General features: G+C 51.6%; 4 protein-coding genes across 4 annotated transcripts; 2 read left to right on the top strand and 2 right to left on the bottom strand.

Annotated features, from left to right (window-relative positions):
* Window positions 1-657: 657 nt before the first annotated feature.
* Window positions 658-6,199, top strand: GLOD5 (glyoxalase domain containing 5). Its single transcript, XM_069745077.1, has 4 exons — window positions 658-749; window positions 834-983; window positions 2,711-2,866; window positions 5,803-6,199. The coding sequence occupies exons 1-4, from the start codon at window positions 711-713 to the stop codon at window positions 5,938-5,940; spliced, it is 483 nt and encodes a 160-aa protein (XP_069601178.1). The 5' UTR covers window positions 658-710; the 3' UTR covers window positions 5,941-6,199.
* A 1,105-nt stretch (window positions 6,200-7,304) lies between these two features.
* PRADC1 (protease associated domain containing 1) lies at window positions 7,305-44,319 on the bottom strand. The gene is made up of 5 exons (XM_069745078.1): window positions 44,163-44,319; window positions 34,810-34,910; window positions 14,288-14,397; window positions 8,810-8,977; window positions 7,305-8,210 (listed from the first exon to the last, which is right to left on the bottom strand). The coding sequence occupies exons 1-5, from the start codon at window positions 44,218-44,220 to the stop codon at window positions 8,090-8,092; spliced, it is 558 nt and encodes a 185-aa protein (XP_069601179.1). The 5' UTR covers window positions 44,221-44,319; the 3' UTR covers window positions 7,305-8,089.
* Window positions 44,320-44,722: 403 nt separating this feature from the next.
* CCT7 (chaperonin containing TCP1 subunit 7) lies at window positions 44,723-57,617 on the top strand. Its single transcript, XM_069745080.1, has 12 exons — window positions 44,723-44,795; window positions 52,888-53,041; window positions 53,196-53,302; window positions 53,379-53,504; window positions 54,694-54,746; window positions 54,820-54,991; window positions 55,316-55,480; window positions 55,554-55,742; window positions 55,833-55,930; window positions 56,479-56,611; window positions 56,692-56,898; window positions 57,065-57,617. Exons 1-12 carry the CDS (start codon window positions 44,790-44,792, stop codon window positions 57,281-57,283), a joined length of 1,629 nt encoding a protein of 542 aa, XP_069601181.1. The 5' UTR covers window positions 44,723-44,789; the 3' UTR covers window positions 57,284-57,617.
* A 31,095-nt stretch (window positions 57,618-88,712) lies between these two features.
* FBXO41 (F-box protein 41) lies at window positions 88,713-207,680 on the bottom strand. The gene is made up of 13 exons (XM_069745081.1): window positions 207,625-207,680; window positions 138,669-139,632; window positions 126,454-126,662; window positions 126,272-126,344; window positions 111,839-112,185; window positions 111,514-111,746; window positions 94,767-94,882; window positions 91,580-91,732; window positions 91,403-91,498; window positions 90,921-91,039; window positions 90,652-90,810; window positions 90,466-90,581; window positions 88,713-90,180 (listed from the first exon to the last, which is right to left on the bottom strand). The coding sequence occupies exons 2-13, from the start codon at window positions 139,397-139,399 to the stop codon at window positions 90,118-90,120; spliced, it is 2,415 nt and encodes an 804-aa protein (XP_069601182.1). The 5' UTR covers window positions 139,400-139,632; window positions 207,625-207,680; the 3' UTR covers window positions 88,713-90,117.
* Window positions 207,681-288,358: the final 80,678 nt, after the last annotated feature.

Genomic DNA, 288,358 nt, shown 5'->3' on the forward strand with positions numbered 1-288,358 from the left:
GGACGGGCTCTTTATAGTGGGGGGCCTCCTGTCTGGACGGGATCTTTATAGTGGGGGGCCCCCTGTCTGGACGGGGATCTTTATAGTGGGGGGGCCTCCTGTCTGGACGGGGCTCTTTATAGTGTGGGGGCCTCCTGTCTGGACGGACTCTTTATATTGGGGGGGGCTCCCTGTCTGGACGGGCTCTTTATAGTGTGGGGGCCTCCTGTCTGGACGGGCTCTTTATAGTGTGGGGGCCTCCTGTCTGGACGGACTCTTTATATTGGGGGGGGCTCCCTGTCTGGACGGGCTCTTTATAGTGTGGGGGCCCCCTGTCTGGACGGGCTCTTTATAGTGTGGGGGCCCCCTGTCTGGACGGACTCTTTATATTGGGGGGGGCTCCCTGTCTGGACGGGCTCTTTATAGTGTGGGGGCCTCCTGTCTGGACGGGCTCTTTATAGTGTGGGGGCCCCCTGTCTGGACGGACTCTTTATAGTGGGGGGGCCTCCTGTCGGGACGGGGATCTTTAGTGTTGGGCCCCCTGTATAGAGACAGTAGCTGTTCCTTGCTCCTCAGCCGGCTGCTCCTGTCAGGAGGAGATGATGATGATGATGATGATGATGATGATGATGATGATGATGATGATGATGACTCCTCTTCCTCCTCCTCCTCCATCAGGAAGTAAAAACTCTACAAGGAAGAACAGCAGTGTGAGCCGCAGACCCCGGACCATGCTCCCCCGGTGCCGCCTGCTCTTACCGAGAGCCCAGGTAATAAGCCCCCCATAGACAGCTCAGCACGGCCCCCCAGCCGCAGCACAGAGGATTTCAGCAGCGCCCGCTCTTGTGTTCCAGCTCTGCCCGCGGCTCCTCCGTTTTCTCTCGGACTCTCCGGTTCCGTTCCGTATCAAACACCTGGATCACCTGGTGCTGACGGTGCGGAGCCTGGAGGAGACGGTGGGCTTCTACACCCGGGTGCTGGGGATGGACGTCGTCACCTTCAAGGTACGGACCCCAAACTCATCCTGGTGCCTTCACCCCTGCGACCCCGGGGCCGAACCCTCCCCCCCAGTCCTCCGGGACCGCCAGTGTCAGATCGGTATGGGGGCTGGAAACGTTTACTGACAGAAAAATCTACTGACGGGTACGGGGTGTTACTGACGGGTATGGGTTTTTACTGACATGTGGAGGGTTTTTACTGACGGTATGAGGGTGTTACTGGTGGGTGCGAGGCGTGACTGACATGTGGAGGGTGTTACTGACGGTTATGGGGTGTTACTGACGGTTATGGGGCGTTACTGACAGGTATGGGTTTTTACTGACGGTATGAGGGTGTTACTGGTGGGTGCGAGGCGTGACTGACATGTGGAGGGTGTTACTGACAGTTATGGGGTGTTACTGACGGTTATGGGGCGTTACTGACGGGTTTGGGTTTTTACTGACGGTATGAGGGTGTTACTGGTGGGTGCGAGGCGTGACTGACATGTGGAGGGTGTTACTGACAGTTATGGGGTGTTACTGACGGTTATGGGACGTTACTGACGGGTTTGGGTTTTTACTGACGGTATGAGGGTGTTACTGGTGGGTGCGAGGCGTGACTGACATGTAGAGGGTGTTACTGACAGTTATGGGGTGTTAATGACGGTTATGGGGCGTTACTGACAGGTATGGGTCTTTACTGACGGTATGAGTGTGTTACTGGTGGGTGCGAGGCGTGACTGACGGGTGCTGGGCTTACTGACGAGTACAAGGTGTTACGGTTATAGGGCATTACAGATGGGTACGGGGTGTTACTGACGGGTATGGATCTTTACTGACTGTATGAGGGTGTTACTGACAGGATACGGGACGTTACTGACAGGTATGGGGTGTTACTGCCGGATACGAGGTGTTACTGACAGGTACGGGGTGTTACCGACGGTATGAAGGTGTTACTGATGTGTCCTGGGCTTTACTGACGGGTGCAGGGTGTTACTGACGGGTGCAGGGTGTTACTGACGGGTACGGGTTGCTACTGATGCACCCGGGGTGTTACTGATGTGTACTGAGCGTTACTGACGTACGAGGTGTTACTGACGGGTGCGGGGTGTTACTGACGGGTACGGGTTGCTACTGATGCACCCGGGGTGTTACTGACGGGTACTGGGCGTTATTGACAGTACGGGTTGCTACTGACGGGTACGGGTTGCTACTGACGGGTACGGGTTGCTACTGATGCACCCGGGGTGTTACTGATGTGTGCTGAGCGTTACTTAAGGTACGGGGCGTTACTGACGTGTACTGGGCGTTACTGACAGGTACGGGTTGCTACTGATGCACCCGGGGTGTTACTGACGGGTACTGGGCGTTACTGACAGTACGAGGTGTTACTGACGGGTACGGGTTGCTACTGATGCACCCGGGGTGTTACTGATGTGTGCTGAGCGTTACTTAAGGTACGGGGCGTTACTGACGTGTACTGGGCGTTACTGACAGGTACGGGTTGCTACTGATGCACCCGGGGTGTTACTGACGGGTACTGGGCGTTACTGACAGTACGAGGTGTTACTGACGGGTACGGGTTGCTACTGATGCACCCGGGGTGTTACTGATGTGTACTGAGCGTTACTTAAGGTACGGGGCGTTACTGACGTGTACTGGGCGTTACTGACGGGTACGGGTTGCTACTGATGCACCCGGGGTGTTACTGACGCCCGTCCTGTACCTCGGCTGACGCCGTGTCTTTCTCGCAGGGGGACAGGAAGGCGCTGACGTTCGGGATACAGAAGATTAATCTCCATGAGGCCGGGAAGGAGTTTGAGCCTAAAGCAAAACACCCGAAGCCGGGCTCCGCGGACCTGTGCCTGATCACCGACACCCCGCTCACCGCCGTCCTCCGACATCTGCAGGTCCGTCACAGTGTCTCCTCATCTGAGCACAGCTGCAATTGTACATGACACTCGCTGTTATCAGCCAGTGAGGGGACTCGTCCCTCATCCGCTCTTGTAGAGGCCTGTTTGTTACAGTGTGCCAGTCCCGGTGACGCCCCTGGTGGTCCAGATTCATGGAGAGCAGCCCTGGAGGGTTAGGCCGGCCTCACACTCAGCGTATAAAAATACGGTCCGTAAATTACGGCCGTAATACGCAGAAAAGTCCCCAAAATAGTGGTCCGTAGCTCCTCCGTAGGCAGGGTGTGTCAGCGTATTCTGCGCATGGCATCCTCCGTATGTAATCCGTATGGCAGCCGTACTGCGAGATTCTCTCCCCAGCTTGCAAAACCGACATACGGACATACAAGGGATCCATGTGTCAAAAAAAATTATATATATATATATATATCAGTAGACACATATATGTATATATATTAATATTTAATACAGCGTTAGATAGCAAAAGCCGGCAATTGAATTACTGACTTTAAAGCTATCTCCTTCCTAAACCCGACATGATTACATACAGTAAACCATCTCATATCACCATTTTTTTTGCATATTCCACACTACTAATGTCAGTAGTGTGTATATGCAAAATTTGGCCGTTCTAGCTATTAAATTAAAGGGTTAAATGGCGGAAACAATTGACGTGGGCTCCCGCCCGATTTTCTCCGCCATAGTAGTAAAGCCAGTGACTGAGGGCAGATATTAATAGCCTGGAGAGGGTCCATGGTTATTGCCCCCCTCCCCCCCTGGCTAATAACACCTGCCCCCAGCCACCCCAGAAAAGGCGCATCTGGAAGATGCGCCTATTCTGGCACTTGGCCACTCTCTTCCCATTCCCGTGTAGCGGTGGGATATGGGGTAATGAAGGGTTAATGCCACCTTGCTATTGTAAGGTGACATTAAGCCAGATTAATAATGGAGAGGCGTCAATTATGACACCTATCCATTATTAATCCAATAGTACGAAATGGTTAATAAAACACACACAATATTGAAAAGTATTTTAATGAAATAAACACAGTTTGTTTTAATATTTTATTGTTCTCTCAATCCATCTGAAGACCCTCGTTCTGTAACAAATTAAAAATAATAAACCAACAATATCCATACCTTCCGATGATCTGTAACATCCCACGATGTAAATCCATCTGAAGGGGTTAAAATATTTTACAGGCAGAAGCTCTGCTATAATGCAGCTGTGCTCATGGCTGTAAAACCCTGGGGAATGAAGGTAATGTAGGTCAATGACCTGTAGTTGCCTTCAGTCACGGTGAGGCGCCCTCTGCTGGTTGTCCCTCGAGCGTGGGAACTTTCCTGGAAAGTGCCCAGGCTCGAGGTCATATGAGGACGTCCAGCAGGGGGCGCATCACCGCGAATGAAGGTAACTACAGGTCATTGACCTACATTACCTTCATTCCCCAGGGTTTTACATGCAGGAGCACAGCTGCATTATAGCAGAGCTTTTGCCTGTAAAATATTTTAACCCCTTCAGATGGATTTACATCGTGGGATGTTACAGATCATCGGAAGGTATGGATATTGTTGGTTTATTATTTTTAATTTGTTACAGAACGAGGGTCTTCAGATGGATTGAGAGAACAATAAAATATTAAAACAACCTGTGTTTTTATTTCGTTAAAATACTTTTCAATAATGTGTTTGTGTTTTATTTAACCCTTTACTAGTATTGGATTAATAATGGATAGGTGTCATAATTGACGCCTCTCCATTATTAATCTGGCTTAATGTCACCTTACAATAGCAAGGTGGCATTAACCCTTCATTACCCCATATCCCACCGCTACACGGGAATGGGAAGAGAGTGGCCAAGTGCCAGAGTAGGCGCATCTTCCAGATGTGCCTTTTCTGGGGTGGCTGGGGGCAGATGTTTTTAGCCAGGGGGGGCCAATAACCATGGACCATCTCCAGGCTATTAATATCTGCCCTCAGTCACTGGCTTTACTACTCTGGTGGAGAAAATCGGGCGGGAGCCCACGCCAATTTTTTCCTCCATTTAACCCTTTAATTTAGTAGATAGAACGGCCAAATTTTGCAGATACACACTACTGACATTAGTAGTGTGGAATCTGCAAAAAAAATGGTGATATGAGATGGTTTACTGTATGTAATCATGTCTCAAATCATGTCGGGTTTAGGAAGGAGAAAGCAAAAGCCGGTAATTGAATTACCGGCTTTAAAGCTATCTCGTGCAGGATGCTATATATTTATATATATATATACCTATTCTATGTGTACACATTTATTCTACCTACTCTACTGTAAGCTGTCAGTGTGATTTTACTGTACACCGCACTGAATTACCGGCTTTTCTAGAGAACAGCGCTGCGTATTTCTCGCAAGTCACACTGCTTGTCCGTGTGTAATCCGTATTTTTGGGGCTTCCATAGACTTTCATTGGCGTATTTTTTGCGCAATATGGTGACAAACGCAGCATGCTGCTATTTTCTACGGCCGTAGAAAGCCGTATAATACTGATCAGTTTAATACGGCAGATAGGAGCAGGGGCATAGAGAATAATTGTACCGTGTGCAATCCGTAGTGTGAGGCCGGCCGGCCTTAGTGTAATGGTCCCTGGTGGTCCGGGGCAGGAATCTACATGCTGCTGTGATTCTCCAGATGTCTCGGGACCCCCAGGGCTGTGACCATGCTGAGCATTACACCCACCTCTGTCGGGGGTCGCCGTATTCAGGACTTGTTGCACCAGTTTTGCCGGAATGTTTCCATGAGAATTCGATAGATCCCGGTTGCCGTGGTTTCCATTGTTAAACCTCGGGCAGAGTTTCCATCAGTTTAACCCCCTCTGGGCTGTTACACGTCATGTGACCGGCCTCTGTGTGATTGGCTGCAGCGCCTGTGATCTCACATTTCCTTCCTGTCGTCTGCAGATCTGCGGGGTCCCGCTAGAGGAGGGTCCAGTGTCTCGGACCGGTGCGGTGGGGGAGATCCACTCTGTGTATTTCCGGGATCCTGATCACAATCTGATAGAAGTGTCCAACTATGCGGCCGACGTCAAGAAACCCTGACACCTGCCAGGTCTTATGGGGTCCCTGCCCCCAGCCAGGGACGCGGTCATACTTCACAGCTGAGGGTTTGTTACAGTTGTATCCAGTCCAGACAATCCTGTGTGAGCTGAAGCCACCAGCGCGTTACAATGTATCGGATACGACTGTCTCTCAGACGTCACCAGGACAAGATGTCAGCAGCGGCCGGAGAGGGACGGTCCCAGTCACTGACAGCAAGCAGAGACTCACTGGGGGGCAGCACCTCGCTCGTTCACTGGGGGGGGGGGGGGGGGAGGGCAGCACCTCACTCACTCTGGGGGGGGGGGGCAGCACCTCGCTCACTCTGGGGGGGCAGCACATCGCACTCTCACTCTGGGGGGGGGGCAGCACCTCGCTCACTCTGGGGGGGGGGCAGCACCTCGCTCACTCTGGGGGGGGGGCAGCACCTCACTCACTCTGGGGGGGGGGCAGCACCTCGCTCACTCTGGGAGGGCAGCACATCGCACTCTCACTCTGGGGGGGCAGCACCTCGCTCACTCTGGGGGGGCAGCACATCGCACTCTCACTCTGGGGGGGCAGCACCTCGCTCACTCTGGGGGGGCAGCACATCGCACTCTCACTCTGGGGGGGCAGCACCTCGCACTCTCACTCTGGGGGGGGCAGCACCTCGCTCACTCTGGGGGGGCAGCACCTCGCTCACTCTGGGGGGGCAGCACATCGCACTCTCACTCTGGGGGGGCAGCACCTCGCTCACTCTGGGGGGGGCAGCACATCGCTCGCTCGCTCACTCTGGGGGGGGGGGGCAGCACCTCGCTCGTTCACTGGGGGGGGGGGAGGGCAGCACCTCGCTCACTCTGGGGGGGCAGCACATCGCTCGCTCGCTCACTCTGGGGGGGGGGCAGCACCTCGCTCGTTCACTGGGGGGGGGGGAGGGCAGCACCTCACTCACTCTGGGGGGGCAGCACCTCGCTCACTCTGGGGGGGCAGCACATCGCTCGCTCGCTCACTCTGGGGGGGGGGGCAGCACCTCGCTCGTTCACTGGGGGGGGGGGGAGGGCAGCACCTCGCTCACTCTGGGGGGGGGGGCAGCACCTCGCCCACTCTGGGGAGGGCAGCACATCGCTCGCTCGCTCACTCTGGGTGGGTGGGTGGGGGGGGGGGGGGGGCGGGGGGCAGCACCTCCCTTGCTCGGTATTGTGCTTGCTCTGGCCTGAATTAAATATTGCTGTCGTCTGAGTGCTGCGTCCCCGGAGCGGCCCTGCGGACATTATAACCTGTCGTCTCTCCGTTATATATCGACCTTATCACTTCAGAGCTGCACTTATAATTCTGGAACTTCTTACTGGAAACAGTTTGCAATCTTGTGAATAAACGACCCTGTGACGTCTCAGCGGTGCTCATTTTATTATAAATTAGGAGGTCATTTTATCATACAACAAATCGGTCCTGGGAGGAAGATGAGAAATCAGGAAATACAAAAATCTGCTTCACAAAAGCGAAAAACCTTCATGTATAGAAATACACTAATCAGCGCCCTCTGCTGGCGAGCAGGTAGTACAGTAATTGGCGCCCTCTGCTGGCGAGCAGGTAGGACAGTAATCGGCGCCCTCTGCTGGCGAGCAGGTAGTACAGTAATTGGCGCCCTCTGCTGGCGAGCAGGTAGGATACAGTAATCAGCGCCCTCTGCTGGCGAGCAGGTAGTACAGTAATTGGCGCCCTCTGCTGGCGAGCAGGTAGGACAGTAATCGGCGCCCTCTGCTGGCGAGCAGGTAGTACAGTAATCGGCGCCCTCTGCTGGCGAGCAGGTAGGACACAGTAATCAGCGCCCTCTGCTGGCGAGCAGGTAGTACAGTAATTGGCGCCCTCTGCTGGCGAGCAGGTAGGACAGTAATCGGCGCCCTCTGCTGGCGAGCAGGTAGTACAGTAATCGGCGCCCTCTGCTGGCGAGCAGGTAGGATACAGTAATCGGCGCCCTCTGCTGGCGAGCAGGTAGGACACAGTAATCGGCGCCCTCTGCTGCCGAGCAGGTAGTACAGTAATCGGCGCCCTCTGCTGGCGAGCAGGTAGGACACAGTAATCGGCGCCCTCTGCTGGCGAGCAGGTAGTACAGTAATCGGCACCCTCTTCTGGCGAGCAGGTAGGACACCAACAGGTGGCGCTGCATCTGAGGCTACCAGAATGTCCAGGGCGGCTGCCTGAGCTCAAAGGTGGAGATGCTGCTGACGTTCACCGGGATGGAGATGATCGCCCAGGGAAGGCCGTGCTGCTCCAGGGAGCGCTGGATCATGTACCTGCAGGACAGACACAGGCATGAGACCCCAACAGTGACCGCGGCAGGAGACCCTGCACTGCCCTCATCTGGGATAGTCCAGGGCTTATACTCCACTCACAACCAAAGCAGCTTTACAAATCCTGCAGTCCCAACACTAAACCAGCAGGGGGCAATGGTGAAAGGTGACGAGATGCAGACTGTTTCCTAAACATCCCAGGTCCACGCTTACTCCACCCTAGGGTCCAAGACTGACCTCCACCTGCATAATCCCACCACAGTCCAGACTCGCTCATAGATCCACCCATCCCAGAGCTAGACTGCTGCCCTCCATATCCTGACCCCCCAGATCCAGACTCGCTCCACATCATCACCCACCCCAGGTCCAACTTCCCTCTACCATCCCTTCCAGGTTCAAAGTCCCATATTCCACCTGAAGAATGCAGCCGAAGGCGAAACCCCGTTACCCCGCTGGAACGTTGCCGCCAGGCGGAGCCGTCTATTACCGCCAGTGGCTTCCTATACATGACTACTTGGAGATGCTGTCCGGGTGAGAAATGAGGTTTATTAATCCGCCGCCTATTGAGGTCGGCCCTGCGGTGTAATGGTCACGATACGCACCCGTCTCTCCCCAGCAGGAAGAGCGCAGGGATCTCCGCCGTCCGTCCACTGTTGTCTTGGATCATTTCCACGTAAACGCTGTCGTTGTCGGATGCGTTGTCGGCGATGATGATCGCTCGTCCACCATGTTCCTGAATCACCCGCGTCTTGGATAAGAAAGAGCAGCCACTGTATACAGAAGAAGAGGAGACGGTGACCGCGGGAACATCAGCTGTGTGAGCAGGACTGGCAAGGTTCTGTCACCGGCTCTGCGCCACACACCCTCCGACACCAGCTCCGCACCACCCACCCTACAGCTCCACCCACTCTCCCTCCGGAACCAGCTCCGCACCACCCACCCTTCCTCCGGCACCACGCTCCCTCCAGCTCCGCGCCACCCACCCTTCCTCCCTCAGGCACCAGCTCTGCACCACACACCCTCTGGAATCAGCTCCGTGACACCCACCCGCCCTCCGGCACCATACCAGACACACCACCCTCCCTCCAGCTCTGTGCTATACATCCAACCTCCGGCACCAATTCCACACCACACACCCTCCCAGGGCCGGCTCCAGGTTTTTGAGGGCCCCGGGCGAAAGAGTCTCAGTGGGCCCCCACTTTAACATATACTACGATTCATGATCGCATATAACACAGCCATGTAGTATATAACACAGCCCACGTAGTATATAACAGCGACGTAGTATATAGCACAGCCCATGTAGCATATAACAGCCCATATAGTATATAGCACAGCCACATATTATATAACTCAGCCCACGTAGTATATAACACAGCCCATAGTATATAGCACAGCCATGTAGTATACAGCACAGCCCACGTAACATATAACAGCCCACGTAATATAACAGCCCACGTAACATATAACAGCCCACGTAACATATAACAGCCCACGTAACATATAACAGCCCACGTAGCATATAGAACAGCCCACGTAGCATATAACAGCCCATATAGTATATAGCACAGCCACATATTATATAACTCCACCCACGTAGTATATAACACGGCCAATGTAGTATATAACAACCCACGTAGTATATAGCACAGCCATGTAGTATATAGCACAGCCCACGTAACATAACAGCCCACGTAGTATATAGAACAGCCATGTAGTATATAGAACAGCCCACGCAGCATATAACAGCTCATACTGTATAGTATATAGCCCAGCCACATAGTATATAACATGGCCCATGTAGTATATAGAACAGCCATGTAGTATATAGCAAAGCCCACGTAGTATAGAACACAGCCATGTAGTATATAGCACAGCCTACGTAGCATTTAACAGCCCATATAGTATATAGAACAGCCTTGTAGTATATAGCAAAGCCCACGTAGTATAGAACACAGCCATGTAGTATACAGCACAGCCTACGTAGCATTTAACAGCCCATATAGTATATAGCAAAGCCCACGTAGTATATAACACAGCCATGTAGTATATACAGTAGCACAGCCATGTAGTATATAGCACAGCCCACGTAGTATATAACAGCCCATATAGTATATAGCACAGCCTACGTAGTATATAACACCCATGTAGTATATAGCTCAGACATGTAGTATACAGCACAGCCCCCCCCTTCCCCCAAAAATCGCCCCATAGTCCAATACTCACTGTTAGGGCCCCTTTCCACTTGTGTGAGAAAAAAACGGTCAGATTTACGGACCGAAAAAACTGATGTAACGTCTGCGAGTGCCATGCGATTTTTTTATCGCAACATCCGTATGACATCCGTATTGCTATCCGATTTTTACGCACGGGTCTCCTTTGAAAAGCCGGTAATTCAGCGCAGAGTACAGTAAAATCACACTAACAGGTTAGATTAGAGTAGATATATACACATAGAATAGGTATATATATATATATATATATATATATATATATATATATATATATATATATATATATATATATATATATATATATATATATATATATATTGCAGCGTGAGAGAGCTTTAAAGCTGGTAATTCAATTGCAATTGCCGGCTTTTGCTTTCTCCTTCCTAAACCCGACATGATATGAGACACGGTTACATACAGTAAACCATCTCATATCACCATTTTTTTTGCATATTCCACACTACTAATGTCAGTAGTGTGTATATGCAAAATTTGGCCGTTCTAGCTATTATATTTAAGGGTTAAATGGCGGAAAAAATTGGCGTGGGCTCCCGCACAATTTTCTCCGCCAGAGTAGTAAAGCCAGTGACTGAGGGCAGATATTAATAGCCTGGAGAGGGTCCATGGTTATTGGCCCCCCCTGGCTAAAAACATCTGCCCCCAGCCACCCCAGAAAAGGCACATCTGGAAGATGCGCCTATTCTGGCCACTCTCTTCCCATTCCCGTGTAGCGGTGGGATATGGGGTAATGAAGGGTTAATGCCACCTTGCTATTGTAAGGTGACATTAAGCCTAATTAATAATGGAGAGGCGTCAATTATGACACCTATCCATTATTAATCCAATTGAATGAAAGGGTTAAAAAAAACACATTATTAAAAATTATTTTAATGAAAAAAAAACAAAGGTAGTTGTAATATTTTATTTAACGCCCAATCCAATCACTGAAGACCCTCGATCTGTAAATAAAAAAACATAATAAACCAACAATATACATACCTTCCGAGGATCTGTAAAGTCCAACGATGTAAATCCTTCTGAAGGGGTTAAAACATTTTGCAGCCAGGAGTTCTGCTAATGCAACGCTACTCCTCGCTGCAAAACCCCAGGGAATGAAGGTAAAGTAGGTCAATGACCTATATTTACCTGCATTTGCGGTGAGGCGCCCTCTGCTGGCTGTTCATAGATCGTGGGAACTTTCCTAGAAAGCCTGGGAGCTATGAACAGCCAGCAAAGGGCGCCTCACCGCAAATGCAGGTAAATATAGATCATTGACCTATATTTAGCTTCATTCCCCGGGGTTTTGCAGCGAGGAGTAGTGTTGCATTAGCAGAACTCCTGGCTGCAAAATGTTTTAACCCCTTCAGAAGGATTTACATCGTTGGACTTTACAGATCTGCGGAAGGTAAGTATATTGTTGGTTTATTATGTTTTTTATTTACAGATCGAGGGTCTTCAGTGATTGGATTGGGCGTTAAATAAAATATTACAACAACCTTTGTTTTTATTTCATTAAAATAATTTTTAATAATGTGTTTTTTTTTAACCCTTTCATTCAATTGGATTAATAATGGATAGGTGTCATAATTGACGCCTCTCCATTATTAATCTGGCTTAATGTCACCTTACAATAGCAAGGTGGCATTAACCCTTCATTACCCCATATCCCACCGCTACACGGGAATGGGAAGAGAGTGGCCAAGTGCCAGAGTAGGCGCATCTTCCAGAGGTGCCTTTTCTGGGGTGGCTGGGGGCAGATGTTTTTAGCCAGGGGGGGGGCAATAACCGTGGACCCTCTCCAGGCTATTAATATCTGCCCTCAGTCACTGGCTTTACCACTCTGGCGGAGAAAATTGTGCGGGAGCCCACGCCAATTTTTTCCGCCATTTAACCCTTAAATATAATAGCTAGAACGGCCAAATTTTGCATATACACACTACTGACATTAGTAGTGTGGAATATGCAAAAAAAATGGTGATATGAGATGGTTTACTGTATGTAAACCAGGTCTCATATCATGTCGGGTTTAGGAAGGAGAAAGCAAAAGCCGGTAATTGAATTACCAGCTTTAAAGCTCTCTCACGCTGATAGATAGATATATATATATATATATATATATGTGTCTCCCTGACATATATATATGTATATATACCTATTCTATGTGTATATATCTACTCTCATCTAACCTGTCAGTGTGATTTTACTGTACTCTGCGCTGAATTGCCGGCTTTTCTAAGGACACGGGTGCGTAAAAATCGGACAGCACTCGCATGGTGCGAGTGCTGTGCGTTTTTTTTCTCGCACCCATTGACTTGCATTGGCGAGTCTCGTCCGAGAATCTCAGCAATACGCAGCATGCTGCGATTTTTTTCTCAGCCGACACAGATTTTTCTCAGTCCGATTTCGGCTGGGAAAAAAAAAATCGCTAATGGAATGTCACCTATTGATTAACATTGGTCCGAGTGCAATCCGATTTTTTATCGGATTGCACTCGTCCGTTTTTCTCACAAGTGGAAAGGGCCCTTATAGTTAAAAAAAAAAAAAAAAAAAAAAAACACTCCTCACCTATCAACGTGCCCGCGCTGCTCCCTGCTCCGGTCTCAGCGGCTGCTTCTGCACTGCCTGACACAGCGAGTGCGCGATGACGTCATCGCGCACACGCAGTGTCAGAGACAGAGTGGGAAATGATGGGAGAGGGAGCATCAGGTGACGCTCTCTCCTCCATCATTTGCTTTGAACTTTGCTGGCAGACACCGCCGGTATAGTTCAATGCGGCGGCGGGGGAGTATGCGCTGGTGACAGGCGGGCCCTCCTGCCGCACAGAAGCCCCCTAGCTGCTGCTGATGTGCTGCTAGCTGAGGGCCCCTGGGGGAGCGGGGGCCCTAAGCAGCTGCCTGCCCCTAACACCGGCCTTGAATGGGCCCTCCTGTATCGCCAGGGCCCTGGCACTTGCCTGGGTACGCCGGGTGCTGACGCCGGCCCTGCGTGACCCTCCGGCACCAGCTCGGCGCCACACACCCACCCTCCCTCCAACACCAGCTCTGCACCACCCACCCTACAGCACCAGCTCCACGCCACCCACCCTTCCCTCCGGCACCACACTCCCTCCAGCTCTGCGCCACATACCCTCCCTCAGGCATTAGCTCCGCACCACACACCCTCCGGAATCAGCTCCGTGCCTCCCTCTCTCCAGCACTGACTCCATGACAGCCACCTGCCCTCCGGCACCATGCCAGACACACCACCCTCCCTCCAGCTCTGTGCCATACACCCTTCCTCCGGCACCAGCTCGGCGCCACACACCCTTCCTCTGGCACCACGCCACCCACTCTCCCTCCCTGAGGCACTGGCTCCACACCGCCCCCTCCGGCTCCTCGCCACAAACCCTCCCACCGGCACCATTCCATGCCACCCTCCCTCTTTCCCTGAGGCACTGGCTCTATGCCACCTTTTCATCCGGCACTGGCTCCGCGCCACACACCCACTATCCCTTTCTCAGGTAGCGGCTTCGTGCCACACAATCACCCTCCCTTCCTCAGTCACCGGCTCACACACATTCACCCTCCCCCAGGCACCAGCTCCATGCCACCCTCCCTCAGGCACTACATCTGCACCACACACCCTCCCTCTGGCACCGATTCCACGCCTCCTTCCCTCCCTCCGGCACATGCCACCCACCCTCCATCCCTCCCTGAGGCACCGGCTCCACGAAACCCACCCTCCCTCTGACACTGGCTCCACACCACCCTCCCTCACTCCGGCACCAGCTCCACACCACCCTCCGACACTGGCTCCACACCACCCACCCTCCAACCCTCTGGCCCCTCCTATACACGGCCCACTTACCCGCGTTCTACCAGCGCAATCTGCCCCTGGACGAAGACGCCATTGTGGAGTTCTCCGCAGGCCTCAGGTGGATCGGCAGGAACCAAGTGGATCTGGTCGTATCGCTGGCTCTAGCAGAACAGAGGATCCAATCAGATGAGACAAGAGGCGCAGCTGGGGGCATTCACAAGGACATGACTGGCGTAAGGCCGCCTTACTATTAGTACACTGGCCCTTTAAGGCAGATCTGGGATTAATAATATACAAGTTAGCGGGGGCCACATAGGGCCCAAAGATCGTAACAAGAGAGCGACCCGATTTCAGAACAATTGGAGCAGCAAGACAGGGACGACATCAGCACTCGAGCAACTGCCGGGGCCCAGAGCAGTCGAGGGGCCACTCGCCATCAGGGAGCCGGAGCCTGTGCCCGCAAGTGGGCCTCCACACCCGCTCTGGGCCCGGCACATGCGATACCTCTCCCTGCTCCACCACTGAGGCATCTTCTGACTGTAACGTTCAGGTCAGAGGGCGCGATGATGTCACCAGTGCGTGCCCCCTGCCTGAGCAGTCGCAGAGCCGGAAGACTGACACTGAAAAGACCGGAGCAGAGCAGCGGCCAGAGAGGGAAGGAGTTTCTTTTTTTTAAATGTTTGGAGCGATTTATGGGACTCATTCTGTATAGAGCAATATATGGGGCTCATTATTCTGTATGGAGCAATATATGGGGCTCATTATGCTGTATGGAGCAATATATGGGGCTCATTATTCTGTATGGAGCAATATATGGGGCTCATTATGCTGTATGGAGCAATATATGGGGCTCATTATTCTGTATGGAGCGATTTATGGGACTCATTCTGTATAGAGCAATATATGGGGCTCATTATTCTGTATGGAGCAATATATGGGGCTCATTATGCTGTATGGAGCAATATATGGGGCTCATTATTCTGTATGGAGCAATATATGGGGCTCATTCTGTATGGAGCAATATATGGGGCTCATCATACTGTATGGAGCAATATATGAGGCTCATTATTCTGTATGGAGCAATATATGGCGCTCATTATTCTGTATGGAGCAATATATGGCACTCATTCTGTATAGAGCAATATATGGGGCTCATTATTCTGTATGGAGCAATATATGGCGCTCATTATTCTGTATGGAGCAATATATGGGGCTCATTCTGTATGGAGCAATATATGGGGCTCATTATTCTGTATGGAGCAATATATGGGGCTCATTATTCTGTATGGAACAATATATGGGGCTCATTATTCTGTATGGAACAATATATGGGGCTCATTATTCTATATGGAGCAATATATGGGGCTCATCATACTGTATGGAGCAATATATGGGGCTCATTATTCTGTATGGAGCAATATATGGGGCTTATTATTCTGTATGGAACAATATATGGGGCTCATTATTCTATATGGAGCAATATATGGGGCTCATCATACTGTATGGAGCAATATATGGGGCTCATTATTCTGTATGGAGCAATATATGGGGCTCATTATTCTATATGGAGCAATATCTGGGGCTCATTATTCTGTATGGAACAATATATGGGGCTCATTATTCTGTATGGAACAATATATGGGGCTCATTATTCTGTATGGAGCAATATATGGGGCTCATTCTGTATGGAGCAATATATGGGGCTCATCATACTGTATGGAGCAATATATGAGGCTCATTCTGTATGGAGCAATATATGGGGCTCATCATACTGTATGGAGCAATATATGGGGCTCATTATTCTGTATGGAGCAATATATGGCGCTCATTATTCTGTATGGAGCAATATATGGCGCTCATTATTCTGTATGGAGCAATATATGGGGCTCATTATTCTATATGGAGCAATATATGGGGCTCATCATACTGTATGGAGCAATATATGGGGCTCATTATTCTGTATGGAGCAATATATGGGGCTCATTCTGTATGGAGCAATATATGGGGCTCATCATACTGTATGGAGCAATATATGAGGCTCATTATTCTGTATGGAGCAATATATGGCGCTCATTATTCTGTATGGAGCAATATATGGGGCTCATTCTGTATGGAGCAATATATGGGGCTCATCATACTGTATGGAGCAATATATGAGGCTCATTATTCTGTATGGAGCAATATATGGGGCTCATCATACTGTATGGAGCAATATATGGGGCTCATTATTCTGTATGGAGCAATATATGGCGCTCATTATTCTGTATGGAGCAATATATGGCGCTCATTATTCTGTATGGAGCAATATATGGGGCTCATTATTCTATATGGAGCAATATATGGGGCTCATCATACTGTATGGAGCAATATATGGGGCTCATTATTCTGTATGGAGCAATATATGGGGCTCATTCTGTATGGAGCAATATATGGGGCTCATCATACTGTATGGAGCAATATATGAGGCTCATTATTCTGTATGGAGCAATATATGGCGCTCATTATTCTGTATGGAGCAATATATGGGGCTCATTCTGTATGGAGCAATATATGAGGCTTATTATTCTGTATGGAGCAATATATGGGGCTCATTATTCTGTATGGAGCAATATATGGGGCTCATTCTGTATGGAGCAATATATGGGGCTCATTATTCTGTATGGAGCAATATATGGAGCTTATTATTCTGTATGGAGCAATATATGGGGCTTATTATTCTGTATGGAACAATATATGGGGCTCATTCTATATGGAGCAATATATGGGGCTCATCATACTGTATGGAGCAATATATGGGGCTCATTATTCTGTATGGAGCAATATATGGGGCTCATTATTCTATATGGAGCAATATATGGGGCTTATTATTCTGTATGGAGCAATATATGGGGCTCATTATTCTGTATGGAGCAATATATGGGGCTCATTATTCTGTATGGAGCAATATATGGGGCTCATTATTCTGTATGGAACAATATATGGGGCTCATTATTCTATATGGAGCAATATATGGGGCTCATCATACTGTATGGAGCAATATATGGGGCTCATTATTCTGTATGGAGCAATATATGGGGCTCATTATTCTATATAGAGCAATATATGGGGCTCATTATTCTGTATGGAGCAATATTTGGCGCTCATTCTGTATGGAGCAATATATGGGGCTCATTATTCTGTATGGAACAATATATGGGGCTCATTATTCTATATGGAGCAATATATGGGGCTCATTATTCTGTATGGAGCAATATATGGGGCTCATTATTCTATATGGAGCAATATATGGGGCTTATTATTCTGTATGGAGCAATATATGGGGCTCATTATTCTGTATGGAGCAATATATGGGGCTTATTATTCTGTATGGAACAATATATGGGGCTCATTCTATATGGAGCAATATATGGGGCTCATCATACTGTATGGAGCAATATATGGGGCTCATTATTCTATATAGAGCAATATATGGGGCTTATTATTCTGTATGGAGCAATATATGGCGCTCATTATTCTGTATGGAGCAATATATGAGGCTCATTATTCTGTATGGAGCAATATATGGGGCTTATTATTCTGTATAGAGAAATATATGGGGCTCATTATTCTGTATGGAGCAATATATGGGGCTTATTATTCTGTATGGAACAATATATGGGGCTCATTCTATATGGAGCAATATATGGGGCTCATCATACTGTATGGAGCAATATATGAGGCTCATTATTCTGTATGGAGCAATATATGGGGCTTATTATTCTGTATGGAACAATATATGGGGCTCATTCTATATGGAGCAATATATGGGGCTCATCATACTGTATGGAGCAATATATGGGGCTTATTATTCTGTATGGAACAATATATGGGGCTCATTCTATATGGAGCAATATATGGGGCTCATCATACTGTATGGAGCAATATATGGGGCTTATTATTCTGTATGGAGCAATATATGGGGCTTATTATTCTGTATGGAACAATATATGGGGCTCATTATTCTATATGGAGCAATATATGGGGCTCATCATACTGTATGGAGCAATATATGGGGCTCATTATTCTGTATGGAGCAATATATGGGGCTCATTATTCTATATGGAGCAATATATGGGGCTTATTATTCTGTATGGAGCAATATATGGGGCTCATTATTCTGTATGGAGCAATATATGGGGCTCATTATTCTATATGGAGCAATATATGGGGCTCATCATACTGTATGGAGCAATATATGGGGCTCATTATTCTGTATGGAGCAATATATGGGGCTCATTATTCTATATAGAGCAATATATGGGGCTCATTATTCTGTATGGAGCAATATATGGCGCTCATTATTCTGTATGGAGCAATATATGGGGCTCATTATTCTGTATGGAGCAATATATGGGGCTTATTATTCTGTATGGAACAATATATGGGGCTCATTATTCTATATGGAGCAATATATGGGGCTCATCATACTGTATGGAGCAATATATGGGGCTCATTATTCTGTATGGAGCAATATATGGGGCTCATTATTCTATATGGAGCAATATATGGGGCTTATTATTCTGTATGGAGCAATATATGGGGCTCATTATTCTGTATGGAGCAATATATGGGGCTTATTATTCTGTATGGAACAATATATGGGGCTCATTCTATATGGAGCAATATATGGGGCTCATCATACTGTATGGAGCAATATATGAGGCTCATTATTCTGTATGGAGCAATATATGGGGCTCATTATTCTATATGGAGCAATATATGGGGCTTATTATTCTGCATGGAGCAATATATGGGGCTCATTATTCTGTATGGAGCAATATATGGGGCTCATTATTCAGTATGGAGCAATATATGGGGCTCATTATTCTGTATGGAGCAATATATGGGGCTCATTCAGTATGGAACAATATATGGCGCTCATTATTCTGTATGGAGCAATATATGGTGCTCATTATTCTGTGTGGAGCAATATATGGGGCTTATTATTCTGTATGGAGCAATATATGGGGCTCATTATTCAGTATGGAGCAATATATGGCGCTCATTATTCTGTATGGAGCAATATATGGGGCTTATTATTCTGTATGGAACAATATATGGGGATCAACATACTGTATGGAGCAATATATGGGGCTCATCATACTGTATGGAGCAATATATGGGGCTCATTCTGTATGGAGCAATATATGGGGCTCATTATTCTATATGGAGCAATATATGGGGCTCATCACACTGTATGGAGCAATATATGAGGCTCATTATTCTGTATGGAGCAATATATGGGGCTCATTCTGTATGGAGCAATATATGGGGCTCATTCTATATGGAGCAATATATGGGGCTCATTATACTGTATAGAGTAATATATGGGGCTCATCATTCTGTATGGAGCAATATATGGGGCTCATTATTCTGTATGGAGCAATATATGGGGCTCATTATTCTGTATGGAGCAATATATGGGGCCCATGATACTGTATGGAGCAATATATGGGGCTCACTTTGTATGGCAGAAAAAATGGGGCTCATTCTGTATAGAGCATTATATGGGGCTCATTCTGTATGAATAATAATAATTTGTATTTATATAGCGCCAACATATTCAGCAGCAATTTACAATTGAAGCAATATATGGGGCCCATTATTCTGTATGGAGCAATGTATGGGGCTCATTATTCTGTATGGAGCAATATATGGGGCTCATTATTCTGTATGGAGCAATATATGGGGCTCATTATTCTGTATAGAGCAATATATGGGGCTCATTATTCTGTATGGAGCAATATATGGGGCTCATTATTCTGTATGGAGCAATATATGGGGCTCATTATACTGTATGGAGCAATATATGGGGCTCATTATTCTGTATAGAGCAATATATGGGGCTCGTTCTGTATGTAGCATTATATGGGGTCCATTTTTCAGCATGGGGCACTATATGGGGCTCTTTGTGTATGGAGGATTATATGGGGCTCATTATTCCGTATAGATCAATATATGCGGCTCATTATTCTGTATGGAGCAATATATGCGGCTCATTATTCTGTATGGAGCAATATATGCGGCTCATTATTCTGTATGGAGCAATGTATGGAGCAATATATGGGGCTCATTATTCTGTATGAAGCAATATATGGGGCTCATTATTCTGTATGGAGCAATATATGGGGCTCATTATACTGTATGGAGCAATATATGGGGCTCATTATTCTGTATAGAGCAATATATGGGGCTCATTCTGTATGTAGCATTATATGGGGCTCATTATACTGTATGGAGCAATATATGGAGCTCATTATTCTGTATGAAGCAATATATGGGGCTCATTATTCTGTATGGAGCAATATATGGGGCTCATTATTCTGTATGAAGCAATATATGGGGCTCATTATTCTGTATGAACATAGTAACATAGTTAGTAAGGCCGAAAAAAGACATTTGTCCATCCAGTTCAGCCTATATTCCATTATAATAAATACCCAGATCTACGTCCTTCTACAGAACCTAATAATTGTATGATACAATATTGTTCTGCTCCAGGAAGACATCCAGGCCTCTCTTGAACCCCTCGACTGAGTTCGCCATCACCACCTCCTCAGGCAAGCAATTCCAGATTCTCACTGCCCTAACAGTAAAGAATCCTCTTCTATGTTGGTGGAAAAACCTTCTCTCCTCCAGACGCAAAGAATGCCCCCTTGTGCCCGTCACCTTCCTTGGTATAAACAGATCCTCAGCGAGATATTTGTATTGTCCCCTTATATACTTATACATGGTTATTAGATCGCCCCTCAGTCGTCTTTTTTCTAGACTAAATAATCCTAATTTCGCTAATCTATCTGGGTATTGTAGTTCTCCCATCCCCTTTATTAATTTTGTTGCCCTCCTTTGTACTCTCTCTAGTTCCATTATATCCTTCCTGAGCACCGGTGCCCAATATGAAGCAATATATGGGGCTCATTATTCTGTATGGAGCAATATATGGAGCTCATTATTCTGTATGGAGCAATATATGAGGCTTATTATTCTGTATGAAGCAATATATGGGGCTCATTATTCTGTATGGAGCAATATATGGGGCTCATTATTCTGTATGGAGCATTATATGAGGCTTATTATTCTGTATGGAGCAATATATGGGGCTCATTATTCTGTATGGAGCAATATATGGGGCTTATTATTCTGTATGGAGCAATATATGGGGCTCATTATACTGTATGGAGCAATATATGGGGTTCATTATACTGTATGGAGCAATATATGGGGCTCATTATTCTGTATGGAGCAATATATGGGGCTCATTCTGTATGGAGCAATATATGGGTCTCATACTGTATAGAGCAATATATTGGGCCCATTCTGTATGGAGCAATATATGGGGCTCATTATTCTGTATAGAGCAATATATGGGGCTCATTCTATATAGAGCAATATATGGGACCCATTATTCTGTATGGAGCAATATATGGGGCTCATTATTCTGTATAGAGCAATATATGGGGCTCATTATACTGTATGGAGCAATATATGGGGCTCATTCTGTATGGAGCAATATATGGGGCTCATTATACTGTATGGAGCAATATATGGGGCTCATTATTCTGTATGGAGCAATATATGGGTCTCATACTGTATGAAGTAATATATGGGGCCCATTATTCTGTATGGAGCAATATATGGGGCTCATTCTGTATGGAGCAATATATGGGGCTCATTCTGTATGGAGCAATATATGGGGCTTATTATTCTGTATGGAGCAATATATGGGGCTCATTATTCTGTATGGAGCAATATATGGGGCTCATTATTCTGTATGGAGCAATATATGGGGCTCATTATTCTGTATGGAGCAATATATGGGGCTCATTATTCTGTATGGAGCAATATATGGGGCTCATTATTCTGTATGGAGCAATATATGGGGCTCATTATACTGTATAGAGCAATATATGGGGCTTATTATTCTGTATGGAGCAATATATGGGGCTCATTATACTGTATGGAGAAATATATGGGGTGCATTATACTGTATGGAGCAATATAGGGGGGCTCATTATTCTGTATGGAACAATATATGGGGCTCATTCTGTATGGAGCAATAGCAATATATGGGGCTCATTCTGTATGGAGCAATATATGGGGCGCATTATTCTGTATGGAACAATATATGGGGCTCATTATTCTGTATGGAGCAATATATGGGGTGCATTATACTGTATGGAGCAATATAGGGGGGCTCATTATTCTGTATGGAACAATATGTGGGGCTCATTCTGTATGGAGCAATATATGGGGCTCATTCTGTATGGAGCAATAGCAATATATGGGGCTCATTCTGTATGGAGCAATATATGGGGCGCATTATACTGTATGGAGCAATATAGGGGGGCTCATTATACTGTATGGAGCAATATGTGGGGCTCATTCTGTATGGAGCAATATATGGGGCTCATTCTGTATGGAGCAATATATGGGGCTCATTATATACGGAGCAATATATGGGGCTCATTATATACGGAGCAATATATGGGGCTCATTATTCCTTATGTAGCAATATATAGGGCACATTCTGTATGGAACAATATATGGGGCTTATTATTCTGTATGGAACAATATATGAGCTCATTATACTATATGGAGCAACGTATAGGCTCATTATACTGTATGGAGCAATATATGGGGCTCATTCGGTATGGAGCAATATATGGGGTCATTATACTGTATGGAGCAATATATGGGGCTCATTCGGTATGGAGCAATATATGGGGCTCATTATACTGTATGGAGCAATATATGGGGCTCATTCTGTATAGAGCAATATATGGGGCTCATTCTGTATGGTACAATATATGGGCTCATACTGTATGGAGAAATATATGGGGCTCATTCTGTATGGAGCAATATATGGGGCTCATTCTGTATGGAGCAATATATGGGGCTCATTCTGTATGGAGCAATATATGGGGCTCATTCTGTATGGAGCAACATATGGGGCTCATTCTGTATGGATCAATATATGGGTCTCATTCTGTATGGAGCAATATATGGGGCTCATTATACTGTATGGAGCAATATATGGGGCTCATTATTCTGTATGGAGCAATATATGGGGCTCATCATACTGTATGGAGCAATATATGGGTCTCATTCTGTATGGAGCAATATATGGGGCTCATTATACTGTATGGAGCAATATATGGGGCTCATTCTGTATGGAGCAATATATGGGGCTCATAATACTGTATGGAGGACTATGTGGTGTCCATAATGATGTATTGAGCAATATATGGGGCTTGTTCTGTATTGAGCAATATGTAGGGCTCATTATTCTGTGTGGAGCCCATAATACTGTATGGAGGACTATACTGTGCGGTTTCTGAGCTATAGATATCACTCATGTAACGTACTATCCCTATGTTTCTCTGCTGTATCGGTGCATCCTGCATCGTGGTATGGGGCCCATGAAAACCTGGAGCCGGCCCGCAGTAAGAGAAGGATAACATGGACGGGGAGTGTGTCCCTTTAACCCCTTAAGCCCCGAGGGTGGTTTGCACGTTAATGACCGGGCCAATTTTTACAATTCTGACCACTGTCCCTTTATGAGGTTATAACTCTGGAACGCTTCAACGGATCTTGGCGATTCTGACATTGTTTTCTCGGGACATATTGTACTTCATGTTAGTGGTAAAATTTATTCGATATAACTTGCGTTTATTTGTGAAAAAAACGGAAATTTGGCAAAAATTTTGAAAATTTTGCAATTTTCCAACTTTGAATTTTTATACCCTTAAATCACAGAGATATGTCACAAAAAAATAGTTAATAAGTAACATTTCCCACATGTCTACTTTACATCAGCACAATTTTGGAACCAAAATTTTTTTTTGTTAGGGAGTTATAAGGGTTAAAAGTTGACCAGCAATTTCTCATTTTTGCAACACCATTTTTTTTTTAGGGACCACATCTCATTTGAAGTTATTTTGAGGGGTCTATATGATAGAAAATGCCCAAGTGTGACACCATTCTAAAAACTACACCCCTCAAGGTGCTCAAAACCACATTCAAGAAGTTTATTAACCCTTCAGGTGTTTTACAGGAATTTTTGGAATGTTTAAATAAAAATGAACATTTAACTTTTTTTCACACAAAATTTATTTCATCTCCAATTTGTTTTATTTTACCAAGGGTAACAGGAGAAAATGGATCCTAAAAGTTGTTGTACAATTTGTCCTGAGTACGTTGATACCCCATATGTTGGGGTAAACCACTGTTTGGGCGCATGGCAGAGCTCGGAAGGAAAGGAGCGCCATTTGACTTTTCAATGCAAAATTGACTGGAATTGAGATGGGACGCCATGTTGCGTTTGGAGAGCCCCTGATGTGCCTAAACATTGAAACCCCCCACAAGTGACACCATTTTGGAAAGTAGACCCCTTAAGGAACTTATCTAGATGTGTGGTGAGCACTTTGACCCACCAAGTGCTTCACAGAAGTTTATAATGTAGAACCGTAAAAATAAAGCATTAAGCTACTTACTGGTAGCGGCGTTTCTCGGAGGCCCATGACAGCACGACAGAGAGAGGGGATCCGCCCATTAGGAACAGGAAACCTACAGATACAAAAGGGCGGTACCTCTCCCTTGCCTCAGTTGTATTTCAGAGTCTTGAGAGGACTACCGCGGTTAGTGGCACAAAAAATATACACTACATACAATTATATACAGATTATATACAAATTTCCAGCTATATATTTGGAACTGGTATCCTGAGTGAGATATATACATCTATAGGAAGTGCAACCCCCAGTGAATAGGGAGGGAACTAAGGGTGCTGTCATGGGCCTCCGAGAAACGCCGCTACCAGTAAGTAGCTTAATGCTTTACTCGGACTCCCATGACAGCACGACAGAGAGAATTACAGAGATGTAAGCTTCCTTAGGGAGGGACTATGGCCTGTAGCACCCTTAACCCGAAAGTGAGATCAGAGGAAGCCCCCAAATCCAACCTATAGTGCTTAAATAAGGTGGACGGGGATGACCATGTGGCCGCCTTACATATCTGGTCTATTGATACTCCAGACTTTTCCGCCCAGGATGTAGCCATGGCCCTGGTGGAATGCGCCCTCAGATTCTGCGGAGCCGGACCCCCACCTGCAGTATAAGCCAAAGAGATAGCCTCCCTAATCCACTTTGCTAGTGTGTACTTTGATACCCTAAGTCCCTTTCTAGGGTTTTGGAAAGATAAAAATAATGCATCATCTTTCTTCCATGTGTCGGTAACAGAGATGTATTCTAGCAGGCATCTCCTAACGTCTAATGTATGGAGTAGTTCTTCCTTAGGGTTAGCAGGATTAGGGAGGAAGGATGGTAAGATTATCTCTTGTGACCTGTGAAACCGTGATGATACTTTTGGTAAATAGGCCGGGTCCGGTCTGAGGATTACTCTGTCTGGTAGAAACTCTGTATAAGGGGATACCCTGGAGTGAGCTTGTATATCTCCTACTCTACGGGCAGATATAATTGCTACCAGAAAAGCTGTCTTAAGGGATAGGGCCTTAATTGAAGCTGTTTGCAAAGGTTCAAATGGCTCTTTAGTCAATGCTGATAGGACTAAGTTGAGATCCCAAGGCATAGATCTATCTTTCTGAATGGGTCTAGATCTACTGGATGCCTTAATGAACCTTGAGATCCAGTAATTATTGGCAATGTTACAGGAGAATAGAGCCCCTAGGGCCGAGACCTGTACCTTTAGAGTACTAGTGGATAGACCTAGTTCTAAGCCTTTTTGCAGGAATTCTAAAATTTGTTTTACAGGTATTCCTTCTTCTAAATTGAAATCAGAAGAGGCCAGAAACTTTCGCCAGGTTCTAGCGTAGATTGTTGTGGTTATCTGCTTCCTACTTTTCATAAGGGTTTCAATCAAACTCGGGGAGAACCCTTTGCTTTTTAGTAACGCCCTTTCAAAGTCCATGCCGTTAAATGAAGGTTCTTTACTTGCGGATGACTGATCGGCCCCTGGTAGAGCAAATCCGGAATCTCCGGAAGTACCCAGGGATCCTCCACTGACATGATCCTGAGCCAAGTGAACCAGGCCCTTCTGGCCCAGAATGGGGCAATCAATATAACCCTGGCTCGATCTTCCCTTATCTTCCTGACTACCAAGGGTAATAGGCCTAGTGGAGGAAATGCGTATGCCAGCTGAAAATCCCAATTGATCAGGAAAGCGTCTACGGCTAGAGGATTTTCCCTGGGATTTAGGGAACAGAATTTTGTTGTCTTCCGGTTGTCCCTGGTAGCAAATAGATCTACATCTGGATGTCCCCATTTGTGGACAATCTGATCGAACACGCGATTGTTTAGGGACCACTCCCCTTGCCTCAAGGTGTCGCGGCTTAGAAAGTCCGCTTTGACATTTTCTTTTCCTCTTATGTGTAGAGCGGTTAAGGATAAGAAATGATTTTCCGCTGTCTGGAACAGACGATCCGCCACTCTCATCAGTGACTCGGAATGAGTTCCACCCTGATGATTTATGTACGCGACCGTCACCCGGTTGTCCGATAGGATCTTGACATGATGACCCTGCAGATATGAGAGGAATTTTTTCACTGAAAGCTCTACTGCCATTAATTCTTTCTGGTTGGAGGAGGCTGATATTAGGGAAGGGGGCCATAGACCCTGAACCATCATGTCATCCATGTGTGCTCCCCAACCCGCAGGGCTAGCATCAGTAGTTACCACACGTGTTACCTGAGACATCCAGGGAACCCCCGCCGATAAGTTTTCACTGACTAGCCACCACTTAAGAGATGTGAGTGCTTTTGGACCTAAAGTAACCTGACTCTGCAGGGACCCCTGTAAGATTTTGTCATTAACCAGCACCTCAGCTTGTAATGGTCTGGTGTGGAATTGGGCCCAACGGACAGCGGGAATGCAGGAAGTTAAGGAACCCAATAGTGACATAGCCTGTCTAAGGGTCATGGATGGTTTGTCAATTGCCTTAGACACCTGTTGCTGAATATGTAAAGATTTGTCGAGTGGAAGACAACATTGTTGTGTTTCTGAGTTTAATGATAGTCCTAAGAATCTTTGTATTTTTGGAGGCTGTAAACGGGATTTCTCATAATTTATGATCCACCCCAGACGCTCCAGTCTGGATGTGGCTGTTTCTAGCTGAGAACGGCAATGGTCTGCTGAGCTCCCTACTATAAAGAAATCATCCAAGTAGAGAATGATCAGGATGTTGGACTCTCGCAAGTGCGCCATAACCTCAGCCACTAGCTTTGTGAATACTCTAGGAGCTGCTGATAAGCCAAAGGGGAGCGCTCTGAACTGGAAATGGTGAATGCTACCCTCCATTGACACCGCTACTCTCAGGAATTTTTGGAAATCTTCATGTATTGGAACATGATAGTATGCGTCTTTAAGATCTACAACTACCATGAAACAGTGATTAAACAACATTTTTATTGCTGAATTAACCGTTTCCATTTTGAAGGATTCATTAACCAGGAATTCATTAAGACGCTTTAGATTAATGATCGTTCTAAACGATCCATCTGGCTTTTTGATCAGAAAAAGCGGAGAATAAAATCCCCTTCCTTTTTCTGAATCTGGAATTTCCACCAATATATTCTTGGCGCATAAGTTCATGACTTCAGCCTCTAGGGCTGCTTGCTCCAGGGGGGAGGAACGATAAGGGGTTAATTTGAATTTATCCCGAGGCCAATGATTGAAGTCCAGCTTAAGACCTTCAGTAACAATGCCTCTGACCCATCTACTGTTCGTTATGTCAAGCCACGCTGAGGAGAAGGCTGACAGTCTGCCCCCCACAGGGATTGCTAGTCATTGGTCTGGTTTTTTCTGATCCTTTGAGGAACGGCGAAACATATATCCCGTACCTCTACCGCGTCTGTCTTCCCATCTGAAACTCTCTCTAGTGGGAGAGGACCCGCGTTTCTTCCCACGACCAAATCTTCTTCGACTGAAGGGTCGGCGGTAGGATGCCGAGTACAGACTTGGGAACTTCTTTTTATCATCGCTTGCCTTTTCCAGTAACTCGTCCAGCATTGGACCGAAGAGATACTGTCCCTCGCACGGAATGGCGCAGAGCTTAGTTCTGGACTGGATGTCCCCTGACCAGCACTTTAACCATAGGGCCCTGCGAGCCGCGTTAGATAGACCTTCCGCTCTGGCCGCCATTCTGACAGAGTCCACAGATGCGTCCGATAGGAAGGCTGCAGCATTCTGAATTGTCGGAAGCGCTTTCAAAATAGAATCTCTGGATGCGCCATCCTTCAGCTGAGACTCTAATTGATCTAGCCAGACCATTAATGATCTGGCTGTGCATGTTATGGCCACTGCTGGTCTGAGGGATCCAGCCGCCATCTCCCAGGTACCTTTAAGAAAGATATCCGCCTTTCTGTCTAGGGGATCTTTGAGGGACCCCATATCCTCAAAGGGTAATGAGGCTTTCTTTGACGCCTTTGCTACGGCCGCGTCCAACCTCGGAGCTTTATCCCATGTCTCCACCACCGGATCATCAAAGGGATACCTTTGTTTTAAAGCTGGCGGTAAGGCCCCCTTTTTTTCAGGTTTTTTCCATTCACGGAGTATCAATTCTTTGATCTTCTCATTTACCGGAAAAGACCTAGATCTTACGATCTAACCCACTAAACATTAACTCTTGTTTGGAGGGCTGTGATTTGGGTTCCTCTATACCCATCGTGCCCCTAACTGATTTGACTACCTTGTCAATCTTATCTAAGGGTAGACAAAATCATCCAGACTCTTCATCTGATGAAGAGGAGAAAGGACTAGAGAGATAAATATTTTCTTCTCTTTCCTCTTCTGATGAATTAGAGTCCACAGGGGTCCTATGCTTCGGGCCTTCCACTTGGGATAGGGATCGTAATGACTCCCTTACTTCCAGCCGGATCATTTCTTTTAAATTTGCCGTACTCACGGACTCTTCTGCTACCTGGGGGAGGACAATATACAGGTCCTTCTCAAAAAATTAGCATATAGTGTTACATTTCATTATTTACCATAATGTAATGATTACAATTAAACTTTCATATATTATAGATTCATTATCCACCAACTTAAATTTGTCAGGTCTTTTATTGTTTTAATACTGATGATTTTGGCATACAACTCCTGATAACCCAAAAAACCTGTCTCAATAAATTAGCATATCAAGAAAAGGTTCTCTAAACGACCTATTACCCTAATCTTCTGAATCAACTAATTAACTCTAAACACATGCAAAAGATACCTGAGGCTTTTATAAACTCCCTGCCGGGTTCATTACTCAAAACCCCCATCATGGGTAAGACTAGCGACCTGACAGATGTCAAGAAGGCCATCATTGACACCCTCAAGCAAGAGGGTAAGACCCAGAAAGAAATTTCTCAACAAATAGGCTGTTCCCAGAGTGCTGTATCAAGGCACCTCAATGGTAAGTCTGTTGGAAGGAAACAATGTGGCAGAAAACGCTGTACAACGAGAAGAGGAGACCGGACCCTGAGGAAGATTGTGGAGAAGGACCGATTCCAGACCTTGGGGAACCTGAGGAAGCAGTGGACTGAGTCTGGTGTGGAAACATCCAGAGCCACCGTGCACAGGCGTGTGCAGGAAATGGGCTACAGGTGCCGCATTCCCCAGGTAAAGCCACTTTTGAGCTACAGAGAAGCAGCACTGGACTGTTGCTAAGTGGTCCCAAGTAATTTTTTCTGATGAAAGCAAATTTTGCATGTCATTCGGAAATCAAGGTGCCAGAGTCTGGAGGAAGACTGGGGAGAAGGAAATGCCAAAATGCCTGAAGTCCAGTGTCAAGTACCCACAGTCAGTGATGGTGTGGGGTGCCATGTCAGCTGCTGGTGTTGGTCCACTGTGTTTCATCAAGGGCAGGGTCAATGCAGCTAGCTATCAGGAGATTTTGGAGCACTTCATGCTTCCATCGGCTGAAATGCTTTATGGAGATGAAGATTTCATTTTTCAGCACGACCTGGCACCTGCTCACAGTGCCAAAACCACTGGTAAATGGTTTACTGACCATGGTATTACTGTGCTCGATTGGCCTGCCAACTCTCCTGACCTGAACCCCATAGAGAATCTGTGGGATATTGTGAAGAGAAAGTTGAGAGACGCAAGACCCAACACTCTGGATGAGCTTAAGGCCGCTATTGAAGCATCCTGGGCCTCCATAACATCTCAGCAGTGTCACAGGCTGATTGCCTCCATGCCACGCCGCATTGAAGCAGTCATTTCTGCCAAAGGATTCCCGAATAAAGTATTGAGTGCATAACTGAACATTATTATTTGATGGTTTTTTTGTTTGTTATTAAAAAAACACTTTTATTTGATTGGATGGGTGAAATATGCTAATTTATTGAGACAGGTTTTTTGGGTTATCAGGAGTTGTATGCCAAAATCATCAGTATTAAAACAATAAAAGACCTGACAAATTTCAGTTGGTGGATAATGAATCTATAATATATGAAAGTTTAATTGTAATCATTACATTATGGTAAATAATGAAATTTAACACTATATGCTAATTTTTTGAGAAGGACCTGTAGGTGATAACTACTATCTGACCTAAGGTCACTTCCACCCAACCACTCCTGTAGACCTCACCGTCTGTTGTATACAGGGGGCACATAACTTTTTAGTACAGGAGTCGGGTAAGGGGACTCCACAGAGGGCACACTCCTTATGCTTGGATTTTTCCGTACTTTTCTTCCCCTGGAAAGATAAAGTATAAGGGCCCCGCGTCACAGAGTGAACTTTCACGTAGATCACTTACCCGTGCGCCCAAGTCAAATACCGGAATCCGAGGGGGTTCTTTCCTAGACGAAGCTCTGGATCCCTGTTCGGATGAGCTTTTCCGACTAGGTTGGTCGCCTCTATCCTTTTTGGGCTTCTGACGCATCTCGTCTGACAGCTGCTGCTGCTCACCACCACTCTCCATGACGGATTACGACCAAAAGCATGGTTCTGAAATTGTGACCTGCTTATATCCCCCTTGGATCCGGTCAGCAGATAGGCCAGCGCTATCCCTATTGGTTCCTGGACACAGCCAGGAGGGCAGAGGGCTGAATGATGAACCGGCGCTCAGATGCGATGGGCGCCGCCATCTTGGAACCCCGCGCATGCACAGACGCCCGGCGACCCGGAAGCGGCTACCAGACTCCGCCCCCCCACGTCACCGCACCCGGAAACGCTCCAGCACACGCTGAGAGCGGTGCAGGACGCCGGGGATGGATCGGCAGCGCTCCGGAGCTCGCCCACACATCGGAGCCCGGCACCCGCAGCCATGCCGCACCGCTGCACCACCAATGGGAATACTTACCTGCGCCGACACTGATGGATGCAGGAAATCCTCCGGACTCCGCTCCCTGCTGCGAACACCACTGACGTGTAATCCAGCAAGGACCACCGTGGTGTCTCCAGGGATCTCCGCACCGGCCGAGGTAGGAGACCCCCCCGCTACCGTAATCGGCCGGCCGGCCTGGGCTCCTTCGTCTGTAGGCACCCGTCCCCTCAGGAACAGGAAACCAACTGAGGCAAGGGAGAGGTACCGCCCTTTTGTATCTGTAGGTTTCCTGTTCCTAATGGGCGGATCCCCTCTCTCTGTCGTGCTGTCATGGGAGTCCGAGTAAAAAATCATATTTTTTCACAAAAATTACCTTTCCGCCCCCAATTTTTTATTTTCCCAAGGGTAAGAGAAGAAATTGGACCCCAAAAGTTGTTATACAATTTGTCCTGAGTACGCTGATACTCCATTTGTGGGGGTAAACCACTGTTTGGGCGCATGGCAGAGCTCGGAAGGGAAGGAGTGCCATTTGACTTTTCAATGCAAAATTGACTGGAATTGAGATTGGACACCATGTTGCGTTTGGAGAGCCCTTAATGTGCCTAAACATTGAAACCACCCAAAAGTGACACCATTTTGGAAAGTAGACCCCATAAGGAACTTATCTAGATGTGTTTTGAGAGCTTTGAGCCCCCAAGTGTTTCACTACAGTTTATAACGCAGAGCCGTGAAAATAAAAATTCTTTTTTTTTTTTTCACAAAAATGATTTTTTAGTCCCCAGTTTTGTATTTTCACAAGGGTAACAGGATAAATTGGACCGCAAAAGTTGTTGTCCAATTTGTCCTGAGTACGCTGATACCCCATATGTGGGGGGGAAGCACTGTTTGGGCGCATGGGAGAGCTCGGAAGGGAAGGAGTGCCATTTGGAATACAGACTTAGATGGATTGGTCTGCAGGCGTCACGTTGCATTTGCAGAGCCCCTAATATACCCAAACAGTAGAAACCCCCCACAAGTGACCCCATATTGGAAACTAGACCCCCCAAGGAACTTATCTAGATGTGTTGTGAGAACTTTGAACCCCCAAGTTTTTCACTACAGTTTATAACGCAGAGCCGTGAAAATAAAAAAAAAAATCTTATTTTTCCCACAAAAATGATTTTTAGCCCCCCACATTTTTATTTTCCCAAGGATAACAAGAGAACTTGGACCCCAAAAGTTGTTGTCCTATTTGTCCTGAGTACGCTGATACCCCATATATTGGGGTAAACTCCTGTTTGGGCACACGGGAGAGCTCGGAAGGGAAGGAGCACTGTTTTACTTTTTCAACTCAGAATTGGCTGGAATTGAGATCGGACACCATGTCGCGTTTGGAGAGCCCCTGATGTGCCTAAACAGTGGAAACCCCCAATTATAACTGAAACCCTAATCTAAACACACTCCTAACCCTAATCCCAACAGTAACCCTAACCACACCTCTAACCCTGACACACCCCTAACCCTAATCCCAACCCTATTCCCAACCGTAAATGTAATCCAAACCCTAACTTTAGTCCCAACCCTAACTGTAGCCCCAACCCTAACCCTAGCCCCAACCCTAGCCCCAACCCTAGCCCCAACCCTAGCCCCAACCCTAGCCCCAACCCTAGCCCCAACCCTAACCCTAGCCCCAACCCTAGCCCCAACCCCAACCCTAGCCCCAACCCCAACCCTAGCCAACCCCAACCCCAACCCCAACCCTAGCCCTGATAGGAAAATGGAAATAAATACATTTTTAATTTTATTATTTTTCCCTAACTAAGGGGGTGATGAAGGGGGGTTTGATTTACTTTTATAGCGGGTTTTTTATATCGGATTTTTACGATTGGCAGCCGTCACACACTAAAATACGCTTTTTTTATAGCAAAAAAGTTTTTGCGTCTCCACATTTTGAGAGCTATAATTTTTCCATATTTGAGTCCACAGAGTCATGTGAGGTCTTGTTTTTTGCGGGACGAGTTGACGTTTTTATTGGTAACATTTTCGGACACGTGACATTTTTTGATCACTTTTTATTCCGATTTTTGTGAGGCAGAATTAGCAAAAACCAGCTATTCATGAATTTCTTTTGGAGGAGGCGTTTATACCGTTCCGCGTTTGGTAAAATTGATAAAGCAGTTTTATTCTTCGGGTTAGTACGATTACAGCGATACCTCATTTATATCATTTTTTATGTTTTGGCGCTTTTATACGATAAAAGCTATTTTATAGAAAAAATAATTATTTTGGCATCGCTTTATTCTCAGGACTATAACTTTTATTTTTTTGCTTATTATGCTTTGTGGTGGCTCGTTTTTTGCGGGACAAGATGACGCTTTCAGCGGTACCATGGTTATTTATATTTTGATCGCGTGTTATTCCACTTTTTGTTCGGCGGTATGATAATAAAGCGTTGTTTTTTGGCTCTTTTTTTTTTCTTTTCTTACGGTGTTCACTGAAGGGGTTAACTAGTGGGCCAGTTTTATAGGTCGGGTCGTTACGGACGCGGCGATACTAAATATGTGTACATTTATTGTTTGTTTGTTTTTTTTAGATAAAGAAATGTATTTATGGGAATAATATTTTTTTTATTTATTTATTTAGTAATTTTTTTTTTTTTTTTTTTTTTTTTTTTTTTACACATGTGGAAATTTTTTTTTTTACTTTTTTACTTTGTCCCAGGGGGGGACATTACAGATCGCCGATCTTACAGTTTGCACAGCACTCTGTAAGATCGGCGATCTCATTCATCGCTGCAGCGTTACCAAGTGCCTGCAGGCGACCCGGAAGTGCTCCCTGCAGGACCCGGATGCAGCCCCGCGGCCATTTTGGATCCGGGGACTGCAGGGAGAAGACGCTTGGTACACGGTGAGTACATCACCATGTACCGATCGTCTCAGGGAAGCACGCAGGGAGCCCCCTCCCTGCGCGATGCTTCCCTGTACCGCCGTCACATCGCGATCATGTTTGATCGCGGTGTGCCGGGGGTTAATGTGCCGGGAGCGATCCGTGACCGCTCCTGTCACATAGGTCAGCTGCGATAGTCTGCTGACACCCGACCGCGATCGGCCGCGCTCCCCCCGTGAGCGCGGCCGATCGCATATGACGTACTATCCCGTCACTGGGAATTAAGTCCCAGGGCACCTCGACGGGATAGTACGTCATATGGGATTAAGGGGTTAAAAACCTGCGCCTTCTCTCATGCCGTGTATAGTGGTTACATGTGTCCGCACATCAATACTCACAAACGCTGCACCAAAATCCTTGGCCGGGGTGGCAGTGAAGATGTAGCGGATGTCGCCCGGGCTCAGCACCTGGAAATACAAGTAATCCTGGATCCGGAGGCCTGAGGGAGAGGAAGGCGAATATTAACCGAGACCTCATCAACACCCCCAAAGATTTACCCCTGTAATACCTACTCCAGACCAGCAGAGGGGGCACCAGCTCCTCCACACTGTACCCCTGTAATACCTACTCCAGACCAGCAGAGGGGGCACCAGCTCCTCCACACTGTACCCCTGTAATACCTACTCCAGACCAGCAGAGGGGGCACCAGCTCCTCCACACTGTACCCCTGTAATACCTACTCCAGACCAGCAGAGGGGGCACCAGCTCCTCCACACTACACCCCTGTAATACCTACTCCAGACCAGCAGAGGGGGCACCAGCTCCTCCACACTGCACCCCTGTAATACCTACTCCAGACCAGCAGAGGGGGCACCAGCACCTCCACACTGCACCCCTGTAATACCTACTCCAGACCAGCAGAGGGGGCACCGGCATCTCCACACTACACCCCTGTAATACCTACTCCAGACCAGCAGAGGGGGCACCACCTCCTCCACACTGCACCCCTGTAATACCTACTCCAGACCAGCAGAGGGGGCACCAGCTCCTCCACACTGCACCCCTGTAATACCTACTCCAGACCAGCAGAGGGGGCACCGGCACCTCCACCCCTGTAATACCTACTCCAGACCAGCAGAGGGGGCACCAGCTCCTCCACACTGCACCCCTGTAATACCTACTCCAGACCAGCAGAGGAGGCACCAGCACCTCCACACTGCACCCCTGTAATACCTACTCCAGACCAGCAGAGGGGGCACCAGCTCCTCCACACTGTACCCCTGTAATACCTACTCCAGACCAGCAGAGGGGGCACCGGCACCTCCACACTGCACCCCTGTAATACCTACTCCGGACCAGCAGAGGGGGCACCAGCACCTCCACACTGCACCCCTGTAATACCTACTCCAGACCAGCAGAGGGGGCACCAGCACCTCCACACTGCACCCCTGTAATACCTACTCCAGACCAGCAGAGGGGGCACCGGCACCTCCACACTGCACCCCTGTAATACCTACTCCAGACCAGCAGAGGGGGCACCAGCTCCTCCACACTGCACCCCTGTAATACCTACTCCAGACCAGCAGAGGGGGCACCGGCACCTCCACACTGCACCCCTGTAATACCTACTCCAGACCAGCAGAGGGGGCACCGGCACCTCCACACTGCACCCCTGTAATACCTACTCCAGACCAGCAGAGGGGGCACCAGCTCCTCCACACTGTACCCCTGTAATACCTACTCCAGACCAGCAGAGGGGGCACCAGCACCTCCACACTGTACCCCTGTAATACCTACTCCAGACCAGCAGAGGGGGCACCACCTCCTCCACACTGTACCCCTGTAATACCTACTCCAGACCAGCAGAGGGGGCACCAGCACCTCCACACTGTACCCCTGTAATACCTACTCCAGACCAGCAGAGGGGGCACCAGCACCTCCACACTGCACCCCTGTAATACCTACTCCAGACCAGCAGAGGGGGCACCAGCACCTCCACACTGTACCCCTGTAATACCTACTCCAGACCAGCAGAGGGGGCACCAGCTCCTCCACACTGTACCCCTGTAATACCTACTCCAGACCAGCAGAGGGGGCACCAGCACCTCCACACTGTACCCCTGTAATACCTACTCCAGACCAGCAGAGGGGGCACCACCTCCTCCACACTGTACCCCTGTAATACCTACTCCAGACCAGCAGAGGGGGCACCAGCACCTCCACACTGTACCCCTGTAATACCTACTCCAGACCAGCAGAGGGGGCACCAGCACCTCCACACTGCACCCCTGTAATACCTACTCCAGACCAGCAGAGGGGGCACCAGCACCTCCACACTGTACCCCTGTAATACCTACTCCAGACCAGCAGAGGGGGCACCACCTCCTCCACACTGTACCCCTGTAATACCTACTCCAGACCAGCAGAGGGGGCACCAGCTCCTCCACACTGCACCCCTGTAATACCTACTCCAGACCAGCAGAGGGGGCACCAGCACCTCCACACTGTACCCCTGTAATACCTACTCCAGACCAGCAGAGGGGGCACCAGCACCTCCACACTGCACCCCTGTAATACCTACTCCAGATCAGCAGAGGGGGCACCAGCACCTCCACACTGCACCCCTGTAATACCTACTCCAGACCAGCAGAGGGGGCACCAGCACCTCCACACTGTACCCCTGTAATACCTACTCCAGACCAGCAGAGGGGGCACCAGCACCTCCACACTGCACCCCTGTAATACCTACTCCAGACCAGCAGAGGGGGCACCAGCACCTCCACACTGTACCCCTGTAATACCTACTCCAGACCAGCAGAGGGGGCACCAGCACCTCCACACTGTACCCCTGTAATACCTACTCCAGACCAGCAGAGGGGGCACCAGCACCTCCACACTGCACCCCTGTAATACCTACTCCAGACCAGCAGAGGGGGCACCAGCACCTCCACACTGCACCCCTGTAATACCTACTCCAGACCAGCAGAGGGGGCACCAGCACCTCCACACTGTACCCCTGTAATACCTACTCCAGACCAGCAGAGGGGGCACCAGCTCCTCCACACTGTACCCCTGTAATACCTACTCCAGACCAGCAGAGGGGGCACCAGCTCCTCCACACTGCACCCCTGTAATACCTACTCCAGACCAGCAGAGGGGGCACCACCTCCTCCACACTGCACCCCTGTAATACCTACTCCAGACCAGCAGAGGAGGCACCGGCACCTCCACACTGCACCCCTGTAATACCTACTCCAGACCAGCAGAGGGGGCACCAGCACCTCCACACTGCACCCCTGTAATACCTACTCCAGACCAGCAGAGGGGGCACCAGCTCCTCCACACTGCACCCCTGTAATACCTACTCCAGACCAGCAGAGGGGGCACCGGCACCTCCACACTGTACGCCTGTAATACCTACTCCAGACCAGCAGATGGGGCACCAGCACCTCCACACTGCACCCCTGTAATACCTACTCCAGACCAGCAGAGGGGGCACCAGCTCCTCCACACTGTACCCCTGTAATACCTACTCCAGACCAGCAGAGGGGGCACCGGCACCTCCACACTGCACCCCTGTAATACCTACTCCAGACCAGCAGAGGGGGCACCACCTCCTCCACACTGCACCCCTGTAATACCTACTCCAGACCAGCAGAGGGGGCACCAGCACCTCCACACTGCACCCCTGTAATACCTACTCCAGACCAGCAGAGGGGGCACCAGCTCCTCCACACTGTACCCCTGTAATACCTACTCCAGACCAGCAGAGGGGGCACCAGCTCCTCCACACTGCACCCCTGTAATACCTACTCCAGACCAGCAGAGGGGGCACCAGCTCCTCCACACTGTACCCCTGTAATACCTACTCCAGACCAGCAGAGGGGGCACCAGCTCCTCCACACTGTACCCCTGTAATACCTACTCCAGACCAGCAGAGGGGGCACCAGCACCTCCACACTGTACCCCTGTAATACCTACTCCAGACCAGCAGAGGGGGCACCGGCACCTCCACACTGCACCCCTGTAATACCTACTCCAGACCAGCAGAGGGGGCACCAGCACCTCCACACTGCACCCCTGTAATACCTACTCCAGACCAGCAGAGGGGGCACCAGCACCTCCACACTGTACCCCTGTAATACCTACTCCAGACCAGCAGAGGGGGCACCAGCACCTCCACACTGCACCCCTGTAATACCTACTCCAGACCAGCAGAGGGGGCACCAGCTCCTCCACACTGCACCCCTGTAATACCTACTCCAGACCAGCAGAGGGGGCACCACCTCCTCCACACTGTACCCCTGTAATACCTACTCCAGACCAGCAGAGGGGGCACCAGCTCCTCCACACTGTACCCCTGTAATACCTACTCCAGACCAGCAGAGGGGGCACCAGCTCCTCCACACTGTACCTCTGTAATACCTACTCCAGACCAGCAGAGGGGGCACCAGCTCCTCCACACTACACCCCTGTAATACCTACTCCAGACCAGCAGAGGGGGCACCAGCTCCTCCACACTGCACCCCTGTAATACCTACTCCAGACCAGCAGAGGGGGCACCAGCTCCTCCACACTACACCCCTGTAATACCTACTCCAGACCAGCAGAGGGGGCACCAGCTCCTCCACACTACACCCCTGTAATACCTACTCCAGACCAGCAGAGGGGGCACCAGCTCCTCCACAATGTACCCCTGTAATACCTACTCCAGACCAGCAGAGGGGGCACCAGCTCCTCCACAATGTACCCCTGTAATACCTACTCCAGACCAGCAGAGGGGGCACCGGCACCTCCACACTGCACCCCTGTAATACCTACTCCAGACCAGCAGAGGGGGCACCACCTCCTCCACACTGTACCCCTGTAATACCTACTCCAGACCAGCAGAGGGGGCACCAGCACCTCCACACTGTACCCCTGTAATACCTACTCCAGACCAGCAGAGGGGGCACCAGCTCCTCCACACTGTACCCCTGTAATACCTACTCCAGACCAGCAGAGGGGGCACCAGCTCCTCCACACTGCACCCCTGTAATACCTACTCCAGACCAGCAGAGGGGGCACCAGCTCCTCCACACTGCACCCCTGTAATACCTACTCCAGACCAGCAGAGGGGGCACCAGCACCTCCACACTGCACCCCTGTAATACCTACTCCAGACCAGCAGAGGGGGCACCACCTCCTCCACACTGCACCCCTGTAATACCTACTCCAGACCAGCAGAGGGGGCACCGGCACCTCCACACTGCACCCCTGTAATACCTACTCCAGACCAGCAGAGGGGGCACCGGCACCTCCACACTGCACCCCTGTAATACCTACTCCAGACCAGCAGAGGGGGCACCACCTCCTCCACACTGTACCCCTGTAATACCTACTCCAGACCAGCAGAGGGGGCACCAGCTCCTCCACACTGTACCCCTGTAATACCTACTCCAGACCAGCAGAGGGGGCACCAGCTCCTCCACACTGTACCCCTGTAATACCTACTCCAGACCAGCAGAGGGGGCACCAGCTCCTCCACACTGCACCCCTGTAATACCTACTCCAGACCAGCAGAGGGGGCACCACCTCCTCCACACTGCACCCCTGTAATACCTACTCCGGACCAGCAGAGGGGGCACCAGCTCCTCCACACTGCACCCCTGTAATACCTACTCCAGACCAGCAGAGGGGGCACCAGCACCTCCACACTGCACCCCTGTAATACCTACTCCAGACCAGCAGAGGGGGCACCACCTCCTCCACACTGTACCCCTGTAATACCTACTCCAGACCAGCAGAGGGGGCACCGGCACCTCCACACTGCACCCCTGTAATACCTACTCGGGACCAGCAGAGGGGGCACCAGCACCTCCACACTGCACCCCTGTAATACCTACTCCAGACCAGCAGAGGGGGCACCAGCACCTCCACACTGCACCCCTGTAATACCTACTCCAGACCAGCAGAGGGGGCACCACCTCCTCCACACTGTACCCCTGTAATACCTACTCCAGACCAGCAGAGGGGGCACCGGCACCTCCACACTGCACCCCTGTAATACCTACTCGGGACCAGCAGAGGGGGCACCAGCACCTCCACACTGCACCCCTGTAATACCTACTCCAGACCAGCAGAGGGGGCACCAGCACCTCCACACTGCACCCCTGTAATACCTACTCCAGACCAGCAGAGGAGGCACCAGCACCTCCACACTGCACCCCTGTAATACCTACTCCAGACCAGCAGAAGGGGCACCAGCACCTCCACACTACACCCCTGTAATACCTACTCCAGACCAGCAGAGGGGGCACCACCTCCTCCACACTGCACCCCTGTAATACCTACTCCAGACCAGCAGAGGGGGCACCAGCTCCTCCACACTGCACCCCTGTAATACCTACTCCAGACCAGCAGAGGGGGCACCAGCTCCTCCACACTGTACCCCTGTAATACCTACTCCAGACCAGCAGAGGGGGCACCACCTCCTCCACACTACACCCCTGTAATACCTACTCCAGACCAGCAGAGGGGGCACCAGCTCCTCCACACTGTACCCCTGTAATACCTACTCCAGACCAGCAGAGGGGGCACCACCTCCTCCACACTGCACCCCTGTAATACCTACTCCAGACCAGCAGAGGGGGCACCAGCACCTCCACACTGCACCCCTGTAATACCTACTCCAGACCAGCAGAGGGGGCACCAGCACCTCCACACTACACCCCTGTAATACCTACTCCAGACCAGCAGAGGGGGCACCACCTCCTCCACACTGCACCCCTGTAATACCTACTCCAGACCAGCAGAGGGGGCACCAGCACCTCCACACTGTACCCCTGTAATACCTACTCCAGACCAGCAGAGGGGGCACCAGCACCTCCACACTGTACCCCTGTAATACCTACTCCAGACCAGCAGAGGAGGCACCAGCACCTCCACACTGCACCCCTGTAATACCTACTCCAGACCAGCAGAGGGGGCACCAGCACCTCCACACTGCACCCCTGTAATACCTACTCCAGACCAGCAGAGGGGGCACCACCTCCTCCACACTGCACCCCTGTAATACCTACTCCAGACCAGCAGAGGGGGCACCAGTACCTCCACACTGTACCCCTGTAATACCTACTCCAGACCAGCAGAGGGGGCACCACCTCCTCCACACTGCACCCCTGTAATACCTACTCCAGACCAGCAGAGGGGGCACCAGTACCTCCACACTGTACCCCTGTAATACCTACTCCAGACCAGCAGAGGGGGCACCAGTACCTCCACACTGTACCCCTGTAATACCTACTCCAGACCAGCAGAGGGGGCACCAGCTCCTCCACACTGTACCCCTGTAATACCTACTCCAGACCAGCAGAGGGGGCACCGGCACCTCCACACTGCACCCCTGTAATACCTACTCCAGACCAGCAGAGGGGGCACCAGCTCCTCCACACTGCACCCCTGTAATACCTACTCCAGACCAGCAGAGGGGGCACCAGCTCCTCCACACTGCACCCCTGTAATACCTACTCCAGACCAGCAGAGGGGGCACCAGCTCCTCCACACTGTACCCCTGTAATACCTACTCCAGACCAGCAGAGGGGGCACCACCTCCTCCACACTGCACCCCTGTAATACCTACTCCAGACCAGCAGAGGGGGCACCAGCACCTCCACACTGCACCCCTGTAATACCTACTCCAGACCAGCAGAGGAGGCACCAGCACCTCCACACTGCACCCCTGTAATACCTACTCCAGACCAGCAGAAGGGGCACCAGCACCTCCACACTACACCCCTGTAATACCTACTCCAGACCAGCAGAGGGGGCACCACCTCCTCCACACTGCACCCCTGTAATACCTACTCCAGACCAGCAGAGGGGGCACCAGCTCCTCCACACTGTACCCCTGTAATACCTACTCCAGACCAGCAGAGGGGGCACCACCTCCTCCACACTACACCCCTGTAATACCTACTCCAGACCAGCAGAGGGGGCACCACCTCCTCCACACTGTACCCCTGTAATACCTACTCCAGACCAGCAGAGGGGGCACCACCTCCTCCACACTGCACCCCTGTAATACCTACTCCAGACCAGCAGAGGGGGCACCAGCACCTCCACACTGCACCCCTGTAATACCTACTCCAGACCAGCAGAGGGGGCACCAGCTCCTCCACACTGCACCCCTGTAATACCTACTCCAGACCAGCAGAAGGGGCACCAGCACCTCCACACTGCACCCCTGTAATACCTACTCCAGACCAGCAGAGGGGGCACCACCTCCTCCACACTGCACCCCTGTAATACCTACTCCAGACCAGCAGAAGGGGCACCAGCACCTCCACACTACACCCCTGTAATACCTACTCCAGACCAGCAGAGGGGGCACCAGCTCCTCCACACTGCACCCCTGTAATACCTACTCCAGACCAGCAGAGGGGGCACCAGCTCCTCCACACTGTACCCCTGTAATACCTACTCCAGACCAGCAGAGGGGGCACCACCTCCTCCACACTACACCCCTGTAATACCTACTCCAGACCAGCAGAGGGGGCACCAGCTCCTCCACACTGTACCCCTGTAATACCTACTCCAGACCAGCAGAGGGGGCACCACCTCCTCCACACTGCACCCCTGTAATACCTACTCCAGACCAGCAGAGGGGGCACCAGCACCTCCACACTGCACCCCTGTAATACCTACTCCAGACCAGCAGAGGGGGCACCAGCACCTCCACACTACACCCCTGTAATACCTACTCCAGACCAGCAGAGGGGGCACCACCTCCTCCACACTGCACCCCTGTAATACCTACTCCAGACCAGCAGAGGGGGCACCAGCACCTCCACACTACACCCCTGTAATACCTACTCCAGACCAGCAGAGGGGGCACCGGCACCTCCACACTGCACCCCTGTAATACCTACTCCAGACCAGCAGAGGGGGCACCACCTCCTCCACACTGCACCCCTGTAATACCTACTCCAGACCAGCAGAGGGGGCACCAGCTCCTCCACACTGTACCCCTGTAATACCTACTCCAGACCAGCAGAGGGGGCACCAGCTCCTCCACACTGCACCCCTGTAATACCTACTCCAGACCAGCAGAGGGGGCACCGGCACCTCCACACTGTACCCCTGTAATACCTACTCCAGACCAGCAGAGGAGGCACCAGCACCTCCACACTGCACCCCTGTAATACCTACTCCAGACCAGCAGAGGGGGCACCAGCACCTCCACACTGTACCCCTGTAATACCTACTCCAGACCAGCAGAGGGGGCACCAGCTCCTCCACACTGCACCCCTGTAATACCTACTCCAGACCAGCAGAGGGGGCACCGGCACCTCCACACTGTACCCCTGTAATACCTACTCCAGACCAGCAGAGGAGGCACCAGCACCTCCACACTGCACCCCTGTAATACCTACTCCAGACCAGCAGAGGGGGCACCAGCACCTCCACACTGTACCCCTGTAATACCTACTCCAGACCAGCAGAGGAGGCACCAGCACCTCCACACTGCACCCCTGTAATACCTACTCCAGACCAGCAGAGGGGGCACCAGCACCTCCACACTGTACCCCTGTAATACCTACTCCAGACCAGCAGAGGGGGCACCACCTCCTCCACACTGCACCCCTGTAATACCTACTCCAGACCAGCAGAGGGGGCACCAGCTCCTCCACACTGCACCCCCGGCGCTGTACCTTAATCCTGAGCCTCCCCCCTGCCCCGTACAGCTCCTCCGCCATCCTGTAATACGCACCCCAGGCCAGCAGGGGGTGTGAGAGCAGCAGCAGGGTCAGCAGGCAGCTCCTCCTCATGACGCCGGGCACTCAGTGACCATCAGGAGCCTCCTCGCCGCCGCCGGACTCCAGCACAGACCGAGCTCCGCCTTCACTGATTTTTACTGGTGTTGGCTTGTGGGGCTCTAATTGGTCGGCTGGAATGTCAATCAATGTAGCTGACCGTACTGCACCTAATACAGACGCACATTCCTACTGCGTGTTGCTTTGAATGGGGCGCACGCTTCGCGATTAGTGATTTCAGTCCCGCCCCTGTGTAGTACTGACCAATGGACAGCCAGGTTAAGAAATTGACGAACCAATTAAAAATTGATATTCGGTGAACTCGAGGCTTGAGCCGCAGGCTTTCGATATCCATGGCAACGGATATATCCGGCATGTCCCTGACAGTGGACCAATAGGAACTTTCTGATAAAGTCATTGCCCAATCAGCTGTCCCCTTAGCCTCGTGTAAGGCGTGGCTTCCGCTGTCACTCCCCTATGGTATTAGCTCGGCCACGCCCCAAGGTGGTTGGAAGGTTCCGGAAGGTTTCCCGGTGCATTGTGGGAGTGGTGGTGCCGGCTCGCGTCCTGACACAGCTGACAAGATGATGGTGAGTGACGGAGAATCCGCCGCCATCCGGAGCGGGGACCGGACCGGGGAGAGCGGGGACGGGACCGGGGAGAGCGGGGATGTGAGAGGCCTCAGTGTCCGGGGAGGAGACATCTCCACACATGTCAGGCCGAGGAGCGGGAAACATGTCCTCTGCTTATAGGGGCTCTCCACCCCTGGACCCTCCCCCGCTGCTAATAGGGGCTCCCCACCCCTGGACCCTCCCCCGCTGCCTATAGGGGCTCTCCACCCCTGGACCCTCCCCCGCTGCTTATAGGGGCTCTCCACCCCTGGACCCTCCCCCGCTACTTATAGGGGCTCCCCACCCCTGGACCCTCCCCCGCTGCCTATAGGGGCTCCCCACCCCTGGACCCTCCCCCGCTGCTTATAGGGGCTCCCCACCCCTGGACCCTCCCCCGCTGCTTATAGGGGCTCCCCACCCCTGGACCCTCCCCCGCTGCTTATAGGGGCTCTCCACCCCTGGACCCTCCCCCGCTGCTTATAGGGGCTCTCCACCCCTGGACCCTCCCCCGCTGCTTATAGGGGCTCCCCACCCCTGGACCCTCCCCCGCTGCTTATAGGGGCTCCCCACCCCTGGACCCTCCCCCGCTGCCTATAGGGGCTCTCCACCCCTGGACCCTCCCCCGCTGCCTATAGGGGCTCTCCACCCCTGGACCCTCCCCCGCTGCTTATAGGGGCTCCCCACCCCTGGACCCTCCCCCGCTGCTTATAGGGGCTCCCCACCCCTGGACCCTCCCCCGCTGCCTATAGGGGCTCTCCACCCCTGGACCCTCCCCCGCTGCTTATAGGGGCTCCCCACCCCTGGACCCTCCCCCGCTGCCTATAGGGGCTCTCCACCCCTGGACCCTCCCCCGCTGCTTATAGGGGCTCCCCACCCCTGGACCCTCCCCCGCTGCCTATAGGGGCTCTCCACCCCTGGACCCTCCCCCGCTGCCTATAGGGGCTCTCCACCCCTGGACCCTCCCCCGCTGCCTATAGGGGCTCTCCACCCCTGGACCCTCCCCCGCTGCTTATAGGGGCTCCCCACCCCTGGACCCTCCCCCGCTGCCTATAGGGGCTCTCCACCCCTGGACCCTCCCCCGCTGCTTATAGGGGCTCCCCACCCCTGGACCCTCCCCCGCTGCCTATAGGGGCTCTCCACCCCTGGACCCTCCCCCGCTGCCTATAGGGGCTCTCCACCCCTGGACCCTCCCCCGCTGCTTATAGGGGCTCCCCACCCCTGGACCCTCCCCCGCTGCCTATAGGGGCTCTCCACCCCTGGACCCTCCCCCGCTGCTTATAGGGGCTCCCCACCCCTGGACCCTCCCCCGCTGCCTATAGGGGCTCCCCACCCCTGGACCCTCCCCCGCTGCTTATAGGGGCTCTCCACCCCTGGACCCTCCCCCGCTGCCTATAGGGGCTCTCCACCCCTGGACCCTCCCCCGCTGCCTATAGGGGCTCTCCACCCCTGGGCCCTCCCCCGCTGCTTATAGGGGCTCTCCACCCCTGGGCCCTCCCCCGCTGCTTATAGGGGCTCTCCACCCCTGGACCCTCCCCCGCTGCTTATAGGGGCTCTCCACCCCTGGGCCCTCCCCCGCTGCTTATAGGGGCTCTCCACCCCTGGACCCTCCCCCGCTACCTATAGGGGCTCTCCACCCCTGGGCCCTCCCCCGCTGCTTATAGGGGCTCCCCACCCCTGGACCCTCCCCCGCTGCTTATAGGGGCTCCCCACCCCTGGACCCTCCCCCGCCGCTTATAGGGGCTCTCCACCCCTGGACCCTCCCCCGCCGCTTATAGGTGCTCTCCACCCCTGGACCCTCCCCCGCCGCTTATAGGGGCTCTCCACCCCTGGACCCTCCCCCGCCGCTTATAGGGGCTCTCCACCCCTGGACCCTCCCCCGCCGCTTATAGGGGCTCCCCACCCCTGGACCCTCCCCCGCTGCTTATAGGGGCTCTCCACCCCTGGACCCTCCCCCGCTGCCTATAGGGGCTCCCCACCCCTGGACCCTCCCCCGCTGCCTATAGGGGCTAACCACTCCTGGACCCTCCCCCGCTGCCTATAGGGGCTCCCCACCCCTGGACCCTCCCCCGCCGCTTATAGGGGCTCCCCACCCCTGGACCGTCCCCCGCCGCTTATAGGGGCTCTCCACCCCTGGACCCTCCCCCGCCGCTTATAGGTGCTCTCCACCCCTGGACCCTCCCCCGCCGCTTATAGGGGCTCTCCACCCCTGGACCCTCCCCCGCCGCTTATAGGGGCTCTCCACCCCTGGACCCTCCCCCGCCGCTTATAGGGGCTCCCCACCCCTGGACCCTCCCCCGCTGCTTATAGGGGCTCTCCACCCCTGGACCCTCCCCCGCTGCTTATAGGGGCTCCCCACCCCTGGACCCTCCCCCGCTACCTATAGGGGCTCTCCACCCCTGGATCCTCCCCCGCTGCTTATAGGGGTTCTCCACCCCTGGACCCTCCCCCGCTGCTTATAGGGGCTCCCCACCCCTGGACCCTCCCCCGCTGCTTATAGGGGCTCCCCACCCCTGGACCCTCCCCCGCTGCTTATAGGGGCTCTCCACTCCTGGACCCTCCCCCGCTGCTTATAGGTGCTTCCCACCCCTGGACCCTCCCCCGCTGCCTATAGGGGCTCTCCACCCTTGGACCCTCCCCCGCTTATAGGGGCTCTCCACCCCTGGACCCTCCCCCGCTGCTTATAGGGGCTCTCCACTCCTGGACCCTCCCCCGCTGCTTATAGGGGCTCCCCACCCCTGGACCCTCCCCCGCTACCTATAGGGGCTCCCCACCCTTGGACCCTCCCCCGCTTATAGGGGCTCTCCACCCCTGGACCCTCCCCCGCCGCCTATAGGGGCTCTCCACCTCTGGACCCTCCCCCGCTGCCTATAGGGGCTCTCCACCCCTTGACCGTCCCCCGCTGCTTATAGGGGCTCTCCACCCCTGGACCCTCCCCCGCTGCTTATAGGGGCTCTCCGCCCCTGGACCCTCCCCCGCTGCCTATAGGGGCTCTCCACCCCTGGACCCTCCCCCGCTGCTTATAGGGGCTCTCCACCCCTGGACCCTCCCCCGCCGCTTATAGGGGCTCCCCACTCCTGGACCCTCCCCCGCCGCTTATAGGGGCTCCCCACCCCTGGACCCTCCCCCGCCGCTTATAGGGGCTCTCCACCCCTGGACCCTCCCCCGCCGCTTATAGGGGCTCTCCACCCCTGGACCCTGTGGGGGGGGCGGTCTAGTGGATCGGCAGTTTGTTGCCGTGGTGATCGCACTGACATGATTTACCGCACAGTGAACGCTATAGAACACAAATAATAATGGAGGATTCTGTTTTTTTTTCCTTTTAACTTTGAGCAATTCTTGTATAATTCTCCTTTGTTGTCACTTGTCCGTCTCTGTCCGTCTGCGCGGGGGCGGCTGTTTTTTTGCCCCATCACTTTCTCTTGCAGTCTTGTCGGTGCGGCTGTGACCGGTGATTTTGGCGTTTTCTTATTTTTTGCAATGACCCCCGACAGGGGCGCGAGGCTGCCAGTGACTGCGGTGTGTATGAGGTCACCAGGCAGCATTTCTTCAGCTCATTGAAACCTGTGATGGCCGCTGCTGTTTGCTGGCAGCGGTCACGAGAGAGACTGACTGTGCACAGAGAGCGGACGAAGAGCGGCAGCGGTCACGAGAGAGACTGACTGGGCACAGAGAGCGGAGGAGGAGCCGCAGCGGTCACGAGAGAGACTGATAGGGCACAGAGAGCGGAGGAGGAGCCGCAGCGGTCACGAGAGAGACTGACTGGGCACAGAGAGCGGAGGAGGAGCCGCAGCGGTCACGAGAGAGACTGACAGGTCACAGAGAGCGGAGGAGGAGTGGCAGCGGTCACGAGAGAGACTGATAGGGCACAGAGAGCGGAGGAGGAGTGGCAGCGGTCACGAGAGAGACTGATAGGGCACAGAGAGCGGAGGAGGAGTGGCAGCGGTCACGAGAGACTGACGGGGCATAGAGAGCGGAGGAGGAGCCGCAGCGGTCACGAGAGAGACTGACAGGGCACAGAGAAGGGAGGAGGAGCGGCAGCAGTCACGAGAGACTGACAGGGCACAGAGCGGAGGAGGAGCGGCAGCGGTTATGAGAGACTGACAGGGCACAGAGCGGAGGAGGAGCGGCAGCGGTCACGAGAGACTGACAGCACAGAGCGGAGGAGGAGCGGCAGCGGTTATGAGAGACTGGCAGGGCACAGAGAAGGGAGGAGGAGCGGCAGCGGTTATGAGAGACTGGCAGGGCACAGAGAAGGGAGGAGGAGCGGCAGCGGTCACGAGAGACTGGGCACAGAGAGCGGAGGAGGAGCCGCAGTGGTCACGACAGAGACTGACAGGGCACAGAGCGGAGGAGGAGCGGCAGCGGTTATGAGAGACTGACGGGGCACAGAGCGGAGGAGGAGCGGCAGCGGTCCTGTAGGGGAGCTCGGATCTCTTACATTACAGGGTTGTCCACTACTTTATCATTGATGTATCCAGGATAGGTCATCAATGTCTGATCGGTCAGGGTCCGGCACCTCAGCCAATCAGCTGGTAACAGTGGCCATGGCCGGGTACTGTACGTCCGCCTGTTATTCCAACCAGTAGGAGGCGGATGTGCAGTACCAGTTCTGGCCACTATGAGAAGGCGGCCAGTGACCGCCGCCATCATTAACAGCTGATCGGCGGTAGTGCCAGGTGTCGAACGCTGACCAGTCGTACATTGACCTATCCCAAGGATAGGTCATCAATGATACAGTAGTGGACACCCGTTAAGGGTCAGTCGGTGACCCCCGCACATGTCTCCTTACGTCTGGAGGTTTTATGAGTGAATATTTCTGGGTCACCGTATTGTAGAATGTATAGAGCTCTGTACGGGGAGCAGCGTCATACACGGGACAGTGGACCCCCGGGAAGTGGTGAGTTGCGGGCAGGGGCAGGCACAATGAGGAGACGAGCGGCTCTACAAGTGCCTGGGTGACCAAGACCATGTTGCTTCCGGCAGTTGTGGATCCTGAGCCCTGGACGTGTCGACATTACTGCACAGGAAAGTGGTCAATGGAGTCCTGCAGGGGCCCCGCAGTATTCATAGACACGGCCCGGGGTCAGCTGCACTCCTGTACAGCACAATGACACCTACTACTATTACAGTACCGCCACTCACACTACTAATACCGCTGCTACAGCAAGTACTATACACTGCATAAATAATACTGCCACTATGACGCTACTGTTATATACCGGACACAGAATGCTGATACTACTTCTATACACTGCATAAATAATACCGCCACTGACGCTACTGTTATATAATGGACACAGAATGCTGACACTACTTCTATACACTGCACAAATACTGGCACTGTGACTGTACTTCTATATACCTGACACAGAATGCTGACAATACTGTTATAGACTGTGCAAATGCAAATAATACCACCACTGTGACGCTACTGGTATAGACCGGACACAGAATGCTGATACTACTGCTATACAATGTGCAAATAATACTGCCACTGTGACGCTACTGGTATAGACCGGACACAGAATGCTGATACTACTGCTATACAATGTGCAAATAATACCACCACTGTGATGCTACTGGTATAGACCGGACACAGAATGCTGATACTACTGCTATACAATGTGCAAATAATACTGCCACTGTGACGCTACTGGTATAGACCGGACACAGAATGCTGATACTACTGCTATACAATGTGTAAATTATACCACCACTGTGACGCTACTGGTATAGACAGGACACAGAATGCTGATACTACTGCTATACAATGTGTAAATTATACCACCACTGTGACGCTACTGGTATAGACCGGACACAGAATGCTGATACTACTGCTATACACTGTGCAAATAATACCACCACTGTGATGCTACTGGTATAGACAGGACACAGAATGCTGATACTACTGCTATACAATGTGCAAATAATACCACCACTGTGATGCTACTGGTATAGACCGGACACAGAATGCTGATACTACTGCTATACAATGTGCAAATAATACCACCACTGTGATGCTACTGGTATAGACCGGACACAGAATGCTGATACTACTGCTATACAATGTGTAAATTATACCACCACTGTGACGCTACTGGTATAGACAGGACACAGAATGCTGATACTACTGCTATACACTGTGCAAATAATCCTACCACTGTGATGGTATAGACCGGACACAGAATGCTGACACTACTGCTATATAGTGATGAGCGAATATACTCGTTGGTTGGGTTTTCCAGAGCTCCGGTGGTCTCCCGAGGATTTTTTAGTGTTCGGAGATTGTTTTCATCGCCTCATTAATGATTTACAGCTTTTAGCCAGGCTGAGTACATGTGGGGGTTGCCTGGTTGCTAGGGACTCCCCACGCGGCCTGCTTCTTAGCCCGGTCCTGCTCACTGTCCCCGCTCGCCCTGCTTCTTAGCCCGCTCCTCCTGACTGTCCCTGCGCCGCCTGCTTCTTAGCCCAGTCCTGCTGACTGTTCCCGCGCCGCCTGCTTCTTAGCCCGGTCCTGCTCACTGTCCCCGCTCGCCCTGCTTCTTAGCCCGCTCCTCCTGACTGTCCCTGCGCCGCCTGCTTTTTAGCCCGGTCCTGCTGACTGTTCCCGCGCCGCCTGCTTCTTAGCCCCGTCCTGCTGACTGTTCCCGCGCCGTCTGCTTCTTAGCCCCGTCCTGCTGACTGTTCCCGCGCCGCCTGTTTCTTAGCCCCGTCCTGCTGACTGTTCCCGCGCCACCTGCTTCTTAGCCCCGTCCTGCTGACTGTTCCCGCGCCGCCTGTTTCTTAGCCCCGTCCTGCTGACTTCCCGCGCCACCTGCTTCTTAGCCCGGTCCTGCTGACTGTTCCCGCGTGGCCTGCTTCTTAGCCCACTCCTCCTGACTGTCCCCGCGCGGCCTGCTTCTTAGCCCGGTCCTCCTGACTGTCCCCTCACCGCCTGATTCTTAGCTTGGTCCTGCTGACTGTCCCCTCACCGCCTGCTTCTTAGCCCGGTCCTCATGACTGTCCCCGCGCGGCCTGCTTCTTAGCCCGGTCCTCCTGACTGTCCCCGTGCGGCCTGCTTCTTAGCCCGCTCCTCCTGACTGTCCCCGTGCGGCCTGCTTTTTAGCTCGGTCCTCCTGACTGTCCCCTCTCCGCCTTCTTCTTAGCCTGCTCCTCCTGACTTTCTCCGCCCGGCCAGCTTCTTAGCCCGGTCCTTCTGACTGTCTTCGTGCGGCCTGCTTCTTAGCCCGGTCCTCCTGACTGTCCTCGCGCAGCCTGCTTCTTAGCCCGGTCTTGCGGACTGTCCCCTCTCCGCCTTCTTCTTAGCCTGCTCCTCCTGACTTTCTCCGCCCGGCCAGCTTCTTAGCCCGGTCCTGCTGACTGTCCCCGCATGGCCAGCTTCTTAGCCCGGTCCTGCTGACTGTGCCCGCGTGGCCGGCTTCTTAGCCCGGTCCTTCTGACTGTCCCCGCACAGCCTGCTTCTTAGCCCGGTCCTCCTGACTGTCCTCGCGCAGCCTGCTTCTTAGCCCGGTCTTGCGGACTGTCCCCTCTCCGCCTTCTTCTTAGCCTGCTCCTCCTGACTTTCTCCGCCCGGCCAGCTTCTTAGCCCGGTCCTGCTGACTGTCCCCGCATGGCCAGCTTCTTAGCCCGGTCCTGCTGACTGTGCCCGCGTGGCCGGCTTCTTAGCCCGGTCCTTCTGACTGTCCCCGCACAGCCTGCTTCTTAGCCCGGTCCTGCTGACTGTCCTCGCGCTGCCTGCTTCTTAGCCCGCTCCTCCTGACTGTCCCCGCGCGGCCTGCTTCTTAGCCCGGTCCTTCTGACTGTCCCCGCGTGGCCAGCTTCTTAGCCCGGTCCTGCTGACTGTCCCCGCGTGGCCGGCTTCTTAGCCCGGTCCTTCTGACTGTCCCCGCACAGCCTGCTTCTTAGCGCGGTCCTGCTGACTGTCCTCGCGCGGCCTGCTTCTTAGCCCGCTCCTCCTGACTGTCCCCGCGCGGCCTGCTTCTTAGCCCGGTCCTTCTGACTGTCCCCGCGCGGCCTGCTTCCTACCATGTGAGCGGGCAGTAACCCCTCGTGTCTTGTCTTCCCCCTGTAGCCCACTCCAGTCATCCTCCTGAAAGAAGGCACAGACACGTCTCAGGGCGTCCCGCAGCTCGTCAGCAACATCAATGCCTGCCAGGTGATCGCTGAGGCCGTGCGCACCACCCTGGGCCCACGGGGCATGGATAAGCTCATCGTAGATGACAGAGGTGAGTGCGTCCTCCCAGTGCCCACCTGCCCTTAGTAATCAACCACCAGATGTAGAAGACCCTGACATTGTGCCACAAGGGTGTGAGAGGGCAGCCGCTCGTCTCTGCGCACACGGATAGCCCTCCCCTCCCCTCACCTCATTGTTTATCGCAGGTAAAGCCACGATCTCCAATGATGGAGCCACAATCCTGAAGCTCCTGGATGTCGTCCACCCTGCAGCCAAGACCCTGGTGGACATCGCCAAGTCCCAGGATGCCGAGGTAACGCAGATCAGCGCCGGGGGGTCTGGCACTTCTGTGGACAAGGCTTCTAATGAGACTCTTCTACACATAACAGGTGGGTGACGGCACCACGTCCGTGACGCTGCTGGCAGCCGAGTTCATGAAGCAGGTGAAGCCCTACGTGGAGGAGGGTCTGCACCCCCAGGTCATCATCCGAGCGTACCGCACCGCCACCCAGCTGGTGAGTAGCCGATTATCCCCGGTATCAGGGCCGTGTGCTCGGGATTATATACAGCATTCCCCCAGTATCAGGGCCGTGTGCTCGGGATTATATACAGCATACCCCCCGGTATCAGTACCATGTACTCTGGATTATATACAGCATACCCCCAGTATCAGGGCTGTGTGCTCGGGATTATATACAGCATACCCCCAGTATCAGGGCCGTGTGCTCGGGATTATATACAGCATCCCCCCGGTATCAGGGCCGTGTGCTCGGGATTATATACAGCATACCCCCGGTATGAGGGCTGTGTTCTCTTGATTATATACAGCATACCCCCAGTATCAGGGCCATGTACTCTGGATTATATACAGCATACCCCCGGTATGAGGGCTGTGTTCTCTGGATTATATACAGCATACCCCCGGTATGAGGGCTGTGTTCTCTGGATTATATACAGCATACCCCCAGTATGAGGGCCGTGTGCTCGGGATTATATACAGCATACCCCCGGTATCAGGGCCATGTACTCGGGATTATATACAGCATACCCCCGGTATCAGGGCCATGTACTCGGGATTATATACAGCATACCCCCAGTATGAGGGCCGTGTGCTCGGGATTATATACAGCATACCCCCAGTATCAGGGCCATGTACTCGGGATTATATACAGCATACCCCCAGTATGAGGGCCATGTACTCTGGATTATATACAGCATACCCCCAGTATCAGGGCCGTGTGCTCGGGATTATATACAGCATACCCCCAGTATCAGGGCCGTGTGCTCGGGATTATATACAGCATACCCCCAGTATGAGGGCTGTGTTCTCTGGATTATATACAGCATACCCCCAGTATGAGGGCCGTGTGCTCGGGATTATATACAGCATACCCCCGGTATGAGGGCTGTGTTCTCTGGATTATATACAGCATACCCCCGGTATGAGGGCTGTGTTCTCTGGATTATATACAGCATACCCCCAGTATGAGGGCCGTGTGCTCGGGATTATATACAGCATCCCTCCCGGTATGAGGGCCGTGTGCTCGGGATTATATGCAGCATACCCCCCACCCCAGTATGAGGGCTGTATTCTCTGGATTATGTACAGCATTCCCCCAGTATGAGGACCGGCCTCTGCGCTCCGTCTCTTCTGTTGTCCTGCAGACTTCGGAGCTCTGTAATTTTCATGTTTTTTTTTTTCAGGCTGTCAATAAAATTAAGGAACTTTCTGTAACCGTAAAGAAGGAGGACAAAGAGTAAGTGTCCGTCATACTCTACGATCCGGAATCTGATGCCTGTCCTGTTCTAAATTCACCATATTCTCTGCAGAGAGCAGCGGCGCCTGCTGGAGAAGTGCGCGGCCACTGCCCTGAGCTCCAAGCTCATTGCTCTGCACAAGGACTTCTTCTCTAAGATGGTGGTGGACGCAGTGACCTTGTTAGATGATCTGCTGCAGCTGAAGATGATTGGCATTAAGAAGGTCCAGGGAGGAGCTCTGGAGGTGGGTGCCGCTGTACCTTATTCCCCGTAGGGCGGATGCTCCTCTCTATCCCCTCTCCTCGGGGTGGGGGGGTGGATGCTCCTTTCTATCCCCGGGGTGGATGGGCCTCTCTATCCCCTCTCCCCAGGGGGTGGTGAATGCTATCGCCTCTCCCCGGGGTTGTGGATGCTCCTCTCTATCCCCGGGGTGGTAGATGGGCCTCTATCCCCTCTCCCCGGGTTGGTGGATGCTCTCCCCGACGTGGTGGATGGGCCTCTCTATCCCCTCTCCCCCGGGGTGATGAATGGGGCCGGGACTGCAGACACTAACACTCTGTATCCTCAGGATTCTCGGCTGGTGGCCGGAGTCGCGTTCAAGAAGACCTTCTCCTATGCAGGATTTGAGATGCAGCCCAAGAAGTACACGTCCCCACGGATCGCTCTGCTGAACGTGGAGCTTGAGTTGAAAGCCGAGAAGGACAATGCTGAAGTCCGGGTCAGCAATGTGGAGGTAAGGGGTCCGATCAGAGTGGGGGCAGCGGGCTGTGCGGGTACACAATGCCAATGTCTGTCCTCTATCACAGGAGTACCAGGCCATTGTGGACGCAGAGTGGAATATCCTCTATGACAAGCTGGATAAGATTTACAAGTCCGGAGCCAAAGTCGTCCTCTCCAAGCTTCCCATCGGGGACGTGGCCACGCAGTACTTCGCTGACCGGGATCTCTTCTGTGCTGGCAGAGTCCCGGAGGAGGACCTCAGGAGAACCATGATGGTAGGAGGCTACCACTGTGGTCATGTGGTGCTGTACTAGTGGGGGCTTTCCTCTCTGCCCAGTATAACGCCGCCGGTGCTTTTCTCCCAGGCCTGCGGCGGCTCCATCCAGACCAGTGTGAACGCTATGGCGGACGACGTGCTGGGCCAGTGTGCTCTGTTCGAGGAGGCCCAGGTGGGCGGAGAAAGGTGAACGCTACCATAAAATGTGTAAAGATGATACTTCCCAGAATGCAAATCACCAGCGCAGATACCGAACAATCAGGCGGAGGCGTAGGAGGAGACTGCTGTATTTGTTGTCCACCCCGGAGAACCGCACCTTAATCAATTCAGGACACAACGTCCAATAAAGCAGTGTCTGCCCCGTCCTGAGCAGCGTTGGTGCTTCCAGCAGTCACATAGTTACACGTCGGCTGCCGCTCATCACACTCCCATCAGGGCAGACGTTAGCTCTGATGACATGAAGGCTGCAGTCGATATTTGACACGGCCGGGATCAGCGGCGCCGCTTGGGATGGGGCAGACACGGCTTTGGATTTGGGTCCTGCATGGAGTGAGCTGGGCTTTTCTGGTAGAAGACAACCTAAAGGTGTAATAGGACATAGTCATGAAGTCTATGTAAGCCGCCATGTTTGTTGCCATCCTCACCCGTCCTGCATCGGTTTGTTGCCACCATGTAGTGACTCTACCGTCCTACACATCCCTTCCTTTTTGTCTTCATTTATTATTTTCTTGCAGATACAACTTCTTCTCCGGCTGCGTAAAAGCTAAAACCTGCACCATCATCCTGCGAGGAGGAGCCGAGCAATTCATGGAGGAGACTGAGCGATCTCTGCACGACGCCATCATGATTGTGCGCAGGGCCATCAAGGTGAGTCTCCGCGCTCGTCTCCGCGCTCGTGTCCGCAGCCTGCTCTTCCCGTCTCTGTAACCCTTCTCTTCTGCCTCTAGAACGACTCTGTGGTCGCTGGTGGAGGCGCCATTGAGATGGAGCTGTCTAAGTACCTGCGGGATTACTCCAGGACCATTCCTGGCAAGCAGCAGCTCCTCATCGGCTCCTACGCCAAGGCGCTGGAGATCATTCCCCGGCAGCTCTGCGATAACGCCGGATTCGATGCCACCAACATCCTGAACAAGCTGAGAGCAAAGCATGCCCAGGTGAGCGGCCGCGCACGGCACCCCTCTAGAGCGGTCTGGCCGCCATGCAGTGCCTGTGAGTCCCCGGCTCCAGTCCTACATGCCACCATTGTTTGGCATCCGTGGCCTCTGTAGGGCGTCTGATCCCGTGATTACGGTTAACCCTGCATCTGCTGGCTGTTCACAGGGTGGCACGTGGTACGGAGTGGACGTGAACAATGAAGACATTGCCGATAACTTTGACGCCTGTGTCTGGGAGCCGGCCATCGTGAGGATCAATGCCCTGACCGCAGCTTCCGAAGCCGCCTGCCTCATTCTGTCCGTAGACGAGACCATCAAGAACCCACGCTCCTCAGCAGACGGGGCCCCAGGAGGCCGTGGACGGGGCCGACCGCACCAACATTAACCTCCACTCAAAGGGTGTGTGAGCGGCAGAGGAGGAAGGGGGGATTGCTCCAGGACACTGACCACCAGCTGTTGTGGAACTAAAACTCTCAGCCCCGCCTGCAAGAGGTATGCTGGGAGTTGTAGTCCCCCTGCAGCTCGGTGGTTGATCCATGGTCTAGAATCTCCGCTCGTCACTTCATTATGAGGCGGTATGTTTCCTGTGCACTCCCCCAGCAGGACGGGACCCTCACTCCCATCATCCACTAGTTTTGCGCTGAGGTTCTTTTTGTTACTGTATTTATTTTCTCTGATCTGAAGATTCTCGATAATAAACGCACTTCGCTGAGGAACGAGCTCCGAGCCTGTGTCTGGTCTGCGAGAAGTCAGCTCCCCTCCCCCGCTGCACCAGTATTATCACAGCATATCTCATGGGACCCCCTAACCATTACAAGAGCAGGGGTCCCGAAATCATCTGAGGTGTCACCACAGTGGACAAGCATGTGCACCTCGTTCACAAAGGACCCCCGTACTCACAAACAGCAGGGGGCCCTGCAGGTGGACACCCCCCTCTTGGGAATCAACATTTTGTAAAAAATAAAAAAAATCGGTTTCTAGCAGAATAAATTGATAAATGTTTTTGGTATACTAATTCTTCATGTAGTCAGAACCCCCCTTCCAACTACAATGGTCTGTTCTAGTGTCAGGGATAATCGGGCAGATCACACCGCTGCCACCAATTTATCAAGGAGAAGCAACACCGCTGCCTCCAGTCGTCCATCACTGGCTCCACTAAGTCTGGGATGAGTCCTTCGATCAGAGGAAGCTCTTCCCCGGAAAGTAAACTTCTCTGCCTCTCAGTACAATAATCCTAGGCTTAAGGTACCGTCACACATAACGATATCATTGACGATATCGTTGCTTTTTGTGACGTAGCAACGATATCGTTAAGGAAATCGTTATGTGTGACAGCGACCAACGATCAGGCCCCTGCTGGGAGATCGTTGGTCGCTGGGGAAAGTCCAGAACTTTATTTTGTCGCTGGATCTCCCGGTGACATCGCTGGATCGGCGTGTGCGACGCCGATCCAGCGATGTCTTCACTGGTAACCAGGGTAAACATCGGGTTACTAAGCGCAGGGCCGCGCTTAGTAACCCGATGTTTACCCTGGTTACCAGCGTAAACATAAAAAAACCAAACACTACATACTTACCTTCCGCTGTCTGTCCCCGGCGCTCTGCTTCCCTGCACTGGCTGTGAGCGCCGGCCAGCCAGAAAGCACAGCGGTGACGTCACCGCTCTGCTTTCCGGCTGGCCGGCGCTGACAGTGCAGAGGAAAGCAGAGCGCCGGGGACAGACACGGAAGGTAAGTATGTAGTGTTTGGTTTTTTTACGTTTACGCTGGTAACCAGGGTAAACATCGGGTTACTAAGCGCGGCCCTGCGCTTAGTAACCCGATGTTTACCCGGGGAATTCGGGATCGTTGGTCGAAGGAGAGCTGTCTGTGTGACAGCTCTCCAGCGACCAAACAGCGACGCTGCAGCGATCCGGATCGTTGTCGGTATCGCTGCAGCGTCGCTTAGTGTGACGGTACCTTAAGTGTATGCTCCTCCATACAATATAATGCACCTCCCATGGTTCTCCATACAATATAATGCACCTCCATGGTCCTCCATACAATATAATGCACCTCCATGGTCCTCCATACAATATAATGCACCTCCATACAATATAATGCACCCCCATGGTCCTCCATACAATATAATGCACCTCCATGGTCCTCCATACAATATAATGCACCTCCATACAATATAATGCACCCCCATAGTCCTCCATACAATATAATGCACCTCCATGGTCCTCCATACAATATAATGCACCTCCATACAATGTAATGCACCCCCATAGTCCTCCATACAATATAATGCACCTCCATGGTCCTCCATACAATATAATGCACCTCCATACAATGTAATGCACCCCCATAGTCCTCCATACAATATAATGCACCTCCATGGTCCTCCATACAATATAATGCACCCCCATGGTCCTCCATACAATATAATGCACCTCCATGGTCCTCCATACAATATAATGCAACTCCATGGTCCTCCATACAATATAATGCACCTCCATGGTCCTCCATACAATATAATGCACCTCCATGGCCCTCCATACAATGTAATGCACCCCCATAGTCCTCCATACAATATAATGCACCCCCATGGTCCTCCATACAATATAATGCACCTCCATGGTCCTCCATACAATATAATGCACCTCAATGGTCCTCCATACAATATAATGCACCTCCATGGTCCTCCATACAATATAATGCACCTCCATACAATATAATGTACCCCCATACAATATAATGCACCTCCATGGTCCTCCATACAATATAATGCACCTCCATGGTCCTCCATACAATATAATGCACCCCCATGGTCCTCCATACAATATAATGCACCTCCATGGTCCTCCATACAATATAATGCACCTCCATGGTCCTCCATACAATATAATGCACCCCCATGGTCCTCCATACAATATAATGCACCTCCATGGTCCTCCATACAATATAATGCACCTCCATGGTCCTCCATACAATATAATGCACCTCCATGGTCCTCCATACAATATAATGCACCTCCATACAATATAATGTACCCCCATACAATATAATGCACCTCCATGGTCCTCCATACAATATAATGCACCTCCATGGTCCTCCATACAATATAATGCACCTCCATGGTCCTCCATACAATATAATGCACCTCCATGGTCCTCCATACAATATAATGTACCTCCATACAATATAATGTACCCCCATACAATATAATGCACCTCCATGGTCCTCCATACAATATAATGCACCCCCATGGTCCTCCATACAATATAATGCACCTCCATGGTCCTCCATACAATATAATGCACCTCCATGGTCCTCCATACAATATAATGCACCTCCATACAATATAATGTACCCCCATACAATATAATGCACCTCCATGGTCCTCCATACAATATAATGCACCTCCATGGTCCTCCATACAATATAATGCACCCCCATGGTCCTCCATACAATATAATGCACCTCCATGGTCCTCCATACAATATAATGCACCTCCATGGTCCTCCATACAATATAATGCATCTCCATGGTCCTCCATACAATATAATGCATCTCCATGGTCCTCCATACAATATAATGCATCTCCATGGTCCTCCATACAATATAATGCACCCCCATGGTCCTCCATACAATATAATGCACCCCCATGGTCCTCCATACAATATAATGCACCTCCATGGTCCTCCATACAATATAATGCACCTCCATGGTCCTCCATACAATATAATGCACCTCCATACAATATAATGCATCTCCATGGTCTTCCATACAATATAATGCACCTCCATGGTCCTCCATACAATATAATGCACCTCCATGGTCCTCCATACAATATAATGCACCTCCATGGTGCTCCATACAATATAATGCACCTCCCATGGTTCTCCATACAATATAATGCACCTCCATGGTCCTCCATACAATATAATGCACCTCCATACAATATAATGCACCCCCATGGTCCTCCATACAATATAATGCACCCCCATGGTCCTCCATACAATATAATGCACCTCCATGGTCCTCCATACAATATAATGCACCTCCATGGTCTTCCATACAACATAATGCACCTCCATGGTCCTCCATACAATATAATGCACCTCCATGGTCCTCCATACAATATAATGCACCTCCATGGTCCTCCATACAATATAATGCACCTCCCATGGTTCTCCATACAATATAATGCACCTCCATGGTCCTCCATACAATATAATGCACCTCCATGGTCCTCCATACAATATAATGCACCCCCATGGTCCTCCATACAATATAATGCACCCCCATGGTCCTCCATACAATATAATGCACCCCCATGGTCCTCCATACAATATAATGCACCCCCATGCTCCTCCATACAATATAATGTACCACCATGGTCCTCTATATAGTATAATGCGCTCCCATGGTCCTCCATTTAGTATAATGCACCTCTACCCATGGTCCTCCATATAATATATAATGCACTCCCCTAGGTCCTCTATACAGTATAATGCACCCCTCATGGTCCTCCATACAATATACTGCGCCCCCCACGGTCTTCCATACAGTATAATGTCCAGCCCATGGTCCTCTATACAGTATAATGCACCCCTCATGGTCCTCCATACGCTATTATTGCCACAAGTCACTTGATTTAAAAAAATAAATTCAATGCCTCTCCTCTTTCCACCAGATGCTCCTGTCTCCTGAGCCTGTTGTGTAAAGCGCCGGACAAATCAGAACAGCGGGCGAGATGTATTGATGTCATCACACCCGCTGCCGAAGAATGATGGGGCCAGAGCCCTCCTGGCCATCAGCGCAAGCAATGATGACAGAGGAGGGAGCATGCTTCCACCCCCATCATTCTGTACGGGCAGGCAGTGCAAACACTGACGGGCAGAGAGGTTGCGGGCACTGACACTGGGTCCTCCCTGGCTCATGGACCCCATAGCAGTGGCGTGACGCCAGAGGTGTTACAGTAATCGGTTCCATGTTATTTCAGGCCTTCCCAACCACCGCACCTACAAAAAGAACAGCTCCATTAGGCCCGTAGACCTCAGATATGGGGTTCCTCCTCTGCCTCTCCAGGCAGATGGGGCTGATGTGGCCAGTCTGTTTGCAGGAAAAAACGCCGTAGGGAGTCAGATGCAGGCCAGGTGATGGAAGAGGGGCGAGATCCCCGAGGGGCGAGATCCCCGAGGGCCGACTGGCAGAGGCATTGACGTCAGCTTACCCTTTCCAGCTGGCGACCGCTGACTTCCACGTCTCAGGTGTATGGTTGGCCTCATACGTATCGGCAATCTGTGCAGCTTTGGGGGCATCCTCTGGCTCCTGGTCCATCACGAATTGTCACACCTCCACAGGGCAAAGATGAAGAAGTTGTTGGTCCTTCACTATCACCATCAGGTCCTTTATCTCCTTGAAGGTGGTAATCAATAGTTCTGAGCCTGTTCTCATCATTGTAGCTCTTGTGAGGTTCACGTTGGAGGGTCCAAAACCTTTTTCGGTACACCTTTGGAGTCAGCTGATATTTCCTTATCAGGGCCTGCTTGATGGTCCCAAAGTTTCCACCTTGTTCTTGAGGGAGAGCAGCGAACACCTCCAGAGCTGTGACTCGTAGCCCTGGGATTAAGTATCGAACCCACTGGTCATCCAGACAGGCAGCTGGTAATGTCTGCAGGCTTCTTCAACCCCCTTCAAAAATATGTCCAGATCAGCGTCCTTGTCTATGACCGGAAAATGCTTAGAACAGGGTTTAAAGGTGGAGACATGACTGGACTCAGTGTTCAGCGGGATGGAAGCCAACTTCTGGAGTCGCATTAACTCCAGCTGGAGATCTCTGTGAGCCTATCACTCGCGGGTCTCTCACTCGGCCTGGGCCTGTCACTTGTCACTCGCGCGTCTCTCACTCGGCCTGGGCCTGTCACTTGCGCGTCTCTCACTCGGCCTGGGCCTGTCACTCGCACGTCTCTCGCTCGGCTTGGGCCTGTCACTTGTCACTCGCACGTCTCTCGCTCAGCCTGGGCCTGTCACTTGTCACTCACACGTCTCTCACTCGGCCTGGGCCTGTCACTTGTCACTCGCACGTCTCTCGCTCGGACTGGGCCCGTCACTTGTCACTCGCACGTCTCTCGCTCAGCCTGGGCCTGTCACTTGTCACTCGCACGTCTCTCACTCGGCCTGGGCCTGTCACTTGTCACTCGCACGTCTCTCGCTCGGACTGGGCCCGTCACTTGTCACTCGCACGTCTCTCGCTCAGCCTGGGCCTGTCACTTGTCACTCACGCGTCTCTCGCTCGGCCTGGGCTTGTCACTCACGCGTCTCTCGCTCGGCCTGGGCCTGTCACTTTTCACTCACGTGTCTCTCGCTCGGCCTGGGCCTGTCACTTGTCACTCGCACGTCTCTCGCTCGGCTTGGGCCTGTCACTTGCACGTCTCTCGCTCAGCCTGGGCCTGTCACTTGTCACTCACACGTCTCTCACTCGGCCTGGGCCTGTCACTTGTCACTCGCGGGTCTCTCACTCGGCCTGGGCCTGTCACTTGTCACTCGCGCGTCTCTCGCTCAGCCTGGGCCTGTCACTTGTCACTCACGCGTCTCTCGTTCGGCCTGGGCCTGTCACTTTTCACTCACGTGTCTCTCGCTCGGCCTGGGCCTGTCACTTTTCACTCACGCGTCTCTCGTTCGGCCTGGGCCTGTCACTCTTCACTCGCGCGTCTCTCGCTCAGCCTGGGCCTGTCACTCTTCACTCGTGCGTCTCTCGCTCAGCCTGGGCCTGTCACTCTTCACTCGTGCGTCTCTCGCTCAGCCTGGGCCTGTCACTCTTCACTCGCGCGTCTCTCGCTCAGCCTGGGCCTGTCACTCTTCACTCGCGCGTCTCTCGCTCAGCCTGGGCCTGTCACTCTTCACTCGCGCGTCTCTCGCTCAGCCTGGGCCTGTCACTTTTCACTCGCGCGTCTCTCGGTCGGCCTGGGCCTGTCACTTTTCACTCACGCGTCTCTCGCTCGGCCGTCTCTCGCTCGGCCTGGGCCTGTCACTTGTCACTCGCGCGTCTCTCGCTCGGCCTGGGCCTGTCACTCACGCGTCTCTCGCTCGGACTGGGCCCGACACTTGTCACTCGCACGTCTCTCGCTCAGCCTGGGCCTGTCACTTGTCACTCACACGTCTCTCGCTCGGCCTGGGCCTGTCACTTTTCACTCACGTGTCTCTCGCTCGGCCTGGGCCTGTCACTTTTCACTCACGCGTCTCTCGCTCGGCCTGGGCCTGTCACTCTTCACTCGCGCGTCTCTCGCTCAGCCTGGGCCTGTCACTCTTCACTCGCGCGTCTCTCGCTCAGCCCGATGTTTACCCTGGTTACCAGCGTAAACGTAAAAAAACCAAACACTACATACTTACCTTCCGTGTCTGTCCCCGGCGCTCTGCTTCCCTGCACTGGCTGTGAGCGCCGGCCAGCCAGAAAGCACAGTGGTGACGTCACCGCTCTGCTTTCCGGCTGGCCAGCGCTGACAGTGCAGAGGAAAGCAGAGCGCCGGGGACAGACATGGAAGGTAAGTATGTAGTGTTTGGTTTTTTTACGTTTACGCTGGTAACCAGGGTAAACATCGGGTTACTAAGCGCGGCCCTGCGCTTAGTAACCCGATTTTTACCCGGGGACTTCGGGATCGTTGGTCGCTGGAGAGCTGTCTGTGTGACAGCTCTCCAGCGACCAAACAGCGACGCTGCAGCGATCCGGATTGTTGTCGGTATCACTGCAGCGTCGCTTAGTGTGACGGTACCTTAAGTGTATGCTCCTCCATACAATATAATGCACCTCCCATGGTTCTCCATACAATATAATGCACCTCCATGGTCCTCCATACAATATAATGCACCTCCATACAATATAATGCACCCCCATGGTCCTCCATACAATGTAATGCACCCCCATAGTCCTCCATACAATATAATGCAACTCCATGGTCCTCCATACAATATAATGCACCTCCATGGTCCTCCATACAATATAATGCACCTCCATGGTCCTCCATACAATGTAATGCACCCCCATGGTCCTCCATACAATATAATGCACCTCCATGGTCCTCCATACAATATAATGCACCTCCATGGTCCTCCATACAATATAATGCACCTCCATGGTCCTCCATACAATATAATGCACCTCCATGGTCCTCCATACAATATAATGCACCTCCATACAATATAATGTACCCCCATACAATATAATGCACCTCCATGGTCCTCCATACAATATAATGCACCTCCATGGTCCTCCATACAATATAATGCACCTCAATGGTCCTCCATACAATATAATGCACCTCCATGGTCCTCCATACAATATAATGCACCTCCATACAATATAATGTACCCCCATACAATATAATGCACCTCCATGGTCCTCCATACAATATAATGCACCTCCATGGTCCTCCATACAATATAATGCACCCCCATGGTCCTCCATACAATATAATGCACCTCCATGGTCCTCCATACAATATAATGCACCCCCATGGTCCTCCATACAATATAATGCACCTCCCATGGTCCTCCATACAATATAATGCACCTCCATGGTCCTCCATACAATATAATGCACCTCCATGGTCCTCCATACAATATAATGCACCTCCATGGTCTTCCATACAACATAATGCACCTCCATGGTCCTCCATACAATATAATGCACCTCCATGGTCCTCCATACAATATAATGCACCTCCATGGTCCTCCATACAATATAATGCACCTCCCATGGTTCTCCATACAATATAATGCACCTCCATGGTCCTCCATACAATATAATGCACCTCCATGGTCCTCCATACAATATAATGCACCCCCATGGTCCTCCATACAATATAATGCACCCCCATGGTCCTCCATACAATATAATGCACCCCCATGGTCCTCCATACAATATAATGCACCCCCATGCTCCTCCATACAATATAATGTACCACCATGGTCCTCTATATAGTATAATGCGCTCCCATGGTCCTCCATTTAGTATAATGCACCTCTACCCATGGTCCTCCATATAATATATAATGCACTCCCCTAGGTCCTCTATACAGTATAATGCACCCCTCATGGTCCTCCATACAATATACTGCGCCCCCCACGGTCTTCCATACAGTATAATGTCCAGCCCATGGTCCTCTATACAGTATAATGCACCCCTCATGGTCCTCCATACGCTATTATTGCCACAAGTCACTTGATTTAAAAAAATAAATTCAATGCCTCTCCTCTTTCCACCAGATGCTCCTGTCTCCTGAGCCTGTTGTGTAAAGCGCCGGACAAATCAGAACAGCGGGCGAGATGTATTGATGTCATCACACCCGCTGCCGAAGAATGATGGGGCCAGAGCCCTCCTGGCCATCAGCGCAAGCAATGATGACAGAGGAGGGAGCATGCTTCCACCCCCATCATTCTGTACGGGCAGGCAGTGCAAACACTGACGGGCAGAGAGGTTGCGGGCACTGACACTGGGTCCTCCCTGGCTCATGGACCCCATAGCAGTGGCGTGACGCCAGAGGTGTTACAGTAATCGGTTCCATGTTATTTCAGGCCTTCCCAACCACCGCACCTACAAAAAGAACAGCTCCATTAGGCCCGTAGACCTCAGATATGGGGTTCCTCCTCTGCCTCTCCAGGCAGATGGGGCTGATGTGGCCAGTCTGTTTGCAGGAAAAACGCCGTAGGGAGTCAGATGCAGGCCAGGTGATGGAAGAGGGGCGAGATCCCCGAGGGGCGAGATCCCCGAGGGCCGACTGGCAGAGGCATTGACGTCAGCTTACCCTTTCCAGCTGGCGACCGCTGACTTCCACGTCTCAGGTGTATGGTTGGCCTCATACGTATCGGCAATCTGTGCAGCTTTGGGGGCATCCTCTGGCTCCTGGTCCATCACGAATTGTCACACCTCCACAGGGCAAAGATGAAGAAGTTGTTGGTCCTTCACTATCACCATCAGGTCCTTTATCTCCTTGAAGGTGGTAATCAATAGTTCTGAGCCTGTTCTCATCATTGTAGCTCTTGTGAGGTTCACGTTGGAGGGTCCAAAACCTTTTTCGGTACACCTTTGGAGTCAGCTGATATTTCCTTATCAGGGCCTGCTTGATGGTCCCAAAGTTTCCACCTTGTTCTTGAGGGAGAGCAGCGAACACCTCCAGAGCTGTGACTCGTAGCCCTGGGATTAAGTATCGAACCCACTGGTCATCCAGACAGGCAGCTGGTAATGTCTGCAGGCTTCTTCAACCCCCTTCAAAAATATGTCCAGATCAGCGTCCTTGTCTATGACCGGAAAATGCTTAGAACAGGGTTTAAAGGTGGAGACATGACTGGACTCAGTGTTCAGCGGGATGGAAGCCAACTTCTGGAGTCGCATTAACTCCAGCTGGAGATCTCTGTGAGCCTATCACTCGCAGGTCTCTCACTCGGCCTGGGCCTGTCACTTGTCACTCGCGCGTCTCTCACTCGGCCTGGGCCTGTCACTTGCGCGTCTCTCACTCGGCCTGGGCCTGTCACTCGCACGTCTCTCGCTCGGCTTGGGCCTGTCACTTGTCACTCGCACGTCTCTCGCTCAGCCTGGGCCTGTCACTTGTCACTCACACGTCTCTCACTCGGCCTGGGCCTGTCACTTGTCACTCACACGTCTCTCACTCGGCCTGGGCCTGTCACTTGTCACTCGCACGTCTCTCGCTCGGACTGGGCCCGTCACTTGTCACTCGCACGTCTCTCGCTCAGCCTGGGCCTGTCACTTGTCACTCACACGTCTCTCACTCGGCCTGGGCCTGTCACTTGTCACTCGCACGTCTCTCGCTCGGACTGGGCCCGTCACTTGTCACTCGCACGTCTCTCGCTCAGCCTGGGCCTCTCACTTGTCACTCACGCGTCTCTCGCTCGGCCTGGGCTTGTCACTCACGCGTCTCTCGCTCGGCCTGGGCCTGTCACTTTTCACTCACGTGTCTCTCGCTCGGCCTGGGCCTGTCACTTGTCACTCGCACGTCTCTCGCTCGGCTTGGGCCTGTCACTTGTCACTCGCACGTCTCTCGCTCAGCCTGGGCCTGTCACTTGTCACTCACACGTCTCTCACTCGGCCTGGGCCTGTCACTTGTCACTCACGCGTCTCTCGCTCGGACTGGGCCTGTCACTTGTCACTCGCGGGTCTCTCACTCGGCCTGGGCCTGTCACTTGTCACTCGCGCGTCTCTCGCTCGGCCTGGGCCTGTCACTTTTCACTCACGCGTCTCTCGTTCGGCCTGGGCCTGTCACTCTTCACTCGCGCGTCTCTCGCTCAGCCTGGGCCTGTCACTCTTCACTCGTGCGTCTCTCGCTCAGCCTGGGCCTGTCACTCTTCACTCGCGCGTCTCTCGCTCAGCCTGGGCCTGTCACTCTTCACTCGCGCGTCTCGCTCAGCCTGGGCCTGTCACTCTTCACTCGCGCGTCTCGCTCAGCCTGGGCCTGTCACTCTTCACTCGCGCGTCTCTCGCTCAGCCTGGGCCTGTCACTTTTCACTCGCGCGTCTCTCGGTCGGCCTGGGCCTGTCACTTTTCACTCACGCGTCTCTCGCTCGGCCGTCTCTCGCTCGGCCTGGGCCTGTCACTTGTCACTCGCGCGTCTCTCGCTCGGCCTGGGCCTGTCACTTGTCACTCGCGCGTCTCTCGCTCGGCCTGGGCCTGTCACTCACGCGTCTCTCGCTCGGACTGGGCCTGTCACTTGTCACTCGCACGTCTCTCGCTCAGCCTGGGCCTGTCACTTGTCACTCACACGTCTCTCGCTCAGCCTGGGCCTGTCACTCTTGCGTCTCTCGCTCAGCCTGGGCCTGTCACTTTTCACTCGCGCGTCTCTCGGTCGGCCTGGGCCTGTCACTTTTCACTCACGCGTCTCTCGCTCGGCCTGGGCCGGTCACTTGTCACTCGCGCGTCTCTCGCTCGGCCGTCTCTCGCTCGGCCTGGGCCTGTCACTTGTCACTCGCGCGTCTCTCGCTCGGCCGTCTCTCGCTCGGCCGTCTCTCGCTCGGCCTGGGCCTGTCACTTGTCACTCGCGCGTCTCTCGCTCGGCCTGGGCCTGTCACTCACGCGTCTCTTGCTCGGACTGGGCATGTCACTTTTCACTCACGCGTCTCTCGCTCGGACTGGGCCTGTCACTCACGCGTCTCTTGCTCGGACTGGGCATGTCACTTTTCACTCACGCGTCTCTCGCTCGGACTGGGCCTGTCACGTTTCACTCACACGTCTCTTGCTCAGACTGGGCCTGTTACTTTTCACTCACGCGTCTCTCGCTCGGACTGGGCCTGTCACTCTTCACTCACGCGTCTCTCGCTCGGACTGGGCCTGTCACTTTTCACTCGCGCGTCTCTCGCTCGGCCTGGGCCTGTCACTTTTCACTCACGCGTCTCTCGCTCGGCCTGGGCCTGTCACTTGTCACTCGCGCGTCTCTCGCTCGGCCTGGGCCTGTCACTTGTCACTCGCGCGTCTCTCGCTCGGACTGGGCTTGTCACTCGCGCGTCTCTCGCTCGGCCTGGGCCTGTCACTCACGCGTCTCTCGCTCGGACTGGGCCTGTCACTTGTCACTCGCGCATCTCTCGCTCGGACTGGGCCTGTCACTTGTCACTCGCGCGTCTCTCGCTCAGCCCGATGTTTACCCTGGTTACCAGCGTAAACGTAAAAAAACCAAACACTACATACTTACCTTCCGTGTCTGTCCCCGGCGCTCTGCTTCCCTGCACTGGCTGTGAGCGCCGGCCAGCCAGAAAGCACAGCGGTGACGTCACCGCTCTGCTTTCCGGCTGGCCGGCGCTGACAGTGCAGAGGAAAGCAGAGCGCCGGGGACAGACACGGAAGGTAAGTATGTAGTGTTTGGTTTTTTTACGTTTACGCTGGTAACCAGGGTAAACATCGGGTTACTAAGCGCGGCCCTGCGCTTAGTAACCCGATTTTTACCCGGGGACTTCGGGATCGTTGGTCGCTGGAGAGCTGTCTGTGTGACAGCTCTCCAGCGACCAAACAGCGACGCTGCAGCGATCCGGATCGTTGTCGGTATCACTGCAGCGTCGCTTAGTGTGACGGTACCTTAAGTGTATGCTCCTCCATACAATATAATGCACCTCCCATGGTTCTCCATACAATATAATGCACCTCCATGGTCCTCCATACAATATAATGCACCTCCATACAATATAATGCACCCCCATGGTCCTCCATACAATGTAATGCACCCCCATAGTCCTCCATACAATATAATGCAACTCCATGGTCCTCCATACAATATAATGCACCTCCATGGTCCTCCATACAATATAATGCACCTCCATGGTCCTCCATACAATGTAATGCACCCCCATGGTCCTCCATACAATATAATGCACCTCCATGGTCCTCCATACAATATAATGCACCTCCATGGTCCTCCATACAATATAATGCACCTCAATGGTCCTCCATACAATATAATGCACCTCCATGGTCCTCCATACAATATAATGCACCTCCATACAATATAATGTACCCCCATACAATATAATGCACCTCCATGGTCCTCCATACAATATAATGCACCTCCATGGTCCTCCATACAATATAATGCACCTCAATGGTCCTTCATACAATATAATGCACCTCCATGGTCCTCCATACAATATAATGCACCTCCATACAATATAATGTACCCCCATACAATATAATGCACCTCCATGGTCCTCCATACAATATAATGCACCTCCATGGTCCTCCATACAATATAATGCACCCCCATGGTCCTCCATACAATATAATGCACCTCCATGGTCCTCCATACAATATAATGCACCCCCATGGTCCTCCATACAATATAATGCACCTCCCATGGTCCTCCATACAATATAATGCACCTCCATGGTCCTCCATACAATATAATGCACCTCCATGGTCCTCCATACAATATAATGCACCTCCATGGTCTTCCATACAACATAATGCACCTCCATGGTCCTCCATACAATATAATGCACCTCCATGGTCCTCCATACAATATAATGCACCTCCATGGTCCTCCATACAATATAATGCACCTCCCATGGTTCTCCATACAATATAATGCACCTCCATGGTCCTCCATACAATATAATGCACCTCCATGGTCCTCCATACAATATAATGCACCCCCATGGTCCTCCATACAATATAATGCACCCCCATGGTCCTCCATACAATATAATGCACCCCCATGGTCCTCCATACAATATAATGCACCCCCATGCTCCTCCATACAATATAATGTACCACCATGGTCCTCTATATAGTATAATGCGCTCCCATGGTCCTCCATTTAGTATAATGCACCTCTACCCATGGTCCTCCATATAATATATAATGCACTCCCCTAGGTCCTCTATACAGTATAATGCACCCCTCATGGTCCTCCATACAATATACTGCGCCCCGCACGGTCTTCCATACAGTATAATGTCCAGCCCATGGTCCTCTATACAGTATAATGCACCCCTCATGGTCCTCCATACGCTATTATTGCCACAAGTCACTTGATTTAAAAAAATAAATTCAATGCCTCTCCTCTTTCCACCAGATGCTCCTGTCTCCTGAGCCTGTTGTGTAAAGCGCCGGACAAATCAGAACAGCGGGCGAGATGTATTGATGTCATCACACCCGCTGCCGAAGAATGATGGGGCCAGAGCCCTCCTGGCCATCAGCGCAAGCAATGATGACAGAGGAGGGAGCATGCTTCCACCCCCATCATTCTGTACGGGCAGGCAGTGCAAACACTGACGGGCAGAGAGGTTGCGGGCACTGACACTGGGTCCTCCCTGGCTCATGGACCCCATAGCAGTGGCGTGACGCCAGAGGTGTTACAGTAATCGGTTCCATGTTATTTCAGGCCTTCCCAACCACCGCACCTACAAAAAGAACAGCTCCATTAGGCCCGTAGACCTCAGATATGGGGTTCCTCCTCTGCCTCTCCAGGCAGATGGGGCTGATGTGGCCAGTCTGTTTGCAGGAAAAACGCCGTAGGGAGTCAGATGCAGGCCAGGTGATGGAAGAGGGGCGAGATCCCCGAGGGGCGAGATCCCCGAGGGCCGACTGGCAGAGGCATTGACGTCAGCTTACCCTTTCCAGCTGGCGACCGCTGACTTCCACGTCTCAGGTGTATGGTTGGCCTCATACGTATCGGCAATCTGTGCAGCTTTGGGGGCATCCTCTGGCTCCTGGTCCATCACGAATTGTCACACCTCCACAGGGCAAAGATGAAGAAGTTGTTGGTCCTTCACTATCACCATCAGGTCCTTTATCTCCTTGAAGGTGGTAATCAATAGTTCTGAGCCTGTTCTCATCATTGTAGCTCTTGTGAGGTTCACGTTGGAGGGTCCAAAACCTTTTTCGAGACACCTTTGGAGTCAGCTGATATTTCCTTATCAGGGCCTGCTTGATGGTCCCAAAGTTTCCACCTTGTTCTTGAGGGAGAGCAGCGAACACCTCCAGAGCTGTGACTCGTAGCCCTGGGATTAAGTATCGAACCCACTGGTCATCCAGACAGGCAGCTGGTAATGTCTGCAGGCTTCTTCAACCCCCTTCAAAAATATGTCCAGATCAGCGTCCTTGTCTATGACCGGAAAATGCTTAGAACAGGGTTTAAAGGTGGAGACATGACTGGACTCAGTGTTCAGCGGGATGGAAGCCAACTTCTGGAGTCGCATTAATTCCAGCTGGAGATCTCTGTGAGCCTATCACTCGCAGGTCTCTCACTCGGCCTGGGCCTGTCACTTGTCACTCGCGCGTCTCTCACTCGGCCTGGGCCTGTCACTTGCGCGTCTCTCACTCGGCCTGGGCCTGTCACTCGCACGTCTCTCGCTCGGCTTGGGCCTGTCACTTGTCACTCGCACGTCTCGCGCTCAGCCTGGGCCTGTCACTTGTCACTCACACGTCTCTCACTCGGCCTGGGCCTGTCACTTGTCACTCACACGTCTCTCACTCGGCCTGGGCCTGTCACTTGTCACTCGCACGTCTCTCGCTCGGACTGGGCCCGTCACTTGTCACTCGCACGTCTCTCGCTCAGCCTGGGCCTGTCACTTGTCACTCACACGTCTCTCACTCGGCCTGGGCCTGTCACTTGTCACTCGCACGTCTCTCGCTCGGACTGGGCCCGTCACTTGTCACTCGCACGTCTCTCGCTCAGCCTGGGCCTGTCACTTGTCACTCACGCGTCTCTCGCTCGGCCTGGGCTTGTCACTCACGCGTCTCTCGCTCGGCCTGGGCCTGTCACTTTTCACTCACGTGTCTCTCGCTCGGCCTGGGCCTGTCACTTGTCACTCGCACGTCTCTCGCTCGGCTTGGGCCTGTCACTTGTCACTCGCACGTCTCTCGCTCAGCCTGGGCCTGTCACTTGTCACTCACACGTCTCTCACTCGGCCTGGGCCTGTCACTTGTCACTCGCGGGTCTCTCACTCGGCCTGGGCCTGTCACTTGTCACTCGCGGGTCTCTCACTCGGCCTGGGCCTGTCACTTGTCACTCGCGCGTCTCTCACTCGGCCTGGGCCTGTCACTTGTCACTCGCGGGTCTCTCACTCGGCCTGGGCCTGTCACTTGTCACTCGCGCGTCTCTCACTCGGCCTGGGCCTGTCACTTTTCACTCACGTGTCTCTCGCTCGGCCTGGGCCTGTCACTTTTCACTCACGCGTCTCTCGTTCGGCCTGGGCCTGTCACTCTTCACTCGCGCGTCTCTCGCTCAGCCTGGGCCTGTCACTCTTCACTCGTGCGTCTCTCGCTCAGCCTGGGCCTGTCACTCTTCACTCGCGCGTCTCTCGCTCAGCCTGGGCCTGTCACTCTTCACTCGCGCGTCTCGCTCAGCCTGGGCCTGTCACTCTTCACTCGCGCGTCTCTCGCTCAGCCTGGGCCTGTCACTTTTCACTCGCGCGTCTCTCGGTCGGCCTGGGCCTGTCACTTTTCACTCACGCGTCTCTCGCTCGGCCGTCTCTCGCTCGGCCTGGGCCTGTCACTTGTCACTCGCGCGTCTCTCGCTCGGCCTGGGCCTGTCACTTGTCACTCGCGCGTCTCTCGCTCGGCCTGGGCCTGTCACTTGTCACTCGCGCGTCTCTCGCTCGGCCGTCTCTCGCTCGGCCTGGGCCTGTCACTTGTCACTCGCGCGTCTCTCGCTCGGCCTGGGCCCGTCACTTGTCACTCGCACGTCTCTCGCTCAGCCTGGGCCTGTCACTTGTCACTCACACGTCTCTCGCTCGGCCTGGGCTTGTCACTTTTCACTCACGCGTCTCTCGCTCGGCCTGGGCCTGTCACTTTTCACGCACGCGTCTCTCGCTCGGCCTGGGCCTGTCACTCTTCAGTCACTCTTCACTCGCGCGTCTCTCGCTCAGCCTGGGCCTGTCACTCTTCACTCGCGCGTCTCTCGCTCAGCCTGGGCCTGTCACTCTTCACTCGCGCGTCTCTCGCTCAGCCTGGGCCTGTCACTCTTGCGTCTCTCGCTCAGCCTGGGCCTGTCACTTTTCACTCGCGCGTCTCTCGGTCGGCCTGGGCCTGTCACTTTTCACTCACGCGTCTCTCGCTCGGCCTGGGCCGGTCACTTGTCACTCGCGCGTCTCTCGCTCGGCCGTCTCTCGCTCGGCCTGGGCCTGTCACTTGTCACTCGCGCGTCTCTCGCTCGGCCTGGGCCTGTCACTCACGCGTCTCTTGCTCGGACTTGGCATGTCACTTTTCACTCACGCGTCTCTCGCGCGGACTGGGCCTGTCACTCACGCGTCTCTTGCTCGGACTGGGCATGTCACTTTTCACTCACGCGTCTCTCGCTCGGACTGGGCCTGTCACGTTTCACTCACACGTCTCTTGCTCAGACTGGGCCTGTTACTTTTCACTCACGCGTCTCTCGCTCGGACTGGGCCTGTCACTTTTCACTCGCGCGTCTCTCGCTCGGCCTGGGCCTGTCACTTTTCACTCACGCGTCTCTCGCTCGGCCTGGGCCTGTCACTTGTCACTCGCGCGTCTCTCGCTCGGCCTGGGCCTGTCACTTGTCACTCGCGCGTCTCTCGCTCGGACTGGGCCTGTCACTTGTCACTCGCGCGTCTCTCGCTCGGCCTGGGCCTGTCACTCACGCGTCTCTCGCTCGGACTGGGCCTGTCACTTGTCACTCGCGCATCTCTCGCTCGGACTGGGCCTGTCACTTGTCACTCGCGCGTCTCTCGCTCGGACTGGGCCTGTCACTTGTCACTCGCGCATCTCTCGCTCGGACTGGGCCTGTCACTTGTCACTCGCGCGTCTCTCGCTCGGACTGGGCCTGTCACTTTTCACTCACGCGTCTCTCGCTCGGACTGGGCCTGTCACGTTTCACTCACACGTCTCTTGCTCAGACTGGGCCTGTTACTTTTCACTCACGCGTCTCTCGCTCGGACTGGGTCTGTCACTTTTCACTCACGCGTCTCTCGCTCGGACTGGGCCTGTCACTTTTCACTCACGCGTCTCTCGCTCGGACTGGGCCTGTCACTTGTCACTCGCGCATCTCTCGCTCGGACTGGGCCTGTCACTTGTCACTCGCGCGTCTCTCGCTCGGACTGGGCCTGTCACTCACGCATCTCTCGCTCGGACTGGGCCTGTCACTCACGCGTCTCTCGCTCGGACTGGGCCTGTCACTTGTCACTCGCGCATCTCTCGCTCGGACTGGGCCTGTCACTTGTCACTCGCGCATCTCTCGCTCGGACTGGGCCTGTCACTTGTCACTCGCGCATCTCTCGCTCGGACTGGGCCTGTCACTTGTCACTCGCGCATCTCTCGCTCGGCCTGGGCCTGTCACTCGCGCGTCTCTCGCTCGGACTGGGCCTGTCACTTGTCACTCGCGCGTCTCTCGCTCGGACTGGGCCTGTCACTTGTCACTCGCGCGTCTCTCGCTCGGACTGGGCCTGTCACTTGTCACTCGCGCGTCTCTCGCTCGGACTGGGCCTGTCACTTGTCACTCGCGCATCTCTCGCTCGGACTGGGCCTGTCACTTGTCACTCGCGCATCTCTCGCTCGGACTGGGCCTGTCACTCACGCGTCTCTCGCTCGAACTGGGCCTGTCACTTTTCACTCACGCGTCTCTCGCTCGGCCTGGGCCTGTCACTTGTCACTCGCGCGTCTCTCGCTCGGCCTGGGCCTGTCACTTGTCACTCGCGCGTCTCTCGCTCGGACTGGGCCTGTCACTTGTCACTCGCGCGTCTCTCGCTCGGCCTGGGCCTGTCACTCACGCGTCTCTCGCTCGGACTGGGCCTGTCACTTGTCACTCGCGCATCTCTCGCTCGGACTGGGCCTGTCACTTGTCACTCGCGCGTCTCTCGCTCGGACTGGGCCTGTCACTTGTCACTCGCGCATCTCTCGCTCGGACTGGGCCTGTCACTTGTCACTCGCGCGTCTCTCGCTCGGACTGGGCCTGTCACTTTTCACTCACGCGTCTCTCGCTCGGACTGGGCCTGTCACGTTTCACTCACACGTCTCTTGCTCAGACTGGGCCTGTTACTTTTCACTCACGCGTCTCTCGCTCGGACTGGGTCTGTCACTTTTCACTCACGCGTCTCTCGCTCGGACTGGGCCTGTCACTTTTCACTCACGCGTCTCTCGCTCGGACTGGGCCTGTCACTTGTCACTCGCGCATCTCTCGCTCGGACTGGGCCTGTCACTTGTCACTCGCGCGTCTCTCGCTCGGACTGGGCCTGTCACTCACGCATCTCTCGCTCGGACTGGGCCTGTCACTCACGCGTCTCTCGCTCGGACTGGGCCTGTCACTTGTCACTCGCGCATCTCTCGCTCGGACTGGGCCTGTCACTTGTCACTCGCGCATCTCTCGCTCGGACTGGGCCTGTCACTTGTCACTCGCGCATCTCTCGCTCGGACTGGGCCTGTCACTTGTCACTCGCGCATCTCTCGCTCGGCCTGGGCCTGTCACTCGCGCGTCTCTCGCTCGGACTGGGCCTGTCACTTGTCACTCGCGCGTCTCTCGCTCGGACTGGGCCTGTCACTTGTCACTCGCGCGTCTCTCGCTCGGACTGGGCCTGTCACTTGTCACTCGCGCGTCTCTCGCTCGGACTGGGCCTGTCACTTGTCACTCGCGCATCTCTCGCTCGGACTGGGCCTGTCACTTGTCACTCGCGCATCTCTCGCTCGGACTGGGCCTGTCACTCACGCGTCTCTCGCTCGAACTGGGCCTGTCACTTTTCACTCACGCGTCTCTCGCTCGGACTGGGCCTGTCACTTTTCACTCACGCGTCTCTCGCTCGGACTGGGCCTGTCACTCACGCGTCTCTCGCTCGGACTGGGCCTGTCACTCACGCGTCTCTCGCTCGGACTGGGCCTGTCACTTTTCACTCACTCGTCTCTCGCTTGGACTGGGCCTGTCACTTTTCACTCACGCGTCTCTCGCTCGGACTGGGCATGTCACTCACGCGTCTCTCGCTCGGACTGGGCCTGTCACGTTTCACTCACACGTCTCTTGCTCAGACTGGGCCTGTTACTTTTCACTCACGCGTCTCTCGCTCGGACTGGGTCTGTCACTTTTCACTCACGCGTCTCTCGCTCGGACTGGGCCTGTCACTTGTCACTCGCGCATCTCTCGTTCGGACTGGGCCTGTCACTTGTCACTCGCGCGTCTCTCGCTCGGACTGGGCCTGTCACTTGTCACTCGCGCATCTCTCGCTCGGACTGGGCCTGTCACTTGTCACTCACGCGTCTCTCGCTCGGACTGGGCCTGTCACTTGTCACTCGCGCATCTCTTGCTCGGACTGGGCCTGTCACTTGTCACTCGCGCATCTCTCGCTCGGACTGGGCCTGTCACTTGTCACTCGCGCATCTCTCGCTCGGACTGGGCCTGTCACTCACGCGTCTCTCGCTCGAACTGGGCCTGTCACTTTTCACTCACGCGTCTCTCGCTCGGACTGGGCCTGTCACTTTTCACTCACGCGTCTCTCGCTCGGACTGGGCCTGTCACTTTTCACTCACGCGTCTCTCGCTCGGACTGGGCATGTCACTCACGCGTCTCTCGCTCGGACTGGGCCTGTCACGTTTCACTCACACGTCTCTTGCTCAGACTGGGCCTGTTACTTTTCACTCACGCGTCTCTCACTCGGACTGGGTCTGTCACTTTTCACTCACGCGTCTCTCGCTCGGACTGGGCCTGTCACTTGTCACTCGCGCATCTCTCGCTCGGACTGGGCCTGTCACTTGTCACTCGCGCGTCTCTCGCTCGGACTGGGCCTGTCACTTTTCACTCACGTGTCTCTCGCTCGGACTGGGCCTGTCACTTTTCACTCACGCGTCTCTCGCTCGGCACTGGGCCTGTCACTCACGCGTCTCTTGCTCGGACTGGGCCTGTCACTTTTCACTCACGCGTCTCTCGCTCGGACTGGGCCTGTCAGTTGTCACTCACGCGTCTCTCGCTCGGACTGGGCCTGTCAGTTGTCACTCACGCGTCTCTCGCTCGGACTGGGCCTGTCACTTGTCACTCGCGCATCTCTCGCTCGGACTGGGCCTGTCACTTGTCACTCGCGCGTCTCTCGCTCGGACTGGGCCTGTCACTTTTCACTCACGTGTCTCTCGCTCGGACTGGGCCTGTCACTTTTCACTCACGCGTCTCTCGCTCGGACTGGGCCTGTCACTCACGCGTCTCTTGCTCGGACTGGGCATGTCACTTTTCACTCACGCGTCTCTCGCTCGGACTGGGCCTGTCAGTTGTCACTCACGCGTCTCTCGCTCGGACTGGGCCTGTCAGTTGTCACTCACGCGTCTCTCGCTCGGACTGGGCCTGTCACTTGTCACTCGCGCATCTTTCGCTCGGACTGGGCCTGTCACTTTTCACTTGCGCGTCTCTCGCTCGGACTGGGCCTGTCACTTGTCACTCGCGCATCTCTCGCTCGGACTGGGCCTGTCACTTTTCACTCACGCGTCTCTCGCTCGGACTGGGCCTGTCAGTTGTCACTCACGCGTCTCTCGCTCGGACTGGGTCTGTCACTTTTCACTCACGCGTCTCTCGCTCGGACTGGGCCTGTCACTTTTCACTCACGTGTCTCTCGCTCGGACTGGGTCTGTCACTTTTCACTCACGCGTCTCTCGCTCGGACTGGGCCTGTCACTTGTCACTCACGCGTCTCTCGCTCGGACTGGGCCTGTCACTTTTCACTTGCGCGTCTCTCGCTCGGACTGGGCCTGTCAGTTGTCACTCGCGCATCTCTCGCTCGGACTGGGCCTGTCAGTTGTCACTCGCGCATCTCTCGCTCGGACTGGGCCTGTCACTTTTCACTTGCGCGTCTCTCGCTCGGACTGGGCCTGTCACTTGTCACTCGCGCATCTCTCGCTCGGACTGGGCCTGTCACTCACGCGTCTCTCGCTCGGACTGGGCCTGTCAGTTGTCACTCACGCGTCTCTCGCTCGGACTGGGCCTGTCAGTTGTCACTCACGCGTCTCTCGCTCGGACTGGGCCTGTCACTTGTCACTCGCGCATCTCTCGCTCGGACTGGGCCTGTCACTTGTCACTCGCGCGTCTCTCGCTCGGACTGGGCCTGTCACTTTTCACTCACGTGTCTCTCGTTCGGACTGGGCCTGTCACTTGTCACTTGCGCGTCTCTCGCTCGGACTGGGCCTGTCAGTTGTCACTCGCGCATCTCTCGCTCGGACTGGGCCCGTCACTTGTCACTCGCGCATCTCTCGCTCGGACTGGGCCTGTCACTTTTCACTTGCGCGTCTCTCGCTCGGACTGGGCCTGTCAGTTGTCACTCGCGCATCTCTCGCTCGGACTGGGCCTGTCAGTTGTCACTCGCGCATCTCTCGCTCGGACTGGGCCTGTCAGTTGTCACTCGCGCATCTCTCGCTCGGACTGGGCCTGTCAGTTGTCACTCGCGCATCTCTCGCTCGGACTGGGCCTGTCAGTTGTCACTCGCGCATCTCTCGCTCGGACTGGGCCTGTCAGTTGTCACTCACGCGTCTCTCGCTCGGACTGGGCCTGTCACTTTTCACTTGCGCGTCTCTCGCTCGGACTGGGCCTGTCACTCACGCGTCTCTCGCTCGGACTGGGCCTGTCACTTTTCACTTGCGCGTCTCTCGCTCGGACTGGGCCTGTCACTTGTCACTCGCGCATCTCTCGCTCGGACTGGGCCTGTCACTCTGCTGTTTCAACCTGTCACTCACCAAACTCACTTCTGCTTTGCGTTCTGTAGCACAAGCTGCATCCAGATTATTGGATCACATCCACTCTGGGAGGTATGGCTGCTGCTGGCCCCTTCTGAATCAGACACTTGTAGAAACGGATCGACAACAGGACATCTTGGTGCTCCACTGGTCCCGGGCTCTGCAGCCACATTGTGTTGCCTGGCATCGTCCTCCACCAAGACACAGATCAACATCTCTTTTGGTCTTGTCTGACACATCAAGACCTTGCTCCTCACACAAACGGATCAGCACCACTTTCTTGTGCTTCTTATAAGCAGCTTGCATCTTAGCAGTCACTCGCCAAATAAAAGACAGAACACAAAAACAAGAGAGGGCGATGGGTGTAACTGCAACATGACCAGTATTGTCCACTGTATAAATAAACACGCAGTCTGATCCTCAAAACACTGCACAGAATCCGTGCAGGGACCATGCAAGTTTTTAGTGACAGGAATGATTGCTCACCCCAGATCACTAATGCTCTGTAATACCACCGCTGCAGCAGGGGAAATCGCGCAGATCCCACCGCTGCCACCAATTTGTCTAGGTGACGCAGTTGTCTGACAAGTGATGGATTAGGCCACGGCGGCTTACATTACTAGGCTGGTTATTGAGGAACTCACAGTGAGCGTTTAGTATATACACATCCAATTCCAATGCATGAAATATATCTATATACCCTGGTCACTGCCAACTCCACATAACAAAAAGAACAATTAGCTGCCACCATCAATGGTTTATACAGGCCGAATAGACATCCGATATAGGTAGCATATGGCTTCAGGGGTGCGGTTTACAGAGCAAGAGGAACAGAGCTGTTACATTTTATACTTTTAATCTGGAAAGGAAGGCAGTGTCAATAAAAATGATACAAAACAATATGGTATATACAATCACATAAAATAAAATGGGTAACAAAAGAAAATGACTACACCTGATGTCACAGAAATGGCTCACAGCTTAGCGAGGGGTACTCCTTAGGACAGTGGACAGAACCACAGCGAGCTGTATCTTCCAGGACTGACAAATGACCAAACCCAAACTCTGCTTTTTATTAGTTTCAGGTTACTCCCACATACCTCCCCTTGGTGAGGTAATATGGGGGATAGTTGTGGGAAATGCTGGGACTTTTAGAAGTTTATGAGAGCCCCATCTTTCAGGATATCGTTGCTCCAAGAGGTCCCAGATGGAAGATATTGTCATCATGTTTCCTGTCACGATTTTACCTTTCTATAAAGATGAAACATGGTATGGATAGCATCATCCATCTGACCGATATTAGGTATTGAAGGTATTCGGTTAACCTTGTGGTGATGTTAGTGAATGCGTTATGTTAGTCCTTTAGCTACGAAGCCAAAAAATGTATCTCCCCTAAATATCAGATCGATGCAAACCCCAATATTCACGACTGACCACCGGCTCCAGAAAGTCTGAAACCAGTCAGAGACCGATGTATCTCATTCATTCATGACCAGCAGCCACTGAGATGAACAGAAATTATCAACTTTTATTAAATTCAAGAAATTTTTTTTTTCTTTGTACTCATTTATATCAGCGGGACGATCGGAGGTCGCAGATACAACAACTTGGCAATAATCTCACATTTACTCATTGATTCTTCAGCTGGAATCACAGGGGTCACTTCATAGTCAATGTGAAGACGATAGAGGAAAGCAAATAATAGTGCAAATGCATGAAATGGCACCTGGCCCTTTATTACCATCCCTTTAATACTGATGGATCTGCGGTCACTTCTCATTACTATACAGTGGACTGCCTCTTCACACTGCACAGACCTGTGTGGATCTCCCGCTCAGTCCACAGACAGAAGGAGCATTGTGCAGGAGGCCATGCAGGTGCAGGATGTAGGCGCCATCTGTGGGCTGAGCGGGAGGCTTGCAGTCAGGAGGCTGGCAGGACTGCTGGTCACCAGGCACTGCCACACATTTAGGGTGGGAGCTGGGGACACTGATTAGGCTTGGGCAGGTAAGAAGCACGGACCCCCTATTGGCACTGCTATAAATATCTGATTCCAACATAGAAACCTCTATAGAAAAATAAAGAATCTCCACGATCTGCTCTCTATATAATGTCTATTCTAGAAAGTATGGCTACACGATGGGCAGTGCGGGGGAATGGAACTGCCATAACTGGGCACATGGCCAGAAGTGGACCACCATCATTTATACGAAATGCATCTGTGACGGGGACATGGGGCAGCTGCAGCCACATCCAGCACCTGTCAGATAACGCTGATACCCCTCTTACTGCTGACTGGAGATGAGCGAACTCGAACAGTAAAGTTCAGGGTCCGTACTGAAGACCTACTGTTCAAACACGGACTTCACCAGGAAGCCCGTGTTACTGTTCAGGTTTGGTCCCCCGAACACCATGTGCATAACAGCGCGGCAAACACTGCCTCTGATCGGTGGTAAAAGAATTATCGCCGGTAAATGACAACGTGAGCCCGCAGCTGTGATCACAGGTATACAGTGTACCTCCGATCACTGGCGTCGGCTGATGGGACTACTGCTCCCATTAGCCTACACCTGCTGCCGCTAATAACAGCAAGAGCAGGAGCAGCTGATGGGAGTATTCATTAGCCGGCCTCTGAGCTTTAAATAATATTTAAAAAATGGCGTGGGTTCCTCCCCCCATGTAACGGATGGGTGTCTTATAGACACGTCTCAATTACTAAGCTATTTTTGATAACCAGCCAGGTAAAACTGACAGCGACGGCCCGTGACCCTCAGCTGTCAGCTTCAGCAAGGCTGGTTATCAAGAATAGAGGGGTCCCCATATTGTTTATTTATTTAAATAATTTAAAAAAATGACGTGGGTTCCTCCCCACATGTAACGGATGGGTGTCTTATAGACGCCTCTCAATTACTAAGCTTTGGGCATGATGTCATTTGACAGTAAAAAAGGTGACATCAACTTCACAAATTTGAGCCCCACTTGCCACCACTATAGAGAAAGTGGGAAGAGCCGGGTAAAGCAACAGAATTTTCGCATCTAATAGATGCACCTTTTCTGGGTAGCTGTGGGCTGCTATTTTTAGGCTCAATATCCATGGCCCCTTACCAGCCTGAGAATACCAGCTGTCTGCTTTAGCAAGACTGGTCGTCATAAAATGGGGGGACCCCACGCCATTTTTTAAAATTATTTAAATAACTTAAACAGCGTTGGGACCCCTTATTCCTGATAACCAGCCTTATTAAAGTTGACAGCTGAGGGTTACAGTCCGCAGCTGTTAGTTTTGCCTGGCTGGTAATCAAAAATACAGGACAAACCCATGTTATTTAAAAAAAAAAAAATATAGCGCAGGCGCCAAGTGATGAATACTCCCATCAGCAGCTCCTGCTCTCACTGTTATTAGTGGAAGTAGGCATAGGCTGACGGGAGTAGTAGTCCCATAAACCGATGCCAGGGAGCAGACGTAAACTTTTCCAATTACAGATGCGGGCCACCTCCATGGGCTTCTCTGTCCTCATCTACATCCATAGACATTACTATGGAGAAAAATATGTGACCCCCCACATCCATAGACATTATTATGGAGAAAAGTATGCGCCCCCCACATTCTCCTCTGGGGGCTTCTCTGTCCTCATCTACATCCATGGACATAATATCCTCCTCTGCAGATATAACAGTTAAGCTCTTCTAGGAAGGATTTCTACAAGATTTTTGGAGGCGTCTTTGGGGAATTTTGCCTTTTCATCCAGAAGAGTATTTCCCTTCAGTGGAGCTGAGGGTCCAAGGCCGCCCCCTGATAACAGATCACCAAACTACTGACAACTCTCTACTCCTGTGGGCTGCAGACAACTCTCTCTACTCCTGTGGGTTGCTGACAACTCTCTCTACTCCAGAGGGTTGTTGACACCTCTCTCTACACCTGTGGGCTGCAGACAACTCTCTACTCCTGTGGGTTGCAGACAACTCTCTCTACTCCTGTGGGCTGCAGACAGGTCTCTCTACTCCTGTGGGTTCCAGACACCTCTCTCTACCCCTGTGGGCTGCTGACAACTCTCTCTACTCCAGTAGGTTGCTGACAACTCTCTCTACTCCAGGGTTGCTGACAACTCTCTCTACTCCCGTGGGCAGCAGACAACTCTCTCTACTCCCGTAGGCTGCAGACAACTCTCTCTACTCCTGTGGGCTGCAGACAACTCTCTCTACTCCAGTGGGTTGCTGACAACTCTCTCTACTCCTGTGGGCTGCAGACAGGTCTCTCTACTCCTGTGGGTTCCAGACACCTCTCTCTACCCCTGTGGGCTGCTGACAACTCTCTCTACTCCTGTGGGCTGCAGACAGGTCTCTCTACTCCTGTGGGCTGCAGACAACTCTCTCTACTCCTGTAGGCTGCAGACAACTCTCTCTACTCCTGTGGGCTGCAGACAACTCTCTCTACTCCTGTGGGTTGCTGACAACTCTCTCTACTCCTGTGGGCTGCAGACAGGTCTCTCTACTCCTGTGGGTTCCAGACACCTCTCTCTACCCCTGTGGGCTGCTGACAACTCTCTCTACTCCTGTGGGCTGCAGACAGGTCTCTCTACTCCTGTGGGCTGCAGACAACTCTCTCTACTCCTGTAGGCTGCAGACAACTCTCTCTACTCCTGTGGGCTGCAGACAACTCTCTCTACTCCTGTGGGTTGCTGACAACTCTCTCTACTCCTGTGGGCTGCAGACAGGTCTCTCTACTCCTGTGGGTTCCAGACACCTCTCTCTACCCCTGTGGGCTGCTGACAACTCTCTCTACTCCTGTGGGCTGCAGACAGGTCTCTCTACTCCTGTGGGCTGCAGACAACTCTCTCTACTCCTGTGGGTTGCAGACAACTCTCTCTACTCCTGTGGGCAGCAGACAACTCTCTCTACTCCTGTGGGCTGCAGACAACTCTCTCTACTCCAGTGGGTTGCTGACAACTCTCTCTACTCCTGTGGGCTGCAGACAACTCTCTCTACTCCTGTGGGCTGCAGACAACTCTCTCTACTCCTGTGGGTTGCTGACAACTCTCTCTACTCCAGAGGGTTGTTGACACCTCTCTCTACACGTGTGGGCTGCAGATAACTATCTACTCCTGTGGGTTGCTGACAACTCTCTACTCCTGTGGGTTGCAGACAAGTCTCTCTGCTCCTGTGGGTTCCAGACACCTCTCTCTACCCCTGTGGGCTGCTGACAACTCTCTCTACTCCAGTGGGTTGCTGACAACTCTCTCTACTCCAGTGGGTTGCTGACACCTCTCTGTACTCCTGTGGGTTGCAGACAACTCTCTCTACTCCTGTGGGTTGCAGACAACTCTCTCTACTCCTGTGGGCTGCAGACAACTCTCTCTACTCCTGTGGGCTGCAGACAACTCTCTCTACTCCAGTGGGTTGCTGACAACTCTCTCTACTCCAGTGGGTTGCTGACAACTCTCTCTACTCCAGTGGGCTGCTGACAACTCTCTCTACTCCAGTGGGTTGCTGACACCTCTCTCTACTCCAGTGGGTTGCTGACAAGTCTCTCTACTCCAGTGGGTTCCAGACACCTCTCTCTAACCCTGTGGGCTGCTGCCAACACTCTCTACTCCAGTGGGTTGCTGACAACTCTCTCTACTCCAGGGTTGCTGACACCTCTTTCTACTCCTGTGGGTTGCTGACAACTCTCTCTACTCCTGTGGGTTACAGACAACTCTCTACTCCTGTGGGCAGCAGACAAGTCTCTCTACTCCTGTGGGCTGCAGACAACTCTCTCTACTCCAGTGGGTTGCTGACAACTCTCTCTACTCCAGTGGGTTGCTGACAACTCTCTCTACTCCAGTGGGTTGCTGACAACTCTCTCTACTCCAGTGGGCTGCTGACAACTCTCTCTACTCCAGTGGGTTGCTGACACCTCTCTCTACTCCAGTGGGTTGCTGATAACTCTCTCTACTCCTGTGGGTTCCAGACACCTCTCTCTACCCCTGTGGGCTGCTGACAACTCTCTCTACTCCAGTGGGTTGCTGACAACTCTCTCTACTCCAGGGTTGCAGACACCTCTCTCTACTCCTGTGGGCTGCAGACAACTCTCTCTACTCCTGTGGGCTGCAGACAACACTCTCTACTTCAGTGGGTTGCTGACAACTCTCTCTACTCCAGTGGGTTGCTGACAACTCTCTCTACTCCAGTGGGCTGCTGACAACTCTCTCTACTCCAGTGGGTTGCTGACAACTCTCTCTACTCCAGTGGGCTGCTGACAACTCTCTCTACTCCAGTGGGTTGCTGACACCTCCCTCTACTCCAGTGGGTTGCTGATAACTCTCTCTACTCCTGTGGGTTCCAGACACCTCTCTCTACCCCTGTGGGCTGCTGACAACTCTCTCTACTCCAGTGGGTTGCTGACAACTCTCTCTACTCCAGGGTTGCAGACACCTCTCTCTACTCCTGTGGGCTGCAGACAACTCTCTCTACTCCTGTGGGCTGCAGACAACTCTCTCTACTCCAGTGGATTGCTGACAACTCTCTCTACTCCAGTGGGTTGCTGACAACTCTCTCTACTCCAGTGGGCTGCTGACAACTCTCTCTACTCCAGTGGGTTGCTGACACCTCTCTCTACTCCAATGGGTTGCTGACACCTCTCTCTACTCCAGTGGGTTGCTGACAACTCTCTCTACTTCAGTGCGCTGCTGACAACTCTCTCTACTCCAGTGGGTTGCTGACACCTCTCTCTACTCCAGTGGGATGCTGACACCTCTCTCTACTCCACTGGGTTGCTGACAAATCTCTCTACTTGAGTGGGTTGCTGGCAACTCTCTCTACTCCAGTGGGCTTCAGACACCTCTCTCTACTCCAGTGGGCTGCACACACCTCTCTCTACTCCAGTGGGCTGCAGACAACTCTCTCTACTCCTGTGGGCTGCAGACAACTCTCTTCACTCCTGTGGGCTGCAGACAACTCTCTCTACTCATGTGGGCTGCAGACAACTCTCTGCACCTGTGGGCTGCAGACAACTCTCTCTACTCCAGTGGGTTGCTGACACCTCTCTCTACTCCTGTGGGTTGCTGACAACTCTCTCTACTCCAGTGGATTGCAGACAACTCTCTCTACTCCTGTGGACTGCAGACAACTCTCTCTGCACCTGTGGGCTGCAGACAACTCTCTCTACTCCTGTGGGTTGCTGACAACTCTCTACTCCAGTGAGCTGCTGACAACTCTCTCTACTCCAGTGAGCTGCTGACTCCTCTCTCTACTCCTGTGGGTTGCAGACAACTCTCGACTCCTGTGGGCAGCAGACAACTCTCTCTACTCCAGTGGGTTGCTGACAACTCTCTACTCCAGTGGGTTGCTGACAACTCTCTCTACTCCAGTGTGCTGCTGACAACTCTCTCTACTCCAGTGGGCTGCTGACAACTCTCTCTACTCCAGTGGGCTGCTGACAACTCTCTCTACTCCAGTGGGTTGCTGACAACTCTCTCTACTCCAGTGAGCTGCTGACAACTCTCTCTACTCCAGTGGGTTGCTGACAACTCTCTCTACTCCTGTGGGCTGCAGACAACTCTCTCTACTCCTGTGGGCTGCAGACAACTCTCTCTACTCCTGTGGGCTGCAGACAACTCTCTCTACTCCAGTGGGCTGCTGACAACTCTCTCTACTCCAGTGGGCTGCTGACAACTCTCTCTACTCCTGTGGGCTGCTGACAACTCTCTCTACTCCAGTGGGCTGCTGACAACTCTCTCTACTCCTGTGGGCTGCAGACAACTCTCTCTACTCCAGTGGGCTGCAGACAACTCTCTCTACTCCAGTGGGTTGCTGACACCTCTCTCTACTCCTGTGGGTTGCTGACAACTCTCTACTCCTGTGGGTTGCTGACAACTCTCTCTACTCCAGTGGGTTGCTGACACCTCTCTCTACTCCAGTGGGCTGCAGACAACTCTCTCTACTCCAGTGGGTTGCTGACAACTCTCTCTACTCCAGTGGGCTGCAGTCAACTCTCTCTACTCCAGTGGGTTGCTGACAACTATCTCTACTCCTGTGGGCTGCAGACAACTCTCTCTACTCCAGTGGGTTGCTGACACCTCTCTCTACTCCAGTGGGCTGCAGACAACTCTCTCTACTCCAGTGGGTTGCTGACAACTCTCTCTACTCCAGTGGGCTGCAGACAACTCTCTCTACTCCAGTGGGTTGCTGACAACTATCTCTACTCCTGTGGGTTGCTGACAACTCTCTCTACTCCAGTGGGCTGCAGACAACTCCCTCTACTCCAGTGGGCTGCAGACAACTCTCTCTACTCCAGTGGGTTGCTGACAACTCTCTCTACTCCAGTGGGCTGCTGACAACTCTATACTCCTGTGGGTTGCAGACAACTCTCTACTCCTGTGGGTTGCAGACAACTCTCTCTACTCCTGTGGGTTGCAGACAACTCTCTCTACTCCAGTGGATTGCAGACAACTCTCTCTACTCCAGTGGGTTGCTGACAACTCTCTCTACTCCAGTGGGCTGCAGACAACTCTCTACTCCTGTGGGTTGCAGACAACTCTCTACTCCTGTGGGTTGCAGACAACTCTCTACTTCTGTGGGTTGCAGACAACTCTCTCTACTCCAGTGGATTGCAGACAACTCTCTCTACTCCAGTGGGCTGCTGACAACTCTCTCTACTCCAGTGGGTTGCTGACAACTCTCTCTACTCCAGTGGATTGCAGACAACTCTCTCTACTCCAGTGGGCTGCTGACAACTCTCTCTACTCCAGTGGGTTGCTGACAACTCTCTCTACTCCAGTGGGCTGCAGACAACTCTCTACTCCTGTGGGTTGCAGACAACTCTCTACTCCTGTGGGTTGCAGACAACTCTCTACTCCTGTAGGTTGCAGACAACTCTTTCTACTCCAGTGGATTGCAGACAACTCTCTCTACTCCAGTGGGCTGCTGACAACTCTCTCTACTCCAGTGGGTTGCTGACAACTCTCTCTACTCCAGTGGGTTGCTGACAACTCTCTCTACTCCAGTGGGTTGCTGACAACTCTCTACTCCTGTGGGCTGCAGCTGGAGCTACATGTAGCCGGTGTCTATAACTCTGAAAACTGTCAGTAAATTGAAACATTTTTCTTCACACTTTGTGCCTACACATTCTCTTTGCCCGAGTTCTGCCCTCACATCGGATTGTTTGTCACCATGTATCTGGGTAGATAGTATAAATCCTGATCAGAAAGGGGTGCTCACTTCATTTACTGGCAGCAAGCAGAGATATAGATGAGGAGCGGATACTCCTACTTTATTACAGAAGTGGCCAGATTAATCTTTCTAGGAAGGAAAGGCCTGGAGCTGGCCCTGTGGTCTCATGATCAGCACTGGCAGATATTGGGGGCCCCTTGTGGCCCCTCTGACACCTCCCTGGTCCTGAACCCCCACCTGTATAACCCGCACCCCAGCAATCTTCTATGGAGCGAACGTCACATATGATATAAAGATGTCAGAGGCGCTGGAGCTTCTTATAGCACCTGGAACAGATGAGTACATGATAGTTCATGGAGCAGAGGATAAAGACTCCATCATGGTTTAGTGAATGAAATAGTGGCCCCCAACTTCAGCTGGTGGTGGCTCTTGTGGAGGTCGGTGGCTCTTCATGGCGGCCTCTTCATAAATGTGCATTATTGCCTTCCTCACGACTAATCCCGGGAAGGAGGACGGGAAGGTCCGGTCTTGTAGCTCCTGGCGGGGCGTCCTCAGCAGTCTCATAAATAACAGTATAGATATATTTCTGAATAAAATATGGATATATATAATATACAGATCTATATGTATATCTCACTGGACTCGAAACACAAAGAAGAAGATCAACACAGACATCAGAGCTGGGGGCCCCGTCCTCTGGGGCTGCTTGGCAGACCCCCGGGAGGTTACTTGGCTGTCGCAATGAACTCACATGGAACGAGGAGGAGGAACACGAGGAGGAGTCCTGGTAAACGGACCTGGTCCTGGCGGCTTCCCTGCTCTGTGCTTCCATCTTAAGGCCTTCCAGAAACTCTCGGATACGGATATTTGGCAATAGGCGGCCCTTCCCATGGCGAGACGGCGCCCTTACATCTGATCGCAACCAGTCTGTTCGGCAGGGGTTAGCAGCCTTCCTCCACCTTAATGTGCAAGATCTTGGAAAATCCCGGCCTCTTCTTAAGAGCCTGCAGCGCAAGAAAGATCAGGTGGTCAACGTGCCATGTTACTGGCCATAAATATGGCCATAGGGGGCCGACAGAGATGGACCTTGCTTAGAGAGGGTAACCAGATCATGGGACATCTCCAGTTCACGAGCTCCCCAGGACGGCAATGTGGGGAGCAGCCAGACAGCATGAAGGCCAGACAGTATGGAGGCTATACAGTATAAACGCCGCACAATACGGAGGCCTCACGGTACGGTACGGAGGCTGGACTGCATGAAGGCCGGACAGTATGGAGGCCAAAGTTACCTGCAACTTGTTCACCATCTCCTCAAACAGTTTCTGGGCTTCGGGGCTACTCGGGTCCTTAAAGTAATCAGCAATCCCAACCTGCACCACGATGGACTTCAGATTTCGACACACACCTAGAGAGAAAGACAGCAGTGATGGACGCCATCGCTCCTGGTGGTCTGCCCGCATGGGAGTCAAACTCACTATTGAAGTGCAGCAGAGCCTTGGGGGTGACCGGGGTGGAGGTGAGGACCAGCATCTCCAGGCCCTTCAGACCCTCCCTGCAGACCTCTGCTGCCACCTCCTGGTTGATCTCTGTGACGTGATCCAGCTCCAGCACCTGTAGACGCATGCAGTTCCGAGCTGCGGGGAAGAAGACGAGGTGAACGGAGGACGCAAAGGCGCAGGACATAAAAAGCGCCTCTACTGCGTGACTGCACCTGCAGTACATGCGGATACACCAGGGTACTTACCTAGTGAGGAGAGCCCCTGCACCCCACAGCCAGCGCCCCCCACACCGAGCGCCCGGAGGTGGGGCCAGCATCGTCCAATCATCTGCAGGCAGCGGTTACTGAAGCGCGTGGGCTGCTGACTGCGGAGAGAAGGAGGTGAGAGGACACAGAGGCTGCAGAACTGACGCTTCTCACAGCTGGGGGGCTGCTACAATGTATCCAGTGCAGGACTCTTCACACATCACAGCACTCAGCCTCTGCCTGACACTTTGTTACAATGTATCAGTCTGCAGTGAGAACTGTCCACTCTGGATACAACTGTAACGGACCCTCAGCTGTGAAGGCAGTATGTCAGGCCAGGTTCACAGTGCAGGGATGGGTTCAGACGGGAAGATGTCATCCCCGGACTGACTGCGGGTCTCCACAAGGGGCTGTGCGGATCCGTCATTGGGGGGCGCCGTCTGCTGCAGGGCTATAGATGACAGCCGCGATGGCCGACTCACCATGGATGCAACGGTGCCACCTGGAGGGAGATGATGTCTCTGCACCCAGCGCCCAAGGCCCAAATCACTTCATGTCCTACAGGATCCGTGGCACTTCTGCAATGGACCAAAAGGTACAAGTCAGAGACGTGCACGGTATATACCTGCCCACGACACCGGTGTACACCACGCCAGCACCTGTACGTCACCGCCTGCAGCGCCCGACAGTAGCAGCTCGCCAGCCACAGGGAGCGGTCCGTCAGGATGTTCGGACAGTGAGAAATCCGCAAGATCAACAAGTTCCCGCCTGTGGCTTTCAGAAGAGATTCCAGGCCGGACTCGAGACAGCCCCTGATAACAGCGAGAGAATGTAATACAGCGAGACAGACGATCAGCAGCGACACGGGGGCACGATGATAGCAGTCACCGCGAAAAACTCTTCATACCCCGTGAACTTTTCCACATTGTTTCACATTATTCCCACAAACGTTATAGTAGTTATATTCTTGTACATAGGAGCAGTATTATAGTAGTTATATTCCTGTACATAGGGGCAGTATTATAGTAGTTATATTCTTGTACATAGTGGGCAGTATTATAGTAGTTATATTCTTGTACATAGGGAGCAGTATTATAGTAGTTATATTCTTGTACATAGGGGGCAGTATTATAGTAGTTATATTCTTGTACATAGGGGGCAGTATTATAGTAGTTATATTCTTGTACATAGGAGCAGTATTATAGTAGTTATATTCTTGTACATAGGAGCAGTATTATAGTAGTTATATTCTTGTACATAGGGGGCAGTATTATAGTAGTTATTTTCTTGTACATAGGAGCAGTATTATAGTAGTTATATTCTTGTACATAGGAGCAGTATTATAGTAGTTATATTCTTGTACATAGGGGGCAGTATTATAGTAGTTATATTCTTGTACATAGGGGCAGTATTATAGTAGTTATATTCTTGTACATAGGGGCAGTATTATAGTAGTCATATTCTTGTACATAGGAGCAGTATTATAGTAGTTATATTCTTGTACATAGGGGCAGTATTATAGTAGTTATATTCTTGTACATAGGGGCAGTATTATAGTAGTTATATTCTTGTACATAGGAGCAGTATTATAGTAGTTATATTCTTGTACATAGGGGGCAGTATTATAGTAGTTATATTCTTGTACATAGGAGCAGTATTATAGTAGTTATATTCTTGTACATAGGGGCAGTATTATAGTAGTTATATTCCTGTACATAGGGGCAGTATTATAGTAGTTATATTCTTGTACATAGTGGGCAGTATTATAGTAGTTATATTCTTGTACATAGGGAGCAGTATTATAGTAGTTATATTCTTGTACATAGGGGGCAGTATTATAGTAGTTATATTCTTGTACATAGTGGGCAGTATTATAGTAGTTATATTCTTGTACATAGGGAGCAGTATTATAGTAGTTATATTCTTGTACATAGGGGGCAGTATTATAGTAGTTATATTCTTGTACATAGGGGGCAGTATTATAGTAGTTATATTCCTGTACATAGGGGCAGTATTATAGTAGTTATATTCTTGTACATAGTGGGCAGTATTATAGTAGTTATATTCTTGTACATAGGGAGCAGTATTATAGTAGTTATATTCTTGTACATAGGGGGCAGTATTATAGTAGTTATATTCTTGTACATAGGGGGCAGTATTATAGTAGTTATATTCTTGTACATAGGAGCAGTATTATAGTAGTTATATTCTTGTACATAGGAGCAGTATTATAGTAGTTATATTCTTGTACATAGGGGGCAGTATTATAGTAGTTATTTTCTTGTACATAGGAGCAGTATTATAGTAGTTATATTCTTGTACATAGGAGCAGTATTATAGTAGTTATATTCTTGTACATAGGGGGCAGTATTATAGTAGTTATATTCTTGTACATAGGGGCAGTATTATAGTAGTTATATTCTTGTACATAGGGGCAGTATTATAGTAGTCATATTCTTGTACATAGGAGCAGTATTATAGTAGTTATATTCTTGTACATAGGGGCAGTATTATAGTAGTTATATTCTTGTACATAGGGGCAGTATTATAGTAGTTATATTCTTGTACATAGGAGCAGTATTATAGTAGTTATATTCTTGTACATAGGGGGCAGTATTATAGTAGTTATATTCTTGTACATAGGAGCAGTATTATAGTAGTTATATTCTTGTACATAGGGGCAGTATTATAGTAGTTATATTCTTGTACATAGGAGCAGTATTATAGTAGTTATATTCTTGTACATAGGGGCAGTATTCTAGTAGTCATATTCTTGTACATAGGAGCAGTATTATAGTAGTTATATTCTTGTACATAGGGGCAGTATTATAGTAGTTATATTCTTGTACATAGGGGCAGTATTATAGTAGTTATATTCTTGTACATAGGGGGCAGTATTATAGTAGTTATATTCTTGTATATAGGGGCAGTATTATAGTAGTTATATTCTGGTACATAGGAGCAGTATTATAGTAGTTATATTCTTGTACATAGGAGGCAGCATTATAGTAGTTATATTCTTGTATATAGGGGCAGCATTATAGTAGTTATATTCTGGTACATAGGAGCAGTATTATAGTAGTTATATTCTTGTACATAGGAGGCAGTATTATAGTAGTTATATTCTTGTACATAGGGAGCAGTATTATAGCAGTTATATTCTTGTACATAGGAGCAGTATTATAGTAGTTATATTCTCGTACATAGGGGCAGTATTATAGTAGTTATATTCTTGTACATAGGGGACAGTATTATAGTAGTTATATTCTTGTATATACGAGCAGTATTATAGTAGTTATATTCTTATACATAGGGGCAGTATTATTGTAGTTATATTCTTGTACATGGGAGCAGTATTGTAGTAGTTATATTCTTGTACATAGGAGCAGTATTATAGTAGTTATATTCTTGTACATAGGGGCAGTATTATAGTAGTTATATTCTTGTACATAGGAGCAGTATTATAGTAGTTATATTCTTGTACATAGGAGCAGTATTATAGTAGTTATATTCATATAGATAGGGGCAGTATTATAGTAGTTATATTCTTGTACATAGGAGCAGTATTATAGTAGTTATATTCTTGTACATAGGGACAGTATTATAGTAGTTATATTCTTGTACATAGGGGCAGTATTATAGTAGTTATATTCTTGTACATAGGGGCAGTATTATAGTAGTTATATTCTTGTACATAGGGGCAGTATTATAGTAGTTATATTATTGTACATAGAGGCAGTATTATAGTAGTTATATTCTTGTACATGTGGGGCAGTATTATATTTTTGTGTAAAGGGCCTGGCATTGTGATTTCCCCATAGCCGTGTGTATGGATAGGTGTCTCACCTTGTGCTTTTCATGTACTCTTCCTTGGTCTCCTTCTTTCCTCTCTGCCGAGGCTTGAGGTTCTGCAGGGTCAGGGAGTGGGTCTGTGTGCACCACTGGGAGAGGGTGAGCAAAAACTGCAGGAGAATCAGATAACATTAGTGAACATGTAATACACGTGGACGGTTATAGCAGTGATGGTATTGCGGATTGCTTCCCATTCTTTCAATTGTGGCACTGTCATGAATCATAGGGGGGATATTTCTATCTTCCCCACTACTCACACCAATTTGTCATGGACCGGGGTTTTTTGGTTGCCCCTGGTTCTTTTCTGAAGGGGATTTATCTATATTCCACTTCCCAGTTCCGGTTTGGAACTTGCAGCTCTCTGGCGCCCCTTTACCCTCAGGTCAGATTAGGTACTGCACCTGGGATAATTAGTCGCCAGAAAGGCTGCCTGCTATGTACTGGCTATTGGGCATACTGCAGCGAGGGCGATATAACTACTCCCACTCAGGCGGGAACAATAATTATCAACGCCGTCCGTCGCTGCCAGCATTACCCACCAGCCCAGGACACTTCCGCTGCCACCAGCTCCAATTTCTTAACCCCTTTCTGACATATGACGTACTATCCCGTCGAGGTGGTATGGGCCCGTATGACCGACGGGATAGTACGTAATCACCGATCAGCCACACTCACGAGGAGAGCGCGGCCGATCGGGGCCGGGTGTGAGCTGCCTATCACAGCTGACATCCAGCACTATGTGTCTGGAGTGATTACGAACCGCTCCTGGCACATTAACCCCTGGAACACCGCGATCAAACATGATTGCAGTGTTCCGACGGCATAGGGAAGCATCGCGCAGGGAGGGGCCTCCCTGCGTGCTTCCCTGAGACCCTCGGAGCAACGCGATGTGATCGCGTTTCTCGGAGGGTCTCCTCCGTCCTCCTCCCTGCAGGCCCCGGATCCAAAATGGCCGCGGGGGGCCTTCCGGGACCTGCAGGGAGGTGGCTTGCAAGCCTCCTGCAGTGCCTGTGTGATCGCTGATCAGACACTATATAGTCATGTCCCCCCTGGGACAAAGTAAACAAGTAAAAAAAAATATTTACATGTGTTAAAAAAAATAAAAAAATAATCCTAAATAAAGAAAAAAATAAAATATATACGATATATAAAATATATTGTTCCAATAAATACATTTCTTTATCTAAATAAAAAAAAAAGAAAACAATAAAAGTACACATATTTAGTATCGCCATGTTAGTAACGACCCGACCTATAAAACTGTCCCACTAGTTAACCCCTTCAGTAAACACTGTAAAAAAAAAGAGGCAAAAAACAACGCTTTATTATCATACCGCCAAACAAAAAGTGCAATAACACGCGATCAAAAATACGGATATAAATAACCATGGTACCGCTGAAAACGTCAAATTGTCCCGCAAAAAATGACCCACTACACAGCATCAACAGTGAAAAAATAAAAAAATTATAGTCCTCAAAATAAAGCAATGCAACAATAATTATTTTTTCTATGAAATAGTTTTTATCGTATAAAAGCGCTAAAACATAAAAAAATAATATAAATGAGGTATCGCTGTAATCGTACTGACCCGAAGAATAAAACTGCTTTATCCATTTTACCAAACGCGGAACGGTATAAACGCCTCCCCCAAAAGAAATTCATGAATAGCTGGTTTTTGGTCATTCTGCCTCACAAAAATCGGAATAAAAAGCGATCAAAAAATGTCACATGCACGAAAATGTTACCAATAAAAAACGTCAACTTGTCCGCAAAAAACAAGACCTCACATGACTCTGTGGACCAAAATATGGAAAAATTATAGCTCTCAAAATGTGGAGATGCAAAAACTATTTTTTGCAATAAAAAGCGTCTTTCAGTGTGTGACGGCTGCCAATCATAAAAATCCGCTAAAAAACCCGCTATAAAAGTAAATCAAACCTCCCTTCATCACCCCCTTAGTTAGGGAAAAATTAAAAAATGTATTTATTTCCATTTTCCCATTAGGGTTAGGGCTACAGTTAGGGTTGGGGCTAATATTAGGGTTAGGGTTTGGATTACATTTATGGTTGGGATTAGGGTTAGGGGTGTGTCAGGGTTAGAGGTGTGGTTAGGGTTACTGTTGGAATTAGGGTTAGGGGTGTGTTTGGATTAGGGTTTCAGTTATAATTGGGGGGTTTCCACTGTTTAGGCACATCAGGGGCTCTCCAAACGTGACATGGCGTCCGATCTCAATTCCAGCCAATTTTGCATTGAAAAGTCAAACGGCGCTCCTTCACTTCCGAGCTCTGCCATGCACCCAAACAGTGGTTTACCCCCACATATGGGGTATCAGCGTACTCAGGACAAATTGTACAACAACTTTTGGGGTCCATTTTCTCCTGTTACCATTGGTAAAATAAAACAAATTGGAGCTCAATTAAATTTTTTGTGAAAAAAAGTTAAATGTTCATTCTTTGTTAAACATTCCAAAAATTCCTGTGAAGCACCAGAAGGGTTAATAAACTTCTTGAATGTGGTTTTGAGCACCTTGAGGGGTGCAGTTTTTAGAATGGTGTCACACTTGGGTATTTTCTATCATATAGACCCCTCAATGTGACTTCAAATGAGATGTGGTCCCTAAAAAAAAAATGGTGTTGTAAAAATGAGAAATTGCTGGTCAACTTTTAACCCTTATAACTCCATAACGAAAAAAAATTTTGGTTCCAAAATTGTGCTGATGTAAAGTAGACATGTGGGAAATGTTACTTATTAAGTATTTTGTGTGACATATCTCTGTGATTTAATTGCATAAAAATTCAAAGTTGGAAAATTGCAAAATTTTCTAAATTTTTGCCAAATTTCCTTTTTTTTCACAAATAAACGCAGGTAATAGCAAAGAATTTTTACCACTATCATGAAGTACAATATGTCCCGAGAAAACAATGTCAGAATCATCAGGATCTGTTGAAGCGTTCCAGAGGGGAACAGTGGTCAGAATTGTAAAAATTGGCCCTGTCATTAACGTGCAAACCACCCTTGGGGTTAAAGGGGTTAATTAACCCCTTTCTGACCTCGGACAGGATAGTACGTCCTAGGTCGGATCCCCTGCTTTGATGTGGGCTCCGGCGGTGAGTTTAGTCTTTAACAAGTGAATTGCTGCTCACTTGGGTTGAGATCAGGTGACTGACTTGGCCATTCCAGAATATTCCACTTCTTTGCTTTAACCCCTTCCCGACCTTTGACGCATACGCTGCGTCATGAAAGTCGGTGCCATTCCGACCCATGACGCAGCGTATGCGTCATGGCGGAATCGCGTTCCTGCAGGCCGGGTGAAAGGGTTAACTGCAATTTCACCCGGCCTGCAGGGACAGGAGGAGTGGTACTTTAGCCCAGGGGGGGGTGGCTTCATCCCCCCCCCCCCCCCCCCGTGGCTACGATCGCTCTGATTGGCTGTTGAAAGTGAAACTGCCAATCAGAGCGATTTGTAATATTTCACCTAAAAAACTGGTGAAATATTACAATCCAGCCATGGCCGATGCTGCAATATCATCGACCATGGCTGGAAACACTAATGTGCCCCCACCCCACCGATCGCCCCCCCAGCCCTCCGATCTGTGGTCCGCTCCCCTCCGTCCTGTGCTCCGCTCCCCCGTCCTCCTGTCCGCTCCCCCCATGCTCCAATCCCACCCCCCGTGCTCCAATCCCACCCCCCCGCACTGCGATCCACCCCGCACTGCGATCCACCCCCCGCACACCGATCCACCCGCCCGCAGTGCGATCCAACCCCCCGCACTGCGATCCACCCCCCCCCGCACTGCGATCCACCCCCCCGCACACAGATCCACCCCCCCGCACACCGATCCACCCCCCCGCACTGCGATCCACACCCCCCACACTGCGATCCACCCGCCCGCACACCGATCCACCCGCCCGCACACCGATCCACCCCCCCATGCTCCGATCCCTCCCCTTTCCCCCCCCGTGCTCCGACGCCCCCCCGTGCCCTGATCTCCCCACATTATACTTACCTAACCTCCCGGGGTCCGTTCGTCTTCTTTCCTGGGCGCCACCATCTTCCAAAATGGCGGGCGCATGCACAGTGCGCCCGCCGAATCTGCCGGCCGGCAGATTCGTTCCAGAGTGAATTTTGATCACTGTGATAAAACCTCACAGTGATCAAAATAAAAAAACAGTAAATGACCCCCCCCCCCCCCCCCCTTTGTCACCCCCATAGGTAGGGACAATAATAAAATAAAGAATTTTTTTTTTTCCCCCACTAAGGTTGGAGTTAGAGCTAGGGTTAGGGTTAGGGGTAGGGTTAGGGGTAGGGTTAGGGGTAGGGTTAGGAATGTTAACACGTATTCTGGTCCTCTGCGGATTTTTCCGTAGCGGATTTCATAAATCCGCAGTGCTAAACCGCTGTGGATTTATCGCGGATTTACCGCGGTTTTTCTGCGCATTTCACTGCGGTTTTACAACTGCGATTTTCTATTGGAGCAGTTGTAAAACCGCTGCGGAATCCGCAGAAAGTGACATGCTGCGGAATGTAAACCCCTGCGTTTCCGTGCAGTTTTTCTGCAGCATGTGTACAGCGATTTTTGTTTCCCATAGGTTTACATTGAACTGTAAACTCATGGGAAACTGCTGCGGATCCGCAGCGTTTTCTGCAGCGTGTGCACATACCTTTAGAATTAGGCTATGTGCACACGGTGCGGATTTTGCTGCGGATCTGCAGCGGATTGGCCGCTGCGGATTCGCAGCAGTGTTCCATCAGGTTTGCAGTTCCATGTAAACATATGGAAAACCAAATCCGCTGTGCCCATGGTGCGGAAAATACCACGCGGAAACGCTGCGTTGTATTTTCCGCAGCATGTCAATTCTTTGTGCGGATTCCGCAGCGTTTTACACCTGTTCCTCAATAGGAATCCGCAGGTGAAATCCGCACAAAAAACACTGGAAATCCGCAGTGCCTTTTACCCGCGGATTTTTCAAAAATGATGCTTAAAAATCTCACACGAATCCGCAACGTGGGCACATAGCCTTAGAGTTAGGGTTGGAATTAGGGTTGTGGTTAGGGTTAGGGGTGTGTTGGGGTTAGGGTTGTGATTAGGGTTATGGCTACAGTTTGGATTAGGGTTAGGGGTGTGTTGGGGTTAGGGTTGTGATAAGGGTTATGGCTACAGTTTGGATTAGGGTTAGGGGGGTGTTAAGGTTAGTGTTGGAGGTAGAATTGAGGGGTTACCACTGTTTAGGCACATCAGGGGTCTCCAAACACAACATGGCGCCACCATTGATTCCAGCCAATCTTGTATTCAAAAAGTCAAATGGTGCTCCCTCACTTCCGAGCCCCGACTTGTGCCCAAACAGTAGTTTACCCCCACATATGGGGTACCAGCATAATCAGGACAAACTGCGCAACAATTACTGGGGTCCAATTTCTCCTGTTACCCTTGAGAAAATAAAAAATTGCTTGCTAAAACATCATTTTTGAGGAAAGACAAATTATTTTTTATTTTCATGGCTCTGCGTTGTAAACGTCTGTGAAGCACTTGGGGGTTCAAAGTGCTCACCACATATCTAGATAAGTTCCTTGGGGGGTCTAGTTTACAAAATGGGGTCACTTGTGGGGGGTTTCTACTGTTTAGGCACATCAGGGGCTCTGCAAACGCAACGTGATGTCTGCAGACCATTCCATCAAAGTCTGCATTTCAAAAGTCACTACTTCCCTTCTGAGCCCCGACGTGTGCCCAAACAGTAGTTTACCCCCACACATGGGGTATCAGCGTACTCAGGAGAAACTGGACAACAACTTTTGCAGTCCAATTTCTCCTGTAACCCTTGGGAAAATAAAAAATTCTGGGCTAAGAAATTATTTTTGAGGAAAGAAAACGTATTTATTATTTTCACGGCTCTGCGTTATAAACTTCTGTGAAGCACTTGGGGGTTGAAAGTGCTCACCACATATCTAGATAAGTTCCTTTCGGGGTCTAGTTTCCAAAATAGGGTCACTTGTGGGGGGTTTCTACAGTTTAGCCACATCAGGGGCTCTGCAAACACAATGTGACGCCCATAGAGCATTCCATCAAAGTCTGCATTTCAAAACGTCACTACTTCTCTTCCGAGCCCCGGCATGTGCCCAAACAGTAGTTTACCCCCACATATGGGGTATCACCGTACTCAGGAGAAACTGGACAACAACTTTTGGGGTCAAATTTTTCCTGTTACCCTTGGGAAAATAAAAAACTGCGGGCTAAAAAATCATTTTTGAGAAAAGAAATTTTTATTTTTATTTTCATGGCTCTGCGTTATAAACCTCTGTGAAGCACTTGAGGGTTCAAAGTGCTCACCACACGTCTAGATTAGTTCCTTTGGGGGTCTAGTTTCCAAAATGGGGTCATTTGTGGGGGATCTCCAATGTTTAGGCACACAGGGGCTCTCCAAACGCGACATGGTGTCCGCTAATGATTGGAACTAATTTTCCATTTAAAAAGCCAAATGGCGTGCCTTCCCTTCTGAGCCCTGCCGTGCGCCCAAACAGTGGTTTACCCCCACATATGGGGTATCAGCGTACTCAGAACAAACTGGACAACAAAATTTGTGGTCCAATTTCTCCTATTACCATTGGAAAAATAGGAAATTCCAGGCTAAAAAATCATTTTTGAGGAAAGAAAAATTATTTTTTATTTTCATGGCTCTGCGTTATAAACTTCTGTGAAGCACCTGGGGGTTTAAAGTGCTCAGTATGTATCTAGATAAGTTCCTTGGGGGGCCTAGTTTCCAAAATGGGGTCACTTGTGGGGGAGCTCCAATGTTTAGGCACACAGGGGCTCTCCAAACGCGACATGGTGTCCGCTAACAATTGGAGCTAATTTTCCATTCAAAAAGTCAAAAGGCGCGCCTTCCCTTCCGAGCCCTGCCGTGTGTCCAAACAGTGGTTTACCCCCACATATGAGGTATCGGCGTACTCGGGAGAAATTGCCCAACAAATTTTAGGATCTATTTAATCCTATTGCCCATGTGAAAATGAAAAAATTGAGGCGAAAAGCAATTTTTTGTGAAAAAAAAAGTACTTTTTCATTTTTATGGATCAATTTGTGAAGCACCTGAGGGTTTAAAGTGCTCACTAGGCATCTAGATAAGTTCCTTGGGGCGTCTAGTTTCCAAAATGGGGTCACTTGTGGGGGAGCTCCAATTTTTAGGCACACGGGGGCTCTCCAAATGTGACATGGTGTCCGCTAAAGAGTGCAGCCAATTTTTCATTCAAAAAGTCAAATGGCGCTCCTTCCCTTCCAAGCCCTGCCGTGCGCCCAAACAGTGGTTTACCCCCACATATGAGGTATCAGCGTACTCAGGACAAATTGGACAACAACTTTCGTGGTTCAGTTTCTCCTTTTACCATTGGGAAAATAAAAAAATTGTTGCTGAAAGATAATTTTTGTGACTAAAAAGTTAAATGTTCATTTTTTCCTTCCATGTTGCTTCTGCTGCTGTGAAGCACCTGAAGGGTTAATAAACTTCTGGAATGTGGTTTTGTGCACCTTGAGGGGTGCAGTTTTTAGAATGGTGTTACTTTTGGGTATTTTCAGCCATATAGACCCCTCAAACTGACTTCAAATGTGAGGTGGTCCCTAAAAAAAATGGTTTTGTAAATTTCGTTGTAAAAATGAGAAATCGCTGGTCAAATTTTAACCCTTATAACTTCCTAGCAAAAAAAAATTTTGTTTCCAAAATTGTGCTGATGTAAATTAGACGTGTGGGAAATGTTATTTATTAACTATTTTGTGTCACATAACTCTCTGGTTTAACAGAATAAAAATTCAAAATGTGAAAATTGCAAAATTTTCAAAATTTTCGCCAAATTTCCGTTTTTATCACAAGTAAACACAGAATTTATTGACCTAAATTTACCACTAACATGAAGCCCAATATGTCACGAGAAAACAATCTCAGAATCGCTAGGATCCGTTGAAGCGTTCCCGAGTTATTACCTCATAAAGGGACACTGGTCAGAATTGCAAAAAATGGCCAGGTCATTAAGGTCAAAATAGGCTGGGTCATGAAGGGGTTAATAATCTCCTGGGTTGCTTTGGCTTTATGTTTTGTGTCATTGTCCATCTGTAGTATGTAGTTTTGCTGCATTTGGCTGGATCTGAGCACACAGTATGGCGGCTCTGAAGACCTCAGAATTCATTCTTCTGTCCTGTGTCACATCATCAATAAACACTAGTGACCTAGTGCCACTGGCCGCCATGCATGCCCGCGCCATCACACGTCCTCCGCCAGGTTTATGCATGCCCGCGCCATCACACGTCCTCCGCCAGGTTTATGCATGCCCGCGCCATCGCACTGCCTCCGCCGGGTTTATGCATGCCCGCGCCATCACACTGCCTCCGTCGGGTTTATGCATGCCCGCGCCATCACACTGCCTCCGCCGGGTTTATGCATGCCCGCGCCATCACACGTCCTCCGCCAGGTTTATGCATGCCCGCGCCATCGCACTGCCTCCGCCAGGTTTATGCATGCCCGCGCCATCACACTGCCTCCGTCGGGTTTATGCATGCCCGCGCCATCACACTGCCTCCGCCGGGTTTATGCATGCCCGCGCCATCACACGTCCTCCGCCAGGTTTATGCATGCCCGCGCCATCACACTGCCTCCGCCGGGTCTTACAGATGGTGGTATGCTTTGGATCATGAGCTGTACCACGCCTTCGCCATACTTTTCTCTTTCCATCATTCTGGTACAGGTTGATCTTGGTTTCATCTGTCCACAGAATGTTCTTCCAGAACTGTGCGGCTTTTTTAGATGTTTTTTAGCCTTTTTATTCTTGATGCTTATGAGTGGCTGCACCGTGCAGTGAACCCTCTGTATTTACTTTCATGCAGTCTTCTCTTTATGGTAGATTTGGATATTGATTCGCCGACCTCCTGGAGAGTGTTGGTCACTTGGTTGGTTGTTGTGAAGGGGTTTCTCTTCACCATGGAGATTATTCTGCGATCATCCACCACTGTTGTCTTCCGTGGGCGCCCAGGTCTTTCTGCATTGATGAGTTCACCAGTGCTTTCTTTCTTTCTCAGGATGAACCAAACTGTAGATTTTGCCACTCCTAATATTGTAGCAATTTCTCGGATGCTTAACCCCTTTCTGACATGGGACGTACTATCCCGTCGAGGTGGGGTGGGCCCCCATGACCACGGACGGGATAGTACGTCCAGCGCGATCGGCGGCGCTCACGGGGGGAGCGCCGCCGATCGCGGCCGGGTGTCAGCTGTTTATCGCAGCTGATATCCGGCACTATGTGCCAGGAGCAGTCACGGACCGCCCCCGGCACATTAACCCCTGGCACACCGCGATCAAAGATGATCGTGATGTGCCGGCGGTATAGGGAAGCTTCCCGCAGGGAGGGGGCTCCCTGCGGGCTTCCCTGAGCCCCCCGCAGCAACGCAATGTGATCGCGTTGCTGCGAGGGTCTCACCTCCCTCCCTGCTTCCTCCAGCCCCGGATCCAAGATGGCCGCGGATCCGGGTCCTGCAGGGAGGGAGGTGGCTTCACAGAGCCTGCTCAGAGCAGGCACTGTGAAGGCTGCAGCGCTGCATGTCAGATCAGTGATCTGTCAGAGTGCTGTGCAAACTGTCAGATCACTGATCTGTGATGTCCCCCCCTGGGACAACGTAAAAAAAGTAAAAAAAATTTTTTCAAAATGTGTAAAAAAAAATAAAAAAAAATATTCCTAAATAATGAAAAAAAATATATATATATTATTCCCCTAAATACATTTCTTTATCTAAATAAAAAAAAAAAACAATAAAAGTACACATATTTAGTATCGCCGCGTCCGTAACGGCCCGACCTATAAAACTGGCCCACTAGTTAACCCCTTCAGTAAACACCGTAAGAAAAAAAAAAAAAAACGAAGCAAAACACAACGCTTTATTATCATACCGCCGAACAAAAAGTGGAATAACACGCGATCAAAAAGACAGATATAAATAACCATGATACCGCTGAAAGCGTCATCTTGTCCCGCAAAAAACGAGCCGCCATATAGCATCATCAGCAAAAAAAAAAAAAGTTATAGTCCTGAGAATAAAGCGATGCAAAAATAATTATTTTTTCTATAAAATAGTTTTTATCGTATAAAAGCGCCAAAACATAAAAAATGATATAAATGAGGTGTCGCTGTAATCGTACTGACCCGAAGAATAAAACTGCTTTATCAATTTTACCAAACGCGGAACGGTATAAACGCCTCCCCCAAAAGAAATTCATGAATAGCTGGTTTTTGGTAATTCTGCCTCGCAAAAATCGGAATAAAAAGCGATCAAAAAATGTAACGTGCCCGAAAATGTTACCAATAAAAACGTCAACTCGTCCCGCAAAAAACAAGACCTCACATGACTCTGTGAACCAAAATATGGAAAAATTATAGCTCTCAAAATGTGGTAACGCAAAAAATATTTTTTGCAATAAAAAGCGTCTTTCAGTGTGTGACGGCTGCCAATCATAAAAATCCGCTAAAAAACCCGCTATAAAAGTAAATCAAACCCCCCTTCATCACCCCCTTAGTTAGGGAAAAATTAAAAAAATGTATTTATTTCCATTTTTCCATTAGGGCTAGGGTTAGGGCTAGGGCTAGGGCTAGGGTTAGGGTTTGGGCTAGGGTTAGGGCTAGGGTTAGGGCTAGGGTTAGGGCTAGGGTTAGGGCTATGGTTAGGGCTATGGTTAGGGCTAGGGTTAGGGCTACAGTTAGGGTTGGGGCTAAAGTTAGGGTTAGGGCTAGGGTTAGGGCTACAGTTAGGGTTGGGGCTAAAGTTACGGTTAGGGTTTAGATTACATTTACAGTTGGGAATAGGGTTGGCATTAGGGTTAGGTGTGTGTCAGGGTTAGAGGTGTGGTTAGGGTTACTGTTGGGATTAGGGTTAGGGGTGTGTTTGGATTAGGGTTTCAGTTATAATTGGGGGGTTTCCACTGTTTAGGCACATCAGGGGCTCTCCAAACGCGACATGGCGTCCGATCTCAATTCCAGCCAATTCTGCGTTGAAAAAGTAAAACAATGCTCCTTCCCTTCCGAGCTCTCCCGTGTGCCCAAACAGGGGTTCACCCCCACATATGGGGTATCAGCGTACTCAGGACAAATAGGACAACAACTTTTGGGGTCCAATTTCTCCTCTTACCCTTGGGAAAATACAAAACTGGGGGCTAAAAAATAATTTTTGTGGGAAAAAAAAAGATTTTTTATTTTCACGGCTCTGCGTTATAAACTGTAGTGAAACACTTGGGGGTTCAAAGCTCTCACAACACATCTAGATGAGTTCCTTAGGGGGTCTAGTTTCCAAAATGGTGTCACTTGTGGGGGGTTTCTACTGTTTAGGTACATTAGGGGCTCTGCAAACGCAATGTGACACCTGCAGACCATTCCATCTAAGTCTGCATTCAAATGGCACTCCTTCCCTTCCGAACCCTCCCATGCGCCCAAACAGTGGTTCCCCCCACATATGGTGTATCATCGCACTCAGGACAAATTGGGCAACAAATTTTGGGGTCCACTTTCTCCTGTTACCCTCGGGAAAATACAAAACTGGGGGCTAAAAAAATAATTTTTGTGGGAAAAATTTTTTGTTTTATTTTTACGGCTCTGCATTATAAACTTCTGTGAAGCACTTGGTGGGTCAAAGTGCTCACCACAAATCTAGATAAGTTCCTTAGGGGGTCTACTTTCCAAAATGGTGTCACTTGTGGGGGGTTTCAATGTTTAGACACATCAGTGGCTCTCCAAACGCAACATGGCGTCCCATCTCAATTCCTGTCAATTTTGCATTGAAAAGTTAAACGGCGCTCCTTCCCTTCCGAGCTCTCCCATCCGCCCAAACAGTGGTTTACCCCCACATATGGGGTATCAGCGTACTCAGGACAAATTGTACAACAACTTTTAGGGTCCAATTTCTTCTCTTACCCTTGGGAAAATAAAAAATTGGGGGCGGAAAGTTAATTTTTGTGAAAAAATATGATTTTTTATTTTTACGGTTCTACATTATAAACTGCTGTGAAGCACTTGGTGGGTCAAAGTGCTCACCACACATCTAGATAAGTTCCTTAAGGGGTCTACTTTCCAAAATGGTGTCACTTGTGGGGGGTTTCAATGTTTAGGCACATCAGGGGCTCTCCAAACGCAACATGGCGTCCCATCTCAATTCCTGTCAATTTTGCATTGAAAAGTCAAACGGCGCTCCTTCCCTTCCGAGCTCTCCCATCCGCCCAAACAGTGGTTTACCCCCCACATATGGGGTATCAGCGTACTCAGGACAAATTGTATAACAACTTTTGGGGTCCAATTTCTTCTCTTACCCTTGGGAAAATAAAAAATTGGGGGCGGAAAGTTAATTTTTGTGAAAAAATATGATTTTTTATTTTTACGGTTCTACATTATAAACTTCTGTGAAGCACTTGGTGGGTCAAAGTGCTCACCACACATCTAGATAAGTTCCTTAAGGGGTCTACTTTCCAAAATGGTGTCACTTGTGGGGGGTTTCAATGTTTAGGCACATCAGGGGCTCTCCAAACGAAACATGGCGTCCCATCTCAATTCCAGTCAATTTTGCATTGAAAAGTCAAATGGCGCTCCTTCGCTTCCGAGCTCTGCCATGCGCCCAAACAGTGGTTTACCCCCACATGTGGGGTATTGTCGTGCTCAGGACAAATTGTACAACAATGTTTGGGGTCTATTTTCTCCTGTTACCCTTGGTAAAATTAAACAAATTGGAGCTGAATTAAATTTTTTGTGAAAAAAAGTTAAATGTTCATTTTTATTTAAACATTCAAAAAATTCCTGTGAAGCACCAGAAGGGTTAATAAACTTCTTGAATATGGTTTTGAGCACCTTGAGGGGTGTAGTTTTTAGAATGGCGTCACACTTGGGTATTTTCTATCATACAGACCCCTCAAAATTACTTCAAATGAGATGTGGTCCCTAAAAAAAAATGGTGTTGTAGAAATGAGAAATTGCTGGTCAACTTTTAACCCTTATAACTCCCTAACAAAAAAAAATTTTGGTTCCAAAATTGTGCTGATGTAAAGTAGACATGTGGGAAATGTTACTTATTAAGTATTTTGTGTGAAATATCTCTGTGATTTAATTGCATAAAAATTCAAAGTTGGAAAATTGCGAAATTTTCAAAATTTTCGCCATATTTCCGTTTTTTTCACAAATAAACGCAGGTAATATCAAAGAAATTTTACCATTGTCATGAAGTACGAAATGTCACGAGAAAACAATGTCAGAATCACTGGGATCCGTTGAAGCGTTCCAGAGTTATAACCTCACAAAGGGACAGTGGTCAGAATTGTAAAAATTGGCCCGGTCATTAACGTGCAAACCACCCTTGGGGGTAAAGGGGTTAAGGATGGCTTGTTTCACCTGCATGGAGAGCTCCTTTACCGCATGTTTACTTCACAGCAAAACCTTCCAAATGCAGCACCACACCTCAAATCAACTCCAGGCCTTTTATCTGCTTAATTGAGAATGACATAACGAAGGGATTGCCCACAACTGTCCATGAAATAGCCTTGGAGTCAATTGTCCAATTACTTTTGGTCCCTTTAAAAACAGGGTGGCACATGTTAAGGAGCTGAAACTCCTAAACCCTTCATCCAATTTTAATGTGGATACCCTCAAATGAAAGCTGAAAGTCTGAACTTCAACTGAATCTGAATTGTTTTGTTTAAAATTCATTGTGGTAATGTCTATAACCAAAATTAGAAAAATGTTGTCTCTGTCCAAATATATAAGGACCTAACTGTATAATTTACTAGCTTGTCTCTGCCTGCTCTATAAACGAACTGTCGCTTTCTCTGAAGTGAATTTGGGTTGGCTCCAGACACGTTAATCCTTAGGTAATCGGAGCTGGTGGCAGCATACTTTGTTCTGTGCGTTTGGGAATCTTTGTAGCGACGGCGGCTTTGATAATTATTGTTCCCGCCTGAGTGTGAGTAGTTATATCGCCTCGCTGCAGTGTGCCCATTAGCCAGTACATAGCAGGCAGCCTTTCTGGTGACTAATCACCCTAGGTGCAGTACCAAGTCTGACCTGAGGGTAAGAGGGGTGCCAGAGAGCTGCAAGTTCCAAACCGGAACTGGGAAGTGGGATATAGATTGTCACGGATCCCTTCTCCGTGGCGTCACTAATTCGTCATGTGCCAGCTCTCAGAACGTGACTTGGGGTTGTGCCTGCAAGGGTTAATCTATCCCCCCACTCTCAGTCCAGCATTCAACCTCTGTCCTATGCTGTAATGGGAGTATAAATCACACCCCGACCCAGGCCACACACCCGCTCATACACGCTGCCACCACTCACCGAATACACGGGCGATGAGTCCTGGAAATACTAATACTAATGATGTCTACCAATCATAAGGCTCACACACCTTAGGCTATGGAATCTTTTAGAACATTCAAGGTTCAACTTGTTAAAGTTTTATACTTTAATACAAAAAGGTTCAGTGCTTACAGTAAGAAAAGTTATAAAAATATGATAATAAAAAGACATACAACTTATGCAAAACAGTACAAAACAACAGGAGAAAACTTACAGAAATCATCTAACTGGTAGTTTGCTTTCTGCTCCCTGACAGGGGGTGAATGGAGTTGGTGGAACACATCAGTGTCTCAGGCTGCCCTCACATGTGAACACGATTCTCTGAATACAGATCTAATTTATAGCTTTGGTCTGGAGGTTAGGTTTCTAGACCAGCCCCTCAGGTTAATATCATAACTGCTTGTTTTTTGATTGGACCACGGCCGCGCCCCCCAATGAATATATTATTTTCCTCTTGAGATCCTTTGTGTAAACGTTCTTAGAGATACTATCAGGCCGTAATTAACATCTCTCTTCCAAGAGCTAGGAGGTGTCAAATGTTACCTTTCTTCTTGGTTTCCCACAGGACCCCCTGGTGAGATTGGGGACAGAAGTCTACTTGTCCCAGGAAAATACTTATTAACACCTGGATGCGACATGAAGCTTTCAAGACAGATTATTGCCAGTGACACAATAAATCTATACATAGTCCACTGCACACACACACATATATATATATATATATATATATATATATATATACACACACACACACATTTCACCACATAGATAAATCCCCATCAGAAGGAACCAGGGGCAACCAAACAACCCTGGTACGTGACAAATTGGTGCTAGTGGGGACGATAAAGGCATCCTCCCCTGGATCCCTGACATATAGGTGGGATCTGTGACAAATTGTTGTCAGCAGGGTGTGAACCGTGACAAAAAACAAGTGTGGGATTGCACTTTTTTTTGCAATTTCATCGCACTTGGAATTTTTTTCCAGTTTTCCAGTTTTCTGCTACACGACATTGTAAAACCGATGGTGTCGTTCAAAAGTACAAATCGCCCCGCAAAAAACAAGCCCTTACATGGCCATATTGACGGAAAAATAAAAAAAGTTATGGCTCTGGGAAGGAGGGGAGCGAAAAACGAAAACGCAAAACCGAAAAAAGTTGGGGTCAATTAGGCGTTAATAACGGGTCAGGAGCCAACCCAATTAGTAGCGCAATTTTCTTCAGAGGACGTAAAAGTACGTTATAGAGCAAGGAGAAACAAAGCTAGTAATTTTATATATTTTAATCCAAAAAGGTAGACAAGTGTATACAAAGTATAAAAAGATATTATAAAATTAGACAATTATGTATGTACAGACAATTACAAAATAAAAAGGGATTAAAGGAAGAAAATAAACTTACAGTTCTCTCATATCATGGCTGACCATGCGGCTGGGGGGAGTGGAGCAAATGTCCCAATGCATCACAGAGAGTTCCTCAGCTAGTTCCCTGGACAAAGACTAGTGCCAAATGACCTCCCACTATCTTATGCCTGTGCCCAAAACCAAAGAACCTCCCCAGTGCTGACGTCACTGGGTGGGCTGAATACTCCCCTTGTTGACAGTTATAAAATGCTGCTATTACCCATATCTCTTGGGGAGAAGCTCGTGGAAGGATGACGAATGTATTATATGACTTCTCACAAAATTCGCTTACATATAAGTCTAAACATGGCTTGGCTATGTGACCTGGGTAAGCAGTAATGCGTTTCTCAAATTCTGCCAGGTGCTGAGCTTAGACAACGCACTGTGTGATTGCCCGGCCGATGCAGAGGCCAGAAATGTATTTGTCCTGCTTCCAGACCTGATTTGCAGAATTATATTCCAGTTTAAGAGGACAAAGGGAATGCCCCCCCCCCTGACCATGCACCTTGCACAAAGCTAAGTAGGCCTGCTCACAGCACACTGGTTTCACATTACAGCTGCATGCAGGGTGTAGGGAGGAGGGAGCAGTGAAAAGAAGAGCTTTCCAGTAGGTCTGAAGAGGGGGGGGGTAAGAAAGTTCCCAGCGTGAGTCTGAAAAGCCATGTAACCTTCTAGGTTTATACTCAAAATATGGCACATTTATATTATCGTGACAGGCACCATGGTGGGGACTTCTTTGAGTAAGGCCCCCACCCACTTCCATCTCATGGTGCTGCGGTTGATTGGAGGAGTAAATTGCTGATTTCGGCCGTATTCTACGGTAGTGTGACGCCGGCCTCTGTAGTTACAGAGATGGAGACACAATCAATACCGCTGTGTGTAATGAGAGGGAAGCCATGTTGGATTTGGAGACCCAGTTCCTTCTGATCAGCGGCTTCGTATCCCAGACCCGAATAAGAGGTACCTAATGAATCCCTCCGCCATCACTCACCTTGGGGGTCACCCTGGCGTTCTCGAGAAATACCCGAGTCCACACTGCCGGATGGCGAGCCACAAACTTCCAGTCCCTGCTGACCTCAGCCACCCGCAGCAGAGTCTTGGTATCGAGGTAGGTGAATATACAGAATAACGCGGCCCGCATCTTCAGGATCTCGGGGCTGATAACTTCATTGGTCCGGGATGGGCTGCCCTTCTCCGGCCTGAGCATCCTCCTATCACAGCGGCCTGGAGGGAGAAGAAAGACCATTAACGAAGGTGATGAGTGTACGCTGCTGGCTGCTGCCACACTGCGCTGTGGTCTGACAGGCAGGACCCACCCTTCGGCTGGTAAGCCCCCGATGAGCGGTTGGTGTTGAGATCCGCAGAGCCGATGCTGTCCTGCTCCCAGCCTTCCGCCTCTGACTCGGTGGTCCTAGATCCCACATCTGAAATGTCCCCCTCGTCCCCCTCGCTGTTCCTGTACGGCCGGCGGTGCCAGTTATGGATGGCCTGCCTGCGGAGGCCGGAGCTGCGGTGGTTGTTCCTCTCGAAACTGCTGTCAGCCACATTACTGTTTCCGGAGTAGTGGTGACCCTCCAAACCGTCGTCCACCGGGATCTGCTCAGCACCATCACTGTCGTAACAGCCCGAGCTCTGAGAGACGGTCTTCACCCGGCCCGAGACCCTGAGAGCAGAAGAGGATGAAAGCCAGGACATCACCTGTGCAGTGACTGCACCAGCAGAATAGTGAGCGCAGCTCTGGGGTATAATACAGGATGTAACTCAGGATCAGTAATGTAATGTACGTACACAGTGATTGCACCAGCAGAATAGTGAGTGCAGCTCTGGGGTATAATACAGGATGTAACTCAGGATCAGTAATGTAATGTACGTACACAGTGACTGCACCAGCAGAATAGTGAGCGCAGCTCTGGGGTATAATACAGGATGTAACTCAGGATCAGTAATGTAATGTATGTACACAGTGACTGCACCAGCAGAATAGTGAGTGCAGCTCTGGAGTATAATACAGGATGTAACTCAGGATCAGTAATGTAATGTACGTACACAGTGACTGCACCAGCAGAATAGTGAGTGCAGCTCTGGAGTATAATACAGGATATAACTCAGGATCAGTAATGTAATGTATGTACACAGTGAGTGCACCAGCAGAATAGTGAGTGCAGCTCTGGAGTATAATACAGGATGTAACTCAGGATCAGTAATGTAATGTATGTACACAGTGACTGCACCAGCAGAATTGTGAGTGCAGCTCTGGAGTGTCATACAGGAAGAGGCGGAGCCTGTTTGCCGTGTGCTCTGTGTGCTGCCTAGAGAGAGCTCCTGGGAAGGGAGGTAAAGTTTTCCATCCAGGACTTTTTGTCTGCCCCCTTCCCAGGAAAGAAGGCTCATTTTGGGACTGGCCTCCGGGGCTGGGCCCCCGGCTCCCACCTCCCGGTCCAAGTCGGCGGGGGGTGGGAGGACTCCAACTCCGGCTAGGGCCACAAGATCTGGCCAAGGATCCAACATGAAGACCCGTAGGACCCCTGAGGCCGCGGCGGCTCCTTCCCCCGGAGGTAGGCCGAGTACGAGCAGGGGTGCTGCAGCGGTGCTTCTTGGTTGGGGCACCAAGGCGGCTAGAGAATCCGCCCTGGTCTATGGTTCCCGCGTCCATGCGCACCTCTGCGAGTATGAGGACGCCTCAAGGAAACTAAAATCCCTCTGGGGGGAGTTGAGGGTAGCTAAGGAGAGGTCTGACAGGGCCTCCGGCAATAAGAAGGCCGAGCTATCCGCCGCGGTCAAGAAGATCAAGAAATCCATACAAGACCTGGAAAGCCGGAGATGTGAGATCCTGGATGGTAGCGGGCCCTTCTGTGAAAAGCTGGAGAACGATGACCGGTTCAGAGCCATGGCCGGTGGGGCTCTGGAGGGGTCACGGAGCTCCGGCCAGGTGGTGGAGGAGGTGGTGGAGGAGGATGATGAGGAAGAGGAATGCGAGGAGGAGGTCGTGCCCTACCCACCGCCTGGTGGCCTGGTAAGAGATCTCCAGGCGTCTCATAGCGGGATAGCCCCCGAGCAGGTGGCTCTCCCGTCAGATTCTGGCCCTTCAGGGGACAGCGGGAGCGAAGGGGAGGATGAGGATGGTGGGAGTAGTAGCAGTGAGGGGGGCTGCCTCGTCATGCAGCAGATCCGGCAGATCGAGTCCCCGGTCCGTTTTAACCAGCTGAGGTTCGGTGATGAGATCTGCGAGGATGAGGCAACCAGGAGGGGGATGAAGAGAAAGGCTAAGAAGAGGAATAAGCAGAAAACATCAACTGTGCAGAAATTTGTGTATGTCCCCCTCTCTGGGGCCCCCCGGTCCCGCTGTGCGGCACCCGCTACCCACCCCGGCTCGGCCTCTGTTGTGGGTCCGCAGCGAGGGAGCGGGGAGATTACAGGCCATGACACGCAGGGCGCTGCCTCTGTTTGTGGTAACGGAGGGGGTAGTGATGTGTCTGATATGGAGCATGATGTGGAGGGCGGCCCAGTGGTGGGCAGGAGAGTGACAGCCGGGACCGCATCTCCGGCGGTGAGCGCTGGGGTGTCCGGGTCCCCCACTTACGGATCCGTTAAAGCTGGATCGCTTCTGGGGACCCAGGCACCTAGTAAAGTAAAGGGTGAGGGGCCTGCGGCTCCAGCGGAGCAGGCTCATAAAAAGAAAATGGTGGAAGCTCCCCTGGCGGGGTCTGCGGTGAAGTCGGGGTCTCCTGCATTGGGGGCACCGCCGCTGGTGGATGCTGAGGGGGAGTGGCCTAGCCTGGGGCCATCCGCTGGAGTTGCTGTGGCCAGGCTGTTTGTGGCCCAGGGTGTGGTGGTGGGGGGTGCTGTCGCTGGGGGGATTCCTGGGGGTGGATCCAGCTCTGGGTCGGCTCTGGGGGTCCCGCTGCGGCCGGTCTCAGGGGGCGTGGCCTCCTCGGCACCCGCTGCCCATGTAGGAGCAGCTTTGGATAGCTGTGCTGTGCAGCTGAAGGCTGGGGGCGTGGCTTCCAAAGCAAAAGAAAAAAAAATGGTCTTGGCTGCAGTCAGCAATGGTGCAGCAGCTGCAGCAGATAGCAGCAAGGGCGCCTGCCTGGCGGGGTCCCCTGTGTCGGGGGGCTTACCTGCGGTGGGGGCTCTGGCCACAAGGCAGGATGGAGCTGGAGGCGGGTCTGCTCCTGACTTCCTACCTGCCAGTGAGGGAGGAAGCTCTGTGCCTGCGGTGGTGGAAGGTCAGACAGTGCTGCTTAAAACCAATGGCAGCAAGACTCTTAAAGGGACAGCAGCGCTGTGTGTTCCAAACCCCCCAGCAGGGAAGATGCCACCAGTAGGTGGCGGTAGCAGTGGGAAAACAAAACCTGGAAATACCCAAAAGGTGAGGCAAAATATTACTGACCCCAGTGTGCAGGTGAGTGAGAGTGGGGTGACTGATGGAGTGGGAGTGGATGAGGAGGGTGCCGGTATGGAAGTGTCTGTGGTTGAGGATGCGAGTGGTAGTGCGTCTGAGGTGGCAAGTGTGAATATCGTGGCAAGTGTGAGTACGGTGTCTGATGGTAGTGGGAGAAGGGGGGAGGGGGTCGGTCCATCTGCCCCCCCGGCCACAGGTCCTCTGAGTTATTCGGGGGTGGTGGCTGGAGCCTCGGGGCCTAATCAAGGGGTTTCCTCGCCTCTGGACCTCAGGGATAGCGTCTTGCGGCGCCGTTTCCTGGAGGCCCTCAAAAAGGGAGAACGGACGATCGAAGTAGAGGGAAGAGTGGTGGACTTGGCCTTTTGGCTGGATAGACACGGCCTGGCTGCCTTCCAAGATAAAAGGGAAGGGGAAACGGTTTGGTCCCTCCAGACAGCCGGGCAGGGGGTGGCCAGGCGGAATGTGGTCCGTCTTCGGTGGAGGGGCAGTGAAGCGTGCCCGCCAAGGGCGAGGGTTGTGGAGCTCCTTCTGAAGATGGACTTCAGGGCAACGGACATCTTTGCCCTGATTCATCTGTTTGGCACCTCCTTCTTCGATGTCAGTTTTGTTCGGCCGGAGGGCTTGGAGCTTTTCTGGTCGAATTTTGAACTGGCAAAGGGGGAGCCCGGCTGGCGAGACTTTGCCGTGCAGGCGGTGTCTCGTCAAAATAGTGTAAAGAGGGTGACCGTTCTGACAGGTAACGAGTCACTCTCTGGGGTCGATATAATGACGTGGCTTTCCCGTTATGGGGAAGTCACCGAGGTCCCTAAGAAAAATAGGGACGAGTTTGGCATTTGGTCAGGGGGCTGGACCTTCATGGTAAAGTTGAAGGTTTCAGGAGGTACGGTCACCCACATCCCCTCCTCAGCATTTCTGGGGAGGGACAGAATCCAGATCTTCTACCAGGGGCAACCGAAGGTCTGCCACAGGTGCGGTGATCCCCGCCACTTCAGCGCAGGCTGCAAGGTGCAGAAATGTGCCTTGTGTGGCGGGGTAGGCTATCTTGCCGCAGCCTGTGGTGACATTAGGTGTCACCTGTGTGGTGACCTAGGTCACCCGTATAGCCGCTGCCCCCGTTCCTTTTCCAGCACCATCTCTGGCCCGGCAAGGGGGAGCACCGGGGGGGTCCCTGGTGGTGCAGCTTCTGCTGGGGCTGAGGGTGGAGGCTTGAGGGGAGCTGAGGGGTCAGTGAGGAAAGGCGAGGCTGGTACATCTGCCCACCAGTGGCAACAGGTGAGGCGCCGTAAGGGCAGGGGGCAGGATAAGCCTCAGGCAACTGGGGTGATGACTGCCCCCAGCCTGGACGCGGCAGCCGAAGCCTCTGAGGCCCTGGGGGAGAAGGCGGTGAGCGAGGAGATCCGGAGGATGGAGAGGGAGGAGTTGGCTGCTTCTGATAACTCTTCCCAGTATGAAAGTCTGGATGAAGAGGTGGTGGAGCAGCCTAAAAAGACGGGTGACAATCGTACCGGTAAGAGTCGGAAGAAGAAGAAGAACAAGGCTAAAAAATCTAAGCCCCCCCCCCCCTGGCCACTGGGGTGCCTACGGAAGGGCTCACCGACTCCCCTCTGATCCCCCTCTCCAATCGGTTCCAAGCCCTCGATGACTCTGCTGTGTCGGAGGTCGGGGGTGAGGGGCCGGACGCAACATCTGGGGTGCCTTCGGGGAATGGTGAGGTCTGTCCTCCGGGGGATTCACACTCCTCTGGGGGGGGGACTACCTCGGGGTCCAGGGGCGAGGAATCTATTTCTGGGAAGTCCTGTACTGTAAAGGAGGATATGGACACCTCGGTGTCTTTAAAGAGGAGGGGAGAATCGGGCTCCTCCTCAGAGGGGAAGAGGAGGCAGCAGCAGCTGCCAAGGCAAACAGGATCATGGGGTGCATTAAAAGAGGTCTGGATACACATGATGAGAGCATTATACTGCCTCTGTACAAATCCCTAGTTAGACCGCACATGGAGTACTGTGTCCAGTTTTGGGCACCGGTGCTCAGGAAGGATATAATGGAACTAGAGAGAGTACAAAGGAGGGCAACAAAATTAATAAAGGGGATGGGAGAACTACAATACCCAGATAGATTAGCGAAATTAGGATTATTTAGTCTAGAAAAAAGACGACTGAGGGGCGATCTAATAACCATGTATAAGTATATAAGGGGACAATACAAATATCTCGCTGAGAATCTGTTTATACCAAGGAAGGTGACGGGCACAAGGGGGCATTCTTTGCGTCTGGAGGAGAGAAGGTTTTTCCACCAACATAGAAGAGGATTCTTTACTGTTAGGGCAGTGAGAATCTGGAATTGCTTGCCTGAGGAGGTGGTGATGGCGAACTCAGTCGAGGGGTTCAAGAGAGGCCTGGATGTCTTCCTGGAGCAGAACAATATTGTATCATACAATTATTAGGTTCTGTAGAAGGACGTAGATCTGGGTATTTATTATGATGGAATATAGGCTGAACTGGATGGACAAATGTCTTTTTTCGGCCTTACTAACTATGTTACTATGTTACTATGAAATCAGGGGGTACGGTTAAAAAACAGGCCATCTAACTCAATCACCCATGATGGCGGAACCTACCCCGTTGACTCTGGCGTCAATTAATGTCGCCAGCATAAAGTCAGATACGGCTAGATTTACGGCCTTTGATTTTTTCACCCGGGTTGAGGCTGATATTTTATTTTTGCAGGAGACCAGATTAACGGACCTGGGGTCCATCTACAAAGCAAAGAGGGAATGGAGGAGTGGGCCCTCATACTGGTCTCTTGCGGCCGAGCCGTATAGCGGGGTAGCGGTCCTTTTTAAGACCGCGGAGGTGGAATGCAGACGGGTGATTGAGGTAGAAATGGGGAGATGTTTGGTCCTTGACGTCTTCATGAGGGGACAGGAGCTTCGGCTCATCAATATCTATGGCCCGCAATCTAAGTGGGACCGTAAATGTCTCTTCCTGAGGATCAAGCCCTATCTTTTTACAAGCCGGCAGGTGGTCTTCGGTGGGGATTTTAATACTGTAACCAGACTCCGTGATAGGGGAGGCCCCGGAGACCGGCTGGCTTATGATAGCGTAGCCTTGAATAGCATAGTAAGCGAAGCTCGCCTGATGGATGTCCACATCCGGCACACCCCAGGTCACGGGGGTTTCACCTTTTTTAGGGGAAGCAGTAGGTCTAGGATAGATAGGTTTTTTTTAAAGGAGGAAGCCGTCTCTTCTGCAGTGTCCGCTGTTGAGGTGGAGTTCTCCGATCACTGTTTCATTTTCTTTACTTTGAATGTTACAGAGACCCCCCGCATGGGGAGAGGCCTATGGAAGCTGAATTCGTCCCTTCTGGAAGAGGCGGAAGTAAGACAGTCCTTTGAGGAATTTCTTCAGAGCCAGGTACCTCTCTTGGGTCTGTGTAGCAGTAAGTCTGAGTGGTGGGAGATCTTCAAAAGAAGGGTCGCAGGGTTCTTCCGTCAGCTCTCGAGCCTCAGGGGCCTGAACAGGTACCGCCTGTATCGGGAGCTGGGGAGGAAACTCGAGCAGCTCGTCTCGACTGGAGGGGACCGAGAGGAAATCTCCAGGGTGAAGACCTTGCTCAAGGGGTGCCAGTATGATAGGCACACATCCTTGGTTTTTGAGAGGGATTTCGGGAGGTACCGCTCACCCGACCCTTACAGAAACTGCAGGTTGTCAGTGAATTGTAAGATGGTGAGAGGACTGATTGACAGTACGGGGTCCCTGAACAGATCCAAATCGGGGATTCTGGAGGTGGTCAGATCCTTCTACTTGCACCTCTTGGGGAGGAGGGATCCTGATCGAGATGAGATGTCGGCTTTCCTGACTGAAACCATCCCTGAGCCAGGGGATGACCCCTCTCTTCATGTTTTGACAGAAGCAATCAGGGAAGAGGAAGTGAGACGGGCGATTGATGGGCTCCGGCCCAAAAAGTCGCCCGGTCCGGATGGCTTAACATCCGAGTTCTACAAGACTTTTAGGGACTCTTTGGTCCCCCTCTTGACTGAGATGTTTAATGAGTGTCTCTCCTCGGACATTCTGCCCAGTTCAATGAGGAAGTCAGCCCTGATTATCATGTCAAAGGGTAAAGACTCGTCCCGTATTGAGAATTGGCGTCCCATAGCGCTTCTCAATACGGACCGAAAGGTTCTGGCAAAGGTGCTTTTTAATCGGTTGGTGCAGTTTGCGCCCCGGCTCCTTTCGGAGGCCCAGCACTGCTCTGTTCCAGGCCGCAGTACATTTAGTGCTGTGCTCGGTGTCCGGGAGGCAGTGGAGCAGGGCAGGGCGGGTCACTGGAAGGGGTACTTGCTGTCCTTAGATCAGGCGAAGGCCTTTGACCGGGTTAACCATGAGTACCTCTGGTCCGTCCTTCTGAGATATGGTCTGCCTGGGAGGTTTGTTGATTGGTTGAGAGTTTTATACAATGGGGCAGAGACTTTTCCGCTCGTGAACGGTTGGGTCGGACACCCTTTTGAGGTGAGGTCTGGTGTCCGCCAGGGCTGTCCTCTGAGCCCACTGTTATACGTGTTTGCGATCGACCCCCTTTTAAGGAGGGTGGAGCGTGGACCGTTGGTGGGAGTCAGGATGGACCAGGCGGATCCTGAGGTCGCCTTGAGGGTAGTGGCGTACGCTGACGATGTTTCCCTTTTTGTATCCTCGAGAGAGGAGGCAGATTGGGTGATGTCTGAGGTTGAACGCTACTCGGTGGCATCCGGATCCATGATCAACCGGGACAAGTGTGAGAATCTCTGGCTGGGAGGGGGAGATCCAAGTTTTGATCTCCCGGACACCCTTCCAGGGCCTCAGGCCACAGCAAAAATATTAGGCATCAGTTTCGGCCCGGGGGACTATCCCCAGCAAAACTGGGAGGGCAGACTTAAGATTGCCGCTCAGAAGGTGAATCAGTGGAAGGGTTGGTCTTTGACCCTAAGGGAAAGGGTTAGTCTTGCCAAGGGCTATTTGCTTCCTTTGCTAATATATCTGGGCAGCGTCTGCATCTTGCCAGAGCCTCTTTGGACACGGGTTTACAGCCTGTTTTTCCAATTATTATGGGGAAATAGGCTGAACCTAATCAAGAGGGAGGTCACGTACCGCACGAGGAGACTAGGAGGGTTGGGTATGGTCAACCCAGTGGTGTTTCTAGTAAACACCTTTCTTAAGGCAAACATCGCCAACCTCTGGTTAGAGAGGGCTCCTCTGTGGGTATTCTCCTGTAGGGGGTGGTTTCGGCCTTTCTTCCAGGAATGGGAGACAGGAGGGCAGGTGAAGGACCTTCGTACACCTCATGGGCATCTTCCGGCTTATGCTACCCCAGTTCTGAAGGTGATCCGTCGGTGGGGTCTGGGAGTGTGGGAGATCAGGACCATGTTGAGAAGGTTTCTTGACAATAGGGTCCTGTTGACCCACTTTCAGAAGCCCCTGGCGCTCAGGGATTGCCCAAGCTGGCATCTGGAGGTGGGGCTCGGGTTATTGAACTCTAAGCGGATCCCCTTGAAGTTTTGGGACTTGGCTTGGCGCTGCTTCCATGGGAAGCTGTATGTGAGGGACAACCTGAAGTGCAGACGCTCTGATGACCGGGATTGTCCCCGCGAGGAGTGTGGCGGCATGCTTGAAAGCATGGAGCATTTCCTGCTTCGGTGTCCCTTTAATACAGAGGTCTATAGCAGGGTGGGTGCTTCCATTGGCTGGCCCAGGCTGGCAGGCCTTTCCTATGCGGAGTGGGCCTATGGGGCATTCAGGTCCCTTGGTGGCCGAGATCGGGGCACTGTTTTCTTAGTTAGTTTAGTAACTAGGTTCCACACGTGGAATGCACGGTGTCTAGTGTCTACTCAGCGGAAAGTCCTCCCCAGGGAAGAGGTGATTAGGAACATCCTGGGTGACCTGGCAAAAGTGCGCTTGCTGGAGTTTGAGAGGCTGGGTGCAGGGAGGGCCTCTCTTCTATGGAGGGGTTTCTCCTTTAATGTGCCCTAGGGAGAATTAGGTTCTGTGTGCCTGTGATAGGGTTGAGTTTTATCCTTTTATCTTTATTTTGTAGGGTCAGATAGATGTGTAGGGACAGGGAGGGACAGATAGGGACAGTCTTTAGGGACAGGTAGTTAGTATTAGGTTGGTAGTGAGGGTCAGTGAGGGACAGATAGGGGCAGGTAGGGTGAGATTGGTAGGGTTGTAGGGACAGGATTTTCTCTTTTGTGTTGTTAGGGAGGGTCAGGGTGATGTGCGGTAGATTAGGGTGAGAGCCTCTGGTCTCCAGTTCCTGGTGGTGGGCTGTAACCCTCACTTACAGATTTTTGTTTTGTAATTGGTAACCTGGGTATAGGGCTTGCAAGCATTGAACTTGGGCCTGTTCTTTGGTCATGGTTAAGGTGTGTACTGGTTATTATTATTATGTTATTATTGATATGTTATTATAAGGTTGTATATATATGTTACATGTGTATTATGATGCGTGTAGGGGGATTTAGTTTAGGTGGGGTGGGGGGTTTCTTGGGGGGTGGGGGGATGGGTTTTGGAGAATGGACGTCCGGCGGGATGCCAAGAAGAGGGAAAAAAAAGGCCATAAACTTTTATGGACCTTGCTGTATAGGAAAGGCCACAAACTTTGGTGGGACCTGGTGTGATAGGCCACAAACTCTCGTGGGACCTGGTGTGATAGGCGACAAACTTTCGTGGGACCTTTGGGGGAATGGTGGTGGTATAGTTTAGGAGGGAAAAAAAAAAAAAATATATATAAAATTTAAAAATATATAAAAATATATGATTAAGTTCGGCCAGGTGGCCTATTTACTTTGTTTAGGGCAGTTGGCCGACTTGTTTATTTTTCTAGGGATGAATGCGTGGGTATGTGTGTATGAGGGGAAAAAGGATATAGGTTGAGGTCTCTTCCCTTGCTGGGGGTATTAATGAAATGGAGGAACATTTTGTTTGTATAAATCTGCTGGACATTGGACTTTTTGGGGATTGTAAATAATTTGTTTTGAGTTTGTCTGTAAGCTTTGCCTGTAAGTTTTGTTTGGTACTTTTATAATAAAAGGAGATACAGGATGTAACTCAGGATCAGTAATGTAATGTATGTACACAGTGACTGCACCAGCAGAATAGTGAGTGCAGCTCTGGGGTATAATACAGGATGTAACTCAGGATCAGTAATGTATGTACACAGTGACTGCACCAGCAGAATAGTGAGTGCAGCTCTGGAGTATAATACAGGATGTAACTCAGGATCAGTAATGTAATGTATGTACACAGTGACTGCACCAGCAGAATAGTGAGTGCAGCTCTGGAGTATAATACAGGATGTAACTCAGGATCGGTAATGTAATGTATGTACACAGTGACTGCACCAGCAGAATAGTGAGTGCAGCTCTGGAGTATAATACAGGATGTAACTCAGGATCGGTAATGTAATGTATGTACACAGTGACTGCACCAGCAGAATAGTGAGTGCAGCTCTGGGGTATAATACAGGAGGTAACTCAGGATCAGTAATGTAATGTATGTACACAGTGACTGCACCAGCAGAATAGTGAGTGCAGCTCTGGGGTATAATACAGGATGTAACTCAGGATCAGTAATGTATGTACACAGTGACTGCACCAGCAGAATAGTGAGTGCAGCTCTGGAGTATAATACAGGAGGTAACTCAGGATCAGTAATGTAATGTATGTACACAGTGACTGCACCAGCAGAATAGTGAGTGCAGCTCTGGGGTATAATACAGGATGTAACTCAGGATCAGTAATGTATGTACACAGTGACTGCACCAGCAGAATAGTGAGTGCAGCTCTGGAGTATAATACAGGATGTAACTCAGGATCAGTAATGTAATGTATGTACACAGTGACTGCACCAGCAGAATAGTGAGTGCAGCTCTGGAGTATAATACAGGATGTAACTCAGGATCGGTAATGTAATGTATGTACACAGTGACTGCACCAGCAGAATAGTGAGTGCAGCTCTGGAGTATAATACAGGAGGTAACTCAGGATCAGTAATGTAATGTATGTACACAGTGACTGCACCAGCAGAATAGTGAGTGCAGCTCTGGAGTATAATACAGGATGTAACTCAGGATCGGTAATGTAATGTATGTACACAGTGACTGCACCAGCAGAATAGTGAGTGCAGCTCTGGGGTATAATACAGGATGTAACTCAGGATCAGTAATGTATGTACACAGTGACTGCACCAGCAGAATAGTGAGTGCAGCTCTGGAGTATAATACAGGATGTAACTCAGGATCAGTAATGTAATGTATGTACACAGTGACTGCACCAGCAGAATAGTGAGTGCAGCTCTGGAGTATAATACAGGATGTAACTCAGGATCAGTAATGTAATGTATGTACACAGTGACTGCACCAGCAGAATAGTGAGTGCAGCTCTGGAGTATAATACAGGAGGTAACTCAGGATCAGTAATGCAATGTATGTACACAGTGACTGCACCAGCAGAATAGTGAGCGCAGCTCTGGGGTATAATACAGGATGTAACTCAGGATCAGTAATGTAATGTACGTACACAGTGACTGCACGAGCAGAATAGTGAGTGCAGCTCTGGGGTATAATACAGGATGTAACTCAGGATCAGTAATGTAATGTATGTACACAGTGACTGCACCAGCAGAATAGTGAGTGCAGCTCTGGGGTATAATACAGGATGTAACTCAGGATCAGTAATGTAATGTGTGTACACAGTGACTGCACCAGCAGAATAGTGAGTGCAGCTCTGGAGTATAATACAGGATGTAACTCAGGATCAGTAATGTAATGTATGTACACAGTGACTGCACCAGCAGAATAGTGAGTGCAGCTCTGGAGTATAATACAGGATGTAACTCACGATCAGTAATGTATGTACACAGTGACTGCACCAGCAGAATAGTGAGTGCAGCTCTGGGGTATAATACAGGATGTAACTCAGGATCAGTAATGTAATATATGTACACAGTGACTGCACCAGTAGAATAGTGAGTGCAGCTCTGGAGTATAATACAGGATGTAACTCAGGATCAGTAATGTAATGTATGTACACAGTGACTGCACCAGCAGAATAGTGAGTGCAGCTCTGGAGTATAATACAGGATGTAACTCACGATCAGTAATGTATGTACACAGTGACTGCACCAGCAGAATAGTGAGTGCAGCTCTGGAGTATAATACAGGATGTAACTCAGGATCAGTAATGTAATGTATGTACACAGTGACTGCACCAGCAGAATAGTGAGTGCAGCTCTGGGGTATAATACAGGATGTAACTCAGGATCAGTAATGTAATGTATGTACACAGTGACTGCACCAGCAGAATAGTGAGTGCAGCTATGGAGTATAATACAGGATGTAACTCAGGATCAGTAATGTAATGTGTGTACACAGTGACTGCACCAGCAGAATAGTGAGTGCAGCTCTGGGATATAATACAGGATGTAACTCGGGATCAGTAATGTAATGTGTGTACACAGTGACTGCACCAGCAGAATAGTGAGTGCAGCTCTGGGGTATAATACAGGATGTAACTCAGGATCAGTAATGTAATGTATGTACACAGTGACTGCACCAGCAGAATAGTGAGTGCAGCTCTGGAGTATAATACAGGAGGTAACTCAGGATCAGTAATGTAATGTATGTACACAGTGACTGCACCAGCAGAATAGTGAGTGCAGCTCTGGAGTATAATACAGGATGTAACTCAGGATCAGTAATGTAATGTATGTACACAGTGACTGCACCAGTAGAATAGTGAGTGCAGCTCTGGAGTATAATACAGGATGTAACTCAGGATCAGTAATGTAATGTATGTACACAGTGACTGCACCAGCAGAATAGTGAGTGCAGCTCTGGAGTATAAGGCTATATTCACACTTAGCGGTTTTTACCGCGGAACCGCCGCGATTTTGATGCTGCGAGTCCGCAGCAGATTCCATAGCGTTTACAGTAACATGTAAATCCTATGGAAACCGCAAACCGCTGTGCACATGCTGCGGGAAAAACCGCGTGGGAACGCAGCGGTTTAAAACCCGCAGCATGTCACTTCTTTGTGCAGAATCGCTGCGATTCTGCACCCATAGGAATACATTGAACCGCTTACTTCCCGCATGGGGCTGTGCCCACGTTGCGGGAAGTAAGCGGATAATGTGCGGGTGGTACCCGGGGTGGAGGAGAGGAGACTCTCCTCCAGGCCCTGGGAACCATATTTGGGGTTAAAAAATAAAAAATCTGGTTATACTCACCCTCTGATGTCCGGAGCTCCTGGGCGCTGCACGCGGCCGTCCGGTCAGAGTTGCTGTGCGACCAGGACCTGCGGTGACGTCGCGGTCACATGACCGTGACGTCACGAAGGGTCCTTCTCCCACAGCATCTTTGGAACCGGACCGCCGGGTGCAGCGCCCAGGAGATCCGGACATCAGAGGGTGAGTATAACCAATTTTTATTATTTTAACATTACTATTGATGCTGCATATTGCTGCATATGCAGCATCAATAGTATAGGCGGAAACCCGCAGCGGAAAACGCGGAACAAACCGCGATAAATCTGCAGGGAGAACCGCAGTTGTTTTGCCATGCAGATTTATCAAATCCGCTGCGGGAGAACACGCAGGGACCCGACGCAAGGTGTGAACATAGCCTAATACAGGATCAGTAATGTAATGTATGTACACAGTGACTGCACCAGCAGAATAGTGAGTGCAGCTCTGGAGTATAATACAGGATGTAACTCAGGATCAGTAATGTAATGTATGTACACAGTGACTGCACCAGCAGAATAGTGAGTGCAGCTCTGGAGTATAATACAGGATGTAACTCAGGATCAGTAATGTAATGTATGTACACAGTGACTGCACCAGCAGAATAGTGAGTGCAGCTCTGGAGTATAATACAGGATGTAACTCAGGATCAGTAATGTAATGTATGTACACAGTGACTGCACCAGCAGAATAGTGAGTGCAGCTCTGGGGTATAATACAGGATGTAACTCAGGATCAGTTATACATGCACCAGCAGAATAGTGACTGGAGAAGTGACAGAATATGAAGAGCTGTCGCTCAGAGATCTGCAGCGTCAGTTACAGTAGGTTCTGGGTGACAGTGGAGGTGAAGGGTGGAGGAGAGCATGGTGTATTATTGCTGTATTATTGCCCCCATATGTAATAATCCTCTGGGGCATGCTCTATGGAGACAAAGGAGCAGGCAGGGTCAGAATGGGTCCGGTGGGGATCCTGTTAGGGTCCAGCAGAGTGGAGCCTCGATGAAGCCGGTGGACGGGGCAGTGTCGGGGGCAGACTCTCTGCACAGGATATAATGTGATATGAAGCGTGATAACTCACCCAGTGCACGAGGCGGAGCGCTGGGTCACCGGGTATGATCCGTGCGTGGAGGAGCCGGGCCCCTGGTGCCTGTCTGCCCTCTACAAGGAAGGAGTCAGCATTAATGACAGCTGTCAGCCATTACCCATCAGGGGTGGCACCCTGCCCCAGCGCTGCGGGACCTACCTGCCTGGAGCCCTGACCCCGGGTGTCCGTCACCTTATACCCGGGGATGCTGCAGCGGCCAAGGCTGCCGTTGGGGGTGGTGCCGCAGCTGCTGATAATCTGCAGCTGTTTCTCGGCCCGGTCGGCGCGGTCCAGAAGCTCCTCGATGAACTGCTGGAGGCGCACCTTGGCGTTGGCTTCTCGGCTGGCCGTCTCCTTCAGGAATAAGTCGATTTCTACCACTTCTCTGCAAGAAGAAGCGAAGAGTTCAGGTTATACAGGAAGGCATCCGTTCACTGACAGCAAGCAGAGACCTTGAGCACGGAGCAGGATAGATGCAAAGCCCACGCACATGGACGCCCCCAGCCGTGAGGAGCTCTGACGGGTTTATTTATACACCCGCTACCAGCTGCTGACAGTGCGGAGCCGCGGGGAGGGAGACCGCACCTTCCTACACGACGGTACAGCAGCCACGACCCCTCATTATAGACCCCGAGTCACCTGCACATGGCGACCAAGGCTGAGATCCGAGGACGGACAATGCGGCCCCCGGGGGCCAAACACAGGAGTCAGAAGCCGCGAGAGAGAATACAGGAGGGTGTGGGGTTATCAGTGCCTGGGGGTCCTCATACAGGAGGGACTGGGGGTGTCAGTACCTGGGGGACCTCATACAGGAGAGTGTGGGGGTGTCAGTTCCTGGGGGTCCTCATACAGGAGGGACTGGGGATGTCAGTGCCTGGGGGTCCTCATACAGGAGGGACTGGGGATGTCAGTGCCTGGGGGTCCTCATACAGGAGGGACTGGGGATGTCAGTGCCTGGGGGTCCTCATACAGGAGGGACTGGGGATGTCAGTTCCTGGGGGTCCTCATACAGGAGGGACTGGGGATGTCAGTGCCTGGGGGTCCTCATACAGGAGGGACTGGGGATGTCAGTGCCTGGGGGTCCTCATACAGGAGGGACTGGAGGTGTCAGTGCCTGGGGGTCCTCATACAGGAGGGACTGGGGGTGTCAGTACCTGGGGGTCCTCATACAGGAGAGTTTGGGGGTGTCAGTTCCTGGGGGTCCTCATACAGGAGGGACTGGGGATGTCAGTGCCTGGGGGTCCTCATACAGGAGGGTGTCAGGAAATAGGAAGAAGTTCTGATGAAAATTACACATACAGAGCTCTCAGCTGCAGTTTCCTGTGCCTGCCAGCAGAAGGCTGGAATTCTAAGCCTGCAGGCAATTCCCCTTCCCCTGCTATATAGTTGTAAGGGGAAGCCAGGAGTATTTATGGCTCTGTGCTGCGACAGACAAGTCTCCCCACACTCCTCATTTTCCCCTCCCACCTGATACTGGCTAAAACTGGTACAGAAAGCATGGGATTCTATTGTTCTTTTAAGGTTATGTATATTGGCACCGATCAGGGCTCGAAATGTAAGGATTATATATTCCGGACGTCCATCGAGAGATTTATAACTCCTTGAAATCGCTAAAACGAGCGGGTTTCTCCGTAAGTGGGTCATGTAACTACGCCGTGTTTACACTTAAAAGAATCCCCCCGACGGGGTGCACCTCCTGATCATTGTGTCTTTCGTATATGATGTTCATACAGCGAGTTATGTATAAAAATGGTTGCCATAAGTCTAAGAAAAGGGGAGGCTTCAGCCTCTAAGTTAGGTCACCACAGGGAGAGTGCCTTGGTTTTAGGCTGGGAAATAAGTGAGTGAAGCAGCAGTCTTCACATGTCTTTTGTCCACGGTCTAGATGAGAGACAGGAGTGATGTATATATGCTCGCCCTTACCCCACAGCACACGGTCAGCCATGAGATGAAATGACATAACGAAATGTAAGTGTTTTTTCAACTTTAATCCCATTTTATTTGTAATTGTACTGTACATACAATACTTGTCTTCTTTATAATATCTTTTTATACTTCTGTAAACACTGCCTATCTTTTTTGGAGTAAAATATATTAAATTACTAGCTTTGTCTCTCCTTGCTCTATAACGAACTGTCACATCCTCTGAAGTGAATTACGCTACTAATCTGGGTTGGCTCCCGACCCTTTAATAATTAAGAAATCGTAGCTGGTGGCAGCGGATTTGTTGTGTGCGTTTGGGAGTCTTTGTAGTGACTGGTGGTGTTGATAATTATTGTTCACGCCTGAGTGGGAGTAGTTATATCGCCCTCGCTGCAGTGTGCCCATTAGACAGTACAAAGTAAGGCAGCCTTTCTGGTAACTAATTATCCTAGGTGCAGTACCCTCACCGACCTGAGGGTAAAGGAGGCGCCAGAGAGCTGCAACAGGAACTTGGAAGTAGGATATAGATAAATCCCCTTCAGAAAGAACCAGGGGCAACCAAACAATCCCTGTTCATGACAAATTGCTGTGAGTTGGGGGGATGATAAGGGTATCCTCCCCGTGATCCGTGACAGAGGGTGTGGGGGTATCACTGCCTGGGGGTCCTCATACAGGAGGGTGTGGGGTATCAGTGGCTGGGGGTCCTAATACAGGAGGGTGTGGGGTATCAGTGGCTGGGAGTCCTCATACTGGTGGGTGTGGGGGTGTCAGTGCCTGGGGGTCCTCATACAGGAGGGTGTGGGGTATCAGTGGCTGGGAGTCCTCATACATGAAGCTGTGGGGTATCAGTGCCTGGGGGTCCTCATACAGGTGGGTGTGGGGGTGTCAGTACCTGGGGGTCCTCATACAGATGGTGTGGGGGTGTCAGTACCTGGGGGTCCTCATACAGATGGGTGTGCGGGTGTCAGTACCTGGGGGTCCTCATACAGATGGGTGTGGGGGTGACAGTACCTGGGGGTCCTCATACAGATGGGTGTGGGGGTGTCAGTACCTGGGGGTCCTCATAGAGATGGGTGTGGGGGTGTCAGTACCTGGGGTCCTCATACAGATGGGTGTGGGGGTGTCAGTACCTGGGGGTCCTCATACAGATGGGTGTGGGGGTGTCAGTACCTGGGGGTCCTCATACAGATGGGTGTGGGGGTGTCAGTACCTGGGGGTCCTCATACAGATGGGTGTGGGGGTGTCAGTACCTGGGGGTCCTCATACAGATGGGTGTGGGGGTGTCAGTACCTGGGGGTCCTCATACAGATGGGTGTGGGGGTGTCAGTACCTGGGGGTCCTCATACAGATGGGTGTGGGGGTGTTAGCACTCGTGGCGTCCCCATATAGAGGGGCGTTTGGTTCAGTAGTGATGTGTGACAGGTCGCACACTTCTGATCTGATCCCAGCTGTACCCTATGAGCGCCTATGTCCTCACACATCAGTGAGTTATGTGTAGTACTGACTTCTCGCCAACAGATGGCAGCATTGCTACATGACGGTGTGGAGGACTCTGCATTCCAGCAGGCAGAGCTCCAGCCTCACAGCAGAAGGACAACAGGTATGAAGGCCTGACAGGATTTACTGACGATAAAGGGAACCTGTCAGCAGGATAAGTAAACCACCGGCACTGTCAGGCTGCCGCTGTTATTACACAGATACAAATGAAGCCTGGGGTGAAGAAATCCAACTTGTGGTTGTTGTGTGATCTTTGCAGCTTTGAGTTGATGAGATTCTAGTACGTTATATGGAGGCTGCCGCATATTATATGGAGGCTGCCTTATATTATATGGAGGCTGCCGCATATTATATGGAGACTGCTGTATATTATATGGAGGCTGCCGCATATTGTATGGAGCCTGCCGCATATTATATGGAGGCTGCTGTATATTATATGGAGGCTGCCGCATATTGTATGGAGCCTGCCGCATATTATATGGAGGCTGCCGCATATTATATGGAGGCTGCCGCATATTATATGGAGGCTGCCGCATATTATATGGAGGCTGCTGTATATTATATGGAGGCTGCCGCATATTATAAGGAGGCTGCCGCATATTATATGGAGGCTGCTGTATATTATATGGAGGCTGCCGCATATTATATGGAGGCTGCCGCATATTATATGGAGGCTGCTGTATATTATATGGAGGCTGCCGCATATTATAAGGAGGCTGCCGCATATTATATGGAGGCTGCTGTATATTATATGGAGGCTGCCGCATATTATATGGAGGCTGCTGTATATTATATGGAGGCTGCCACATATTATATGGAGACTGCCGTATATTATATGGAGGCTGCCGTATATTATATGTACACTGACGTATATTATATGGAGGCTACTGTATATTATATGGAGACTGACGTATACTATATGGAGGCTGCTGTATATTATATGGAGACTGACGTATATTGTATGGAGGCTACCGTATATTATATGGAGGCTGCTGTATATTATATGTACACTGACGTATATTATATGGATGCTGCCGTATATTATATGGAGGCTGCTGTATATTATATGGAGGCTGCTGTATATTATATGGAGACTGACGTATATTATATGGAGGCTGCCGTATATTATATGTACACTGACGTATATTATATGGAGGCTGCTGTATATTATATGGAGACTGACGTATATTGTATGGAGGCTGCCGTATATTATATGGAGGCTGCTGTATATTATATGGAGGCTGCCTTATATATGGAGGCTGCCGTATATTATATGGGCACGCTGGCACTGCCGTATATCATATGAAGACTGCTGTATATTATATGGGGCTGCCGCATATTGTATGGAGGCTGCCATATATTATATGGAGGCTGCCGTATATTATATGTACACTGACGTATATTATATGGAGGCTGCTGTATATTATATGGAGACTGACGTATATTGTGTGGAGGCTGCCATATATTATATGTACACTGACGTATATTATATGGAGGCTGCTGTATATTATATGGAAACTGACGTATATTGTATGGAGGCTGCCGTATATTATATGGAGGCTGCTGTATATTATATGGAGAGTGACGTATATTATATGGAGGCTGCCGTATATTATATGTACACTGACGTATATTATATGGAGGCTGCTGTATATTATATGGAGACTGACGTATATTATATGTAGGCTGCCTTATATATGGAGGCTGCCGTATATTATATGGGCACGCGGGCACTGCCGTATATCATATGGAGACTGCTGTATATTATATGGAGGCTGCCGCATATTATATGGAGACTGCTGTATATTGTATGGAGGCTGCCGTATATTATATGTACACTGCCGTATATGATATGGAGGCTGCCTTATATTATATGGAGGCTGCCTTATATTATATGGAGGCTGCTGAATATTATATGGAGCCTGCCTTATATTATATGGAGGCTGCCTTATATTATATGGAGGCTGCCGTATATTATATGTACACTGACGTATATTATATGGAGACTGCCATATATTGCATGGAGACTGCCGTATATTGTATGGAGGCTGCTGTATATTATATGGGCAGTGCCATATATTATATGGAGACTGACATATATTATATGTACACTGACGTATATTGTATGGAGACTTCTGTATATTGTATGGAGACTGCCGTATATTATATGGGACTGCCGTATATTGTATGGAGACTTCCGTATATTGTATGGAGGCTGCCGTATATTATATGGGCACTACCGTATATTGTATGTAGACTGCCGTATATTGTATGGAGACTGCCGTATATTGTATGGAGACTGCCGTATATTGTATGGGCACTGCCGTATATTGTATGGAGGCTGCCGTATATTATATGTACACTGCCGTATAGTGCATGGAGACTGCCATATATTATATGTACACTGCCGTATATATTGCATTGAGACTGCCCTATATTATATGGGCACTGCCGTATATTATATGGAGACTGCCGTATATTGTATGGAGACTGCCGTATATTATATGGGCACTGCCGTATATTGTATGGAGACTTCCGTATATTGTATGGAGGCTGCCATATATTATATGGGCACTGCCATATATTGTATGGAGGCTGCCGAATATTATATGGGCACTGCCATATATTATATGGAGACTGCCGTATATTGTATGGAGGATGCCATATATTATATGGGCACTGCCGTATACTGTATGGAGGCTGCCGTATATTATATGGGCACTGCCGTATATATTGTATGGAGACTGCCGTATATATTGTATGGAGACTGCCGTATATATTGTATGGAGACTGCCGTATATTGTATGCACACTGACGTATATTATATGGAGACTGCCATATATTGTATGGAGGCTGCCATATATTATATGTACACTACCGTATATTATGTGTACACTGACGTATATTATATGGGCATATGGGCACTGCCGTATATTGTATGGAGGCTGCTGTATATTGTATGCACACTGACGTATATTATATGGAGACTGCCATATATTATATGGAGACTGCTGTATATTATATGGGCACTGCCATATATTGTATGGAGACTGCCGTATATTGTATGGAGACTGCCGTACATTATATGTACACTGCCGTATATTGTTTGGAGACAGCCGTATATTGTATGGAGACTGCCGTATATTGTATGGAGACTGCCGTATATTGTATGGAGACTGCCGTATATTGTATGGGCACTGCCGTATATTGTATGGAGACTGCCGTATATTGTATGGGCACTGCCATATGTTATATGGAGACTGCTGTATATTATATGTAGACTGCCGTATATTATATAGCACTGCCGTATATTATATGGGCACTGCCGTATATTATATGGGCGCTGCCGTATATTGTATGGAGGCTGCCGTATATTGTATGGAGACTGCCGTATATTATATGTACACTGCCGTATATTGTATGGAGACTGCCGTATATTGTATGGGCACTGCCATATGTTATATGGAGACTGCCGTATATTATATAGCACTGCCGTATATTATATGGGCACTGCCGTATATTGTATGGGCACTGCCATATGTTATATGGAGACTGCCGTATATTATATGTAGACTGCCGTATATTATATAGCACTGCCGTATATTGTATGGGCACTGCCGTATATTGTATGGAGGCTGCCGTATATTGTATGGAGACTGCCGTATATTATATGTACACTGCCGTATATTGTATGGAGACTGCCGTATATTGTATGGGCACTGCCATATGTTATATGGAGAATGCCGTATATTATATGTAGACTGCCGTATATTATATAGCACTGCCGTATATTATATGGGCACTGCCGTATATTGTATGGAGACTGCTGTATATTATATGGAGACTGCCGTATATTATATGTACACTGCCATATATTATATGTACACTGCCGTATATTATATGGGCACTGCCGTATATTATATGGAGACTGCTGTATATTATATGGGCACTGCCGTATATTATATGGAGACTGCCGTATATTATATGGAGACTGCTGTATATTATATGGGCACTGCCGTATATTATATGGAGACTGCCGTATATTATATGTACACTGCCGTATATTATATGTACACTGCCGTATATTATATGGAGACTGCCGTATATTATATGGGCACTGCCGTATATTATATGGAGACTGCCGTATATTATATGTACACTGCCGTATATTATATGGAGACTGCCGTATATTATATGGAGACTGCCGTATATTATATGGGCACTGCCGTATATTATATGGGCACTGCCGTATATTATATGGAGACTGCCGTATATTATATGTACACTGCCGTATATTATATGTACACTGCCGTATATTATATGGAGACTGCCGTATATTATATGGAGACTGCCGTATATTATATGGGCACTGCCGTATATTATATGGGCACTGCCGTATATTATATGGAGACTGCCGTATATTATATGTACACTGCCGTATATTATATGTACACTGCCGTATATTATATGTACACTGCCGTATATTATATGGAGACTGCCGTATATTATATGTACACTGCCGTATATTATATGGACACTGCCATGATGAACCCCTTAGTGATGAGTTTTGTCCCCACACTTGCTGCTGCGGCACACCGTCAGGTGCAGTCAGGTACAGAGCCCCCCGGCCCCCAGATCTCTGACGCTTCCTCACACGTTCTATACATGGGCATGAAGTAATGAAGGGTTAATATTGGGGGACCTGACAAAAGCACAGCTGCTCTACACTGCTGCACCTCCAGAGCTGTACTCATAATTGTGCTGCAATCACAGCTCACTACTGCAGACTGTGCACATAGGATACAGCTGATATCACTGTGGTACATAGGACTGCAGGTGCCATTGCTGCGTTACATAGGACTGCAGGTGACATTGCTGCGTTACATAGAACTGCTGGTGACATTGCTATGTTACATAGGACTGCGGGTGACATTGCTGCGTTACATAGAACTGCTGGTGACATTGCTGCATTACATAGGACTGCGGGTGACATTGCTGTGTTACATAGGACTGCAAGTGTCATTGCTGTGTTACATAGGACTGCGGGTGCCATTGCTGTGTTACATAGAACTGCTGGTGACATGGCTACGTTACATAGGACTGTGGGTGACATTGCTGCGTTACATAGGACTGATGTTGACATTTCCGTGTTACTTGTGGTCTTACATTGGACTGCTGTTGACATTTCCGTGTTACTTGTGGTCTTACATAGGACTGCGGGTGACATTTCTGTGTTACTTGTGGTCTTACATTGGACTGTGGGTGACATTTCTGTGTTACTTGTGGTCTTACATAGGACTGCGGGTGACATTTCTGTGTTACTTGTGGTCTTACATAGGACTGCGGGTGACATTTCCGTGTTACTTGTGGTCTTACATAGGACTGTGGGTGACATTTCTGTGTTACTTGTGGTCTTACATTGGACTACGGGTGACATTTCTGTGTTACTTGTGGTCTTACATAGGACTGCGGGTGACATTTATGTGTTATTTGTAGTCTTACACAGGACTGCGGGTGACATTGCTGTGTTACATAGGACTGCTGTTGACATTTCCGTGTTACTTGTGGTCTTACATTGGACTACGGGTGACATTTCTGTGTTGCTTGTGGTCTTACATAGGACTGTGGGTGACATTTCTGTGTTACTTGTGGTCTTACATAGGACTGCGGGTGACATTTGTGTTACTTGTGGTCTTACATAGGACTGTGGGTGACATTTCTGTGTTATTTGTAGTCTTACACAGGACTGCATGTGACATTTCTGTGTTACTTGTGGTCTTACATAGGACTGTAGGTGACATTTCTGTGTTATTTGTAGTCTTACATAGGACTGCATGTGACATTTCTGTGTTATTTGTAGTCTTGCATAGGACTGCAGGTGGTGCCGCCGGCCGTCCCTGACACAAGGGTCTCTGATTAACCCCCAATATACACTCGCTTATTGTTCTATAATTAGAGCAACATCTTTAGGAAATATTCCACAAACATTGTGACTGATAATTGGCGTTACTACGGTAACATGGTCGTTACCAGGCCGACCTGTCACAACATGCATCGCCGCACCGCAGGACGACAAGGTCGAGAGTAAATACATGTGTCACCATTGTCATAAGCGCTGCTGCCCAGGAATGGCGCCATTTGTCAGCATGCCCCTCGCTGTCCTGAGATCACACTGCCTGCTGCCCAGGAATGGCGCCATTTGTCAGCATGCACCTCACTGTCCTGAGATCACACTGCCTGCTGCCCAGGAATGGCGCCATTTGTCAGCATGCACCTCACTGTCCTGAGATCACACTGCCTGCTGCCCAGGAATGGCGCCATTTGTCAGCATGCACCTCACTGTCCTGAGATCACACTGCCTGCTGCCCAGGAATGGCGCCATTTGTCAGCATGCACCTCGCTGTCCTTAGATCACACTGCCTGCTGCCCAGGAATGGCGCCATTTGTCAGCATGCACCTCGCTGTCCTGGGATCACACTGCCTGCCGCCCAGGAATGGCGCCATTTGTCAGCATGCACCTCCCTGTCCTGAGATCACACGGCTTACTGCCCAGGAATGGCGCCATTTGTCAGCATGCACCTCGCTGTCCTGAGATCACACGGCTTGCTGCCCAGGAATGGCGCCATTTGTCAGCATGCCCCTCGCTGTCCTGAGATCACACTGCTTCCTGTCCAGGAATGGCGCCATTTGTCAGCATGCCCCCCGCTGTCCTGAGATCACACTGCTTCCTGTCCAGGAATGGCGCCATTTGTCAGCATGCACCTCGCTGTCCTGAGATCACACGGCTTGCTGCCCAGGAATGGCGCCATTTGTCAGCATGCCCCTCGCTGTCCTGAGATCACACTGCTTCCTGTCCAGGAATGGCGCCATTTGTCAGCATGCACCTCGCTGTCCTGAGATCACAAGGCTTGCTGCCCAGGAATGGCGCCATTTGTCAGCATGCACCTCACTGTCCTGAGATCACACTGCCTGCTGCCCAGGAATGGCGCCATTTGTCAGCATGCACCTCACTGTTCTGAGATCACACTGCCTGCTGCCCAGGAATGGCACTATTTGTCAGCATGCCCCCCGCTGTCCTGAGATCACACTGCCTGCAGTCCAGGAATGGCGCCATTTGTCAGCATGCACCTCGCTGTCCTGAGATCACACTGCTTACTGCACAGGAATGGCGCCATTTGTCAGCATGCACCTCGCTGTCCTGAGATCACAAGGCTTGCTGCCCAGGAATGGCGCCATTTGTCAGCATGCACCTCACTGTTCTGAGATCACACTGCCTGCTGCCCAGGAATGGCACTATTTGTCAGCATGCCCCCCGCTGTCCTGAGATCACACTGCCTGCACTCCAGGAATGGCGCCATTTGTCAGCATGCACCTCGCTGTCCTGAGATCACACTGCTTACTGCACAGGAATGGCGCCATTTGTCAGCATGCACCTCGCTGTCCTGAGATCACACGGCTTGCTGCCCAGGAATGGCGCCATTTGTCAGCATATACCTCACTGTCCTGAGATCACACTGCCTGCTGCCCAGGAATGGCGCCATTTGTCAGCATGCACCTCACTGTCCTGAGATCACACTGCCTGCTGCCCAGGAATGGCGCCATTTGTCAGCATGCACCTCACTGTCCTGAGATCACACTGCCTGCTGCCCAGGAATGGCGCCATTTGTCAGCATGCACCTCACTGTCCTGAGATCACACTGCCTGCTGCCCAGGAATGGCGCCATTTGTCAGCATGTACCTCACTGTCCTGAGATCACACTGCCTGCTGCCCAGGAATAGCGCCATTTGTCAGCATGCACCTCACTGTCCTGAGATCACACTGCCTGCTGTCCAGGAATGGCGCCATTTGTCAGCATGCACCTCACTGTCCTGAGATCACACTGCCTGCTGCCCAGGAATGGCGCCATTTGTCAGCATGCACCTCACTGTCCTGAGATCACATTGCTTGCTGCCCAGGAATGGCGCCATTTGTCAGCATGCACCTCGCTGTCCTGAGATCACACGGCTTACTGCCCAGGAATGGCGCCATTCGTCAGCATGTACCTCACTGTCCTGAGATCACACTGCCTGCTGCCCAGGAATAGCGCCATTTGTCAGCATGCACCTCACTGTCCTGAGATCACACTGCCTGCTGTCCAGGAATGGCGCCATTTGTCAGCATGCACCTCACTGTCCTGAGATCACACTGCCTGCTGCCCAGGAATGGCGCCATTTGTCAGCATGCACCTCACTGTCCTGAGATCACACTGCCTGCTGCCCAGGAATGGCGCCATTTGTCAGCATGCACCTCGCTGTCCTGAGATCACACTGCCTGCTGCCCAGGAATGGCTCCATTTGTCAGCATGCACCTCACTGTCCTGAGATCACACTGCCTGTTGTCCAGGAATGGTGCCATTTGTCAGCATGCACCTCACTGTCCTGAGATCACACTGCCTGCTGCCCAGGAATGGCGCCATTTGTCAGCATGCACCTCGCTGTCCTGAGATCACACTGCCTGCTGCCCAGGAATGGCGCCATTTGTCAGCATGCACCTCGCTGTCCTGAGATCACACTGCCTGCTGTCCAGGAATGGCTCCATTTGTCAGCATGCACCTCACTGTCCTGAGATCACACTGCCTGCTGCCCAGGAATGGCGCCATTTGTCAGCATGCACCTCACTGTCCTGAGATCACACTGCCTGCTGCCCAGGAATGGCGCCATTTGTCAGCATGCACCTCGCTGTCCTGAGATCACACTGCCTGCTGCCCAGGAATGGCTCCATTTGTCAGCATGTACCTCACTGTCCTGAGATCACACTTCTTACTGTCCAGGAATGGCGCCATTTGTCAGCATGCACCTCACTGTCCTGAGATCACACTTGTTACTGCCCAGGAATGGCGCCATTTGTCAGCTTGTACCCTTTCTGGAGTGTTTGCCCCGTACACCCCCATGTTCCCCGCAGACGGGAGGACCCCTTTACTTGAGGACTTACTGTTGCTTCTTGGTCAGCTCCTGCTCCTTCTGCACCAGGTCCTGTTTCAGGGAGGCCAGCATCTCCACACTGACGTCCACCTGCCTGGTCAGCTCGGAGGCCCGATCCTCCAGCTCCTGCTTTTCCAGCCCCAGCCGTACGCTCTCCTTCTTGGCATTCTCCAGCTCTGAGCTTTTCCTTTCCAGCTCCACCTGCAGTCGTCCCACTTGGGTGGCGATTTTCTGCTCCACCTCTTCGGTCAGCTTCTCCAGGCGCTTGTCCACTTCCAGCTTCTCGAATGCCCTGACTTTCAATCTGGCCAGACCTTCCTCGTAGGCAGCGTCCACAGCTGCGGAAGCCGCGGCAGCTGCTGCCACTGCGGCTGGGGGAGAAGAGTGGGACGCCATGGTTGTCTTGCTAAAAATCTCACCTAGTGGGATCTCAACCTCTTGGGTGAAATGTGTTGATGCTTGGCCGCAGTCTTCGGCTTGGACTAATTCCCGCGTAAACCTCTGCTCCTTGCCCTGGAAAGACGTGCTCTCAAAGACCTCCCTACGGTGGGCAGGAGTCAACAAGGCCGTCTCACTGGTCAGGGGGAAGATGGCGCCACAGATGCTGTTGGTCTTGGATAAGACATAGAGGGTCTCGTAGGTGTGGCTGAATTCCAGGTGGGACTTCAGGGAGGACAGGTTCTGGAAACGTTTGTGCTCACCGCACCTTGGACACCGATAGGGCAGATCCAAAGAGGCCATGCCTCAGCTCAGAAGAGGGTGCTGGTCCGTCAGCCCTAAACCGAGCAGGATGGCGCGGAGGGTCATGGTGTACCGGGGACTCTGGATGGGGCACAACAGCGGGGAGAGCAAGACTTCAACAGTCTGTGCCAAGAAGAGCTCATCTCTGAAGTCAGAGGGCGATGGAAGCGACGGCACCGTGGACCTGTCACGTCAGAGGATCACCCGTACCACACGCGATCTGCCACATCGGCCTGTAGGGAGAGAGAGAGAGGAAACAAGTCACACGTCCGCTCCGAGCACCAGGAGAGCGCTGAAAACTTCTGCAACTGCCCGGCAGACCACGGCCCTGCCTCCACAAGCAACGACACGTCGCAATATTTTTGCACGATGGAAAAACATTTTGGATCTTCTGCTGTTTTTGAACCACAAGAGATGATGACATCACACATCATGGAAGATGACATCACGCAGGATGAGGCCACACACTGAGATGAAACCCCTTAGCTGAGAATGACTTCACACACCATGGCTGACGATGACCTCACACTCCACAGATGAGCATGATGTCACACACCACGGCTGACGATGACCTCACACACCACAGATGACCATGATGTCACACACCATGGCGGACAATGACGTCACACACCACAGATGACCATGATGTCACACACCACGGCGGACGATGACCTCATACTCCACAGATGACCATGATGTCACACACCATGGCTGACGATGACCTCACACTCCACAGATGACCATGATGTCACACACCACGGCGGACGATGACCTCATACTCCACAGATGACCATGATGTCACACACCACGGCGGACGATGACCTCACACTCCACAGATGACCACACACACCACTGCGGACAATGACGTCACACACCACAGATGACCATGATGTCACACACCACGGCGGACGATGACCTCACACTCCACAGATGACCACACACACCACGGCGGACAATGATGTCACACACCACAGATGACCATGATGTCACACACCACGGCAGACAATGACGTCACACATCACAGATGACCATGATGTCACACACCACGGCGGACAAAGACGTCACACACCACAGATGTCCATGATGTCACACACCACGGCGGACGATGACCTCACACTCCACAGATGACCACACACACCACGGCGGACAATGATGTCACACACCACAGATGACAATGATGTCACACCACGGCGGACAAAGACGTCACACACCACAGATGACCACACACACCACGGCGGACAAAGACGTCACACACCACAGATGTCCATGATGTTACACACCACGGCGGACGATGACCTCACACTCCACAGATGACCATGATGTCACACACCACGGCGGACAAAGACGTCACACACCACAGATGACCACACACACCACGGCGGACAATGACGTCACACACCACAGATGACCATGATGTCACACACCACGGCGGACAATGACGTCACACACCACAGATGACCATGATGTCACACACCACGGCGGACAATGATGTCACACACCACAGATGACCATGATGTCACACACCACGGCGGATGATAACATCACACACCACAGATGACCATGATGTCACACACAAAGGCAGACTATCACATCACAAAATTCAGCAGACTACGTCACACAATGCAGTGTTCGATGAGGTCACGATGAGGTGACAATCACCACGGCGGACAATGACCTCATACACCACCATGATGTCACACACCATGGCGGACGATGACATCACACACCACGGCAAATAATGATGTCATACACCACGGCGTATAATGACGTCACACACCACGGCGGACAATTACATCACACACCACGGGGTATAATGGCATCACACACCACGGCGTATAATGACGTCACACACCACGGAGTATAATGACGTCACACACCATGGTGGACGATGACCTCACACACCACGGGGTATAATGACGTCACACACCACGGGGTATAATGACGTCACACACCACGGAGTATAATGACGTCACACACCATGGTGGACGATGACGTCACACACCACGGCGTATAATGACGTCACACACCACGGGGTATAATGACGTCACACACCACAGCGGACGGTGATCTCACACACCACGGCGTATAATGACCTCACACACCATGGCGGACGATGACCTCACACACCATGGCGGACGATGACCTCACACACCTCAGCGGATACCATGATCTAGTAATGCACAGCACTATTTGTTGGTCACTATATGGCAGCATTGTGTACGGTTTCTTCCTAGGTATGTGTGTAGTTTTCAGTATCAGTATACAGTGGGGCAAAAAAGTATTTAGTCAGTCAGCAATAGTGCAATTTCCACCACTTAAAAAGATGAGAGGCGTCTGTAATTTACATCATAGGTAGACCTCAACTATGGGAGACAAACTGAGAAAAAAAAATCCAGAAAATCACATTGTCTGTTTTTTTATCATTTTTTTTGCATATTATGGTGGAAAATAAGTATTTGGTCAGAAACAAACAATCAAGATTTCTGGCTCTCACAGACCTGTAACTTCTTCTTTAAGAGTCTCCTCTTTCCTCCACTCATTACCTGTAGTAATGGCACCTGTTTAAACTTGTTATCAGTATAAAAAGACACCTGTGCACACCCTCAAACAGTCTGACTCCAAACTCCACTATGGTGAAGACCAAAGAGCTGTCAAAGGACACCAGAAACAAAATTGTAGCCCTGCACCAGGCTGGGAAGACTGAATCTGCAATAGCCAACCAGCTTGGAGTGAAGAAATCAACAGTGGGAGCAATAATTAGAAAATGGAAGACATACAAGACCACTGATAATCTCCCTCGATCTGGGGCTCCACGCAAAATCCCACCCCGTGGGGTCAGAATGATCACAAGAACGGTGAGCAAAAATCCCAGAACCACGCGGGGGGACCTAGTGAATGAACCGCAGAGAGCTGGGACCAATGTAACAAGGCCTATCATAAGTAACACACTACGCCACCATGGACTCAGATCCTGCAGTGCCAGACGTGTCCCACTGCTTAAGCCAGTACATGTCCGGGCCCGTCTGAAGTTTGCTAGAGAGCATTTGGATGATCCAGAGGAGTTTTGGGAGAATGTCTTATGGTCTGATGAAACCAAACTGGAACTGTTTGGTAGAAACACAACTTGTCGTGTTTGGAGGAAAAAGAATACTGAGTTGCATCCATCAAACACCATACCTACTGTAAAGCATGGTGGTGGAAACATCATGCTTTGGGGCTGTTTCTCTGCAAAGGGGCCAGGACGACTGATCCGGGTACATGAAAGAATGAATGGGGCCATGTATCGTGAGATTTTGAGTGCAAACCTCCTTCCATCAGCAAGGGCATTGAAGATGAAACGTGGCTGGGTCTTTCAACATGACAATGATCCAAAGCACACCACCAGGGCAACGAAGGAGTGGCTTCGTAAGAAGCATTTCAAGGTCCTGGAGTGGCCTAGCCAGTCTCCAGATCTCAACCCTATAGAAAACCTTTGGAGGGAGTTGAAAGTCCGTGTTGCCAAGCGAAAAGCCAAAAACATCACTGCTCTAGAGGAGATCTGCATGGAGGAATGGGCCAACATACCAACAACAGTGTGTGGCAACCTTGTGAAGACTTACAGAAAACGTTTGACCTCTGTCATTGCCAACAAAGGATATATTACAAAGTATTGAGATGAAATTTTGTTTCTGACCAAATACTTATTTTCCACCATAATATGCAAATAAAATGTTAAAAAAACAGACAATGTGATTTTCTGGATTTTTTTTTCTCAGTTTGTCTCCCATAGTTGAGGTCTACCTATGATGTAAACTACAGACGCCTCTCATCTTTTTAAGTGGTGGAACTTGCACTATTGCTGACTGACTAAATACTTTTTTTCCCCACTGTAGGGCAGCACTATACACAGGACACTATATGGCAGCACTATTTATATATTATTGAGCACAATTCATGAGGCTATGGGCCCAGGCCGGCTCCCGGTGACCGCAGGGGCAGCGATGGCTATGGGCCCAGGCCGGCTCCCGGTGACCGCAGGGGCAGCGATGGCTATGGGCCCAGGCCGGCTCCCAGTGACAGCGATGGCTATGGGCCCAGGCCGGCTCCCGGTGACCGCAGGGGCAGCGCCGCTCATCTGACGGCGGTCACTTTCTTGCAGCCGTATCTCACCAATCTTGTGCTAGGTTATAAAATATCACGCCGTCCCTGAAAGCTTGTTCCCACGTCCATGGGTCACGTGTGTGATGTACACAGGCAGAACACGTACCCACTACTCCAATAAAGACGTGTCCGAGGTGTCGTAGCAATAACGGAGAGTACACGGACGCCATCTTTGTATCGCTCGATAGTTACACGGACGCCATCTTTGTATCGCTCGTTACACGGACGCCATCTTTGTATCTCTCGATAGTTGCACGGACGCCTTCTTTGTATCGCTCGGTAGTTACACGGACGCCATCTTTGTATCTCTCGATAGTTGCACGGACGCCTTCTTTGTATCGCTCGGTAGTTACACGGACGCCATCTTTGTATCGCTCGATAGTTACACGGGCGCCATCTTTGTATCGCTCGGTAGTTACACGGACGCCATCTTTGTATCGCTCGGTAGTTACACGGACGCCATCTTTGTATCGCTCGATAGTTACACGGGCGCCATCTTTGTATCGCTCGATAGTTACACGGGCGCCATCTTTGTATCGCTCGGTAGTTACACGGACGCCATCTTTGTATCGCTCGATAGTTACACGGACGCCTTCTTTGTATCGCTCGGTAGTTACACGGACGCCATCTTTGTATCGCTCGTTACACGGACGCCATCTTTGTATCTCTCGATAGTTGCACGGACGCCTTCTTTGTATCGCTCGATAGTTGCACGGACGCCTTTTTTGTATCGCTCGGTAGTTACACGGACGCCTTCTTTGTATCGCTCGGTAGTTACACGGACGCCATCTTTGTATCGCTCGGTAGTTACACGGACGCCATCTTTGTATCGCTCGATAGTTACACGGACGCCATCTTTGTATCGCTCGATAGTTACACGGACGCCATCTTTGTATCGCTCGATAGTTACACGGACGCCATCTTTGTATCGCTCGATAGTTACACGGACGCCATCTTTGTATCGCTCGGTAGTTACACGGACGCCATCTTTGTATCGCTCGGTAGTTACACGGACGCCATCTTTGTATCGCTCGATAGTTACACGGACGCCATCTTTGTATCGCTCGGTAGTTACACGGACGCCATCTTTGTATCGCTCGATAGTTACACGGACGCCATCTTTGTATCGCTCGATAGTTACACGGACGCCATCTTTGTATCGCTCGATAGTTACACGGACGCCATCTTTGTATCGCTCGGTAGTTACACGGACGCCATCTTTGTATCGCTCGGTAGTTACACGGACGCCATCTTTGTATCGCTCGATAGTTACACGGACGCCATCTTTGTATCGCTCGATAGTTACACGGACGCCATCTTTGTATCGCTCGGTAGTTACACGGACGCCATCTTTGTATCGCTCGGTAGTTACACGGACGCCATCTTTGTATCGCTCGATAGTTACACGGACGCCATCTTTGTATCGCTCGATAGTTACCTGCACGTACGGGAGTTGGGTCCAGCACATTGCTGGAAACGCTGCAGAGAGCAGAATAAGCCTGAATGTGAACAGGCGCCATCCCAGAACTGCGGATGTGGGGCGGAGGAGGGCGGCGGGGTCTTGTCAGACATTATGGGCCTCAGGAGCGGTTTATGGGATAATGCTTAGTGAATGGCGGCGCAGGGTGACGCGGAGGCTTCGGGGAGACGAGATGCCGGGTGACGGCCGGAAAGTCTCCGCTCTCTCCCTGCAGACACCACAGGGGGCTCCTGTCACAGCGATCCCAGCCCCCCACCATGACGGCTGGAGGACCAGGCAACCAATGTCCGCCACCTACCCCCGAGAAAACACAACGCTCAAGAAAGCAGCTGTATGTGGTCAGTATGTGGTCAGTGTCCCAGGAAAGCTGTGTGCCGCCATTATAGAGGTCACCGAACCGCACCCACCCGGGTTACCTGGCGCCCACCACTGTCTGCCGATGTACCCCTCTCCATGCTTTACACTGCAGCACAGCTCCGGCCCCTGGAGTAAAACCTGCAACAACAGAGCCAAGAATTCCGGACCCTTCACCCATGACACCCCGACCGAGGACCCCGACCGAGGACCCCGACCGGACACCCCGACCGGACACCCCGACCGAGGACCCCGACCGGACACCCCGACCGAGGACCCCGACCGAGGACCCCGACCGGACACCCTGACCGAGGACCCCGACCGAGGATCCCGACTGGACACTCCGACCGGAACCCTTCACCCATGACACCCCGACCGAGGACCCCGACCGGACACCCCGACCGAGGATCCCGACCGGACACCCCGACCGGACCCTTCACCCATGACACCCCGACCGAGTATCCCGACCGAGGACCCCGACCGGACCCTTCACCCATGACACCCCGACCGAGTATCCCGACAGAGGACCCCGACCGAGGACCCTTCACCCATGACACCCCGACCGAGGACCCCGACCGAGGACCCCAACCGGACACCCCGACCGGACACCCCGACCGAGGACCCCAACCGAGGACCCTGACCGAGGACCCCGACCGGACACCCCGACCGAGGACCCCGACCAGACACCCCGACCGAGGATCCCGACTGGACACTCCGACCGGAACCCTTCACCCATGACACCCCGACCGAGGACCCCGACCGAGGACCCCGACCGGACACCCCGACCGAGGACCCCGACCGGACACCCTGACCGAGGATCCCGACTGGACACTCCGACCGGAACCCTTCACCCATGACACCCCGACCGAGGACCCCGACCGAGGACCCCGACCGGACACCCCGACCGAGGATCCCGACCGGACACCCCGACCGGACCCTTCACCCATGACACCCCGACCGAGTATCCCGACCGAGGACCCCGACCGGACCCTTCACCCATGACACCCCGACCGAGGACCCCGACCGAGGACCCCGACCGGACCCTTCACCCATGACACCCCGACCGAGGACCCCGACCGGACACCCCGACCGAGGACCCCGACCGGACACCCCGACCGAGGACCCCGGCGCAGTCAAGAATACAACAAAACAGTTCAGAAAATTCAAGAAAAAGGTAGAAAAAATAAGTGATTCCTCGTCTCCTGCCGGAGAGTGAACGGCGCGATGACGGAATCAGAGCGGATTTGTGTCTCAGCACCGGATGGCGGAAGCTTTCATGTTATTTATAGTCAATGCAAATGTCCAATTTACAGGTGACAGCGGCAGAGGCATCACGGGAAGGAAAATTCACAGAAATGACCCCGCTACCGAGGTGAGAGCGCCATCAGCACCGTCCACACCACCTGCAGAGCCATCAGCACCGCTCACACAACCTGCAGAGCCATCAGCACCGCTCACACCACCTGCAGAGCCATCAGCACCGCTCACACCACCTGCAGAGCCATCAGCACCGCTCACACCACCTGCAGAGCCATCAGCACCGCTCACACAACCTGCAGAGCCATCAGCACCGCTCACACAACCTGCAGAGCCATCAGCACCGCTCACACAACCTGCAGAGCCATCAGCACCGCTCACACAACCTGCAGAGCCATCAGCACCGCTCACACCACCTGCAGAGCCATCAGCACCGCTCACACCACCTGCAGAGCCATCAGCACCGCTCACACAACCTGCAGAGCCATCAGCACCGCTCACACAACCTGCAGAGCCATCAGCACCGCTCACACAACCTGCAGAGCCATCAGCACCGCTCACACCACCTGCAGAGCCATCAGCACCGCTCACACCACCTGCAGAGCCATCAGCACCGCTCACACCACCTGCAGAGCCATCAGCACCGCTCACACCACCTGCAGAGCCATCAGCACCGCTCACACAACCTGCAGAGCCATCAGCACCGTCCACACCACCTGCAGAGCCATCAGCACCGCTCACACCACCTGCAGAGCCATCAGCACCGCTCACACCACCTGCAGAACCATCAGCACCGTTCACACAACCTGCAGAGCCATCAGCACCGCTCACACAACCTGCAGAGCCATCAGCACCGCTCACACCACCTGCAGAACCATCAGCACCGCTCACACCACCTGCAGAGCCATCAGCACCGCTCACACCACCTGCAGAGCCATCAGCACCGCTCACACAACCTGCAGAGCCATCAGCACCGCTCACACCACCTGCAGAGCCATCAGCACCGCTCAGACAACCTGCAGAGCCATCAGCACCGCTCACACAACCTGCAGAACCATCAGCACCGCTCACACCACCTGCAGAGCCATCAGCACCGCTCACACCACCTGCAGAGCCATCAGCACCGCTCACACAATCTGCAGAGCCATCAGCACCGCTCACACCACCGGATATTTAGTAAAAAAATTTTGCTGTTCCATCATAAAAAGTCATTGTTGGATCCTTTACGTAATGGCCGCTAGATCCACCCAAAATAGCACTGGACAGATCACACTGACATTGATGGGATCCACAGTTGGCTTCATGGCGCTATGGCCAGAAATGTGAGTATAGCAAATCGTCATCAAGATGTGGAAACAGCCGAACGCCGAGAAATACTATATCCAGAAGATTCTGCTGAGAGCAAGCAAGTGCGGTAGATCTGAAAATGGAGGTGACGGGCGGTCACCAGATACTGATGATGGAGGAGACGGGCGGTCACCAGGTACTGATGATGGAGGAGACGGGCGGTCACCAGATACTGATGATGGAGGAGACGGGCGGTCACCAGGTACTGATGATGGAGGAGACGGGCGGTCACCAGATACTGATGATGGAGGAGACGGGCGGTCACCAGATACTGATGATGGAGGAGACGGGAGGTCACCACATACTGATGATGGAGGAGACGGGCGATCACCAGATACTGATGATGAAGTAGACAGGCGGTCACCAGATACTGATGATGGAGATGACGGGCGATCACCAGATACTGAGGATGGAGGTGACGGGCGGTCACCAGATACTGATGATGGAGGCGACGGGCGGTCACCAGATACTGATGATGGAGGCGACGGGCGGTCACCAGATACTGATGATGGAGGTGATGTGTGGTCACCAGATACTGATGATGGAGGTGACGGGAGGTCACCAGATACTGATGATGGAGGCGACGGGCGGTCACCAGATACTGATGATGGAGGCGACGGGCGGTCACCAGATACTGATGATGGAGGTGATGTGTGGTCACCAGATACTGATCTAATGGCTGGATATCCATAAGGACAAAAATGTCCAGGAAGGATGGGAAATTTAGAAAAATTAGATTCTCAAAGCACAATCGTTAACAATTCCGAAAAGAGGGAAGAATACGAAGCATTTAAGGAAACCAGGATGGATGACCAAAGAACTTAAACACATGCTAAAAAGGAAGAAAGAAATGTTCATCAAATGGAAAGAGGGAGGCATATCTAAAGAAGAATATAATGCTGTCTGCAGAACCTGCAGGGCACGCATCAGATTATCTAAAGCTGACAATGAATTAAGGCTTGCAAGAGACGTCTAAAGCAGTAAAAAAGGATTGTGTAGTTATGTCAAAAGTAAAAGAAAGGTCAAAGATGCTATAGGATTTTAACAGGATGAAAATTATGAAATGGTAAGAAAGGAGAAGGACGAACTTTTAAATTCCTATTTTGCATCTGTTTTCTCTCAGAAAGGAAATGTAACATCAACTGATCATCACTGTCCTATTAAAGGAATAGAAGAATCCAGGATATCTATAAACAGAAAGATAGTGAGGACACACTTAGCTAACATACATGAAGTCTCCAGGTCGAGATGAATTACACCCCAGAGTACTGAAGGAGATAGCAGAATACATTTTTGAACTACTCTCCATAATCTTTGAAAATTCTTGGAGAACAGGAGAAGTCCCAGAAGACTGGAGAAGAGCACATGCTGTTCCTATCTTCAAAAAGGGGGAAGAAGGTGGACTCAGAGAACTATAGGTCGGTGAGTCTGACGTCTATACCAGGAAAGATCTTTGAACAAATTGTTAAACAACATGTATGTAAGTACCTGGATAAGAATGAAATGATTAACCAGAGTCAGCATGGGTTTGTAACAAATAAGTTATGTCAGACCAACTTAATTTCCTTCTATGACAGAATCACTGACTGGGTGGATCAGGGAAATCAAATGCTGTAGACATAGTATATCTTGAATTCAGCAAAGCATTTGACAAAGTATCTCACACCATCTTTATTGAAAAAATGACTAAGTATGAAATGCACAAGGCAACTGTTAGGTGGATTCATAACTGGCTTAGTGATCGGACCCAAAGAGTGGTCGTAAATAGCTGTACATCCAGTTGGAAGAATGTCTCAAGTGGGGCACCACAGGGTACTGTCCTGGGACCTGTATTTTTCAACATCTTTATCAATGATTTAGATGAAGGATTGAGGGTAAACTGATTAAATGTGCTGATGACACAAAGCTAGGAGGGATAGCTAATACTAGAGGAGAGAGAGAGAGGATTCAAAAAGATATAAATAAACTGGAGCAGTGGGCAGTAACTAACAGAATGGTTTTTAACAGGGAAAAATGCAAAGTACTAAATCTGGGCAATAAAAATGAAAAAAGCATATACAGAATGGGAGGAATAGGGCTAAGCAACAGCACACGTGAAAAAGCATCGGGTATCCTAATAGATCACAGACTGAACATGAGTCAACAGTGTGATGCAGCAGCAAAAAAGGCAAATGCAATTCTGGGATGTATTAACAGAAGCATACAGTCTAGATCACGTGAAGTCATTATTGCCCTCTAATCCTCTTTGGTCAGACCTCATCTGGAATCCTGTGTCCAGTTATGAGCACCACATTTAAAAAAAGACCTCAACAAACTGGAGCAAGTTCAGAGAAGAGCGACCAGAATGGTGACCGGTCTGCAAACCATGTCCTATGAGGAACGGTTACAGGATCTGGGAATGTTTAGCTGCGAAAAAGAAGACTGAGAGGAGACTTAATAGCTGTCTACAAATATCTCAGGGGCCGTCACATTGTAGAAGGATCATCTTTATTCACATTTGCACAAGGAAAGACTAGAAGCAATGGGATGAAAGTGAATGTGAGGAGACACAGATTAGATATTAGAAAAAACTTTTTGACAGTGAGGGTGATCAATGAGTGGAACAGGCGACCACGAGAGGTGGTGAGTTCTCCTTCAATGGAAGTCATCACACAGAGGCTGGACAGACATCTGTCTGGAATGATTTAGTGAATCCTACTTTGAGCAGGGGGTTGGACCAGATGACCCAGGAGATCCCTTCCAACTCCAACATTCTATGATTCTACCTATATGGTGGCCCGATTCTAACGCATCGGGTATTCTAGAATATGTATTTATGTATGTATATAGCAGCCACATAGTATATAGCACAGGCCACGTAGTATATAGAGGCCATGTAGTATATAGCAGACAAATACTACGTGGCCTGTGCTATATACTATGTGGCTGCTATATACATACATATAATAGAATACCTGATGCGTTAATACAGGCCACGCAATAAATAACAGTGGCTACGCATTATATAACACAGCCACGTACTATATAACACAGCCCACGCAGTATATAGCAGCCACGTAGTATATAACACTGCCCACGCAGTATATAGCAGCCACGTAGTATATAACACTGCCCACGCAGTATATAGCAGACACGCAGTATATAACACTGCCCACGCAGTATACAGCAGCCACGCAGTATATAACACTGCCCACGCAGTATATAGCAGCCACGCAGTATATAACACTGCCCACGCAGTATATAGCAGCCACGCAGTATATAACACTGCCCACGCAGTATATAGCAGCCACGCAGTATATAACACTGCCCACGCAGTATATAGCAGCCACGCAGTATATAACACTGCCCACGCAGTATATAGCAGCCACGTAGTATATAACACTGCCCACGCAGTATATAGCAGCCACGTAGTATATAACACTGCCCACGCAGTATATAGCAGCCACGTAGTATATAAACACTGCCCACACAGTATATAGCAGCCAAGTAGTATATAACACTGCCCACACAGTATATAGCAGCCATGTAGTATATAACACTGCCCACGCAGTATATAGCAGTGCCTATGTAGTATATAGCACAGCCCACGGAGTATATAACACAGCCCACATAGCATATAACACTGCCTATGTAGTATATAGCAGCCACGCGGTATCTAACAGCCCACGTAGTATACAGCAGTGTGGGAGACTTAGTGAGACCGCTAAGTCTTCTGGGTAATTTCGCAATGCATCGCCGGGAACGGAAGATGGCGGCCGGCGCGAGCGGCTCAGCGGACAATGGAGGGTGAGAATAGCAGGTTTTGTTTTTTTATTATTTTTAACATTACATTTTTTTGACTATTGATGCAGCATAGGCAGCATCACTAGTAAAATGTTGAGGACACACAGGTTTAATAGCAGCGGTAACGAAGTGCGTTACCCGTGGCATAACGCGGTCTGATACCGCCGGCATTAACCTTGTGTGAGCGGTGACCGGAGGGGAGTATGCGGGTGACAGGCACTGAGTAAGGAGCGGCCATTTTCTTCCGGACTGTGCCAGTCGCTGATTGGTCGCGGCAAAACAGCCACGACCAATCAGCGATTTGGATTTCCATGACAGACAGAGGCCGCGACCAATGAATATCCGTGACAGAAAGATGGAAGTGACCCTCAGACAATTATATAGTAGATGATGATGGAAGCGACAGTCGGTCACCAGATACTGATGATGGAGGTGACCGGCGGTCACCAGATACTGATGATGGAGGAGACGGGCAGTCACCAGATACTGATGATGGAGGAGACGGGCGGTCACCAGATACTGATGATGGAGGAGACGGGCAGTCACCAGATACTGATGATGGAGGAGACGGGCGGTCACCAGATACTGATGATGGAGGAGACGGGCGGTCACCAGATACTGATGATGGAGGCGATGAAAGGTCACCAGATACTGATGATGGAGGAGACGGGCGGTCACCAGATACTGATGATGGAGGTGATGGGCGGTCACCAGATACTGATGATGGAGGAGACGGGCAGTCACCAGATACTGATGATGGAGGAGACGAGCGGTCACCAGATACTGATGATAGAGGCGATGGGCAGTCACAGATACTGATGATGGAGGCGATGGGCAGTCACCAGATACTGATGATGGAGGCGATGGGTAGTCACAGATACTGATGATAGAGGCGATGGGCAGTCACAGATACTGATGATGGAGGCGATGGGCAGTCACAGATACTGATGATGGAGGCGATGGGTAGTCACAGATACTGATGATAGAGGCGATGGGCAGTCACAGATACTGATGATGGAGGCGATGGGTAGTCACCATATACTGGAGGTGGAGGCGATGAGCGGTCACCAGATACTGATGATGGAGGCGATGGGTAGTCACCAGATACTGGAGGTGGAGGCGATGTGTGGTCCCGAGATACTGATGGGAATAACATTTCTCTTTTCTTACTTCACTTCTTATCTTACTAGAAACCAAACGATTAACCCTTCTCTCCGGAAGCTTCTCACTGGCTGCACTTTCACATAAGACTTTTGCGCACTCCTGTATGTAACGCAGATGTTCCGGTATCGTACAGCTTTTTGCTGACCTCCAAGTTAGCAGACTTCTCCTGACTACGGGACGTCACCGCTCTATTTTACAACACGTGTCACAATCATTTCTCCTCAGATTTGCTGATGTGATCTTGCCTGACACACTTTTTTCTTATTATTACCCGTTCCCATGGTGATCAATACTTCATGACGCCTTCAATGATTCCTTCACATGTATTTTTCAGGCAGTTTCCTCATTAAAGGTCCGTTTCATCTTCCATCAGTGTAAAAATGAGCAGATAAACTAGGCAGATCGCAGCCGGCAGAAAGCCGCCATTATAGAGCATGTGCGAGACTGGGATGAAAGTCACTAGAGACAGATGACTGACAACAGTGTGGATGATTGTGATTACAGACAGTACCGGTGATTCTGTGAGTATGGATGACTGATTGTGACTGGAGAGTACCGATGATTGAGACTGGAGAGTACCGATGATTGAGACTGGAGAGTATCGATGATTGAGACCGGAGAGTATCAATGATTGTGACCGGAGAGTATCGATGATTGAGACCGGAGAGTATCGATGATTGTGACCGGAGAGTATCGATGATTGTGACCGGAGAGTATCGATGATTGAGACCGGAGAATATCGATGATTGTGACTGGAGAGTATCGATGATTGTGACTGGAGAGTTCCGATGATTGAGACCGGAGAGTATCGATGATTGAGACTGGAGAGTACAGATGATTGTGACTGGAGAGTATCGACGATTGTGACTGGAGAGTACGGATGATTGTGACTGGAGAGTACCGGTGATTGTGACTGGAGAGTACGGATGATTGTGACTGGAGAGTACAGATGATTGTGACTGGAGAGTTCCGATGATTGAGACTGGAGAGTACGGATGATTGTGACTGGAGAGTACCGATGATTGTGACTGGCGCATTCTCATGGTTATGACTGGAGTACTGATGATTGAGACTGGAGTGTATCGATGATTGTGACTGGCGCATTCTCATGGTTATGACTGGAGTACCGATGATTGAGACTGGAAAATACTGATGATTGTGACTGTAGAGTTCCAATGATTGTGACTGGAGCATTTTCATGGTTATGACTGGAGTACTGATGATTGAGACTGGAGAGTATCGATGATTGTGACTGGCGCATTCTCATGATTATGACTGGAGAGTACGGATGATTGTGACTGGCGCATTCTCATGATTATGACTGGAGAGTTCCGATGATTGTGACTGGCGCATTCTCATGGTTATGACTGGAGAGTACCGATGATTGTGACTGGCGCATTCTCATGGTTATGACTGGAGTACTGATGATTGAGACTGGAGAGTATCGATGATTGTGACTGGCGCATTCTCATGGTTATGACTGGAGAGTACCGATGATTGTGACTGGCGCATTCTCATGGTTATGACTGGAGTACTGATGATTGAGACTGGAGAGTACCGATGATTGTGACTGGCGCATTCTCATGGTTATGACTGGAGAGTACCGATGATTGAGACTGGAAAATACTGATGATTGTGACTGTAGAGTTCCAATGATTGTGACTGGAGCATTTTCATGGTTATGACTGGAGTACTGATGATTGAGACTGGAGAGTACCGATGATTGTGACTGGCGCATTCTCATGGTTATGACTGGAGTACTGATGATTGAGACTGGAGAGTACCGATGATTGAGACTGGAGAGTACCGATGATTGTGACTGGCGCATTCTCATGGTTATGACTGGAGTACTGATGATTGAGACTGGAGAGTACCGATGATTGTGACTGGAGAGTACCGATGATTGTGACTGGAGAGTACCGACGATTGTGACTGGAGAGTACTGATGATTGAGACTGGAGAGTACGGATGATTGTGACTGGCGCATTCTCATGGTTATGACTGGAGAGTACCGATGATTGTGACTGGCGCATTCTCATGGTTATGACTGGAGAGTACTGATGATTGAGACTGGAGAGTACCGATGATTGAGACTGGAGAGTACCGATGATTGTGACTGGCGCATTCTCATGGTTATGACTGGAGTACTGATGATTGAGACTGGAGAGTACCGATGATTGAGACTGGAGAGTACCGATGATTGTGACTGGCGCATTCTCATGGTTATGACTGGAGTACTGATGATTGAGACTGGAGAGTACCGATGATTGTGACTGGAGAGTACCGATGATTGTGACTGGAGAGTACCGACGATTGTGACTGGAGAGTACTGATGATTGAGACTGGAGAGTACGGATGATTGTGACTGGCGCATTCTCATGGTTATGACTGGAGAGTACCGATGATTGTGACTGGCGCATTCTCATGGTTATGACTGGAGAGTACTGATGATTGAGACTGGAGAGTACCGATGATTGTGACTGGAGAGTACCGACGATTGTGACTGGAGAGTACCGACGATTGTGACTGGAGAGTACCGATGATTGTGACTGGAGAGTACCGATGATTGTGACTGGCGCATTCTCATGGTTATGACTGGAGAGTACCGATGATTGTGACTGGAGCATTTTCATGGTTATGACTGGAGTACTGATGATTGAGACTGGAGAGTATCGATGATTGTGACTGGCGCATTCTCATGGTTATGACTGGAGAGTACCGATGATTGTGACTGGCGCATTCTCATGGTTATGACTGGAGAGTACTGATGATTGAGACTGGAGAGTACCGATGATTGTGACTGGAGAGTACCGACGATTGTGACTGGAGAGTACCGACGATTGTGACTGGAGAGTACCGATGATTGTGACTGGAGAGTACCGATGATTGTGACTGGCGCATTCTCATGGTTATGACTGGAGAGTACCGATGATTGTGACTGGAGCATTTTCATGGTTATGACTGGAGTACTGATGATTGAGACTGGAGAGTATCGATGATTGTGACTGGCGCATTCTCATGGTTATGACTGGAGTACTGATGATTGAGACTGGAGAGTACCGATGATTGTGACTGGCGCATTCTCATGGTTATGACTGGAGTACTGATGATTGAGACTGGAGAGTACCGATGATTGAGACTGGAGAGTACCGATGATTGTGACTGGCGCATTCTCATGGTTATGACTGGAGTACCGATGATTGTGACTGGAGAGTACCGACGATTGTGACTGGAGAGTACTGATGATTGAGACTGGAGAGTACGGATGATTGTGACTGGCGCATTCTCATGGTTATGACTGGAGAGTACCGATGATTGTGACTGGCGCATTCTCATGGTTATGACTGGAGAGTACTGATGATTGAGACTGGAGAGTACCGATGATTGAGACTGGAGAGTACCGATGATTGTGACTGGAGAGTACCGACGATTGTGACTGGAGAGTACCGACGATTGTGACTGGAGAGTACCGATGATTGTGACTGGAGAGTACCGATGATTGTGACTGGCGCATTCTCATGGTTATGACTGGAGAGTACCGATGATTGTGACTGGAGCATTTTCATGGTTATGACTGGAGTACTGATGATTGAGACTGGAGAGTATCGATGATTGTGACTGGCGCATTCTCATGGTTATGACTGGAGAGTACCGATGATTGTGACTGGCGCATTCTCATGGTTATGACTGGAGAGTACTGATGATTGAGACTGGAGAGTACCGATGATTGTGACTGGCGCATTCTCATGGTTATGACTGGAGAGTACTGATGATTGTGACTGGAGAGTACCGACGATTGTGACTGGAGAGTACCGACGATTGTGACTGGAGAGTACCGACGATTGTGACTGGAGAGTACCGACGATTGTGACTGGAGAGTACCGATGATTGTGACTGGCGCATTCTCATGGTTATGACTGGAGAGTACCGATGATTGTGACTGGAGAGTACCGACGATTGTGACTGGAGAGTACCGACGATTGTGACTGGAGAGTACCGACGATTGTGACTGGAGAGTACCGACGATTGTGACTGGAGAGTACCGACGATTGTGACTGGAGAGTACCGATGATTGTGACTGGCGCATTCTCATGGTTATGACTGGAGAGTACCAATGATTGTGACTGGAGAGTACCGACGATTGTGACTGGAGAGTACCGACGATTGTGACTGGAGCATTTTCATGGTTATGACTGGAGTACTGATGACTGCCTTATAAGTCCTTCCCGATGCTCCCTGTGATGTCCGCTCCTTCTTCTTTGTCACTCTGATCTGTAGGAGCTGGCAGTGGTAGACCTGGAGTCTATAAATGGTGATGCACATATACAGTAGGCCAATGAGTTCAGTATCTACAACTCATTAAATGACATGGACGATCAAACAAAAAAAAAGGACAACCACACAACAAACCACATGACTAACTGGACAACCGACATGTTTATTGACCTGACAATCAACCAACGTTAAAACTCAACAACCTGAGAGCAACTGCTCCACCACCAACCTAATAACTAACCAGACAACTATCCACACAACCAACTATTGACCAGAAAACCAACCTAACTACGACTACTGTGGGTGCGGAAAGCATTCAGACCCTTTTACATTTTTCACTCTTTGTTTCATTGCAGCCATTTGGTAAATTCAAAAAAGTTCATTATTACTCATTAATGTACACTCTGCACCCCATCCTGCCTGAAAAAAACAAAAATGTAGAAATTTTTGCAAATTTATTAAAAAAGAAAAACTGAAATATCACATGGTCTTTCTAGACTGCAGCATATCCATTTCTGTAGTGGAGACGCAAGATAAATATCACCGTCCAATGTACCGGACGTTGTGATTCTGCACGGTTCAATGATGACATGCGGAATCACCGCGCGTACAGAAGCCGGCAGCGTTGTGGACAGAGCCGGTCCAAAGCGCTGCCAGTTTGTGCCCGTGGAAACATAGGCTTATCTGGCTGACCACCATTACTACTCAAATGTAGTTACAAGGACTTCTATCTGCTGTACAGGAGACTGTCTCTCCAGGCCGCACGCACTTGTTCACAAGTAGAGAACATGAAGTGTGAAGATCGCCTTCCATTATAGAGGTGATGGAGGAGTAAGATGTGAGCGCTGAGCGAGGAGGCAGCGATGTCAGCAGCCTCAGCCATCTCTCTGGTCCATGGTGCTGCACAAAGCTCACAGCAGTCACAGGGGCTCACATACTGCAGACCCAGCTCTCCACCAGTACACTGTAACGAGAGTCAGCTGTGCGGCAATGTGTCCCAGCACGCTCTCCACCAGTACACTGTAACGAGAGTCAGCTGTGCTGCAATGTGTCCCAGCACGCTCTCCACCAGTACACTGTAACGAGAGTCAGCTGTGCGGCAATGTGTCCCAGCACGCTCTCCACCAGTACACTGTAACGAGAGTCAGCTGTGCTGCAATGTGTCCCAGCACGCTCTCCACCAGTACACTGTAACGAGAGTCAGCTGTGCGGCAATGTGTCCCAGCACGCTCTCCACCAGTACACTGTAACGAGAGTCAGCTGTGCGGCAATGTGTCCCAGCACGCTCTCCACCAGTACACTGTAACGAGAGTCAGCTGTGCGGCAATGTGTCCCAGCACGCTCTCCACCAGTACACTGTAACGAGAGTCAGCTGTGCGGCAATGTGTCCCAGCACGCTCTCCACCAGTACACTGTAACGAGAGTCAGCTGTGCGGCAATGTGTCCCAGCACGCTCTCCACCAGTACACTGTAACGAGAGTCAGCTGTGCGGCAATGTGTCCCAGCACGCTCTCCACCAGTACACTGTAACGAGAGTCAGCTGTGCGGCAATGTGTCCCAGCACGCTCTCCACCAGTACACTGTAACGAGAGTCAGCTGTGCGGCAATGTGTCCCAGCACGCTCTCCACCAGTACACTGTAACGAGAGTCAGCTGTGCGGCAATGTGTCCCAGCACGCTCTCCACCAGTACACTGTAACGAGAGTCAGCTGTGCGGCAATGTGTCCCAACACGTCACGTCACGTCACTGTCTCCCCAGCTCTCCGGAGTCCAGAATCATTTCAGCCATCAGCTGGATATTAGATAAGTGGGGTCCGACTGCTGGAAACACACCGGGGATACAAGTATCAAACCACTATACACCAGGGACGTGATCTACTAACCACTACACACCGGGGATACAAGTATCAAACCACTATACACCAGGGACGTGATCTACTAACCACTACACACCGGGGATACAAGTATCAAACCACTATACACCAGGGACGTGATCTACTAACCACTACACACCGGGGGGATATATATATATATATATATATATATATATATATATATATATATATATATATATATATATATATATATATATATACGCCGGCTAGGCAATAAAGTCCACATTCTTTATTATTTGGTGCTGCTTTTCTTTTTTTCTTATATTGTTTGAGGCCATTTGGATTGCTGGCTGGGAGAGCTTTGCACCGCGACCGAAGGTATTCTCTGGATGCTGATGGTATATATATATATATATATTGTAAAGCTGCAGTAGCATCGTACGCAGTGAAGAAGCAGTGACCCACAAATTCAAACACGAGTCTCTTTTAATGTGTTTCTTCACGGCATTAACGTCCACTTCACATAAATGCATATAACTTCAGTGATCAGTTTACACCAGTTCAAAGTAATGCATATCACATGGCTTTAGATTTGCGGTCCCTAAACAGGCCCGACTTCCCTTGTCCAGTTTCCCTGGGCGACCGCACGCCACCTCACAGTTTATATACGTCCCATACACACAGCCTCATATGTTGCAGACACTACGCACGCCAGCCCTCCTCTGACTAGTTCTCGTGGGTGTCCTGCATCGCTGTATCACAGTCTCTATACAGACTCTTTACTCACACAGTCGTACACAGTTCAGGATATCCTCCGGATAGCAGCCGGGCACCATATCCACCTGTTTGCAATCGTTGCACATGCTAGTCCTCTTTCGGGTACAGGACATCCACCTACGGGCACAGGACTGTCCACATCCGACTCCTACGGGCACAGGACATCCACCTCAGGGCACAGGACTGTCCACATCCGACTCCTTCAGGTACAGGACATCCACCTCCGGGCACAGGACTGTCCACATCCGAGACCAGTACCATGGACGACTTGCATCTCTGTGTACGCTGCGGGTGCCAGGCTATCAGCTGCCCTGGGTGCTGGCTCTGCTGGCCTCCATGCACTCTGCAGACCAGCACACACCAGACTGACACTGATGTGCACCTCGCACACCTGGCCTGACCTGGCCAGACACCTGACACACCCATACCCCTTACTGCAGGGTTTTTAAACACACACAAACCTGTGGCCTTCAGCGACCTGGAAAACCCAGACTGGAGATCGGTGACTCTCATTCACACCTATGGACTTCATCCATCTGCATGCACATTCTGGGGAGAACAAACAGCGCCCCCTAGCTCTATCAGAGGCCACAGCCTCACAATATATATATATATTATTTTTTTTTTAAATTGTAACAATAATTGTTATTATTTACAAATCACACTGAAAGAGACTAAATTAGAAATCATACCCCTAAAAACCCTTTAAAAACTATTCAACATTTTTGGGGGGCAGTACTGGTTCATAATTCAAATTAATAATCATTAATATAACATTGCACATCATGTGTTTTACAATACCAGACATGATTACATAGTTTTATGGCAGATATATCATAAATTTAAAGAGGAGTCAAAAATTGTGCTGCAATATGGAAATACCTGTTGACCTCAAGACTCATAGTCCCGTATTCACATTAGAACCAATGACCATACAGACCATGCGCCATAGTGAGAGGAACCAGTTCTGCCGCCAAATCTACTATATAAAGCTGTGTGTGTGTGTGTGTGTGTGTGTGTGTGTGTGTGTGTGTGTGTGTGTGTGTGTGTGTGTGTGTGTGTGTGTGTGTGTGTGTGTGTGTGTGTGTGTGTGTGTGTGTGTGTGTGTGTGTGTGTCCGGGATTGGCATCTGCACCGTCGCAGCTACAGCCACAAAATTTTGCACAGTCACACGTCTGGACCCTGAGAGCGTCATAGGCTACGTTGTGAGGTGAAATTTTAACCCCGCGCGTTCCAACTCACCAAACAATTTTGCCCCTATCTACATAATGGGGAAAAGTGAAAGGAAAAGTGTTGGAGGCAAATTGACAGCTGCCAGATGTGAACAAGGGGGACTTACAGAGTGAGAGCGATGGCGCCAAAGAGTATATACCGTATAGTTGCTAAGGTGGGGCCCCGACATGGGATACTCACCACACACGGGGATATGAACACGCACACACAAAATGCGCCACACACTACCACGTGCTTGAACACATATACCACCCTCAGCACACATTTCAGCACACATACACCAACCTCGCCACATAAAAGTCGAAACACAAAAGTCGCCGCTCAAAACTCACCACGCGCAAAACTCGCCACATGCAAAAAATAGGCTCACGCAAAACTCGCCACAAGTGCAAAACTCACCTCATGGAAAACTCGCCACACGCAAAACTTGCACATGCGGAAACATTGTCACATGCACAAAATTTGCAACACATGCAAAAGTTGCCTCACACAAAACTTGCACATACTCAAAAGGCACCAGACATAAAACTCACCACGTGCAAAACTCGCCATGCGCAAAACTTGCTGCACACAACTTGCTACACTAACCTGTCACATGCAACTCGACACACAAAAAGTTGCTACACGCATGTTGCCACACAAAACTCATCTCACAAAAGTCGCTACATGCATGTCGCCACACACAACTCAACACACACAACTTGACAAACGAAACTCGCCCTAAAACACACACAAGTCTGGTATTAGCCTTCAAAAATAAAAATCTGATTAATAAGCAGACAAACTACAACAATTGCACCATATAGGAAATACGGCAGCTGTCAGTCACATAACCTGTCTATTATGTGTATGTGTGAGCTAATATATACTGCCAGGGGGAGGGCTTCCTGTTGGCTGGGGATTTATCAGGCTGCCAATTTAGCTTACAAATACTGAGGTAAAAATACTGAGCAAATAACGTGTTAACGAGGTCTAATACAGGAGATCACACAGGTATATACTATATACAGGAGAGATGACACACAGGTATATACTATATAAAGGAGGAGATGACATACAGGTACATACTATATACAGGAGGAGATGACATACAGGTATATACTATATACAGGAGGAGATGACACACAGGTATATACTATATACAGGAGCAGATTACCTACAGGTATATACTATATACAGGAGGAGATGACATACAGGTATATGCTATATATAGAAGATGACATACAGGTATATACTATATACAGGAGGAGATGACGCACAGATATATACTATATACAGGGGAGATGACACACAGGTATATACTATATACAGGAGGAGATGACATACAGGTATATACTATATATAGGAGGAGATGACATACAGGTATATACTATATATAGGAGATGACTTACAGGTATATACTATATACAGGGGAGATGACACACAGCAGGTATATACTATATACAGGGGAGATGACATACAGGTATATACTATATACAGGAGATGACATACAGGTGTATACTATATATAAGGGAGATGACAAACATGTATATACTGAGGTGAAAATGAGAGGTGTGAGGTGAAAATGAAAAGGTGTGAGTGCAAAATGAGAGGAGTGAGGGAAAATAGTGTAGTGATCGGAAAATGACAGATGTGAGGTCAAAATGACAAGTGTTAGGTGGGAATGAGAGGAGTGAGGGAGAAAATGAGAGATGTGAGGGGGAAAATTAAAGATGTGATTGGGAAAATGAGAGGCGTGATGGGAAAATAAGAGAAGTGACGTGCTATAACTAACCACAGATATTTACTATGCCCAGGCAACGCCGGGCTCTTCAGCTAGTCTACTATATAAAGCTGAATGTGTGTGTATGTGTGTATGTCCGGCATTGGCATCTGCACCGTCGCAGCTACAGCCACAAAATTTTGCACAGTCACACGTCTGGACCCCGAGAGCGTCATAGGCTATGTTGTGAGGCGAAATTTTAACCCCACGCATTCCAATTCACCAAACAATTTTGCCCCTATCTACATAATGGGGAAAAAGTGAAAGGAAAAGTGTTGGAGGCATCGCAGCTACAGCCACAAAATTTTGCACAGTCACACGTCTGGACCCCAAGAGCGTCATAGGCTATGTTGTGAGGTGAAATTTTAACCCCGCGCTTTCCAACTCACCAAACAATTTTGCCCCTATCTACATAATGGAGAAAAAGTGAAAGGAAAAGTGTTGGAGGCAAATTGACAGCTGCCAGATGTGAACAAGGGGGACTTAAAGAATGAGAGCGATGGCGCCAAAGAGTATATACCGCACAGTTGCTAAGGTGGGGCCCCGACATGGGATACTCACCACACACGGGGATATGAACACACACACAAAATGCGCCACACACTACCACGTGCTTGAACACATATTACCCTCAGCACACATTTCACCACACATACACCAACCTCGCCACATAAAAGTCGAAACACAAAAGTCGCCGCTCAAAACTCGCCACATGCAAAACTAGGCTCACGCAAAACTCGCCACACGTGCAAAACTCACCTCATGGGAAAACTCGCCACACGCAAAACTTGCACCCGCGGAAAAATTGCCACATGCACAAAATTTGCAACACATGCAAAAGTTGCCTCACACAAAACTTGCACATACTCAAAAGGCACCACACATAAAACTCGCCACGCGCAAAACTTGCCATGCGCAAAACTTGCTGCACACAACTTACTACACTAACCTGTCACATGCAACTCGACACACAAAAAGTTGCTACACGCATGTTGCCACACAAAACTCATCTCACAAAAGTCGCTACATGCATGTCGCTACACGCAACTCAACACACACAACTTGACACACGAAACTCGCCCTAGAGCACACACAAGTCTGGTATTATCCTTTAAAAATAAAAATCTGATTAATAAGCAGACAAACTACAAGAGCAACAAATGTACCATATAGGAAATACGGCAGCTGTCAGTCACATGACCTGTCTATTATGTGTATGTGTGAGCTAATATATACTGCCAAGGGGAGGGCTTCCTGTTGGCTGGGGATTTATCAGGCTGCCAATTTAGCTTACAAATACTGAGGTAAAAATACTGAACAAAAAACGTGTGAACGAGGTCTAATACAGGAGGAGATGACATACAGGTATAAACTATATACAGGAGGAGATGACACACAGTTATATACTATATACAGGAGCAGATGACCTACATGTATATACTATATACAGGAGGTGATGATACACAGGTATATACTATATACAGGAGCAGATGACCTACAGGTATATACTATATACAGGAGATGACTTACAGGTATATATTATATACAGGGGAGATGACACACAGGTATATACTATATACAGGAGGAGATGACATACAGGTATATACTATATATAGGAGGAGATGACATACAGGTATATACTATATACAGGGGAGATGACATACAGGTATATACTATATACAGGGGAGATGACATACAGGTATATACTATATACAGGAGATGACATACAGGTGTATACTATATATAAGGGAGATGACAAACATGTATATACTGAAGTGAAAATGAGAGGTGTGAGGTGAAAATGAAAAGGTGTGAGTGCAAAATGAGAGGAGTGAGGGAAAATAGTGGAGTGATCGGAAAATGACAGATGTGAGGTCGAAATGACAAGTGTTGGGGGGAATGAGAGGAGTGAGGGAGAAAATGAGAGATGTGAGAGGGAAAATGAAAGATGTGATGGGGAAAATGAGAGAAGTGAGGTGCTATAACTAACCACAGATATTTACTATGCCCAGGCAACGCCGGGCTCTTCAGCTAGTAGTTATTAAAGGGCTTTTAGGAGCCGATTTGTAATTTAGTCTGTCTGTGTGATTTATAAATAATAAAAATTATTGTTACAATTAAAAGATATATTTTTTACTACTTTAAAGTGGTGGCAGTAGTCTGAAATGATCTTATATTGGGTGCCTATATATATATATATATATATATATATATATATATATATATATACAGTGCCTACAAGTAGTATTCAACCCCCTGCAGATTTAGCAGGTTTACACATTTGGAATTAACTTGGCATTGTGACATTTGGACTGTAGATCAGCCTGGAAGTGTGAAATGCACTGCAGCAAAAAAGAATGTTATTTCTTTGTTTATTTTTTTTTTAAATTGGGAAAAGTTTTTTCAGAGGGTCATTTATTATTCAACCCCTCAACCCACCAGAATTCTGTTTGGTTCCCCTAAAGTATTAAGAAGTAGTTCAGGCACAAAGAACAATGAGCTTCACATGTTTGGATTAATTATCCCTTTTCTGACTATTTAAGACCCTCCCCAAACTTGTGAACAGCACTCATACATGGTCAACATGGGAAAGACAAAGGAGCATTCCAAGGCCATCAGAGACAAGATCGTGGAGGGTCACAAGGCTGGCAAGGGGTACAAAACCCTTTCCAAGGAGTTGGGCCTACCTGTCTCCACTGTTGGGAGCATCATCTGGAAGTGGAAGGCTTATGGAACTACTGTTAGCCTTCCACGGCCTGGACAGCCTTTGAAAGTTTCCTCCCGTGCCGAGGCCAGGCTTGTCCGAAGAGTCAAGGCTAACCCAAGGACAACAAGGAAGGAGCTCCGGGAAGATCTCATGGCAGTGGGGACATTGGTTTCAGTCAATACCATAAGTAACATACTCCACCGCAATGGTCTCCGTTCCAGACGAGCCCGTAAGGTACCTTTACTTTCAAAGCGTCATGTCAAGGCTCGTCTACAGTTTGCTCATGATCACTTGGAGGACTCTGAGACTGACTGGTTCAAGGTTCTCTGGTCTGATGAGACCAAGATCGAGATCTTTGGTGCCAACCACACACGTGATGTTTGGAGACTGGATGGCACTGCATACGACCCCAAGAATACCATCCCTACAGTCAAGCATGGTGGTGGCAGCATCATGCTGTGGGGCTGTTTCTCAGCCAAGGGGCCTGGCCATCTGGTCCGCATCCATGGGAAGATGGATAGCACGGCCTACCTGGAGATTTTGGCCAAGAACCTCCGCTCCTCCATCAAGGATCTTAAGATGGGTCGTTATTTCTTCTTCCAACAAGACAACGACCCAAAGCACACATCCAAGAAAACCAAGAGGCAAAAAATCAAGGTGTTGCAGTGGCCTAGTCAGTCTCCTGACCTTAACCCAATTGAAAACTTGTGGAAGGAGCTCAAGATTAAAGTCCACATGAGACACCCAAAGAACCTAGATAACTTGGAGAAGATCTGCATGGAGGGGTGGGCCAAGATAACTCCAGAGACCTGTGCCGGCCTGATCAGGTCTTATAAAAGACGATTATTAGCTGTAATTGCAAACAAAGGTTATTCCACAAAATATTAAACCTAGAGGTTGAATAATAATTGACCCACACTTTTATGTTTAAAATTTATAAAAATTTAACTGAGCAACAAAACTTTTTGGTTTGTAAGATTTATGCATCTGTTAATAAATCCTGCTCTTGTTTGAAGTTTGAAGGCTCTAACTTATTTGCATCTTATTAAACCTGCTAAATCTGCAGGGGGTTGAATACCACTTGTAGGCACTGTATATATATATATATATATATATATATATATATATATATATATATATATATATATATATAAAATATCTTTTGAAACCAATAGAAATGGGTCTATATATCCTGATATTTTACCAGAAACTGCCTCAATCAGTGCAGCCTCTACCAGGAGCGACTCCTACAATGAGCAGCCTACCCCAGGAGCAACTTCTACAATGAGCAGCCTACCCCAGGAGAGACTCCTACAATGAGCATCCTACCCCAGGAGAGACTCCTACAATGAGCAGCCTACCCCAGGAGAGACTCCTACAATGAGCAGCCTACCCCAGGAGAGACTCCCACAATGAGCAGCCTACCCCAGGAGAGACTTCTACAATGAGCAGCCTACCCCAGGAGCGACTTCTACAATGAGCAGCCTACCCCAGGAGCAACTTCTACAATGAGCAGCCTACCCCAGGAGAGACTCCTACAATGAGCATCCTACCCCAGGAGAGACTCCTACAATGAGCAGCCTACCCCAGGAGAGACTCCTACAATGAGCTGCCTACCCCAGGAGCGACTTCTACAATGAGCAGCCTAACCCATGAGCGACTGCTACAATGAGCAGCCTACCCCAGGAGAGACTCGTACAATGAGCATCCTACCCCAGGAGAGACTCCTACAATGAGCAGCCTACCCCAGGAGAGACTCCTACAATGAGCAGCCTCTACCAGGAGCGACTTCTACAATAAGCAGCCTACCCCAGGAGAGACACCTACAATGAGCAGCCTACCCCAGGAGCGACTTCTACAATGAGCAGCCTACCCCAGGAGCGACTTCTACAATGAGCATCCTACCCCAGGAGCGACTTCCACAATGAGCAGCCTACCCTAGGAGCGACTCCTACAATGAGCAGCCTCTACCAGCAGCGACTCCTACAATGAGCAGCCTACCCCAGGAGCGACTCCTACAATGAGCAGCCTCTACCAGGAGCGACTCCTACAATGAGCAGCCTACCCCAGGAGCGACTCCTACAATGAGCAACCTACCCCAGGAGCGACTCCTAAAATGAGCAGCCTCTACCAGGAGCGACTCCTACAATGAGCAGCCTACCCCAGGAGCGACTCCTACAATGAGCAGCCTATCCCAGGAGCGACTCCTACAATGAACAACCTACCCCAGGAGCGACTCCTACAATGAGCAGCCTCTACCAGGAGCAACTCCTACAATGAGCAGCCTACCCCAGGAGCGACTCCTACAATGAGCAACCTACCCCAGGAGGGGCTCCTACAATGAGCAGCCTACCCCAGGAGCGACTCCTACAATGAGCAACCTACCCCAGGAGGGACTCCTACAATGAGCAGCCTCTACCAGGAGCGACTCCTACAATGAGCAGCCTACCCTATGAGCGACTCCTACAATGAGCAGCCTACCCCAGGAGCGACTCCTACAATGAGCAGCCTACCCCAGGAGCGACTCCTACAATGAGCAGCCTATCCCCGGAGCGACTCCTACAATGAACAGCCTACCCCAGGAGCGACTCCTACAATGAGCAGCCTCTACCAGGAGCGACTCCTACAATGAGTAGCCTACCCCAGGAACGACTTCTACAATGAGCAGCCTACCCCAGGAGCGACTCCTACAATAAGCAGCCTACCCCAGGAGAGACTCCTACAATGAACAGCCTACCCCAGGAGCGACTCCTACAATGAGCAGCCTACCCCAGGAGCGACTTCTACAATGAGCAGCCTACCCCAGGAGCGACTCCTACAATGAACAGCCTACCCCAGGAGCGACTCCTACAATGAGCAGCCTCTACCAGGAGCGACTCCTACAATGAGTAGCCTACCCCAGGAGCGACTTCTACAATGAGCAGCCTACCCCAGGAGCGACTCCTACAGTGAGCAGCCTACCCCAGGAGCGACTTCTACAATGAGCAGCCTACACCAGAGGCGACTTCTACAATGAGCAGCCTACCCCAGGAGCGACTCCTACAATGAGCAGCCTCTATAAGGAGCGACTCCTACAATGAGCAGCCTACCCCAGTCGCGACTCCTACAATGAGTAGCCTACCCCAGGAGCGACTCCTACAATGAGCAACCTACCCCAGGAGCGACTTCTACAATGAGCATCCTACCCCAGGAGAGACTCCTACAATGAATAGCATACCCCAGGAGCGACTTCTACAATGAGCAGCCTACCCCAGGAGCGACTCCTACAATAAGCAGCCTACCCCAGGAGCGATTCCTACAATGACCAGCCTACCCCAGGAGCGACTCCTACAATGAGCAGCCTACCCCAGGAGCGACCCCTACAATGAGCAGCCTACCCCAGGAGCGACTTCTACAATGAGCAGCCTACCCCAGGAGCGACCTCTACAATGAGCAGCCTACCCCAGGAGCGACTCATACAATGAGCAGCCTACCCCAGGAGCGACTTCTACAATGACCAGCCTACCCCAGGAGCGACTCCTACAATGAGCAGCCTACCCCAGGAGCGACTTCTACAATGACCAGCCTACCCCAGGAGCGACTCCTACAATGAGCAGCCTACCCCAGGAGCGACTCCTACTAGGAGCCAAGCGGCACTCACTCTTTGCTCTAATTAGAGGCCAGTGATTCATATTAGTCCTGTAAGTTTTCCTAATGAACACTATGAAAAATTAGGCGATAACTTCTCGGGGTCTTAGTGGTGTAGATGCGTCATCCATTCATCCTGCCGGTGTTTAGCGTCTCAGCGTGCAAAGGAATCAATATACTCAGTACAGCTTAATGGAACGGCATAATCTTATATAAGAGGAACGTGTGGGCTTAATGCGTCTGATTATACAACTTGCACCTCTGAGCACATAGCACATAGCAACATATTCATTAATGATCTGGTAGAAGGTTTACACAGTAAAATATCGATATTTGCAGATGATACAAAACTATGTAAAGCAGTTAATACAAGAGAAGATAGTATTCTGCTACAGATGGATCTGGATAAGTTGGAAACTTGGGCTGAAAGGTGGCAGATGAGGTTTAACAATGATAAATGTAAGGTTATACACATGGGAAGAAGGAATCAATATCACCATTACACACTGAATGGGAAACCACTGGGTAAATCTGACAGGGAGAAGGACTTGGGGATCCTAGTTAATGATAAACTTACCTGGAGCAGCCAGTGCCAGGCAGCAGCTGCCAAGGCAAACAGGATCATGGGGTGCATTAAAAGAGGTCTGGATACACATGATGAGAGCATTATACTGCCTCTGTACAAATCCCTAGTTAGACCGCACATGGAGTACTGTGTCCAGTTTTGGGCACCGGTGCTCAGGAAGGATATAATGGAACTAGAGAGAGTACAAAGGAGGGCAACAAAATTAATAAAGGGGATGGGAGAACTACAATACCCAGATAGATTAGCGAAATTAGGATTATTTAGTCTAGAAAAAAGACGACTGAGGGGCGATCTAATAACCATGTATAAGTATATAAGGGGACAATACAAATATCTCGCTGAGGATCTGTTTATACCAAGGAAGGTGACGGGCACAAGGGGGCATTCTTTGCGTCTGGAGGAGAGAAGGTTTTTCCACCAACATAGAAGAGGATTCTTTACTGTTAGGGCAGTGAGAATCTGGAATTGCTTGCCTGAGGAGGTGGTGATGGCGAACTCAGTCGAGGGGTTCAAGAGAGGCCTGGATGTCTTCCTGGAGCAGAACAATATTGTATCATACAATTATTAGGTTCTGTAGAAGGACGTAGATCTGGGGATTTATTATGATGGAATATAGGCTGAACTGGATGGACAAATGTCTTTTTTCGGCCTTACTAACTATGTATGTTACTATGAAGTGTGAGCACTGAGCACCACTGCATATGACAAGGGGCTGATGTGCTCTGTATATAGGTCCATATACAGTGGGTGCAGAAAGTATTCAGACCCCTTTACATTTTTTCACTCTTTGTTTCATTGCAGCCATTTGGTAAATTCAAAAAAAGTTAAGTTCATTTTTTCTCATTAATATACACTCTGCACCCGATCTTGACTGAAAAATACAGAAATGTATAAATTTTAGGAAATTTAATAAAAAAGAAAAACTGAAATCTCACATGGTCATACGTCTTCAGCCCCTTTGCTCAGACACTCAAATTTAAGTCCCATGCTGTCCATTTCCTTGTGATCCTCCTTGAGATGGTTCTACTCCTTCATTGGAGTCCAGCTGTGTGTAATTACACTGATAAGACTTGATTTGGAAAGGCGCAAACTAGTGATGAGCGAGTGTACTCATTGCTCGGGTTTTCCAGAGCACGCTCGGGTGGTCTACGAGTATTTATGACTGCTCGGAGATTTAGTTTTCATCCCTGCAGCTGAATGATTTACAGCTACTAGCCAGCCTGAGTACATGTGGGGGTTGCCTGGCTGCTACGGAATCCCACATGTAATCAAGCTGGCTAGTAGCTGTAAATCATTCAGCTGCAGGGATGAAAACTATATCTCCGAGTAGTTACAAATACTCAGCGATCACCCAAGCGTGCAATGAGTATACTTTTTCATCAGTAGCGCACACCTGTCTATATAAGACCTCACAGTGCATGTCAGACCAAATGAGAATCATGAGGTCAAAGGAACTGGCCAACGAGACAGAATTGTGGCAAGGCACCGATCAGGCCAAGGTTACAACAGAATTTCTGCAGTACTCAAGGTTCCTAAGAGCACAGTGGCCTCCATAATCCTTAAATGGAAGAAGTTTGGGACCACCAGAAGTCTTCCTAGACCTGGCCGTCCAGCCAAACTGAGCAATTGTGGGAGAAGAGCCTTGGTGAGAGGTGAAGAAGAACCTCAAGATCACTGTGGCTGAGCTCCAGAGATGCAGTAGGGAGATGGGAGAAAGTTACACAAAGTCAACTATCACTGCAGCCCTCCACCAGTCAGGCCTTTATGGCAGAGTGGCCCGACGGAAGCCTCTCCTCAGTGCCAGACATATGAAAGCCACATAGAGTTTGCTTAAAAAAAAAAACATATGGACTCAGACTATGAGAAATAAGATTCTCTGGTCTGATGAGATGAAGATAGACCTTTTTGGTGATAATTCTAAGTGGTATTTGTGGAGAAAACCAGGCACTGCTTATCACCTGCCCAACACAATCCCAACAGTGAAACATGGTGGTGGCAACATCATGCTATGGGTGTGTTTATCAGCTGCAGGGACAGGACGACTGGTTGCATGAATTCGGCCAAGTACAGTGATATTCTGGACTAGATGGTGGCCCGATTCTAACGCATCGGGTATTCTAGAATATGCATGTCCCCGTAGTATATGGACAATGATGATTCCAGAATTCGCGGCAGACTGTGCCCGTCGCTGATTGGTCGAGGCAACCTTTATGACATCATCGTCGCCATGGCAACCATTATGACATCTACGTCGATACTGTGCCCGTCGCTGATTGGTCGAGGCGAATTCGCGGCAGACTGTGCCCGTCGCTGATTGGTCGAGGCAACCTTTATGACATCATCGTCGCCATGCTGTGCCCATCGCTGGTTGGGCCCTCGCGGCCTCGACCAATCAGAGACGTGGGATTTCCAGGACAGACAGACAGACAGACAAACAGACGGAAAAACCCTTAGACAATTATATATATAGATATGAAAACCTCTTTGGACCTCAAAGGTTCAATGACCCTAAGCACACAGCTAAAATAACAAAGGAGTGGCTTCAGAATAACTCTGTGACCATTCTTGACCGGCCCAGCCAGAGCCCGGACCTAAACCCAATGGAGCATCTCTGGAGACCTGAAAATGGCGTCCACCAACGTTCACCATCCAACCTGACGGAACTGGAGAGGATCTGCAAGGAAGAATGGCCGAGGATCCCCAAATCTGGGGGGTCGGAAACGTGTTCCATAATTCCTAAGAAGACTCATGGCTGTACTAGCTCAAAAGGATTGCTTCTACTCAATACTGAGCAAAGGGTCTGAAGACTTATGACCATTGGATATTTCAGTTTTTTTTTTTTTTAATTTGCAAAAATTTCTACATTTTTTTTCCCCGTCAAGATGGTGTGCAGAGTGTACATTAATGAGAAAAAAAATGGAAATTTTGTCAATTTACCAAATGGCTGCAATGAAACAATGAGTGAACAATTTAAAGGGGTCTGAATACTTTCTGTACCCACTGTAGGTCAATGCTTTGTGTATAGGGAGGTCACCTTCCGCTATAGAGGCAGCAGCATGGTGCATGGGCAGCCAGTGTGCCAATATGCAGCCATGGAGCGTCTATGAGGGTCATAGAGGACACTGAAGAGTTCTACGGCTCTGACAGTTCAGGTTGGCTTGTATACAGAGGGTGCTCACATTAGTGATGGGGCACTCCGTTGTACCTGCTCCGTACTGTAATTAGTAAACTGCCCGTAGAGAGCACAGCGGACATGGCATCTGCCAACACAATGCAAACTCCAGAAAACTCGGGAAGCTTGAAGATCTCGCCGGGTTCCAGCTCCGCAGCTGCCATGGTAACGATTGTACTCTGCCATATTTACTCAGTTTAACATTCTCCTCTCCAGAGCATAAATAGCAGCCAAGGACTGGCTACATACTACATACTCATTACACCTCCGAGCTGTAATGTGCTCAGTCTATATTTATGGTGATCTTCCTGTAACATCGCTGGTAGTTTTGTGGACCGCCTGCAGCTTTTCATCAGGTGTCGGAGATCCATACAATTTTTCCCTCTTGACCTCCCAGATTTGGAAGGATTTGGTTTTCCTTGACCCCCTGCACTCTGTGTCCTGATATGTCATGTCTATAAGGGCGATGAAGCATCACGTAGAGTATGGGACCCTATATCCGCCTCAACATGCTTCTCTCCATCATTTTATATGGTGCAGATAAGAAAGGACACCACATGGAGAAGTCTCTTTCAGGAGTGGTTACATGGAGCGGCATGTGGTGGACGACACAGCTGCCATCACAGACACAAGCTCCCCGCTAAAGGCAGCGAGCTGCTCGCTCTGGTGGCCACCACCGCTTCCGAGTTCTGTGCCTGAGGCTCCTCAATACTTCCAGGACAGCAGCTTTCTGATGGAAAAGATGTCATGACCACAAGTATGTGCAACCCTGAATGTTGCTGCCACTTGTGGTAGCCGGAAAGTGTATTCGTAAACTAGGGGTATTAATATGGCGCCGGCACTCCTCTGGAGAGGCCTCCTGGTGGATTTGGGACTTGGCTTCTAGTGATAAGAGGCATGTTCCTTTAGAGCAGGGGTCCCCAACCTGTGTCTCGGGAGTCAAAAGGGTCAAACATTGAGATTCTAACTGACTGATCCTGCCTGAAGACATTTCGTGGTCAGACGGTCGTTCACTCCTACTGAAATCATCGGATTCAGTTTTCCAGGAGGTCTCAGCACGTGATCTGCTGCCAATCAAAACTTCTGCATTTCTTTTAACATCTCACAAAGTTTTTAAAAAGTTACATATTAAGAAAAGTGAACTCAGCACTAAGCCATCGTCTACTTATCAACTTCCATTACCCCATTATTAGGACACCATATTATTAGGTCACGTCACGTCTATATTACGTCATGACCTCATCACTCCAATGATAACTGACCCACCAACCACCACCCAGGAGAGGGACGAACTGTAGGACATAAGAATTCCTATATTCGGGCCATGTCCTCACAGTGAGGCGCCCTACAGAACATAGGGGGTGTCACGGCTACCATCGCCCCACTCGCCGGTCTTGTGACTACACTGGTGATCCGCCATCTTCCCGAGTGTCAGACACTGCTATATCACTTGTCGCTCTGATTATTTTGCTCAGTTCAGTGAGCAGCAGGACAGATATTTATAGCATCTGAAAACTGAGGCTCGTGACTGGGATTTGTGAACAAGAACGGGTCTTACGTGCCGTCACTGTGGTCGGCCTCTCTTTGTTGAGATCATTGCTATCGGGGTACATGAGCCTCAGCCAGTGAAAGCACCTGGACCTCTAGAAGACGGGCAGAACTCTGGAGCCTGTGAGTAAGGGCCGTATCTCAGGCCTCAGCCTTATTTTCTATTACTATGGACTTCCAGAATACACACATTCATTTCTAGAAATTCATGGCACAGAACTGCCCCACAGTGAGCGGAGACGACCCTGGTCCTACCTGTACATGTGGTGTAATCATCACAGCAGGGGTCCTGCGGTGTTATCCACTATGGAGCCACCTAGCTCTGAGCTCTGACCACCAGGCCACAAGGCTGCGCAATGACCCAGATATATACCAAAAACACGAAGGAGGAAAACCAACCCAGAAGTAATGACAAAGTCTACAACCCTGGTGTCAGTAGGTACTGACCTGACAACTCCTCACTACTTACTAACAACACATCACTACCTCCTTTCAGCACCTCACTAGGTGCTGAGAACACCTCACTACCTCCTGAGAATACCTCACTACCTCCTGAGAACACCTACCTCCTGAGAACACCTACCTCCTGAGAACACCTACCTCCTGAGAACACCTACCTCCTGAGAATACCTCACTACCTCCTGAGAACACCTACCTCCTGAGAATACCTACCTACTGAGAATACCTACCTCCTGAGAACACCTACCTCCTGAGAATACCTACCTCCTGAGAACACCTACCTCCTGAGAACACCTACCTCCTGAGAACATCTACCTCCTGAGAACACCTCACTAACTCCTGAGAACACCTCACTACCTGCTGAGAACACCTTACTACCTCCTGAGAACAACCAACTACCTGCTGAGAACACCTCACTACCTCCTGAGAACACCTACCTCCTGAGAATACCTACCTCCTGAGAACACCTACCTCCTGAGAACACCTACCTCCTGAGAATACCTACCTCCCGAGAACACCTACCTCCTGAGAATATCTACCTCCTGAGAACACCTCACTACCTCCTGAGAACACCTCACTACCTCCTGTCAGCACCTCACTACCTCCTGAGAATACCTACCTCCTGAGAACACCTCACTACCTCCTGAGAACACCTCACTACCTCCTGTCAGCACCTCATTACCTCCTGAGAACACCTACCTCCTGAGAATACCTACCTCCTGACAACACCTCACTACCTCCTGAGAACACCTCACTACCTACTGTCAGCACCTCACTACCTCCTGAGAACACCTACTTCCTGACAACACCTCACTACCTCCTGAAAACAACCAACTACCTGCTGAGAACACCTCATTACCTCCTGAGAACACCTCACTACCTCCTGTCAGCACCTCACTACCTGCTGAGAACACCTTACTACCTCCTGAGAACAACCAACTACCTGCTGAGAACACCTCACTACCTGCTGAGAACACCTCACTACCTCCTGAGAACACCTCACTACCTCCTGAGAATACCTACCTCCTGAGAACACCTCACTACCTGCTGAGAACACCTCACTACCTCCTGTCAGCACCTCACAACCTCCCGAGAACACCTCACTACCTGCTGAGAACACCTCACTACCTACTGTCAGCACCTCACTACCTCCTGAGAACACCTCACTACCTCCTGAGAATACCTACCTCCTGAGAACACCTCACTACCTGCTGAGAACACCTCACTACCACCTGAGAACACCTCACTACCTCCTGTCAGCACCTCACTACCACCTGAGAACACCTCACTACCTCCTGACAACTTCTAACTATCTACTGACAACATCTCACTACCACCTGAACACATCCTGCTATCTCCTGACAATACCTCATTACTTCCAGACAGGCCGGAAGGTTTTGATCTAAAATTGACCAATATTTGAACTGTTCATAATTCCCTCACCCTTGACTAAAGCCCCAGTTGCCAAAAAAAGAACAGTGATGCCCCCACCATGCCTCACTGTGGGTATGGTGGTCTTCTGGTGATGTGCAGTGTTGGCTTTGCACCTTTTGAAATTATCGCTAAAAGTTCCCTCTCAGTCTCATCAGACATAGCATGTTATTATTATTATTATTATTTATTATTATAGCGCCATTTATTCCATGGCGCTTTACATGTGAGGAGGGGTATACATAAGTATGTTCCTCACAAGCTTCTGGCAGACGTGATTGACGTTTTGGCAGAACATAGCCAGACTTGGATGGCTATCTTAGTAAGAAAAGGTTTCCATCTTGCCAAATTTCAGTCCCTCCTTGATGACGTCTTCACAGTGCCGACGGTATATCTAATTCCTGGACAATGTTTTTGTCCCTTCTCCTTCTGATAACTGTCCACAATGAGATCCTTTGCTGCGTTGTCAGCTGATTATGAACCAGAAAATGTCAAGAAAATCCTCCGAGAACAGCAACACTTTCTATGGAGCTAATCAGACTTGCAGAGAGCTGGAAGATGGTGGCACTGAGGGGCCCAGAGCAGAGTAGCGGCCAGTGAGGATACAGAAGATGGCGACACTGAGGAGTCCGGAGCAGAGCAGCGGCCAGCGAGGAGCCGGAAGACAGCGACACTGAGGAGCCCGGAGCAGAGCAGCGGCCAGCGAGGAGCCGGAAGACAGCGACACTGAGGAGCCCGGAGCAGAGCAGCAGCCAGCGAGGAGCCGGAAGACGGTGACACTGAGGAGCCCGGAGCAGAGCAGCGGCCAGCGAGGAGCCGGAAGACAGCGACACTGAGGAGCCCGGAGCAGAGCAGCAGCCAGCGAGGAGCCGGAAGACGGTGACACTGAGGAGCCCGGAGCAGAGCAGCAGCCAGCGAGGAGCCGGAAGACGGTGACACTGAGGAGCCCGGAGCAGAGCAGCAGCCAGCGAGGAGCCGGAAGACAGCGACACTGAGGAGCCCGGAGCAGAGCAGCAGCCAGCGAGGAGCCGGAAGACGGTGACAGTGAGGAGCCCGGAGCAGAGCAGCAGCCAGCGAGGAGCCGGAAGACGGTGACACTGAGGAGCCCGGAGCAGAGCAGCGGCCAGCGAGGAGCCGGAAGACGGTGACACTGAGGAGCCCGGAGCAGAGCAGCAGCCAGCGAGGAGCCGGAAGACGGTGACACTGAGGAGCCCGGAGCAGAGCAGCAGCCAGCGAGGAGCCGGAAGACGGTGACACTGAGGAGCCCGGAGCAGAGCAGCAGCCAGCGAGGAGCCGGAAGACAGCGACACTGAGGAGCCCGGAGCAGAGCAGCAGCCAGCGAGGAGCCGGAAGACGGTGACACTGAGGAGCCCGGAGCAGAGCAGCGGCCAGCGAGGAGCCGGAAGACGGTGACACTGAGGAGCCCGGAGCAGAGCAGCGGCCAGCGAGGAGCCGGAAGACAGCGACACTGAGGAGCCCGGAGCAGAGCAGCAGCCAGCGAGGAGCCGGAAGACAGCGACACTGAGGAGCCCGGAGCAGAGCAGCAGCCAGCGAGGAGCCGGAAGACGGTGACACTGAGGAGCCCGGAGCAGAGCAGCAGCCAGCGAGGAGCCGGAAGACAGCGACACTGAGGAGCCCGGAGCAGAGCAGCAGCCAGCGAGGAGCCGGAAGACGGTGACACTGAGGAGCCCGGAGCAGAGCAGCGGCCAGCGAGGAGCCGGAAGACGGTGACACTGAGGAGCCCGGAGCAGAGCAGCGGCCAGCGAGGAGCCGGAAGACAGCGACACTGAGGAGCCCGGAGCAGAGCAGCAGCCAGCGAGGAGCCGGAAGACGGCGACACTGAGGAGCCCGGAGCAGAGCAGCAGCCAGCGAGGAGCCGGAAGACGGCGACACTGAGGAGCCCGGAGCAGAGCAGCAGCCAGCGAGGAGCCGGAAGACGGCGACACTGAGGAGCCCGGAGCAGAGCAGCAGCCAGCGAGGAGCCGGAAGACGGTGACACTGAGGAGTCCGGAGCAGAGCAGCAGCCAGCGAGGAGCCGGAAGACGGTGACACTGAGGAGCCCGGAGCAGAGCAGCAGCCAGCGAGGAGTCGGAAGACAGCGACACTGAGGAGCCCGGAGCAGAGCAGCAGCCAGCGAGGAGCCGGAAGACGGTGACACTGAGGAGCCCGGAGCAGAGCAGCAGGCAGCGAGGAGCCGGAAGACGGTGACACTGAGGAGCCCGGAGCAGAGCAGCAGGCAGCGAGGAGCCGGAAGACAGCGACACTGAGGAGCCCGGAGCAGAGCAGCAGGCAGCGAGGAGCCGGAAGACAGCGACACTGAGGAGCCCGGAGCAGAGCAGCAGCCAGCGAGGAGCCGGAAGACGGCGACACTGAGGAGCCCGGAGCAGAGCAGCAGCCAGCGAGGAGCCGGAAGACGGTGACACTGAGGAGCCCGGAGCAGAGCAGTGGCCAGCGAGGAGAGGTGAGGATTTCATCATCACTACCCAGTCAATGCCCCATTATTACGTTACTATTTCAATTTTACCTCATTATTACCTCACCAATACCCCACTATTAAAATGACTACTTCATTTTACCTCATTATTACTTCACTAATACTCCATTACATCACTACTTCATTTTACCTCATTATTACCTCACTAATACCCAATTGTTACATCACTACTTCATTTTACCTCATTATTACTTCACTAATACTCCATTACATCACTACTTCATTTTACCTCATTATTACCTCACTAATACCCAATTGTTACATCACTACTTCATTTTACCTCATTATTACTTCACTAATACTCCATTACATCACTACTTCATTTTACCTCATTATTACCTCACTAATACCCCATTATTACATTACTACTTCATTTTACCTCATTATTACCTCACTAATACCTCATTATTACATTACTATTTCATTTTACATCATTTCCTCACTAATACAATTATTAGGTTCTGTAGAAGGACGTAGATCTGGGGATTTATTATGATGGAATATAGGCTGAACTGGATGGACAAATGTCTTTTTTCGGCCTTACTAACTATGTTACTATGTTACTATGTTACCCCATTATTATGTTACTACTTCTTTTTACCTCATTATTACCTCACTAATACCCCATTATTACATTACTATTTACGGTAATTTTACATTACTACCTGACTAATACCCCATTATTGCATTAGTACTTCATTTTATCTCATTATTACCTAACTAATACACCATTATTGCGTTACTACTTCATTTTACCTGATTATTACCTCACTAATACCCCATTATTACTTCATTTTACCTCATTATGACCTCACTAATACCCCATTATTACATCACTACTTCATTTTACTTCATTACCTGACTAATACCCCATTATTGCGTTACTACTTCATTTTGCCTTATTACTGTACCTCACTAATACCCCATTATTACATCACTACTTCATTTTACCTCATCATTAACTGACTAAGACCCCATTATTACATTACTACTTCAATTTAACCTCATTAAAACCTCACAAAATAACCCATTATTACGTTACTACTTCATTTTTACCTCATTATTACCTCACTAATGCCCCATTTTTACATTACTATTTCATTTTTACCTCATTAAAACCTCACAAATACCCTATTATTACAGTACTATTTAATTTTATCTAATTATTACCTCACTAATACACCATTATTACATTACTACTTAATTTTACCTCATTATTACTTGAGTAAACCTCAATTTAACTTCACTATTACATCACTACAACAGAAGAGGCGACCCAGAGAGCTCTTCACAGGGAGACTGTGAGCGGCAGGGCGGCCCTCATATATCACACCTGACCTCACCCTCCACACTGCCGGCTGTCACTTCATCCATGGCACCCAGACATCCATCACCTCAGAGCGCCTGCAGCGGTTACACCGGGGCCTGATGGTGACTGTGTGAGATTACTGGGAGCTTCACTGCCCTCCTGCAAACCAGAGCAACAGCCACCGGGACATCACCGGGAGACAGAGGCGGAAAACAGGGCGACCGCAGGTAACCCAGGTGAGTATGTCATTATAACCTCATCATTACCTCATTATATTACTAGTACCTCATCATTACCTCACTGCTACCTCATTATACTACTAGTACCTCATCAATTACCTCACTACTACCTCATTATACTACTAGTACCTCATCATTACCTCACTATTACCTCATTATATCTTTACTGCATCATTACTACCTCATTATATTACTAGTACCTCATCATTACCTCACTGCTACCTCATTATATCTTTACTGCATCATTACTACCTCATTATATTACTAGTACCTCATCATCACCTCACTCCTACCTCATTATACTACTAGTACCTCATCAATTACCCCACTGCTACCTCATTATACTACTAGTACCTCATCCATTACCTCACTGCTACCTCATTATACTACTAGTACCTCATCAATTACCCCACTGCTACCTCATTATACTACTAGTACCTCACTACTACCTCAGTATATCATTACTACCTCACTATTACCTCATTATATTAATTGTACCTCATTATATCTTTTCATTATTTTTATTAGTTCACAAAGAAAAAGAATAGATAAACACAACATTAAACACTGGAGATAAAGGTCAGAGGTAACTCACACCAAGGGTTTGGTACGCTAATACATATATTTCAGGAGATAATCAGACGTCTACAGTTAGGTTTGCAGCCATGGAGTGTAAATAATGATCGCTCAAAGTATGCACTAGGTGCCCAAAGATGTGTAAAGGCACTGATTACATATACCAGTGCTATGGCGGTGTGTAGGTCTGTCACAAGGGGAGATAGAGAGTAATATTACACCATACAAGGGGAGATAGAGAGTAATATTACACCATACAAGAGTAGATAGAGAGTAATATTACACCATACAATGGGAGATAGAGAGTAATATTACACCATACAAGGGGAGATAGAGAGTAATATTACACCATACAAGGGGAGATAGAGAGTAATATTACACCATACACGGGGAGATATAGAGTAATATTACACCATACAAGGGGAGATAGAGAGTAATATTACACCATACAAGGGGAGATAGAGAGTAATATTACACCATACACGGGGAGATATAGAGTAATATTACACCATACAAGGGGAGATAGAGAGTAATATTACACCATACAAGGGGAGATAGAGAGTAATATTACACCATACAAGAGTAGATAGAGAGTAATATTACACCATACAAGGGGAGATAGAGAGTAATATTACACCATACACGGGGAGATATAGAGTAATATTACACCATACAAGGGGAGATAGAGAGTAATATTACACCATACACGGGGAGATATAGAGTAATATTACACCATACAAGGGGAGATAGAGAGTAATATTACACCATACAAGGGGAGATAGAGAGTAATATTACACCATACAAGGGGAGATAGAGAGTAATAATACACCATACAAGGGGGATAGAGAGTAATATTACACCATACAAGGGGGATAGAGAGTAATATTACACCATACAAGGGGAGATAGAGAGTAATAATACACCATACAAGGGGGATAGAGAGTAATATTACACCATACAAGGGGGATAGAGAGTAATATTACACCATACAAGGGGAGATAGAGAGTAATATTACGCCATACACGGGGAGATATAGAGTAATATTACACCATACAAGGGGAGATAGAGAGTAATATTACACCATACAAGGGGAGATAGAGAGTAATAATACACCATACAAGGGGAGATAGAGAGTAATATTACACCATACAAGGGGAGATAGAGAGTAATATTACACCATACAAGGGGAGATAGAGAGTAATATTACACCATACAAGGGGAGATAGAGAGTAATATTACACCATACAAGGGGCGATATAGAGTAATATTACACCATACAAGGGGAGATAGAGAGTAATATTACACCATACAAGGGGGATAGAGAGTAATATTACACCATACAGGGGAGATATAGAGTAATATTACACCATACAAGGGGAGGTAGAGAGTAATAATACACCATACAAGGGGAGATAGAGAGTAATATTACACCATACACGGGGAGATATAGAGTAATATTACACCATACAAGGGGAGATAGAGAGTAATAATACACCATACAAGGGGAGATAGAGAGTAATATTACACCATACAAGGGGGATAGAGAGCAATATTACACCATACAAGGGGGATAGAGAGTAATATTACACCATACAAGGGGAGATAGAGAGTAATAATACACCATACAAGGGGAGATAGAGAGTAATATTACACCATACAAGGGGAGATAGAGAGTAATAATACACCATACAAGGGGAGATAGAGAGTAATATTACACCATACAAGGGGGATAGAGAGTAATATTACACCATACAAGGGGAGATAGAGAGTAATAATACACCATACAAGGGGAGATAGAGAGTAATATTACACCATACAAGGGGGATAGAGAGTAATATTACACCATACAAGGGGAGATAGAGAGTAATATTACACCATACAAGGGGAGATAGAGAGTAATACTACACCATACAAGGGGAGATAGAGAGTAATATTACACCATACAAGGGGGATAGAGAGTAATATTACACCATACAAGGGGAGATAGAGAGTAATATTACACCATACAAGGGGAGATAGAGAGTAATAATACACCATACAAGGGGGATAGAGAGTAATATTACACCATACAAGGGGAGATAGAGAGTAATAATACACCATACAAGGGGAGATAGAGAGTAATATTACACCATACAAGGGGGATAGAGAGTAATATTACACCATACAAGAGTAGATAGAGAGTAATATTACACCATACAAGGGGGATAGAGAGTAATATTACACCATACAAGGGGAGATAGAGAGTAATATTACACCATACAAGAGTAGATAGAGAGTAATATTACACCAACAAGGGGAGATAGAGTAATATTACACCATACAAGGGGAGATAGAGAGTAATATTACACCATACAAGGGGAGATAGAGTAATATTACACCATACAAGGGGGATAGAGAGTAATATTACACCATACAAGGGGAGATAGAGAGTAATATTACACCATACAAGAGTAGATAGAGAGTAATATTACACCAAACAAGGGGAGATAGAGTAATATTACACCATACAAGGGGAGATAGAGAGTAATATTACACCATACAAGGGGAGATATAGAGTAATATTACACCATACAAGGGGAGATAGAGAGTAATATTACACCATACAAGGGGAGATAGAGAGTAATATTACACCATACAAGAGTAGATAGAGAGTAATATTACACCATACAAGGGGAGATAGAGTAATATTACACCATACAAGGGGGATAGAGAGTAATATTACACCATACAAGGGGAGATAGAGAGTAATATTACACCATACAAGGGGAGATAGAGAGTAATATTACACCATACAAGGGGAAATATCTACTATATAATTGTCTAAGGGTCACGGATACTCATTGGTCGCGTCCTCTGTCTGTCATGGATTCCAAGTCTCTTATTGGTCGTGGCAAAACGGGGTACATAATACTGTATGGAGAACTATGGAGAGTGCATTATACTGTATGGAGGACTATAAGGAGTGCATTATACTGTAAGGAGAAATATGGAGCGCATTATACTGTATGGAGGACTATGGGGAGTGCAATATACAGTATGGATGACTATGGGATATATTATACTGTATGGGGACAATAGGAAGTGCATTACACTATATAGATAACTATAGGGAGTGCATTATACTGTATGGATGACTATGGGATGCATTAGTCTATATGGATAACTATGAGGTGCATTATACTGTATGGATGAATATGAGGAGTGCAATATACTATATGGAGGACTATAGGGAGTGCATTATACTATATGGATGACTATAAGGAGTGCAATTTGCTGTATGGAGGACTATGAGGGTGCATTATACTATATGGAGGACTAAGGAGTGCATTATATTATATTGGACTATGGTGTGCAGTATACTGCAAGGATGACTATGGGAGCTTATCATACTGATTGGAGGACTATGGAGTCCATTACACTATATGGAGAACTATGGGGAGTGCATTATAGTGTATAATGGACTATGGGGGTGTATTATACTATATGGAAGACTACAGGGTGCATTGTACTGTATGGAGTATTCCGGGTGCTTTATACTATATGGAGGACGTCTAATATATTGTATGGAGGACTATGGGGAGTATATTGTACTGTATGGAGGACTATGTGGAGTACATTATACTATATGGATGACTATGGGCTGCATTATACTGTATGAAGGACAATAGGGAGTGCATTCTATAGATGACTATAGGGAGTACATTTTATTATATTGATTACTATAAGGAGTGCATTATACTATATGGATGACTAGGAGGTGCATTATACTATATGGAGTACTACAGTAAGTTTATTATACTGTATGGATGACTATGAAGTGCATTATACTATAAAGAGGACTATAAAGAGTACATTATACTATACGGCAAACTATGATGTGCATTATACTGTATAGAGGACTATGGGGAGTGCATTATACTATATGAAGGACTATGGGGTGCATTATGGTATATGGACACCTATGGGAAGTGCTCATATAGTGTAATACTCTCCCCATAGCCCTCCTTATAGTATAAGGCACCCTCATAGTCATCTACACAGTATAATGCACACCATAGTCCTCCATACAGTACAATGCACCACATAATCCTCCATATAGTATAATGCTCTCCCCATAGTTCTACATATAGTATAATGCACCCCATAGTCCTCCATATAGTATAATGCACTTACTGTAGTAGTCCATACAGTATAATGCACCACATAGTCCTCCATATAATATAATGCACTCCCTATTGTCCTTCATACAGTATAATGCACACTATAGTCCTCCATATAGTAAAATGCATTCCTCATAGTCCTCCATATAGTATAATGCACTCCATAGTTCTACATATAGGATAATGCACCCCCTAATAGTCCTCTATACTATATGGAGGACTATGATATGCATTATACTGTATGGAGGACTATGTGTAGTGCACTATAGTGTATGGAGGACTATGGGGTGCATTATGCTATATGGAGACCAATAGGGAGTGTATTATACTATATGGAGGACTATGGGATGCAGTATACTGTATGGAGGGCTATGAAGACCATTATACTATATGGAAGGCTATTACAATATTTGGAGGGCTATATGGGGGCCATTAAAATATGTGGAGAGCTACTAGGAAACTTTTATAATGTATGCAAATGATTATACAGCATGGAGGTTTATGTGGGGTTCATCACAGACTGTTACTGGGGGGCATTATACAGTGTGGTGAGGTGTGGGGGCCATTATACTGTATTTAGGCCCATTATACTGCATGGAGGGCTGTATGGGGGTTGCAGTTGGGGGATCATACTGTGTTGGAGTCACCATACGTTGCCAGGGAAGTTGAGATGGGTTACAGTAGGGTGATCATGCTGTGTGTGTGGAGAAATTCAATGTGGGGGTATCAAACAGTGTTTGTGGGGCACTTTTGTCAGCATCATTCTTTATGGGTGCAATAAAAGGGGAGTCTAGAGCTTCAGTATGAGGAAAATTACTTTGTAAAGGCTGCAAAGTTGTGAGATATGCTCTTCTGTGATCTCGCCAAATATGAATAGTTTTTGTTGTTGTAGAGGGGAGCCCAATTAAAACTTCTACTATGGGGCCCCATAATTTCTATGTATGCCCCAGCTCACTACTACCTCATTATATTACTAGAACCTCATTATTATCTCACTACTACCTCATTATATTACTATTACCTCCTCATTATCTCACTACTACAATTATATTACCTCATCAATACCTCACTACTACCACACTATATGACCAGTACCTTATTATTATCTCAATATTACCTCATTTTATCATTGCTACCACAGTATTACCTCATTACTACCTCATTATTACCTCATTTTATCATTGCTACCACAGTATTACCTCATTACTACCTCATTATATTACTAGTGGTTATGCACGTGGTTGTGGAACCACTGTACCACAGTCTATGGAGAGCATGAAGGGACGTAACTAAGCGACCACCCGGTTTTTCACTGGAGCTCTTGATGGTGTGGTAAGAATTGAACCAAGGTGGCGCCAGGTGCTCCTCCAGGACACACCTAGGAGCCGTGGCAGCTGACCTCCAAAGGGGCAGGGAAGCAAGACCAGCAAGCAACTGGTTAACAGATGCTGGATCATGCAAGAGCAGGATAGGTACAGAAACACACGATGGACTTGGGTGCGGATTCCCTGGTGCTGCTTCAAACTGGACAGGTGTGGGCAGCAAAACAGGCATGGACAAGGCAGGTTAGGCTAAGGTGCAGACAGGTGGACTCAGGAACGGGTTAAAGCAGGACAGACGGGAACAAGTGCAGCCAGGATGCACAGGGTCAAATTCAGGGAGCACAGATACAGGGACCTTACAACTAGGTAGCAAGACTAAACTTGATACTAATGTTGCTACGGTACCTCCCAAGTGGGGAGGGTGCCTTAAATACCTAATGTCTTCTAGCCATTGGCTGGAGACATTTGCAGAAGCAAGTGGACCCTTTAAGACGCATGGAGCATGAGCCCTTAGCATTATACCAATAGACCTGTATGCCATTCGCAGACCCTGTGAGGTGGCAGAGACTGTGGGGATCGGAGCAGCGTGGGGAGTTGAGTAAGCATGTTGGCATCCCTGCTGAAAAGAGGAAGGAAAGATGTGCCTAGTGGTGTCGGCGCTGCTATAACAGTACCCCCCTTACGCCCTCTCTTCTTCAAGCCTGCGAGGAATTTTTGTAGAAGAAATGGAGCATGAACATTTTCTTTGGGCTCCCAAGACCTTTCTTCAGGGCCAAATCTCTTCCAATCAACCAAAAAGATTTTTCCTCTCACCTTCTTCAAGGCTAGGATACTCTTCACCTCGAAAATATCCTCTGAGGGTGGGAGCAGGCGTAACACCAGGATTCTTGAAGAAGGGACTCGAGAGAGCCTGCTTCAGGAGGGGCACATGGAAGGAATTGGGTATTCGTAAAAAGGCTGGCTGCTTCAACTTATAAGAGATGGTGCTAATTTGCTTGATGACCTCAAAGGGACCGTTGAAGCAAGGGCCCAACTTGTAGTATGGGATCTTGAGACAGGTATACTTGGAAGATAGCCTTGTCCCCTGGACGAGAACAAGACTGAACTAAGCCACTTTTTTGCATACTTCTTCATAGGTACAGACGATCTCACTAGAGTAGCTTTGGTGTCCTCCCATATGTTCCAGAAATTCATAATGAAAGCATCAGCTGCTGGTAAGCCAGAAGCGGCCGACACCAGAAGAGGAATTCCTAGTTGTTCCCCAAAGACAATAAAGAATGGAAAGATTGCAGAAGACTCACGTACGTGATTGCTATAGGAAAACTCCACCTATCGTAACAGCTTGACCCAGTCGTCATGATGCGCATTCATAAAGTGCCTCAGGAAGATGACCAGAACCAGGTTGCCTCTGTCTACCTGTCCATTGGATTGAGGGTGGTATGCAAAAGAGAGGTCCAACACTACGTTTAGAAGTCTGCACAAAGTTCGCCAGAATCTGGATGTGAACTGGACATCTCGATCGCACACGATGTAGAGAAGAAATCCATGAAGACGAAAGGCAAACAGGATCATGGGGTGCATTAAAAGAGGTCTGGATACACATGATGAGACCTACGTTTTTGACTTTACTCTGCATTTTCGGGCCAGCTGACAAGAACATCAAGGCTGATGCACTTTCTCCCTCCTTCCTGCCCACCGACCAAGAGGAGGAACCACAACTCATCATCAAGCCATCCAAAATGGTTACTGTAGCTTTGGTAAGTGTGTTCCAAATGCCTCCAGGAAATGCCTTGGTGTCAAAATCGGATAAGAGGGGTGTCCTGCAATGAGGGCACTCCTCCAAGGTAGCTGGCCATGCCAGGCAGAGAAAGACATTACAGCTCATCTAACATGACTATTGGTGGCTTTCCATGCATAAGGAGATCATGGAGTTCGTTTCTGCCTGTCCCTCCTGTGCCTTCAACAAAACTCCCAGACAACTCTCATGCGTGGTGACTCTTACCATTTCCTGTATCCTAAGCGCCTTGGAGGCATATCGCCATGGATATTCTGGATCTCACTATGTCCTCTAGCTGCTCTGGATAGTGGTGGATCGCTTCTCAAAAAATGACTCAGTTTACCTCATTGCCGGGCCACTCGTTCGCTTCACAGCTTGCGCAGAGATTCATCCAACACATCTTTAACATAGTAACATAGTAACATAGTTAGTAAGGCCGAAAAAAGACATTTGTCCATCCAGTTCAGCCTATATTCCATCATAATAAATCCCCAGATCTACGTCCTTCTACAGAACCTAATTGTATGATACAATATTGTTCTGCTCCAGGAAGACATCCAGGCCTCTCTTGAACCCCTCGACTGAGTTCGCCATCACCACCTCCTCAGGCAAGCAATTTCAGATTCTCATACTAGTACCTCAATATTACCTCATTATCTTACTAGTACCTCATCATAAAATCACTACTACCTCATTATATTACTAGTACCTCATTATTACCTCATTACATTACTAGTACCTCATCATTACCTCACTACTACCTCATTATATTACTAGTACCTCATCATTACCTCACTACTACCTCATTATATTACTAGTACCTCATCATTACCTCACTACTACCTCATTATATCACTAGTACCTCATCATTACCTCACTACTACCTCATTATATTACTAGTACCTCATTATTACCTCATTATATTACTAGTACCTCATCACTACCTCACTACTACCTCATTATATTACTAGTACCTCATTATTACCCCACTACTACCTCATTATATTACTAGTACCTCATCATTACCTCACTACTACCTCATTATATCACTAGTACCTCATCATTACCTCACTACTACCTCATTATATTACTAGTACCTCACTACTACCTCATTATATTACTAGTACCTCATCACTACCTCACTACTACCTCATTATATTACTAGTGCCTCATTATTACCCCACTACTACCTCATTATATTACTAGTACCTCATTATTACCTCATTATATTACTAGTACCTCATTATTACCTCATTATATTACTAGTACCTCATCATAACATCACTATTACTTCGTTATATTACTGATACCTCATTATTACCTCACTATTACATTATATTACTAGTACCTCATTATTACCCCACTACTACCTCATTATATTACTAGTACCTCATTATTACCTCATTACTATCTCATTATATTACTGATACCTCATTATTATTTCATTACTACCTCATGATATTACTGATACCTCATTATTATCTAATTACTACCTCAGTATATTACTAGTACCTCATTATTACCTCACTACTACCGCATTAGTATTAGAATTATTTGTGTACAAGAAAGACGAGAAGCAATGGGATGAAACTGAAAGGGAGAAGATACAGATTAAATATTAGAATAAACTTTTTTGACATTGAGGGTGATCAATGAGTAGAACAGGCGGCCACGAGAGGTGGAGAGTTCTCCTTCAATGGAAGACTTCACACAGAGGCCGGACAGACATCTGTCTGAGATGGTTTAGTGACTCCTGCATTGAGCAGGGGGTTGGACCAGATGACCCAGGAGATCCCTTCCAACTCTAACAATTACTGTATATGATTCCAGTACCTCATTATCACCTCACTACTACTAGCACCATTTTACTACTACATCATTAATACATAACTAAGTTATTAATGACATCACTAGATCCCCATTATACTATTACGTCATCATTAAAGGGTGCAGGATTGTGCACAGTAACCTACAGGCAGAGTCAGGTCGGCACCATTATACTGATTACAATGATACCATCCAAGATGAGCCTGCCCATCTGTGTGTAGTTACTGTGGACAAGCCTACTGACAGGATCCCTTTAAGTAACTACAAACTATTTCCTCAGTAGAACCTCATTTTGTTACTATTACCTTATTATTACCTCAGAACCACCTAACTACTACCTTATTATATTACTGTTGCCTCATAATAACCTCATTAGTAAACTATAGCAGGTCACTGGTACTGAGGAAAAAGATGCCTGGTTATTGGACGGTCACTTCATAAAATTATTTCATTATCATGTAACCGGCAATAATAGCATTCATCGCAGTAAGAAGAAAAGCACTAGGAAATCAAAGAAACCAGCACAGAAGGAAGATAGACGGTGAGACAGATTCAGCTAACATGTGGAAAAACATGCCGTTGTCAGATGAGACCAAAGTAGAACTTTTGGGGCTAAATGGAAAACGCTATGTGTAGTGGAAAACTTACACTGCACATCACCCTGAAAACACCATCCCCACCGTCACACATGGTGGAGGCAGCATCCTTCTGTGGAGAAGCTTCTCTTCAGCAGGGGCAGGGGAGCTGGTCAGAGGTGATGGTAAGATGGACGTAGGTAAATACAGGGCAATCCTGCAGAAAACCTGTTAGAGGCTGCAAATGACTTGAGACTGGGCCGCAAGTTCACCTTCCCGCAGGACAGCGACCCTAAACATCCTGCCAGAGCCACAATGGAGGGTTTAGATAGAGCATATTCCTGTGTGTGAACGGAGCAGTCACCAGAGACAAACCCCAGAGAATCTGTGACAAGACATGAAAATTACTGATCACAGACGTCTCCATCCAATGTCACTGAGGGAAAGCGAGGGGGAAAGAAAGGGCAAAATGTCACCTCTAGATGTGCAAAGCTGGAGAGACCCCAAAAGACCCCAGCAGTCATGATAGCGAAAGGTGGGAGACAGACCCCAAAAGACCCCAGCAGTTATGGTAGCGAAAGGTGGGAGAGACAGACCCCAAAAGACCCCAGCAGTAATGATAGCGAAAGGTGGGAGACAGACCCCAAAAGACCCCAGCAGTAATGATAGCGAAAGGTGGGAGAGAAAGACCCCAAAAGACCCCAGCAGTAATGATAATAATAATCTTTATTTTTATATAGCGCTAACATATTCCGCAGCGCTTTACATTTTTGCACACATTATCATCACTGTCCCCGATGGGACTCACAATCTAAATTCCCTATCAGTATGTCTTTGGAATGTGGGATGAAACCGGAGAACCCGGAGGAAACCCACGCAAACACAGGGAGAACCATACAAACTCCTTGCAGATGTTGTCCAGGGTGGGATTTGAACCCAGGACCCCAGCGCTGCAGGGCTGCTGTGCTAACCACTGCACCACCGTGCTGCCCGTAGCGAATGATAGCGAAAGGTGGGAGTCAGAACCCAAAAGACCCCAGCAGTAATGATAGCGAAAGCTGGAGAGACAGACCCCAAAAGACCCCAGCAGTAATGATAGCGAAAGCTGGAGAGACAGACCCCAAAAGACCCCAGCAGTAATGATAGAGAAAGGTGGGAGAGACAGACCCCAAAAGACCCCAGCAGTAATGATAGCGAAAGGTGGGAGAGACAGACCCCAAAAGACCCCAGCAGTAATGATAGAGAAAGGTGGGAGAGACAGACCCCAAAAGACCCCAGCAGTAATGATAGCGAAAGCTGGAGAGACAGACCCCAAAAGACCCCAGCAGTAATGATAGCGAAAGCTGGAGAGACAGACCCCAAAAGACCCCAGCAGTAATGATAGAGAAAGGTGGGAGAGACAGACCCCAAAAGACCCCAGCAGTAATGATAGCGAAAGGTGGGAGAGACAGACCCCAAAAGACCCCAGCAGTAATGATAGAGAAAGGTGGGAGAGACAGACCCCAAAAGACCCCAGCAGTAATGATAGAGAAAGGTGGGAGAGACAGACCCCAAAAGACCCCAGCAGTAATGATAGCGAAAGGTGGGAGACAGACCCCAAAAGACCCCAGCAGTAATGATAGCGGAAGGTGGGAGACAGACCCCAAAACACCCCAGCAGTAATGATAGCGAAAGGTGGGAGACAGACCCCAAAAGACCCCAGCAGTAAAGATAGCGAAAGGTGGGAGAGAGACCCCAAAAGACTCCAGCAGTAATGATAGCGAAAGGTGGGAGAGACAGACCCCAAAAGACCCCAGCAGTAATGATAGCGAAAGGTGGGAGACAGACCCCAAAAGACCCCAGCAGTAATGATAGCGAAAGGTGGGAGACAGACCACAAAAGACCCCAGCAGTAATGATAGTGTAAGGTGGGAGACAGACCACAAAAGACCCCAGCAGTAATGATAGCGAAAGGTGGGAGACAGACCACAAAAGACCCCAGCAGTAATGATAGAGAAAGGTGGGAGAGACAGACCCCAAAAGACCCCAGCAGTAATGATAGCGAAAGGTGGGAGAGACAGACCCCAAAAGACCCCAGCAGTAATGATAGAGAAAGGTGGGAGAGACAGACCCCAAAAGACCCCAGCAGTAATGATAGCGAAAGCTGGAGAGACAGACCCCAAAAGACCCCAGCAGTAATGATAGCGAAAGCTGGAGAGACAGACCCCAAAAGACCCCAGCAGTAATGATAGAGAAAGGTGGGAGAGACAGACCCCAAAAGACCCCAGCAGTAATGATAGCGAAAGGTGGGAGAGACAGACCCCAAAAGACCCCAGCAGTAATGATAGAGAAAGGTGGGAGAGACAGACCCCAAAAGACCCCAGCAGTAATGATAGAGAAAGGTGGGAGAGACAGACCCCAAAAGACCCCAGCAGTAATGATAGCGAAAGGTGGGAGACAGACCCCAAAAGACCCCAGCAGTAATGATAGCGGAAGGTGGGAGACAGACCCCAAAACACCCCAGCAGTAATGATAGCGAAAGGTGGGAGACAGACCCCAAAAGACCCCAGCAGTAAAGATAGCGAAAGGTGGGAGAGAGACCCCAAAAGACTCCAGCAGTAATGATAGCGAAAGGTGGGAGAGACAGACCCCAAAAGACCCCAGCAGTAATGATAGCGAAAGGTGGGAGACAGACCCCAAAAGACCCCAGCAGTAATGATAGCGAAAGGTGGGAGACAGACCACAAAAGACCCCAGCAGTAATGATAGCGAAAGGTGGGAGACAGACCACAAAAGACCCCAGCAGTAATGATAGCGAAAGGTGGGAGACAGACCACAAAAGACCCCAGCAGTAATGATAGCGAAAGGTGGGAGACAGACCCCAAAAGACCCCAGCAGTAATGATAGCGTAAGGTGGGAGACAGACCTCAAAAGACCCCAGCAGTAATGATAGCGGAAGGTGGGAGAGACAGACCCCAAAAGACCCCAGCAGTAATGATAGTGAAAGGTGGGAGAGACAGACCCCAAAAGACCCCAGCAGTAATGATAGTGAAAGGTGGGAGACAGACCCCAAAAGACCCCAGCAGTAATCATAGCGAAAGGTGGAGAGACAGACCCCAAAAGACCCCAGCAGCAATGATAGCGAAAGGTGGGAGACAGACCCCAAAAGACCCCAGCAGTAATGATAGTGTAAGGTGGGAGACAGACCCCAAAAGACCCCAGCAGTAATGATAGCGAAAGGTGGGAGAGACGGACCCCAAAAGACCCCAGCAGTAATGATAGCGAAAGGTGGGAGACAGACCCCAAAAGACCCCAGCAGTAATGATAGCGAAAGGTGGGAGAGACAGACCCCAAAAGACCCCAGCAGTAATGATAGCGAAAGGTGGGAGACAGACCCCAAAAGACCCCAGCAGTAATGATAGTGAAAGGTGGGAGACAGACCCCAAAAGACCACAGCAGTAATGATAGCGGAAGGTGGGAGAGACAGACCCCATAAGACCCCAGCAGTAATGATAGCGGAAGGTGGGAGACAGACCCCAAAAGACCCCAGCAGTAATGATAGCGAAAGGTGGGAGACAGACCCCAAAAGACCCCAGCAGTAATGATAGCAAAAGGTGGGAGAGACAGACCCCAAAAGACCCCAGCAGTAATGATAGAGAAAGGTGGGAGACAGACCCCAAAAGACCCCAGCAGTAATGATAGAGAAAGGTGGGAGACAGACCCCAAAAGACCCCAGCAGTAATGATAGCGAAAGGTGGGAGAGACAGACCCCAAAAGACCCCAGCAGTAATGATAGAGAAAGGTGGGAGACAGACCCCAAAAGACCCCAGCAGTAATGATAGAGAAAGGTGGGAGACAGACCCCAAAAGACCCCAGCAGTAATGATAGCGAAAGGTGGGAGAGACAGACCCCAAAAGACCCCAGCAGTAATGATAGAGAAAGGTGGGAGACAGACCCCAAAAGACCCCAGCAGTAATGATAGCGAAAGGTGGGAGAGACAGACCCCAAAAGACCCCAGCAGTAATGATAGCGGAAGGTGGGAGAGACGGACCCCAAAAGACCCCAGCAGTAATGATAGTGTAAGGTGGGAGAGACAGACCCCAAAAGACCCCAGCAGTAATGATAGCGGAAGGTGGGAGAGACAGACCCCAAAAGACCCCAGCAGTAATGATAGTGTAAGGTGGGAGAGACAGACCCCAAAAGACCCCAGCAGTAATGATAGCGAAAGGTGGGAGACAGACCCCAAAAGACCCCAGCAGTAATGATAGCGGAAGGTGGAGAGACAGACCCCAAAAGACCCCAGCAGTAATGATAGAGAAAGGTGGGAGAGACAGACCCCAAAAGACCCCAGCAGTAATGATAGCGGAAGGTGGGAGAGACAGACCCCAAAAGACCCCAGCAGTAATGATAGCGAAAGGTGGGAGAGACAGACCCCAAAAGACCCCAGCAGTAATGATAGCGGAAGGTGGGAGAGACAGACCCCAAAAGACCCCAGCAGTAATGATAGCGGAAGGTGGGAGAGACAGACCCCAAAAGACCCCAGCAGTAATGATAGCGGAAGGTGGGAGAGACAGACCCCAAAAGACCCCAGCAGTAATGATAGCGAAAGGTGGGAGAGACAGACCCCAAAAGACCCCAGCAGTAATGATAGCGGAAGGTGGGAGAGACAGACCCCAAAAGACCCCAGCAGTAATGATAGCGGAAGGTGGGAGAGACAGACCCCAAAAGACCCCAGCAGTAATGATAGCGGAAGGTGGGAGAGACAGACCCCAAAAGACCCCAGCAGTAATGATAGCGAAAGGTGGGAGAGACAGACCCCAAAAGACCCCAGCAGTAATGATAGCGGAAGGTGGGAGAGACAGACCCCAAAAGACCCCAGCAGTAATGATAGCGGAAGGTGGGAGAGACAGACCCCAAAAGACCCCAGCAGTAATGATAGCGAAAGGTGGGAGAGACAGACCCCAAAAGACCCCAGCAGTAATGATAGCGGAAGGTGGGAGAGACAGACCCCAAAAGACCCCAGCAGTAATGATAGTGTAAGGTGGGAGAGACAGACCCCAAAAGACCCCAGCAGTAATGATAGCGGAAGGTGGGAGAGACAGACCCCAAAAGACCCCAGCAGTAATGATAGCGGAAGGTGGGAGAGACAGACCCCAAAAGACCCCAGCAGTAATGATAGTGTAAGGTGGGAGAGACAGACCCCAAAAGACCCCAGCAGTAATGATAGCGGAAGGTGGGAGAGACAGACCCCAAAAGACCCCAGCAGTAATGATAGCGAAAGGTGGGAGACAGACCCCAAAAGACCCCAGCAATAATGATAGCGGAAGGTGGGAGAGACAGACCCCAAAAGACCCCAGCAGTAATGATAGCGAAAGCTGGAGAGACGGACCCCAAAAGACCCAAGCAGTAATGATAGCGGAAGGTGGGAGAGACAGACCCCAAAAGACCCCAGCAGTAATGATAGCGGAAGGTGGAGAGACAGACCCCAAAAGACCCCAGCAGTAATGATAGAGAAAGGTGGGAGAGACAGACCCCAAAAGACCCCAGCAGTAATGATAGCGGAAGGTGGGAGAGACAGACCCCAAAAGACCCCAGCAGTAATGATAGCGAAAGGTGGGAGAGACAGACCCCAAAAGACCCCAGCAGTAATGATAGCGGAAGGTGGGAGAGACAGACCCCAAAAGACCCCAGCAGTAATGATAGCGGAAGGTGGGAGAGACAGACCCCAAAAGACCCCAGCAGTAATGATAGCGAAAGGTGGGAGAGACAGACCCCAAAAGACCCCAGCAGTAATGATAGCGGAAGGTGGGAGAGACAGACCCCAAAAGACCCCAGCAGTAATGATAGCGGAAGGTGGGAGAGACAGACCCCAAAAGACCCCAGCAGTAATGATAGCGGAAGGTGGGAGAGACAGACCCCAAAAGACCCCAGCAGTAATGATAGTGTAAGGTGGGAGAGACAGACCCCAAAAGACCCCAGCAGTAATGATAGCGAAAGGTGGGAGAGACGGACCCCAAAAGACCCCAGCAGTAATGATAGCGAAAGGTGGGAGACAGACCCCAAAAGACCCCAGCAGTAATGATAGCGGAAGGTGGGAGAGACAGACCCCAAAAGACCCCAGCAGTAATGATAGCGAAAGCTGGAGAGACGGACCCCAAAAGACCCAAGCAGTAATGATAGCGGAAGGTGGGAGAGACAGACCCCAAAAGACCCCAGCAGTAATGATAGCGAAAGGTGGGAGACAGACCCCAAAAGACCCCAGCAGTAATGATAGCGAAAGGTGGGAGACAGACCACAAAAGACCCCAGCAGTAATGATAGCGGAAGGTGGGAGAGACAGACCCCAAAAGACCCCAGCAGTAATGATAGCGAAAGGTGGGAGAGACAGACCCCAAAAGACCCCAGCAGTAATGATAGCGGAAGGTGGGAGAGACAGACCCCAAAAGGCCCCAGCAGTAATGATAGCGGAAGGTGGGAGACAGACCCCAAAAGACCCCAGCAGTAATGATAGCGGAAGGTGGGAGAGACAGACCCCAAAAGACCCCAGCAGTAATGATAGCGAAAGGTGGGAGAGAGACCCCAAAAGACCCCAGCAGTAATGATAGCGGAAGGTGGAGAGACGGACCCCAAAAGACCCCAGCAGTAATGATAGAGAAAGGTGGGAGACAGACCCCAAAAGACCCCAGCAGTAATGATAGCGGAAGGTGGGAGAGACAGACCCCAAAAGACCCCAGCAGTAATGATAGCGGAAGGTGGGAGACAGACCCCAAAAGACCCCAGCAGTAATGTTAGCGAAAGGTGGGAGAGACGGACCCCAAAAGACCCCAGCAGTAATGATAGCGGAAGGTGGGAGAGACAGACCCCAAAAGACCCCAGCAGTAATGATAGCGGAAGGTGGGAGACAGACCCCAAAAGACCCCAGCAGTAATGATAGAGAAAGGTGGGAGAGACAGACCCCAAAAGTCCCCAGCAGTAATGATAGAGAAAGGTGGGAGAGACAGACCCCAAAAGTCCCCAGCAGTAATGATAGCGGAAGGTGGGAGAGACAGACCCCAAAAGACCCCAGCAGTAATGATAGAGAAAGGTGGGAGAGACAGACCCCAAAAGTCCCCAGCAGTAATGATAGAGAAAGGTGGGAGACAGACCCCAAAAGTCCCCAGGAGTAATGATAGAGAAAGGTGGGAGACAGACCCCAAAAGACCCCAGCAGTAATGATAGCGGAAGGTGGGAGAGACAGACCCCAAAAGACCCCAGCAGTAATGATAGCGGAAGGTGGGAGAGACAGACCCCAAAAGACCCCAGCAGTAATGATAGCAAAAGGTGGGAGAGACAGACCCCAAAAGACCCCAGCAGTAATGATAGCGAAAGGTGGGAGAGACAGACCCCAAAAGACCCCAGCAGTAATGATAGCGGAAGGTGGGAGAGACGGACCCCAAAAGACCCCAGCAGTAATGATAGCGGAAGGTGGGAGAGACAGACCCCAAAAGACCCCAGCAGTAATGATAGTGTAAGGTGGGAGAGACAGACCCCAAAAGACCCCAGCAGTAATGATAGCGAAAGGTGGGAGACAGACCCCAAAAGACCCCAGCAGTAATGATAGCGGAAGGTGGAGAGACAGACCCCAAAAGACCCCAGCAGTAATGATAGAGAAAGGTGGGAGACAGACCCCAAAAGACCCCAGCAGTAATGATAGAGAAAGGTGGGAGACAGACCCCAAAAGACCCCAGCAGTAATGATAGAGAAAGGTGGGAGACAGACCCCAAAAGACCCCAGCAGTAATGATAGCGGAAGGTGGGAGAGACAGACCCCAAAAGACCCCAGCAGTAATGATAGCGGAAGGTGGGAGAGACAGACCCCAAAATACCCCAGCAGTAATGATAGCAAAAGGTGGGAGAGACAGACCCCAAAAGACCCCAGCAGTAATGATAGCGGAAGGTGGGAGAGACGGACCCCAAAAGACCCCAGCAGTAATGATAGCGGAAGGTGGGAGAGACAGACCCCAAAAGACCCCAGCAGTAATGATAGTGTAAGGTGGGAGAGACAGACCCCAAAAGACCCCAGCAGTAATGATAGCGAAAGGTGGGAGACAGACCCCAAAAGACCCCAGCAGTAATGATAGCGGAAGGTGGAGAGACAGACCCCAAAAGACCCCAGCAGTAATGATAGCGAAAGGTGGGAGAGACAGACCCCAAAAGACCCCAGCAGTAATGATAGCGGAAGGTGGGAGAGACAGACCCCAAAAGACCCCAGCAGTAATGATAGTGTAAGGTGGGAGAGACAGACCCCAAAAGACCCCAGCAGTAATGATAGCGGAAGGTGGGAGAGACAGACCCCAAAAGACCCCAGCAGTAATGATAGCGAAAGGTGGGAGACAGACCCCAAAAGACCCCAGCAGTAATGATAGCGGAAGGTGGGAGACAGACCCCAAAAGACCCCAGCAGTAATGATAGCGAAAGGTGGGAGAGACAGACCCCAAAAGACCCCAGCAGTAATGATAGCGGAAGGTGGGAGACAGACCCCAAAAGTCCCCAGCAGTAATGATAGAGAAAGGTGGGAGAGACAGACCCCAAAAGTCCCCAGCAGTAATGATAGAGAAAGGTGGGAGACAGACCCCAAAAGTCCCCAGGAGTAATGATAGAGAAAGGTGGGAGACAGACCCCAAAAGACCCCAGCAGTAATGATAGCGGAAGGTGGGAGAGACAGACCCCAAAAGACCCCAGCAGTAATGATAGCGGAAGGTGGGAGAGACAGACCCCAAAAGACCCCAGCAGTAATGATAGCAGAAGGTGGGAGACAGACCCCAAAAGACCCAAGCAGTAATGATAGCGGAAGGTGGAGAGACGGACCCCAAAAGACCCCAGCAGTAATGATAGCGATAGGTGGGAGAGACAGACCCCAAAAGACCCCAGCAGTAACGATAGAGAAAGGTGGGAGACAGACCCCAAAAGACCCCAGCAGTAATGATAGCGGAAGGTGGAGAGACAGACCCCAAAAGACCCCAGCAGTAATGATAGTGTAAGGTGGGAGAGACAGACCCCAAAAGGCCCCAGCAGTAATGATAGCGAAAGGTGGGAGAGACAGACCCCAAAAGACCCCAGCAGTAATGATAGAGAAAGGTGGGAGACAGACCCCAAAAGACCCCAGCAGTAATGATAGCGGAAGGTGGAGAGACGGACCCCAAAAGACCCCAGCAGTAAAGATAGTGAAAGGTGGGAGACAGACCCCAAAAGACCCCAGCAGTAATGATAGCGAAAGGTGGGAGAGACAGACCCCAAAAGACCCCAGCAGTAATGATAGCGAAAGGTGGGAGACAGACCCCAAAAGACCCCAGCAGTAATGATAGAGAAAGGTGGGAGACAGACCCCAAAAGACCCCAGCAGTAATGATAGCGGAAGGTGGAGAGACGGACCCCAAAAGACCCCAGCAGTAATGATAGCGGAAGGTGGAGAGACGGACCCCAAAAGACCCCAGCAGTAATGATAGTGAAAGGTGGGAGACAGACCCCAAAAGACCCCAGCAGTAATGATAGCGAAAGGTGGGAGACAGACCCCAAAAGACCCCAGCAGTAAAGATAGTGAAAGGTGGGAGACAGACCCCAAAAGACCCCAGCAGTAATGATAGCGAAAGGTGGGAGACAGACCCCAAAAGACCCCAGCAGTAATGATAGTGAAAGGTGGGAGAGAGACCCCAAAAGACCCCAAGCAGTAATGATAGCGAAAGGTGGGAGAGACAGACCCCAAAAGACCCCAGCAGTAATGATAGCGAAAGGTGGGAGAGACGGACCCCAAAAGACCCCAGCAGTAATGATAGCGAAAGGTGGGAGAGACAGACCCCAAAAGACCCCAGCAGTAATGATAGCGGAAGGTGGGAGACAGACCCCAAAAGACCCCAGCAGTAATGATAGCGAAAGGTGGGAGACAGACCCCAAAAGACCCCAGCAGTAATGATAGCGGAAGGTGGAGAGACGGACCCCAAAAGACCCCAGCAGTAAAGATAGTGAAAGGTGGGAGACAGACCCCAAAAGACCCCAGCAGTAATGATAGCGAAAGGTGGGAGAGACAGACCCCAAAAGACCCCAGAAGTAATGATAGCGAAAGGTGGGAGAGAGACCCCAAAAGACCCCAGCAGTAATGATAGCGAAAGGTGGGAGAGACAGACCCCAAAAGACCCCAGCAGTAATGATAGCGAAAGGTGGGAGAGAGACCCCAAAAGACCCCAGCAGTAATGATAGCGGAAGGTGGAGAGACAGACCCCAAAAGACCCCAGCAGTAATGATAGCGGAAGGTGGTCCTACAAGGTACTGACTCGGGAGAATGAATACAAATGCATCTCACAATTATCAGATGTATATTTTGTAAATATTTACGGAGCCTTGTAACATTTCCTTTACGTCACAGATACTTGTCACATTGTGTTTGTAAATCATATAAAATACATTTAGGCTCTGTGCACACGTTGCGGTTTTTGCTGCGGATCCGCAGCAGTTTTCCATGCGGTGTACAGTACAATGTTAACCTATGGAAAACAAAAACTGCAGTGTACATGCTGCGGAAAATACAGAGCAGAAACGCTGCGGAAAAAAAGAAGTAGCATGTCACTTCCTTCTGCGGATTCCGCAGCGGTTTTCAACCTGCACCAATAGGAAAGTGCTGGTGAAAACCCGCAGACGAATCAGCAGAAGAAACCGCGTGAAAATCCGCAGTGAAAACCGCAGTGGTTTTGCACTGCGGATTTTCCAAATCCGCTGCGGAAATATCCGCAGCAAAATCCGTAACGTGTGCACATACCCTTAAGTTTCTTGGTGTGACGTGACAAACCTCATGGGGTATGAAGACTTTTTCAAGCATTGCAGATATAGACAGAAAGACCGAGCTAGTGAGAGAGCTAGCGCCCATCAGGTGGACTTGTGCAGATTCCCTCTATTTCTCGCAGCTCTGTAAGGCTGTGTGCACACGTAGAATGGTCCAATGTTCAAAACAGCTGACATGTCCCGGCTTTGATGCGGGCTCACCGCCGGAGCCCGCATCAAAGCAGGGCTTCTGACCTCGGACGTACTATCCCGTCCGAGGTCAGAAAGGGGTTAATTATCTGTCTGTCCTGGAAATCCCGCGTTGATGATTGGTCGAGGCCACGAGGCCTCGACCAATCAGCGATGGGCACAGTATGCCGCGAATTCTGGAATCATCATTGTCCTCCACTGCTGTCAAGTGCCGCCATTGTGTTGTCTAAGGGTCTAATTGTCTGTCTCGGAAATCCCGCCTTGCTGATTGGTCGAGGCCAGCCGGCCTCTATGCAGCCATAACTGCATGGAGCATTATAATACGTGACTGGGCAAAATACTACATGGCTGGGCAATATACTACGTGGCTGGGCAATATACTACGTGGCTGGGCAATATACTACGTGGACATGCATATTCTAGAATACCCGATGCGTTAGAATCGGGCCACCATCTAGTCTACATGGACAAATGTCTTTATGGACAAATGTCTTTTTTCGGCCTTACTAACTATGTTACTATATACAATTATTAGGTTCTGTAGAAGGACGTAGATCTGGGTATTTATTATAATGGAATATAGGCTGAACTGGATGGACAAATGTCTTTTTTCGGCCTTACTAACTATGTTACTATGTTACTATGTTACTATATAATTGTCTAAGGGTCACTTCCGTCTGTCTGTCTGTCTGTCATGGTTATTCATTCGCTGATTGGTCTCGCCAGCTGCCTGTCATGCGATGGGCACAGTCCGGAAGAAAATGTCCGCTCCTTACTCCCCGCAGTCAGTGCCTGTCGCCCGCATACTCCCCTCCGGTCACCGCTCACACAGGGTTAATGCCGGCGGTAACGGACCGCGTTATGCCGCAGGTAACGCACTCCATTATCGCCGCTATTAACCCTGTGTGTCCCCAACTTTTTACTATTCATACTGCCTATGCGGCATCAATAGTAAAAAATGTAATGTTAAAAATAATTTAAAAAAAAAAAAAAAACCTGCTATCCTCACCCTCCGTAGTCGCTCGCGCCGGCCGCCATCTTCCGTTGCAGGTTCCGGTGGCAAAGATGCTATGGGAGAAGGACCTGCCATGACGTCACGGTCATGTGACAGCGACATCATCACAGGTCCTGCGCTCATACCAACCTTGGGACCGGAAGCTGCCGTGGACTACAACGGGCCCTTGGAAAGGTGAGTATATGTTTATTTTTGATTTTTTAACCTGTGACAAACCTGGCTGGGCAATATACTACGTGACTGGGCAATATACTACATGGCTGGGCAATATACTACGTAACTGGGCAATATACTACGTGGCTGGGCAATATACTACGTGACTGGGCAATATACTACGTGGCTGGGCAATATACTACGTGACTGGGCAATATACTACGTGACTGGGCAATATACTACGTGACTGGGCAATATACTACGTGACTGGGCAATATACTACGTAACTGGGCAATATACTACGTGACTGGGCAATATACTACGTGGCTGGGCAATATACTACGTGACTGGGCAATATACTACGTCACTGGGCAATATACTACGTCACTGGGCAATATACTACGTGACTGGGCAATATACTACGTGACTCGGCAATATACTACGTGACTGGGCAATATACTACGTGACTGGGCAATATACTACGTGACTGGGCAATATACTACGTGACTGGGCAATATACTACGTGACTGGGCAATATACTACGTTGCTGGACAATATACTATGTCGCTGGGCAATATACTACGTGGCTGGGCAATATACTACGTGACTGGGCAATATACTACGTGACTGGGCAATATACTACGTGACTGGGCAATATACTACGTGACTGGGCAATATACTATGTCGCTGGGCAATATACTACGTGACTGGGCAATATACTATGTCGCTGGGCAATATACTACGTGGCTGGGCAATATACTACGTGACTGGGCAATATACTACGTGACTGGGCAATATACTACGTGACTGGGCAATATACTACGTGACTGGGCAATATACTATGTCGCTGGGCAATATACTACGTGACTGGGCAATATACTATGTCGCTGGGCAATATACTACGTGACTGGGCAATATACTACGTGACTGGGCAATATACTACGTGACTGGGCAATATACTATGTGACTGGGCAATATACTACGTGGCTGGGCAATATACTACGTGACTGTGCAATATACTACGTGGCTGGGCAATATACTACGTAACTGGGCAATATACTATGTGGCTGGGCAATATACTACATGACTGGGCAATATACTACGTGACTGGGCAATATACTACGTGGCTGGGCAATATACTACGTAACTGGGCAATATACTATGTGGCTGGGCAATATACTACATGACTGGGCAATATACTACGTGACTGGGCAATATACTACGTGGCTGGGCAATATACTACGTGGCTGGGCAATATACTACGTAACTGGGCAATATACTACGTGACTGGGCAATATACTACGTGACTGGGCAATATACTACGTGGCTGGGCAATATACTACGTGGCTGGGCAATATACTACGTGGCTGGGCAATATACTACGTGGCTGGGCAATATACTACGTGGACATGCATATTCCGATGCGTTAGAATCGGGCCACCATCTAGTGGTGAAGAAACACAAATCTCAGCAGCCTGACAAAGGCCAGGATCAGGACGATGGCAGACGTGGGCCAAGAGAGGGATGTGAGAGACTGGAGGAACGGAATCACAGAAACTAACCATACGCAGGGGTCTACAGAAAAACTACAGGCAGCCCCATATTTGGAGAAATTCCCACATCCTGAGTCGGTACAGACTCCATGCCCACGGCAGTCTGGTCATCGAACCCGGCCACCACAGACAGAGCTACAAGCCCAAGAGGACAAACTGTGCCCACACTGTGAGCTGGAGGCCCGGAGGAGACCAACGTCCTACTACACCAAATACACAGCAGTGAGGGACACTCACTTCAGAAGACGCTCCGAAGAAATGGAAAATACCCTGCTGGGGAAACCAGTACGAGGGAGATAGCAGTGCAGTGTGTGAGTGCAGAGTGAATGCAGTGTGCGAGTGCAGTGTGTGAGTGCAGAGTGCAGTGTGTGAGTGCAGTGTGCGAGTGCAGTGTGCGAGTGCAGTGTGCGAGTGCAGTGTGCGAGTGCAGTGTGCGAGTGCAGTGTATGAGCATATGTCATAGACATAGGGAACATAACACGCCATGGACTTCCATGTGCACATCTCCATGATCCTATCACTATTCCCTACTCTTCTGCTTTGGATCGATTAAACTGTATTGGGACCCATCAATAAAGAACGGTGGCGCAGTGATTAGCACGGCAGCCTTGCAGCACTGGGGTCCTGGGTTCCAATCCCACCCAGGACAACATCTGCAAAGAGTTTGTATGTTCTCTCCGTGTTTGCGTGGGTTTCCTCCGGGCACTCCGGTTTCCTCCCACATTCCAAAGACATACTGATAGGGAATTTAGATTGTAAAGCCCATCGGGGACAGCGATGATAATGTGTGCAACCTGTAAAGCGCTGCGGAATATGTTAGCGCTATATAAAAATAAAGATTATTATTAATAATAAAGAACCTTTGAATTAGATAGAGAGACCGATAGAGAGACAGATAATAGATTAATAATAGACAATAGATAAATATATAATAGATAGCTGATAGATATAGATAATAGAGAGATACATAGATAAATAAAAGACGATAGATGATAGATAAATAATAGATCGATAGTAGATAGATAGACAATAGATAATACATAGATATATTATAAATGGATAGATAGATGATAGATAACAGATAGATGATAGATAATAGTTAGATAATAGATAGATAAAAGATACATAGATGATAGATAATAGATAGATAGATAAAAGATACATAGATAATAGATGATAGACAGATAATAGATGGATAAATAGGTAACAGAGATAGGATGGGCGATAACATTGATGCTCGGTGATGCTGGCGGTTTGGAGCACCAGATGAGATGCTGCTGTACATACATATGAGGGGTGTACATACATTTGCATATAGGGGGTGCACACACTTCTGCACACATTCAGGGGTTGTCTGTTGCCGATTCCCTACATGTCGCAATAGTGGCTGTGCTGCCTCCGTGCGGACAGGACATTCCTCGCTGTCCTCATCATTATTCCTCCCGGTATCTGCAGCAGCCTCCCCCCAACACCTACCGCCTGTACCTGCTGCAGTGTGCGGGGCTTGTGCGGAATGATCGGCACCACTGACCGTGCCTGGTGCACAGATTCCGGGAGGCACCGACCCCGCCGGGAGCAACCTGGTGCACAGGTACCGGGAGGCACCGACCCCCGCCGGGAGCAGCCTGGTGCATAGGTACCGGGAGGCACCGACCCCGCCGGGAGCAGCCTGGTGCACAGATTCCGGGAGGCACCGACCCCGCCGGGAGCAACCTGGTGCACAGGTACCGGGAGGCACCGACCCCCGCCGGGAGCAGCCTGGTGCACAGGTACCGGGAGGCACCGACCCCCGCCGGGAGCAGCCTGGTGCACAGGTACCGGGAGGCACCGACCCCACCAGGAGCAGCCTGGTGCACAGGTACCGGGAGGCACCGACCCCCGCAGGGAGCAGCCTGGTGCACAGGTACCGGGAGGCACCGACCCCCGCCGGGAGCAGCCTGGTGCACAGGTACCGAGAGGCACCGACCCCCGCAGGGAGCAGCCTGGTGCACAGATACCGGGAGGCACCGACCCCCGCCGGGAGCAGCCTGGTGCACAGGTACCGAGAGGCACCGACCCCCGCAGGGAGCAGCCTGGTGCACAGGTACCGGGAGGCACCGACCCCCGCCGGGAGCAGCCTGGTGCACAGGTACCGAGAGGCACCGACCCCCGCAGGGAGCAGCCTGGTGCACAGGTACCGAGAGGCACCGACCCCCGCCGGGAGCAGCCTGGTGCACAGGTACCGGGAGGCACCGACCCCCGCAGGGAGCAGCCTGGTGCACAGGTACCGAGAGGCACCGACCCCGCCGGGAGCAGCCTGGTGCACAGGTACCGAGAGGCACCGACCCCCGCAGGGAGCAGCCTGGTGCACAGGTACCGGGAGGCACCGACCCCCGCCGGGAGCAGCCTGGTGCACAGGTACCGAGAGGCACCGACCCCCGCAGGGAGCAGCCTGGTGCACAGGTACCGAGAGGCACCGACCCCCGCCGGGAGCAGCCTGGTGCACAGGTACCGGGAGGCACCGACCCCCGCAGGGAGCAGCCTGGTGCACAGGTACCGGGAGGCACCGACCCCCGCCCGGAGCAGCCTGGTGCACAGGTACCGGGAGGCACCGACCCCAGCAGGGAGCAGCCTGGTGCACAGGTACCGGGAGGCACCGACCCCCGCCCGGAGCAGCCTGGTGCACAGGTACCGGGAGGCACCGACCCCCGCCCGGAGCAGCCTGGTGCACAGGTACCGGGAGGCACCGACCCCCGCCCGGAGCAGCCTGGTGCACAGGTACCGGGAGGCGCCGACCCCCGCCCGGAGCAGCCTGGTGCACAGGTACCGGGAGGCACCGACCCCCGCCCGGAGCAGCCTGGTGCACAGGTACCGGGAGGCACCGACCCCCGCCGGGAGCAGCCTGGTGCACAGGTACCGGGAGGCACCGACCCCCGCCGGGAGCAGCCTGGTGCACAGGTACCGGGAGGCACCGACCCCCGCAGGGAGCAGCCTGGTGCACAGGTACCGGGAGGCACCGACCCCCGCAGGGAGCAGCCTGGTGCACAGGTACCGGGAGGCACCGACCCCCGCAGGGAGCAGCCTGGTGCACAGGTACCGGGAGGCACCGACCCCCGCAGGGAGCAGCCTGGTGCACAGGTACCGGGAGGCACCGACCCCCGCAGGGAGCAGCCTGGTGCACAGGTACCGGGAGGCGCCGACATTCCCGGTGCCCTCACTGGATGCAGAGGAGACACAAGGAGACTCCTCGTCCATGGCTGCAGATCGGCGCCTCCTCGTCAGTGGCGGCTCGGGCTGCCGTTCGCCGCTCCCCTCCGGTGCAGGCCGCCGCTTACCTCCTCCGTGGACCCCGTTGATGTCGGGTCCCCTCCTCCCGCAGATGCCCGCAGTGTCTTCTCCACTTACGCGGGGACCTCCTGAGCTGCCCAGATGTGCTGCACACCAAGGCACCGTCTGCAAAGAGCCTCCCCTCCCCGCGCCGGCACCTCCCCGTCCTGCAGGTGCACAGAGAGCGGTGCATTACAGCAGCACCACGATCCCCGAGCGCAGCCCCGCCATACCGGCCCGGGGACCACGAGCACCTGCCGGGGACAGTGCGGGAGAACCGTGCACTGCAGCGGTGGGATATTGTTAGACGGTCCCTAGCGCTGAGGCTTCTTCTACTGCCTGTATCTCAGGGTTCTGATATCAACTGCAATGTAACATAGACTGGCAATGTAACAGCACTGCCTGCCTACCCAGGGTACCCCCCATCACTGCCTGCCTACCCAGGGTACCCCCCATCACTGCCTGCCCAGGGTACCCCCCATCACTGCCTGCCTACCCAGGGTACCCCCCATCACTGCCTGCCCAGGGTACCCCCCATCACTGCCTGCCTACCCAGGGTACCCCCCATCACTGCCTGCCTACCCAGGGTACCCCCCATCACTGCCTGCCCAGGGTACCCCCCATCACTGCCTGCCTACCCAGGGTACCCCCCATCACTGCCTGCCCAGGGTACCCCCCATCACTGCCTGCCTACCCAGGGTACCCCCCATCACTGCCTGCCTACCCAGGGTACCCCCCATCACTGCCTGCCCAGGGTACCCCCTATCACTGCCTGCCTACCCAGGGTACCCCCCCCCATCACTGCCTGCCTACCCAGGGTACCCCCCATCACTGCCTGCCTCCACAACTACCCCCCATCACTGCCTGCACAGGGTACCCCCCATCACTGCCTGCCTCCGCAATGTACCCCCCATCACTGCCTGCCTACCCAGGGTACCCCCCATCACTGCCTACCCAGAGTACCCCCCATCACTGCCTGCCTACCCAGGGTACCCCCCATCACTGCCTGCCTACCCAGGGTACCCCCCATCACTGCCTACCCAGGGTACCCCCCATCACTGCCTGCCTCCACAATGTACCCCCCATCACTGCCTGCCTCCACAATGTACCCCCCATCACTGCCTGCCTCCACAATGTACCCCCCATCACTGCCTGCCTACCCAGGGTACCCCCCATCACTGCCTGCCTCCACAATGTACCCCCCATCACTGCCTGCCTCCACAATGTACCCCCCATCACTGCCTGCTCAGGGTACCCCCCATCACTGCCTGCCTCCACAACTACCCCCCATCACTGCCTACCCAGGGTACCCCCCATCACTGCCTGCCTACCCAGGGTACCCCCCATCACTGCCTGCCTACCCAGGGTACCCCCCATCACTGCCTGCCTATCCAGGGTACCCCCCATCACTGCCTGCCTACCCAGGGTACCCCCCATCACTGCCTGCCTACCCAAGGTACCCCCCATCACTGCCTGCCTACCCAGGGTACCCCCATCACTGCCTGCCTACACAGGGTACCCCCCATCACTGCCTGCCTACCCAGGGTACCCCCCATCACTGCCTGCACAGGGTACCCCCCATCACTGCCTGCACAGGGTACCACCCATCACTGCCTGCCTCCACAATGTACCCCCCATCACTGCCTGCCCAAGGTACCCCCCATCACTGCCTGCCTACCCAGGGTACCCCCCATCACTGCCTGCCTACCCAGGGTACCCCCCATCACTGCCTGCCTACCCAGGGTACCCCCCATCACTGCCTGCCTACCCAGGGTACCCCCCATCACTGCCTGCCTACCCAAGGTACCCCCCTATCACTGCCTGCCTACCCAGGGTACCCCCCATCACTGCCTGCCCAGGGTACCCCCCATCACTGCCTGCCTACCCAGGGTACCCCCCATCACTGCCTGCCTCCACAATGTACCCCCCATCACTGCCTGCCTCCACAACTACCCCCCATCACTGCCTGCACAGGGTACCCCCCATCACTGCCTGCACAGGGTACCCCCCATCACTGCCTGCCTCCACAATGTACCCCCCATCACTGCCTGCCTACCCAGGGTACCCCCCATCACTGCCTGCCTACCCAGGGTACCCCCCATGACTGCCTGCCTACCCAGGGTACCCCCCATCACTGCCTACCCAGTGTACCCCCCATCACTGCCTGCCTCCACAATGTACTCCCTATCACTGCCTGCCTCCACAATGTACCCCCCATCACTGCCTGCCTCCACAATGTACCCCCCATCACTGCCTGCCCAGGGTGCCCCCCATCACTGCCTGCCTCCACAACTACCCCCCATCACTGCCTGCACAGGGTACCCCCCATCACTGCCTGCACAGTGTACCCCCCATCACTGCCTGCCTCCGCAATGTACCCCCCATCACTGCCTGCCTACCCAGGGTACCCCCCATCACTGCCTACCCAGAGTACCCCCCATCACTGCCTGCCTACCCAGGGTACCCCCATCACTGCCTGCCTACCCAGGGTACCCCCCCATCACTGCCTACCCAGGGTACCCCCCATCACTGCCTGCCTCCACAATGTACCCCCCATCACTGCCTGCCTCCACAATGTACCCCCCATCACTGCCTGCCTCCACAATGTACCCCCCATCACTGCCTGCCTACCCAGGGTACCCCCCATCACTGCCTGCCTCCACAATGTACCCCCCATCACTGCCTGCCTCCACAATGTACCCCCCATCACTGCCTGCCCAGGGTACCCCCCATCACTGCCTGCCTCCACAACTACCCCCCATCACTGCCTACCCAGGGTACCCCCCATCACTGCCTGCCTACCCAGGGTACCCCCCATCACTGCCTGCCTACCCAGGGTACCCCCCATCACTGCCTGCCTCCACAATGTACCCCCCATCACTGCCTGCCTCCACAACTACCCCCATCACTGCCTGCCTCCACAGGGTACCCCCCATCACTGCCTGCCTCCACAACTACCCCCATCACTGCCTGCCTACCCAGGGTACCCCCCATCACTGCCTGCCTCCACAACTACCCCCATCACTGCCTGCCTCCACAATGTACCCCCCATCACTGCCTGCCTCCACAATGTACCCCCCATCACTGCCTGCCTCCACAATGTACCCCCCATCACTGCCTGCCTCCACAATGTACCCCCCATCACTGCCTGCCTCCACAATGTACCCCCCATCACTGCCTGCCTACCCAGGGTACCCCCCATCACTGCCTGCCTCCACAATGTACCCCCCATCACTGCCTGCCTCCACAATGTACCCCCCATCACTGCCTGCTCAGGGTACCCCCCATCACTGCCTGCCTCCACAACTACCCACCATCACTGCCTACCCAGGGTACCCCCCATCACTGCCTGCCTACCCAGGGTACCCCCCATCACTGCCTGCCTACCCAGGGTACCCCCCATCACTGCCTGCCTATCCAGGGTACCCCCATCACTGCCTGCCTACCCAGGGTACCCCCCATCACTGCCTGCCTACCCAAGGTACCCCCCATCACTGCCTGCCTACCCAGGGTACCCCCATCACTGCCTGCCTACACAGGGTACCCCCCATCACTGCCTGCCTACCCAGGGTACCCCCCATCACTGCCTGCACAGGGTACCCCCCATCACTGCCTGCACAGGGTACCACCCATCACTGCCTGCCTCCACAATGTACCCCCCATCACTGCCTGCCCAAGGTACCCCCCATCACTGCCTGCCTACCCAGGGTACCCCCCATCACTGCCTGCCTACCCAGGGTACCCCCCATCACTGCCTGCCTACCCAGGGTACCCCCCATCACTGCCTGCCTACCCAGGGTACCCCCCATCACTGCCTGCCTACCCAGGGTACCCCCCATCACTGCCTGCCTACCCAAGGTACCCCCCTATCACTGCCTGCCTACCCAGGGTACCCCCCATCACTGCCTGCCCAGGGTACCCCCCATCACTGCCTGCCTACCCAGGGTACCCCCCATCACTGCCTGCCTCCACAATGTACCCCCCATCACTGCCTGCCTCCACAACTACCCCCCATCACTGCCTGCACAGGGTACCCCCCATCACTGCCTGCACAGGGTACCCCCCATCACTGCCTGCCTCCACAATGTACCCCCCATCACTGCCTGCCTACCCAGGGTACCCCCCATCACTGCCTGCCTACCCAGGGTACCCCCCATGACTGCCTGCCTACCCAGGGTACCCCCCATCACTGCCTACCCAGTGTACCCCCCATCACTGCCTGCCTCCACAATGTACTCCCTATCACTGCCTGCCTCCACAATGTACCCCCCATCACTGCCTGCCTCCACAATGTACCCCCCATCACTGCCTGCCCAGGGTGCCCCCCATCACTGCCTGCCTCCACAACTACCCCCCATCACTGCCTGCACAGGGTACCCCCCATCACTGCCTGCACAGTGTACCCCCCATCACTGCCTGCCTCCGCAATGTACCCCCCATCACTGCCTGCCTACCCAGGGTACCCCCCATCACTGCCTACCCAGAGTACCCCCCATCACTGCCTGCCTACCCAGGGTACCCCCATCACTGCCTGCCTACCCAGGGTACCCCCCCATCACTGCCTACCCAGGGTACCCCCCATCACTGCCTGCCTCCACAATGTACCCCCCATCACTGCCTGCCTCCACAATGTACCCCCCATCACTGCCTGCCTCCACAATGTACCCCCCATCACTGCCTGCCTACCCAGGGTACCCCCCATCACTGCCTGCCTCCACAATGTACCCCCCATCACTGCCTGCCTCCACAATGTACCCCCCATCACTGCCTGCCCAGGGTACCCCCCATCACTGCCTGCCTCCACAACTACCCCCCATCACTGCCTACCCAGGGTACCCCCCATCACTGCCTGCCTACCCAGGGTACCCCCCATCACTGCCTGCCTACCCAGGGTACCCCCCATCACTGCCTGCCTCCACAATGTACCCCCCATCACTGCCTGCCTCCACAACTACCCCCATCACTGCCTGCCTCCACAGGGTACCCCCCATCACTGCCTGCCTCCACAACTACCCCCATCACTGCCTGCCTACCCAGGGTACCCCCCATCACTGCCTGCCTCCACAACTACCCCCATCACTGCCTGCCTCCACAATGTACCCCCCATCACTGCCTGCCTCCACAACTCCCCCCATCACTGCCTGCCTACCCAGGGTACCCCCCATCACTGCCTGCCTCCACAATGTACCCCCCATCACTGCCTGCCTCCACAACTACCCCCATCACTGCCTGCCTCCACAGGGTACCCCCCATCACTGCCTGCCTCCACAACTACCCCCATCACTGCCTGCCTCCACAATGTACCCCCCATCACTGCCTGCCTCCGCAATGTACCCCCCATCACTGCCTGCCTACCCAGGGTACCCCCCATCACTGCCTACCCAGAGTACCCCCCATCACTGCCTGCCTACCCAGGGTACCCCCCATCACTGCCTGCCTACCCAGGGTACCCCCCATCACTGCCTACCCAGGGTACCCCCCATCACTGCCTGCCTCCACAATGTACCCCCCATCACTGCCTGCCTCCACAATGTACCCCCCATCACTGCCTGCCTCCACAATGTACCCCCCATCACTGCCTGCCTCCACAATGTACCCCCCATCACTGCCTGCCTACCCAGGGTACCCCCCATCACTGCCTGCCTCCACAATGTACCCCCCATCACTGCCTGCCTCCACAATGTACCCCCCATCACTGCCTGCCCAGGGTACCCCCCATCACTGCCTGCCTCCACAACTACCCCCCATCACTGCCTACCCAGGGTACCCCCCATCACTGCCTGCCTACCGCGGGTACCCCCCATCACTGCCTGCCTACCCAGGGTACCCCCCATCACTGCCTGCCTCCACAATGTACCCCCCATCACTGCCTGCCTCCACAACTACCCCCATCACTGCCTGCCTCCACAGGGTACCCCCCATCACTGCCTGCCTCCACAACTACCCCCATCACTGCCTGCCTACCCAGGGTACCCCCCATCACTGCCTGCCTCCACAACTACCCCCATCACTGCCTGCCTCCACAATGTACCCCCCATCACTGCCTGCCTCCACAACTCCCCCCATCACTGCCTGCCTACCCAGGGTACCCCCCATCACTGCCTGCCTCCACAATGTACCCCCCATCACTGCCTGCCTCCACAACTACCCCCATCACTGCCTGTTTCCACAGGGTACCCCCCATCACTGCCTGCCTCCACAACTACCCCCATCACTGCCTGCCTCCACAATGTACCCCCCATCACTGCCTGCCTCCGCAATGTACCCCCCATCACTGCCTGCCTACCCAGGGTACCCCCCATCACTGCCTACCCAGAGTACCCTCCATCACTGCCTGCCTACCCAGGGTACCCCCCATCACTGCCTGCCTACCCAGGGTACCCCCCATCACTGCCTACCCAGGGTACCCCCCATCACTGCCTGCCTCCACAATGTACCCCCCATCACTGCCTGCCTCCACAATGTACCCCCCATCACTGCCTGCCTCCACAATGTACCCCCCATCACTGCCTGCCTCCACAATGTACCCCCCATCACTGCCTGCCTACCCAGGGTACTCCCCATCACTGCCTGCCTTCACAATGTACCCCCCATCACTGCCTGCCTCCACAATGTACCCCCCCATCACTGCCTGCCCAGGGTACCCCCCATCACTGCCTGCCTCCACAACTACCCCCCATCACTGCCTACCCAGGGTACCCCCCCATCACTGCCTGCCTACCCAGGGTACCCCCCATCACTGTCTGCCTACCCAGGGTACCCCCCATCACTGCCTGCCTCCACAATGTACCCCCCATCACTGCCTGCCTCCACAACTACCCCCATCACTGCCTGCCTCCACAGGGTACCCCCCATCACTGCCTGCCTCCACAACTACCCCCATCACTGCCTGCCTACCCAGGGTACCCCCCATCACTGCCTGCCTACCCAGGGTACCCCCCATCACTGCCTACCCAGGGTACCCCCCATCACTGCCTGCCTCCACAATGTACCCCCCATCACTGCCTGCCTCCACAATGTACCCCCCATCACTGTCTGCCTCCACAATGTACCCCCCATCACTGCCTGCCTCCACAATGTACCCCCCATCACTGCCTGCCCAGGGTACCCCCCATCACTGCCTGCCTCCACAAATACCCCCCATCACTGCCTACCCAGGGTACCCCCCATCACTGCCTGCCTACCCAGGGTACCCCCCATCACTGCCTGCCTCCACAATGTACCCCCCATCACTGCCTGCCTCCACAACTACCCCCATCACTGCCTGCCTCCACAGGGTACCCCCCATCACTGCCTGCCTCCACAACTACCCCCATCACTGCCTGCCTACCCAGGGTACCCCCCATCACTGCCTGCCTCCACAACTACCCCCATCACTGCCTGCCTCCACAATGTACCCCCCATCACTGCCTGCCTCCACAACTCCCCCCATCACTGCCTGCCTACCCAGGGTACCCCCCATCACTGCCTGCCTCCACAATGTACCCCCCATCACTGCCTGCCTCCACAACTACCTCCATCACTGCCTGCCTCCACAGGGTACCCCCCATCACTGCCTGCCTCCACAACTACCCCCATCACTGCCTACCCAGGGTACCCCCCATCACTGCCTGCCTCCACAACTACCCCCATCACTGCCTGCCTCCACAATGTACCCCCCATCACTGCCTGCCTCCACAACTCCCCCCATCACTGCCTGCCTACCCAGGGTACCCCCCATCACTGCCTGCCTCCACAATGTACCCCCCATCACCTCCTGCCTCCACAACTACCCCCATCACTGCCTGCCTCCACAGGGTACCCCCCATCACTGCCTGCCTCCACAACTACCCCCATCACTGCCTGCCTCCACAATGTACCCCCCATCACTGCCTGCCTCCGCAATGTACCCCCCATCACTGCCTCCCTACCCAGGGTACCCCCCATCACTGCCTACCCAGAGTACCCCCCATCACTGCCTGCCTACCCAGGGTACCCCCCATCACTGCCTGCCTACCCAGGGTACCCCCCATCACTGCCTACCCAGGGTACCCCCCATCACTGCCTGCCTCCACAATGTACCCCCCATCACTGCCTGCCTCCACAATGTACCCCCCATCACTGCCTGCCTCGACAATGTACCCCACATCACTGCCTGCCTCCACAATGTACCCCCCATCACTGCCTGCCTACCCAGGGTACCCCCCATCACTGCCTGCCTCCACAATGTACCCCCCATCATTGCCTGCCTCCACAATGTACCCCCCATCACTGCCTGCCCAGGGTACCCCACATCACTGCCTGCCTCCACAACTACCCCCCATCACTGCCTACCCAGGGTACCCCCCATCACTGCCTGCCTACCGCGGGTACCCCCCATCACTGCCTGCCTACCCAGGGTACCCCCCATCACTGCCTGCCTCCACAATGTACCCCCCATCACTGCCTGCCTCCACAACTACCCCCATCACTGCCTGCCTCCACAGGGTACCCCCCATCACTGCCTGCCTCCACAACTACCCCCATCACTGCCTGCCTACCCAGGGTACCCCCCATCACTGCCTGCCTCCACAACTACCCCCATCACTGCCTGCCTCCACAATGTACCCCCCATCACTGCCTGCCTCCACAACTCCCCCCATCACTGCCTGCCTACCCAGGGTACCCCCCATCACTGCCTGCCTCCACAATGTACCCCCCATCACTGCCTGCCTCCACAACTACCCCCATCACTGCCTGCCTCCACAGGGTACCTCCCATCACTGCCTGCCTCCACAACTACCCCCATCACTGCCTGCCTCCACAATGTACCCCCCATCACTGCCTGCCTCCGCAATGTACCCCCCATCACTGCCTGCCTACCCAGGGTACCCCCCATCACTGCCTACCCAGAGTACCCCCCATCACTGCCTGCCTACCCAGGGTACCCCCCATCACTGCCTGCCTACCCAGGGTACCCCCCATCACTGCCTACCCAGGGTACCCCCCATCACTGCCTGCCTCCACAATGTACCCCCCATCACTGCCTGCCTCCACAATGTACCCCCCATCACTGCCTGCCTCCACAATGTACCCCCCATCACTGCCTGCCTCCACAATGTACCCCCCATCACTGCCTGCCTACCCAGGGTACCCCCCATCACTGCCTGCCTCCACAATGTACCCCCCATCACTGCCTGCCTCCACAATGTACCCCCCCATCACTGCCTGCCCAGGGTACCCCCCATCACTGCCTGCCTCCACAACTACCCCCCATCACTGCCTACCCAGGGTACCCCCCCATCACTGCCTGCCTACCCAGGGTACCCCCCATCACTGTCTGCCTACCCAGGGTACCCCCCATCACTGCCTGCCTCCACAATGTACCCCCCATCACTGCCTGCCTCCTCAACTACCCCCATCACTGCCTGCCTCCACAGGGTACCCCCCATCACTGCCTGCCTCCACAACTACCCCCATCACTGCCTGCCTACCCAGGGTACCCCCCATCACTGCCTGCCTACCCAGGGTACCCCCCATCACTGCCTACCCAGGGTACCCCCCATCACTGCCTGCCTCCACAATGTACCCCCCATCACTGCCTGCCTCCACAATGTACTCCCCATCACTGCCTGCCTCCACAATGTACCCCCCATCACTGCCTGCCTCCACAATGTACCCCCCATCACTGCCTGCCCAGGGTACCCCCCATCACTGCCTGCCTCCACAAATACCCCCCATCACTGCCTACCCAGGGTACCCCCCATCACTGCCTGCCTACCCAGGGTACCCCCCATCACTGCCTGCCTCCACAATGTACCCCCCATCACTGCCTGCCTCCACAACTACCCCCATCACTGCCTGCCTCCACAGGGTACCCCCCATCACTGCCTGCCTCCACAACTACCCCCATCACTGCCTGCCTACCCAGGGTACCCCCCATCACTGCCTGCCTCCACAACTACCCCCATCACTGCCTGCCTCCACAATGTACCCCCCATCACTGCCTGCCTCCACAACTACCCCCATCGCTGCCTGCCTCCACAGGGTACCCCCCATCACTGCCTGCCTCCACAACTACCCCCCATCACTGCCTACCCAGGGTACCCCCCATCACTGCCTGCCTCCACAACTACCCCCCATCACTGCCTGCCTCCACAGGGTACCCCCCATCACTGCCTGCCTCCACAACTACCCCCCATCACTGCCTGCCTCCACAATTACCCCCCATCACTGCCTGCCTCCACAACGTACCCCCCATCACTGCCTGCCTCCACAGGGTACCCCCCATCACTGCCTGCCTCCACAGGGTACCCCCCATCACTGCCTGCCTCCACAACTACCCCCATCACTGCCTGCCTCCACAGGGTACCCCCATCACTGCCTGCCTCCACAGGGTACCCCCCATCACTGCCTGCCTCCACAACTACCCCCCTTCACTGCCTGCCTCCACAACTACCCCCCATCACTGACTGCCTCAACTACCCCCCATCACTGCCTGCCTACCCAGGGTACCCCCCATCATTGCCTGCCTCCACAACTACCCCCCATCACTGCCTGCCTACCCAGGGTGCCCCCCATCACTGCCTGCCTACCCAGGGTACCCCCCATCACTGCCTGCCTCCACAACTACCCCCCATCACTGCCTGCCTCCACAACTACCCCCATCACTGCCTGCCTCCACAACTACCCCCATCACTGCCTGCCTCCACAACTACCCCCCATCGCTGCCTGCCTCCACAACTACCCCCCATCACTGCCTGCCTCCACAGGGTACCCCCCATCACTGCCTGCCTCCACAACTACCCCCCATCACTGCCTGCCTCCACAATTACCCCCCATCACTGCCTGCCTCCACAACGTACCCCCCATCACTGGCTGCCTCCACAGGGTACCCCCCATCACTGCCTGCCTCCACAGGGTACCCCCCATCACTGCCTGCCTCCACAACTACCCCCATCACTGCCTGCCTCCACAGGGTACCCCCATCACTGCCTGCCTCCACAGGGTACCCCCCATCACTGCCTGCCTCCACAACTACCCCCCTTCACTGCCTGCCTCCACAACTACCCCCCATCACTGACTGCCTCAACTACCCCCCATCACTGCCTGCCTACCCAGGGTACCCCCCATCATTGCCTGCCTCCACAACTACCCCCCATCACTGCCTGCCTACCCAGGGTGCCCCCCATCACTGCCTGCCTACCCAGGGTACCCCCCATCACTGCCTGCCTCCACAACTACCCCCCATCACTGCCTGCCTCCACAACTACCCCCATCACTGCCTGCCTCCACAACTACCCCCATCACTGCCTGCCTCCACAACTACCCCCCATCGCTGCCTGCCTCCACAACTACCTCCCATCGCTGCCTGCCTCCACAACTACCCCCCACCACTGCCTGCCTACCCAGGGTACCCCCCATCACTGCCTGCCTCCACAACTACCCCCCATCACTGCCTGCCTCCACAGGGTACCCCCCATCACTGCCTGCCTCCACAACTACCCCCCATCACTGCCTGCCTCCACAGCTACCCCCCATCACTGCCTGCCTCCACAACTACCCCCCATCGCTGCCTGCCTCCACAACTACCCCCCATTGCTGCCTGCCTCCACAACTACCCCCCATCGCTGCCTGACTACCCAGGGTACCCCCATCACTGCCTGCCTCCACAGCTACCCCCCATCACTGCCTGCCTCCACAACTACCCCCATCACTGCCTGCCTCCACAACTACCCCCATCACTGCCTGCCTCCACAACTACTCCCCATCACTGCCTGCCTCCACAACTACCCCCCATCACTGCCTGCCTCCACAACTACCCCCATCACCGCCTGCCTCCACAACTACCCCCATCACCGCCTGCCTCCACAACTACCCCCCATCACCGCCTGCCTCCACAACTACCCCCCATCACTGCCTGCCTCCACAACTACCCCCCATCACTGCCTGCCTCCACAACTACCCCCCATCACTGCCTGCCTCCACAACTCCCCCCATCACTGCCTGCCTACCCAGGGTACCCCCCATCACTGCCTGCCTCCACAATGTACCCCCCATCACTGCCTGCCTCCACAACTACCCCCATCACTGCCTGCCTCCACAGGGTACCCCCCATCACTGCCTGCCTCCACAACTACCCCCATCACTGCCTGCCTCCACAATGTACCCCCCATCACTGCCTGCCTCCGCAATGTACCCCCCATCACTGCCTGCCTACCCAGGGTACCCCCCATCACTGCCTACCCAGAGTACCCCCCATCACTGCCTGCCTACCCAGGGTACCCCCCATCACTGCCTGCCTACCCAGGGTACCCCCCATCACTGCCTACCCAGGGTACCCCCCATCACTGCCTGCCTCCACAATGTACCCCCCATCACTGCCTGCCTCCACAATGTACCCCCCATCACTGCCTGCCTCCACAATGTACCCCCCATCACTGCCTGCCTCCACAATGTACCCCCCATCACTGCCTGCCTACCCAGGGTACCCCCCATCACTGCCTGCCTCCACAATGTACCCCCCATCACTGCCTGCCTCCACAATGTACCCCCCATCACTGCCTGCCCAGGGTACCCCCCATCACTGCCTGCCTCCACAACTACCCCCCATCACTGCCTACCCAGGGTACCCCCCATCACTGCCTGCCTACCGCGGGTACCCCCCATCACTGCCTGCCTACCCAGGGTACCCCCCATCACTGCCTGCCTCCACAATGTACCCCCCATCACTGCCTGCCTCCACAACTACCCCCATCACTGCCTGCCTCCACAGGGTACCCCCCATCACTGCCTGCCTCCACAACTACCCCCATCACTGCCTGCTTACCCAGGGTACCCCCCATCACTGCCTGCCTCCACAACTACCCCCATCACTGCCTGCCTCCACAATGTACCCCCCATCACTGCCTGCCTCCACAACTCCCCCCATCACTGCCTGCCTACCCAGGGTACCCCCCATCACTGCCTGCCTCCACAATGTACCCCCCATCACTGCCTGCCTCCACAACTACCCCCATCACTGCCTGTTTCCACAGGGTACCCCCCATCACTGCCTGCCTCCACAACTACCCCCATCACTGCCTGCCTCCACAATGTACCCCCCATCACTGCCTGCCTCCGCAATGTACCCCCCATCACTGCCTGCCTACCCAGGGTACCCCCCATCACTGCCTACCCAGAGTACCCTCCATCACTGCCTGCCTACCCAGGGTACCCCCCATCACTGCCTGCCTACCCAGGGTACCCCCCATCACTGCCTACCCAGGGTACCCCCCATCACTGCCTGCCTCCACAATGTACCCCCCATCACTGCCTGCCTCCACAATGTACCCCCCATCACTGCCTGCCTCCACAATGTACCCCCCATCACTGCCTGCCTCCACAATGTACCCCCCATCACTGCCTGCCTACCCAGGGTACTCCCCATCACTGCCTGCCTCCACAATGTACCCCCCATCACTGCCTGCCTCCACAATGTACCCCCCCATCACTGCCTGCCCAGGGTACCCCCCATCACTGCCTGCCTCCACAACTACCCCCCATCACTGCCTACCCAGGGTACCCCCCCATCACTGCCTGCCTACCCAGGGTACCCCCCATCACTGTCTGCCTACCCAGGGTACCCCCCATCACTGCCTGCCTCCACAATGTACCCCCCATCACTGCCTGCCTCCACAACTACCCCCATCACTGCCTGCCTCCACAGGGTACCCCCCATCACTGCCTGCCTCCACAACTACCCCCATCACTGCCTGCCTACCCAGGGTACCCCCCATCACTGCCTGCCTACCCAGGGTACCCCCCATCACTGCCTACCCAGGGTACCCCCCATCACTGCCTGCCTCCACAATGTACCCCCCATCACTGCCTGCCTCCACAATGTACCCCCCATCACTGTCTGCCTCCACAATGTACCCCCCATCACTGCCTGCCTCCACAATGTACCCCCCATCACTGCCTGCCCAGGGTACCCCCCATCACTGCCTACCCAGGGTACCCCCCATCACTGCCTGCCTACCCAGGGTACCCCCCATCACTGCCTGCCTCCACAATGTACCCCCCATCACTGCCTGCCTCCACAACTACCCCCATCACTGCCTGCCTCCACAGGGTACCCCCCATCACTGCCTGCCTCCACAACTACCCCCATCACTGCCTGCCTACCCAGGGTACCCCCCATCACTGCCTGCCTCCACAACTACCCCCATCACTGCCTGCCTCCACAATGTACCCCCCATCACTGCCTGCCTCCACAACTCCCCCCATCACTGCCTGCCTACCCAGGGTACCCCCCATCACTGCCTGCCTCCACAATGTACCCCCCATCACTGCCTGCCTCCACAACTACCTCCATCACTGCCTGCCTCCACAGGGTACCCCCCATCACTGCCTGCCTCCACAACTACCCCCATCACTGCCTACCCAGGGTACCCCCCATCACTGCCTGCCTCCACAACTACCCCCATCACTGCCTGCCTCCACAATGTACCCCCCATCACTGCCTGCCTCCACAACTCCCCCCATCACTGCCTGCCTACCCAGGGTACCCCCCATCACTGCCTGCCTCCACAATGTACCCCCCATCACCTCCTGCCTCCACAACTACCCCCATCACTGCCTGCCTCCACAGGGTACCCCCCATCACTGCCTGCCTCCACAACTACCCCCATCACTGCCTGCCTCCACAATGTACCCCCCATCACTGCCTGCCTCCGCAATGTACCCCCCATCACTGCCTCCCTACCCAGGGTACCCCCCATCACTGCCTACCCAGAGTACCCCCCATCACTGCCTGCCTACCCAGGGTACCCCCCATCACTGCCTGCCTACCCAGGGTACCCCCCATCACTGCCTACCCAGGGTACCCCCCATCACTGCCTGCCTCCACAATGTACCCCCCATCACTGCCTGCCTCCACAATGTACCCCCCATCACTGCCTGCCTCGACAATGTACCCCACATCACTGCCTGCCTCCACAATGTACCCCCCATCACTGCCTGCCTACCCAGGGTACCCCCCATCACTGCCTGCCTCCACAATGTACCCCCCATCATTGCCTGCCTCCACAATGTACCCCCCATCACTGCCTGCCCAGGGTACCCCACATCACTGCCTGCCTCCACAACTACCCCCCATCACTGCCTACCCAGGGTACCCCCCATCACTGCCTGCCTACCGCGGGTACCCCCCATCACTGCCTGCCTACCCAGGGTACCCCCCATCACTGCCTGCCTCCACAATGTACCCCCCATCACTGCCTGCCTCCACAACTACCCCCATCACTGCCTGCCTCCACAGGGTACCCCCCATCACTGCCTGCCTCCACAACTACCCCCATCACTGCCTGCCTACCCAGGGTACCCCCCATCACTGCCTGCCTCCACAACTACCCCCATCACTGCCTGCCTCCACAATGTACCCCCCATCACTGCCTGCCTCCACAACTCCCCCCATCACTGCCTGCCTACCCAGGGTACCCCCCATCACTGCCTGCCTCCACAATGTACCCCCCATCACTGCCTGCCTCCACAACTACCCCCATCACTGCCTGCCTCCACAGGGTACCTCCCATCACTGCCTGCCTCCACAACTACCCCCATCACTGCCTGCCTCCACAATGTACCCCCCATCACTGCCTGCCTCCGCAATGTACCCCCCATCACTGCCTGCCTACCCAGGGTACCCCCCATCACTGCCTACCCAGAGTACCCCCCATCACTGCCTGCCTACCCAGGGTACCCCCCATCACTGCCTGCCTACCCAGGGTACCCCCCATCACTGCCTACCCAGGGTACCCCCCATCACTGCCTGCCTCCACAATGTACCCCCATCACTGCCTGCCTCCACAATGTACCCCCCATCACTGCCTGCCTCCACAATGTACCCCCCATCACTGCCTGCCTCCACAATGTACCCCCCATCACTGCCTGCCTACCCAGGGTACCCCCCATCACTGCCTGCCTCCACAATGTACCCCCCATCACTGCCTGCCTCCACAATGTACCCCCCCATCACTGCCTGCCCAGGGTACCCCCCATCACTGCCTGCCTCCACAACTACCCCCCATCACTGCCTACCCAGGGTACCCCCCCATCACTGCCTGCCTACCCAGGGTACCCCCCATCACTGTCTGCCTACCCAGGGTACCCCCCATCACTGCCTGCCTCCACAATGTACCCCCCATCACTGCCTGCCTCCTCAACTACCCCCATCACTGCCTGCCTCCACAGGGTACCCCCCATCACTGCCTGCCTCCACAACTACCCCCATCACTGCCTGCCTACCCAGGGTACCCCCCATCACTGCCTGCCTACCCAGGGTACCCCCCATCACTGCCTACCCAGGGTACCCCCCATCACTGCCTGCCTCCACAATGTACCCCCCATCACTGCCTGCCTCCACAATGTACTCCCCATCACTGCCTGCCTCCACAATGTACCCCCCATCACTGCCTGCCTCCACAATGTACCCCCCATCACTGCCTGCCCAGGGTACCCCCCATCACTGCCTGCCTCCACAAATACCCCCCATCACTGCCTACCCAGGGTACCCCCCATCACTGCCTGCCTACCCAGGGTACCCCCCATCACTGCCTGCCTCCACAATGTACCCCCCATCACTGCCTGCCTCCACAACTACCCCCATCACTGCCTGCCTCCACAGGGTACCCCCCATCACTGCCTGCCTCCACAACTACCCCCATCACTGCCTGCCTACCCAGGGTACCCCCCATCACTGCCTGCCTCCACAACTACCCCCATCACTGCCTGCCTCCACAATGTACCCCCCATCACTGCCTGCCTCCACAACTACCCCCATCGCTGCCTGCCTCCACAGGGTACCCCCCATCACTGCCTGCCTCCACAACTACCCCCCATCACTGCCTACCCAGGGTACCCCCCATCACTGCCTGCCTCCACAACTACCCCCCATCACTGCCTGCCTCCACAGGGTACCCCCCATCACTGCCTGCCTCCACAACTACCCCCCATCACTGCCTGCCTCCACAATTACCCCCCATCACTGCCTGCCTCCACAACGTACCCCCCATCACTGCCTGCCTCCACAGGGTACCCCCCATCACTGCCTGCCTCCACAGGGTACCCCCCATCACTGCCTGCCTCCACAACTACCCCCATCACTGCCTGCCTCCACAGGGTACCCCCATCACTGCCTGCCTCCACAGGGTACCCCCCATCACTGCCTGCCTCCACAACTACCCCCCTTCACTGCCTGCCTCCACAACTACCCCCCATCACTGACTGCCTCAACTACCCCCCATCACTGCCTGCCTACCCAGGGTACCCCCCATCATTGCCTGCCTCCACAACTACCCCCCATCACTGCCTGCCTACCCAGGGTGCCCCCCATCACTGCCTGCCTACCCAGGGTACCCCCCATCACTGCCTGCCTCCACAACTACCCCCCATCACTGCCTGCCTCCACAACTACCCCCATCACTGCCTGCCTCCACAACTACCCCCATCACTGCCTGCCTCCACAACTACCCCCCATCGCTGCCTGCCTCCACAACTACCCCCCATCACTGCCTGCCTCCACAGGGTACCCCCCATCACTGCCTGCCTCCACAACTACCCCCCATCACTGCCTGCCTCCACAATTACCCCCCATCACTGCCTGCCTCCACAACGTACCCCCCATCACTGGCTGCCTCCACAGGGTACCCCCCATCACTGCCTGCCTCCACAGGGTACCCCCCATCACTGCCTGCCTCCACAACTACCCCCATCACTGCCTGCCTCCACAGGGTACCCCCATCACTGCCTGCCTCCACAGGGTACCCCCCATCACTGCCTGCCTCCACAACTACCCCCCTTCACTGCCTGCCTCCACAACTACCCCCCATCACTGACTGCCTCAACTACCCCCCATCACTGCCTGCCTACCCAGGGTACCCCCCATCATTGCCTGCCTCCACAACTACCCCCCATCACTGCCTGCCTACCCAGGGTGCCCCCCATCACTGCCTGCCTACCCAGGGTACCCCCCATCACTGCCTGCCTCCACAACTACCCCCCATCACTGCCTGCCTCCACAACTACCCCCATCACTGCCTGCCTCCACAACTACCCCCATCACTGCCTGCCTCCACAACTACCCCCCATCGCTGCCTGCCTCCACAACTACCTCCCATCGCTGCCTGCCTCCACAACTACCCCCCACCACTGCCTGCCTACCCAGGGTACCCCCCATCACTGCCTGCCTCCACAACTACCCCCCATCACTGCCTGCCTCCACAGGGTACCCCCCATCACTGCCTGCCTCCACAACTACCCCCCATCACTGCCTGCCTCCACAGCTACCCCCCATCACTGCCTGCCTCCACAACTACCCCCCATCGCTGCCTGCCTCCACAACTACCCCCCATTGCTGCCTGCCTCCACAACTACCCCCCATCGCTGCCTGACTACCCAGGGTACCCCCATCACTGCCTGCCTCCACAGCTACCCCCCATCACTGCCTGCCTCCACAACTACCCCCATCACTGCCTGCCTCCACAACTACCCCCATCACTGCCTGCCTCCACAACTACTCCCCATCACTGCCTGCCTCCACAACTACCCCCCATCACTGCCTGCCTCCACAACTACCCCCATCACCGCCTGCCTCCACAACTACCCCCATCACCGCCTGCCTCCACAACTACCCCCCATCACCGCCTGCCTCCACAACTACCCCCCATCACTGCCTGCCTCCACAACTACCCCCCATCACTGCCTGCCTCCACAACTACCCCCCATCACTGCCTGCCTCCACAACTACCCCCCATCACTGCCTGCCTCCACAACTACCCCCATCACTGCCTGCCTCCACAACTACCCCCCATCACTGCCTGCCTCCACAACTACCCCCCATCACTGCCTGCCTCCACAACTACCCCCCATCACTGCCTGCCTCCACAACTACCCCAACACTGCCTGCCTCCACAACTACCTCCCATCACTGCCTGCCTCCACAACTACCCCCATCACTGCCTGCCTCCACAACTACCCCCATCACTGCCTGCCTCCACAACTACCCCCATCACTGCCTGCCTCCACAACTACCCCCCATCACTGCCTGCCTCCACAGGGTACCCCCCATCACTGCCTGCCTCCACAAGGTACCCCCCATCACTGCTTGCCTCCACAATGTACCCCCCATCACTGCCTGCCTCCACAACTACCCCCCATCACTGCCTGCCTCCACAGGGTACCCCCCATCACTGCCTGCCTCCACAGGGTACCCCCCATCACTGCCTTCCTCCACAACTACCCCCATCACTGCCTGCCTCCACAACTACACCCATCACTGCCTGCCTCCACAATGTACCCCCCATCACTGCCTGCCTCCACAACTACCCCCATCGCTGCCTGCCTCCACAGGGTACCCCACATCACTGCCTGCCTCCACACGGTACCCCCCATCACTGCCTGCCTCCACAACTACACCCATCACTGCCTGCCTCCACAATGTACCCCCCATCACTGCCTGCCTCCACAACTACCCCCATCGCTGCCTGCCTCCACAGGGTACCCCACATCACTGCCTGCCTCCACACGGTACCCCCCATCACTGTCTGCCTCCACAACTACCCCCCATCACTGCCTACCCAGGGTACCCCCCCATCACTGCCTGCCTCCACAACTACCCCCCATCACTGCCTGCCTCCACAGGGTACCCCCCATCACTGCCTGCCTCCACAACTACCCCCCATCACTGCCTGCCTCCACAACTACCCCCCATCACTGCCTGCCTCCACAACTACCCCCCATCACTGCCTGCCTCCACAATTACCCCCCATCACTGCCTGCCTCCACAACGTACCCCCCATCACTGCCTGCCTCCACAGGGTACCCCCCATCACTGCCTTCCTCCACAACTACCCCCATCACTGCCTGCCTCCACAACTACACCCATCACTGCCTGCCTCCACAATGTACCCCCCATCACTGCCTGCCTCCACAACTACCCCCATCGCTGCCTGCCTCCACAGGGTACCCCACATCACTGCCTGTCTCCACACGGTACCCCCCATCACTGCCTGCCTCCACAACTACACCCATCACTGCCTGCCTCCACAATGTACCCCCCATCACTGCCTGCCTCCACAACTACCCCCATCGCTGCCTGCCTCCACAGGGTACCCCACATCACTGCCTGCCTCCACACGGTACCCCCCATCACTGTCTGCCTCCACAACTACCCCCCATCACTGCCTACCCAGGGTACCCCCCCCATCACTGCCTGCCTCCACAACTACCCCCCATCACTGCCTGCCTCCACAGGGTACCCCCCATCACTGCCTGCCTCCACAACTACCCCCCATCACTGCCTGCCTCCACAACTACCCCCCATCACTGCCTGCCTCCACAACTACCCCCCATCACTGCCTGCCTCCACAATTACCCCCCATCACTGCCTGCCTCCACAACGTACCCCCCATCACTGCCTGCCTCCACAACTACCCCCCATCACTGCCTGCCTCCACAACTACCCCAACACTGCCTGCCTCCACAACTACCTCCCATCACTGCCTGCCTCCACAACTACCCCCATCACTGCCTGCCTCCACAACTACCCCCATCACTGCCTGCCTCCACAACTACCCCCATCACTGCCTGCCTCCACAACTACCCCCCATCACTGCCTGCCTCCACAGGGTACCCCCCATCACTGCCTGCCTCCACAGGGTACCCCCCATCACTGCTTGCCTCCACAATGTACCCCCATCACTGCCTGCCTCCACAACTACCCCCCATCACTGCCTGCCTCCACAGGGTACCCCCCATCACTGCCTGCCTCCACAGGGTACCCCCCATCACTGCCTTCCTCCACAAGTTCCCCCATCACTGCCTGCCTCCACAACTACACCCATCACTGCCTGCCTCCACAATGTACCCCCCATCACTGCCTGCCTCCACAACTACCCCCATCGCTGCCTGCCTCCACAGGGTTCCCCACATCACTGCCTGCCTCCACACGGTACCCCCCATCACTGCCTGCCTCCACAACTACACCCATCACTGCCTACCCAGGGTACCCCCCATCAGTGCCTGCCTCCACAACTACCCCCCATCACTGCCTGCCTCCACAGGGTACCCCCCATCACTGCCTGCCTCCACAACTACACCCATCACTGCCTACCCAGGGTACCCCCCATCAGTGCCTGCCTCCACAACTACCCCCCATCACTGCCTGCCTCCACAGGGTACCCCCCATCACTGCCTGCCTCCACAACTACCCCCCATCACTGCCTACCCAGGGTACCCCCCATCAGTGCCTGCCTCCACAACTACCCCCCATCACTGCCTGCCTCCACAGGGTACCCCCCATCACTGCCTGCCTCCACAACTACCCCCCATCACTGCCTGCCTCCACAACTACCCCCCATCACTGCCTGCCTCCACAACTACCCCCCATCACTGCCTGCCTCCACAATTACCCCCCATCACTGCCTGCCTCCACAACGTACCCCCATCACTGCCTGCCTCCACAGGGTACCCCCCATCACTGCCTGCCTCCACAGGGTACCCCCCATCACTGCCTGCCTCCACAACTACCCCCCTTCACTGCCTGCCTCCACAACTACCCCCCATCACTGCCTGCCTACCCAGGGTACCCCCCATCACTGCCTGCCTCCACAACTACCCCCATCACTGCCTGCCTACCCAAGGTACCCCCCATCACTGCCTGCCTACCCAGGGTACCCCCCATCACTGCCTGCCTCCACAACTACCCCCCATCACTGCCTGCCTCCACAATTACCCCCATCACTGCCTGCCTCCACAACTACCCCCCATCGCTGCCTGCCTCCACAACTACCCCCCATCGCTGCCTGCCTCCACAACTACCCCCCACCACTGCCTACCTACCCAGGATACCCCCCATCACTGCCTGCCTCCACAACTACCCCCCATCACTGCCTGCCTCCACAGGGTACCCCCCATCACTGCCTGCCTTCACAACTACCCCCCATCACTGCCTGCCTCCACAGCTACCCCCCATCACTGCCTGCCTCCACAACTACCCCCCATCGCTGCCTGCCTCCACAACTACCCCCTATTGCTGCCTGCCTCCACAACTACCCCCCATCGCTGCCTGCCTACCCAGGGTACCCCCCATCACTGCCTGCCTCCACAGCTACTCCCCATCACTGCCTGCCTCCACAACTACCCCCATCACTGCCTGCCTACCCAGGGTACCCCCCATCACTGCCTGCCTACCCAGGGTACCCCCCATCACTGCCTGCCTCCACAACTACCCCCCATCACTGCCTGCCTCCACAATTACCCCCATCACTGCCTGCCTCCACAACTACCCCCCATCGCTGCCTGCCTCCACAACTACCCCCCATCGCTGCCTGCCTCCACAACTACCCTCCACCACTGCCTGCCTACCCAGGGTACCCCCCTTCACTGCCTGCCTCCACAACTACCCCCAATCACTGCCTGCCTCCACAGGGTACCCCCCATCACTGCCTGCCTCCACAACTAGCCCCCATCACTGCCTGCCTCCACAGCTACCCCCCATCACTGCCTGCCTCCACAACTACCCCCCATCGCTGCCTGCCTCCACAACTACCCCCCATTGCTGCCTGCCTCCACAACTACCCCCCATCGCTGCCTGCCTCCACAACTACCCCCATCACTGCCTGCCTCCACAACTACCCCCATCACTGCCTGCCTCCACAACTACCCCCCATCACTGCCTGCCTCCACAACTACCCCCCATCACTGCCTGCCTCCACAACTACCCCCAATCACTGCCTGCCTCCACAACTACCCCCCATCACTGCCTGCCTCCACAACTACCCCCCATCACTGCCTGCCTCCACAACTACCCCCCATCACTGCCTGCCTCCACAACTACCCCCATCACTGCCTGCCTCCACAACTACCCCCCATCACTGCCTGCCTCCACAACTACCCCCATCACTGCCTGCCTCCACAACTACCCCCCATCACTGCCTGCATCCACAACTACCCCATCACTGCCTGCCTCCACAACTACCCCCCATCACTGCCTGCCTCCACAACTACCCCCATCACTGCCTGCCTCCACAACTACCCCCATTACTGCCTGCCTCCACAACTACCCCCATCACTGCCTGCCTTCACAACTACCCCCCATCACTGCCTGCCTCCACAGCTACCCCCATTACTGCCTGCCTCCACAACTACCCCCCATCGCTGCCTGCCTCCACAACTACCCCCATCACTGCCTGCCTCCACAACTACCCCCCATCACAGCCTGCCTCCACAACTACCCCCCATCACTGCCTGCCTCCACAACTACCCCCATCACTGCCTGCTTCCACAACTACCCCCAATATGAGCAACACTGCCCGCCTCCACAACGTACCCCCCCAACATGACCAACATTGCCCGCCTCCACAACGTACCCCCCAACATGACCAACACTGCATGCCCCCACAATGTACCCCCAACATGACCAACACTGCCTGCCTCCACAACGTACCCCCCAACAAGAGCAACAATAAGGAATTACTGCTGAGGATGCTCTCCTTACTCAAGAGGAGGTGTCAGTGAGCGCAAGCTGTGAGGCCTGCACTGACATCTTGCTGAACATGTTGGACCCCATTATGTTGCACCATAAAATGTCTTGGTGACGCACAAGCAGGGACTATGGAAAGACTAGACATTGCCCTGGAACTAGTCAGCGACTAGAAAGTCCTCTGGTGGACGGAGAGAAAGGTCCTGAATTCAGGAGGAGCGAAGCCTGAGTGACAACCCTGTCAAGTGACAGACTGATCCTGGAACTAGAAGCTTTCAGGAGGGTCCGTGGTGGATTGAGAAGATACTGTGGCAAGTATCACTGAGTAGGGTCAGCATTGTGCTCAGGACTGGTTCCCCTTTGGTTCGGACAAACCAAAACAGATTAGGCGCAGTTCCTCAAAGTGTTTCGCCAGTGTCAGGAATCCCACTGTGCTGCCACCAATATGTCACGGATCCCAACGGATATGTCAGGGATCCCACCACTCTGTCACGGTTCACGGGGAAGATACCTTTATCATCCCCACCACTCACACCAATTTGTAACGAACCGGGGTTGTTTTTTTGCCCCTGGTTCCTTCTGAAGGGGATTTATCTATATCCCACTTCCCATTTCCGGTTTGGAACTTGCAGCTCTCTGGCGCCACCCTTACCCTCAGATCAGACAGGGTACTGCACCTAGGGTAATTAGTCGCCAGAAAGGCCGCCTGCTATGTACTGGCTATTGGGCACACTGCAGTGAGGACGATATAACTACTACCACACAGGCGTGAGCAATAATTATCAACGCCGCCGTCGCTACAAAGTCTCCCAAACGCACAGAACAAAGTATGCTGCCACCAGCTCTGATTTTCAAAGGATTAACGGGTCCGGAACCAACCCAATCAGTAGCGTAATTCACTTCAGAGGACGCGACAGTATGTTTATAGAGCAGGGTGGGACAAGCTAGTAAATTTTGTATTTTACTCCCAAAAAAAAGGTAGGCAGTGTTTACAAGATATAAAACGATATTATAATGAAGACAAATTCATGTGTACAATGCAGTTACAAATAAAAAGATATTAAAATTGAAAGATGAACACTTACATTTCGTTCAGATCATTCCTTCTTTTGATTGGCCGTGTGCAAAGGAGGGGGGTCACATCTAGATGCATACCACACATCTAGACAGCAGCAAGACCCCGGACACAAAGACACTCCCAGAATGCTGTCTCACTAAGTTATTCTAGCCCAAAACCCAGGCACTTCCCCTGTGGTGACATCACTTAGAGGCTGACACCTCCCCTTTACTTAGAGCTATGTTAACTATTTTTTATGCATAACTTGCTGTGTGAACCTCGCATAAGTACGACACCCTGCTCATGATGTTCCCCATGTCAGGGGCGTTCTTTTAAGTGTGAACACAGAGTAATTACGTAAACCGCTTACTGAGAAATCCGCACTTTGCACTCGTTGCATTTAGCTGCTAGCGCTTTCAGTGAGCGATAGATCTATCGATAGACATCTGGAATATATAATTTTTATAACCCTAGCCCCGTTAGGTGCCCCTATATATCACATTAATAGAACAAAGAATCTCAAAAAAGATAGTACCAGTTTTGGCTGGTATGCGGGAGGAGGGAATGAGTAGTTTTAGGGAGAATGGTTTGCTTGCTGCATAGAACCATAAAAATTCTTCTGGGAGGGGAAAATGGGGGGTTTAGGATTCACACACACACAAACAGTAGGCAGAGTGAGAAGAGAAGGGGGGTCGGACTGGCCTGCAGCGTGTGTCTTGTAAAGTTAGGTAGATACTCAAACATGGCATATTCACATTATCGTGACAGCCAGATTTCTAGCGTAAAACACTTTGGCATGTTGGCAACTCTTACGTAACTTGAAGTTCCACAAAAATGTTGTGACTTTTGGCATTTTCAGTGCCAGAGAACAGAGCATGGGCGGAATGGGATAAACTCAAAATTCTACTCTAGTTCCTGACTGGAGTAACATTTCTGATGAGGGGCACGGGGGCACCAGTGATGAGATGTGCCAAATCCATTAAGTGGCACGCACCGTACAAAACGCCATTCCTAATAAATCGAGCCCATTGTGTGCAAAGTCACAGCAAAGAATGAAACGATCCACAGGCAACCGTATTAGGCTATGTGCACACTTTGCAGATTCGTGTACGGATTTTTCCGCACCGTTTTTGAAAAATCCGCGGGAAAATCCGCACATACCCTAAGTGTACCGCAAAATGCTAGTTACAAACTGCAGTGGTCCTCCTGCAAACAGTGAGGGGGGCTACCACTATTCGGAGACTGATGAGTGTGAGATCATGGTCACTACAACGAGACAGGCAGCGTTCCCACCATGAGGACTTGCTGAGGTTTTGCTTAGTTTTCTGAGTATTTTGAAGAGATGATGTGTTGCATATAACACTCATCGCACCCACAGGAGACTTTCACATGTTGCAGATTTCATACATACAAAAAAAGAAGCATGGTGGGGATGAGAGGTCTATAAATCCCATCCACTTTGCTGGTACTGCAAGATGCTGTGTTCATTTGCACAGAGAAAATTCACAATGTCAAAAAACACCGGAGAAATGGCTAAAGGGGTCATCCGGGACTTTTCTTTTCCTATGGAGCTCAGAAGATACTTGCTGTTAGTTGCTAACTACCTGCCTGTTCTGTCAATTCTTCTGCTTTCTTTGTGTAATACCCCAGGGTCTTGGTTGTTACAGTGGCATTGATTTCCTCACGGGGAGAGTGATGTCACGCTTGGAAGCAAGGGAAGATCTCTTCTATCAGGTAAACACGAACATGCAACATGTTCACACTCCAGGCCTGAAGGGGGAGCTCTGAACCCGGTTTTCTGGGGAACTGCCCTGAGTATATATTCTGGCTGGATGGTATGTCAATGAGCAGTCTGTCAGGACCCAGGAGGACAGGAAGAGAGCAGTCAGACAGTGAGTCCTTCAGAAGGACTGAAGGGGCCGGGCAGCCAGAGTTGCTGCAGCTCCTGGAGGAAGAGACTAAAGAAGGAAAGAACAGTTTGTAGAAAGTGTGCAGGAGAGCAAAGCACAGGAGAGTGACATCTGTGGAGGATAGCTGTGACTGGGCTACCTCCCTGGCCAAGCGCAGACATCGGTAGCCGGAAGACCAAGGTTGTGTCAGGCTCAAAGAGGCACAGCAGATATTGGCAGGACAGCTGGACTAGACGTAACTTGTCCACCCTAATACCCAGGACACACAGTGACGCATAGAGCCCGGGTCATCATAGAGACCCTGTAAAAAAGCTCGAGCCACCTGTCATACGGGTTTGTGTCCCACCTTTAAGGAGGACAGAGAGGAACTGTGAGGACCTTACTAGAAGCCATAGGCAGTAAGGGACTACAATGCCACCGCGCTATGAGGAAGGCTTTCATCTCCACCTTATAGAGGGGACTGTGCATTCGCTTCCAAACCGTCCGGACCCTGCTTGTACCTGTGATCTGGTGCCCTGGACTGTGGCTGCCTGAAGTCTTCAGTAAACGAGGTAAAGAGACTGCAAACCTGTGTCCTCGTTCTTCACTGCACCATTCACCGTCTTCACCTATACACCGGGAGCCCTGGGGATATACTTCACCTGTGGGAAGGTATACCATCTAGCTGCCATAACATCACCCCAGTGGACTCCTTTAAGCAGTGTCGGTCCCCACTGACCAAATACCATAGGTGGCGTCACGCATACTAACTTTATTCAAAACCCCTTTAAAGACATTCCCTTTAACATGGGCACCCAGGGCAACGGACCGGGTCACCACCACCATGACATCCTCCTTTAAGGACCGGACCAGGTACCGAGTACCCCACTGCCCTGGCGGGCGACTCATTTGACCTCACATCAACAAAGCTGTTCTCTCTCTTCTGCAGCAGGGAGCCGGCTGTCAATCAGCATGAGGTCCGCACTCGCCCCCTTAACAGAGCAGAGCTGAGGAGATGGAGCTGCTCTATCAACGAGACGTCTCAGGAAGCAGGAGACAGTGAGGTCCATGAGATCGGTGCTGGGCAGAACACGCCAGGGGTGAACTGCTGGTAAGTTCTTAGCCCTGTAGGAAAAACAGGCAAAGTACCGTAAAACCCCTTTAAGAGGGCATTGAGGGTGACCTGGAGCGAGCAGTCCGCTTTCACTCATTTCTCTTACATCCTTTTATTTCATTTCTCTGTCATCCTGGAAATTAAGGATTTGGAAGCAAAAACTACAGTAAATTGAAAAAGAGCAGCGCTGGGTGGTCCTGCAGATTGGGGGGGTCCGGAATACACGCCAACATGTATCGGACATGTGGAGACCAACACATTGCCAGAACAGTCAGACATTACTGAAATACTCTGTGCAGCTGAGAAACAAGCTTCTCCATTATGTAACTCGAGTTCTTCTCTTCAGTAATGTGCTGCGGGGACCAGCGTCTGCTGAAAGACTCTGTGCTGCGGGGACCAGCATCCTTCCACTTACTGTATCACCTACAGGACCAGTATCTGCTGAAAGACTCTGTGCTGCGGGGGACCAGCGTCTGCTGAAAGACTCTGTGCTGCGGGGACCAGCATCCTTCCACTTACTGTATCACCTACAGGACCAGCTACTGCTGAAAGACTCTGTGCTGCGGGGACCAGCGTCTTTCCACTTACTATATCACCTACAGGACCAGCGTCTGCTGAAAGACTCTGTGCTGCGGGGACCAGCTGCTGCTGAAAGACTCTGTGCTGCGGGGACCAGCATCCTTCCACTTACTGTATCACCAACAGGACCAGTATCTGCTGAAAGACTCTGTGCTGCGGGGACCAGCATCCTTCCACTTACTGTATCACCTACAGGACCAGCTTCTGCTGAAAGACTCTGTGCTGCGGGGACTAGCATCCTTCCAATAACTGTATCACCTACAGGACCAGCGTCTGCTGAAAGACTCTGTGCTGCGGGGACCAGCATCCTTCCACTTACTGTATCACCAACAGGACCAGTATCTGCTGAAAGACTCTGTGCTGCGGGGACCAGCATCCTTCCACTTACTGTATCACCTACAGGACCAGCTTCTGCTGAAAGACTCTGTGCTGCGGGGACTAGCATCCTTCCAATAACTGTATCACCTACAGGACCAGCGTCTGCTGAAAGACTCTGTGCTGCGGGGACCAGCATCCTTCCACTTACTGTATCACCAACAGGACCAGTATCTGCTGAAAGACTCTGTGCTGCGGGGACCAGCATCCTTCCACTTACTGTATCACCTACAGGACCAGCTTCTGCTGAAAGACTCTGTGCTGCGGGGACTAGCATCCTTCCACTTACTGTATCACCAACAGGACCAGTATCTGCTGAAAGACTCTGTGCTGCGGGGACTAGCATCCTTCCACTTACTGTATCACCTACAGGACCAGCTTCTGCTGAAAGACTCTGTGCTGCGGGGACCAGCATCCTTCCACTTACTATATCACCTACAGGACCAGCTTCTGCTGAAAGACTCTGTGCTGCGGGGACCAGCATCCTTCCACTTACTGTATCACCTACAGGACCAGCTTCTGCTGAAAGACTCTGTGCTGCGGGGACCAGCATCCTTCCACTTACTGTATCACCTACAGGACCAGCTTCTGCTGAAAGACTCTGTGCTGCGGGGACCAGCATCCTTCCACTTACTGTATCACCTACAGGACCAGCGTCTGCTGAAAGACTCTGTGCTGCGGGGACCAGCATCCTTCCACTTACTGTATCACCAACAGGACCAGTATCTGCTGAAAGACTCTGTGCTGCGGGGACTAGCATCCTTCCACTTACTGTATCCCCCAGAGGACCAGCGTCTGCTGAAAGACTCTGTGCTGCGGGGACCAGCATCCTTCCACTTACTGTATCACCAACAGGACCAGTATCTGCTGAAAGACTCTGTGCTGCGGGGACCAGCATCCTTCCACTTACTGTATCACCAACAGGACCAGTATCTGCTGAAAGACTCTGTGCTGCGGGGACCAGCATCCTTCCACTTACTGTATCACCTACAGGACCAGCTTCTGCTGAAAGACTCTGTGCTGCGGGGACCAGCATCCTTCCACTTACTGTATCACCTACAGGACCAGCATCTGCTGAAAGACTCTGTGCTGCGGGGACCAGCATCCTTCCACTTACTGTATCACCTACAGGACCAGCTACTGCTGAAAGACTCTGTGCTGCGGGGACCAGCATCCTTCCACTTACTGTATCACCTACAGGACCAGCGTCTGCTGAAAGACTCTGTGCTGCGGGGACCAGCATCCTTCCACTTACTGTATCACCTACAGGACCAGCGTCTGCTGAAAGACTCTGTGCTGCGGGGACCAGCATCCTTCCACTTACTGTATCACCAACAGGACCAGTATCTGCTGAAAGACTCTGTGCTGCGGGGACCAGCATCCTTCCACTTACTGTATCACCTACAGGACCAGCGTCTGCTGAAAGACTCTGTGCTGCGGGGACCAGCATCCTTCCACTTACTGTATCACCTACAGGACCAGTATCTGCTGAAAGACTCTGTGCTGCGGGGACCAGCATCCTTCCACTTACTGTATCACCAACAGGACCAGCATCTGCTGAAAGACTCTGTGCTGCGGGGACCAGCATCCTTCCACTTACTGTATCACCTACAGGACCAGCTTCTGCTGAAAGACTCTGTGCTGCGGGGACCAGCATCCTTCCACTTACTGTATCACCTACAGGACCAGCTACTGCTGAAAGACTCTGTGCTGCGGGGACTAGCATCCTTCCACTTACTGTATCACCAACAGGACCAGCTACTGCTGAAAGACTCTGTGCTGCGGGGACCAGCATCCTTCCACTTACTGTATCACCAACAGGACCAGCGTCTGCTGAAAGACTCTGTGCTGCGGGGACCAGCATCCTTCCACTTACTGTATCACCTACAGGACCAGCGTCTGCTGAAAGACTCTGTGCTGCGGGGACCAGCATCATTCCACTTACTGTATCACCTACAGGACCAGTATCTGCTGAAAGACTCTGTGCTGCGGGGGACCAGCATCCTTCCACTTACTGTATCACCAACAGGACCAGCTACTGCTGAAAGACTCTGTGCTGCGGGGACCAGCATCCTTCCACTTACTATATCACCTACAGGACCAGCGTCTGCTGAAAGACTCTGTGCTGCGGGGGACCAGCATCCTTCCACTTACTGTATCACCTACAGGACCAGCGTCTGCTGAAAGACTCTGTGCTGCGGGGACCAGCATCCTTCCACTTACTATATCACCTACAGGACCAGCTTCTGCTGAAAGACTCTGTGCTGCGGGGACCAGCATCCTTCCACTTACTGTATCACCAACAGGACCAGCTTCTGCTGAAAGACTCTGTGCTGCGGGGACCAGCATCCTTCCACTTACTGTATCACCTACAGGACCAGCATCTGCTGAAAGACTCTGTGCTGCGGGGACCAGCATCCTTCCACTTACTGTATCACCAACAGGACCAGCTTCTGCTGAAAGACTCTGTGCTGCGGGGACCAGCATCCTTCCACTTACTGTATCACCTACAGGACCAGCATCTGCTGAAAGACTCTGTGCTGCGGGGACCAGCATCCTTCCACTTACTGTATCACCTACAGGACCAGCTACTGCTGAAAGACTCTGTGCTGCGGGGACCAGCATCCTTCCACTTACTGTATCACCTACAGGACCAGCGTCTGCTGAAAGACTCTGTGCTGCGGGGACCAGCATCCTTCCACTTACTGTATCACCTACAGGACCAGCGTCTGCTGAAATACTCTGTGCTGCGGGGACCAGCATCCTTCCACTTACTGTATCACCTACAGGACCAGCATCTGCTGAAAGACTCTGTGCTGCGGGGACTAGCATCCTTCCACTTACTGTATCACCAACAGGACCAGCGTCTGCTGAAAGACTCTGTGCTGCGGGGGACCAGCATCCTTCCACTTACTGTATCACCTACAGGACCAGCATCTGCTGAAAGACTCTGTGCTGCGGGGACTAGCATCCTTCCACTTACTGTATCACCAACAGGACCAGCTACTGCTGAAAGACTCTGTGCTGCGGGGGACCAGCATCCTTCCACTTACTGTATCACCAACAGGACCAGCTTCTGCTGAAAGACTCTGTGCTGCGGGGGACCAGCATCCTTCCACTTACTGTATCACCAACAGGACCAGCTACTGCTGAAAGACTCTGTGCTGCGGGGGACCAGCATCCTTCCACTTACTATATCACCTACAGGACCAGCGTCTGCTGAAAGACTCTGTGCTGCGGGGGACCAGCATCCTTCCACTTACTATATCACCTACAGGACCAGTATCTGCTGAAAGACTCTGTGCTGCGGGGACCAGCATCCTTCCACTTACTGTATCACCTACAGGACCAGCGTCTGCTGAAAGACTCTGTGCTGCGGGGGACCAGCATCCTTCCACTTACTATATCACCTACAGGACCAGCTTCTGCTGAAAGACTCTGTGCTGCGGGGACCAGCATCCTTCCACTTACTGTATCACCTACAGGACCAGCGTCTGCTGAAAGACTCTGTGCTGCGGGGGACCAGCATCCTTCCACTTACTGTATCACCTACAGGACCAGCTTCTGCTGAAAGACTCTGTGCTGCGGGGACCAGCATCCTTCCACTTACTGTATCACCTACAGGACCAGCATCTGCTGAAAGACTCTGTGCTGCGGGGACCAGCATCCTTCCACTTACTGTATCACCTACAGGACCAGCTTCTGCTGAAAGACTCTGTGCTGCGGGGGACCAGCATCCTTCCACTTACTGTATCACCTACAGGACCAGCTTCTGCTGAAAGACTCTGTGCTGCGGGGGACCATCATCCTTCCACTTACTGTATCACCTACAGGACCAGCTTCTGCTGAAAGACTCTGTGCTGCGGGGGACCAGCATCCTTCCACTTACTATATCACCTACAGGACCAGCGTCTGCTGAAAGACTCTGTGCTGCGGGGGACCAGCATCCTTCCACTTACTGTATCACCTACAGGACCAGCGTCTGCTGAAATACTCTGTGCTGCGGGGACCAGCATCCTTCCACTTACTGTATCACCTACAGGACCAGCGTCTGCTGAAAGACTCTGTGCTGCGGGGACCAGCATCCTTCCACTTACTGTATCACCTACAGGACCAGCATCTGCTGAAAGACTCTGTGCTGCGGGGACTAGCATCCTTCCACTTACTGTATCACCAACAGGACCAGCGTCTGCTGAAAGACTCTGTGCTGCGGGGGACCAGCATCCTTCCACTTACTGTATCACCTACAGGACCAGCATCTGCTGAAAGACTCTGTGCTGCGGGGACTAGCATCCTTCCACTTACTGTATCACCAACAGGACCAGCTACTGCTGAAAGACTCTGTGCTGCGGGGGACCAGCATCCTTCCACTTACTATATCACCTACAGGACCAGCGTCTGCTGAAAGACTCTGTGCTGCGGGGGACCAGCATCCTTCCACTTACTATATCACCTACAGGACCAGTATCTGCTGAAAGACTCTGTGCTGCGGGGACCAGCATCCTTCCACTTACTGTATCACCTACAGGACCAGCGTCTGCTGAAAGACTCTGTGCTGCGGGGGACCAGCATCCTTCCACTTACTGTATCACCTACAGGACCAGCTTCTGCTGAAAGACTCTGTGCTGCGGGGACCAGCATCCTTCCACTTACTATATCACCTACAGGACCAGCGTCTGCTGAAAGACTCTGTGCTGCGGGGGACCAGCATCCTTCCACTTACTGTATCACCTACAGGACCAGCTTCTGCTGAAAGACTCTGTGCTGCGGGGGACCAGCATCCTTCCACTTACTGTATCACCTACAGGACCAGCTTCTGCTGAAAGACTCTGTGCTGCGGGGGACCAGCATCCTTCCACTTACTGTATCACCTACAGGACCAGCTTCTGCTGAAAGACTCTGTGCTGCGGGGGACCAGCATCCTTCCACTTACTGTATCACCTACAGGACCAGCTTCTGCTGAAAGACTCTGTGCTGCGGGGGACCATCATCCTTCCACTTACTGTATCACCTACAGGACCAGCTTCTGCTGAAAGACTCTGTGCTGCGGGGGACCAGCATCCTTCCACTTACTGTATCACCTACAGGACCAGCGTCTGCTGAAAGACTCTGTGCTGCGGGGACCAGCATCCTTCCACTTACTGTATCACCTACAGGACCAGCGTCTGCTGAAAGACTCTGTGCTGCGGGGACCAGCATCCTTCCACTTACTGTATCACCTACAGGACCAGCGTCTGCTGAAAGACTCTGTGCTGCGGGGGACCAGCATCCTTCCACTTACTATATCACCTACAGGACCAGCGTCTGCTGAAAGACTCTGTGCTGCGGGGACCAGCATCCTTCCACTTACTGTATCACCTACAGGACCAGCGTCTGCTGAAAGACTCTGTGCTGCGGGGACCAGCATCCTTCCACTTACTGTATCACCTACAGGACCAGCGTCTGCTGAAAGACTCTGTGCTGCGGGGACCAGCATCCTTCCACTTACTGTATCACCTACAGGACCAGCGTCTGCTGAAAGACTCTGTGCTGCGGGGGACCAGCATCCTTCCACTTACTATATCACCTACAGGACCAGCGTCTGCTGAAAGACTCTGTGCTGCGGGGGACCAGCATCCTTCCACTTACTGTATCACCTACAGGACCAGCGTCTGCTGAAAGACTCTGTGCTGCGGGGACCAGCATCCTTCCACTTACTGTATCACCTACAGGACCAGCTTCTGCTGAAAGACTCTGTGCTGCGGGGACCAGCATCCTTCCACTTACTGTATCACCTACAGGACCAGCTTCTGCTGAAAGACTCTGTGCTGCGGGGACCAGCATCCTTCCACTTACTGTATCACCTACAGGACCAGCGTCTGCTGAAAGACTCTGTGCTGCGGGGACCAGCATCCTTCCACTTACTGTATCACCAACAGGACCAGTATCTGCTGAAAGACTCTGTGCTGCGGGGACTAGCATCCTTCCACTTACTGTATCACCTACAGGACCAGCGTCTGCTGAAAGACTCTGTGCTGCGGGGACCAGCATCCTTCCACTTACTGTATCACCAACAGGACCAGTATCTGCTGAAAGACTCTGTGCTGCGGGGACCAGCATCCTTCCACTTACTGTATCACCTACAGGACCAGCTTCTCCTGAAAGACTCTGTGCTGCGGGGACCTGCATCCTTCCACTTACTGTATCACCTACAGGACCAGTATCTGCTGAAAGACTCTGTGCTGCGGGGACCAGCATCCTTCCACTTACTGTATCACCAACAGGACCAGCATCTGCTGAAAGACTCTGTGCTGCGGGGACCAGCATCCTTCCACTTACTGTATCACCTACAGGACCAGCTTCTGCTGAAAGACTCTGTGCTGCGGGGACCAGCATCCTTCCACTTACTGTATCACCTACAGGACCAGCTACTGCTGAAAGACTCTGTGCTGCGGGGACTAGCATCCTTCCACTTACTGTATCACCAACAGGACCAGCTACTGCTGAAAGACTCTGTGCTGCGGGGACCAGCATCCTTCCACTTACTGTATCACCAACAGGACCAGCGTCTGCTGAAAGACTCTGTGCTGCGGGGACCAGCATCCTTCCACTTACTGTATCACCTACAGGACCAGCGTCTGCTGAAAGACTCTGTGCTGCGGGGACCAGCATCCTTCCACTTACTGTATCACCTACAGGACCAGCATCTGCTGAAAGACTCTGTGCTGCGGGGGACCAGCATCCTTCCACTTACTGTATCACCAACAGGACCAGCTACTGCTGAAAGACTCTGTGCTGCGGGGACCAGCATCCTTCCACTTACTATATCACCTACAGGACCAGCGTCTGCTGAAAGACTCTGTGCTGCGGGGGACCAGCATCCTTCCACTTACTGTATCACCTACAGGACCAGCGTCTGCTGAAAGACTCTGTGCTGCGGGGACCAGCATCCTTCCACTTACTATATCACCTACAGGACCAGCGTCTGCTGAAAGACTCTGTGCTGCGGGGGACCAGCATCCTTCCACTTACTGTATCACCAACAGGACCAGCTACTGCTGAAAGACTCTGTGCTGCGGGGACCAGCATCCTTCCACTTACTATATCACCTACAGGACCAGCGTCTGCTGAAAGACTCTGTGCTGCGGGGACCAGCATCCTTCCACTTACTGTATCACCTACAGGACCAGCGTCTGCTGAAAGACTCTGTGCTGCGGGGACCAGCATCCTTCCACTTACTATATCACCTACAGGACCAGCTTCTGCTGAAAGACTCTGTGCTGCGGGGACCAGCATCCTTCCACTTACTGTGTCACCAACAGGACCAGCTTCTGCTGAAAGACTCTGTGCTGCGGGGACCAGCATCCTTCCACTTACTGTATCACCTACAGGACCAGCATCTGCTGAAAGACTCTGTGCTGCGGGGACCAGCATCCTTCCACTTACAGTGTCACCAACAGGACCAGCTTCTGCTGAAAGACTCTGTGCTGCGGGGACCAGCATCCTTCCACTTACTGTATCACCTACAGGACCAGCATCTGCTGAAAGACTCTGTGCTGCGGGGACCAGCATCCTTCCACTTACTGTATCACCTACAGGACCAGCGTCTGCTGAAAGACTCTGTGCTGCGGGGACCAGCATCCTTCCACTTACTGTATCACCTACAGGACCAGCTACTGCTGAAAGACTCTGTGCTGCGGGGACCAGCATCCTTCCACTTACTGTATCACCAACAGGACCAGTATCTGCTGAAAGACTCTGTGCTGCGGGGACCAGCATCCTTCCACTTACTGTATCACCTACAGGACCAGCGTCTGCTGAAAGACTCTGTGCTGCGGGGACCAGCATCCTTCCACTTACTGTATCACCTACAGGACCAGCGTCTGCTGAAATACTCTGTGCTGCGGGGACCAGCATCCTTCCACTTACTGTATCACCTACAGGACCAGCATCTGCTGAAAGACTCTGTGCTGCGGGGACTAGCATCCTTCCACTTACTGTATCACCAACAGGACCAGCGTCTGCTGAAAGACTCTGTGCTGCGGGGGACCAGCATCCTTCCACTTACTGTATCACCTACAGGACCAGCATCTGCTGAAAGACTCTGTGCTGCGGGGACTAGCATCCTTCCACTTACTGTATCACCAACAGGACCAGTATCTGCTGAAAGACTCTGTGCTGCGGGGACCAGCATCCTTCCACTTACTGTATCACCTACAGGACCAGCGTCTGCTGAAAGACTCTGTGCTGCGGGGACCAGCATCCTTCCACTTACTATATCACCTACAGGACCAGCGTCTGCTGAAAGACTCTGTGCTGCGGGGGACCAGCATCCTTCCACTTACTGTATCACCTACAGGACCAGCTTCTGCTGAAAGACTCTGTGCTGCGGGGGACCAGCATCCTTCCACTTACTATATCACCTACAGGACCAGCGTCTGCTGAAAGACTCTGTGCTGCGGGGGACCAGCATCCTTCCACTTACTGTATCACCTACAGGACCAGCGTCTGCTGAAAGACTCTGTGCTGCGGGGACCAGCATCCTTCCACTTACTGTATCACCTACAGGACCAGCGTCTGCTGAAAGACTCTGTGCTGCGGGGGACCAGCATCCTTCCACTTACTGTATCACCTACAGGACCAGTATCTGCTGAAAGACTCTGTGCTGCGGGGACCAGCATCCTTCCACTTACTGTATCACCTACAGGACCAGCGTCTGCTGAAAGACTCTGTGCTGCGGGGGACCAGCATCCTTCCACTTACTATATCACCTACAGGACCAGCTTCTGCTGAAAGACTCTGTGCTGCGGGGACCAGCATCCTTCCACTTACTGTATCACCTACAGGACCAGCGTCTGCTGAAAGACTCTGTGCTGCGGGGACCAGCATCCTTCCACTTACTGTATCACCTACAGGACCAGCGTCTGCTGAAAGACTCTGTGCTGCGGGGGACCAGCATCCTTCCACTTACTGTATCACCTACAGGACCAGTATCTGCTGAAAGACTCTGTGCTGCGGGGACCAGCATCCTTCCACTTACTGTATCACCTACAGGACCAGCGTCTGCTGAAAGACTCTGTGCTGCGGGGACCAGCATCCTTCCACTTACTGTATCACCTACAGGACCAGCTTCTGCTGAAAGACTCTGTGCTGCGGGGACCAGCATCCTTCCACTTACTGTATCACCAACAGGACCAGCTTCTGCTGAAAGACTCTGTGCTGCGGGGACCAGCATCCTTCCACTTACTGTATCACCTACATGACCAGCATCTGCTGAAAGACTCTGTGCTGCGGGGACCAGCATCCTTCCACTTACTGTATCACCTACAGGACCAGCTTCTGCTGAAAGACTCTGTGCTGCGGGGGACCAGCATCCTTCCACTTACTGTATCACCTACAGGACCAGCTTCTGCTGAAAGACTCTGTGCTGCGGGGGACCATCATCCTTCCACTTACTGTATCACCTACAGGACCAGCTTCTGCTGAAAGACTCTGTGCTGCGGGGGACCAGCATCCTTCCACTTACTATATCACCTACAGGACCAGCGTCTGCTGAAAGACTCTGTGCTGCGGGGGACCAGCATCCTTCCACTTACTGTATCACCTACAGGACCAGCGTCTGCTGAAAGACTCTGTGCTGCGGGGACCAGCATCCTTCCACTTACTGTATCACCTACAGGACCAGCGTCTGCTGAAAGACTCTGTGCTGCGGGGGACCAGCATCCTTCCACTTACTATATCACCTACAGGACCAGCTTCTGCTGAAAGACTCTGTGCTGCGGGGACCAGCATCCTTCCACTTACTGTATCACCAACAGGACCAGTATCTGCTGAAATACTCTGTGCTGCGGGGGACCAGCATCCTTCTACTTACTATATCACCTACAGGACCAGCTTCTGCTGAAATACTCTGTGCTGCGGGGGACCAGCATCCTTCCACTTACTATATCACCTACAGGACCAGTATCTGCTGAAATACTCTGTGCTGCGGGGACCAGCATCCTTCCACTTACTATATCACCTACAGGACCAGCGTCTGCTGAAAGACTCTGTGCTGCGGGGACCAGCATCCTTCCACTTACTGTATCACCTACAGGACCAGCTACTGCTGAAAGACTCTGTGCTGCGGGGGACCAGCATCCTTCCACTTACTATATCACCTACAGGACCAGTATCTGCTGAAATACTCTGTGCTGCGGGGACCAGCATCCTTCTACTTACTATATCACCTACAGGACCAGCTTCTGCTGAAAGACTCTGTGCTGCGGGGGACCAGCATCCTTCCACTTACTGTATCACCAACAGGACCAGTATCTGCTGAAATACTCTGTGCTGCGGGGGCCAGCATCCTTCTACTTACTATATCACCTACAGGACCAGCTTCTGCTGAAATACTCTGTGCTGCGGGGACCAGCATCCTTCCACTTACTATATCACCTACAGGACCAGCGTCTGCTGAAAGACTCTGTGCTGCGGGGGACCAGCATCCTTCCACTTACTATATCACCTACAGGACCAGTATCTGCTGAAATACTCTGTGCTGCGGGGACCAGCATCCTTCTACTTACTATATCACCTACAGGACCAGCTTCTGCTGAAAGACTCTGTGCTGCGGGGGACCAGCATCCTTCCACTTACTGTATCACCAACAGGACCAGCTTCTGCTGAAAGACTCTGTGCTGCGGGGGACCAGCATCCTTCCACTTACTGTATCACCTACAGGACCAGCTTCTGCTGAAAGACTCTGTGCTGCGGGGGACCAGCATCCTTCCACTTACTGTATCACCTACAGGACCAGCTTCTGCTGAAAGACTCTGTGCTGCGGGGGACCAGCATCCTTCCACTTACTGTATCACCTACAGGACCAGCTTCTGCTGAAAGACTCTGTGCTGCGGGGGACCAGCATCCTTCCACTTACTGTATCACCTACAGGACCAGCGTCTGCTGAAAGACTCTGTGCTGCGGGGACTAGCATCCTTCCACTTACTATATCACCTACAGGACCAGCTTCTGCTGAAAGACTCTGTGCTGCGGGGGACCAGCATCCTTCCACTTACTATATCACCTACAGGACCAGCTTCTGCTGAAATACTCTGTGCTGCGGGGGCCAGCATCCTTCCACTTACTGTATCACCTACAGGACCAGTATCTGCTGAAAGACTCTGTGCTGCGGGGACCAGCATCCTTCCACTTACTGTATCACCTACAGGACCAGTATCTGCTGAAAGACTCTGTGCTGCGGGGACCAGCATCCTTCCACTTACTATATCACCTACAGGACCAGTATCTGCTGAAAGACTCTGTGCTGCGGGGACCAGCATCCTTCCACTTACTGTATCACCAACAGGACCAGTATCTGCTGAAAGACTCTGTGCTGCGGGGACCAGCATCCTTCCACTTACTGTATCACCTACAGGACCAGCTTCTGCTCAAATACTCTGTGCTGCGGGGACCAGCATCCTTCCACTTACTATATCACCTACAGGACCAGCGTCTGCTGAAAGACTCTGTGCTGCGGGGGACCAGCATCCTTCCACTTACTATATCACCTACAGGACCAGCTTCTGCTCAAATACTCTGTGCTGCGGGGACCAGCATCCTTCCACTTACTATATCACCTACAGGACCAGCGTCTGCTGAAAGACTCTGTGCTGCGGGGGACTAGCATCCTTCCACTTACTGTATCACCTACAGGACCAGCTTCTGCTGAAATACTCTGTGCTGCGGGGACCAGCATCCTTCCACTTACTATATCACCTACAGGACCAGCTTCTGCTGAAATACTCTGTACTGCGGGGGCCAGCATCCTTCCACTTACTGTATCACCTACAGGACCAGTATCTGCTGAAAGACTCTGTGCTGCGGGGACCAGCATCGTTCCACTTACTGTATCACCTACAGGACCAGTATCTGCTGAAAGACTCTGTGCTGCGGGGGACCAGCATCGTTCCACTTACTGTATCACCTACAGGACCAGTATCTGCTGAAAGACTCTGTGCTGCGGGGACCAGCATCCTTCCACTTACTGTATCACCAACAGGACCAGCTTCTGCTGAAAGACTCTGTGCTGCGGGGACCAGCATCCTTCCACTTACTGTATCACCTACAGGACCAGTATCTGCTGAAAGACTCTGTGCTGCGGGGGACCAGCATCCTTCCAATTACTGTATCACCTACAGGACCAGTATCTGCTGAAAGACTCTGTGCTGCGGGGACCAGCATCCTTCCACTTACTGTATCACCAACAGGACCAGCTTCTGCTGAAAGACTCTGTGCTGCGGGGGACCAGCATCCTTCCACTTACTGTATCACCTACAGGACCAGCTTCTGCTGAAATACTCTGTGCTGCGGGGACCAGCATCCTTCCACTTACTGTATCACCTACAGGACCAGCGTCTGCTGAAAGACTCTGTGCTGCGGGGACCAGCATCCTTCCACTTACTGTATCACCTACAGGACCAGCTTCTGCTGAAAGACTCTGTGCTGCGGGGACCAGCATCCTTCCACTTACTGTATCACCTACAGGACCAGCTTCTGCTGAAAGACTCTGTGCTGCGGGGACCAGCATCCTTCCACTTACTGTATCACCTACAGGACCAGCTTCTGCTGAAAGACTCTGTGCTGCGGGGACCAGCATCCTTCCACTTACTGTATCACCTACAGGACCAGCGTCTGCTGAAAGACTCTGTGCTGCGGGGACCAGCATCCTTCCACTTACTGTATCACCAACAGGACCAGTATCTGCTGAAAGACTCTGTGCTGCGGGGACCAGCATCCTTCCACTTACTGTATCACCTACAGGACCAGCTTCTGCTGAAAGACTCTGTGCTGCGGGGACCAGCATCCTTCCACTTACTGTATCACCTACAGGACCAGCATCTGCTGAAAGACTCTGTGCTGCGGGGACCAGCATCCTTCCACTTACTGTATCACCAACAGGACCAGCGTCTGCTGAAAGACTCTGTGCTGCGGGGACCAGCATCCTTCCACTTACTGTATCACCAACAGGACCAGCATCTGCTGAAAGACTCTGTGCTGCGGGGACCAGCATCCTTCCACTTACTGTATCACCTACAGGACCAGCTTCTGCTGAAAGACTCTGTGCTGCGGGGACCAGCATCCTTCCACTTACTGTATCACCAACAGGACCAGCGTCTGCTGAAAGACTCTGTGCTGCGGGGACCAGCATCCTTCCACTTACTGTATCACCTACAGGACCAGCGTCTGCTGAAAGACTCTGTGCTGCGGGGACCAGCATCCTTCCACTTACTGTATCACCTACAGGACCAGCTTCTGCTGAAAGACTCTGTGCTGCGGGGACCAGCATCCTTCCACTTACTGTATCACCTACAGGACCAGTATCTGCTGAAAGACTCTGTGCTGCGGGGACCAGCATCCTTCCACTTACTGTATCACATACAGGACCAGCGTCTGCTGAAAGACTCTGTGCTGCGGGGACCAGCATCCTTCCACTTACTGTATCACCTACAGGACCAGCATCTGCTGAAAGACTCTGTGCTGCGGGGACCAGCATCCTTCCACTTACTGTATCACCAACAGGACCAGCTTCTGCTGAAAGACTCTGTGCTGCGGGGACCAGCATCCTTCCACTTACTGTATCACATACAGGACCAGCGTCTGCTGAAAGACTCTGTGCTGCGGGGACCAGCATCCTTCCACTTACTGTATCACCTACAGGACCAGTATCTGCTGAAAGACTCTGTGCTGCGGGGGACCAGCATCCTTCCAATTACTGTATCACCTACAGGACCAGTATCTGCTGAAAGACTCTGTGCTGCGGGGACCAGCATCCTTCCACTTACTGTATCACCAACAGGACCAGCTTCTGCTGAAAGACTCTGTGCTGCGGGGGACCAGCATCCTTCCACTTACTGTATCACCTACAGGACCAGCTTCTGCTGAAATACTCTGTGCTGCGGGGACCAGCATCCTTCCACTTACTGTATCACCTACAGGACCAGCGTCTGCTGAAAGACTCTGTGCTGCGGGGACCAGCATCCTTCCACTTACTGTATCACCTACAGGACCAGCTTCTGCTGAAAGACTCTGTGCTGCGGGGACCAGCATCCTTCCACTTACTGTATCACCTACAGGACCAGCTTCTGCTGAAAGACTCTGTGCTGCGGGGACCAGCATCCTTCCACTTACTGTATCACCTACAGGACCAGCTTCTGCTGAAAGACTCTGTGCTGCGGGGACCAGCATCCTTCCACTTACTGTATCACCTACAGGACCAGCGTCTGCTGAAAGACTCTGTGCTGCGGGGACCAGCATCCTTCCACTTACTGTATCACCTACAGGACCAGCGTCTGCTGAAAGACTCTGTGCTGCGGGGACCAGCATCCTTCCACTTACTGTATCACCTACAGGACCAGCGTCTGCTGAAAGACTCTGTGCTGCGGGGACCAGCATCCTTCCACTTACTGTATCACCAACAGGACCAGCGTCTGCTGAAAGACTCTGTGCTGCGGGGACCAGCATCCTTCCACTTACTGTATCACCAACAGGACCAGCATCTGCTGAAAGACTCTGTGCTGCGGGGACCAGCATCCTTCCACTTACTGTATCACCTACAGGACCAGCTTCTGCTGAAAGACTCTGTGCTGCGGGGACCAGCATCCTTCCACTTACTGTATCACCAACAGGACCTGCTTCTGCTGAAAGACTCTGTGCTGCGGGGACCAGCATCCTTCCACTTACTGTATCACCTACAGGACCAGCTTCTGCTGAAATACTCTGTGCTGCGGGGGACCAGCATCCTTCCACTTACTGTATCACCAACAGGACCAGCATCTGCTGAAAGACTCTGTGCTGCGGGGACCAGCATCCTTCCACTTACTGTATCACCTACAGGACCAGCTTCTGCTGAAAGACTCTGTGCTGCGGGGACCAGCATCCTTCCACTTACTGTATCACCAACAGGACCTGCTTCTGCTGAAAGACTCTGTGCTGCGGGGACCAGCATCCTTCCACTTACTGTATCACCTACAGGACCAGCTTCTGCTGAAAGACTCTGTGCTGCGGGGGACCAGCATCCTTCCACTTACTGTATCACCAACAGGACCAGCGTCTGCTGAAAGACTCTGTGCTGCGGGGACCAGCATCCTTCCACTTACTGTATCACCTACAGGACCAGCGTCTGCTGAAAGACTCTGTGCTGCGGGGACCAGCATCCTTCCACTTACTGTATCACCTACAGGACCAGCGTCTGCTGAAAGACTCTGTGCTGCGGGGACCAGCATCCTTCCACTTACTGTATCACATACAGGACCTGCTTCTGCTGAAAGACTCTGTGCTGCAGGGACCAGCATCCTTCCACTTACTGTATCACCTACAGGACCAGCTTCTGCTGAAAGACTCTGTGCTGCGGGGACCAGCATCCTTCCACTTACTGTATCACCAACAGGACCTGCTTCTGCTGAAAGACTCTGTGCTGCGGGGACCAGCATCCTTCCACTTACTGTATCACCTACAGGACCAGCTTCTGCTGAAAGACTCTGTGCTGCGGGGGACCAGCATCCTTCCACTTACTGTATCACCTACAGGACCAGCGTCTGCTGAAAGACTCTGTGCTGCGGGGACCAGCATCCTTCCACTTACTGTATCACATACAGGACCTGCTTCTGCTGAAAGACTCTGTGCTGCGGGGACCAGCATCCTTCCACTTACTGTATCACCTACAGGACCAGCTTCTGCTGAAAGACTCTGTGCTGCGGGGACCAGCATCCTTCCACTTACTGTATCACCAACAGGACCTGCTTCTGCTGAAAGACTCTGTGCTGCGGGGACCAGCATCCTTCCACTTACTGTATCACCTACAGGACCAGTATCTGCTGAAATACTCTGTGCTGCGGGGACCAGCATCCTTCCACTTACTGTATCACCAACAGGACCAGCTACTGCTGAAAGACTCTGTGCTGCGGGGACCAGCATCCTTCCACTTACTGTATCACCTACAGGACCAGCTTCTGCTGAAAGACTCTGTGCTGCGGGGACCAGCATCCTTCCACTTACTGTATCACCTACAGGACCAGCTTCTGCTGAAAGACTCTGTGCTGCGGGGACCAGCATCCTTCCACTTACTGTATCACCTACAGGACCAGCTTCTGCTGAAAGACTCTGTGCTGCGGGGACCAGCATCCTTCCACTTACTGTATCACCAACAGGACCTGCTTCTGCTGAAAGACTCTGTGCTGCGGGGACCAGCATCCTTCCACTTACTGTATCACCTACAGGACCAGCTACTGCTGAAAGACTCTGTGCTGCGGGGACCAGCATCCTTCCACTTACTATATCACCTACAGGACCAGCTTCTGCTGAAAGACTCTGTGCTGCGGGGACCAGCATCCTTCCACTTACTGTATCACCTACAGGACCAGCGTCTGCTGAAAGACTCTGTGCTGCGGGGACCAGCATCCTTCCACTTACTGTATCACCTACAGGACCAGCGTCTGCTGAAAGACTCTGTGCTGCGGGGACCAGCATCCTTCCACTTACTGTATCACCTACAGGACCAGCTTCTGCTGAAAGACTCTGTGCTGCGGGGACCAGCATCCTTCCACTTACTGTATCACCTACAGGACCAGCATCTGCTGAAAGACTCTGTGCTGCGGGGACCAGCATCCTTCCACTTACTGTATCACCTACAGGACCAGCATCTGCTGAAAGACTCTGTGCTGCGGGGGACCAGCATCCTTCCACTTACTGTATCACCTACAGGACCAGCTTCTGCTGAAAGACTCTGTGCTGCGGGGGACCAGCATCCTTCCACTTACTGTATCACCTACAGGACCAGCTTCTGCTGAAAGACTCTGTGCTGCGGGGACCAGCATCCTTCCACTTACTGTATCACCTACAGGACCAGCTTCTGCTGAAAGACTCTGTGCTGCGGGGACCAGCATCCTTCCACTTACTGTATCACCTACAGGACCAGCTTCTGCTGAAAGACTCTGTGCTGCGGGGGACCAGCATCCTTCCACTTACTGTATCACCTATAGGACCAGCTTCTGCTGAAAGACTCTGTGCTGCGGGGACCAGCATCCTTCCACTTACTGTATCACCTACAGGACCAGCTTCTGCTGAAAGACTCTGTGCTGCGGGGGACCAGCATCCTTCCACTTACTGTATCACCTACAGGACCAGCATCTGCTGAAAGACTCTGTGCTGCGGGGGACCAGCATCCTTCCACTTACTGTATCACCTACAGGACCAGCTTCTGCTGAAAGACTCTGTGCTGCGGGGACCAGCATCCTTCCACTTACTGTATCACCTACAGGACCAGCTTCTGCTGAAAGACTCTGTGCTGCGGGGACCAGCATCCTTCCACTTACTGTATCACCAACAGGACCAGCGTCTGCTGAAAGACTCTGTGCTGCGGGGACCAGCATCCTTCCACTTACTGTATCACCTACAGGACCAGCGTCTGCTGAAAGACTCTGTGCTGCGGGGACCAGCATCCTTCCACTTACTGTATCACCTACAGAACCAGTATCTGCTGAAAGACTCTGTGCTGCGGGGGACCAGCATCCTTCCACTTACTGTATCACCTACAGGACCAGCGTCTGCTGAAAGACTCTGTGCTGCGGGGACCAGCATCCTTCCACTTACTGTATCACCTACAGGACCAGCTTCTGCTGAAAGACTCTGTGCTGCGGGGACCAGCATCCTTCCACTTACTGTATCACCAACAGGACCTGCTTCTGCTGAAAGACTCTGTGCTGCGGGGACCAGCATCCTTCCACTTACTGTATCACCAACAGGACCAGCTTCTGCTGAAAGACTCTGTGCTGCGGGGACCAGCATCCTTCCACTTACTGTATCACCTACAGGACCAGCGTCTGCTGAAAGACTCTGTGCTGCGGGGGACCAGCATCCTTCCACTTACTGTATCACCTACAGGACCAGCTTCTGCTGAAAGACTCTGTGCTGCGGGGACCAGCATCCTTCCACTTACTGTATCACCTACAGGACCAGCGTCTGCTGAAAGACTCTGTGCTGCGGGGGACCAGCATCCTTCCACTTACTGTATCACCTACAGGACCAGCTTCTGCTGAAAGACTCTGTGCTGCGGGGACCAGCATCCTTCCACTTACTGTATCACATACAGGACCAGCGTCTGCTGAAAGACTCTGTGCTGCGGGGACCAGCATCCTTCCACTTACTGTATCACCTACAGGACCAGCTTCTGCTGAAAGACTCTGTGCTGCGGGGACCAGCATCCTTCCACTTACTGTATCACCAACAGGACCAGCTTCTGCTGAAAGACTCTGTGCTGCGGGGACCAGCATCCTTCCACTTACTATATCACCTACAGGACCAGCGTCTGCTGAAAGACTCTGTGCTGCGGGGGACCAGCATCCTTCCACTTACTGTATCACCTACAGGACCAGCTTCTGCTGAAAGACTCTGTGCTGCGGGGACCAGCATCCTTCCACTTACTGTATCACATACAGGACCAGCGTCTGCTGAAAGACTCTGTGCTGCGGGGACCAGCATCCTTCCACTTACTGTATCACCTACAGGACCAGTATCTGCTGAAAGACTCTGTGCTGCGGGGGACCAGCATCCTTCCACTTACTGTATCACCAACAGGACCAGCTTCTGCTGAAAGACTCTGTGCTGCGGGGACCAGCATCCTTCCACTTACTGTATCACATACAGGACCAGCGTCTGCTGAAAGACTCTGTGCTGCGGGTACCAGCATCCTTCCACTTACTGTATCACCTACAGGACCAGTATCTGCTGAAAGACTCTGTGCTGCGGGGACCAGCATCCTTCCACTTACTGTATCACATACAGGACCAGCGTCTGCTGAAAGACTCTGTGCTGCGGGGACCAGCATCCTTCCACTTACTGTATCACCTACAGGACCAGTATCTGCTGAAAGACTCTGTGCTGCGGGGGACCAGCATCCTTCCACTTACTGTATCACCAACAGGACCAGCTTCTGCTGAAAGACTCTGTGCTGTGGGGACCAGCATCCTTCCACTTACTGTATCACCTACAGGACCAGCGTCTGCTGAAAGACTCTGTGCTGCGGGGACCAGCATCCTTCCACTTACTGTATCACATACAGGACCAGCGTCTGCTGAAAGACTCTGTGCTGCGGGGACCAGCATCCTTCCACTTACTGTATCACCTACAGGACCAGCATCTGCTGAAAGACTCTGTGCTGCGGGGACCAGCATCCTTCCACTTACTGTATCACCTACAGGACCAGTATCTGCTGAAAGACTCTGTGCTGCGGGGACCAGCATCCTTCCACTTACTATATCACCTACAGGACCAGCGTCTGCTGAAAGACTCTGTGCTGCGGGGACCAGCATCCTTCCACTTACTGTATCACCAACAGGACCAGCTTCTGCTGAAAGACTCTGTGCTGCGGGGACCAGCATCCTTCCACTTACTGTATCACATACAGGACCAGCGTCTGCTGAAAGACTCTGTGCTGCGGGGACCAGCATCCTTCCACTTACTGTATCACCTACAGGACCAGTATCTGCTGAAAGACTCTGTGCTGCGGGGACCAGCATCCTTCCACTTACTGTATCACCTACAGGACCAGTATCTGCTGAAAGACTCTGTGCTGCGGGGACCAGCATCCTTCCACTTACTGTATCACCAACAGGACCAGCTTCTGCTGAAAGACTCTGTGCTGCGGGGGCCAGCATCCTTCCACTTACTGTATCACCTACAGGACCAGTATCTGCTGAAAGACTCTGTGCTGCGGGGACCAGCATCCTTCCACTTACTGTATCACCTACAGGACCAGCTTCTGCTGAAAGACTCTGTGCTGCGGGGGACCAGCATCCTTCCACTTACTGTATCACCTACAGGACCAGCATCTGCTGAAAGACTCTGTGCTGCGGGGACCAGCATCCTTCCACTTACTGTATCACCTACAGGACCAGCTTCTGCTGAAAGACTCTGTGCTGCGGGGACCAGCATCCTTCCACTTACTGTATCACCTACAGGACCAGTATCTGCTGAAAGACTCTGTGCTGCGGGGACCAGCATCCTTCCACTTACTGTATCACCTACAGGACCAGCATCTGCTGAAAGACTCTGTGCTGCGGGGACCAGCATCCTTCCACTTACTGTATCACCTACAGGACCAGCATCTGCTGAAAGACTCTGTGCTGCGGGGACCAGCATCCTTCCACTTACTGTATCACCTACAGGACCAGCTTCTGCTGAAAGACTCTGTGCTGCGGGGACCAGCATCCTTCCACTTACTGTATCACCTACAGGACCAGCGTCTGCTGAAAGACTCTGTGCTGCGGGGACCAGCATCCTTCCACTTACTGTATCACCTACAGGACCAGCTACTGCTGAAAGACTCTGTGCTGCGGGGACCAGCATCCTTCCACTTACTGTATCACCTACAGGACCAGCTACTGCTGAAAGACTCTGTGCTGCGGGGACCAGCATCCTTCCACTTACTGTATCACCAACAGGACCAGCTTCTGCTGAAAGACTCTGTGCTGCGGGGACCAGCATCCTTCCACTTACTGTATCACCTACAGGACCAGCATCTGCTGAAAGACTCTGTGCTGCGGGGACCAGCATCCTTCCACTTACTGTATCACCTACAGGACCAGTATCTGCTGAAAGACTCTGTGCTGCGGGGGACCAGCATCCTTCCACTTACTGTATCACCTACAGGACCAGCGTCTGCTGAAAGACTCTGTGCTGCGGGGACCAGCATCCTTCCACTTACTGTATCACCAACAGGACCAGCTTCTGCTGAAAGACTCTGTGCTGCGGGGACCAGCATCCTTCCACTTACTGTATCACCTACAGGACCAGCATCTGCTGAAAGACTCTGTGCTGCGGGGACCAGCATCCTTCCACTTACTGTATCACCTACAGGACCAGTATCTGCTGAAAGACTCTGTGCTGCGGGGGACCAGCATCCTTCCACTTACTATATCACCTACAGGACCAGCGTCTGCTGAAAGACTCTGTGCTGCGGGGACCAGCATCCTTCCACTTACTGTATCACCTACAGGACCAGCTACTGCTGAAAGACTCTGTGCTGCGGGGACCAGCATCCTTCCACTTACTGTATCACCAACAGGACCAGCGTCTGCTGAAAGACTCTGTGCTGCGGGGACCAGCATCCTTCCACTTACTGTATCACCTACAGGACCAGCTTCTGCTGAAAGACTCTGTGCTGCGGGGACCAGCATCCTTCCACTTACTGTATCACATACAGGACCAGCGTCTGCTGAAAGACTCTGTGCTGCGGGGGACCAGCATCCTTCCACTTACTGTATCACCTACAGGACCAGCGTCTGCTGAAAGACTCTGTGCTGCGGGGGACCAGCATCCTTCCACTTACTGTATCACCTACAGGACCAGTATCTGCTGAAAGACTCTGTGCTGCGGGGACCAGCATCCTTCCACTTACTGTATCACCTACAGGACCAGTATCTGCTGAAAGACTCTGTGCTGTGGGGACCAGCATCCTTCCACTTACTGTATCACCTACAGGACCAGTATCTGCTGAAAGACTCTGTGCTGCGGGGACCAGCATCCTTCCACTTACTGTATCACCTACAGGACCAGTATCTGCTGAAAGACTCTGTGCTGCGGGGACCAGCATCCTTCCACTTACTGTATCACCTACAGGACCAGCGTCTGCTGAAAGACTCTGTGCTGCGGGGACCAGCATCCTTCCACTTACTGTATCACCTACAGGACCAGCTACTGCTGAAAGACTCTGTGCTGCGGGGACCAGCATCCTTCCACTTACTGTATCACCAACAGGACCAGCTTCTGCTGAAAGACTCTGTGCTGCGGGGACCAGCATCCTTCCACTTACTGTATCACCTACAGGACCAGCATCTGCTGAAAGACTCTGTGCTGCGGGGACCAGCATCCTTCCACTTACTGTATCACCTACAGGACCAGCTTCTGCTGAAAGACTCTGTGCTGCGGGGACCAGCATCCTTCCACTTACTGTATCACCAACAGGACCAGCGTCTGCTGAAAGACTCTGTGCTGCGGGGGACCAGCATCCTTCCACTTACTGTATCACCTACAGGACCAGCGTCTGCTGAAAGACTCTGTGCTGCGGGGACCAGCATCCTTCCACTTACTGTATCACCTACAGGACCAGCTTCTGCTGAAAGACTCTGTGCTGCGGGGACCAGCATCCTTCCACTTACTGTATCACCAACAGGACCAGCTTCTGCTGAAAGACTCTGTGCTGCGGGGGACCAGCATCCTTCCACTTACTGTATCACCTACAGGACCAGCGTCTGCTGAAAGACTCTGTGCTGCGGGGACCAGCATCCTTCCACTTACTGTATCACCTACAGGACCAGCTTCTGCTGAAAGACTCTGTGCTGCGGGGACCAGCATCCTTCCACTTACTGTATCACCTACAGGACCAGCATCTGCTGAAAGACTCTGTGCTGCGGGGACCAGCATCCTTCCACTTACTGTATCACCTACAGGACCAGCATCTGCTGAAAGACTCTGTGCTGCGGGGACCAGCATCCTTCCACTTACTGTATCACCTACAGGACCAGCTTCTGCTGAAAGACTCTGTGCTGCGGGGACCAGCATCCTTCCACTTACTGTATCACCTACAGGACCAGCGTCTGCTGAAAGACTCTGTGCTGCGGGGACCAGCATCCTTCCACTTACTGTATCACCTACAGGACCAGCTACTGCTGAAAGACTCTGTGCTGCGGGGACCAGCATCCTTCCACTTACTGTATCACCAACAGGACCAGCTTCTGCTGAAAGACTCTGTGCTGCGGGGACCAGCATCCTTCCACTTACTGTATCACCAACAGGACCAGCTACTGCTGAAAGACTCTGTGCTGCGGGGGACCAGCATCCTTCCACTTACTGTATCACCTACAGGACCAGCATCTGCTGAAAGACTCTGTGCTGCGGGGACCAGCATCCTTCCACTTACTGTATCACCTACAGGACCAGTATCTGCTGAAAGACTCTGTGCTGCGGGGGACCAGCATCCTTCCACTTACTGTATCACCTACAGGACCAGCGTCTGCTGAAAGACTCTGTGCTGCGGGGACCAGCATCCTTCCACTTACTGTATCACCAACAGGACCAGCTTCTGCTGAAAGACTCTGTGCTGCGGGGACCAGCATCCTTCCACTTACTGTATCACCTACAGGACCAGCATCTGCTGAAAGACTCTGTGCTGCGGGGACCAGCATCCTTCCACTTACTGTATCACCTACAGGACCAGTATCTGCTGAAAGACTCTGTGCTGCGGGGGACCAGCATCCTTCCACTTACTGTATCACCTACAGGACCAGCATCTGCTGAAAGACTCTGTGCTGCGGGGACCAGCATCCTTCCACTTACTGTATCACCTACAGGACCAGCTACTGCTGAAAGACTCTGTGCTGCGGGGACCAGCATCCTTCCACTTACTGTATCACCTACAGGACCAGCTTCTGCTGAAAGACTCTGTGCTGCGGGGACCAGCATCCTTCCACTTACTGTATCACCTACAGGACCAGCATCTGCTGAAAGACTCTGTGCTGCGGGGACCAGCATCCTTCCACTTACTGTATCACCTACAGGACCAGCTTCTGCTGAAAGACTCTGTGCTGCGGGGGACCAGCATCCTTCCACTTACTGTATCACCTACAGGACCAGCGTCTGCTGAAAGACTCTGTGCTGCGGGGACCAGCATCCTTCCACTTACTGTATCACCAACAGGACCAGCTTCTGCTGAAAGACTCTGTGCTGCGGGGACCAGCATCCTTCCACTTACTGTATCACCTACAGGACCAGTATCTGCTGAAAGACTCTGTGCTGCGGGGGACCAGCATCCTTCCACTTACTATATCACCTACAGGACCAGCGTCTGCTGAAAGACTCTGTGCTGCGGGGACCAGCATCCTTCCACTTACTGTATCACCAACAGGACCAGCTACTGCTGAAAGACTCTGTGCTGCGGGGACCAGCATCCTTCCACTTACTGTATCACCAACAGGACCAGCGTCTGCTGAAAGACTCTGTGCTGCGGGGACCAGCATCCTTCCACTTACTGTATCACCTACAGGACCAGCTTCTGCTGAAAGACTCTGTGCTGCGGGGACCAGCATCCTTCCACTTACTGTATCACATACAGGACCAGCGTCTGCTGAAAGACTCTGTGCTGTGGGGACCAGCATCCTTCCACTTACTGTATCACCTACAGGACCAGTATCTGCTGAAAGACTCTGTGCTGCGGGGACCAGCATCCTTCCACTTACTGTATCACCTACAGGACCAGTATCTGCTGAAAGACTCTGTGCTGCGGGGACCAGCATCCTTCCACTTACTGTATCACCTACAGGACCAGCGTCTGCTGAAAGACTCTGTGCTGCGGGGACCAGCATCCTTCCACTTACTGTATCACCTACAGGACCAGCTACTGCTGAAAGACTCTGTGCTGCGGGGACCAGCATCCTTCCACTTACTGTATCACCAACAGGACCAGCTTCTGCTGAAAGACTCTGTGCTGCGGGGACCAGCATCCTTCCACTTACTGTATCACATACAGGACCAGCTTCTGCTGAAAGACTCTGTGCTGCGGGGACCAGCATCCTTCCACTTACTGTATCACATACAGGACCAGCATCTGCTGAAAGACTCTGTGCTGCGGGGACCAGCATCCTTCCACTTACTGTATCACCTACAGGACCAGCATCTGCTGAAAGACTCTGTGCTGCGGGGACCAGCATCCTTCCACTTACTGTATCACCTACAGGACCAGCTTCTGCTGAAAGACTCTGTGCTGCGGGGACCAGCATCCTTCCACTTACTGTATCACCTACAGGACCAGCGTCTGCTGAAAGACTCTGTGCTGCGGGGACCAGCATCCTTCCACTTACTGTATCACCTACAGGACCAGCGTCTGCTGAAAGACTCTGTGCTGCGGGGACCAGCATCCTTCCACTTACTGTATCACCTACAGGACCAGCTTCTGCTGAAAGACTCTGTGCTGCGGGGACCAGCATCCTTCCACTTACTGTATCACCAACAGGACCAGCTTCTGCTGAAAGACTCTGTGCTGCGGGGGACCAGCATCCTTCCACTTACTGTATCACCTACAGGACCAGTATCTGCTGAAAGACTCTGTGCTGCGGGGACCAGCATCCTTCCACTTACTGTATCACCTACAGGACCAGTATCTGCTGAAAGACTCTGTGCTGCGGGGACCAGCATCCTTCCACTTACTGTATCACCTACAGGACCAGCATCTGCTGAAAGACTCTGTGCTGCGGGGACCAGCATCCTTCCACTTACTGTATCACCTACAGGACCAGCGTCTGCTGAAAGACTCTGTGCTGCGGGGACCATCATCCTTCCACTTACTGTATCACCTACAGGACCAGCGTCTGCTGAAAGACTCTGTGCTGCGGGGGACCAGCATCCTTCCACTTACTGTATCACCTACAGGACCAGCTTCTGCTGAAAGACTCTGTGCTGCGGGGACCAGCATCCTTCCACTTACTGTATCACCTACAGGACCAGTATCTGCTGAAAGACTCTGTGCTGCGGGGGACCAGCATCCTTCCACTTACTGTATCACCTACAGGACCAGCGTCTGCTGAAAGACTCTGTGCTGCGGGGACCATCATCCTTCCACTTACTGTATCACCTACAGGACCAGCGTCTGCTGAAAGACTCTGTGCTGCGGGGGACCAGCATCCTTCCACTTACTGTATCACCTACAGGACCAGCTTCTGCTGAAAGACTCTGTGCTGCGGGGACCAGCATCCTTCCACTTACTGTATCACCTACAGGACCAGCGTCTGCTGAAAGACTCTGTGCTGCGGGGACCAGCATCCTTCCACTTACTGTATCACCTACAGGACCAGCTACTGCTGAAAGACTCTGTGCTGCGGGGACCAGCATCCTTCCACTTACTGTATCACCAACAGGACCAGCTTCTGCTGAAAGACTCTGTGCTGCGGGGACCAGCATCCTTCCACTTACTGTATCACCTACAGGACCAGCATCTGCTGAAAGACTCTGTGCTGCGGGGACCAGCATCCTTCCACTTACTGTATCACCTACAGGACCAGCTTCTGCTGAAAGACTCTGTGCTGCGGGGACCAGCATCCTTCCACTTACTGTATCACCTACAGGACCAGCGTCTGCTGAAAGACTCTGTGCTGCGGGGACCAGCATCCTTCCACTTACTGTATCACCTACAGGACCAGCTTCTGCTGAAAGACTCTGTGCTGCGGGGACCAGCATCCTTCCACTTACTGTATCACCTACAGGACCAGCGTCTGCTGAAAGACTCTGTGCTGCGGGGACCAGCATCCTTCCACTTACTGTATCACCTACAGGACCAGCTTCTGCTGAAAGACTCTGTGCTGCGGGGACCAGCATCCTTCCACTTACTGTATCACCAACAGGACCAGCATCTGCTGAAAGACTCTGTGCTGCGGGGACCAGCATCCTTCCACTTACTGTATCACCAACAGGACCAGCTTCTGCTGAAAGACTCTGTGCTGCGGGGACCAGCATCCTTCCACTTACTGTATCACCTACAGGACCAGCTTCTGCTGAAAGACTCTGTGCTGCGGGGACCAGCATCCTTCCACTTACTGTATCACCAACAGGACCAGTATCTGCTGAAAGACTCTGTGCTGCGGGGACCAGCATCCTTCCACTTACTGTATCACCTACAGGACCAGTATCTGCTGAAAGACTCTGTGCTGCGGGGGACCAGCATCCTTCCACTTACTGTATCACCTACAGGACCAGCGTCTGCTGAAAGACTCTGTGCTGCGGGGGACCAGCATCCTTCCACTTACTGTATCACCTACAGGACCAGCGTCTGCTGAAAGACTCTGTGCTGCGGGGGACCAGCATCCTTCCACTTACTGTATCACCTACAGGACCAGCGTCTGCTGAAAGACTCTGTGCTGCGGGGGACCAGCATCCTTCCACTTACTGTATCACCTACAGGACCAGCTTCTGCTGAAAGACTCTGTGCTGCGGGGACCAGCATCCTTCCACTTACTGTATCACCTACAGGACCAGTATCTGCTGAAAGACTCTGTGCTGCGGGGACCAGCATCCTTCCACTTACTGTATCACCTACAGGACCAGCGTCTGCTGAAAGACTCTGTGCTGCGGGGACCAGCATCCTTCCACTTACTATATCACCTACAGGACCAGCTTCTGCTGAAAGACTCTGTGCTGCGGGGACCAGCATCCTTCCACTTACTGTATCACCTACAGGACCAGTATCTGCTGAAAGACTCTGTGCTGCGGGGACCAGCATCCTTCCACTTACTGTATCACCTACAGGACCAGCTTCTGCTGAAAGACTCTGTGCTGCGGGGGACCAGCATCCTTCCACTTACTGTATCACCTACAGGACCAGCTTCTGCTGAAAGACTCTGTGCTGCGGGGACCAGCATCCTTCCACTTACTGTATCACCTACAGGACCAGTATCTGCTGAAAGACTCTGTGCTGCGGGGACCAGCATCCTTCCACTTACTGTATCACCTACAGGACCAGCTTCTGCTGAAAGACTCTGTGCTGCGGGGACCAGCATCCTTCCACTTACTGTATCACCTACAGGACCAGTATCTGCTGAAAGACTCTGTGCTGCGGGGACCAGCATCCTTCCACTTACTGTATCACCAACAGGACCAGCTACTGCTGAAAGACTCTGTGCTGCGGGGACCAGCATCCTTCCACTTACTGTATCACCTACAGGACCAGCTTCTGCTGAAAGACTCTGTGCTGCGGGGACCAGCATCCTTCCACTTACTGTATCACCTACAGGACCAGCTTCTGCTGAAAGACTCTGTGCTGCGGGGACCAGCATCCTTCCACTTACTGTATCACCAACAGGACCAGCTTCTGCTGAAAGACTCTGTGCTGCGGGGGACCAGCATCCTTCCACTTACTGTATCACCTACAGGACCAGCTTCTGCTGAAAGACTCTGTGCTGCGGGGGACCAGCATCCTTCCACTTACTGTATCACCTACAGGACCAGTATCTGCTGAAAGACTCTGTGCTGCGGGGACCAGCATCCTTCCACTTACTGTATCACCTACAGGACCAGCGTCTGCTGAAAGACTCTGTGCTGCGGGGACCAGCATCCTTCCACTTACTGTATCACCAACAGGACCAGTATCTGCTGAAAGACTCTGTGCTGCGGGGACCAGCATCCTTCCACTTACTGTATCACCTACAGGACCAGCGTCTGCTGAAAGACTCTGTGCTGCGGGGACCAGCATCCTTCCACTTACTGTATCACCTACAGGACCAGCGTCTGCTGAAAGACTCTGTGCTGCGGGGACCAGCATCCTTCCACTTACTGTATCACCTACAGGACCAGCGTCTGCTGAAAGACTCTGTGCTGCGGGGACCAGCATCCTTCCACTTACTGTATCACCTACAGGACCAGCGTCTGCTGAAAGACTCTGTGCTGCGGGGACCAGCATCCTTCCACTTACTGTATCACCAACAGGACCAGTATCTGCTGAAAGACTCTGTGCTGCGGGGACCAGCATCCTTCCACTTACTGTATCACCTACAGGACCAGCGTCTGCTGAAAGACTCTGTGCTGCGGGGACCAGCATCCTTCCACTTACTGTATCACCTACAGGACCAGCGTCTGCTGAAAGACTCTGTGCTGCGGGGACTAGCATCCTTCCACTTACTGTATCACCAACAGGACCAGCATCTGCTGAAAGACTCTGTGCTGCGGGGGACCAGCATCCTTCCACTTACTGTATCACCTACAGGACCAGTATCTGCTGAAAGACTCTGTGCTGCGGGGACCAGCATCCTTCCACTTACTGTATCACCTACAGGACCAGCGTCTGCTGAAAGACTCTGTGCTGCGGGGACCAGCATCCTTCCACTTACTGTATCACCTACAGGACCAGTATCTGCTGAAAGACTCTGTGCTGCGGGGACCAGCATCCTTCCACTTACTGTATCACCTACAGGACCAGCATCTGCTGAAAGACTCTGTGCTGCGGGGACCAGCATCCTTCCACTTACTGTATCACCTACAGGACCAGCTTCTCCTGAAAGACTCTGTGCTGCGGGGACCAGCATCCTTCCACTTACTGTATCACCTACAGGACCAGCATCTGCTGAAAGACTCTGTGCTGCGGGGGACCAGCATCCTTCCACTTACTGTATCACCTACAGGACCAGCATCTGCTGAAAGACTCTGTGCTGCGGGGACCAGCATCCTTCCACTTACTGTATCACCTACAGGACCAGCTTCTGCTGAAAGACTCTGTGCTGCGGGGACTAGCATCCTTCCACTTACTGTATCACCAACAGGACCAGTATCTGCTGAAAGACTCTGTGCTGCGGGGACCAGCATCCTTCCACTTACTGTATCACCTACAGGACCAGTATCTGCTGAAAGACTCTGTGCTGCGGGGACCAGCATCCTTCCACTTACTGTATCACCTACAGGACCAGCGTCTGCTGAAAGACTCTGTGCTGCGGGGACCAGCATCCTTCCACTTACTGTATCACCTACAGGACCAGCGTCTGCTGAAAGACTCTGTGCTGCGGGGACTAGCATCCTTCCACTTACTGTATCACCAACAGGACCAGTATCTGCTGAAAGACTCTGTGCTGCGGGGACCAGCATCCTTCCACTTACTATATCACCAACAGGACCAGTATCTGCTGAAAGACTCTGTGCTGCGGGGACCAGCATCCTTCCACTTACTGTATCACCTACAGGACCAGCATCTGCTGAAAGACTCTGTGCTGCGGGGACCAGCATCCTTCCACTTACTGTATCACCTACAGGACCAGCTTCTCCTGAAAGACTCTGTGCTGCGGGGACCAGCATCCTTCCACTTACTGTATCACCTACAGGACCAGCGTCTGCTGAAAGACTCTGTGCTGCGGGGACCAGCATCCTTCCACTTACTGTATCACCTACAGGACCAGCATCTGCTGAAAGACTCTGTGCTGCGGGGACTAGCATCCTTCCACTTACTGTATCACCAACAGGACCAGCTACTGCTGAAAGACTCTGTGCTGCGGGGGACCAGCATCCTTCCACTTACTGTATCACCAACAGAACCAGCGTCTGCTGAAAGACTCTGTGCTGCGGGGACCAGCATCCTTCCACTTACTGTATCACCTACAGGACCAGCGTCTGCTGAAAGACTCTGTGCTGCGGGGACCAGCATCCTTCCACTTACTGTATCACCAACAGGACCAGCTACTGCTGAAAGACTCTGTGCTGCGGGGGACCAGCGTCTTTCCACTTACTGTATCACCTACAGGACCAGCGTCTGCTGAAAGACTCTGTGCTGCGGGGACCAGCATCCTTCCACTTACTGTATCACCTACAGGACCAGCTTCTGCTGAAAGACTCTGTGCTGCGGGGACTAGCATCCTTCCACTTACTGTATCACCAACAGGACCAGCTACTGCTGAAAGACTCTGTGCTGCGGGGGACCAGCGTCTTTCCACTTACTGTATCACCTACAGGACCAGCGTCTGCTGAAAGACTCTGTGCTGCGGGGACCAGCATCCTTCCACTTACTGTATCACCTACAGGACCAGCGTCTGCTGAAAGACTCTGTGCTGCGGGGACCAGCATCCTTCCACTTACTGTATCACCAACAGGACCAGCTTCTGCTGAAAGACTCTGTGCTGCGGGGACCAGCATCCTTCCACTTACTGTATCACCTACAGGACCAGCGTCTGCTGAAAGACTCTGTGCTGCGGGGACCAGCGTCCTTCCAATTACTGTATCACCTACAGGACCAGCGTCTGCTGAAATACTCTGTGCTGCGGGGACCAGCATCCTTCCACTTACTGTATCACCAACAGGACCAGCTTCTGCTGAAAGACTCTGTGCTGCGGGGACCAGCATCCTTCCACTTACTGTATCACCTACAGGACCAGCGTCTGCTGAAAGACTCTGTGCTGCGGGGACCAGCATCCTTCCACTTAATGTATCACCAACAGGACCAGCTACTGCTGAAAGACTCTGTGCTGCGGGGGACCAGCATCATTCCACTTACTGTATCACCTACAGGACCAGCTTCTGCTGAAAGACTCTGTGCTGCGGGGACCAGCATCCTTCCACTTACTGTATCACCTACAGGACCAGCTTCTGCTGAAAGACTCTGTGCTGCGGGGACCAGCATCCTTCCACTTACTGTATCACCTACAGGACCAGCATCTGCTGAAAGACTCTGTGCTGCGGGGACCAGCATCCTTCCACTTACTGTATCACCTACAGGACCAGTATCTGCTGAAAGACTCTGTGCTGCGGGGACCAGCATCCTTCCACTTAATGTATCACCAACAGGACCAGCTACTGCTGAAAGACTCTGTGCTGCGGGGGACCAGCATCATTCCACTTACTGTATCACCTACAGGACCAGCTTCTGCTGAAAGACTCTGTGCTGCGGGGACCAGCATCCTTCCACTTACTGTATCACCTACAGGACCAGCTTCTGCTGAAAGACTCTGTGCTGCGGGGGACCAGCATCATTCCACTTACTGTATCACCTACAGGACCAGCATCTGCTGAAAGACTCTGTGCTGCGGGGACCAGCATCCTTCCACTTACTGTATCACCTACAGGACCAGCTTCTGCTGAAAGACTCTGTGCTGCGGGGACCAGCATCCTTCCACTTACTGTATCACCAACAGGACCAGCTTCTGCTGAAAGACTCTGTGCTGCGGGGACTAGCATCCTTCCACTTACTGTATCACATACAGGACCAGCTTCTGCTGAAAGACTCTGTGCTGCGGGGACCAGCATCCTTCCACTTACTGTATCACCTACAGGACCAGCTTCTGCTGAAAGACTCTGTGCTGCGGGGACGAGCATCCTTCCACTTACTGTATCACCAACAGGACCAGCTACTGCTGAAAGACTCTGTGCTGCGGGGGACCAGCGTCTTTCCACTTACTGTATCACCTACAGGACCAGCTACTGCTGAAAGACTCTGTGCTGCGGGGACTAGCATCCTTCCACTTACTGTATCACCTACAGGACCAGCTTCTGCTGAAAGACTCTGTGCTGCGGGGACTAGCATCCTTCCACTTACTGTATCACCTACAGGACCAGCTTCTGCTGAAAGACTCTGTGCTGCGGGGGACCAGCATCCTTCCACTTACTGTATCACATACAGGACCAGCGTCTGCTGAAAGACTCTGTGCTGCGGGGACCAGCATCCTTCCACTTACTATATCACCTACAGGACCAGCTTCTGCTGAAAGACTCTGTGCTGCGGGGACCAGCATCCTTCCACTTACTGTATCACATACAGGACCAGCGTCTGCTGAAAGACTCTGTGCTGCGGGGACCAGCATCCTTCCACTTACTATATCACCTACAGGACCAGCTTCTGCTGAAAGACTCTGTGCTGCGGGGGACCAGCATCCTTCCACTTACTGTATCACCTACAGGACCAGCTTCTGCTGAAAGACTCTGTGCTGCGGGGGACCAGCATCCTTCCACTTACTGTATCACCTACAGGACCAGCGTCTGCTGAAAGACTCTGTGCTGCGGGGACCAGCATCCTTCCACTTACTGTATCACCTACAGGACCAGCTTCTGCTGAAAGACTCTGTGCTGCGGGGGACCAGCATCCTTCCACTTACTGTATCACCTACAGGACCAGCTTCTGCTGAAAGACTCTGTGCTGCGGGGGACCAGCATCCTTCCACTTACTGTATCACCTACAGGACCAGCTTCTGCTGAAAGACTCTGTGCTGCGGGGACCAGCATCCTTCCACTTACTGTATCACCAACAGGACCAGCTACTGCTGAAAGACTCTGTGCTGCGGGGGACCAGCATCCTTCCACTTACTGTATCACCTACAGGACCAGCGTCTGCTGAAAGACTCTGTGCTGCGGGGACCAGCATCCTTCCACTTACTGTATCACCTACAGGACCAGCGTCTGCTGAAAGACTCTGTGCTGCGGGGGACCAGCATCCTTCCACTTACTGTATCACCTACAGGACCAGCGTCTGCTGAAAGACTCTGTGCTGCGGGGACCAGCATCCTTCCACTTACTATATCACCTACAGGACCAGCTTCTGCTGAAAGACTCTGTGCTGCGGGGGACCAGCATCCTTCCACTTACTGTATCACCTACAGGACCAGCTTCTGCTGAAAGACTCTGTGCTGCGGGGGACCAGCGTCTTTCCACTTACTGTATCACCTACAGGACCAGCGTCTGCTGAAAGACTCTGTGCTGCGGGGACCAGCATCCTTCCACTTACTGTATCACCTACAGGACCAGCGTCTGCTGAAAGACTCTGTGCTGCGGGGACCAGCATCCTTCCACTTACTGTATCACCTACAGGACCAGCGTCTGCTGAAAGACTCTGTGCTGCGGGGACCAGCATCCTTCCACTTACTGTATCACCAACAGGACCAGCTTCTGCTGAAAGACTCTGTGCTGCGGGGACCAGCATCCTTCCACTTACTGTATCACCTACAGGACCAGCGTCTGCTGAAAGACTCTGTGCTGCGGGGACCAGCATCCTTCCACTTACTGTATCACCAACAGGACCAGCTTCTGCTGAAAGACTCTGTGCTGCGGGGACCAGCATCCTTCCACTTACTGTATCACATACAGGACCAGCGTCTGCTGAAAGACTCTGTGCTGCGGGGACCAGCATCCTTCCACTTACTGTATCACCTACAGGACCAGCGTCTGCTGAAAGACTCTGTGCTGCGGGGACCAGCATCCTTCCACTTACTGTATCACCTACAGGACCAGCTTCTGCTGAAAGACTCTGTGCTGCGGGGACCAGCATCCTTCCACTTACTGTATCACCTACAGGACCAGTATCTGCTGAAAGACTCTGTGCTGCGGGGGACCAGCATCCTTCCACTTACTGTATCACCTACAGGACCAGCGTCTGCTGAAATACTCTGTGCTGCGGGGACCAGCATCCTTCCACTTACTGTATCACCTACAGGACCAGCTTCTGCTGAAAGACTCTGTGCTGCGGGGACCAGCATCCTTCCACTTACTGTATCACCTACAGGACCAGTATCTGCTGAAAGACTCTGTGCTGCGGGGACCAGCATCCTTCCACTTACTGTATCACCTACAGGACCAGCTTCTGCTGAAAGACTCTGTGCTGCGGGGACCAGCATCCTTCCACTTACTGTATCACCAACAGGACCAGTATCTGCTGAAAGACTCTGTGCTGCGGGGGACCAGCATCCTTCCACTTACTGTATCACCTACAGGACCAGCTTCTGCTGAAAGACTCTGTGCTGCGGGGACCAGCATCCTTCCACTTACTGTATCACCTACAGGACCAGCTTCTGCTGAAAGACTCTGTGCTGCGGGGACCAGCATCCTTCCACTTACTATATCACCTACAGGACCAGCTACTGCTGAAAGACTCTGTGCTGCGGGGGACCAGCATCCTTCCACTTACTGTATCACCTACAGGACCAGTATCTGCTGAAAGACTCTGTGCTGCGGGGACCAGCATCCTTCCACTTACTGTATCACCTACAGGACCAGTATCTGCTGAAAGACTCTGTGCTGCGGGGACCAGCATCCTTCCACTTACTGTATCACCTACAGGACCAGTATCTGCTGAAAGACTCTGTGCTGCGGGGACCAGCATCCTTCCACTTACTGTATCACCTACAGGACCAGCTTCTGCTGAAAGACTCTGTGCTGCGGGGACCAGCATCCTTCCACTTACTGTATCACCTACAGGACCAGCTTCTGCTGAAAGACTCTGTGCTGCGGGGGACCAGCATCCTTCCACTTACTATATCACCTACAGGACCAGCTTCTGCTGAAATACTCTGTGCTGCGGGGACCAGCATCCTTCCACTTACTATATCACCTACAGGACCAGCTTCTGCTGAAATACTCTGTGCTGCGGGGGCCAGCATCCTTCCACTTACTGTATCACCTACAGGACCAGCGTCTGCTGAAAGACTCTGTGCTGCGGGGACTAGCATCCTTCCACTTACTGTATCACCTACAGGACCAGCATCTGCTGAAAGACTCTGTGCTGCGGGGGACCAGCGTCTTTCCACTTACTGTATCACCTACAGGACCAGCATCTGCTGAAAGACTCTGTGCTGCGGGGACTAGCATCCTTCCACTTACTGTATCACCTACAGGACCAGTATCTGCTGAAAGACTCTGTGCTGCGGGGACCAGCATCCTTCCACTTACTGTATCACCTACAGGACCTGCTTCTGCTGAAAGACTCTGTGCTGCGGGGGACCAGCGTCTTTCCACTTACTGTATCACCTACAGGACCAGCTTCTGCTGAAAGACTCTGTGCTGCGGGGACCAGCATCCTTCCACTTACTGTATCACCTACAGGACCAGCGTCTGCTGAAAGACTCTGTGCTGCGGGGACCAGCATCCTTCCACTTACTGTATCACCTACAGGACCAGTATCTGCTGAAAGACTCTGTGCTGCGGGGGACCAGCATCCTTCCACTTACTGTATCACCTACAGGACCAGCGTCTGCTGAAAGACTCTGTGCTGCGGGGACTAGCATCCTTCCACTTACTATATCACCTACAGGACCAGCGTCTGCTGAAAGACTCTGTGCTGCGGGGACCAGCATCCTTCCACTTACTGTATCACCAACAGGACCAGCGTCTGCTGAAAGACTCTGTGCTGCGGGGACCAGCATCCTTCCACTTACTGTATCACCAACAGGACCAGCGTCTGCTGAAAGACTCTGTGCTGCGGGGACCAGCATCCTTCCACTTACTGTATCACCTACAGGACCAGCTTCTGCTGAAAGACTCTGTGCTGCGGGGGACCAGCATCCTTCCACTTACTGTATCACCTACAGGACCAGCGTCTGCTGAAAGACTCTGTGCTGCGGGGACCAGCATCCTTCCACTTACTGTATCACCAACAGGACCAGTATCTGCTGAAAGACTCTGTGCTGCGGGGACCAGCATCCTTCCACTTACTGTATCACCTACAGGACCAGCTTCTGCTGAAAGACTCTGTGCTGCGGGGACTAGCATCCTTCCACTTACTGTATCACCAACAGGACCAGCGTCTGCTGAAAGACTCTGTGCTGCGGGGACCAGCATCCTTCCACTTACTGTATCACCAACAGGACCAGCTTCTCCTGAAAGACTCTGTGCTGCGGGGACCAGCATCCTTCCACTTACTGTATCACCTACAGGACCAGCGTCTGCTGAAAGACTCTGTGCTGCGGGGACCAGCATCCTTCCACTTACTGTATCACCAACAGGACCAGCTTCTCCTGAAAGACTCTGTGCTGCGGGGACCAGCATCCTTCCACTTACTGTATCACCTACAGGACCAGCGTCTGCTGAAAGACTCTGTGCTGCGGGGACCAGCATCCTTCCACTTACTGTATCACCTACAGGACCAGCTTCTGCTGAAAGACTCTGTGCTGCGGGGACCAGCATCCTTCCACTTACTGTATCACCTACAGGACCAGTATCTGCTGAAATACTCTGTGCTGCGGGGACCAGCATCCTTCCACTTACTGTATCACCTACAGGACCAGCTACTGCTGAAAGACTCTGTGCTGCGGGGACCAGCATCCTTCCACTTACTGTATCACCTACAGGACCAGCTACTGCTGAAAGACTCTGTGCTGCGGGGACCAGCATCCTTCCACTTACTGTATCACCTACAGGACCAGCGTCTGCTGAAAGACTCTGTGCTGCGGGGACCAGCATCCTTCCACTTACTGTATCACCTACAGGACCAGCATCTGCTGAAAGACTCTGTGCTGCGGGGACTAGCATCCTTCCACTTACTGTATCACCAACAGGACCAGCTACTGCTGAAAGACTCTGTGCTGCGGGGACCAGCATCCTTCCACTTACTGTATCACCAACAGGACCAGCGTCTGCTGAAAGACTCTGTGCTGCGGGGGACCAGCATCCTTCCACTTACTGTATCACCTACAGGACCAGCGTCTGCTGAAAGACTCTGTGCTGCGGGGACCAGCATCCTTCCACTTACTGTATCACCAACAGGACCAGCTACTGCTGAAAGACTCTGTGCTGCGGGGGACCAGCGTCTTTCCACTTACTGTATCACCTACAGGACCAGCTTCTGCTGAAAGACTCTGTGCTGCGGGGACTAGCATCCTTCCACTTACTGTATCACCAACAGGACCAGCTACTGCTGAAAGACTCTGTGCTGCGGGGGACCAGCGTCTTTCCACTTACTGTATCACCTACAGGACCAGCGTCTGCTGAAAGACTCTGTGCTGCGGGGACCAGCATCCTTCCACTTACTGTATCACCTACAGGACCAGCGTCTGCTGAAAGACTCTGTGCTGCGGGGACCAGCGTCCTTCCACTTACTGTATCACCTACAGGACCAGCGTCTGCTGAAATACTCTGTGCTGCGGGGACCAGCATCCTTCCACTTACTGTATCACCAACAGGACCAGCTGCTGCTGAAAGACTCTGTGCTGCGGGGACCAGCATCCTTCCACTTACTATATCACCTACAGGACCAGCTACTGCTGAAAGACTCTGTGCTGCGGGGGACCAGCGTCTTTCCACTTACTGTATCACCTACAGGACCAGCTTCTGCTGAAAGACTCTGTGCTGCGGGGACTAGCATCCTTCCACTTACTGTATCACCAACAGGACCAGCTACTGCTGAAAGACTCTGTGCTGCGGGGGACCAGCGTCTTTCCACTTACTGTATCACATACAGGACCAGCGTCTGCTGAAAGACTCTGTGCTGCGGGGACCAGCATCCTTCCACTTACTGTATCACCTACAGGACCAGCGTCTGCTGAAAGACTCTGTGCTGCGGGGACCAGCATCCTTCCACTTACTGTATCACCAACAGGACCAGTATCTGCTGAAAGACTCTGTGCTGCGGGGACCAGCGTCTTTCCACTTACTGTATCACCTACAGGACCAGCTTCTGCTGAAAGACTCTGTGCTGCGGGGACCAGCATCCTTCCACTTACTGTATCACCAACAGGACCAGCTTCTGCTGAAAGACTCTGTGCTGCGGGGACCAGCATCCTTCCACTTACTGTATCACCAACAGGACCAGTATCTGCTGAAAGACTCTGTGCTGCGGGGACCAGCATCCTTCCACTTACTATATCACCTACAGGACCAGCGTCTGCTGAAAGACTCTGTGCTGCGGGGACCAGCATCCTTCCACTTACTGTATCACCTACAGGACCAGCTTCTGCTGAAAGACTCTGTGCTGCGGGGACCAGCATCCTTCCACTTACTATATCACCTACAGGACCAGCGTCTGCTGAAAGACTCTGTGCTGCGGGGACCAGCATCCTTCCACTTACTGTATCACCTACAGGACCAGCTACTGCTGAAAGACTCTGTGCTGCGGGGACCAGCATCCTTCCACTTACTGTATCACCTACAGGACCAGCTTCTGCTGAAAGACTCTGTGCTGCGGGGACCAGCATCCTTCCACTTACTATATCACCTACAGGACCAGCGTCTGCTGAAAGACTCTGTGCTGCGGGGACCAGCATCCTTCCACTTACTGTATCACCTACAGGACCAGCTTCTGCTGAAAGACTCTGTGCTGCGGGGACCAGCATCCTTCCACTTACTATATCACCTACAGGACCAGTATCTGCTGAAAGACTCTGTGCTGCGGGGACCAGCATCCTTCCACTTACTGTATCACCTACAGGACCAGCTTCTGCTGAAAGACTCTGTGCTGCGGGGACCAGCATCCTTCCACTTACTGTATCACCAACAGGACCAGCTACTGCTGAAAGACTCTGTGCTGCTGGGACCAGCATCCTTCCACTTACTATATCACCTACAGGACCAGCGTCTGCTGAAAGACTCTGTGCTGCGGGGACCAGCATCCTTCCACTTACTGTATCACCTACAGGACCAGCTTCTGCTGAAAGACTCTGTGCTGCGGGGACCAGCATCCTTCCACTTACTATATCACCTACAGGACCAGTATCTGCTGAAAGACTCTGTGCTGCGGGGACCAGCATCCTTCCACTTACTGTATCACCTACAGGACCAGCTTCTGCTGAAAGACTCTGTGCTGCGGGGACCAGCATCCTTCCACTTACTGTATCACCAACAGGACCAGCTACTGCTGAAAGACTCTGTGCTGCGGGGGACCAGCATCCTTCCACTTACTGTATCACCAACAGGACCAGCTTCTGCTGAAAGACTCTGTGCTGCGGGGACCAGCATCCTTCCACTTACTGTATCACCAACAGGACCAGTATCTGCTGAAATACTCTGTGCTGCGGGGGCCAGCATCCTTCCACTTACTGTATCACCTACAGGACCAGCGTCTGCTGAAAGACTCTGTGCTGCGGGGACCAGCATCCTTCCACTTACTGTATCACCAACAGGACCAGTATCTGCTGAAAGACTCTGTGCTGCGGGGACCAGCATCCTTCCACTTACTGTATCACCTACAGGACCAGCTTCTGCTGAAAGACTCTGTGCTGCGGTGACCAGCATCCTTCCACTTACTGTATCACCTACAGGACCAGCGTCTGCTGAAATACTCTGTGCTGCGGGGACCAGCATCCTTCCACTTACTATATCACCTACAGGACCAGCTTCTGCTGAAATACTCTGTGCTGCGGGGACCAGCATCCTTCCACTTACTGTATCACCAACAGGACCAGCTTCTGCTGAAAGACTCTGTGCTGCGGGGACCAGCATCCTTCCACTTACTGTATCACCAACAGGACCAGTATCTGCTGAAATACTCTGTGCTGCGGGGGCCAGCATCCTTCCACTTACTATATCACCTACAGGACCAGCTTCTGCTGAAATACTCTGTGCTGCGGGGACCAGCATCCTTCCACTTACTGTATCACCTACAGGACCAGCTTCTGCTGAAAGACTCTGTGCTGCGGGGGACCAGCATCCTTCCACTTACTGTATCACCTACAGGACCAGCATCTGCTGAAAGACTCTGTGCTGCGGGGACCAGCATCCTTCCACTTACTGTATCACATACAGGACCAGCTTCTGCTGAAAGACTCTGTGCTGCGGGGACCAGCATCCTTCCACTTACTATATCACCTACAGGACCAGCATCTGCTGAAAGACTCTGTGCTGCGGGGACCAGCATCCTTCCACTTACTGTATCACATACAGGACCAGCTTCTGCTGAAAGACTCTGTGCTGCGGGGACCAGCATCCTTCCACTTACTGTATCACCAACAGGACCAGCTTCTGCTGAAAGACTCTGTGCTGCGGGGACCAGCATCCTTCCACTTACTGTATCACCTACAGGACCAGCATCTGCTGAAAGACTCTGTGCTGCGGGGACCAGCATCCTTCCACTTACTGTATCACCTACAGGACCAGCATCTGCTGAAAGACTCTGTGCTGCGGGGACCAGCATCCTTCCACTTACTGTATCACCTACAGGACCAGCTTCTGCTGAAAGACTCTGTGCTGCGGGGGACCAGCATCCTTCCACTTACTGTATCACCTACAGGACCAGCTTCTGCTCAAATACTCTGTGCTGCGGGGGACCAGCATCCTTCCACTTACTATATCACCTACAGGACCAGCTTCTGCTCAAATACTCTGTGCTGCGGGGACCAGCATCCTTCCACTTACTATATCACCTACAGGACCAGCTTCTGCTGAAATACTCTGTGCTGCGGGGGCCAGCATCCTTCCACTTACTGTATCACCTACAGGACCAGCGTCTGCTGAAAGACTCTGTGCTGCGGGGACCAGCATCCTTCCACTTACTGTATCACATACAGGACCAGCATCTGCTGAAAGACTCTGTGCTGCGGGGACCAGCATCCTTCCACTTACTGTATCACCTACAGGACCAGCTTCTGCTGAAAGACTCTGTGCTGCGGGGGACCAGCATCCTTCCACTTACTGTATCACCTACAGGACCAGCTTCTGCTCAAATACTCTGTGCTGCGGGGACCAGCATCCTTCCACTTACTGTATCACCTACAGGACCAGCTTCTGCTGAAAGACTCTGTGCTGCGGGGGACCAGCATCCTTCCACTTACTATATCACCTACAGGACCAGCGTCTGCTGAAAGACTCTGTGCTGCGGGGACCAGCATCCTTCCACTTACTGTATCACCTACAGGACCAGCTTCTGCTCAAATACTCTGTGCTGCGGGGACCAGCATCCTTCCACTTACTGTATCACCTACAGGACCAGCGTCTGCTGAAAGACTCTGTGCTGCGGGGACCAGCATCCTTCCACTTACTGTATCACCTACAGGACCAGTATCTGCTGAAAGACTCTGTGCTGCGGGGACCAGCATCCTTCCACTTACTGTATCACCTACAGGACCAGTATCTGCTGAAAGACTCTGTGCTGCGGGGGACCAGCATCCTTCCACTTACTGTATCACCTACAGGACCAGCTTCTGCTGAAAGACTCTGTGCTGCGGGGACCAGCATCCTTCCACTTACTGTATCACCAACAGGACCAGCTTCTGCTGAAAGACTCTGTGCTGCGGGGACCAGCATCCTTCCACTTACTGTATCACCAACAGGACCTGCTTCTGCTGAAAGACTCTGTGCTGCGGGGACCAGCATCCTTCCACTTACTGTATCACCTACAGGACCTGCTTCTGCTGAAAGACTCTGTGCTGCGGGGACCAGCATCCTTCCACTTACTGTATCACCTACAGGACCAGCTACTGCTGAAAGACTCTGTGCTGCGGGGACCAGCATCCTTCCACTTACTGTATCACCAACAGGACCAGCTTCTGCTGAAAGACTCTGTGCTGCGGGGACCAGCATCCTTCCACTTACTGTATCACCTACAGGACCAGCTTCTGCTGAAAGACTCTGTGCTGCGGGGACCAGCATCCTTCCGCTTACTGTATCACCTACAGGACCAGCTTCTGCTGAAAGACTCTGTGCTGCGGGGACCAGCATCCTTCCACTTACTGTATCACCAACAGGACCTGCTTCTGCTGAAAGACTCTGTGCTGCGGGGACCAGCATCCTTCCACTTACTGTATCATCTACAGGACCAGTATCTGCTGAAAGACTCTGTGCTGCGGGGACCAGCATCCTTCCACTTACTGTATCACCTACAGGACCAGCTACTGCTGAAAGACTCTGTGCTGCGGGGACCAGCATCCTTCCACTTACTGTATCACCTACAGGACCAGTATCTGCTGAAAGACTCTGTGCTGCGGGGACCAGCATCCTTCCACTTACTGTATCACCTACAGGACCAGTATCTGCTGAAAGACTCTGTGCTGCGGGGACCAGCATCCTTCCACTTACTGTATCACCTACAGGACCAGTATCTGCTGAAAGACTCTGTGCTGCGGGGGACCAGCATCCTTCCACTTACTGTATCACCTACAGGACCAGCTTCTGCTGAAAGACTCTGTGCTGCGGGGACCAGCATCCTTCCACTTACTGTATCACCTACAGGACCAGTATCTGCTGAAAGACTCTGTGCTGCGGGGACCAGCATCCTTCCACTTACTGTATCACCTACAGGACCAGTATCTGCTGAAAGACTCTGTGCTGCGGGGGACCAGCATCCTTCCACTTACTGTATCACCTACAGGACCAGCTTCTGCTGAAAGACTCTGTGCTGCGGGGACCAGCATCCTTCCACTTACTATATCACCAACAGGACCAGCTTCTGCTGAAAGACTCTGTGCTGCGGGGACCAGCATCCTTCCACTTACTGTATCACCTACAGGACCAGTATCTGCTGAAAGACTCTGTGCTGCGGGGACCAGCATCCTTCCACTTACTGTATCACCTACAGGACCAGTATCTGCTGAAAGACTCTGTGCTGCGGGGGACCAGCATCCTTCCACTTACTGTATCACCTACAGGACCAGCTTCTGCTGAAAGACTCTGTGCTGCGGGGACCAGCATCCTTCCACTTACTGTATCACCTACAGGACCAGCTTCTGCTGAAAGACTCTGTGCTGCGGGGACCAGCATCCTTCCACTTACTGTATCACCAACAGGACCTGCTTCTGCTGAAAGACTCTGTGCTGCGGGGACCAGCATCCTTCCACTTACTGTATCACCTACAGGACCTGCTTCTGCTGAAAGACTCTGTGCTGCGGGGACCAGCATCCTTCCACTTACTGTATCACCTACAGGACCAGCTACTGCTGAAAGACTCTGTGCTGCGGGGACCAGCATCCTTCCACTTACTGTATCACCAACAGGACCAGCTTCTGCTGAAAGACTCTGTGCTGCGGGGACCAGCATCCTTCCACTTACTGTATCACCTACAGGACCAGCTTCTGCTGAAAGACTCTGTGCTGCGGGGACCAGCATCCTTCCGCTTACTGTATCACCTACAGGACCAGCTTCTGCTGAAAGACTCTGTGCTGCGGGGACCAGCATCCTTCCACTTACTGTATCACCAACAGGACCTGCTTCTGCTGAAAGACTCTGTGCTGCGGGGACCAGCATCCTTCCACTTACTGTATCATCTACAGGACCAGTATCTGCTGAAAGACTCTGTGCTGCGGGGACCAGCATCCTTCCACTTACTGTATCACCTACAGGACCAGCTACTGCTGAAAGACTCTGTGCTGCGGGGACCAGCATCCTTCCACATACTGTATCACCTACAGGACCAGCGTCTGCTGAAAGACTCTGTGCTGCGGGGACCAGCATCCTTCCACTTACTGTATCACCTACAGGACCAGTATCTGCTGAAAGACTCTGTGCTGCGGGGACCAGCATCCTTCCACTTACTGTATCACCTACAGGACCAGCTACTGCTGAAAGACTCTGTGCTGCGGGGACCAGCATCCTTCCACTTACTGTATCACATACAGGACCAGCGTCTGCTGAAAGACTCTGTGCTGCGGGGACCAGCATCCTTCCACTTACTGTATCACCTACAGGACCAGCGTCTGCTGAAAGACTCTGTGCTGCGGGGACCAGCATCCTTCCACTTACTGTATCACCTACAGGACCAGTATCTGCTGAAAGACTCTGTGCTGCGGGGACCAGCATCCTTCCACTTACTGTATCACCTACAGGACCAGCTACTGCTGAAAGACTCTGTGCTGCGGGGACCAGCATCCTTCCACTTACTGTATCACCTACAGGACCAGTATCTGCTGAAAGACTCTGTGCTGCGGGGACCAGCATCCTTCCACTTACTGTATCACCTACAGGACCAGCTACTGCTGAAAGACTCTGTGCTGCGGGGACCAGCATCCTTCCACATACTGTATCACCTACAGGACCAGCGTCTGCTGAAAGACTCTGTGCTGCGGGGACCAGCATCCTTCCACTTACTGTATCACCTACAGGACCAGTATCTGCTGAAAGACTCTGTGCTGCGGGGACCAGCATCCTTCCACTTACTGTATCACCTACAGGACCAGCTACTGCTGAAAGACTCTGTGCTGCGGGGACCAGCATCCTTCCACATACTGTATCACCTACAGGACCAGCGTCTGCTGAAAGACTCTGTGCTGCGGGGACCAGCATCCTTCCACTTACTGTATCACCTACAGGACCAGTATCTGCTGAAAGACTCTGTGCTGCGGGGACCAGCATCCTTCCACTTACTGTATCACCTACAGGACCAGTATCTGCTGAAAGACTCTGTGCTGCGGGGACCAGCATCCTTCCACTTACTATATCACCTACAGGACCAGTATCTGCTGAAAGACTCTGTGCTGCGGGGGACCAGCATCCTTCCACTTACTGTATCACCTACAGGACCAGCTTCTGCTGAAAGACTCTGTGCTGCGGGGGACCAGCATCCTTCCACTTACTGTATCACCTACAGGACCAGCGTCTGCTGAAAGACTCTGTGCTGCGGGGACCAGCATCCTTCCACTTACTGTATCACCAACAGGACCAGCTTCTGCTGAAAGACTCTGTGCTGCGGGGACCAGCATCCTTCCACTTACTGTATCACCTACAGGACCAGCTTCTGCTGAAATACTCTGTGCTGCGGGGACCAGCATCCTTCCACTTACTGTATCACCTACAGGACCAGTATCTGCTGAAAGACTCTGTGCTGCGGGGGACCAGCATCCTTCCACTTACTGTATCACCAACAGGACCAGCTTCTGCTGAAAGACTCTGTGCTGCGGGGACCAGCATCCTTCCACTTACTGTATCACCTACAGGACCAGTATCTGCTGAAAGACTCTGTGCTGCGGGGGACCAGCATCCTTCCACTTACTGTATCACCTACAGGACCAGTATCTGCTGAAAGACTCTGTGCTGCGGGGACCAGCATCCTTCCACTTACTGTATCACCTACAGGACCAGTATCTGCTGAAAGACTCTGTGCTGCGGGGACCAGCATCCTTCCACTTACTGTATCACCTACAGGACCAGTATCTGCTGAAAGACTCTGTGCTGCGGGGGACCAGCATCCTTCCACTTACTGTATCACCTACAGGACCAGCTTCTGCTGAAAGACTCTGTGCTGCGGGGACCAGCATCCTTCCACTTACTGTATCACCTACAGGACCAGTATCTGCTGAAAGACTCTGTGCTGCGGGGACCAGCATCCTTCCACTTACTGTATCACCTACAGGACCAGCTACTGCTGAAAGACTCTGTGCTGCGGGGACCAGCATCCTTCCACATACTGTATCACCTACAGGACCAGCGTCTGCTGAAAGACTCTGTGCTGCGGGGACCAGCATCCTTCCACTTACTGTATCACCTACAGGACCAGCGTCTGCTGAAAGACTCTGTGCTGCGGGGACCAGCATCCTTCCACTTACTGTATCACCTACAGGACCAGCTACTGCTGAAAGACTCTGTGCTGCGGGGGACCAGCATCCTTCCACTTACTGTATCACCTACAGGACCAGCGTCTGCTGAAAGACTCTGTGCTGCGGGGACCAGCATCCTTCCACTTACTGTATCACCTACAGGACCAGCGTCTGCTGAAAGACTCTGTGCTGCGGGGGACCAGCATCCTTCCACTTACTGTATCACCAACAGGACCAGCTTCTGCTGAAAGACTCTGTGCTGCGGGGGACCAGCATCCTTCCACTTACTATATCACCTACAGGACCAGCGTCTGCTGAAAGACTCTGTGCTGCGGGGGACCAGCATCCTTCCACTTACTGTATCACCTACAGGACCAGCTACTGCTGAAAGACTCTGTGCTGCGGGGGACCAGCATCCTTCCACTTACTGTATCACCTACAGGACCAGCGTCTGCTGAAAGACTCTGTGCTGCGGGGACCAGCATCCTTCCACTTACTGTATCACCAACAGGACCTGCTTCTGCTGAAAGACTCTGTGCTGCGGGGACCAGCATCCTTCCACTTACTGTATCACCTACAGGACCAGCATCTGCTGAAAGACTCTGTGCTGCGGGGGACCAGCATCCTTCCACTTACTGTATCACCTACAGGACCAGTATCTGCTGAAAGACTCTGTGCTGCGGGGACCAGCATCCTTCCACTTACTGTATCACCTACAGGACCAGCTACTGCTGAAAGACTCTGTGCTGCGGGGGACCAGCATCCTTCCACTTACTGTATCACCTACAGGACCAGCTTCTGCTGAAAGACTCTGTGCTGCGGGGGACCAGCATCCTTCCACTTACTGTATCACCTACAGGACCAGTATCTGCTGAAAGACTCTGTGCTGCGGGGACCAGCATCCTTCCACTTACTGTATCACCTACAGGACCAGCTACTGCTGAAAGACTCTGTGCTGCGGGGACCAGCATCCTTCCACATACTGTATCACCTACAGGACCAGCGTCTGCTGAAAGACTCTGTGCTGCGGGGACCAGCATCCTTCCACTTACTGTATCACCTACAGGACCAGTATCTGCTGAAAGACTCTGTGCTGCGGGGACCAGCATCCTTCCACTTACTGTATCACCTACAGGACCAGCTTCTGCTGAAAGACTCTGTGCTGCGGGGACCAGCATCCTTCCACTTACTGTATCACCAACAGGACCAGCTACTGCTGAAAGACTCTGTGCTGCGGGGGACCAGCATCCTTCCACTTACTATATCACCTACAGGACCAGTATCTGCTGAAAGACTCTGTGCTGCGGGGGACCAGCATCCTTCCACTTACTGTATCACCTACAGGACCAGCTTCTGCTGAAAGACTCTGTGCTGCGGGAACCAGCATCCTTCCACTTACTGTATCACCAACAGGACCAGCTACTGCTGAAAGACTCTGTGCTGCGGGGACCAGCATCCTTCCACTTACTGTATCACCTACAGGACCAGCTTCTGCTGAAAGACTCTGTGCTGCGGGGACCATCATCCTTCCACTTACTGTATCACCAACAGGACCAGCTTCTGCTGAAATACTCTGTGCTGCGGGGACCAGCATCCTTCCACTTACTGTATCACCTACAGGACCAGCTACTGCTGAAAGACTCTGTGCTGCGGGGACCAGCATCCTTCCACTTACTGTATCACCAACAGGACCAGCTTCTGCTGAAATACTCTGTGCTGCGGGGACCAGCATCCTTCCACTTACTGTATCACCTACAGGACCAGCTTCTGCTGAAAGACTCTGTGCTGCGGGGACCAGCATCCTTCCACTTACTGTATCACCTACAGGACCAGTATCTGCTGAAAGACTCTGTGCTGCGGGGGACCAGCATCCTTCCACTTACTGTATCACCTACAGGACCAGCTTCTGCTGAAAGACTCTGTGCTGCGGGAACCAGCATCCTTCCACTTACTGTATCACCAACAGGACCAGTATCTGCTGAAAGACTCTGTGCTGCGGGGGACCAGCATCCTTCCACTTACTGTATCACCTACAGGACCAGCTTCTGCTGAAATACTCTGTGCTGCGGGGACCAGCATCCTTCCACTTACTGTATCACCTACAGGACCAGCTTCTGCTGAAAGACTCTGTGCTGCGGGGACCAGCATCCTTCCACTTACTGTATCACCAACAGGACCAGCTACTGCTGAAAGACTCTGTGCTGCGGGGGACCAGCATCCTTCCACTTACTATATCACCTACAGGACCAGTATCTGCTGAAAGACTCTGTGCTGCGGGGGACCAGCATCCTTCCACTTACTGTATCACCTACAGGACCAGCTTCTGCTGAAAGACTCTGTGCTGCGGGGACCAGCATCCTTCCACATACTGTATCACCAACAGGACCAGCTTCTGCTGAAATACTCTGTGCTGCGGGGACCAGCATCCTTCCACTTACTATATCACCTACAGGACCAGTATCTGCTGAAAGACTCTGTGCTGCGGGGACCAGCATCCTTCCACTTACTGTATCACCAACAGGACCAGCTACTGCTGAAAGACTCTGTGCTGCGGGGGACCAGCATCCTTCCACTTACTGTATCACCAACAGGACCAGCTTCTGCTGAAATACTCTGTGCTGCGGGGACCAGCATCCTTCCACTTACTGTATCACCAACAGGACCAGCGTCTGCTGAAAGACTCTGTGCTGCGGGGGACCAGCATCCTTCCACTTACTGTATCACCTACAGGACCAGCTTCTGCTGAAAGACTCTGTGCTGCGGGGACCAGCATCCTTCCACTTACTGTATCACCAACAGGACCAGCTACTGCTGAAAGACTCTGTGCTGCGGGGGACCAGCATCCTTCCACTTACTGTATCACCAACAGGACCAGCTTCTGCTGAAATACTCTGTGCTGCGGGGACCAGCATCCTTCCACTTACTGTATCACCAACAGGACCAGCGTCTGCTGAAAGACTCTGTGCTGCGGGGACCAGCATCCTTCCACTTACTGTATCACCTACAGGACCAGCTTCTGCTGAAAGACTCTGTGCTGCGGGGACCAGCATCCTTCCACTTACTGTATCACCAACAGGACCAGCTACTGCTGAAAGACTCTGTGCTGCGGGGGACCAGCATCCTTCCACTTACTGTATCACCAACAGGACCAGCTTCTGCTGAAATACTCTGTGCTGCGGGGACCAGCATCCTTCCACTTACTGTATCACCTACAGGACCAGCTTCTGCTGAAAGACTCTGTGCTGCGGGGACCAGCATCCTTCCACTTACTGTATCACCAACAGGACCAGCTACTGCTGAAAGACTCTGTGCTGCGGGGGACCAGCATCCTTCCACTTACTATATCACCTACAGGACCAGTATCTGCTGAAAGACTCTGTGCTGCGGGGGACCAGCATCCTTCCACTTACTGTATCACCTACAGGACCAGCTTCTGCTGAAAGACTCTGTGCTGCGGGAACCAGCATCCTTCCACTTACTGTATCACCAACAGGACCAGTATCTGCTGAAAGACTCTGTGCTGCGGGGGACCAGCATCCTTCCACTTACTGTATCACCTACAGGACCAGCTTCTGCTGAAAGACTCTGTGCTGCGGGGACCAGCATCCTTCCACTTACTGTATCACCAACAGGACCAGCTACTGCTGAAAGACTCTGTGCTGCGGGGACCAGCATCCTTCCACTTACTGTATCACCAACAGGACCAGCTTCTGCTGAAATACTCTGTGCTGCGGGGACCAGCATCCTTCCACTTACTGTATCACCTACAGGACCAGCTTCTGCTGAAAGACTCTGTGCTGCGGGGACCAGCATCCTTCCACTTACTGTATCACCTACAGGACCAGTATCTGCTGAAAGACTCTGTGCTGCGGGGGACCAGCATCCTTCCACTTACTGTATCACCAACAGGACCAGTATCTGCTGAAAGACTCTGTGCTGCGGGGACCAGCATCCTTCCACTTACTGTATCACCAACAGGACCTGCTTCTGCTGAAAGACTCTGTGCTGCGGGGACCAGCATCCTTCCACTTACTGTATCACCAACAGGACCAGCTACTGCTGAAAGACTCTGTGCTGCGGGGGACCAGCATCCTTCCACTTACTATATCACCTACAGGACCAGTATCTGCTGAAAGACTCTGTGCTGCGGGGGACCAGCATCCTTCCACTTACTGTATCACCTACAGGACCAGCTTCTGCTGAAAGACTCTGTGCTGCGGGGACCAGCATCCTTCCACATACTGTATCACCAACAGGACCAGCTTCTGCTGAAATACTCTGTGCTGCGGGGACCAGCATCCTTCCGCTTACTATATCACCTACAGGACCAGTATCTGCTGAAAGACTCTGTGCTGCGGGGGACCAGCATCCTTCCACTTACTGTATCACCTACAGGACCAGCTTCTGCTGAAAGACTCTGTGCTGCGGGGACCAGCATCCTTCCACTTACTGTATCACCAACAGGACCAGCTACTGCTGAAAGACTCTGTGCTGCGGGGGACCAGCATCCTTCCACTTACTGTATCACCTACAGGACCAGCGTCTGCTGAAAGACTCTGTGCTGCGGGGACCAGCATCCTTCCACTTACTGTATCACCTACAGGACCAGCGTCTGCTGAAAGACTCTGTGCTGCGGGGACCAGCATCCTTCCACTTACTGTATCACCAACAGGACCAGCTTCTGCTGAAAGACTCTGTGCTGCGGGGACCAGCATCCTTCCACTTACTGTATCACCAACAGGACCAGCGTCTGCTGAAAGACTCTGTGCTGCGGGGGACCAGCATCCTTCCACTTACTGTATCACCAACAGGACCAGCGTCTGCTGAAAGACTCTGTGCTGCGGGGACTAGCATCCTTCCACTTACTGTATCACCTACAGGACCAGCTTCTGCTGAAAGACTCTGTGCTGCGGGGGACCAGCATCCTTCCACTTACTGTATCACCAACAGGACCAGCGTCTGCTGAAAGACTCTGTGCTGCGGGGACCAGCATCCTTCCACTTACTGTATCACCAACAGGACCAGCGTCTGCTGAAAGACTCTGTGCTGCGGGGACCAGCATCCTTCCACTTACTGTATCACCTACAGGACCAGCGTCTGCTGAAAGACTCTGTGCTGCGGGGACCAGCATCCTTCCACTTACTGTATCACCAACAGGACCAGCTTCTGCTGAAATACTCTGTGCTGCGGGGACCAGCATCCTTCCACTTACTGTATCACCAACAGGACCAGCGTCTGCTGAAAGACTCTGTGCTGCGGGGACCAGCATCCTTCCACTTACTGTATCACCTACAGGACCAGCTTCTGCTGAAAGACTCTGTGCTGCGGGGACCAGCATCCTTCCACTTACTGTATCACCAACAGGACCAGCTACTGCTGAAAGACTCTGTGCTGCGGGGACCAGCATCCTTCCACTTACTGTATCACCTACAGGACCAGCTTCTGCTGAAAGACTCTGTGCTGCGGGGACCAGCATCCTTCCACTTACTGTATCACCTACAGGACCAGCGTCTGCTGAAAGACTCTGTGCTGCGGGGACCAGCATCCTTCCACTTACTGTATCACCAACAGGACCAGCTTCTGCTGAAATACTCTGTGCTGCGGGGACCAGCATCCTTCCACTTACTGTATCACCAACAGGACCAGCGTCTGCTGAAAGACTCTGTGCTGCGGGGGACCAGCATCCTTCCACTTACTGTATCACCAACAGGACCAGCGTCTGCTGAAAGACTCTGTGCTGCGGGGACCAGCATCCTTCCACTTACTGTATCACCAACAGGACCAGCTTCTGCTGAAAGACTCTGTGCTGCGGGGACCAGCATCCTTCCACTTACTGTATCACCAACAGGACCAGCGTCTGCTGAAAGACTCTGTGCTGCGGGGACCAGCATCCTTCCACTTACTATATCACCTACAGGACCAGCGTCTGCTGAAAGACTCTGTGCTGCGGGGACCAGCATCCTTCCACTTACTGTATCACCAACAGGACCAGCTTCTGCTGAAAAACTCTGTGCTGCGGGGACCAGCATCCTTCCACTTACTGTATCACCTACAGGACCAGCTTCTGCTGAAAGACTCTGTGCTGCGGGGACCAGCATCCTTCCACTTACTGTATCACCAACAGGACCAGCTACTGCTGAAAGACTCTGTGCTGCGGGGACCAGCATCCTTCCACTTACTGTATCACCAACAGGACCAGCGTCTGCTGAAAGACTCTGTGCTGCGGGGACCAGCATCCTTCCACTTACTGTATCACCAACAGGACCAGCTTCTGCTGAAAGACTCTGTGCTGCGGGGACCAGCATCCTTCCACTTACTGTATCACCAACAGGACCAGCGTCTGCTGAAAGACTCTGTGCTGCGGGGACCAGCATCCTTCCACTTACTGTATCACCAACAGGACCAGTATCTGCTGAAAGACTCTGTGCTGCGGGGGACCAGCATCCTTCCACTTACTGTATCACCAACAGGACCAGTATCTGCTGAAAGACTCTGTGCTGCGGGGACCAGCATCCTTCCACTTACTGTATCACCAACAGGACCAGTATCTGCTGAAAGACTCT

This window comes from Ranitomeya imitator, chromosome 1 (assembly GCF_032444005.1).
Source record: "Ranitomeya imitator isolate aRanImi1 chromosome 1, aRanImi1.pri, whole genome shotgun sequence".
In the NCBI taxonomy this organism is placed as follows: domain Eukaryota; kingdom Metazoa; phylum Chordata; class Amphibia; order Anura; family Dendrobatidae; genus Ranitomeya; species Ranitomeya imitator.

Coding starts and splice junctions, on each gene's coding strand:
- GLOD5 (XM_069745077.1), top strand. CDS start 711: ATGCTCCCCCGGTGCCGCCTGCTCTTACCGAGAGCCCAG. Junction 750..833: donor TGCTCTTACCGAGAGCCCAG/GTAATAAGCCCC, acceptor CTTGTGTTCCAG/CTCTGCCCGCGGCTCCTCCG. Junction 2,867..5,802: donor CCGTCCTCCGACATCTGCAG/GTCCGTCACAGT, acceptor TGTCGTCTGCAG/ATCTGCGGGGTCCCGCTAGA.
- PRADC1 (XM_069745078.1), bottom strand. CDS start 44,220: ATGAGGAGGAGCTGCCTGCTGACCCTGCTGCTGCTCTCACACCCCCTG. Junction 14,398..34,809: donor AGGATTTTGGTGCAGCGTTT/GTGAGTATTGAT, acceptor CTGTTCTGCTAG/AGCCAGCGATACGACCAGAT. Junction 8,211..8,809: donor TTCCTGCTGGGGAGAGACGG/GTGCGTATCGTG, acceptor TCTGTCCTGCAG/GTACATGATCCAGCGCTCCC.
- CCT7 (XM_069745080.1), top strand. Junction 53,505..54,693: donor ACCGCACCGCCACCCAGCTG/GTGAGTAGCCGA, acceptor TTTTTTTTTCAG/GCTGTCAATAAAATTAAGGA. Junction 55,743..55,832: donor ACCTCAGGAGAACCATGATG/GTAGGAGGCTAC, acceptor CTTTTCTCCCAG/GCCTGCGGCGGCTCCATCCA.
- FBXO41 (XM_069745081.1), bottom strand. CDS start 139,399: ATGGCCTCTTTGGATCTGCCCTATCGGTGTCCAAGGTGCGGTGAGCAC. Junction 111,747..111,838: donor GGGGGCTTACCAGCCGAAGG/GTGGGTCCTGCC, acceptor TTCTCCCTCCAG/GCCGCTGTGATAGGAGGATG. Junction 90,582..90,651: donor GGCTCTGCTGCACTTCAATA/GTGAGTTTGACT, acceptor CTTTCTCTCTAG/GTGTGTGTCGAAATCTGAAG.